The sequence below is a fragment of the Lissotriton vulgaris genome, chromosome 3_1, assembly GCF_964263255.1.
Source record: "Lissotriton vulgaris chromosome 3_1, aLisVul1.2, whole genome shotgun sequence".
Lineage (NCBI taxonomy): Eukaryota > Metazoa > Chordata > Amphibia > Caudata > Salamandridae > Lissotriton > Lissotriton vulgaris.
In genome coordinates this window covers 44,900,737-45,189,094 of record NC_141689.1, presented here as the reverse complement: position 1 = coordinate 45,189,094, position 288,358 = coordinate 44,900,737, and the positions used below count along the sequence as shown (strand labels likewise).

Sequence of the window (288,358 nt, the reverse complement as noted above, 5' to 3'; positions counted from 1 at the left end):
TGTCAACGGCTTTTGCAAGGTCTATCAACACCAGTGCAAGCTCCTCATCCCTAGGTATCACCGTGCATTATATCAGTTAACCGTCGTAGATGCATGCCAGTATGATGACCCGGTATGAAGCCACACTGGTCCTCATGTATCAATGGTGCCTGTGGAGGGCTAAACGGATTTCCAATAGTTTGCATAATATTTTAGCATCTCTGTTGATCATGGTGAGTGAGCGTTAAGGAGCCAGGTCCAAGCTAAGATCATACAGATCTCTCCCTCTCTCATGCAAAAATGGTACGTATCGGTTCTCCTGGATAGCCGGGTCTGCTGCATAGGCTTTCTGCAGGTGTTGTTGGAACACCTCCAGGATTGCAGGATCGATATGTGCAAGGCAGCGGTCGGGGTGGGAGGCTGTCCTTTCCAGAGAATCCAGGCCAACAGGCATCCGGACCTGCTCCCCTCTCTGTGCAGTCTCTGCCGATACTAATGGAGTGTATATTTGTCTAGTCTATCCCATATGTCACTAATGTGTGTACGTACGGTCCACTCCAGATCAGTAGCTGCCCGGTTACTCTGATCTGCTGCCTGGACCTCCGCTAATGCAGTCTCATCCACCCTGGGGTCTCGCAGCTGTCTGCAAACCCTTAATGCCAGTCGCATGAAGGCCCCCCCATACCTCCGCTTTCAATGCCTCCCATTCCGTTGTCCTACTGGTAGTTGCTCCCTCCCAGTTGATTGTCATGTAGTCAGTCAAAGCATGAGATAAGGTCTCCTTCCCAACCGGGCCTTCTAGAATGTCTGTTCGCCACGTTGCTGAGCAGGTGTACACCAGCCGGCCATGCAACTAAACTGCCATGATCAGACAGGAATCGAGCCAGAGGCATCACTTCCACATCTTGTAAGGCATCCATCCCAGACACCAGCACTCTATCCAGTCTGCTGAGTGTATTATGTGTAGGTGAGTAACAGGTGTATAATTTCTGCGTTGTGTGCTATCTCTCCAGATGTCCCTTATTCCCAGGTACCGCTTTACCTACTGAAGCCTCTTGATTATCGGTGGCTTAGTGCCAAGTTGGGATCTAACAAAAATTTAAAACCCCACCCACAGCCAGGGCCAGTAAGTCCTGTATGGACTGATAAAAAACCTGGGTCATCGATGTTCGGGGCATATACATTAAACATAGTAATATCCGGTCCATCGAGAGTCGCCCTGAGTATCACATAGAAACCGTTCACATTTGTTTTTACATACTTCAAGGCAAACCGCGTGCCAGGATCCACCCATATCAGCACACCCCCGCGTAAGCAGAGTAGGATGAATGAAATATCTGGCCCCTCCACTTTATTTGCTAATCTTTTGGCTCCTCTAGGTGAGTTTCTTGCAAGCAGGCCATGGAAATAGGGTGTCGCTTAAGAAAAGAGAGTACTCTGTAGCATTTTGTGTATGTATCCAGTCCCCTTACATTCCAATGAAGGAACTTAACCTCCATTGCCAAAGTAATGTCTTGCTTGGTGTCGTCCTCGCTCCCATCTGTGCACTCTACCTATAATGAACAGATGCTGCCTGTAAAAACAACTAACAAATAAAGAAAACTGTAACCTGCACCCTCCTCCCCCACCCACGGACAAGTAATGTGCAACAGCGATATCGTCAATGCCTTTCCATGCTTGCGCCAAGACGTGCACAGCTTCCTTTGCAACCCAACAGGGGCAACTAAATTTCCAAAACCAACCAGCCTCCTGGCCATCGCCACAACCACAAAGTGCCCTTCAAGGGACATGTAAGCCAGTGGGTGTTCCCCATAGGGTTGTGGCAGCTCAATTTTAAACTCTGGTAGTCACTTCACCATGGCACCTCAGCATTCTCAGGCAGCGCGCACTCATTCAGCCTCTGCCCCTACGGCCACTATGTTAAATTTGTGGTCCCAATACACTTCACTCTTTGCTTGAACGTTATCTATTAAAGGAAACAATGTATTGCAGATTAAAGACAACCTTTGGTAAATTCCCAGAGAAAGAACAGGGAGATATGAAGAACAATATACCAAGTGTTGTCAAATTCATTGTGCAGAGACAAGACCAATAAAGAAATATTTAGCAGCTATCCATGGCCAACAGTGACAAATATCACACCTCCTACAAATGAACAATCACATGCTAATTTCACAGTTTAACACTTTAGTCGTTACACCTTAATGAAACTGAATTTCTTTGTTTATCTTGCTTGTTTCTTTTTGATGCCTTATCTACCAAGAGCTTTAATGTATTTTGTTAAGAACTACTGTGTACAATAACAATTAGGGCTTAATTCTGTGTGGACGCATGTGTTTTCTCTTTTGACAAACTATACTAAAAATCCCTGCAAGAGGGCGACCGCTGTGTGATTGCATACTCACACATTGCAGCCACCTTGGAATTATTCTAAGATGTCCACCTCAGCATCTGCACGTATACTTCTGGACGACCATCTTGGAATGGTTTTGGACATGCAGTATGCTGAAGCAAACACTGGCAAAGCCAATATGCCTGCACCTGCATATTAAGGTGATACTGGCTTGCCACAGCTCTCATTTAGGGTGACCACCTGCAGTCCTGAACCTTTCACCTACAAATCTTCGATTTGAGTGGCTTTCTCCTAATTAGTTAAATGGAAGATACACATGGTTACAACAATCAGATGCATTAAATTATCACACTAAAGTAAAGGACTAGTAACAGTGCCTGTAACAGCCTGGAGGCGGGGAGTCATACTGTTATACAGCTATACCAACTAAGCATACAGTAAACACAAACTACAAACACACTTGTTAAAAATCAAGTTTAATAATAAAGAATCATGACATTCAAAAACGCTCAAGGCAAAAATTGTATTAGTGAATGTTTTTGGCAGTGAAATTAGGAGAGTAACATCATTTAAAACGTCCATCAATTGAGCTACAAATGTCAAGTAAAACAAATTACCTTGTTATCTCAAAAACCGAGTATTTCATAATACACGAATACATGTGCTCTTACACTTCTATTAATGTGCTTATTGCTTTTTGTTAGTTTAGGTTATTGCCTTTAGGCTATATTTGTATCAAAAACTATTTGTATCAAAAACAATTAGGCAGATTATTACAAAAAATATAAATCTCTCAATCAAGTCTTATTAGACAGTACCACGATCGCGAGCGATCGCAGAAAATAATAACAAGGGTATAAGACAGTGAACCACAAGGGCTGATGACAGTAAGAAACTACCTTAGATATGCCACCTCCAAAGTGCCTAGAAAAGAAAATGAGCTATTTACGTAAATGCCTGTAAACATTTGCACATCTGAACTGACAAAACACGTGCTTATTTTAAAAAAAATGTGCAATCACATTTGTAATATACATGGCTGGTATGTTCTATACAGTGCAAAGCTCTGCCACTACCGACCACCGACAGTGCGCAACAAAGCATTATTCCAAACAGATCCAGGAGAATATGCAGAAAATTAGAAAATATATTAACATAAACTATAGAAAATCTCTCTCACATTCCAACAGGTAATTTTATGTTTATTATTGGATACTGATGAGATGAAGATATCGCTCGGGAAGGACTCTGATGCAAGACTGATGAGAACCAATGGGGACAAAAATAATGCACAGCCTCATACTGTGAAAGGAGAATACCCAAGACTGTGCAGATGGGGAACAAATCAGATAAGAACCAACCACAGAAGAGAGTAAACTCACTCAAACATTACAGGGTGGATGCATAAAGTCTTGGTGAAAATATGGGAAGCCTCTCCCTGTCGGATTGTTCCCACATTTGAGACTATATTTTCAACATTTTGAGAATTTGCAAAGAATTTCAGGAAAACTGAACTTTACAGCAGTCATATATTTACAGTAGTTCTTCTGGGAATAATTTACTCTCACTGATCTTCTCTTGGTGGACTTCATATAAAATTAATTTGCATAAGTAATTCCAGAAACTCTACCAAGGCATAAGAAGCATTTATACACTTGAGATTAAAAAAATTGTGGCATAATTGGCAGATTTTGACACTTACTGCACAAACATTCCAGTGACCCGGTATTTCACAGATATTTTTACCTGCTGCACTTCATCAGATTTGAACTATTCAAATTTATCAAATGAAAAATCCTACGGTCTGATTTTACTAACAAGCTTACAATTTTGACACCCGTGCAAAGGGTGGGTTACCCGGGTGACAGAATTTTACAAAGGACTTGTATTCGAGTCTGGGCACTTTAGGGAATTTAAAAAGTAAGCAGTTTCTTTAAAAACAAATCTTATGTATATAAATAATACGTATAGCTTTCTTTTTTGTTCATTGCCACTTATGTAGCTCACACAAGCTATAAAGAGGATAAACAGGAAGTTGCAGAAAACTCTCCCAGCATTGGGCGGTAGGATCGTAAACAATGGGAAGAGTCCTGCAGGGAGAACATGCTGGAACGGCTAAAAATTTACCCGCCAGTCTCAGTTCAGGCAGGAACTGCAAGGTGTCATACATACAGTCCACTGTATTGTTTGATTACAAGTTACAAGAAATCGCAAGGAAATAAACTTTAAAAAACAATTTTGTGTAGAAACAACTTTCATAAAACGGTTCATTGACAACTGCAGGCCAAAGTGAAGGGGTCTGCAGGGAGTTTAAAAAACAGGAATGGGCAAAAAAGGTAACCCACAAACAAAACACAGATTGGCAAACAAAGTCAGTCAATATTTGCTCAAGCCCTGAAGTCTGAGCAAAGTTTGCTTGGACAGTAAACAGATCAGAGGTAGACAAACTTGGGTTGTGATTGAACGGCAATGCTCAGTAGAAGAGTTACCCACTGTAAATTAATGTGATACATTGCATTGTGCAGATGTGCAAAAGAGCACGTGTTCTAGATTTGTGGGTATGTTCTTGCCCAGTATGGTTGAAATGTCAGGCACCCTAAAAGAGCTAAAAGGACTGAACATTTAGAAAATGAAAAACCTGTTTCAATGCTTTCTCTCAGGCAGAAACCAACTTTTCACTTTTAGAAAATCAAAACTCTTTGTTCATCGAAAGGATGTAGTATTAGTGGTCTGATTTACAAAAGGAATCAGTAGTTTCAAATTAACATCACTGTTGAAAAATTAAAACTCATTTCACCAAAAGCATGTAGTGTTAGCGGTATGAAGACTGTCAAACACATCCGATAAGCCGCCACCCTTTGAAATCCAGGGTACTCAGAAGAAAGTTGTGCAGCCAGGTCTTCTCTCCAGATGAGGCCTGTTGGGTACCTTCTTGTACAGTGGATGTGAGGAGCTAAAGATTGAGCCCAATAGTATCAATGTGACTACCCTTTCAGAGGCATGAGATTTTGCTTTTGGGCAACTGCTTTTAGTCGTCTATCAGCCACGACTGAAAACAAGTGGTTGAATTATCTTTGATTTACTAGTATTAGGAATTAGTCGATACTTCTGTAAGAAATTTTCTGAACAAGAAGTTACATGTAGCCAATGCAGTAAGGAAAAGGTAGCACTGTACAACATTACACTTCCCAATACGGTACTGGTTCTAAAAAGCACGAAATTCATCAGTGTAACATATCTAGCCAGTCGTATGGTGCTCAGGTCTCTCCAGTAGAACCTAGCTCATCACATGATGTTACTGCCACTTGCAGAGTCATCTGTAGTGGCTGGCATTAATCGCAGGTAGGAAAGGCCGCGTGCGGGGGTGGGGTTAATACATTTTTAAAAACCTACATTTAGCTGGGTCCCGCATTTTCCTGCTCCCCTGCCTCCGTCTGGAACAGGAAGCAGGCAGCCTCCTTCCCCTAAGCCAATCACAATGCTGCAATGGCAGTGTTGTGATTGGTCAGGACGCCGACCAGCCAGGTGCCTTTGGGGAGGCCATTTTCTCCATGTAGGCTGCATGCAGCCCACATGGAGAAAAGACAGAGTGCGCATGACTGGTTTGGTCAGCCCAAGAGGGTCGACCAAACAGTCAGCGCCCTCAGCAGTGGGCAAGCCACTCCTCCCCTGCCCTAGAGCAGACCAGCACACCCCTAACCAAACCTTTCTGCTTTCTCGCAGTGCGAGAAGCAGAAACATAAAATGGTAGTTTTACCATTTTATGTTTTTGCTTCTTGCACTGCGAGAAAGCAGTGGGGAGATGCTCCTCCGCCCTAATGGAGGCATGCATGATCGTTAAACCTTTTTAACTGCCTTTTAATGTTGGTGACAAAGATTCACCCCGCCTGCCAGCGGGGTATAAATGTACCTGGGGAGGAGGTCCCTGGAGATTGTCCAACTCAGCAGTACAAAACCCTCTCTTCAAAACATAACAGAACTGAAGTTACACCTATCAAGTGTATAGATCAAACCTGAAAGACGCTCAGTCCCCGTCGCGGAGCCTAAACCTCACTCCATGCTTAACTCACTTATCCTCAGACTTTTTGCTTTAAAAGTTTTTTTTCCAAACTATTGTTTTTTTTCTAGTGGTTTAATACAATCTTTTACACTGAGACAGATTAGTTTTGAAGCACACCAGCATGTGTTTTATATTTAGTACCTTGATTAAGCTCTTAGCAGACCTGTTTTTGTGCTATAAGATATCTGTGCTGCAGGCCTTTTGTAGAGTTTCTGCTAATGTTGGGCCAAGAGAGGGGAACATTCGAGACATCTTTCTTCTCCTGCCGGAAATGAGGTGCTCAGGTCCAGTCTGGGCATTACAGCTGGTGCACTGAAACAGATGTGAAGAGGAGGCAACTGCTAAACAAACCCCACCAGCTTAATTTAAACAACAGAATATTCAATGATAAGCAAACACATGGGTTTTCAAGCATCACCAGCGGTGGGGTGGGGGAGGGAGTCGCAAACCTACTTTGGAGTTTGCTCGTCTCAGGAATCTAATAGGTCGAAAGGACCTTGGGGGTGTACTGTGTCTTCTGGCCACAGGCCAGTGCAATGAAACAGCAAGTTTTGTGTTTCCCACAAAGGCTCGTGTAATAAAACAGCACGTTTTGTGTTTACCACACAGGATAGTGTGATAGAACAGCAAGTTATGAATGTACAGTTGACATCTGTAACAACTGGTGCAAATCCCAGCACGGCTGCCTACCCTTCTGGGGTCGATAAACTGAGTACCAATGAGTAGGGAAACACTACATTGTAAAATACGTAAAATTTAAGAAATAAAGCAGTTTTTTGTGAAGGAAATCAAAAAATGAGTACAGACAATTAAATTGGGCCCTAATATAGGGTATGAATTGAAGAACACAATGATCAAAAAGGTTGTAAAGGATCATTGGAGAAAACAAAAGAAGCAGAAGGGAACTCGAAGAGCAACTGCATATGGCTTTGAATAAGATAAAACCAGGGAAACTGGAATTATGCAGCAGTAGAGGTCCGAAATATGTGGCAGAGTTGACTGAATTATGTGGCAAGAAATAGCACAGTATGATGCATAATGTGGCACATTTTGTGAAAGTATTACTTCATTCTTTTGTCATTTTTTCACCTGGTAACAGTGTATGAGAAAACAGTTCACCTTAATGAGTACCAATTTAACAACCAAACACAGTAATAAGAAACTGAAAGATGGCCAGACAACCTTTGAAAAAAGCCTTCTGGTGCACAGGGACCCAAGCAGCCATATGTTTGTAGCTTGTGGTCCATTTGAGCTAGAAACGAAATGTTGTTTTTGCTAAAAATCTGCAGATTTAGCAATATGTGGTAAATGCGGCAAATCCATAACTATGCGAAAATTGCTGAGGCCTCAGCATCACATAATTCTAGTGGCCCTGGATAAAACCATGCATGTCAGGTGGAGAGGAGGACACGGAGAGCTTTAATCTAGATATATTATATATATATTATATATAGATTATATATATTATATAATCCTGTGCGCTCATAGAGGTTCACTGGTTTTGTGGTCGGTGGGTGCTTTCCTGCAGGTTGCCTGGATATCACTAAAGAACCTATACACTGGATACATTTTTAATTTTCACAAAACAATAATTTCCCCAGCAGGACAACCTCTACTTCACATATCCATCAAACCCTAAATATTTCGGAGAGCCTACTGCAGCTTCTGAACAAGACGCACACGCCCAGAAGTCCAGGCAGTTTTAAAAGTGCACTGAAATGTTTGTGAGGACTGAAAGGTTACTATACATGTGGACTAAATCTCCATACCATCCCTTGGCTGCAGCTGGTCATTATTTTATACCCATATGTTGATCACTATTTCACACCCAATGTATGTTTGTGCCTTGCATGTATTATGCACAGATTCACATGCAGACTGTACCTCTCTGTTTAAGCTGCTGCACTCGGGCAGCAAACAATGTGATCATTTCAGCAAAAGTGGTTTTTCACCAATAGCAGTCACCACAAAATGATAAATTGCTTCTGGTTTCCAAAACCCCAGCAAAAATGTGTGAATACTTTGTAGAAGTCCATTAGACTGGAGGACTGTAGTGCAAAAACAAAGTGTGCATTATCCTTACATTAGACGGACTCATACTGCTGCACGTGCAGCACATGGCCGCTTGAACCAACATGGAAAATACAAAAAATACTGCATTAAAAATTTCAGTACCAGATGGTTACTTGTAAACGATACAAAACGGTAGCCGGTCTCAGAAGGTCACCTGCTGGTGTGTGGTGTTCAGTATTTGTGCATTGGCATAGCTCACTGATACAGCACAAACAAATAAAGCACATCACACAAGGAATATGCCCTCCTCAGGTGACACTAAGGAGGGCAGAAATACTACTGCTGGTATAGGACACCTCTCTACATCAGGAAGGGGCCCCTGTTTTTAAAGTCCCTGAAAGCAGAGAGGACAATGTGTGTGCGCAAGGGTCTGAAGCTTCGGAGGAGATACTCCGAACATGCACATAACTTGTAGCCTGACACGGATGTCAGATCACAAGGTCCCCAGCCCGACTCTCCAATGCACTACGGTGCATGCTTTGAAAGATCTGATGTAAATCCCAAGGGGGACAGTAGAACACACAAAAGTCAGGAGGTTTGGCAATAGTTTGTGGATTCTCGCAAGTGAAAATCATGCAAGACTGGAGAAGGATCATGGAGCCAAGAGCCCAGCTCCCCGGTGTACAGAAGTTGAGCTCCACATTGTAGCAAGTGTCCAGTCAGTGACACCATCTGCAACCCCGGCAACACACGTGTCCATCTTTGCATAGCACTGAAGATAAAGTCTGGCATTATTCAGTTGAATTATATTCAACATTGGACCACAGAGAACCCTCTATTCACAGATCAGAACCGTGTATGCCTACAGTTCATGCCCCTAAAATGTGCAGTCCTGCATTACATTCCCAGTCATGTTGTTTGGGAAAATGAGGTCACTTCCACCGGAGGATCTTGGTACTGTTTCGGCAGGCGGTTCGGGCCTTCAGCATGTTACCCATAGCCAATTCCTGCTCTTCGGGGCTCACGTGGTGGATCACCATCAGATAGCGGTAGTTGCACACTCTCCAGTTCACGTTGTGTTTCGCGAACCGCGCACTGGACTTCACCTGGATCCCCGCCATCTTGGCCAAGACTCCTATGTAGACATCCTCCACTGGGATTGGGCGGACATACTCTGCCGATCGCAGGATGAGGTCTGCTGCATCCAAGGACAGGATGTAGCCAATGCCACTGACGTAAGGTGGGAAGATGTCAGACTCGTAGTCCCTTTGAGAAACATACCACTTACTGGAAGGCTCCCTGATCACCATCCGCTTGTCTCTAGGAAACAAAGATCCAACATACAGTCCTGTCTTTACGATGTTGTGCTCCGCCAACAAAGCCGGCAAGCCATCAGTATTAACAAAGCAGTCGTCATCCGTTTTCAATACATACTCTGGTTGGCACCGATCTCTCGCCCATTTGAGCCCATGCATGACCTTTCTCGTTAAGTTACGGTAGGTGTCCATGTAATTTCCAATGAGAATGTCCCCAAACTTCTGCTGCTCGTTACTAATCATCTTGGTCATCTCACGATCATAAGATTGGCCGATTAAAAACACAGCTTGCCAGGGGTAGGAAACTTGGTCATGGGCAGCCCATGTTTTTCTGATCATCTGCCTGGCTTCTGAGTGCCATGGGGCAGATGTTATAAGAATTAAAAGAACCTGCCGAAGATTACAGGGGGGCTCTGGGTAGGAGGAAGTAAACAAAGATTTAAAGTCAATGCCAGTGATATCAGGAGCTGCTGCTGAGGAGTCCCGGATTTTTGATAATTGCAAATTATTGTCCTCATCACCTGCTCTGCTTGCAGGTAAACCAAACCAAAAGAGGACCACCGAGAGAAGGACGCTGACACAAATCAGCACTTTTACGCTCCGCTGCTGTCTGACGGCCATGAACAAAGACAAGAGAGACCATGGCCCAGGCAAAGTCGAGTGGATGGCAAGCCAAAGAATGGAAGGAGAAAAGACAATAGGGAAAGATCACTGATTACACTTTATGTTGGTTGCCAACTTATGCATGATGTTGACACTGCAAAATGAACATCAATCTCGGTGCTGCACTATTGAGAAAGGGTCATGTGAAGATTCTCTGATGATGGCTCATAAGTGGCCTGGCACTTTGTAAGGCAATGTATCCGTGGAGGCTGATCATGGAGTACCGTAGAGAGGCTGACAATCATGAAGGGACTTCATTCTCTTTAGCATCACAGTTCTTCTCGTCCCCAGCAGTCGGATGTTGTTCACCAGCGCAGTGCCGAAAGAGGAATGCTATTGTCTGTTCAGTTTTCTTGGTCCTCTTCAGAAGTACAGGTGGACTCTTGTGTTATTCCAATACTTCTGCAAAGGTGGCTATACTAGAAAGAAAGAACAAAAATGACATCAGTAAGGAAACAGGACAGCAGCTTCTTCTTCACCTCCAGCATACAAAGTGTGAATTAGGGACCATTGCGGCTCTTGTTCTCCTAGTCCTACAGCCCTGTAACCTCCAGTGTAAGGGCGCTCTCTCTCAGTATAGCAGGAAGCGGAACACATCACAACATAAAGTGCACTTACCGCTCACACACCAGCTTTATCTTCTAGATTCAGTTGTTCAAGGAAGAAGGAGGTTGTAGAGCCCGGACTACACAAGTCACTAAAGGGATTAACTTGCACTCACACCCCTATTCACTCCACCCTTGAACGACATTATTTCAACATGCACTGGCGATACCATTGTGACTTGCCTTGGGAAACTGGAGGTTTTTTACATTTTGTTATTTGTAATTGGAAATATATGCCACAAATATAAACAGAAAACATGTGCCACTTAAATATGGTGGTCATTTTCTTGCAATAAAAATGAATTAAATAAAATAAACTTACATTTTAAATTGTAATAGAACAGGACATGAGCCATCTATCAGGCAGGTGTAGAGATGCTATTCCTTTTGAATGCACATCACAGGAATACGTCATTCTTGTTGGTGCAAAGAATAGGTACTAATGGCTTTAAACTACTGTAACCTAAAGACATAGTTTGAACAAATAAGGATGGTTTTAAAATAAAAAGAAGCTAAAGAATGGAAAGACAAAAAAATTGGGAAAGAAAAATATTAGCTCACCAGCCCTGGCCTTGAAGTGCACTTCTTTCATGAAGATGTGCACATCTGATAAGGACACATGATGTCTTTCACAAGGCAAGAGAAACATTGACTGCCACGTGTTGAATGTTTGGGGGGGGGGGAGAAGCAAAATATGAATGACAGCTGAACAGACCAATGGATGATGAGGGCTGCCATAAAGCTTCCCTCAAAGTATGTATATAAGTATGTTTTTTTCATTTGTGGTGTTCTGGGTCCTTGAGATGTCTCTAGGTCAGACCTAAAAAGTGTCAAGCATTCTAATTAAACCCAAAAAATCTTAGAGTGCTGAGGGTGGCGCTATTACAGATGTACAACAAACAGTTGAGCTACGTTTCTAGGCAAAGCTAGACCAAGCCGTAAATCTGCTCTGAACTACCACACAATGCCAAAAGTTTGTAAAAGGTATGTGATTATGCATTGGTGGTGTAGTATTTGTGAGTTAGCAATGACGGAACCATTTTGGCTCCTGATGGGACTCAGTAGAACTGTGATGTCAGTGTTAGAGCGTAATCAAGTGAATGAAGGGTTAGAATGTGGAGATCAAGGCAACGCGCATACGAATACAGACGTGTAATACCAAGCTCTGTATGTGGCTTAGTCATTGGTTTGTGCACAGACTGGGGAGGACGCTCCAGGTGGTTGCTTTACATCTTATGTGCTACTAAAAAGGAGCTCTCGCTGCATTGGCACTGTCTGTATTGACATGAATACCCTCTAGAGAACTAGGGGAGCCAGGGAGAGGAATCCCTGGTTAGACTAAAAATCTAAAATACAATTCCTCTATCCACTCCCCAGCCTAGAGATGGGCTCTTTAGTGCTGTGCAAGCCGGGGTTAGGGCCTGTTTAAAAAACTGATATACTCCCTCCATCCGAGGTACAACCGGACCGCCATCTAGTCAAAGTGAGCTTATGACATTCAAAAGACGGATTTCGAAATAATCCCAATCCAGATGAAGCTCTGGTAGGACTTGTGACCAAAAAGAAGTATCTGTTCACCTTTTCCCGCCACAAAACGTACGTAGGGTATGTCAGAAGAAACAGCTTACTCTTATTTTTCATACTAATGTAATCGCAGTGAGGACCACTGGCTTCATGCCAAGAGCTCGGAAGACAGGCGCTAAAGCAGATAAAACAATATTTAAATTCCAGCACGATGGTGCTTCTGAAATGAAGGGCACAAACTAAGGTGTGCTAAAGAATGAGTTTCTTCTGCAATAAATGCAGTGTCAGAATGTATTTGAGTGTGGATCAGCTCCGGATAATATTGATGAAGCTCTGGACTGGCCCAGTTCACCCAATTTGAAAAGGAAAATCAGAACACAGCCCCAAGTGGAAACAACCTAGAATCCAGAGGCAGAAAATCAGCAATGTGGACCAAGATGGCATCTGGTGGACTGGTCCCTAGATGACTGTTAACTACACCTTACTTCTCACATCAATGTCGCTTTACCTGGCTGTACTTTTTTATATAACTGGCTTGTACCACTTTGCCTATCGAATTGCTTATAATGTGTGAGCTATAAAGTACACTTTTTATTTTGGAAAATGCAGATTTATTTTATGGTTTCATAAAATAAGAAATAAAGTAAGTAGTAGAGGTGATAATTGTGAGTGGTAACATTAATGTAGCATCGATAAAAGTCCAAGACAATCTTTGGAAGCACTAGGAATCCACTCTGAAGTAGAACAATTTCAGAAGCCAGCCAGGTTTCAATGAGATAAGAGCGGAAGAGGCTCACTGTGACAGGGCAGAGTGCCGCAGAGAGGTTGTGGAGGTACAAAGGGCAACAGTAAGAGGACTCCACACTCCAGGGGGTGCAGGGTAGATTGGTAAGGTGCTCCTTTGTGGAGGAGTGTATAGTGGATCTGGGGGGTTAAGGTATGAAGGGTAGGCTGTAGAATAAGTATTACTAATAATAAAGACATTTATAGAGCGCGCAGCTACCTCGGCTGAGGTGTTCCCACGCTAGAGGTACACCCCTGCTTCAGATGTACAATGGACTAATAGAGAGGCTCATCTGTACTAAATGACAAAGAGCAATGGCTGGCATGATTCCCTGGAGGTTAGAGGGGGTCTGGTAACAGAAGACCACAGTGTATTGCATAAAGGGGTTATTGGCTGCAGGAGCTGCAGGAGTATAGAATGGTGGCATTTAAGACCCTAAAGAAAGATTTTAAGACTAGAAAAAGACAAAAAACTACGAAAATATGAGTCAGACAAACAAACATCCCCAAGTTACACAGTGTTTATATTGCAGAGAACAGATTTGGCAGATATCCAAGTTATTTCTCCTGACGCTCCCCCAACCCACATTTGGGATTCTACAATCCTATTTACCGTTCGGCCATTCCCTTTTCGGTTGGTAATTGCAATATTCAAACACGCGCACTAGAAATGGAAATATAAAAGTGCAAGTACTCAGCCCCACAGAGTATCTGTTTAGTAAGACGTTCTAAAGGTACTCCCCTCATTAGAAATACTGAAACCCTACTGAGAAATGCAGCTATTTCCCTTTGAAACTGAAGAGCAGGTACTCGGTACCTGACGGTATCTCTGCATTTAAAGCACTGGGAACAACTAAACATGGCTTAATAGTACTTGGACTTTTACAAAAAAAACATCTTTCAAAATATTATGCGTCACGTTTTATAACTTCAAATTATGGAGGAAATCTCAGACCTAAAATAAAGTGGAGGGAAGTTTCATAGAAAACAGAAGGCTGTTGCAAAGGTACCTATCAGTGCACTAGCATTGTGTAGGGCTCTTAGGCCAGAGAGAAAATGTTTGCATAGACTTTGAAAAGGACTTTAAGGGGCGTCACGCACTGCTTGAAGGACAGCAACACCTAGGGTAGAGGGGATAAAGTGCTGGGACTACTGGATAGACACATTCATGGAAATAGTTCAAGTACTTTTAAGGGTCACTGTGTACATTTTGAAAGACAAGTCTAAATTGGAATGTTTGCGCTGCTTGGAATGAATATTGAGGATATAACATAATTAAATACCAAAAAGTAGGAGCAGTCCCCTAAAATGTAGGATAATCGGTAAAAACTCAATACCACCAGTTGCTAAAGCTTTCAACTGGATCAAGTGGCAGGAGGGAGTTTAGGCAACAATTAAATTCTATAGGAAAATTCCAGTTGAATTGTGAAAAAAGAGGTTGGAGTCTGGCACTTCCAGTTGGTGTTCTTTTTAACAGCGGACTGCCCCAAAATGTTCTTCCATGACATTGAAAGTCTAAAAACATGTACGATGAAATGTGAACCAATGGAAAGGATTCAAGATGGCGAACTTGGAACTCCTAAGGCATAAGTGGGGACCCAAAGGGAGCTCGCAGTACTGGAGGGGTGCAACCACACAGCAGGTGAGGGGGTAAGGTGCACAAGCTCACGCTGCAGGCCGGAGAGCGACTGTAGCCACAGGACACTGTGACCAGCACAGAGGTGGGCAAGCCACTGAGAGGACAAGTTACTTGCCTGGCTCGGGCTCAGCTCAACACTCGGCCCAAAACGAGCTGAGCTTTTATACTGCTACTCAAACTGTACCCTCATATACCAATATTTATCCCTAAATGTCAAACATCTAGTGGCAGAATTGCACAATGTGTAACCAGAAAAACTGGATCAAAATGTGTTATTTCACTGCGCCTCCTTTTTCTGCATTATTGGCTATTTTGGTTATAACAGCACCTTGAAATATGTGTGCACTGTACAGAACTCTCTCTCTGGTTAGAGTTACCAAACTATAACATTGCACCAGGTATAATAAACATCTACCTAACTTAAATAACACACAACGGCTCGCCTCGCAGCGCTTTTACTAAATGTTTCTTAATTCAGTGAGGTTATCTGATTTGCTAATATGCAAAGCTTCAAACGTTTAACAAAATTAGTTTTTTTGAATATTGAAGAAGTGTTTTTATTTTTCATGATGCTCTTTGCACACTTGGATTGCTAAACATTTCCCTGGCTCGGGTCGTGCAGCGGCTCTTAGAGCCAAGCCACTGGCTCGAACCCCCTGCAGAACGGCAGGGATGTCAAGTGCAGGGGTGACCGGGACCCTTGTGCAGAAGAATGGTGCGTGCGTGAGTCACGTCAGTGCGTGCATGTCAGGGCTGGGGCACGCGCACTCACCTTGCCCTCTCCGCTCCACCTGCAGCTGCGCCCCTTATCCAGCACGAGATCAGCAGCTCCGAGCCATACTAGTTGTTTGTGTCAGATGGGGCGAGTCTACACGGAGATAAACCAATCAGAGAGGGAGCTGTGGAGGGGTGCGTGCTGTGAAGTGTCAGTCACCAGCGGCATAGCCACTGAAGTAGGACCAAGGGCTGTAGATGCGCGGGCCTTGGCGTCTGCCTTGAGAACTCGGCAGCCATTGTGGGAAGTGTGAGAACAAGTAACCGTATCAATTTTTTTAGGCTATGAAGCAACAAAGAAACTTTTGAAGCAATTATGTTAGAATTTCAACAGCACCGAAAATGTTCTAGGACGAGATGGTACAGACATATTTGACTACAGACATATTTATTTTTATAGTTCCTCGTTTTGCGGAACTGTAATATGCTTTACAAATAGTTCTAAATATTGATTACAATATTGTGAGAAGATTCAGACAAGTCCCTTCTTTGAACTGTGCCTCTCACCTTTCGCTGGTAGATATACTACAAAGACAGGAACTTCTCCGCTGCTTTCCGGTGAGCGTTATGTTGGCGGCCATCTTGGATGGGGAGGTGCTCTCCCACGGACTAGTCTTGACCTGTAGTCTATACCCACGTGCTGGCTGGCTCAGAGCCCGACCCTTGCAAAACACGAGTTAATAAATACACAGTAATCTAGTGCACGCGCCGAACAGCCCCTGCCGCCCCCCCCCCCCTCCCGCGCATCTCTATGGGGCTGAATACCCCGTCCTGCAGGCTTGACACGGGGCTGCAGGGCTTGAGCTCGCGGGCGTGGGCGTGGCTGTCATTACAACCCACGGCTCGCAAAAGATGCCGATGCCTTTTGCACCGCACGCATGCAAATCATTCAGGGGCGTTGTCCGATATCTGTGAGCCGTTGGGTCTGTGCGAGATTTCGAAGCTTTATCAATAAATAAAGGCCCATTGTTTGTACTAATAAATCACCCTTGACACTGATGTAAAAGCAAAGCTGCAGAGTTTTCAGATCGCTTATGCGTGACATTTAGCATTGCAGAGCGCTTATGCGTGACATTCATAGCTGCCAAGGTTCCAGATTGGCATGTGTGACATTTTCATAATTTCAGTGTAATTATGAGTGACATTTCAATGACTATGAGTGACACCTATTCACGAGCAAAATCAAGCATTGAAGAGCATAGCTGCCAAGGTTTCAGATTGCTATGTGTGACATTTTTATAATTTCATTGTAATTATGAGTGACATTTTAACGACTATGAGTGACACTTTATCGCGAGAAAAAATCAAGCAATGAAACATATAGAGAAACATAAAATATCAGAATTTACACCCATTTGAGCAACAAGAAAATTGAAGTAATTGAAATAAAGTGCGCTAACAGGGGCCTGACTGAAGAGCGCCAGCTAACTGCTCTGCCAATCAATGCAAACAAAAGCAAATGCTCACGGTAAGTGTAGAGATAAGATCCAGAGTGGAACCCAGCATATTCACACCATGGTCCTATGTTGGCAGCTTAGCCCCCGATTATACCTTCCCTAACACAAACAAAGTTATCCTCCACGGAAACTGATAGCAAACTCGTCATAAACAATACAGGTGGAAACAATCCTTTAAAACACGCGGCAGTTAATTTACAACCACATGTCAAAAAGTATAAGAAATACGTGACCCTCTATAGTGAATCATACTGTGGCTACTCACCATGCCTACTATGTGAAAATGATACCAATCTCTAGACCCCTCAGTCAATGCACATGAATAGTGATAATCACAATTGTAAAAGCACAAATGTAGTGATTGCTGCCTAGATTAATAAAATAGTAACTATGTCATTAAACCCGATGATACAGTTCACACACAAAAGTTTAACATCCACCCTGTCATTGAAAACAAAACGAATAAAGAAAAATTAATCAGTGCCCCATGAACAATTATTCGCCATTTGCTGTTGTATAAAGATGAGCAACAGTCACTGCCTGTAGCACTAATGTCCTCTTACTGAAAAATGCACCACATTCCTGTTACATGATCACTTACATATTCGTCTCTTCTTCAAAACCCCAGCGCAACTCCTGGAAGCCCGCCTTTCTTCTGAGGCAGCGTGACTCTCCCTCAGTGACGACCGTCCCTCTCACAGATGTTGCATAATCATGCAGCACTCTCCCTCAGAGGCCTAAAGTCGGCTGGCCTGACGAAATTCGCTGGGGGGCGGCGTGGACAATAAATCACCTCCTGGGCCTGTCCTGCTCCAGCGTGAGCAGCCCTGCAGGGCAGAGGACAGGGTCTGAGGTGCGAAGAGCAAAGTGGTGTGAACCAGCGGCCGAGCACCATGATTTCCGTGCCCCTGGCCAGGTCCGCAAACCAGTGAGACCGAGGAAGCAGGCAAGCCTCTCCGCCCCTGTCTTTACAAAATGTATTACTCCTGGCGCCCTCTGGTAGCAGGACGTCATGTCACATGCTCCTACGTCGCTACGGCAAGTCTAAGACTTGTGTCCCTCAGCGCCGAGGAAATAAAAAAAGATACATGGTAGCAGGACTGCTGGCTCCGGCTGCCGCTGTGAGGCTGAGCCTGCTCGGCTGCTGGGAGCACACAAAGCCTGTGGGAGAAGTCAGTGCAGGCACTCGATCGGGCTGCCAGCTGCCACATAAGATTGTTTTCAGGACGCTTTTTGTGACAGCAGAAACCATTGCATTATGCGTGACAATGCATTTCAGTGCGGTGATGCGGATCACCACACTGAAATGCGTTAGCGTCACGTCTGATGCGTGATGCTTGACAGGACTGGAAGAGATGGGAAACATCTCATATATACTATAGCACATTGGTAAGAGCAGTCTGCCAGAAAGTCATTCACAGAGAGAGAATCAAAGTGAGCAGCATTTGAGAGACAGTGAGTTTAGGTACCTGCTGGTCTGTGGACTGATGCTGGGTGACAAAATATAATGGGCACTGTTTTAACACCATCAATGCTCATGGTATTCTCCTCCTGTGCTGGAACTTGAGATTCCCCATTGTTCATGGCGAGCTCAGCTCGTCATGAGTGTATGGAGGTGTACATCATGACGAGCTGAGCTCGTCATGAGCGTCCAAGGAGTTAAATAGCTTCTTGTGCATGTATTTAGCAAGAATTACTTTTCAAATGATATTGCTAAATGACTCTAATACAGGTTACGATTTTCAGTGCTACCGTGCTTCAGGATTGTGAACGTAACACAGATCTTGCATTAAACGAATTTCAGAAACAGTCACTGTACTTGGGACCTCTATTCAGGAAAAACATCAACCTTTCCGTCGCAAAGCTGAAGGTTAGCACATCTCACTATCCTCGTCAAAATCTCAAGAAAGTGATCTTACCATCATCCTGGTAATGCCTGTCAAATGCCTGCTCGAGAGACCCCTGGACACCTTTAGATGCAGCAGATTGGTTCCGGGCTCCTATAACTTCTTTACTTAATGCAGGCCCCGCGCGCTCAATTGCAGGTAGACTCTGGCCTACAGCTGGCTGAAGGCAGGCTGTAGCCACCGCGGTACGTGGCAATTCCAGTCGGCCCCTGGGCCTGCCTCCAGTAAAAGCCGGGTGACAGGTCCTGACTCGATCCTATGAGTCCCGGGCGGGGCCATCCAGTCTTCAGCCCCCGTAAAATATTGAATTCAGGAGTGTGTGGGGGGGGTGGGTGATAAAATAGTGCAGCACACAGCAGCCCAGTCCTGTGCGAGCTAATGCAGGAAGCGCCACTAGCGTCACGGCCGGGTTCCATGAATATATCTAGAGCTCCGGCCGTGATTATTTGTAGCGCTCAGGCCACAGTTGCCATGAATATCTGTGGAGCTCCGGCTGTGATTATTTGTAGCGCTCAGGCCACAGTTATATGTGGCTCTCTGGTCACGGTATTATCCTGTGCTCAGTCCCTCCATCCATGATTATAGGCAGCCCTCCCTCCGGCCATGATAAACTAGCGAGCCGCCTGCGCTCCAGTAGTAGGAAGCGACGTGACGTTCACCGCGATGACGTTCTGCTGACAGTGAGAGCGTGCCATGGGATTAGAAACACTATGATACACTGTAACAGTTCAGTGAGGCTGCCCTTAGCTCAGCTGAGAGCCTCAAGCCTTTTGGAGCAGCACGCCGAAGTCACGGGCAAGCCACAGACTCGAAGTTTTATTAAGTGCTTTCTGGGACAACCACCACACAGCATATGCGTGACAATGCATTTCAGTGCGGTAATGCGGAGTACCACACTGAAATGCGTTAGTGTCACATCAGTTGCGTGATCCTTGGCAGGACTGGACATTCAGCTGCCAAATGTGTGACACGTGGAGTGAGTTAATCAGAGCAACTAACTGCACACAGAAAGAGACGAATATTAGAAATGACATCCTTTTCAGCATTGAGAAGCTCTAAAAATACCTCAAAACTGCTACAAGACCACTGGAATAGAAGGTTAACACTAGCTTTACAATGCACAGTAAATCCCTTTCCTACTGATACCATGTGCAATGCATTTATAAACCAATGTGCATATTCATAGTGCTTTCAATCGCAGGCTGCAGCCTCAGTGCTATAATCGAGAGATCGCCGTTCCCCACTGCGCCAACCAGTGTTCCTGGGTGTAGGCCATTCTTCAGGTGAATTAGAGACTGGCGCTCTGTTCCAGTGAGCGCAGTCTTATTATTTTAAACTAAAACCCAGGTATTTTGGCTTTGAAAATATGTCTGGTGCAGTGACAACAACCACCGTGAAGAGAGCCAAGAAAGCGATTGCCATGAAAATGAAAGCGGCATGCCCCAGCAATGATTTCAATAGTCACACGCCGCTTAGCCCTGAAGAGTAAACACTTAGCTAGGAGGGAGAAAGCTCTGCAGCAGCCAGGTGTGTCCAAATTCTTGTCTACGTGCTGACTGCTTACTGTGAAGAAATCATTTGTCCATACAATCATGAAATTATTCCAAGAGTAGAGCTTGAATGAAATAGGACTTTGTTTGTAGATTGCAGCATAAGCACTGGAGCCCGTCTGAGCGATATGAAGTCCAACTGCTGAATGCCCAATTCAGCAGTTGGCATAACAAAAGAAGCGAGCACCACGAGCGATGCATCTTTGAAGGAAAACATTCCTTCAAAGATGCGCGCCATGGAATGCCATTAGCACACAAGTAACAAACAGAATAAATACAATAGCAGTAACTTTACATGTACTTCACATCATCTCCCTTTTTTACAAAACAAAAGAAAGGAAGAAAATTATTAAAACAGAACAAATTAAGATAAATAGTAGTCCTTAAATCGTGAAGGAAAAGAAAAATTTCAACATTATGATCAGCACAAGAGGAATGTAAATCATTTTCAGTATGTTAAACCTGTGGCACAGGTAGGGAAATATCAGAGGAGGATCCCAAAGGAAAGTAAGAACAGGAAGAAACATCATCAACATGCTTAGCTTTAAGCACCTTGATGGCCTGTTCAGGAGTAAGCTTAACAATTACACATTTGTTCCACCACCCCTTTTTATTAAGAAAAAGAGACTCCTTTGAAACTTTAAGTACCTGTGTGGGAAGAGAAAACTTAGGCATGCCTTTTTTAATCCTGCCATGAGTTTTAAGCATGACCCAATCACCAACTTTAAATGGTTGTAAGAGGGGAATGACTTTCGAATCAAAATTCCGTTTTTGAACTTCATGTTGACTTGACACATTTTCCTTAACTATAACTTCATCATGACAAGCTAGACATGACTTACTATTGGAAGGTAAATCTTTAATCCAAGACGGGCAAATGTTCCCATTAGGATTCCTCTTTTTCAACAATCTAAAGGGAGGGACACCCGTAGTGGAGTGAGGAGGAACTAAATACGACCATACCATTTTCCTAGGAAAATGTTCAACATCCTCATTACAAGAAACAGCAGATTGTACACCCTCCTTGAGAAACCTATTCATCCTTTCAATTAGACCATTAGATGAAGGTGAATAAAGTGCACCCTGAGATGTTTGACATCAAGCAGTTTCAAAAACTCTTCTACCACTGAAGAGCAGAAATAAGATCCATTGTAACTAACAATCTCCTTAGGGGGACCCTCTGAAAGAAAAACTCCTTCTAGAAAACAAACGACTGCAGAAGAATTGGGATTTACACAAAACTCAAACTCAACCCACTTTGAGTGATAATCAATGAGTGATCCAATATAGCGCTTATCATGAGGTAAAATTTCAAACGGCCCTGCAAAGTCAATGGCCTGTTTGTCCCAAGCCTCTCCCGGGAAAAGGAACACAGTGTAAATTGGTTTGATCCACCAGTTTTGGTACGCCGGTCATTACAACTATGAAAGGACTGACCTCTGGTGGGAGATTAACAGAAAATCTTCCATCAGGGGGTCCTCTGTCCCACCCTCGGTTCGGTTGTGTAGCTGGTGTTTTTGGGCCCATGTTATTGGATTCCGGATTAGTGTTAGTGATGGTGTTCGGGGTGTTACTTACAGGATTTTCTGTTATCTTATTTTTGGTCACTGTGGGTTGAGCTGGTTTGGCTACTGGGGGGATAGGTTGTTTATTTTGGACAGTGGAAGTAGAGGAAGGCTGCTTGGTTCCCCCAGTCTTTTGTATCCCCTGGTTTGGCTTAGCTTTAACAGAGGTTGTCAGTTGGGTATTAGAATTGGGATTATCATCTACCTCCTTCCCTAATGGGAGATCGGTTACGATTTCCACAGTGATGGGGGCCGGGGTGTCATGTGGTGTTTAGTGAACAATCACCTTGTGAGCTTCCTGGTCTCCTCTCGATGGGTACGGGATCGGGGCTCTCCTGTCTTGTTAGGAGCCTTATTTGATTTTTTTTTATTTTTGGTTGTTTGGGGCTGTAGGTTTTTTTTTCCTTATTGCTCCCTCTCTCCTCCCTCTTGACTGTCTTATTTCTTCTGGAGTAGTTTGGATCACTAGATCAGGGGTCTTTTCTAAGTCCAAAGTTAGTTGTGATTCGGAAAGCTGTGAGACCGATAGATCGACCGTGGTTGGTAGGCTGTGTCTTTGGCCACAGGCTTCACTCGGTCCAAGGTCCCTAGGTTGATCTGGTGTTCTTGCATCCGCCAGATGTCCCATAGAGGACCTTTTTGCGTTAGCTAGATCTTGGGACACTCTACGTTCTATGAGGGAGATACTCTGATCTATGAACGAATTGGCCCTAGTGATAAAGTTATCAATGGGACCTATAATTTGCCCATCCTTGGCGGCCGTTTTGCTTCTACTTCCTCGTGTAGACATGATAGACATTGAGGTAGTGCCTCAGTTGGAAAGAAGGCAGTGCACGTCTAAATGTACAAATATTGCTCCCTGATCCCAGCTCCTGCTGACGATTTGGCCGAGACTACAGAGCTGTAACTGCATTAATTTAATTAATTCCGCCTTGCATTGTGCTTATTTATTTTCACTCCGCCTCGCGCTGCATTTATTTCATTAATTCCGCATTGTGTCTGTTTGTTTTCATTCCGCCTCGCGCTGCATTGATTTCATTAATTCCGCCTCGCATTGTGTCTGTTTATTTTTCACTCCGCCTCGCGCTGCCTTTAATTCATTAATTCCGCCTCGCATTGTGTTTGTTTGTTGATTTCAGCCTCGCGCTGTGTTGGTTTATTAAGTTTATCCTTTAGCCCCCGGTGCCCTGTGACCCTCCATCTTGTTGTGTGTCCCCTGGCCCGCCCCTCCTCCCTGCTACCGCCTCCCAGCTGCTGCCCCTCCCACGCTCCGCCCCCTCCACCATCCATTTATGGCCAATGTCCCCACGTGCAGCGTCCACGCGCTACGGACACGCCGAAGGTGCGCCAAAGGTGCGCCAAAGGTGCGCCAAAGGTGCGCCAAAGGTGCGCCCGTCTACGCCCGTCCGCGCCTGGCCCGCGCCCAGCGCCAGACCCCCTGCCCCTCGCGCTCCCCAGCCCTCCCGCGTTACCTACGATGCCGCCACCCTCCTAGCCCTTAACCCTGGTCGCGCCCCCAACTGCGTCCATGCCGCTCCTGGACGCACCCATGGACCGTTCTCCTGCCTCTCCTGCAAATTTAGCGGCACCGACAACATCCCCGCTACGACCACACCACAGATTCCAGACCCCAACCACCTACAATGCATCCTTCTCAACACCCGTTCGGTCCACAGGCACGCCATTGACCTCTGGAACCTCCTAGACACCATCTCTCCTGACGTCGCCTTCCTAACGGAAACATGGATGAACGCTTCCTCCGCCCCCGACATCGCCATCGCTATCCCTGATGACTATAAGATCACACGCAAGGACCGCACCGACCATACAGGAGGAGGAATCGCTATCATCCATAAGAAATCTATCCGCATCTCTACCAGCTCTGACACCAACCTCGCCAACTCCGAACACCTTCACTTCCAGATCCACATCGACCCCAAGACCACACTCAGAGGCACCCTCCTCTACAGACCACCAGGACCCCGCGCAAAATTCAGTGAAGACATCACGGACTTCATCACCCCACACGCTCTCCCCTCCAAAGACTACATCCTTCTGGGAGACCTCAACTTCCACCTTGAAAAGATCAACGACCGCAACACCGCCACCCTCTTGGACAACCTCGCCAACCTCGGACTTAAACAACTGGTCACCTCCCCCACCCACATCGCAGGTCACACACTCGACCCCATCTTCACCTCCAGCAACCATGTCTCCTTCAGCCACACTACGAATCTCATCTGGACCGACCACAGCTGCGTTCACTTCACCTACAACAAGCCGAAACCCATCATCCACCTCCAACCAACTCTACAAAGAAACTGGAACAAAATCTCCACGGATCAGATCTCCACATCGCTCCTTCGAACCTCCCCAGCCCTCTCTTCCAACGCCAACGAAGCCGCCTCCAACCTCACCCTTTGGTTATCCAACACCGCCGACACCTTAGCACCACTGAAAAAACGTCAACACAAACTTGGCAACAAGAAGGCCTCATGGTTCAACGATGATCTCAAGAAGTCCAAGAAACTGTGCCGCTCCCTTGAAAAGGCCTGGAAAAAAGACCCATCCACCAGCACCAAGGACGCCTTCAAAAGCGCCACCCGCACCCACCACCAACTGATCCGAAAAGCCAAGAAAACAGCATTCAAGGATCGACTTGACAACAACGCCCACAACAGCAAGGAACTATTCAACATCGTCAAGGAATTTTCCAACCCCGCGGCCAACTCCAACGACATCACCCCATCTCAAACCCTCTGCGACTCCCTAGCCTCTTTTTTCCACAACAAGATTGCTGACATCCACAACAGCTTTGACAACCAACCCGGAAGCCAACCCACCCTACCATCAGCTGACCATCTTCCCCCCGTTAACACCCTTAACGCCTGGAACCCAATCTCCACTGAGGACACCATCCGCCTGATGAATTCCATCCACTCCGGATCCCCCACAGACCCATGCCCTCACCACATCTTCAACAAAGCAGACTCCGTCATAGCCCTGCACCTCCGAGACGTCATCAACTGCTCCTTCAACTCCGCTACCTTCCCAGAAGACTGGAAACACGCTGAACTCACCGCCCTTCTGAAAAAACCAACAGCAGACCCCACCGAACTCAAAAACTACCGCCCCATCTCGCTTCTTCCATTCCCGGCCAAAGTCATCGAGAAAGCTGTCAACAACCAACTCGCCGCCTTCCTCGAAGCCAACAAATCACTCGACCCCTCACAATCTGGCTTCCGAGCCAAACACAGCACTGAGACCGCCCTCATCGCAGCAACAGACGACATTCGAACTCTACTGGACAATGGAGACACAGTCGCCCTCATCCTCCTCGACCTCTCTGCAGCCTTCGACACTGTCTGCCACAGCACCCTTTTACAACGCCTCAGAAACATCGGTATCCAAGGAAAAGCACTGGAATGGATCACCTCGTTCCTCACCGGAAGAACCCAGAGAGTCCGCCTCCCACCATTCAAGTCCGAGGCCTCTGAAATCATTTGTGGCGTACCTCAAGGATCCTCACTCAGTCCCACCCTCTTCAACGTATACATGAGCCCCCTAGCGACCATCGCCCGCCAACACAACCTGAACATCATCTCCTACGCGGACGACACTCAACTGATCCTCTCTCTCACCAAGGACCCCAGCACCGCCAAAACTAACCTACACGAAGGAATGAAAGAAGTCGCCGAATGGATGAAACAAAGCCGTCTGAAACTGAATTCAGACAAAACAGAAGTCCTCATCTTAGGTACATCCCCCTCTGCATGGGACGACTCCTGGTGGCCGGAAGCCCTCGGAAAAGCACCCATCCCGACAGACCACGCACGGAACCTTGGCGTCATCCTGGACTCCTCACTCTCCATGAACAGACAAGTCAACGCCGTATCCTCTTCCTGCTTTAACATTCTTCGCATGCTCAGAAAAACATTTCGCTGGATCCCCTCTGAAACAAGAAAAACAGTCACCCACGCTCTAGTCACGAGCCGACTGGACTACGGAAACACCCTATACGCAGGCACCACCGCTAAACTCCAGAAGAAACTACAACGAATCCAAAACGCCTCAGCCAGGCTCATACTAGACATCCCACGCAACGAACACATTTCTGGTCACCTTAAAGACCTCCACTGGCTACCCGTCAATAAGAGGATCACTTTCCGACTGCTTACCCACGCACACAAATCACTCTACGACATCGGACCAGATTGCCTCAACTCGCGACTGTCATTCTACACCCCCTCCCGCCAACTTCGCTCCTCCAGTCAAGCCTTCGCCACTGTACCTCGCATCAACAAGACCACCATGGGAGGCAGATCCTTTTCATACCTGGCTGCCAAAACATGGAACTCACTCCCCGCTTACCTTCGCCTCACCCAGAATCACCTAGCGTTCAGAAAGCAGCTTAAAACGTGGATATTTGACAAATAATCCCCCTCCCCTTCCTAAGCGCCTTGAAACCCTCTGGGTATGTAGTGCGCTATACAAATTTTATGACTTGACTTGACTTGGTGCTTTTTAAGGGGGGCCCAGCCCGGTCTATAACAGTCTCTAACGGGCACAAACGGTGCTCCCTTGGCCCGGGCTTCGTCCGGCGCCGCCCGCGCGTCCGCGTGAAGGCCTTATTTTAAATAGTCAATGGGCAGGCTCGGGAAGAGGCCCCAGCTGCGGCCGATGATGTTGTTGCAAGGCCCGCTGACCTCGCAGTCCCTAGTCCCTGGTCTCCTCCTCCTAGGGTAGCAACGCACTCCGGTGCAGGGACAAAATCTTCAACGGCAGTCTCAGCCTACGAGCGGCTCCCGCGAAGCGGGGGCCGCAAGGCGCGATGAAGGGTCAGCGGGTGGGCTCGGGAAGAGGCCCCAGCTGCGGCCGATGATGTTGTTGCAAAGCCCGCTGGACCTCGCAGTCCCGAGTCCCTGGTCTCCTCCTCCTAGGGTAGCAACGCACTCCGGTGCTGGGACAAAATCTACAACTGCAGTCTCACACTACGAGCAGACCCCGCGAAGCGGGGGCTGCGAGGCGTGATGAAGGGTCAGTGGGCGGGCTCGGGAAGAGGCCCCAGCTGCGGCCGATGATGTTGTTGCAAGGCCCGCTGGACCTCGCAGTCCCGAGTCCCTGGTCTCCTCCTCCTAGGGTAGCAACGCACTCCGGTGCAGGGACAAAATCTCCAACGGCAGTCTCAGCCTACGAGCGGCTCCCGCGAAAGGGGGGCCCGCGAGGCGTGATGAAGGGTCAGTGGGCGGGCTCGGGAAGAGGCCCCAGCTGCGGCCGATGATGTTGTTACAAGGCCCGCTGGACCTCGCAGTCCTGAGTCCCTGGTCTCCTCCTCATAGGGTAGCAACGCACTCCGGTGCAGGGACAAAATCTCCAAAGGCAGTCTCAGCCTACGAGCGGCTCCCGCGAAGCAGGGGCCGCGAGGCGTGATGAAGGGTCAGTGGGCGGGCTCGGGAAGAGGCGCCAGCTGCGGCCGATGATGTTGTTGCAAGGCCCACTGGACCTTGCAGTCCCGAGTCCCTGGTCTCCTCCTCCTAGGGTAGCAACGCACTCCAGTGCAGGGACAAAATCTCCAACGGCAGTCTCAGCCTACGAGCGGCTCCCACGAAGCGGGGGGCGCGAGGCGTGATGAAGGGTCAGTGGGCGGGCTCGGAAAGAGGCCCCAGCTGCGGCCGATGATGTTGTTGCAAGGCCCGCTGGACCTCGCAGTCCCGAGTCCCTGGTCTCCTCCTCCTAGGGTAGCAACGCACTCCGGTGCAGGGACAGAATCTCCAACGGCAGTCTCAGCCAACGAGCGGCTCCCGCTAAGCGGGGGCCGCGAGGCGTGATGAAGGGTCAGTGGGCGGGCTCGGGAAGAGGCCCCAGCTGCGGCCGATGATGTTGTTGCAAGGCCCGCTGGACCTCGCAGTCCCGAGTCCCTGGTCTCCTCCTCCTAGGGTAGCAACGCACTCCGGTGCAGGGACAAAATCTGCAACAACAGTCTCAGCCTACAAACGGCTCCCGCGAAGCGGGGGCCGCGAGGCTTGATGAGGGGACAGTGGGCGGGCTCGGGAAGAGGCCCCAGCTGCGGCCGATGATGTTGTTGCAAGGCCCGCTGGACCTCACAGTCCCGAGTCCCTGGTCTCCTCCTCCTAGGGTAGCAACGCACTCCGGTGCAGGGACAAAATCTCCAGCCTACGATTTTTTTTCATCTGTATTTAGAAATAGAAACGGAAAACTGCCAATAAACCTTTGCTGCTGTGTGCCAGGAAAGGAGGCGAGCCTGTCACAGTGCAGGACGGGGAGAGGGCTTATCAAATTTCAATAACAATGATGGACATTAAGGGCCATCAGTCCCCCTTTTGTTTAAGTATCCTGGCTGGAAACTGTTGGGTGTGGGGGCCGGTGAGGAGGAAGACGCAGCCCTAGAAGCAATTGAGGGAAAACAAATGCGCACAGCTTGTCACGTCACAGGCACTAAGAGAGGTCTGCATTTGACTTAGTTCAGTCACTGGAGCAAAGAGATATAAACGTACTGTAGGAATGTTAGAAGTGTTTGTTTATCCCAGTATTTAAACAAATAACAATTTAAATTCTGCTCTTTGATTTATTTCTTTTACAGCGCTATAGCCCTACTCATCATAATGCAAGGTCTCAGACCGCTTGACAATTATTCATATGTGTGTAAATAAAATGTATATGATGTGTTGCATAAGAGACAGTAAGGGTTACATTAGGAGGACTGCAATTTACTAACTGCAAGTAACAAAAGGATATTTGTTAAAAGCAGTAATCCATTTACCATCTACATAAATCTATCTAAACCTCTAACAATCAAGAGCACATTGCCTAGTAAAATAAATGTGAAAAAATACTAGCTGCAGCTTTTGTTTTTGCTTGCAGCAAAATAAAATGTGGATAAATACAGAAAAAATTATCATAAAAGAAACATGGATAAATACAGACGGAAATGTTAAAAAAATAAATACCATAAAACAGGGAGCCCTAATCATAAAGGAGAAACAACCGTTACACCGCATGTGTTACAACATATGCTTTTACCCCGCATGCCATTACAACGAAAATGGCTTGCTGAAGGGGGTATAAGGTGTTGGATTTAACTCCAACACCTTTCCTACTGTCGCACAGACTGAGTTGGTATAGTAAATCATACTATTCCAACATCCAGAGGTTGCTGTCGGGGTAAAACATTGGGTTGTAACAGCATGTGGAGTAAAAGCATGCGTTGTTACATCATATAACCATTGTAGAGTGATGGACAAAATAACAGATCACAAAATCACACAGGACTGTTGAGAGACATATACAATAATAAACAAGGACAGAAAACGTGTGTGAGAAGCTGGGTTCCTGTTGCAGTAACCCCCCCCCCCACCACTTTTTGCCAGGCTACTGATGAACTTTGACTTGATGTGGCCTGGGTCTCTGACAATCAGGTTCCCAGGGCCTGAGTTCTTTCCCAAAACTGTACCTTGTACACCCAATTGGCACTCTCTGGCCACAGGACAGCCTGTGGTAACTGGTACCACAGGTACCCAGGGCATTGTGACCAGGGAAGCCTCTAAGCACTACAGCACTTATTGTGCCACCCTTAGAGGCCCTTTACCTTTAGTCTCACACACTGCCTTTGCAGGCTGCATGTTTTGGTGCAGAACAAAGTTAAGAGGCGACATGACACACATCCCTGTGTGCCATGCCTACAACCCACTTCCCTGGCATGGATCAGTCACCCCTCTAGCTGGGTGCACTATACCTGTGGTGAGGGTACAGGTGCATGAGCCCTGTACCAATAGAGTGTCTAAGTCAATTCTTAGGCATTGTAAGTACAGTGCTGCAATTAAGAGTATATGGCGCAGTGAGTTTGTCATTACGAACTCAACAGAACCATAATGGCTGCACTTAAAACTGAAAGGTTTGGTATCAAACTTCTCAGCATATTAAACCCACACTGATGCCAGTGTGGAATTTAATGAAAAATGCACACAGAGGGCATCTTACAGACACCTTCTGAAAAACCAGCCGCCTCTGGTGGGTTCACTGACTGGTAAACACTAGCCTGCCACCACAAAACATGTTTCTGGACCCCTGGGGTGGGAGCCTTCGCTCCCGAGTCCAAAAGCAAACCCTTTCCTGGGAGGAGGTGGTCACAACTCCCCGAGGCCAGAAAGAGCCATCTGTGGCATGGAAGCTTCAAAGGCCTTGCAGCATTTGTAATGCGACCCCCAGCCTTTCCTGCTATCAGGAGCAGCCCCCCTTCCTGTCTTCCCCTCCTTTTTGGCAGGAAGACAGGAGGGAAAAATTATCCAGCCCAGAAGGTGTTCCCACCTCTGCCAACTCCACCCCTCAGGTGGGAGAGGCGCGGTGAAGCCCACTCTTCAGTGCCCGCCATCATGCAAATGTCAGACACTCTCCAATCAGGATTAGGGTGTGTGCTCACTCCCACGTGGGGTGAGCACACCAAGGGTGTAGTCATGCTAAGGTCAGTAGCATATTGGCTACTGACCTGAGACCCCTATAACTCCCCCTAAATACAATATTTAGGGGCAGCCCTGAACCAAGAAGACAGACAAGAAACCAGAAGAAGAAAAGAAGTAGTACTGAACAGCTGTGACGAAGCTAACAAGAGGAGGACACCATTTGACTTGGCCCCAGCCCTACCAGCCTGTCCCCATCTCGAACCTGGTTCAGCGAAATCCCGGTGTGTCCTGCAGCCAGCAATCTTGAGAAACCCGCAGTACCTGCCTGCCTTTAATCCCAAAGACTTTGTCTCCTGTGAACACCGGATTTGTTCAAACAACAGACTTCAGCTCTGCAAAGATCCGCAAGTTTGCACCACTCTGCACCTGACGCCCACAGCCTGAGTTCGAGTGGCCCAACACCAAGAGGAGGTCTCCTTGGCGATCCGGCAACCCCTGACCTGCCTCAAGCCTCCAGCCGACGCCTGCGGCCTCAAACCAGAAGGTCCCCCCAACAGTGACCAGGATCTGATAAGAAGATCGGACCCTAAAAGACTCCCCTGCACCCGATGACCCACGGCCTTGGGTGGCCCAACTGACAGTGACTAACCAACCCCAAACATCCTAACTTACCTGTCCAAGTGGTGGTCACACCTAGAAGAACTTCGCCCCCGGGCCCGCAGTGCTTTTGCAAACCGGAGACTCCCCATTGAAAGCTCCCGGGCACCCAATGCCAAAACAGCACTCTGCACCCGGCCGCCCCAGTGCCGCTGAGGGTGCACCTTGTGTGCTACTTATTTCCCTATTTGCCCCGAGCTTAAGTCCAGGAGCTTTACTCCTACAACCCTGTGGCCTGCTCGCCAGCAGCCACCAACCAAAGGCCCCCAACCCCTTTGGATAACATTGGGCCTCAACACTCTGCACCCGGCCGCCCTAGTGCGGCTGAGGGTGCAACAACAGTGCATCACTGACCATTGGGAACCCCAGAATACCAACTCCAACAACGAAGTGCTTACCTTTGAAACAATAACACTATTTTCCTCCATAGGATAACATTGACTGTTTTTCTATGAAAAGATTCTAAGTGTGGAGTTGGAAAATCTAAGGAATCCTAGGAATCCTTTAAAACTGTAATAAAATAACCAAAATGCTTTTACTTACCTATTTACAGGAAGTGTCCCAGTGCAGCATCCAGGTATACTGCACCGTGTAAGAAAAGTAATCTGAAAAGTAACTTACATGATATTCTACTAAAAATCCTTTACAAAGTATATGTAATGTATTCTAAAATGCATTGCATTATCAGCAACACATCTTCAATCAAATCAAAGTACATTTACAATTGCAATTCAAACTGTTTGCAAACTGCATTACTACTGTAAAGTGTTTATTGTTTACCTGTGCCAGGCTTGCTTGGTTCTAGAAAATAAAATAACTAAAAGAATATTTGTATACAAACACAATTGGTCTGTAGTTCAGTTGTTGAGCGTGTGAATTCATTTGCTGACTGAGTGTGTACAACAAATGCTTAACACGGTCCTCTGATACTGCCTTTCTCCTCAGCCACACTACCACAAATAGAGAGTGAGGTGCTATCTGCTTTACCTCTGCCTACCTTTTGGGTTCCACTGGACTCTGTGCACACTATACCTCACTTTTTTATTGTATATACTAAGCCAGCTTCCAAAAAAAATACAAAAGCAGGAGTACATAAAAACTGTAGACTTAAACACAGTTGACATATACATAAATAGAATGGTTACATAAACAATTCTTTTTTTAGGGTGTCCCAAAGAAACAGATACCTGTCCAAGCAGATGTTCTTTTCACATAAGAAGTAGCTTGGAAGATGTTATTTTGTCCATCACTTTGCGATATATGATTGATAATATACCGTATTTTCAAACTCTTTTGTTTTGGTGTCCTATAATATGTGGTCCGTACCAAGGCGCGATTGATTTGCCAGGTGAAAAAGAGTACTTGTGAATAATTAATGCTCTTGTTAAAGAAATATTATCTCCCCACAGAACCAACTGTTGCTGCATACTACCAGATTTTCCAGGTTCTGAGGGATACTGGGCCACCCCATTACTGTTAATGGTCAGTTGACTGAGAGGCAGGCCAATCTCTGACCTTTTTACTTGTGAGTGCAACCTCTGATGATCGGGCAGCAGCAAGGGAATACAGAACTGCTGCCCTTTGTGTGCTCTGGTGGACCTTGGGGCCAATCAGGTTCTGTAATCACAGTGGGGCAGGCCTCTTGCCCTAAAATAACATCAGGCAAGGTGCCACCGACGGATTACGTCCATGACCACGAGCTGTGATGAAAGAAGGGGACCATGTGGTCCACTCACTCTGAGCAAGACAGGGCAGCTCAGCTTCATTGAACTGCCAGGTGGTCATGTCCCTCTCTGCGTAGGTGCGCGGCACCTCACAGAGGCCCACATGCATCATTCATTTTTGGAGTCGCAAACGGTGCGATTCCTTAAAATCGGCCGTTTGCGATTCCAAAAATGCTTTTTGGAATGCATGAAGCATTTTTTGAAATCGCAACATTTTTGCGATTTCCAAAAATGCGATTGCTTTTAGGAAATCGCAAATTTGCGATTTCCTAAAAGCAATGCATGATTAATTTTGAAATTGCGAATTCGCAATTAGAGGGACAAATTTACCGAGTAGTTGAACTACTCGGTAAATTTGCAAAAAGTGTAATTAACACTTTTAACGCATTTTAAAAGCATTCATGTTACGGACACACATGTCCTTAGGACATGTGTGTGTGCAACATGATGCGAAAAATACATTTCAGGGGTGCAGGGGGGGGGGGTCCTTTGGACCCCCCCCTGCACCCATGAAATTTTCTAAGTGCCACTCGCAATTTGCATTGACTCCTATGGGCCTTTTGGCCCATAGGAATCAATGGGAATTGCGAAAATTAACTTAAGAATTCGGTATTTCTTTGGGATTCGGTAAAAATTGCGATTTTTACCGAATCACAAGGAAATACCGAAAAAAATGATGCATAGCATTTTGCACTTCTTAATTTGCGATTCCTTATTTTTCGCAAATTAGGAAGTGCAAAATGTCACAATGATGCATGTGGGCCAGAGTGTTGTTGACTAGCTAGTGATTAATTAAACAAGGGATCAGCATTAAGTTTAGGGAGAACAAAGTGCCCAACTCTCCAGAGACAAGCACAGCTTGTGTGCTGGTTAAATTGGAGAGTGCTTGTTGTAAATAAACTTGTTCCTTTCAAGCCTCAACCTGCTTCAAACCTTGTTTGTGAGTTACCACAGTGCTCCCCGAGGTGGTCCTTGGGGCACCGTTATGCCTGACTAACACATTTTAGTGCGGTGATGCGAACACCAGCACTAAAATGTGTTAATCTAACCCTGATGTGTGGTACTTTAAAACATTACTGGCCTCAATTGACTATCACCATCTCCACAAGCACAAATTGTTCCCTGGACTTTTGGCCCACATTGAGAAAATATGAGTTTTGATCCTGTGGAGAGACCTTCATTTCAGGCGTCTGCCTCCATCATTTCAGAAGCAAATTATTGCTGGGCTCCCCATTTATCAGTTTGTGATCGAAGACATAAAACAAGACTCGAAAGATCCAGAATGAATTGTCCTGCCAAGATTCATGTCCAAGCTTGTTTTCTTTTGGCTTCATGAACTCCATGTTACCAGATAACATTCATATTGATTCAGTTCAGTTCAATAAGTAAAATAAATAAATAATATATAATACAAATAATTACAATCAAATACAAATTCCTTACAGATATAAAAAGATTGAAAGCATGAAATAAAAAATAGGTGTAAGGAGAAAGCTTTAAGACTATTCTAAGTCTTAAGTATACATATTAAGATGGACAGAATAAAGCTATTTTACAATAAAAACAGATAGGCTACTTATTAAACTATAAACCCAAGGGTAAACATACAAGGGTTAGTAAATGTATAAAACACTCAGCACCATTATCCCAATGAGCTGAAAGAAATTTCCTCCTAGTAAACCCAACTTCAAAGTACCTTGAAACTGCAAAAGCAATTGTTTGACTAGTATCTGATTGCAACATTTTACACACCAAAGTATGCTGGGTGAAAACAAGGGGCCATATTATCAAGAAAGGGCGATACATTATCGCCGCTTTTATCAGCAGGAAACTGCTGCTAAAGCAGCGATAATAGGCTTGATAATATGTCCTTGTGAATTCCCATAGCAGCCCAGGTTCTGGTGTTAAACTGGGCTGCTATGGGAATTCACAAGGGCATATTATCAAGCCCATTATCGCTGCTTTAGCTGCAGTTTCCTGCTGATAAAAGCGGCGATAATGTATCGCCCTTTCTTGATAATATGGACCAAGGTTCTTGCAGATAGGGATCATCCACTTAGCCCTGACCCTACTATACACTGTGCAGAAAAAAAACCATATAGGCCACAGTTTCCTCGTAATAACCACAAGAAGGACCACCAACTCTTCCAAACCAGCGGAATCCACCCTATTCGACGTAAATGAAGTTCCAAGCCTGAATTGTACATACAAGGTTTATTACCAATTTTGGGCAAGTCAAGATCCCTTTTTAAGAAAAAAGCCTCCAGCTCATTTGCATAGATTAAAAACAGGAACGGGGCTAAAATAATACTTTGGCAGACCCTCTCAGTGGAGATGATTGGTTGGTTCTTTAAGTCGAGCCTAAAGGAGCACGCATGATGCGCTGCAATAGGAAAACGACCTCTTGGAGCTCACCAGTACTTCACGCACAAGAGAGCAAGCTTGTTCTCGAAGTCCTGACATTCCACGGGCCTTTGCGTGCGTGTTCCTTAGTGGGTAAAGGCGGGTGCATGTCCCACTTTACCCAGCCAATGTAACCGACCACGACCTAAGGCTTGCGGTTACGCGCAGAGCGGCATCTGTTTACAATTATCGGGCGCATCTCGCGGTCGTGTTAATTGGAAGCAGATGGGCAAACGCCTTGCTTTCACTTCCGCCTCGGCGGGCACAAGTGCGCTCACATGCGCACCATTTCCGGGCTTATTTTTTCAGATTTCGCCCGCACAATTCCCCAGCATTGCTCCTTGCCCAATTCCTCTCCCAGTGTCGCCGCTAGCAGTGAGCGAGGAACCCAAGAAGCGGAATTTCTTTCAGTAAATATGTGCCCGCTCACTCTTCCCGCTCTCGGGCCTTCTCTTTTTACTGCTTCTCGCCCCTCCTTGCTTCCTGGCCGTGTATGTTCTTTCAGGTATTGTTGCAGCGCTAGCCGTGAGCGAGGAACTCAATAAGCGGCATTTCTGTCAGTAAAGATGTGTAAAGTATCACATCTTCAGCACAGAAACAGACTGCTTAGCTCACAGAAATTGGCTACAAGGCGGTGCACACTCCAGCTCTCTGTGTTCAGGAACAAGACATTAACCAGAGCAGCGTATGTTTCCTGTGGCTCAGCTAGTGAGGACCCTTCCAAACCCCTAATTTGAAACTGCGACAACACCTTACAACTCTAAAGCTAGAGAGGACGGGGGCTCAAAGAGGCCTCCTTGTCTGTGAGTCTGGCCGCTCATTGGTTTATTGTTTCTCATGTTCCTTCAGACTGCATGTTGCTGTGTTTGCTAGACAGTCTCATCACAGGTTTGGGTTGGCTGTGTTTTCAGGCGAATCTCTGTCCCAGATCACACAGTTTTTCTGTGCATGAGAGTTTTCTTTGACACCTGTCTTTGTTTCAAGGGAGCGTACTTGTTCCTGCCTTGAGTGCATCTGCAATATAATCTGAAAGGCATCTCCCCCCCTCTAATTAGCTTGTTCGCTGCGTTCACTCACCCCACTCAAATAATGCTGTGACACACACAGCAGGGGCCACTGGCCACATTGGTTTTTATTCAAATAAATGGAAGACACTACAGTTCCCAGAATGCATTTCTTTTTTAACAAATGACAGCAGGAGACTGGCTTTAGCATGCTAGCAGGGGAAAGGCGGGGGAGGTTCAGAAGTACACGATGTACAGTGATATTTCCACGACCATCTCTCTGCAGTAAATTGCAGCCCAAAGATCACGTGCCAGTTCTCAGGGCGCTCAAATCCCAGCTCAAACATATTCAAAGTGCAGTTCCGTCCCCTCCCCCCACACACTTACTCCCTCTCCCCATAGCTATCTTTTATGGGACAATAAGAGCGCAGCCCCCGCCAGACAGAGGGGCCCTTGGGCAATATTAACGCCATACAATGCGCAGCGTGCACCTGATAAAAAAGTTTAGAGTTACAAATTAGTTAATAAAATCGTTTAGCCCCTCCCCCACAGCAAATTGTGATAAATGCTCTCCATATGTTCTCAATAAAAAAAGCCAAATGCCTTGTGCATTTCCTCTGCCGGACAAAGCGAAACCAAAGGGGATGATGGACGGAGCGCTTGACCAAATCAAACACTCACCCCCAGTCAACTGAGCTGGGTTTAATCCATCACCATTCTTTAGCTCACTCCACCACCCCAGTTCAGACATGGCCATAGGCAAATCAGTCTGACCCTGTGCCTCATGGGAACAGTCCAGCCCGAACTGCCAAGCCATGTCTTCCCTGGACCGAAAACAAGCATCCTGGGACCTGTTTCGGATTCCTAATTCTCATTAGCCAGGCTATCTAGAATCCAGTGGTAGAGTGAGCAAGGGACCCACATTTGGGCATACCCTACCAACTTAGGGCAAACAAAGCGATACCAAAGGGGATGATGGACGGAGCGCTTGATCAAATCAAACACTCACCCCCAGTCAACTGATCTTGGTTTAATCCATCACTATTCTTTAGCTCACTCCACCACCCCAGTTCAGACATGGCCATATGCAAATCAGTCTGACCCTGTTCCTCATGGGAACAGTCCAGCCCGAACTGTCAAGCCATGTCTTCCCTGGACCAGAAACAAGTAGCCTGAGACCGGTTTCGGAGTCATAATCCTCATCAGCCAGGCTATCTTGAATCCAGTGGTAGAGTGAGCAAAGGACCCACATGTGGGCATACCCTGCCAACTTAGGGCGAACAAAGCGATACCAAAGGGGATGATGGATGGAGCGCTTGAGCAAATCAAACACTCACCCCCAGTCAACTGATCTGGGTTCAATCCATCACCATTCTTTAGCTCACTCCACCACCCCAGTTCAGCCATGGCCATATGCAAATCAGTCTGACCCTGTGCCTCATGGGAACAGTCGAGCCTGATCTACCAAGCTATGTCTTCCCTGGACCGGAAACAAGCATCCTTGGACTGGTTTCGGATTCATAATCCTCATCAGCCAGGCTATCTTGAATCCAGTGGTAGAGTGAGCAAGGGACCCACGTCTGGGCATACCCTGCTAACTTAGGGCGAACAAAGCAATACCAAAGGGGTTGTTTTTGCATTTGTCACCCCGAGTGGGACGGTATGCTCAGACATGAGTCCCGTGCTCTCCACGCCACTGGAGTCAAGCTATCCTGGCTGAAGACGGCTGATAGCCAGAAACGATCCTAGGATGCTTGATTCCGGTCCAGGGAAGACATAGCTTGGCAGACCGGGCTGGACTGTTCCAATGAGGCACAGGGTCAAGGCTGATTTGCATATGGCCATGTCTGAACTGGGGTGGTGTAGTGAGCAAAAAAACGATGGATTTAGGCCCAGATCTCTGTACTGGGGTGAATGTATAACATTCTTCTGCATTCTGTCCATCAACTGTTGTTTTCACATTTGTCACCCCGAGTGGGACGGGTATGCTCAGACGTGAGTCCCGTGCTCTCCACGCCACTGAAGTCAAGCTAACCTGGCTGAAGACGGCTGATAGCCAGAAACCAGTCCTGGGATGCTTGATTCCGGTCCAGGGAATACATGGCTTGGCAGTTCGGGCTGGACTGTTCCCATGAGGCACAGGGTCAAGGCTGATTTGCCTATGGCCATGTCTGAACTGGGGTGGTGTAGTGAGCAAAAAAACGATGGATTTAGGCCCAGATCTCTGTACTGGGTTGAATGTATGACATTGTTCTGCATTCTGTCAATCAACTGTTGTTTTTGCAGTTGTCACCCCCGAGTGGGACGGGTATGCTCAGACGGGATTCCTGTGCTCTCCATGTCACTGGAGTCAAGCTATCCTGGCTGAAGATGGCTGATAGCCATATACCGGTCCTAGGATGCTTGATTCGGGTCCAGGGAAGTCATGGCTTGGCAGATCGGGCTGGACTGTTCCCATGAGGCACAGGGTCAAGGCTGATTTGCCCATGGCCATGTTTGAACTGGGGTGGTGTGGTAGGCAAAATAACGATGGATTTAGGCCCAGATCACTGTACTGGGGTGAATGTATGACATTGTTTAGCATTCTGTCCATCAACTGTTGTTTTTGCATTTGTCACCCCGAGTGTGACGGGTATGCTCAGACGTGACTCCTGTGCTCTCCACGCCACTGGAGTCAAGCTATCCTGGTTGAAGACGGCTGATAGCCAGAAACCGGTCCTAGCATGCTTGATTCCGGTGCAGGGAATACATGGCTTGGCAGTTCGGGCTGGACTGTTTCCATGAGGCACAGGGTCAAGGCTGATTTGCATATGGCCTTGTCTGAACTGGGGTGCTGTGGTGGGCAAAAAAGCGATGGATTTAGGCCCAGATCTCTGTACTGGGCTGAATGTATGACATTGTTCTGCATTCTGTCCATCCATCAACTGTTGTTTTTGCATTTGTCACCCCGAGTGGGACGGGTATGCTCAGACATGAGTCCCGTGCTTTCCACGCTACTGGAGTCAAGCTATCCAGGCTGAAGATGGTTGATAGCCAGAAACCGTCCAGGATGTTTGATTCCAGTCCAGGGAAGACATGGCTTGGCAGATCGGGCTGGACTGTTCCCATGAGGCACTGGGTCAAGGTTGTATTGCATATGGCCATGTCTGAACTGGAGTCGTGTGGTGAGCAATAAAACAATGGATTTAGGCCCGGATCTCTGGACTGGGGTGAAAGTATGACATTGTTCTGTATTCTGTCCATCAACTGTTGTTTTTGCATTTGTCACCTCGAGTGGGATAGGTATGCTCAGACGTGAGTCCGTGCTCTCCCTGCCACTGGAGTCAAGCTATCCTGGCTGAAGACGGCTGATAGCCCGAAACCGGTCCTAGGATGCTTGATTCCGGTCCAGGGAAGACATTTATTTTTATTTATTTATTTATTTAAACTTATATTGCGCACAGCTACCCTCAATGGGTTTACCGGCGCCAGGGATAGATATAAGAAAGAAAAACAAGCAAAAGGCCCAAAACAGAACAAACAGTCAGGAGTGATTAATTGAATAGAAGGGTCTTCAATTTTTTACGAAAAGGGAGGAGATCAGTCTCGGCTTTCAAGGCCGGCGGAAGAGCATTCCACATCTTTGGGCCAAGATAAGAAAACGAGCGGCCACCCATTTTGGCCAGTTTAATTCTGGGAACAGAAAAATCGCCACTAGTGGAAGATCTTAAAGTGCGACCAGGCTTATAGACTTGAACCAGGTTCTGTAGGTATTTAGGGGCAGAACCCTGCCTGATTTTAAAGAGAAGGCATAAGGTTTTAAATTTTACACGATTCGGGACCTTAAGCCAATGAAGGTCACGCAGAGCCTGAGCTGCGGAAGATCTCCGGGGTACATTACATAATAAACGAGCTGATGAGTTTTGCAACACCTGAAGCTTATTTATAGTGGCCTTGTCAACCCCGAGATAAAGCACATTCCTATAGTCGATGCGGGAGATCACAAGAGCCTGGACGACAGTTCTCTGAGTAGAGCGAGGCAGCATCCATAGGATCTTCTGCAACCATCTTAAGGTGGAAAAACAGATTGCAGCGACCCTTGTTACCTGCTGTCTCAAGGCTTGGCAGTTCAGGCTGGACTGTTCCCATGAGGCACAGGGTCAAGGCTGATTTGCATATGGCTATGTCTGAACTGGGGTGGTGTGGTGAGCAGGAAAACGATGGATTTAGGCCCAGATCTCTGTACTGGGGTGAATGTTTAACTTTGTTCTGCATTCTGTCCATCAACTGTTGTTTTTGCATTTGTCACCCTGAGTGTGACGGGTATGCTCAGACGTGACTCCTGTGCTCTCCACGCCACTGGAGTCAAGCTATCCTGACTGAAGATGGCTGATAGCCAGAAACCGGTCCTAGGATGCTTGATTCTGGTCCAGGGAATACATGGCTTTACAGTTCGGGCTGGACTGTTCCCATGAGGCACAGTGTCAAGGTTGATTTGCATATGGCCATGTCTGAACTGGGGTGCTGTGGTAGGCAAAAAAACGATGGATTTAGGCCCAGATCTCTGTACTGGGTTGAATGTATGACATTGTTCTGCATTCTGTCCATCAACTGTTGTTTTTTCATTTGTCACCCCGAGTGGGACGAGTATGCTCAGACGTGATTCTCGTGCTCTCCATGCCACTGGAGTCAAGCTATCCTGGCTGAAGACGGCTGATAGCCAGAAACCGGTCCTAGGATGCTTGATTCTGGTCCAGGGAAGACATGGCTTCGCAGTTTGGGCTGGACTGTTCCCATGAGGCACAGGGTCAATGCTGATTTGCATATGGCCATGTCTGAACTGGAGTGGTGTGGTAGGCAAAATAACAATGGATTTAGGCCCAGATCAATGTACTGGGGTGAATGTATGACATTGTTCAGCATTCTGTCCATCAACTGTTGTTTATGTCTCAACCTCTGCCAATGCGCTTGCGCATTGCAGATGTTGAGACTATAGAGTTGGATCCAGGAAAGCTAAAACAGGCCGATTGCGCCGAGGGCATTTGCCCGTGCACGCGCTTGCCATTTGCTTCCCGAGCCGCCTGCCTCGCATCATTGCATCAGACCAGCCACAGCAATGCCGAGAGCTTCACTTCAAAGGGATCCGCTCCCCTGCCCCCTGCTTCACACTTCAAAGGAATCCGCCCCCGCAATGCCGAGAGCAGTTCCCGGCCGCTTTTAATTTCATTTCGCTTTTAATTTCATTTTCTCATTTTGCTCATTACAATGCATTTTCTGGCTGCAGCTCTTTCAGTACTGCCTTCTAGCCGCGTATCTCTCTGGATCCCAGCTGTCTCACAGTGCGCAGAGACTGTCCCTCCCCCTCACCCATTCATGATGTTGATTACCCAGCCAGACCTCCCTTCCCTATCTGTTTGTTTTTTTTCTTCTTTTTTGCCCCCCTCCTGCCCCTGCCCCTGCCATTGCACAAGCTGGTTAACCCTGAATGAAGTCTTTCTTAGAAGAGTCCAGGAGGGGGGTTTCTTTTGCAGCTCAAGACTTGCTTGCTATTTACATTTGCATTGTCATTTTTTAATCCTCATATAAGCCTAAACGTGGTACGAATGCCCCTTAGTGGGTTAAATGGTATACTTGTTACTTTGACTCCAGAATAAAAAAACTACCAGGAAACAAAAGTAAGCTAAATTCGCACGGAATAAAAATGCCCTTCGTAATAGCACCATGTTTCACATGTGGAAAACTGCCTGTTTTGAGCTAATACACACTAACTTGTTTCTTCTGAAATTACGATTTAGTCTTCACATGGTATTACATACAACATCGTGATTTCATCCTTTTATCAGACATCTGTCCACAGCATCATTCAGCACCACCACAGCATCTCTCAGCACCACCCCAGCATCACTCAGCACCACCACAGCACCACTCAGCACCACCACATTATCACTCAGCACCACCACAGCATCACTCAGCACCACTACAGCACCACTCAGCACCACCACAGCACCACTAAGCACTACCACAGTATCACTCCGCACCACCACATTATCACTCAGCACCACCACAGAACCACTCAGCAGCACCACAGCATCACTCAGCACTACCACAGCACCACTCAGCACCACCACATTATCAGTCAGCACCACAACAGCTTCACTCAGCACCACTACAGCACCACTCAGCACCACCACAGCACCACTAAGCACCACCACATTATCATTCTGCACCACCACATTATTACTCAGCACCACCACAGCACCACTCAGCACCACCACAGCATCACTCAGCACTACCACAGCACCACTCAGCACCACCACAACATCACTCAGCACCACCACAACACCACTCAGCACCACCACATTATCACTCAGCACCACCACAGCACCACTCAGCACCACCACAGCATCACTCAGCACCACCACAGCACCACTCAGCACCACAACAGCATCACTCAGCACCACCACAGCACCACTCAGCTCCACCACAGCATCACTCATCACCACCACAGCATCACTCAGCACCACTACAGCCCCACTCAGCACCACCACAGCATCACTCAGCGCCACCCTAGCATCACTCAGCGCCACCACAGCATCACTGAGCACCACCACAGCATCACTCAGCACCACCACATTATCACTCAGCAGCACCACAGCACCACTCAGCACCACCACAGCATCACTCAGCACCACCACAGCATCACTCAGCACCACCACAGCATCACTCATTGCCAACCCAGCATCACTCAGCGCCACCCCAGCATCACTCAGCACCACCACAGCACCACTCAGCACCACCACAGCATCACTCAGTGCCCCCCCAGCATCACTCAGCACCACCACAACACCACTCATCATCACCACATCATCACTCAGCGCTACCCCAGCATCACTCAGCACCACCACATTATCACTCAGCACCAACACATTATCACTCAGCACCACCACAGCACCACTCAGCACCACCACAGCAACACTCAGCACAACCACAGCACCACCACAGCACCACTCAGCACCACCACAGCACCACTCAACACCACCACATTATCACTCAGCACCACCACAGCATCACTCAGCACCATCACAGTGCCACTGAGCACCGCTACAGCATCACTCAGCACCACCACAGCACCACTCAGCACCACCAAAGCACCACTCAGCACCACCACAGCATCACTCAGCACCACCGCAGCACCACTCAGGACCACCACAGCATCACTCAGCACCACCACAGCACCACTCAGCACCACCACAGCATCACTCAGCATCACCACAGCACCACTCAGCACCACCGCATTATCACTCAGCACCACCACATTATCACTCAGCACCACCACAGCACCACTCAGCACCACCACAGCATCACTCAGCACCACCACAGCACCACTCAGCACCACCACAGCATCACTCAGCACCACCACAGCGCCACTCAGCTCCACCACAGCATCACTCAGCACCACCACAGCACCACTCAGCAGCACCACAGCATCATTCAGCACCACCACAGCACCACTCAGCACCACCACAGCATCACTCAGCGCCACCCCAGCATCACTCAGCACCACCACAGCATCAATCAGCACCACCACAGCATCACTCAGCACCACCAAATTATCACTCAGCACCACCACAGCACCACTCGGCACCACCACAGCATCACTCAGCACCACCACAGCATCACTCAGCACCACCACAGCACCACTCAGCACCACCTCAGCATCACTCAGCACCACTCTAGCATCACTCAGCGCCACCCCAGCATCACTCAGCACCACCACAGCACCACTCAGTACCACCACAACATCACGCAGCATCATCACATCATAACTCAGCGCTACCCCAGCATGACTAAGCACCACTACATTATCACTCAGCACCACCACATTATCACTCAGCACCACAACAGCACCACTCAGCACCACCACAGCACCACTCACCACCAACCACAGCACAACTCAGCACCACCACATTATCACTCAACACCACCAAATTTCCGCTCAGCACCACCACAGCACCACTCAGCACCACCACAGCATCACTCAGCACCACCACAGCACCACTCAGCACCAGCACAGCATCACTCAGCACCGCCACATTATCACTCAGCACCACCCCAGCCCCACTCAGCGCCTGCACAGCAGCACTCAGCACCACAACAGCATCACTCAGCACCACCACAGCACCACTCAGCACTACCACAGCATCACTCAGCGCCACCCTAGCATCACTCAGCGCCACCCCAGCATCACTCAGCACCACCACAGCACCACTCAGCACCACCACAGCATCACTCAGTGCCACCCCAGCATCCCTCAGTACCACCACAGCACCACTTAGCATCATCACATCATCACTCAGTGATACCCCAGCATCACTCAGCACCACCACTTTATCACTCAGTTGGAAAAATGTGCTTTTCAGGCTTCAGCTGCAATGTTGCTTTCTATACACTTGCATGCCCCACCCCACCCATCAGTGCAGAACACAACCAACTCAGATGCATACTACTGAAAACCTGCTCCGTCCACAAGAATGCAGTCGCACTCTGGGACCTACTCGACTCAGCCTCCCGGACGTCGCCTTCCTAACAGAGACCTGGATGAAACCCTCCTTGGCACTGGTATTTGCCACAGCCATCCCAGATGGATACAAGTTCACCAGAAGGGACCACACCAAAAAACCAGGAGGAGGAATCACCATCGTCTACAGAAGAACCCTCAGAGTTTCGACCTGCACGACAGACACCTCCAGCACCAACGAACACCTGCACTTCTAGAGCCACACCGACCCCAACACCACTCTTAGAGGAACACTCGTCTACAGATCCCCAGCCGCCGGTCAGAGTTCATCGACGCCTTCTCCGACATCATCAGCATGCACGCTCTTGCGTCCGCAGACTACATCCTCCTCGAAGACCTGAATTTCCACCTCGAGAACGGCAACGATATCAACTCCGCTGCTCTGCTTGATAACCTCGCCAACCTTGCTCGTCGTAACCCCTACCACACCACTGGTCACACGCTCAACCCCATCCTCTCAGCCAGCAACCACGTCACCTTCAGCCACACCACCGAACTCCACTGGACCGACCACAGCTGCGTCCACTTCACCTTCAAGACACCCACCGCGCACAACTACCAGCTAAGGATCCCCTACTGCAGCTGGAACGAGTTCACAGAAGACCAGCTCATCACCTCCCTCGCTCGAGACACACCAACAAACACCACCGACACGGATACATCCACCAGCATCCTCAGGTAATAGATCGACGACTGCGTAAACACTCTCCCTCCGGTCAAAAAACCCTCAAATAGACACACCGACAGAAAGGCCAGCTGGTTCACCACCGACCTCCAGGAAACCAAGCGAACCTGCCGAAGACTCGAGAAAAGGTGGCGCCACGAAAAGACACCGGAAAACCCACAGCCCTAAAGAACGCCATCCGCAAGCACCACCAACTCATCAGAGCCACTAAAAGGACCGCCTTCAAGGAACGCATCAACAACAACGCACACAACAGCAAAGAGCTCTTCAACATCGTGAAGGAGCTCTCCAACCCCAGCTCCAACTCCAATGACATCCCGCTGTCGCAAGACCTCTGCGACTCCCTAGCCACCTTCTTTCACTGCAAGATCGCAGACATCCACAACAGCTTCAACACCCAGACCCTCCCTACAGCTGCCAACTCTGCAGAACCACCGCTCCCCAGCCTCACCAACCACCTGCCCTCCTGGACCCACATCAACAACGACGATACCATAAAGACCATGAGCACCATCCACTCCGGCTCACCAACCGACCCCTGCCCTCACCACATCTCCAACAAAGCAAACCGCATCATCACGCCCCAACTTCTGAAGATCATCAACAGCTCCTTCAAAACCGCCACCTTCCCGGAAAGCTGGAAGCACGCCGAGATCAACGCCTTACTCAAGAAAACCACTGCTGACCCAAAAGAGCTCAAGAACATCCGGCCCCTCCCGTCTTCCGTTCCCGGTGAAAGTCATCAAAAAGATCGTCAACAAGCAACTGACCCACTTCCGCGAGTAGAACAACATCCTGGCCCAGTCCCAATTCGGTTTCCGCAGCAACCACAGCACCGAAAACCGCCCTCATAGCTGCCACAGATGACATCATGACTCTACTGGACATTGGCGAAACCGCAGCCCTCAGCCTCCTGGACCTCTCGGCCGCCTTTGACACCATCTGACACCACACTCTACGCACACGCCTACACAATGCAGGATTATGCGACAAAACCCTAGACTGGATCACCTCTTTCCTCACCGACAGAACCCAGAGGGTCCCCCTCCCGCCCTTCCGTTCTGAAGCCACCAAGGATCATCCCTCAGCCCTACCATCTTCAATGTCTACATGGCACCACTCGCCAACATCGTCCTCTCGTACAACCTCAACATCGTCTCCTACGCCGATGACACTCAACTGAACCTTCCACTCACCAAAAACCCTGCCACGGCCAAAAACAACCTTAATGAAGGAATGAAGGCAGTCGCCAGCCTGATGCAGACGAACCGCCTGAAACTTAACTCGGACAAGACAGAAGTCCTCATCCTCGGATCCACCCCCTCAGCGTGGGACGACTCTTGGCGGCCAGCTGCCCTGGGAGCCACACCCGCACTCACCGACCATGCACGCAACCAGGGGGTCATCCTGGATTCATCGCTCTCAATGACCCAGCAAGTCAACGCTGTCTCCTCCTCCTGCTTCAACACCCTGCGCATGCTCCGCAATATCTACAGATGGATCCTCACCGAAACCAAAATGACGGTCACACAGGCCCTCATCAGCAGCAGGCTGGACTATGGCAACACCCTTTATGCAGGAACCCTGGCCAAACTCCAGAATAGACTCCAACACATACAGAACGCCTCTGCACGCCTCATCCTCGACATACCCCGCCACACCCACATCACTGCCCACCTGAAGGACCTGCACCTGGCTCCAGATCAAGAAGAGGATCACCTTTAAGCTCCTCACCCACACCTACAAAGCACTACACAACACCGGACCAGCATACCTCAGCAAGTGTCTCATGTTCTACACCCCAAATCGCCAGCTGCGCTCTGCCGAACTCGCAGCCGTGCCACGCATTCCCCGGACCTCCACCAGAGGCAGATCCTTCTCCTACCTCGCGGTCAAGATGTGGAACACCCTCCCCACACAGCTGCAACAGACCCAGGGCCTGCTGATCTTCAGGCAACTTCTCAAGACCTGGGTAATCGAGCAGTAGCTGCAGCCTCACCCCCGCCCAGCGCCTTGAGACCCTCACGGGTGATTAGTGCACTCTACAAATAACTGATTGATTGATTGATAGTAACTCTCCCCTCCTTGTCCCCAATAGCTACTATATTCTGAATGCTGCTTTGATCATTTTCCCTAGTAGCAGCAAGGAGTTTATCCCTCCTCTCTTGGTCCCATTCCACTTTGGCTTTACTCACATGCAACTTGTGATGCTTGGATCTCACATCTATCCTGTGCCTTGATTGCATTGATCAAAGCGAGTTTAGCAGTTCTACAGTGATTGTTAAACCACGAGTGCAGGCTCCTCCTCTTTCCCAGGTGTCTGGATTCTGTAGAAAAGTGCTCTTTAAGTTTCTCAAATAGATTGTGTGGCAAGACATGGAGGCTAAAATTATGCATATCTCCTTCACTACCTGCACACAGCAGAAACAATTGAAGAATATAGAACTTCAAGAACATTAAAGCAAGGTATAATGTCCCCCCATGCTCAGTCTTCTTCCTTCTTCCAGTGCTGTGAGCAAGACAACTCCAAAGAACTTAAACTTCAGTAGAAAGAACTTCACCAGCGTAAATCCCAAACAGAAGTAACTTCTTACTCTGAAAGAAAACCAGACAATTTCAGATATTAAAGTTTAACTCCACTAGGGAGGATATCAATGTGGAGGGATAATCTTAGCCTCTCTGTCTTTAATAAAATCCAGATTTATGCCCACTAGGCTGTGAAAAATCTAAATTATTATCCACGTTCCCAACCTTCACAAGGGTGGTGTCCATGCCCATATGAAGTTCTATGTTGCCAAGGGACCCAAGACCTATGTCCACTAAGGTGTAACTGGACTTCACCCAATCCTGGGAGTGAGCCATTTCACACCAATGTATCCTACACCCATTAGGAGCTAGTTGGTTCCTACCATCCAGGGGTGACACATGAACCAAAGATGCCTAATACGCGGAAGGGCCAGAACAAGCTCTAATGTGTTATGGTCGCTGTCATTCCTGGTTATGACTGTCAGATCGATCACATACCGCCAGAGTCTAAGGTCAACTAAAATATAATCCATTAGACTAGCACTGGGCAATCTATTAAAGGTGTGTATTTCCTGCCTATCAAAAGGAGTTCTCCAAATACCTGCACAGATACTTTGGTTCACTGTTGAGGCATTACTTTGGTGAGCCAAAGCAGATAATTTCTTAATAGGACAAGTAGTTATGGTGGGGCTAGACCATACTCTCTCCTCCTCCATCACAAACTAACAGCAGGAGATATCCAGGGGCTCAGACTGACAGTTCAAATCACTACCCACAATCTTCATAGGGCCCACTGTCAGTCCTGCCTTATGGGTAGCTTGCACACTTACTGTCGGGAGACTCCTGCCTATTGGCCGTAGGTCAAGAGTATATTGTATATACATACTCTAGGACCAGTATGAAACAAAATAGCAATGCACAGGATATTTCCTGATAAAACCTCTTGGGTGATGACTGCACACCCATGTCATCAACCCACCAGGGGGTCTTCCTCTACCACAAGAAACTGCTTCAGTGCTAAAGAAAGCAAACCCTGCTCTCTGAACTTTATATGTTAACCAAGTTTCCTGGAAAAAATGCACATTGTATAGGTCGATAAACATTCCCCAGTCAGTATTATCTACCTTAGAACCTATACCTGCAATGTTCCATGATAAAATCTTCAATAAAATCTTTTACTCTGGTGGATCTGCTACCCCGATTACACCCTCTGTACTCTGGGACGGCCTAGAATTGCCATTAGTTGAAATAGGACTAATGAAAGCACCATGAGAATCCATGCATCTACGTAAAGGACTAGCAGTGGGGCTACCTCTAACAGACTGTGGAGATGGAGAGCCCTCCCCGATGGTCACTCTACTATCCACAAAGATCGGGTCATGATGGTCTGAATACATCCGAAAATCTGGTGGACAGTCTATCGGGCCACTGCTGGGAAACCTACCAAGGATTTGCCATTGGTGGCATTAATGCTATATTAAAAGACTGATTGGGAAAAGAAAGATAAGTATCATTAACCCCACCAGTGGAGATCCATTCTTATGACGGCTGTCGGTAGTCCTGCTTAAATTACAAAGATACGAAGGGCTGTTCTCATTGGTTAGTCAGTCTACTGAGTCCAGGATCCTAAACCTATTAGATGCTGACATATAAGAACCATCCAAACTGGATAACCCCTTGTAGGGAGCAGAGAGGCAGGTGCAGTGAAGTGCCAGGGATGTATGGGGTCCTGACCCACACCTGGTGGGGATTTATAAAGTAACCTAATGGCAATAAAACAATGCTCTATTCCACCATTCTAGGATAAGCATCAACAAAAAGTAGTTTATGAACTACTTCAGGATTCCTACAGTTGGTCTTGTTGTCCCTTCCCAATTCACCTCACCCTGCGTGTGAAACAAATACTGTCTATCACTTACGCCGCAAAGTTCTTGTGTTTCCCCAGCAAATATAAGCACTTGTTGCCCAGTTCAACATGGGTTTCATTCTGCCCTTTGAGCATCTCTGGCACTCCGGTCAGCACAGTCACAAAAGAGCAGGTCTCAGGCCTCAGAGTGATAACGGGTAAATTGTTTGTGCCCTCTAGAAGGGCTCCAGTTCCAGCCCTATAATACCCAGGGCTGCCCCTGGTAGTGAGATTGTCTAAGTTCAGGATCCGTTGTCCGTGTGGCTGCTTGGGACCGTGCACAGTCATCATTACTAGTTGTTCAAGTAGTAATGGAAACCTTGGCAGTCCTACTTCCCACCGCATCTGGCCTAGGGAATGAACCAGAGATGGCGGGCTCTTGATCTCCTCTTTCTGAGGGCAGTAGATGAGGTACCACCGATGTGGTAGCAGCTCTAAACAACAGCTCAATCACTTAATCACTCAATCACTGGCAAAAACAAGGGAAAGTTCTATCTTTATAAACCCTTATACCCTGTCAGTAAGCTCCTCCATTAAATCATCCCCCCAGCTTGGTTTGGCAATACAAATGGCCCCTGGGTTATTGGTGGCAGCACTGGAACACATAGGCGGAGGAGAACAATGGGCAGAAGGGTGACCATCACTGGGTTGTTTGCCTCTTCTTGGCCTCTTAACTCTTTTTGCAACTGGTTGCAGTTCGTCTAGGTATTCTCACCATTGACCACATTTGTGGAGTACTAGGCTTGTGAACAGTGTCCACTTTCTGCAAATTTGAGCAAGTCCAGGGTAAGGGCGTAGTAGTTATCATGGCTGACCCAGGCAGAGAATGCACACACTTTCCCACTCGCAGGGAGCGCCTTCTCTCAGTTAACTCATTCTCTGTAGCAACAACTCAGATTGATCTTGAAGCATCAGGCCAATCAAGGTAGCTTTGGTTGGGGGTGGAGGGACCACAGCCCCCTGCACACTTATGCATCCCCTTCAAACTGAGTTAGGTGTTGAACATCCACCCCAAGGATGCAGTCAGATACATTTTAACCAAGGAGGCACATGATTATGGGTTCACTCACCTAGGCAGTTCAGAGTAATCCAGCACAAATGTTAGAGATGTGGCCCAGCCTCATGTGGCTGCCTCTGGTGAATTTAAAGCACTCTGATGCCCGGATGCAACGTTCTGGGCCCCCTCTGGGCTGGGAAGGTTGGGAGGTGTAGTCTCCCTCCCCAACGCGAGTCGCCAAGATCTTAAGCAGCAATACGGCAGGACAATCGATCAATCAATCAGTCCATGTGCATGCTACTCATCCATGAGGGTCTCAACGCGCTGGGGGGGGGGGGGGGGGGGGGAAGGTGCCGCCACTGCTCAAAGAGCCAGGTTTTGAGGTGTTTCCTGAATGTGAGGTGGTCCTGGGTCAGATGTAGGTGGGCGGGGAGGGAGTTCCACATCTTGGCCGCCAGGTAGGAGAATGATCTTTCTCCGGCGGTGGTTCTGTGGACTCGTGGGAAAGTGGCGAGGGCGAGCCTGGCGGAGCGGAGTTTGCAAGTTGGAGTGTAGAACGTGAGGCGGATGTTAAGGTATTCGGGGCCTATGTCATGGAGCGCTTTGTGTGCCTGGGTGAGGAGCCTGAACGTTATCCATTTGCTGACGGGGAGCCAGTGCAAAGTCTCTCAGGTGGGCTGATATGTGACTGTGGTGGGGGATGTTGAGGATGAATCGTGCGAATGCGTTCTGTATGCGTTGGAGTCTTTTCTGGAGTTTTATTGTGGTTCCTGCACATAGGGCATTCCGGTAGTCAAGTCAGGGTCAGGGTCGAGGGCCTGGGTGACCATCTTTCTAGTTTTCGTAGGGATCCACCGGAAGATCTTACGGAGTATGCGCAGGGTGTTGAAGCACGAAGATGAGATGGCGTTGACTTGCTTGGTCATCGTGAGAGAGGAGTCCAGGATGAATCCCAGGTTGCGTGCGTGGTCAGTGGGTGTCGTTGCAGTGCCTAGTTATGAAGGCCACCAGGAATCGTCCCAGGTGGATGGGGATGGTCCAAGGATGAGGACCTCCGTCTTGTCTGAGTTCAGTTTCAGCCAGCTGAGTTTTATCCATTCCGCGACGTTTTTCATTTCTTCCTGGAGGTTGAGTTTGGCGGTGGCTGGGTCTTTGGTGAGGGAGAGGATCAGCTGGATGTCGTCGGCGTATGAGATGATGTTGAGGTTGTGTTTGCTTGCGATGGTGGCGAGGGGGCTCATGTATATATTGAAGAGGGTTGGGCTGAGCGATGAGCCTTGGGGTAAGCCTCAGATGATCTTGGTGGCCGCGGAGCGAAAGGGAGGGAGGCGGACTCGCTGGGTTATGTCAGAGAGAAAAGGGGTGATCCAGTCCAGGGCTCTGCTTTGGATCCCGGCATTGTGGAGGCGGGTTATTAGGGTGCGATGGCAGACTGTATCAAAGGCAGCTGAAAGGTCTAGGAGAATGAGGGCAGAGGTTTCTCCGTTGTCGAGTTGGGCCCTGATGTTGTCGAAGGCTGCGATGAGGGCGGTTTCTATGCTGTGGTTGGCTCGAAATCCGGACTGGGATGGGTCGAGGGACCCATTGGCTTTGAGGAATGCGGTCAGCTGTTTGTTGACGATCTTCTCAATCACTTTCGCCGGGAAGGGAAGAAGAGAGAAGGGGCTGAAGTTATTGAGGTCTTTGGGGTCCGCTGTGGGTTTTTTCAGTAGGGTGTTGATCTCTGCGTGCTTCCAGCTCTCCGGGAAGGTGGTGGACGTGAGGGAGTTGTTTATGATGTTCCGTAGGTGGGGAGCGATGATGGTGTCGGCTTTGTTGAAGATGTGGTGAGGGCATGGGTCTGAAGGAGAGCCGGAGTGGATGGTGTTCATAGCGTGGGCGGTGTCTTCGGCGCTGATGGGAGTCCAAGCGCTGGGGGTGGTTGTAGGGGGCGTTGGTTCGGTGGCTGGGGGCAGAGTCTGGGCGTCAAAGCTGTTGTGGATGTCGGCGATCTTGCGGTGAAAGAACGTGGCGAGGGAGTTGCAGAGGTCTTGTGACGGTATGATGTCGTTGCTGTTGGCGTTGGGATTGGAGAGCTCTTTTACGATGCTGAAGAGTTCCTTGCTGTTGTGTGTGTTGTTGTCCAGCCGTTCTTTGAAAGATGTCTTTTTGGTGGTGTGGATCAACTGGTGGTGTTTGCGGGTGGCGTTCTTGAGGGCTGTCATGTTTTCTGTTGTCTATTCGCAGCGCCAGGTTTTCTCGAGGGATCTGCAGGATTTCTTTGATTCTTTGAAGTCGTCTGTGAACCATGTTGTTTTCATATTGCCGGGCTTGCCTGGAGGTTTCTTCAGTCATCCAAGGGCGTTGGCGCAGTTGACTATCCACAGTGTGAGGTTTCGGGCTGCGTCGTCGGTGTCAGTGGTGGTGATTGGTGGGTTCTGGCTCAGTGATGTGGTTAGCTGGCGGTGGTGGGATGTGGTCTTCTTGAAGGTGAAGTGCATGCAGCTGTGGTCGGTCCAGTGTAGTCCGGTGGAGTGGCTGAAGGCAACGTGGCTGCTGGCAGAAAAGACGGGGTCGAGCGTGTGGCCGGCGTAGTGGGTGGAGGTGTTCACCAATTGCTTGAGTCCGAGGTTGGCGAGGTTGTCGAGCAGGGTGCACATGCACTGTAATGAGGGTCCAGTATTAGCTAAGTAGGTGGGCTGATCATTAATGGCAGCCGAAAATATTTTGATGGATCCCACTTGTAAATGTTGAGAACGTTTTTGATAGATCGCATGTGGCCACAAGAGATGGTGGTTATTATTATTTATTATTATCATTTGTACCATGCAACAAATTATCCCCACAGGGATCTCTCTGCATTTATGGAGCCTACACAGCCCAGTCTTTAATCTTAGAATTCAAGTTTTCGTTTAATGAGTTTCAGGAGGGCACTGAAGTCTCTGAGTTATAGGTAATGGATCTCCAAGTGGAGTTGCTCCTGAAGGAGCTGGGATCCACGTACTAGATTTACTCTTTTACTCTGCATGAAAGTGTGAAGGGGAGGGAAAGCATTAACAAATCAATTTTCATGTTTCAATGAACTATGACTCTGTAGAATCAAACTCCTGATTCAGTTTAGTTATTTTATTACAAAGCCAAAAACAGTTGGACATACAAGCACCTCAAGATGAGGGTGTTGAAATACATTGGAACTAATAGAAAGCCAAACCTATGAGGAAAGTTTAGGTGGTGCAAAATGCATAGATAACTGGATCCAGAATCAGGATACAGAAAAAGATGCCTCCCACATCCAACTTCCCCTTCATTGGTAAAAGTATTAGTCTGTCCCTACTCTACCGCTAGTATGACATCTCTAGTTAACATCTCCCAAAGACAAGTTCTGCAAAGGTATCTGAACGTGACGACTCCTTAAGAAGGCCATTCACATCGAATGAGTCAAGTAGCATGGAGCTACAGAGCTCATTCTAAGATGCTCTCTTTCTCAAGGCAAGGCAGAAGTCCTCTCAGGCACTGTCCCAACAACACCACATGAACCCGCAGGTTGCATCCCAGGGAGCAATGAGGCATCACACCATACACTCAAGCCACCTCATCATAGGTATCTTTTCACGCTGCAGCAGTGCTCCCAGGCCTTGGACAGATGACCTTGCGTCCCAGGCTCTCTCCGATGAGAAAGTACAGCGGTTCTCTTATTATCAGCATCGCCATTCAATATATCCTCTCTTCCCCGGGCCTAACTCCTTAAACAAAGACATTATTCTAACTAAAAAGGATGACTTTCTCCACCTGCAACAAAAACGTGAGAAAGAACAAATTCAACATGCACACGCAATTCACTAGCAAATCTAATGTGAGAGCTTCCAGAGTGGAGAAATACAATTCAGACCGACAGAATTCGGGCAACATAATAAATGGCATACACTCCATGAAAGAGCATGTATAAAATAAACATTAGTACTAAGCTTTCCCAAATTAACACCTCACATAAGCACAGCAATCATATAAATGCTTGTTAGCTACATGTATGAACTTCACACGTTAATGTTTCATCTAATTATATGCAATACAACATTACTTTCTTCAGGTTTATATTGACATATCCCTAACACGTCAGTTTGCACGTTATTACAATACACGTTCTAATAACCCAATGTTAACACAACAAAAGATTATATGCGGGAGTGAACTAACCATGAGTATAATCTAAATCCACCCCTACAAATAGCAGAGCAATCTGCACTCTATCACTCTCAGATATATCTTTTGATCTCGTAAGAACTATGGGGCAGATTTATGAGGCCCTTGCGCCACGTTTACGCCGCTGTTGCGTCACGCAAGGCGGCGTAAACGTGGCGCATCCCTACGAATGATTTACAACGTGACGCATCTAGGCAGATGCGTCACGTTGTAAAGCCCTGCGCCGCTTGTGGGCGTTCCGGGGCAGGGTGGGCGTTCCGGGGCAGGTGCGCCTCGCAAAAGTGGCTGAGTGAAATCTATGAGATTTCACTCAGTCACTTTTAAGCCAATGCTGCGTCAAAAGCCTGCGCCTGCTTGAAGCAGGCGTAGGTCTTGACGCAGCATTGTTAAAATGGGGCACCCCCGAGCCTTGCTGGAGCTGCGTCGCGCTTGCGACGCAACTCCAGCAATGCGACACATTTCCGGCACAGATGCGTGACGCATCTGTGCCGTTTTTGCACCATGGTGCGCCGCATTATAAATGCGGCGCACCATGGCTGGCGGAGCTGTGGCGCACTGTGGCGCATGGTAACTGGCGCATCCCTGGGGATGCGCCAGTTAACATAAATCTGCCCCTACGGCTTTTTCAAGTGATGCGTCTGTGGCTGGTCTGTATTTGAAGGTTTGGAACGCAGATGCAGCCAAAAGAGCAACAGCTCTTATGATGCTCTTTGATGGAAAAGATTGTTTACCACAGATTTGGAAGATAAGTTCCATTGTATTAGGAGCATAAGCACTTCTTTTTTCTTTCAGGAAGGAATCTTCGAAATCTTCAAGATCTTCTAGATGGAAATCTTCTAGGCAGCCTTCAAGAACACATAGATATGATCATTCTACAAAGACGCAAGACACATCGTCTTCCTTTCCTAAAAGCACAAGCAGAAAATAGGTTCCTTGAGTCAGCAATCCTGACAATGCCCAAGCTTGGAAGAGTTAGACACCAACCAAAGGCTGAAGGTCAAAGAAGAACATTTTTCTATACCTGGAGTCAGATAACAAAGGACAGATGGGTTCTCAACATTGTGAAAAAGGATTATCAGATCAGGTTCCAATCTTTCCCAGACCCCTCAGAGAACATTCCTATGCCTGTGTCCAAGAATACCCTCGAAAGAGAGACTCTTCTCAAAGGAATATCAACCTTGGTTAAGAAGGGTGCAATTGGTTTAGGAAAGAAGTCAGGGCAATTAAGCATCTTTCTGGTAGAGAAAGTTTCATGTGGATATATATAGTCAACTGGTGAGCGACTTAAATAGACAGAATTTCCATCTTTAATACACCAAATTCTAAATGGAAACTTTACAAAGGACATTTCCATTAGTCCCATCCAATTATGTCAGGATTACTCTAGACCTGATGACTATATTGCTAGCATCCTGTATTGTTTGGTTCATCTTTGTTTTATTCAAGGGGCCAATATGTAAATCATGATGAAGTTGCTGCGGTGTGGTGTTTATTTGAATGCCATGTGATTATTTGAAAGTAGCATATCAGACAGATGTGTTAATATCTTGGTAAGAAATTACTAACATGACCCTATAGTAGTAACCACAGAAAGGTTTAGAGTGCTGCAAAAACATGTTTAGGTTCATAGTGTAAATAGTGGGTTTGAATATTTGCCCTGGAGCACACGTGATTAAATATATTCTATGTATCTTCTATGCTGTTTGAATGCTGCAGTTCCTTTAAAAATTTCCCAAGGAGGCCCGGTCATTGTGTACCGAAACATGTCAACAGGCTATCGAATAAAAGTCCCATTCAGTAACTCAATGAATTAGAAGAATCAGATACACAAAAACAAAAGACCATAAACAAACAGAGGTCTTGTGATTACACTGATTGTAATACTCTTTGGTTGTACCATACCCATTGTTTAAATTTTAACACACTCCACTGAAATATGATTGTTAATTTAAAGGCATTGGAATTTTGTCAATAAATTGGTTCAATGAGCAATTTTTGGTATTCTTCATGGTACCTGTTTTTTTACAAGAATCTAAAGGCAATATATGCAAATGTACATATTAGGTATTCAAAAGCCATGAAATGATCTGCCATAGTGACTGATTCCACAATTTCTTGATATTTAAATATAGAGTGGATCCATCCCCATAAGGAACCCAATCTTATATTCAGTTCCTATACCCAGGTTCCATAGGGTTATTCGGGTACTGTCATTAAAACTTCCCTGTGCGGTGCACATGGCTCATGCTGATATGACCTGACGGATGCGGTACCGGAGACACAGCATTGTATTGGCTGCTGATGTTGGGACCAAAGACACATCATGGAACTGACCTGCATACAGTGATGCCTGGGATACGTAATGCCATTGACTGGCCGATTGGGGACTTGGGTCACATTACATCATTAACTGGTTTATGGGGGTGTATGGGTGCACAGTTACATTGACTATGATACATGGGATACCTCAGCACGATTGGAATAACTGGGAAATGAGGGGGAGGCCTGAAAGCATGAGATTTACAGAAATTGTTTTCTTAAAAATGAGGGGATGGTATTTGCAGGAAAAATGAGTACAATTAGGGAAAATGGCAAACTTATATATGGGCACAACATCAGTTAACTGCCAGATGTTCAGTGTTTTTTTGGAGCATTTGAGTCTGTTTGTTAAATATGAACCAGTGGTATTTGGAGACAAATAACGCGGAAGAAAAATACATATATGTAAATAAATAAAGATATTGTGTTCAACACTAACTGTGCGGTGGAATAGTGCCATACTTCATGAATGACAGACCACCATTCGTGGGGCCCCAGGCAGGATATATTTTGGGGGCCCCTGTTTGAAGTAACTACATTTACTATCCCTCTTCAGCTCAAGCAAGTCCTTGTGATGTCAAAAACTATTGAATTATATGTTAAACCTTCATATTCATGTGTGGGTGGCGGGGTAAAACAGTAACTCAGCCTGCCTGCTGCACCCCAGCCACAAAGTACCATAAGGACAAGCATTTATAAAGCAGGTATTCTTTTAGTTTGGATCTAGATTTTTTAATTTGTAATAACATAATATGTGGAAGTCAGTGGGTAACCAGCGTGGAGCCAATATAGGAAAAACATGCTGTGGGTGACTTGTTAGAACAGTGTCTCGACCAGCTATCGCATAAATTTTGCAAGATATTTAGTGGGGCTTCTGAAAGTGCTCCCAAAGTCCACAGGCGGAACGGGTACAGTGCATGTGTGCCTGGTAGGGCGCACCATTTGTCAGCCTGCGTGATCAATTTCGCGGCCGCTTTGATGTTTGATGTGAGCCGCGCGGCCACTGAGAACATCAAAGCGGCCGCAAAAGTGATCACGCAAAAGTGATCACAAAAAATACCCCATCGAAGTTGCTTTTTTTCGAATGCTTTGGCGCTACCTCTTTTTATTTACCAACATGAATTGCTAAATAAATGGACAAAATCCTGCACATATTTTTAGACGAATGTATGTCTGATACACACGTCTACAGAATAACACACTCACTGCAGCTGCAATACAACCAGTTTTCTTTTGTTTTCTCTTTGGTCACGCAGCAAAGTATCCCTAAAACAAATGTCAAAGCCAATAGTTCCCAAAGGCAAGGCAGATTTGATTTGCAAATGCTGGTTTTAAATACTATTGCTAAAAATCATTGGCTTTCACATAGGGTTTTGCAGGCAAACTTGTGAAAAATTCCAATATTTTACTATCTGAGAAGTGTGTGCAAGAATTGTGTAAGTGCACTTTAGAAAATGTGTGATGCTTCTACGGGGATTCTATGAGGATTGGGAGGACCAATGATCGACCCCAGAGATAACTGTAGACAACTAACCATACACACACACACCACAGACACCACACACACACACACATGCACGCACACACACACACATGTACGCAAACACACACACCACACGTGCAGGCACACACACATGCAGGCACACACACACATACACAACACACACCACACACACAAACACACACACATCCAAAACACAACACATGCACACAGCACACACACCTGCCTCCCCAAGCTGTGCAAGCTATGGGCAGCAGACCCTAAAATAAGTACACTTTTGATGTTTCAAGTTATTTTAAACCATAACAATTTAGCACAGACATTTACAGTGATCAAAACAAAGCAGAGTCAATGACGTCACAGCTGATCAATCCATGCATACCTTGAAGAGTTGGAATGTACTGGTGGGACACTGTAGGACACCCTGTAAACTCTACGACTTTCAGTAATCCTACCAGGAGGCACAAAGACTGACAGATTGTTGACAAACAGCATACAAAAATCCTACAAAGAAAAAACACCTATATTATGTGGCAGAAGCTGACACCTGTAACATACAATTTACACCTTAGCCGCATGCCACCGCAATAAGTTTAAACAAGCATTGGCATATCCAATAGGTCTCGCTTTTGGGACCTTATAAGTATTTACTTATGCAGCACAATATCCTTGGTGCAACAACATCAACTGTTGCAGGGGTAAACACTTATAAGGTCCCAAAAGTGAGACCTATTGGCTATGCCAATGCTTGTTCTTTTTTTAACTTCTTAGTCTGAAGGCTCATGGCGCCCTGGCTGCAAGTGTGCTGATTACCACCACAGTTAGTGAACTCGACTGCAAGACAACAGGGGGTGCTGGTCCTCATAGCTTTTTAAATGATTCAGCCAGTTCTGAAGATGATGCCGGCCGGGCATCGGAGCCAACGGGGTGATCATATTTCTTCAAGCCCTTGATGATCCGTGCTTTTGCGTGTAGGATGCCTTTAAGGGGTGCTAGCATGAAGTCTGAGAGGCCATCGAGCAGCACGTTACCACCGGCCATATACAAGAATACGAGAGTGAACAGCAGTTCTGTAGTCCCTTTCTGCAAGAAATGGTTTAACTTTCTTTAGGAAAGGCAACTCCTAACTGCTCGGTCACCTTTGTTTTTTTTGCAGCATGTGAGGTTGGTGTGCAGGGTGAATCCAGATGACTTGGCATTGGGTGAAAGTGGAAATTGTAGTTGAAATTGTACTTTTTGTGGCAAAAAAGTTTTAATCTCAAATAGAACATTGAAATGTGGAGCACTCCCTTGAATACAATAGAGTGCTCTGAGCTTCTACAGGCTGGTAAAGGCCCACAAAGCAACATTCTAATGTTGTTTTCACAAAGGCCTCTTGGAGCCTGAAGGGATTTGAATCCCACCAGGCTCCGAGAGGCCTTTGTTTTATTTATTAGACCATTCTGCCCTCTAGTGGCAGAATGTTCTAATAGCCTTATAGCCCTTCGTAGCTGGGCTATACCAGCTATTAAAGCCCCGCTCCCTTGTTAACACTAGAGCAGGCCTTTAATAGCCGGTATAGCCTGCTACGGCGGGCTGTAAGGCTATAGTATAGCCTCCTTTATTACTGCCATTCTTGCTGCATAAATGAAAATCAACGCCTGCTCTGCAGAGGTTAGCAACTGGTATAGTTAAAAAAAAGTGTTTTGATTATTGCAGAATTTAGTGGTTTGGCGTTTGATGACGCCACTTATCAAAGTATACTAGATAACACTCCTAGTATACTCTACAATTTTATCAGTCCATCAGCGCCTGTGACTGATGATTGGGATTCAGTTACTACACTCAAAAAATCTCATTCACGCACCTTTATACACCGTGCAATTGTGACAGAATATCTGCGCGGCAACTGCGCACCTCCAGGATTGATTATGACCAATGCCCCCAGGCTATACTTACAGGACAAAACATTCCGTAAGGATTGGTCCCTAATAGCCTGGTGGTGAACTAGAGATTGGTTACTTCTAATCATATGTACTGCCAAAAGGATAGCCGATGCCATCCTTGTGGAAATACATATAATGGAAGCCCAGATTAAGACCACAGTCACAAGCATTATTTTTAAGAAGAATCAAGAAGAATCAAATAAAGCAAATAAAGATCTAAAAGACTCTATTCTTCTATCCAAAATTGAAAAATTCAAAAAGGACTTGGCAAAATTCAAACATGAGGTGGTGTATCCTTACACAAGTGATGAATATGTAGCACCCGCTTTTAACAGCAAGGGTAAACGCTTGCGTTCTACATATTCAGACAGCAGTTCAGAGGGGAACTCAAGCGACTCAGACCTGACGGATACCAACAGACAACAACACAGGGGTAAAGGCAGGAGATCATTCAGGAGAGGATACAATGGACAATCTTTCCAGAAATGGTGGCCACCCACACCATGGGGTTTTCCTCCTTCTCATTTCCAACCACCAGGCCCATGGCAATCATATCAACCGGATTATCCAAACCAGTCTTTTTTAGGGGCAGGCCAAGGCAGATCTCGAGGACGATGTCGGAACCAACAGAATTACCAAGCACAAGTGCATTGGAATCAGCCTCCAGAAACACCCAATCAGATCGGTACTCGCTCCAAAACCAAACAGGGTCAGAATCAGGAGCAGAGGGGTGTACAATGAAACAAGATTTGATAATCAACATGAGTTACAAGGTACTGACAGAAGATGATACCGCAGTCCTGAATAGGGGCCTTGGTTTTGTGACGACAAACAGTGGAGATGACTTCACAGTTCATTGCGAACTGGCACAGTTTTTCCGGAAGGTGCGATTGCATCACTTTTTTAAGGACAAAGAATAGCCAGGCAGCCAACAAGATCCTACTAACACAGGGCTGAAAAATCATTCTACATTTAACCCTCCATTGCATAGTGTGCCCCAGCAGGTACTAGCATTCGAAAGGGTGGTACAAGAAGAAGTTAAGACCCTTTGTGCCAACAATAAAAAGAACATATGCAGTAACATCCCCTCCAAAGAGCTGAAAGTCTTGACTGCATTGACTAAATATCAGTCCATTACAATAAAGCCCGCAGACAAGGGCGGTGCCACGGTGATTATGGATACTGTGATGTACCGTGCGGAATGTGTACGCCAATTGAGCGATAGAAGGTGCTATCGCCCTTTGAAAGAAGATCCTATCCCCAAACTTAGCAGGATCATTACAGAATCTGTGGACGAAGCCCTGAATGAAGGATGGATTACCCGTCAAGAGTCGACTTATCTGCAGACTAGTCATCCAGTGATGCCCTATTTTTATATCCTTCCAAAGGAGCATAAAGCACAAAGGCCCCCACCGGGGAGACCCATTATATCGGGCATTGGTTCTTGTTTGGAACCATTATCTACTTTTGTAGATTTTTTCTTAAGACCCATAGTATGAAATATGCCTACCTACTTACAAGAACTAAGGATGTGTTGAAACTTTTACCAACTGTGGATTTCGACCCTGAATGTGACCTGTTGGTGTCATTCGACGTTGAATCCCTTTATACTTCAATACCCCAATATGAAACCCTGGAAACAATTTCAGATATTATGAATAAAACTGAGCTGAATTCCATCATCATGACCTTAGCATACCTGGCCATGAAAGAGAATTTCTTTCAGTTTGAGGAAACATACTATCTTCAGGTGTCCTGCACCAGTATGGGCAGTGTATATGCGCCAAGCTTGGCAAATCTGTACGTACAGAACTTCGATCAGAACTATGTACTGACCAAAACCAACCCCTTCCATAAGTCAATTAGACTATGGAGGCGTTATATTGATGATATCCTGGTGGTATGGCGAGGCGATGTAGAGTCCGTGAAACTCTTTCACGCTTGGCTGAACACACAGAATGACTACCTTAGATTCACTCTTGAAATGGACAAGTCTAGGATTTCTTTTTTGGATCTATCTATCTATGTAACCCCCACTGGTCTGGCAAGCGAACTATTTCGAAAACCTATGGCATGCAACTCGTTACTACATTATGACAGCCAACATCCCAAGTCTCTAAGGGACAATTTACCGTTTGGTCAATTTCTGCGTCTGAGGCATAACTGTTCCACCATGGACAGTTACAAACATCATGCCAACAATCTATCGAAACAAGCGGGCCTCGAACAATCATAGGGAGGCTCTTCTCGAACCCAAAGTGGAGAAATCTCCATTGGGGCGGATGACTTTTGTGAATACCTTCAGTACCCTGAGCAATGGGATACAGAAATGCATCCGTAGAAACTGGCATTTTCCGAACACTAGGACAGAAAAGATTCCTATGCCTCTTTTTGCTTCTAAACGCGGGCGTAATCTGCGTGATGCTCTTGTACATACACGACCGAGGACGAATACACAGACCGATCCCAATACTTTGTGGAATCTGCCCCCTGTGCATGGACATTTTCCATGTGGGAATCGCTCTGTGTGTCCACAGACCAGACAATCAAAAACAATAGATATCGGGACACCAAGACCATGGATACACTAGAACTTCTCATATTGCAATAGCGACAATTTGGTGTACATGGTAGAGTGTCCTTGTGGTGACGGATATGGTGGGATGACCACCAGGAAAGTGCGCTAGTGCTTGTTGGAGCACAAGAGTACTTTCCGGTGTAGAAAGACCAACACTAAACTTACAAGACACTAGACAGAAACCAACCACAAGCCAGATGATTTCTTTTGGACTTTGTTAGAGAAACCATTAATACCACCTCATGTTAAAGAAAGAACTACATTTCTTTTTCAAAGAGAACAAAGGTGGGTGTTTAGGCTACATAGCGACATCCTAGGACTTAATGATGCGATTCCTTGGACTCTACTATGATGGCCATCTACCTCTCTTGACATATTCCCTTAATAAATCATTAGTATGGATGCTGAGACAGTAGCAAGAAGCATTCATCCTGTTGCTGTAATGCCCCTACATATACTATTCTTGATGATGAAACCAATTGTGTGACACAATTGATATCTATATCTATATTTTTCTCAATTCTTCTTGATTGTTTTGATTCTGAATCATAATGAGCATTATGCACATTCCCTTTGGCCAACAGGTACTAGGAGATCGCTTTTGTATAGTAATCGAACTACAAATGGGTATGAACTGACGTCATTGTGTAGTTCCCTATGTTTCGAAGCATTGGTTATTCAGTGGGGAGAATAGTAAGATACGATAATAGTACTACCTATTTTTCGATACAACACACAATAAATTGTTTGAACCCCCGTTCTGCCTATGAGGGGATCGGTATGATTAGAACGTGAACTACAGATGGCGATGAAATTTCGCCTATATGTAGTTTTCAGACCCTTTGTAGCATTGTTGATTCCAAACAGAGAATGAAGGCCAGAATCCGTATCCTGGTACCAGAGTGACAACATTGCCACACAGCTAGGGGAGTGTGTTAGTATCGGGTTTCCAATAAGGGCCAATGCAAACAAGAGAAACACAGAAGTAAACATGAAAGACTACTCTTTGAAGCAGGCTGACGTCATTTTGTAGTTCGGCGTTTTTTGACATACGTACGGTGCTGCATGCATGTGATGGTCGCACGAATGGCGGTGAGGTTATGTGACTGTATTTTCTCGTAACACCGATAATTCTAAATTAGTGAATGAACGCCACAAAATGTATCCAAGTACATGGCTACAAAACTAGGGAAATGTACTAATCCCGTTTTTTTTAGGTGGGCTAATCCAAACAAGGGTAATGGTAAAAAAACTACTCTTTCAAGCATGCTGACATCATTGTGTAGTTCTGGGTCTTTGACACACACGATGCAGCGAGCATCACTGTCACGTGACCCGGAACTGTAATACAGCAATGGCTGCCACGCGGTGCTCGATACCTCCCCCAGGCTCGGAAGGAGGACCGAGGCACCGACGGAGAGGTAAGCTGCAGCGGGCTATACACGTTATAGCTCGGATGGCAGGAGCTTTCTTTGTAACACGATGTGATGTTGAACAGTCTAGTAGTTGGCATGGGAGGAGTTACGGGGTTGGAGGAAGAGGAGGAGCCGACACAGGAAAGGGTTAGTTAGGGTAGGGACAGGGACACAGCAAGAGGCAAAGAATAAAGCTCCTTGTTACACATGAGTAGTATTTGTTGTTATTGCTCCCAAGACACGACAACTGGCGACGAGGGTGGGATGGTGCAGTCAGCCACCCACAGAACCCCAAGGAAAAGCGTCTCTGTCCCCGGCAGCGTGAAGGAAGAAAAAACGCTGTTAAGCAACGTGTGGCTGAAGTAAGTCCGCCGCCCAGAACAAGAGGCTAGCGGTAGTTGCCCCTGCTCCGCGATCTGTCAATCGCGTAGAGCCCCGAGGGAGAAAACGCCATCGAGCGCTGAAGTGTTTAAAGCGGTGCGCTGGTTCGCGCCAAAACCGCGGCTCACCCCTGATGCGTGCGAATCGGCACGCGCTTTGTGAGGAGAAGTCGGGTGCCCACCCCGACTCTGCCTGCCGCTCCGGTGATCAAGGAGCGTCTGAGGTGCTGCCCGAGGTTCGTGGAAGTGTCCCGTCGACGAACGCCAGGACACTCGAAAGGAGACGGCTCACCCCCGATGCGTGAGGAATGGCCTGACCCTAACGAACTGCCGCTAAGAGTTTCGCTGATCGTACCTGGAGGTCTTGAAGGTCCATGATCGTAGGGACACTGAGGAAGCGATGCAGCGTGCAGAAATCGGCTGCCGGTGAGTCCTGGAGAGTGAGCATGCACTGAATGAAAGCAAGTCTCGTGTGGACCGAGATCTCATGAACGGCGGCCATCTTAGGATCAGGCAACCTTCAGGACAACCTCTATGTGGGAATCACGAGTGGCCATTTTGAAGTCAGGCAGCACAAGGCCGAAGCAAAACAAGCATTGATAATTGCAAAACAAGCATTGATAACTGCAAAACAAGCATTGATAACTGCAAAACAAGCATTGATAATCGCAAAACAAGCATTGATAACTGCAAAACAAGCACCGGTCAGTGCCAGAACAAGCCTGTGGAAAGTGCAGAACAAGCATTGGTCACTGCATCAGCAAGCGCTAGCAAGTGTATAAACGTGACAATAATACATCAGCCCAGGAATGTCGTACTCACCGAACCGGAATGGTGGCGGTGCAGCGGTGGCAGCCCCTGTCACGCCTGTAGTCTCACATCTGCACCCTCCAGAAGCACTGACCCTAGTGGCTGGCGGAAGCATGGGCCCTAGATGGCAGGAGTGGTTGGAGGACTTCGAAGATTATCTTGAAGGATCAAAAGTCACGGGAGACAGAGACAAGCTAATCGCACTCCGCAATTTGGTTGGCAAAGAGGTGGGCAAAGTGATCAAAGAGTTGCCGACGGATGATAAAGGAACTTATGACAAGGTGCGAGATGCATTAAACAGAAAGTTTGTGCACAAAAGATTACGAGAGATATGTATTCCATCAGGCCCGTCAAGACAAGGAAGAAATGATGAGCACATTCATATCCAGACTACGCCAACTGGCTCAATATTGCAATTTTGACGCGTTCTCGACGGAGGATGCCATCCGACTAAGAGTCATCGAGGGCTGTCACTCAGAGACACTCCGAAGGCGGCTACTAAGGAAAAGTCATAATCTCGATGAAATAGAGGAAATGACTAGGGTGTATGATCAAGCGGAAGAGCATGCCAAGAACATGGAGACAGGGCGGAGTGGCAGAACGAAACAAGTATATTGGGCACACAACAGCAACACTCAAAGAAGATCAAACGAGAGACAGAGGAGGTCTCGTCCAGCGTCCCGTCGCCAACACAGAGGTCGTCGGCGCTATGAATCTAGAAGGAGAGACAAGAAATCAAACTATGCCAAGAAGCCAGAGCGCTCGCAGAAATGCTATCGATGTGGATATGACTTCCCGCATACAGATGTATGTCCCGAAATGGGTCACAGTGTCGGAAATGTGGATGGAAGAACCACTTTGAAGTGATGTGCGGAGTGTATAGCAAGGAGAGAAGGAGTGAGACAACGAAGTCATTTCGCCCAGATGATAAGCGACACCATGCAAAAGCTGTACAAGAGAGAGCGATATCATCCTCTGGTTCGTCACATTCCAGCAGGGAATCCCGCAGATCCCAATGGACAAGGAGGTTGCCAAGAAGGTCACCGTTGAGGGAATCGAGGTTGACATCCCGGGAGACAGTGTACACATACGAATATATCTGCATGGTGGCCGACCCGGATCAGCTAAAGAAGTATCCTCCACTAGACATCAAAGTGGGGACACATGCGACCAAATTTGTTTTAGACAGTGGGGCGTCATTAAACTACATGCCCGTGATCGAATATAACAAAATGAAACCACCACCCGTTCTAAGTCCAGCACATGTCAGGGTATTCACCTGGATGGTGAAAAAAACACTTCCATGCCTGGGCACATTTGCAACGACACTCAAGCATGAATCTACATCAGTGTCGGCGTACATTCACGTCATAGAGGGTCCGGAGGCTGATTGCCTCCTCAGTCTGCCTACAGCGGAGGACCTCCGACTGGTTGAGATCTTGTACCGAGTCAGTGACAATCGGGACATTGCCCGTAAGTTCCCCAAGTTATTCACGGGGCTCGGAAAAATGAACAAGTGTCTGATTCGCCTGCACATCAATGACCAAGTGCGCACTGTTGCTCAGCACCCAAGGCGAGTACCTTTTCATCTTCAGCAGGCCGTAGAAGACGAAATCCATGAACTGTTACAGGCTGATATTATTGTGAAAACGGATGGTCCCACGCCGTGGGTGTCACCAGTGGTCATAGTTCCGAAGAAGGGCACCCCCGAAAAGGTACGATTGTGTGTGAACATGAGGCTTCCCAATACAGCCATAGAGAGGGAGCGTCACCCAGGGCCTCACCTGAGTGATATCATATCAGCATTAAATGGAGCCAGGGTATTTTCCAAACTTGATCTAAATAAGGGATATCATCAGCTGGAATTACACGAAAAATCAAGATACATTACGACATTTGCCACCCATCTGGGTTTGTTTCGCTATAAGAGGCTGAGTTTCGGTATTTCCTCTGCAGCGGAAATATTCCAAGAGGTCATCAGTCAAACCATCAGACACATACCTAATTCACTGAACTATAGTGATGATATCCTGGTATATGGGTCGAACACACAGGAACATGACAAAGCTTTGGATCGAGTATGCCATGCTCTCCTAGAAGCTAATCTAACTCTCAACAAGGACAAATGTGAATTCCATCAGTCCACTCTTAAGTTTTTCGGACATGTGTTTTCGGGGGCTGGGATGAAGCCCGCCCCTGAGAAAGTAACAGCGCTCAATACCACCAAGATCCCTCAAGAGGTGAGCGACATTAGATCGTTTCTGGGCATGGCGAGTTATTGCTCAAGATATATAAAGGACTATGCCACAATCAGTCACCCACTTCGTGCCCTCACCAAGCAAGGACAACCTTGAAATGCCCTCAGTGCGAGCGGGCATTTCAAGAGATCAAACAGGCGGTGGAATCGGCGGATAATCTAGCCTACTTTAACCCCAAAAGGAAGACAGAGATCACTGTGGATGCCAGTCCCGTGGGGTTGGGTGCAATCCTGGCTCAGTACGACAGTGACACTGATCGACGACACATTGTGGCGTACGCCAGTCGCAGCCTATCCGACACCGAGAAGGCTCATTTTCAGCCCAAGAAAAAGAGCCTAGCGGTCGTCTGGGCTTGCGAACATTTCCATGTGTTTATCTATGGCAAACATTTCACCATGTTTACGGACCACCAGGCACTTGTCACCATCTTCGGTAATCCCAAGGCCAAGATGCCACCACACATTGAAAGGTGGGGTTTACGCCTACAGGAATACACCTATACAATCATTCATAAACCAGGAAAGGCAGAGAATCCTGTGGACTACATGTCCAGACACCCTCAAGCATCTCAGGTCTCACGCCCGTCGATAGCTGAAGAATACATACATTTCATGGTAGGTGTAGCCCGACCACCGGCAGTCCCCTTGGAAGCAATACAGGACGCTACTGCGCAAGACAACGTTCTTCAGAAGATAGTGCGCCGACTGCGCACACATCATTGGAGACACAACAGCGAGGAAGAAAAAAATGATCCACAGCTCCGTCAAGAAATGCAGGCCTTCCGACATGTCAGTGAAGAGTTGTCTGCTATGTCAGAGGGGCTCCTGCTGAGAGACCACCGGATTGTCATCCCGAGGCAGTTGCGGCAAGGCGTGTTCAACCTCACTCATGAAGGTCATCGGGGAGTTGTTGCAACAAAGAGCTCTCCGGGAGCGAGTATGGTTCCCACAACTTGACCAAATGGTAGAGCTCACCCTAAAGGACTGCCCCCAGTGTCAACTAGTAAAGCCTGGAGATCCCCCAGCTCCTCTTCAAATGACTAAAGTACCCAGTGGGGTATGGCAGGAGCTTGCCATGGACTTTTATGGACCCCTCCAGTCAGGCAGGAACGTATTGGCTTTCATGGATGAATACTCAAGATTCCCGATAGCCCAGTTTGTGTCATCTACCAAGGCCTCCAGCAAAATCGCTATACTAGACGAAGTATTTGCCGCATGGGGTGTTCCCAAGGAACTCAAGACAGACAATGGTCCCCCCTTTAACGGCCATGAGTTTAGTGAATTCGCAAAACATCTCAACTTTCGACATCGTAAGGTCATGCCTCTGTGGCCACAAGCCAATGGCATGAGAAAAACAAGGACCCCCTGGGTAGTGATTATAGAAACTCCTAGGGCAGGGTAAATGAAATGTATGTAAAAAATTCCTAGGTAGTCTCAAAAGTAGACAACAAATTGTATGGACCCAGTGGTAATAGGAACAGGCAGCACAATTTAAAAATAAACAAAGAATCATTAATTAAAAATAAACATGTTTTTAATATAATTGATAAAAATCATATAAAGAACAAGAAAATTGAATTTATATGACAGTACAATAAAATTATGTGCAGTTAATACATACACTAACACACTATGCAATCTTTATATATAAATAGGACACCATCTAAAGTTCAGTGGTAACCACAACCAGAGTGAAGAAACAGTACTCGACGCGCGTTTCGGCGGAAAACGCCTTCTTCAGGAGCCACAAAGTTAAAATCTGTAATTACCTATAACAAAGGTTATAAAAACACAATACTAGAGTGGCTTATATTATCAAGTCAAATACTTTATAAATGTAATTCATACAGAACAGTGAAATCTTAAAACATATAAGGTTACATCACACAATGCCTATAACCTAAAACAAAAAGGTCCCACATTCATGTTTTGTGTCTAACAAGTTGAGAGATAACATATTTCACAGCGACAGATTGCATCGTACTCAGAAATACAATTGATGTTTAAGGACATGTCTCTATATATACAGATACTTTTTCAACAACTATATTTGGTCAAATGTCTAACATACGATATTTTTATGAAAGAAAATTGATGTCAACTTACTACTAGCCACAGGATATAGCAACACTGAGATCTTCTAGAGGGTAATAAGAACACAGTGTACCTAGAGAACAAATAATCTCTATGTCAGGAGTGCCTACAAATGAATGTCACGCATCATTTGAATACACAAAGTTATGTGCATATCAGAGTTGTTAACATAATGAGCAGAGTTATGATAACACAAAAGCTGCCGCACTGACACAGAGACATGTGGAGTGCTGTCATCTAGTCTCAGATGAAAACGACATATTCTATATAAGAGGATAACTAGACCAATGTGTTGTAGTTATATTCTGAAAGGTCTAAATACATTAGTGTAGAAACAGGACTGGATATGCTCTGTTACGGAAATACCTGTTAGGGAAGATGCACAGTATTCTTGGTTGAAGTAGTACGAAATAGTAACAAAATTGTTCCAGGTTCCTTAATTGTGATATGATAGTCACCTGAAAAATATATAATTATGTATAAGGTCAATAAGTGTGACCAAATCGGATTTAATGGCAGAAACAGGCTTATTTATGATCCAAAGGCAGCTAATAGTGGACTATTTACCTTATATAATATCTCACGGGATTTAATTCTTGATGTAGGTACCGTGTGTTCCACTAGTGAGCGCCAAGATATAGTGCTGTACAGAACCTGAGAAATAGAAAAGAGTAATAACCAGATGTCAATATCTGCACTCACTGCTAAAGGTGATCGATATTGTTAATGGGTATAAACGTGAACAAATACCTGAGGTCAATGTACGTGGTTGATGTATGTCGGAGACCAAGCGTTAAAATGATAAAAACAACAAGGTATCTGTGATTAGCAGGATAGTAGCTAAAAAATGAAGAGGAAAAACACGCCATTTAAAAATAAACGAGCGCTCAAATTCAACGTATGCAGCGATTACTGAAAAATATAAATGATAATAGTAGGTGTTAGTGACATAATTATTGACATAATTATTGCCACGAGAGCTTATATCATACTTAATTGAATTAGGCGGCGCTTGTAGATAAAGGGGCGCTCGAAATTGAGAATAGTACTTGGTGGTAGTGGTTACTCATAAATGATAGTAACTACAACACATTGGTCTAGCTATCCTCTTATATAGAATATGTCGTTTTCATCTGAGACTAGATGACAGCACTCCACATGTCTCTGTGTCGGTGCGGCAGCTTTTGTGTTCATGTGACTTATCATAACTCTGCTCATTATGTTAACAACTCTGTTATGTACATAACTTTGTGTATTCAAATGATGCGTCACATTAATTTGTAGGCACTCCTGACATAGAGATTATTTGTTCTCTAGGTACACTGTGTTCTTATTACCCTCTAGAAGATCTCAGTGTTGCTATATCCTGTGGCTAGTAGTAAGTTGACATCAATTTTCTTTCATAAAAATATTGTATGTTAGACATTTGACTAAATATAGTTGTTGAAAAAGTATCTGTATATATAGAGACATGTCCTTAAACATCAATTGTATTTCTGAGTACGATGCAATCTGTCGCTGTGAAATATGTTATCTCTCAACTTGTTAGACACAAAACATGAATGTTGGACCTTTTTGTTTTAGGTTATAGGCATTGTGTGATGTAACCTTATATGTTTTAGGATTTCACTGTTCTGTATAAATTGCATTTATAAAGTATTTGACTTGATAATATAAGCCACTCCAGTATTGTGTTTTTATAACCTTTGTTATATGTAATTACAGATTTTAACTTTGTGGCTCCTGAAGAAGGCGTTTTCCGCCGAAACGCGCGTCGAGTACTGTTTCTTCACTCTGGTTGTGGGCACCACTGAACTTTAGATGGTCTCCTATTTATATATAAAGATTGCATATTGTGTTAGTGTATGTATTAACTGCACATAATTTTATTGTACTGTCATATAAATTCAATTTTCTTGTTCTTTATATGATTTTTATCAATTATATTAAAAACATGTTTTTTTTAAATTAATGATTCTTTGTTTATTTTTAAATTGTGTTGCCTGTTCCTATTACCACTGGGTCCATACAATTTGTTGTCTACTATTGAGACTACCTAGGAATTTTTTACATACACAAGCCAATGGCACCATTGAACGATTTATGGCCACTTTGAAAAAGACTTTTCAACAAGCCACCTTGGAGAAAAAGGACTTACAAGTGGCTCTCAATGAGGTGTTAAGAGCCTATCGAACTACACCACATGCTACCACCGTAAAGTGTCCTGCCACTCTCATGTTGGGGCGACCCATCCGAACAAGAATCCCGACATGGGAAGGAGCTCTGAGACCGGTGTCTCCGACCCGTGTTCATCGAGAAATATCGGTGGCGGATCAAGCTGGCAAGAGCAAGATGAAAGCACATGCAGACACTAGAGGAAGAGCCAAGTCTCCATCTCTTCATATAGAAGATTGTGTGGTGGTCAAACAAGAGCAGTCCAAGAAAATGGATTGTAGATTCAAAGAGGAACCATTGACTGTTACGCAGAAAAAGGGTACCATGATCACTGCAGAATCTGAGAACAGACGGGTCACCCAAAATGTGTCCCATTTTCAGAAATGTACCCCGGCCATGAAAGAGACACTTGACAGAGATCCAATCCAATGAGATGCCGAAGAACTTAGTCAACTGGGTCCAACCCAGAGACCTGATCCACAAATAGAAGGTGCGTCTGCAGTGATTGGAATGATTCTCCGACCTTGAAGAGACATACACAAGCCCAAGAGACTGATTGAAGAACTATAATCAAGTCAGTTTTGTTTCTTTTGTTAACAAAGGGGAGATGTGATGTTGAACAGTCTAGTAGTTGGGATGGGAGGAGTTACGGGGTTGGAGGAAGAGGAGGAGCCGACACAGGAAAGGGTTAGTTAGGGTAGGGACAGGGACATAGCAAGAGGCAAAGAATAAAGCTCCTTGTTACACATGAGTAGTGTTTGTCGTTATTGCGCCCAAGACACGACACACACTGAGTGTGGGGCTTTTTTCAGAGATGATTTTGCAATACTCACGGGGTATGATTGCTTGAAGTTCGGTCTGTGTTGATGGGACTATACATTCTGGCCATTCACACTTGCTGTTTAGTCTCACACACAGTTTGTACAGCGAAGGTGGGCCGGGAACATAGAGAATATGGATTCTAGATCTTCTAGTTCTGGCACACAAGATAATGTATTCTATATATCGAGATCTGCTTATTTCGAGACATCTATGGAATGATAATCAACTATGCTCTAGTTTTAAAAAAAACACTTTGATACACCATTAGAAAGGTTGGTAATTAATCATGATGGAGTTATAGACAGGATTGAGACCATGGAGCAGTAGTTTTTACTCATAGTCTCTCTATAATTTTTACATAGTTTACATGTTAAATTCATTTGAGTAAGAGTGTCAAAATTGCTTCTTTCATAGGGTGGGGCATCCTACATACCTGAGTCTGTACCAGGTGAGGTGAGGCTAATACCTAACACGGGATAGGTGAGTGCAACTATTCCTGTGATTTACAGAATAAGATAGATTGTTGGTTTGTACTGTGTAAGTTCATGGGCATAACTTTGGCTTTTTTTTCTCTCCAGGTGTGGAATTCACCCCTCCCGTGTAGAGGTATTTTGTAGGTTCACAAGTGTGCACACTGTGACTGTGTTTTATCATAATTTTGTTTTTTATTTTCACTTATTGCAGTAGCTATAATATGAGAAGGTCCTGAAGAAAGCCAGGGCAAGTTGCCCAAATTGGCTGAAACTAGTTGACCAAAAATCTGCGGCACATTTGTTGGAAGTCGTACCTGCATTCTTTTTAATAGGTGTGGAAGCAAACGTTAATAAAATTTTTTGGTTTTCCGTCATTTCCTTTTTAAATCCCTCACTAGTTTTGCACTGCATTGTATTTGGCCTGTGTATATCTGACTATAGGTGGTTAGTCATTTAACATTGGTTTTTATTGAGTTCTGGCTATCTGGTTTACACTCCTAGATCACAGTGTCACCTCCTGAGTGTATGGGGTGCTGTGAAAGGGAAGCTGGAATTCCAAATGATGACACTGGCCACGAAGGGCAGTTGATGGAAATCCAACTAACATCTTCCCCCTGTAGGGATAGTCCAGTCTCTCAGGTTGTTTAATTTTGGATGTAACACGTCTGATAGGAATCACAGCTACACATTCTTTCTCTATCTTAGTTTTAGTTCCTGGGACCATCAGATTTTATTGTTATTGTTATGTATAGTTAAAATCCAACAGCTTTGCCCTAGTTTAACTTCCCCTGCCTTGTCCCTCTGCTTTTTCTATATGTTCATGTCTTGGCTTGAACATTACTTGTGGCCCTCGTGAGTAAAGAAGTGGGTTGTAGCAGGATACAGGAGATGGACAAAGACATAAAGTATAGCCAGACACCTGAAATAGAGGGATGAATATAAACAGCAGAGAAGACAAAGAGAAATGTCAAGTAGGGAGAGAAGTAAAGTAAAAAGAGAAAGGTGAGGTAGCCAGAAGGAAAGATAAGGAGAGATAGGAAGAGGAAGATGTAGGTGGAGAAAAGGAGGCAGATAAATATATATGGTTTTAGCATGCAATAGAGAGAGATATACAAAAGGAAAAGAAGATGTAGAGCGAGGCAGAGGAGTGCAGTAGGAGGATGATGCATAGCTAGGGGTACTCCATAAAAAGATATGAATTTAAGAGAATGCAAGGCAGAGAGACTTAGCGGGTACTTGATGAAAAATAAAGAGGAGTAAATTAGAAGGAGCATACAATTAGAAGAGGTTTAGAAAAACAGGTCAGGTAAAGTGAGTAGTGTAGAAGAGAGAAAGGTAGAGAGGTTCAAGGCTATCAGGAGAAATGTGGTGTAGAGCACAGAGAGGAAGCTGAGAGGCACATACGAAATAGACATACAGAGGTATATAGTTGTGAGATAGAAAAAGAGTAAGAGATGGTCTCAAGAGATGGTGAGGTACAGAGATCTATAAAGAAAGATCCTGAGAGAGATACTTGGGATGGAGGAGGTGAGTTGAAATGGGGAAGAAGGTCCAGAGAGAGATTTGTGTTTGTGTGTAAGAGAAAGAAACAGAGAGAGAGAGAGAGAGAGAGAGAGAGAAACAGAAGCGTTGATGATGGGAAAAAACAAATAGAGGTAGAGAAACAGAGGTAGCCAAAAAGGAGTAAGATATTTAGACAGGTGATGGAAATGGAACAGAGGTAGAATGAGAAAAAGGGGAGGTGGAGAGACGATGTAGGGAAATAATGGTGAGGTAAACTGAGAGGTTAAGGAGTGAGAGGGAGAGTGGTGTGGCGTGGTGTAGAGAAGTGAGGTAGTGAGAGAGATGGGAGCTAGAGAATTAAGAAAGAGACACGAGTGGGAGTGGTGAGGTAGTGACAGGACTAAGAGAGAGGAAAAGTAGTAGAGGCATGGAATGACAGAAAGGTGAGGTATCCTTCCTTGATGCCTCTGGGCCGACTTAGCGCCAAAAAACAGCACAAAAAAAACAACATTTCTCCATGTTATTGTCTGCTTCATTGCCTCCTTGGTGCAAAAGCAGCACAAAGTGACATAAAGTGGTATTTGTGCTCAGAGAAGGGCACCTTTCATTTGCAAAGTACCTCTTCCACTAAAAATTGAATCCCCTTGCAAGAGTTTGCACTGTTTTGCGTCACTTTACCTCAGTGCAAACGCTTAATAAATGTAGCCCTAACTTTCTGTTGAGGATGCTTCAATCAATCAATCAATCAATCAATCAATCAATCAATCATATCATTTGTAAAGCGCACTACTTACCCATGAGGGCCTCAAGGCGCTGGGGTGGGGAATGCTGCTACTGCTTGAAAAGCTAGGTCTTGAGTAGTTTTCTGAAGGTCAGCAGGTCTTGGGTCTGATGTAGGTGGATGGGGAGGGTGTTCCAGGTCTTGGCAGCGAGGTGGGAGAACGATCTGCCACCAGAGGTCTCTCTTCGGAAGCGGGGGACTGTGGCGAGGGCGAGGTCAGCGGAGTGGAGCTGGTGGGTGGGGGTGTAGAAGCTGAGTCGTCTGTTGAGGTTTGCTGGTCCGGTGTCGTGGAGTGTCTTGTGTGCATGGGTGAGGAGCTTGAAGGTTATCTTCTTGTTGACCAGGAGCCAGTGCAGGTCTCTCAGGTGGGGTGTGATGTGGCTGCAGTGAGGGATGTCGAGGATCAGGCGTGCAGAGGTGTTCTGAATGCGTTAGAGCTGTCTCAGGAGTTTGGCCGAGGCTCCTGGGTAGAGGGTGTTTCCGTAGTCCAACCTGCTGCTGACGAGGGCCTGGGTGGCCGTTCTTCTCGTTTCATTGGGGATCCACTTTTAGATCCTGCGGAGCAAGCAGAGGGTGTTGAAGCAGGAGGAGGAGACAGCGTTGACCTGTTTAGTCAAGGAAAGGGTGGAGTCGAGGATGACCCCTAGGTTGCGTGCGTGGTTGGTGGGTGTTGGGGCGGTTCCCAATGCGGTTGCCCACCAGGAGTCGTCCCAGGCCAAAGGGGTGGATCCGAGGATGAGGACCTCCGTCTTGTCCGAGTTCAGCTTCAGTCGGCTGTTCCTCATCCATTCGGCGATGGCCTTCATTCCTTCATGGAGGTTGGTTTTGGAGGTGTGGGGGTCCTTGGTCAGGGAGAGGATCAGCTGGGTGTCATCGGCATAGGAGATGATGTTGAGGTCGTGCCGACGGGCGACGTGGGAGAGTGGTGCCATGTAGATTGAATGTCAAATGAGAAAAATATATACTTTTTTGAGCAGCATTTTTTGCCACCATTATTGTCCCACTCACTTTACCAGGGGGACCCTTGGAAGGTGGGTGCCTAGAGTAATTACCTACAATGGCTATGCCTCAAAAGAGCGGTTTTTATCCAGTGGCACGGGGCTCCTTGGGGGTCCCAAAGTCTCCCGTGAAGATCTGCAACTGCGTTAAAAACGCAGGAATATATCAATAAAGTACCATAATGTAAAATTGAAATTTTTAAATGTTTTGTAAATGTGAACGAATTTGAAATTGGAGTTAATAATTATGGTTGTATTCTTAGGTTGATTCATAGGAGCAGTACCAGGGCATCAAACAGATTATAGTTGAGACAGTAAATGGTCTTCATTGAATTTAGATACACACCAACCTTCCCATTTAAATTATAATTCAGTTATTTGATATGTGTACGTAAAGCCAATGAAATATGTAATCATTTGTGCGTATGTTTTATGAATGCTTATTTCAGTATTTCATGCGTATTGTTTTGTAGTTCCTATCATCTTAAATGCGTAGGCGGGCGCTTAGCTTCCAGTAATGACTCAGTAGGGATCCTCGCATTTCCATGCTGATTCAGTGTGTGTGGGGAGGGGGAGCTGGGTTCCAGTAATAATTTGGGAAGGTTAAAAGCCGCTTGCCTTAAAACGTGTCTGGATACCTGAAGCGAAAGTTAGCACAGATGTGTTTTCTGCTATGCCTCCACCAGATGGCGACCTCTCATTAAAAACTGCTCTCGGCTCATACTGGTAGCTACAGTGTAGGACAAGCTTCATAGTAAAAAAAAATATTCAATGATAAACACTGGTATATAACCAGGGAAGAGACAATTCTCCAAAGATAGTTTCACAAATAAGCTACAACTTAACATGAGTTAAAAAAAAAGCTTTGTGAAAATGAGGAGTTTGAGTTTGAGTTTAAAAGCACTTTTAAAGCGCACGTATACCGGCGGTTTCTTGGCGCTGTAGCTAGTGGGGGCTGAGGTTTAAGAGCAAGGAGAGAGGAAGGTGCATTTATTCAAAGGATTTTGTGAATAAGTAGGTTTTAAGACTTTTGCGGAATTGGGGATAGAGGGTGATAGCACGAAGATGAAGGGGAAGGGAATTCCAGAGGGTAGGTGCCAGAATAGCAAATTTGGAGCCGCCCCACTTCTTTCTCCGGAAGCGAGGGATGGTGAGGAGGGACTGGGAAGACGAACGTAGGTCCCTGGAGGGGACATAAGGAACAATCTCAGAGGAGATGAAGGCGGGTGCCAGATCCAGCCGGGCCAGGAAAGTGATGGATGCGAGCTTAAATTGAATTCTAGCCCGCACGGGGAGCCAGTGAAGAGATTTCAGAAGTGGGGTAGAGTGGTGGAATTTGGGGAGGTTGAAAGCCAGGTGGGCCACCTGGTTTTGGATCTGTTGTAGGCGACGCAAACTGTATGCAGGAATACCGGTGTGAGAAGTTGGCCCGATATGCAACGTTCGCTATTCTAGCGACCGCTATGTATCGTTCCAACGACCCTTATGGTGTTTGGTTGTAAGTCAACCTATAGACCAGCTATCCTAGTAGCGTGGATACGAGCAGTCTAAGGCTAAAGACTCGAGAGGGCGCGTTAAGCCAGCTGTTTACCACACATGTACCCCTTGAACACCCAGTGAAAGGACACCACACAAGTGTTATGAAAATAAACAGGATATTTATTAAGATTCACAACAGCCCTGGACTCTTTATGAGGACAGGGTACTAAGCACAAACCAAATCTCTTAGGAAAATACTTCAAGTGCACAATTAAAACAAGTGTCCGAGGACACGGAAAGTTTACGGTCTCGGGCGGACCCGATAAGGCAAGTCGGAAGCGAGGGACTCGGGACCCTAGAGTAAAGAGGCTATGCAGGCACCGAAATGCCGAGTTACCTAGCCACGAGGGCTGCGGCTGCACAAGTCTTACAGGCGTCGGGGTCTTCGCTGACGAGCCAGGAGCCGGAAGAAAAGGAGTTGCTGGCCGGCGACCAGTGATGAATAGTTCGTAGAGATCCAAGCCTGGATCAGAGATTGTTGATACCTGAAAGCAGAGGGGACCAAGTTCGTACTACTAGCCAGTAGTCAGAGGGTACCAGGATGGCACCGGTTGGCCGTCACCTCGACCAGGTGAGTGGGCGACGCTAGGCTCTGCAGTCTCACGGACCAGGAGGCGTTGTCGGCGACCACGGCGGAGGTGCGAGCTGTCCCACGAAGGATGATGCTGTCGGTGTCGCTGGGCCCAGGATGGGGCAACAAGCCTTGGCAGATCTCAGGGCCACGTGGTGGGCCTAAGATGGCGTCTTGAGTGGACCAGGAGGGGCCGGGGTGCTTCTCGCAAAGATGGAAGCAAGGGCCAGTCTGGAGCAACCAGACCAGCAGTGTTGATTGTCGGGTGTCGTCACAGAAGGGCACAAGCCAGCGGCTAGTGACCAGACAACGTGCTGAGCAGCGAGCAGAAGGGCCCCACGCAGATCGTGGAGATGCTGGGAGACTGCACTTCGGTGCTGGAGCGGCTCAGGGTCGGGGCTTCTCGGACCCCAGAGCACTCACCAGGGAATCGCTTTGGTGGTCGTGCTGGTTTAAGAGCGTGCAGGTTCTGATGATGGCCGGTCCCTCGAGGTCTCGTCGCACCCTCAGATCACAGCTGAGCTGATGACGTGGGTAGAGGTCAGAGGTGCCAGGAAAGCCGGTTCTCTTCGAGCTGGGCCGTCGGATCCTTGAGGAAGGACTTGCAGCAAACCGCAGAGTTCTTAGATGGTGCCCGCTGATGCAGGGTGACTACTCCTTAGTCACAAGGGAGAAATCTTGAGAAGAGTCTTGAAGTCCTTTCGTAGAAAGTATTCTTGATTCAAAGATGATCTAATTTGGAAGGGTCCCCGCTCCGGCCTTTATTCTAAAGAAAGGGGTGGGTACATGACTAGGTCCTGCCCTAAGGGTGGGACCAGGAAGGGAGGCAGTTACACCCCTCTCCCCTGCCGGACTTTCCCCAGGCCAGGGCTGGCGCCCCTGGAACTGGTTCCGACCGGCAGATGCGTAGTGAGCACCGGGGTGCCACTCCGCAGTCACCTTCTCGCAAAAGCCCTACCTACCCAGAATACACAAACCCTGTCTGGGACGGTGCGAACACCGCCCTTGACAGGAAACCCTTTGTCCAAGCTCTCCCCGCTGGAAGGACTCCCAGCAGCAGGAGGTCAGACTCGTGTCTGTGGTGGCAGCATCCATTTTGTGGAGCTGAGGCTTTAGTTAACTTGAACCGGGGTTCACAGTTACGTACATGTCGTGTCCCTCTAGAAGGGCGGAATGCTAACCTCGTCGCCAGAGTTGGTGAGGGGGCAGCATCCCGATTCGTATGACACCTTACTCGACATGTCTTGATAACGCGACACCGAAGTTACCGATGTGGTACGCGTTATCATGGAACAGCCATTGGGTCTTGATTCCGCAAGCTGCAACCGGGCTCGGCTCGGGCCAGAACCTAGTTCACTCGAGCCCATGCACTCTGCCTTCAGGATTGTCAAGGCCTGCCATAGGAGTGACTGATAGGAACTCGGGTGTCCATTGTATGGTTAGATATAGAGCTACTATACCTAAAGCAAAGGGTGATTACACGACTTTGCCCCAGCTGTCATGCAGCCAGTTGTGTCAAATTTAGGAGGCCAGCCAGGGGTGGCATAATACATGCTGCAGCCCCTGGCGGCCCTGGGTACACCTATGCCCTGCGTTACGGGGTCTGATAAGGTGGCCCAGCACCAATTGGAAATGTACCTAGGGTACATGGAATCCATTTTAAAGAGAGAGCAGTAGGCCTGGGGTCCTGATTGGCAGGGTCCCAGGTCGACTATGTCCAAAACCAGCTAAAACACAGGGCAAAAAGTTGGGGGCAACCATAGTCAGGATGTACCTTCCTACAACCGGCATACAGAGCGTCCCATAGTCCAGGCGGGACACCACCATGGCCAGAATGATGAGTTTGAGAGCAGAAAAAGTGAAGAAACGGGACACCTTGCGTATAGTACTCAGTGAGAGGAAAGAAGAAGATACCACAGAGCTGACCTGGGAGTGGAGGGTGAGTTGGGAGTTAAGTTTAATGCCTAGTGTTTTGACTGAGGAGGAGGGAACAGGAGGAGAGCCAAGAGAGGGGGGCCAGAAGAGGGGAGACCAGGGGCTGGATGAACCACCCGTCAATACCAACTCCGTTTTGTCCGGGTTGAGTTTGAGGTGATTGTGGCTCATCCAGTCCCTGATGTGAAACATGACGGTTTGAAAGTTAAGGACAGCAGAAGGAGAGGAAAGATCAAAGACCAGCTGGAGGTCATCCGCATAGTTAAATACGGCGACCTCCATCTGTTGGAGAGAAAAAATAAGGGGGGCGATATATAGATTGAACAAAAGGGGGGAAAGAGATGAGCCTTGAGGAACCCCGCACTGAACTTTCCGGAAGTCCGCCGTGAAGTCACCCAGGCGGACAGCCTGGGTGCGGTCGCTCAGGAAGGAGGACAACCAGACCAGGGCAGTCCCCTCGATCCCCGCCGCCCTGATACGGGAAAGTAAGATGTTGTGGTCCACCGTATCAAAGGCGGCTGAGAGGTCGAGGAGCACAAGGGCCTGATGCTGATTGGTGTCCATACCCTCCCTGAGGGTGTCAAGGACCGACATGACAACAGACTCCGTAGAGTGTGCGGGGCGGAAACCGGCTTGGCGGGAGGCAAGGGCTCCATATTTCTCCACAAAGGAGCTCAGGGCGCAGGTGACGTGGTGCACGAGCACCTTGGCTAGGAATGGCAGGAGGGAGATGGGACGGAAATTGGCAGGGACAGAGGGATCTGCCCCAGGTTTTTTCAGGATGGGCACAATTACCGCAGGCTTCAAGGAGCTGGGGACTATGCCTTGCGTAAGGGAGCTGTTAAGGAGGTGAAGGGGGGGATCTGGACAAGAGACAAAGATGTGACGGAGGATGTGGGCAGGACAAGGGTCAAGAGGGGAGCCAGATTTGATCAAAGGCACCAGTGAAGCCAGGTTTTCCCGAGTGATAGGGGGAAAGGTGGTCAGTTTGCTTTTGGGAGGGGGACATTGGGGATCCACAAAAGATGGGGGAGGTGGGGGGATATTGGCCTTAATGGTGACAATTTTGTAGATGAAATAATCATTAAGAGAAAGATAGAGGTCTTTGGACGGGGCTGGTTTTAGCGTAGTTCTGTCCGAGAACGCCAGGTTGTGAACGATGGAGAATATCTCCTTAGACTGGTTCTCCGCTGCTAAGATTTTGGAGGAGAAATAAGCTGTTTTGGCCTCCAGGATGCTTTTTTTTATACTGGTTGAGGATGTTGATATATTCCAGGTTCAAAGTGGGGCAGTAGTTTCTCCTCCAAGCCCGCTCTGCGCGGCGAACTGTTAGTTTGGTGGCTTTAAGCTCTTGATTAAACCACCGGTTGGCGTCTTTGTCGCGTTTAGAAGTAATGCGCTTGAGCGGGGCAACGGAGTCGCAGCTGCGGGAGAGCCACTGATCTATGGCGTCAACCTGGGAAACGGTAGTAAGGCCCTGAAGAGGCGGGAGAGAACTAGTAAGGAGAGAGGAGAGATGTTCAAGGTTGACACGGCCCCATGATCGGACCCAGATGTTTTTGGGCCGGGAGGGCTTAGCTGGGGGGAGAATAGGAAGGAGAAATGAAATCAGGTGGTGGTCGGACCAGGTGCAAGGGGAGATAGATAGGGATTCCACAGGGCAGTTTAGAGACCAGATCTGGTCGAGCAGGTGACCCTTGATGTGGGTGGGGGATTGAATATGAGGTATGAAGTTAAGAGAGTGGAGGGTTTCGGAAAAGTCCTTAGATGATGGACATTCGGCAGGATCGGAAGGCCAAAAATTAAAGTCGCCGAGGAGCAGGATGGAGGAATTGTTGATAGTAATGGTAGCCAAGACCTCCAAAAAATCAGGAAGAAACTGTAGGGGGGACTGAGGAGGACGATAAGTGAGGAAACAGGTTAGAGGGGGGGAGGTGGATACTGTGCGAATCACCAAGAATTCGGTGGTAGCGATGTTCGGTAGGGAAAGAATTTGGAAAGAGAGATCGGTACGTGCGATGACTGCCATGCCGCCCCCGGCTCTGCCCGAAGGGCGGTCGGCCCTGAGGGCGTAGTAGGAGGCTGGAAGGGTGGATAGGAGAGCAGGGAGGGAGTCATCGCAGAACCAAGTCTCCGTTAAGAAGAGGAGATCTGGAGCCTGTAAATCCAACAAGACCGAAAGTTCGTGCGCGTGGGCAACGGCAGAACGGGTGTTGAGGTAGAGAGCTGTGATGTTTTTAGGGTTTGGCGGGGGAGAAGACCTGCAGGTCGTGGGCGGGGTATCCAGGGCAGGAGGAGGGTGAGGGAGGGGAGGGAGGGAGGCTATGCCGAGAGCAGAGATGCGAGAGGTGATACTGGCCGTGATGGGCCAGGGGCCCTGGTAGCTGCGGAGTAGGTCCGGGCTATAGGTGATAAGTGGGGCAGAGTGAAAAGCCCCTAGTCCCGGCCGGTCGCGGACGGGCGCAGACGGGCTTGCCTTAGGCGCGCCTTTGGCGCGCAATCGTCGCGCCCGCTGCGCTCGTCCGCTGCGCTTTCTACCAAGACAGATAATTTATGGCCGAGAGGCGAGGTGTTGAAAGGGACGTGGCCAACAGAGTGGGCGTGTCTGTGGCGCGCCTCGCGCTCGAGAATGGCGGCTGGAGGAGAGGGGTCGTTGCAGCGTGGAGCGTTGTTTAGGAAGAAGCCAAGAAGTGCAGGTAGGATGGGGAAGTGATAGGAACACGTTATCACAAGTAAAAATTTTCAAAAACACAGAGTTATGCTTTCTCCCGGCTTTCCGCCTCAGGAGTCCAATAGCTAGTGAAGCGCCTGGCTTCAGCGCGCACTATATATACAAACAGTCGAGGGGGCGTGGTCAACAGAGTGGGCGTGTCTGTGGCGCGCCTCGCGCTCGAGAATGGCGGCTGGAGGAGAGGGGTCGTTGCAGCGTGGAGCGCTGTTTAGGAAGAAGCCAAGAAGTGCAGGTAGGATGGGGAAGTGATAGGAACACGTTATCACAAGTAAAATTTTTAAAAAACACAGTTATGCTTTCTCCCGGCTTTCCGCCTCAGGAGTCCAATAGCTAGTGAAGCGCCTGGCTTCAGCGCGCACTATATATACAAACAGTCGAGGGGGCGTGGAGGAGGAAGTATGCATATACTCCAATTACAATAGAACAAATTCGAATTTGTACCAGTTGTCTGCACTCATCATCCAGTCGCAGAGGAAGAGCCCTGCGCAGCCCTGAAAGGGACCAATCAAAAACATGGATTTGGAAAATACAACTTCAATCATGCAGAGTCTTCGCTGCCGTTTTATCTAGCGCAAATTTTGCCCGTTCCTGGAGCACTGTGAGTACGAGATAGATTACACACATTATTATTATTATTTTTTTTTAATTTCCGTAATTTTTTATTGAAAAAAAGATATATTTACATGGAGCATAACATATACATGGGAGGAAGAGGAGAAAAAGAAGGGGAAAGAAAGGAGAAAAAGAAACGCCCGGGGGGGGGGGACGGGGGTGGATCTGCTTCACTTTCAGCTTTTCAGCCTTATTGGCGTTAGTCCGACCGCCAGTCGTTCGAGGAGTTCGAGGAGTTCGACCTTGTCGTTTGGGTCCTCCGTCCCCTTGTCTTGCATCGATTGTCACTCTTGATCCCTCGCCCCAACCGTGGATAGGAAAGAGAGAGAGAGAAGGAGCAGCGCAGGCTTTTTGGAGTTTGCACAATCAAGTGGGCTGTTGGCACCTGTCGGGTTGAATACCTGGCTGTGTTGCCTCCGGGGGTTTGTGCGAGGATAGGTAATTCTCTAGGGACTCCCACATGTTTGACTGTCCATGTGTCTTTGGTGAGTGTTTTGCTGTTATGGTGTCCGCCCCTCTCAGGAATGTGACCCAGTTGAGCCATGTTCTAGACGTGGCTTTCCCTGTGTCCTTCCAGTTGTTCAATACTGTTTTGACTGCTACTGTCAGCAGCAGGTCGATGAGGTCTCTGACTTCTTTGGTTGTGATTGAAGGAGACGTGAACCCCAATGCTAGGCTGTAAAATCTAGTTGTATGGCGGCCCCTGTGATGTCGTTTATCAGTTTCTCGATTATGTTCCAGAACTTCCTAACCTTGGTGCAGTGAAAGAGCAGGTGTACGAGATCCCCCCTTTGTTTGTTGCAATTCCAGCAGGAATCGCTGTAGCGGATTCCCACGGAGGCTAGGCGGGCGGGGGTCCAGTATGCCTTGTGTATCAGCCAGAACTTGGTCTGGTTTAAAGTCGCCGTGACCTTTTTCCTTGATGTGGATCTCCATAGATCAGCCTTCTCTTCCTCGCTTAGCACCCTTCCCCCTAGTGTTCCCCAAAAGGTTATCACTTTATTGTTGAGTTTGGTGGATTTGGGGCACAGGGCTTTGTAGAGGTGCGCCACTTGGTGCCCTAGTTTATTAAGGTTAGTGGCGTATTGCAGGATTGATGGTGTTAATCCGTTCAGGTCAGCTTTCCTTATTGCTACCTTAATCTTCAGGAAGTTGTACAATTCTATGCTGTCTAGATTGTGTTCTTCTTTGAGTGTGTCGAAAGTAACGTGTGCGCTCTGCTTTTGTAGATGGCTTGCTGTGGAAATGCCTTGCTTGTACCACGAGTGCATGTCCAATGTCTTGTCTCTGTATTTGATTCTGGGGTTGTGCCATATGGACTCAAACTGTGTTTTCTTTATGCTAGTCCCAAGTAGCTTATCTACACTTAAGAGTGCTGTCTTGGTGTTCCTTAGGATGGGGTTGTGTTTGATTGCTGGGTGTCGGGTGGCACTAAGCAGAGCTATGGGTTCCATCCCTCTCAGTAGTCCTTTTTCTAGTGTGAGCCAGGCCGGGGTATAGTCTTGTTTAGGTGTGAGCCAATACAGTCCCTGTCTTGCTATGCATGCTTTTTGAAATGTTTTGAAGTTTGTTATGTTTAGGCCTCCTAGGTCTTTCGTCAGTCTAAGTTTCTGTAGGCTGATTCTAGGCTTCTTCCCTCTCCACAGAGAGGTGTTGAGCATTTTTTCCAATTTTTTGTGGAACTCCTCTGTGTTTACCAGTGGCAGCATATTAAGCATGTAATTCACCATTGGTGTGAGCATAATTTTGATCGCCTCCACTCTTCCCCACCACGTGGTGAATTTGGGAGACCATCCCTCTACTCTTTCCTTTATTTTGCGTAGTATGGCTTGTTCGTTCTGTTCTAGTGTGGATCTAAGGTCCCTCTCAAAAAGGAGGCCCAGGTACCTGATTGGTTTCTTTTGCCATGTCAGGCCGGATGCGCCTAGTACTGTCTTTGTGGTGTGGACGTTTAAGGGTTTGCACTCTGGATTTTTCCCTGTGTAATTTGTATCCCGAGACTTGGACGTATTGTTCTATCGTTTCCATCAGGGCCTTCATTGATTTCTCTGGAGTTTCGGTGATTATTAAGACGTCGTCCGCATAGGCCACTAGTTTGAAGGTTTCCCCCTCCACTGGTATCCCCGCTATGTCTGTGTTGGTTCTAATCATGTTTAGTAGAGGTTCTATCGCTAGGAGGAACAGGGCTGGGGAGAGCGGGCACCCTTGCCGGGTCCCACTCTCAAGGTGGAGTATGTCTGATGTCCCCCCATTGACTACCACTCGTGCTTTGGGATCGTTGTAAAGGGCTAAAACCATCTTCCTGTAGTTGGGACCGAGACCGAATTTCTGCATGCACTGGTCTAGGAATGGCCAGGACACTCTGTCGAAAGCCTTCTCAACATCTAAGGCTATCATTACAGCTGCATTGCTGCTCTTGGAGGAGTGGTTTATTATGTGGCAGAGCAGCCTTGTGTTGTCGTGGGACATGCGGTTTTTAAGCTAGCCTACTTGCGAGCAATGTATGAGCTTGGGTAAATGTGCGTTGAGCCAGGATGCGAGGACTTTGGCGTAGATTTCACAATCTACGTTTATAAGTGAGATTGGTCTGTAGTTTTTTGCCTGCTGTGTGTCCTTGCGCTCTTTTGGGATTACTATTATGTTGGCCTCCGCCATTGACGGTGTCATCCGTCCATTCTGGACGCAGTTTGTGAAGACTTCCGTCATTGTGGGCTTGAGTATGTGGAGGTACTGTTTGTAGAACCCGACCGTGAAACCATCTGGCCCCGGTGCTTTGTTATCTTTGAGACTGGCTGTGGCTCTTCCTATCTCGTCCTCTGTGATTTTTATGTCAAGCATGTCCCGCTCTTTGTCTGTTAGTGTTGGTGTGGATATGCTTTTTAGGAGTTCCTTGCCTCCGTCATCTCGTAAGGTGGCGTCCCTCGTATAGAGTTGTTCGTAGAAATCCTTGAAGACCTCAAGTATCTCTTTGTTTGCAGTCTGGGATTTGTTATTTCTGTCTTTGATGGCCTCTATCGAGTGTTGTTTCTGTTTTCCCTTAAGGTAAGATGCCAGATTTTCCCTGCTTTGTTTGCCGTACACAGGTTGATGGCTTTGTACTTGTTTATCCAAGTTCCCGCCCTTTCACTCAGGATTTTGTTCAGTTCATATTTTCGTTTAGTTAGGGTAGTGAGGGTGTTCCTATCTTCTAAGGTTGCTATGTGTCCTGTCTCTAAGTTTTTGATTTCTTTTTCTAGTTCTGCAATATTTTTGTTTCTTTCTTTATTCAGCCTTCCCTTGATGGCCACTACTGTCCCTCTGATAGTGGCTTTTAGGGCGTCCCAGAGCGAGTTCCTGTCTGTCTCGGGGGTGTCATTAATTGCCAGGTATTCTCTTATTGCTGTCTTAATCTCTGCCTTCGCTGTCGTGTTGGTAAGCAGGTTATCGTCTACTAGTTGGCTTCTCATTGTGTTTCCCTGATAGGACTAGGCTGATGTGTGAGTGGTCTGAAATGCTATGTGGGCCAATCTCAGTGTGGTCTATGAGGTGGGTGTGTGTGTCTGATATGAGGATGTGGTCTATTCTGCTGTAGGAGTTGTGTGGGTTTGAGTAAAATGTGTATTCTCTGGCGTCCGGGTTTTGGAGTCGCCACAGATCTTTAAGATTTAGTTTGAAGCACAGGTTCTTCAGGATATTGCCCTTGTGATGTTTGGCTAGGTCTGTGCGGGTGTCTATCAATGGCTGGGTCCAGGACCTGGTTCATGTCGCCTGCAACTACTAGAAGCTCGGCTAGTGGTAGTGTGTGTAGTTGTGCTCCTACCTTGTCCCAGAAAGACCTGTCGTCAGTGTTAGGGCCGTAGATGTTGGCCACATGTATTGCTTCTTCACCTCTCTTTAGGCCGGTCACTAGAATTCTACCCTCGGTGTCCGCCTGCATGTTCCCCAGTGTTAGCTTTGATTTCTTGCTAGTTAGTGTTACCACCCGTTCTTTTTGTTCTGTGCTGGTGATCCCATTACCTCGCCTATCCAGCTAGCCTTGAGACGCCCTATGTCTTCAGCTTCTAGCCTCGTTTCTTGTAGTACATAAATGTCGCTTTTGAGCTTCCTCAGGTATTCTAGGACTTTCCTTCTCTTCACCGGGCTATTGAGACCTTTAACGTTCAGGGATTCTATCTTGATATCAGTAGCGAGGTTGGTTTGGTTGTTGTGTGTCATTTGCTGTGTTGTGCATCTGGCGGTCTATCTGGCCTCATTCTCTGTGCCTCACTGTGCTGGCCTCCCCCATATTCTTCGCTTACATGTGAGTGGCTGTACTTATTCCTGCGCTGACAGCTCCTAGGAAAAGGTGTGGAAGAGTGATAGATAGAGAGATAAAAGAAAAGAAATAAAGGTACCCCATGTATGTGCTCCCCGCGCCCCCTACTCTCCCCCGCGCTCCACTCCCCTCCCTCCCCCCTCCCCCACTTACTTGCTGAGTGGGTGTGCGACGACAAAGTTCCTTTGCTCCGCATAGTCCCTGAGGTAGTGTTCATGGGTTGAGTCAAACAACCTGGTTATCACGTTTTCTGTCTCTTTTCCTTTCGTTGTCCTGGTCGACAGAGAGGTAGGGTGTATCATGTCTGTCTGGTTTGTCTAGCGGCCGAGATCTCTCTTTCGTCCAAGATTTGTGGTGTTTCAGCGGTCCCTGAGTGAGATTTCCGGGTGCTTGGATGAGGTATATTTTTCTTGAGGTAGTGTCTTTTTTTTTTCCTATGACTGTGCTTGTGCTCTCATTCAGATGTTTCAGCATTGTCCGGTGATGCACGCCGCAGCGGGGGGCGCCGCTGGCGCGCCTTAGGAGCCAGGAACTCTGCTCCGCTGTTACTCCACAGGTTGGTCTATTCGCATGAGGCCATGTTTGCTTTACACTATCAAGCTCCTTGTGGGAACCATAACTGGTCCCCTGCTGCTTGTTGCTCTTATTATAATCAGTGTAACTTTAAAGTTAGCCCTCGCTTGTGCTCTGTAGCTCCCACCCCAATGTGAATGTATATAAAATGTATAGCCTAAACTGCCACTCTCTGGTCAAGCACAATGCAGAGGTGTCTGACCTCCTACTTGAAGGTTTCCCCTGATATTTTATTCCTTACGGAGACGTGGCTCTCCGAGGATTCCGTTGCTATACCGGCCCTGGCCCTTCCCGCTGGCGATGCTATGAACAACTTGAACAGAGCGGCCGGGGGAGGACGGGCACTGCAATCATATACAAGGCTACCTACACCTGTAGGCTCATCCCGGAAGGTATTCTCGACAGATGGTACTGATGGACAATTTCACATTTTCAGGGCTACTTATTTACCACCGGCCAGGCCTGTCGAAAGTCTTCAGAGAAGCCCCAGCCAATGCTGTCACTACACTGGTACTTTAGACAACCAATTTTTAACATTTAAGACAACCTGAACCTGCATTTGGAGTCACAAGATGCCCCTGATATCACTAACGTCCTTGCTTATATGGCAGCTTGTCAATTGTTGCAACTGGTCCCGGGGCAGACACACCTAGCTGGTCATCTTCTCGACCCTGGATTTTCCAGCTGTTTTTAGACGTTTGAATACAAATATACAAATAAAAAGAAAATCACATGCAAAAAGTCTTCGGTTTGATCATCTTGTCCCAAGAAGATTATTTTGACGTACTACGCATATATTATGACTGTATTGTTGAAAGAATTGTGTGACCAATAAGTCATCCCTAACATTGGTATCAGGATAGTGCTGAACTGACCTTTTTTGAATTTCTCTCTTGTCAGGTCATTTTGATTTGCTCTAGTCACCCTAGGTAGTGAGTGACGATGGTCTTCTCAGCACTCCGACTGTACTCACAGTAATTGGTATAATTGTATGCCCCAACTAACAGGTTTCTCAATACTTGTATATATTTGAATGTGTGGTTACTCCCTTTTAGGGAACACCAATAGCAATTGCTTCTGTCACCTACACTTTTTAATTTATATGTGGCTCCTTTGGCTGAAATTATAAGGGAATGTGGTTTCACTCCAGTGTCGTATGCCGACGACACCCAGATAGTGGTGTCCAATAGTAAGGAGGTGAACAAGACGGCAAAAAAATTCAAATACTGTATGTCACAGGTCAGTCAGTGGATGCAGGATAATTGCCTTAAGCTGAATGGGGATAAGAGCAAAGTGCTGCTGCTGGGAGGCAACTCTAACATCTGGTCCCCAGCCTGGTGGCCCAACAGTTTGGGCAGTTGTCCAGATCCAGCAGAAAAAGTGAAAAATTTGGGTATGATCCTTGATACCAAACTTTCATTTGACGCTCAAGCTAGCAAACTGGCATCCTCAGTCTGGTTTATTTTGAAGATGGTTAAAAAATTACTACCTTATATACCAGATGACACTCGAAAGACGGTAGTGACGGCATTAGCATTATCTAGATTAGATTATGGGAATTCTTTATATGCCGGGGCGAGAGTACAGACTTTATATAAGCTACAACGCCTACAAAATGCAGCTGCAAGGTTGGTACTTGGTATTCCCAAATATGAGCCAATTGCACATAAATTGGAAAGCTTACACTGGCTTCCAGTTGCAACAAGAGTGCGATTTAAATCACTATGTTTGGCATACAAGGCTGTTCAGGGATCAGGCTCAAAGTGCTTGAGAACTAATCTGAAATTGTATGAACCTTCCAGATTGCTCAGATCAAGCCAATTGAAATTAATTAGAGTCCCGAAAATCAGACGGGCCAATCGGGGTGGAAGGAGCTTTTTTGTACATACAGCACGGGCTTGGAACCTGCTGCCACTCAATATAAAAAATAGCCCATCTCTAGGCTCTTTTAGAAAAGCAGTGAAAACTTGGCTTTTTACTGCGGCCTGTTAGGTGCCCGTTTTCTCAGAGAGGACTGCTGTCTGTCATAAGCGCCAAGACGCCTTCGGGCATTCGCGTGCTATACAAGTTGATAAATCAAATCAAATCAAATCAAATCTCGGTGAGGGAAGCACGATCGCTACTGTGAAGAAGAGGGCCTACCCTTAATAGGGTCAACAGCGACCAAGGGCCCGGCAAGCGCCCAGCACCACAGCCGTTCCCAGGAGTCAGCCCCCTGCGGGCAGCAGGCGTGGGATCCCAAGGCGCTAAGTGGGCAGCGATCAGGAGACTCACCGGGGTCTTTGTTGTTGGTTCCCAGGGTCTTGGTTCCTTCGGACTCACCGGGGTCTAGGTTCCTGGTTCCCGTTCCCAGGTATCCAGTCTCCTAGCTCAGGTGGTCAGCCCCCTGCGGTGAGCAGGCACAGGGGCCCAAGGCAATGAGTTGGCAGCGACCGGACACCAATAGCCCAGGCCAGAGTCGATGCCAGGCGAACGGAGACCTCGGCATAAGGATCAGCAGTCAGTGGGGGGTCCTGGTAATCGTCCGTCAGTCAGCTGGGGCAAGGCACCCGATGGGCTCTTCAAGCGGACATCATATCCAATGGCAGACGGACTGAATGAAGGTAAGTGGGTCCGTGAATATAGTTGGCGGGTCCCAGTATGTTGGGTTTGAATGGAAATGGGCAGCAGGTCGATGGATGGCAGGGTTAGACAGGGATATCGACTGATTTGGTGATCCCCAACCCAGAGCTCACTGGAGGAGCTCCTGTCCAGCAGCCATCTTACTATCATGTTTATATGTGGCATAGATTCTTGTTATAGATAAAGCAACATTACAGTCAGTGCCACTGGAATTATGCAGCAGGAGAGGGTCAAATTATGCGGCAGGGTTGATTAAATTATGCATCAAGAAAGGAGAAATTATGTGGCATTCTGCAGCACATTTTGTGATAGTATTAGTTCATTATTTTGCCATTTTTAGTCCTGTCAACACTGTCTGGGCATTAGTTGTACCTCATCAGTACCAGTTTAACACCCACATATAGCAATTAGCTTCAGAAAAGTGACCAGTCAACCTTTGCAAAGGGCCTTACACTGCACGGCAACACGTGTTTGCTGCTTGTTTACAAACATTTGAACCGTTCTGTTAAAATCTGCAGATTATGCAGCAGATGATGTAGTATGCGGCAAATCTACAATTATGTGAAAATTGCTGCATCCGCACAATCGCATAATTCCAGTGGCCCTGATTATAGTCCACTAAATTCAACACAACAGTGAGATTTGCCCAGGGTCACAATTTTTTCAGGTTTGGCAGCCAAGATTGATCACGGGATTTCTGTTTTCACATTGTTCAATTCAGCATCTTGAATGGCATCACTTTATTTCTTCTGTTGTACATCAATTCTTAATGCTTTATCTTTAATACCTGGTGCATGTGTTTGGAGTGTGGGCGACAGGCAGAAGCCACATGCAAGTTAATTGTGAACCCTGTATATGGCCTAGATTCTTATTATACGTGAAAAAACATTATGGTCAATGAAATCTCCCGAAACAGTTATCTGCCTACCACTCATAGCTAAGCCCCAGTTCAATTTTCACTTATTTCTGTATGTTTGTGAAAGTGCACAGACCAATGTATGTAAGTTATACTTCTGAACTTGAACCAATTGTTTCAGGTTTGGCCAGTACCACAGATCGATGCGCACTTACTTGCCAAATTGTAGAAATCGTGTTCTTGTTTCTTCTGTCATCCAAACTGCAACTGTGGTTTTTCCCAGTAAAGATGGCCTGATTTTCATAATCCTGCTTGCTCATCCATTTCCCAAAATGTTCAGTGTTGTGCAGAAGTATCTAAATCTGTTACCAAAACGAAAAATGATTTCCAAACATTTGAACTTACGTGCTTTATTCACCATTTCCAATCACTAAATGTTGAATATCTATATTCTTTTTTTGTAGCTCTGGAAACAAGGAACAAGGATTGGCAAAGCCAATAGGTCTCGCCTTTGGGTTTTTGCAAGTGTTTAGCTAGAGCTATTGGTTTTGCCAATGAGGTATTGATGCGCTGGTGCTGTGATGGTCCTGCGCTGATGCTGTGTTGGTGCTGAGCTGGTGCTCTGCCAATGCTGAGGTGGTGTTTAGTGATGCTGAGGAGATGCCACTGGTGGTGAGGGTGCCGATTGATGCTGTACTGGCACTGAGTGATGCAGTGCTGGCATTTAATGATGCTGTGACGGTGCTTAGTTATGCAGAGATGGTGTTTTTGCGCAGGTTGTTAGGTGGTGCTGTGCTGATGTTGAGGTGGTGCTTAGTGATGTTGAGGTGGTGCTGTGCTGATGTTGAGGTGGTGCTTAGGGATGCAGAGGTAGTGCTGTGCTGATGTTGAGGGGGTGCTTAGTGATGCTGAGGTGGAGCTGAGTGATTTTGTGGTGGTGCTTAGTGATGCTGTGGTGGTGGTAAGGCATGGTGAGGTGGTGTTTAGGTGGTGCTGAGTTGGTAGTAAGATGGTGCTTAGTTCTGCTAGAGATAAAGAATGATAGCTTGATGCAAGATGTTGTTTGTATAAGGGTAAAAATAAATATGTAAACAGGATTTATATTTCTTTTTGTGCATGTTTTGTGCATCTTTGAGACCTAGTGGCTTTGCCAATCGTTGAAGCCGTGCTGCACAGCATTACCAATGCTGTCAGCATGGCTTGTAAAATAGAAGACAGATGGTATATTTTACTATACAGGAGCAGGCAGTAATATTATGGTTCTCAAAAGTGGTTCATATTACAGGCAATATTAAATAATGCACAGATCAGTTAACATATTCATGGGCAGGAGGATTGTAGGCATTAATGTACTGAAGGACGAGTGATAATCTGATCTCGTGGATAAAGGAGAGAGAATGTTTTGCTCAGTTTTATAGTGATTGTTTATAGAGCTGACATTATGAAATGAATTGTACATTGGCGCTTAACCCGTTTACCGCGGTGCGGGCATTCCACCTCGCTGCGGGCATTGTACTGAGTGTGCGGGACTGCGTCGGCCAACGGTCATTCGCAGCACCCGCGAGGTAGTGCTCGCGTCGGCCAACGGCTGACGCGAAGACGGAAGGGGTTAAAAGACGTGTTGTTATTAGCCAATGTCGCAGTATTTATTTTTATCTACTGTGATAAGATGAAAGGCTGAGTCAGCCCTGCTGTCAGTCGAGCCTTTAACATGCAGGTTAAATACAGATATCTTACCGCACATGGATCACTGTTTACCGTTGTCAGTTTTAGAAAGCAACTGAAGGAAATAAAGGGTTCAAGTCACTGTAGAGCATTTTGTTGACATTCTGTTTATAGAAATCAAGCAAATCATACTTACATATCACTGCAGTGATAACAATAACGGAACATCATAGCGTAGGGTGGAGAGTATACTAGAGGGGCATCATTCTACCCATCAAAGCAACCCCTTCCCATCAAACATGGTGAGTGAACATAGGGCATGATACAGAGTCTTCCTGGGGCACAAGCAACAAGGCCGAAGGGCCTGAGTCTGAGGGGGGCTCATGAGAGGGATCAGAATAAGGGTGCCCATATAGAGCCTGAACGTCCAGTAAAAAAGACGACACGCAACTTAACTGAGTATGCAATAAAGACTAGGGCCTAGATGTAGGTAATAGCAAATTACCGAATGGTGAATACCGAATTTTACCGATTCGGTATTTACTATTCGGTAATTGCTATGTAGGTAAAAAAATTCGGTAAAAATACAGAATCGGTAAGATTCGGTAATTACCGATTCGGTAATTACCGAATCGGTATCTGCCATTGATTCCTATGGGCCTTGAAGCCCATAGGATTCAATAGCAAATACCGATTCGGTAATTACCGAATCTGTAAAATTACAGATTTTCACTTTGACACCCTGTTGCACTTCTGGCTTGTGTGCCATGTGACACACAGACATGCCCTTAGGGCATGTCTGTGTCCACATGGCACAGGTGTACATGCACAGATGTGCATGTACACTGGAAATCGTTATTTACCATGTAATAGTATTACATGGTAAATAACGAATCGGTAATGGCCTGTGGCACTGTTTCCAGTGCCACCTACATCTGTATTTACCAATTCGGTAAATTTACCGATTCAGTATTTTACAGAATCGGTAAATTTACCGAATCGGTAAATATACCGATTCTGTAAATTAAATGCCACCTGCATGTCAATTCCCAAATACCTGTCAGTAACGGCCGAATTCGGCCGTTACCGACCGGTAATTGGCCACCTACATCGGGCCCTAGGTGACTAGAACTCTTATATCTTGGGCATGATCCCGACCCAAAGATTAGCTATAGCACATTGCAGCATTGAGAAACAATCTGTGCTTCATAAAAAAATAAACAAGAACAACCATCAGAATGAAGACAGAAAAAATAGGGGAAGAGGAAAGAAGAATAGAGATTAAAAAGAAAAAGGTCAACAGAGAGAAAGGGGTGCCCCCTTTCAAGGGGGGGAGGGATAAGAGGAGGGGGAGTCAATGCCAGGTGCGCCATGGGGATCCGGTGACTAGAGTCGGGGTTAGTGGGCTCAGGAGGGGGGGGAAGCCACCCGTGAGGTTTAAATAGGTCGGCTCAGAGATTCCGTCCCCCGACCCCGGGAAAAGGGTGCCAAGGAGTCCTCAAAAAGTTGCACGGCTCGTAACCTGGGGGCATCAGATGGGAATGCTCTGTAGAGCATTTTGAAAAGTGGGAAGTCTCAGCTGTGGAAACTGTCAGCATCACATAATAACATGAAACGTGGGGACAGAGAAAGACTCCACTGCTCTCTGAGGAGCCAGGTTCTGTGTTGCAACAGAAAGTCTAGTCTGGCTCAAATGCAGTTGCGGCTGGCATGACATGCGGGGGTGGGTGGGGGTTGTGCGGGGGAGAGTAATTAGAATAAAAATGTAACTCCGGCGGTCCTGTCCCGCATTGCGTCGTCCTCGCAGGAAGCAGCCACAGGCAGCCTCCCTCCCTCCTCTAAGCCAATCACACAGCTGCAATGACAGTGTTGTGATTGGCTGGGACGCCGACCTCACAGACATCTATGGGGAGGCTGTTGTCTCCATGCAGGTTGCACACAGCCTATATGGAGAAAAGGGAGAGTGTGCATGACTGGTTTGGTCAGCCCTGGGGCCGACCAAACAGTCAGTGCCCAAAATCAGTGGGCTAGCCAATCCTCGTCGACCCGCACACCCCCAACCAAACCCTTCTTCTGCTTTCTCGCAATACAAGAAGCAGAAACATAAAATGGTATTTATACCATATCTATGTTTCTGCTTCTTGCAGTGCGACAAAGAAGTGGGGTGAAGCTCCTCTGCCCACATGGAGGAGCCACCCCTGCTCCAATGGAGATAGCTCCATTACTGTGCGTCTTCCTGTATGCACAGAAAAGGGGGTGGTGATGGACAGAGTATCTGAATTAAACAGAACACTCGTAAAAAAACGGTGTTGGATCTAGCCCTGATCTCTTGACTGGGTGAGAGTATTCTGCTTCATTCAGAAACTCTGTCCATCACCACCCCTTGTTGTTAAATATTTTGTCCACCATAAGCGTGGAAGGGTATACTCAGATGTGAGTCCCTTGCTCATTGCACCATCAGGATTCAAGCAAGCCGGGCCGACGACGGCTGAAATGCCAGAAACCGGTCCCCGGAAGCTTGTTTCCTTCCCAGTGTAAGAATTGGCTTGGTAGTTTGGTTTGCCCTGTTCCCATCATGCACTGGGACAGGAACAGACTAATTTGCATATAGCTAGGTTCTGAGCTGGGATGGTGCAGTGAGCTAAAAAACGGTGTTGGATCTAGCCCTGATCTCTTGACTGGGTGAGAGTATTCTGCTTAATTCAGAAACTCTGTCCATCACCACCCCTTGTTGTTAAATATTCCTGTATGCACAGCACCAATGGCCAGATTCATCAATGGAAAATCGGCTCGCAAAGGGCCAGATTCTGAGAATCTGGCCCTTTGCGAGTGCAATTTTTGCATTTGGGATTCATCATCCCAAATGCAAAAATCGCTATTATAGAATGCGTAAATTTGCGAGGAATTGCATTTAAGGAATCTCTATTTGAGATTCCTTAAATGCAATTCATGAAACATTTAAAAATTGGGAATTTGCCATTTTGGGCCGCTATTTACCGCGAAGTCCAACCTCGTGGAAAATTGCGGAAACTTAGAAAAATGCACTTAAGTGCATTTTTCTAAATTGTATGTTACACACACACACATGTCCTTGGGACATGTGTGTGCGTAACACCAGCATCCAATTTCATTTCAAGGTTGCAACAGGGTGTCCTTTGGACACCTCTGCACCCTTGAAATCGCAAACTAAAAATGCGAATGGCTAATAGTGATTCGCACATTGATATGTCTTCCCATTCAATCCTATGGGCCTTTAGGCCCATAGGAATGAATGGGGAGTTATTCCTTATTTGCGATTAGCAATTAGCTAATCGCAAATAAGGAAGCTGTAGGAATCGCAATAAATATTGCGATTCCTACATGAATCCCGTTTTGCGAGTCTGTAATAGCGATTCCTTATTAATCGCTATTACAGACTCGCAAAACATGCTGATGATGAATCTAGGGGCAAGTACATTGACCAATTGCTGACATGCGTAACATACCAAACTGACAACTGCGTATTTTTTTTTAAAAAGGGTGTTATCTTTAGGCTGACTGTAACAGCTGTGTGGTGAAAATTAAAAGAACAGCAAAAGTTTGTTATAGATAAAGAAAAGATAACGACTCATTTAAACAGAGCGAGCAGGCGGGTTCAGTGGCAGGGTGGACAAGAGCTGGAGGAGCCAGAGATTTTAAGTGTACTTTGGTCACCGCTTCCTTGCGCAAAGAGTAGATCACAAGAAAAACGCATGTGTACAGCTTACACCGCATCTGGTCCTGTAGCACAAAAACAACGGCCGCGCAGCAGAGGCAGGAATAGCAACCCAGGTAACGCATCAAATAGTGCTACTGCCCGCCACCGTCATGGAAGACAGACCTGCACAAATGTGTTCAACCATATTCTCCTAAGCGCAACAATGAGCCCTGTAAAATGTCACTGTGGAGGGGTCACGCTCAGCTAAAAAATTGCAGGAATCTCAATATCTACTTTGGACGTTAGAGGTCCATTTTAACAACTCTGCACCCAAGAGAGATGAGATTTCTAATAAATGCATATTTGTTTACTTGAAGGTACTTTAGATTTGTTTAAAAGTTCTGTCAATTATTTGAAAATAGTAAGAAAAATGCCCTGAGGAGACTGTGACTTTACTAAGATGGATGCTTTTGTTACTAGACCTTAGACAAAGGACAAGCCATTGCAAGTCTGGCTCCTGTTCCTAAAACGGTGGCTGGTGGAATTGGGGAAGTGGTGTGTACTGACAACATGGCATACCGTTCCATACAGTTCCTCTGATGTGAAATGCGATGTTTTTACAGGTTTCCTTAGTGAACATACATTTTTTGCTGCAGCTGCATTTATTTTTAACACATCAGTGTGTATGGGATCTAATGAGCAACGTCTTCACAGCAGGACACGTTCCTGCAACCAATAGAAATTCAAGGTGGTTGTCACAGGCTAATGATAAGAGAGGCAACTGTCGCAGGTTAGAACGCTGAAGGTGTTTTTTGGTGGACAGACTCGAGAAAGCAGGTATTTATATTGTTTTGTATTGTAATTGCATTTATATAGCTGTTATATTCTGGTCTTCTCCTTCTCTGCTGCTCAGCCTGTGTGTGTGATGTCATTGGAATGTTCGTGTATGCATCGTTTGAATGTGTGGTCAGTTTGAGTGAGTGGGGCTGAGCAGCTGGATGCTGCTCCCGGTGGGGCCTTCCTTACTACCAACTATGTCTAATAAACCAACTTAAGAATACCTACTATTGTTGGATTTACTTATTTTACATGTACATTTAACATTGTAACAATGGCGACGAGGGAGAAAGAACTACGGGCCAGATGCATCAAGCATCCATTTTGCGATTCCTTATTAGCGAAAAATAAGGAATCGCTAATAAGGAATAGCAAAATGGAATGCATCAAGCAATCACTATAAAAATAGCGATTCCTTAGAATTCCTTAATTGCGACTCGCAAATTGTGAGTCGCAATTAATGAATACCTCCCCATTAATGCCTATGGGCCTAGAGGCCGATAGGAATGAATGGGAAGACAATCTCAATTTGCGAATCGCAATTAGCGATTCGCAAATTGAGATTGCGAGTTCAAGGGTGCAGGGGTGTCCAAAGGACACCCTGTTACACCCCTGAATGTGATCTGTACACATATGTTGCGCACACACATGCCCTTAGGGCATGTGTGTGCGCAACATGAAACTTTGAAAAATGCACAAAAGTGCATTTTTCAAAGTTTTTGCAAATTACCATGAAGTTGTACTTCGTGGTAATTTGCGTGCCCTATTAGCGAATTCGCTATTTTTGATACTTTCATGCATTGCATTTAAGGAATCTCAATTTGAGATTCCTTAAATGCAAACAATCGCAATTTAGCGAATTCTCTATTTGCGATTTTTGCATTTGGGATGATGCATCCCAAATGCAAAAATTGCACTCGCAAAGGGCCAGATTCTGAGAATCTGGCCCTTTTGCGAGCGCATTTCGCTTGATGCATCTGGCCCTTAGTGTGCAGGAACTACATTTGAAACTTGAAACATAGAACTACAAAAATGATTGCAAATTAACTGTGGAAAAAGTTTTAAGAAGACAAGCGAGGCTTTTGATGCCCCACCGGTGTCATATTACATCTGACAGCTGTGAGAAGTTGGCCCGATATGCAGCGTTCGCTATTCTAGCGACCACTATGTATCATTCCAAACGACCCTTATGGTGATTGGTTGTAAGTCAACCTTAGACCAGCTATCCTAGTAGCCTGGATACGAGCAGTCTTCGGGCTAAACTCTAGAGGGCGTGTTAAGCCAGCTGTAATACCATCACATACCCCTTGAACACCAATTGAAAGGACACCACACAAGTGTTATGAAAATAAACAGTATATTTATTAGAATCACAACAGCCCTGTACTCTTTATGAGGACAGGGTACTAAGCACAGAACCAAAGCTCTTAGAAAATACTTCAAGTGCACAATTAAAACAAGTGCCCGAGGGCACGGAAAGTTTAGTGGTCTCGGGCGGGCCCGATAAGGCAAGTCGGAAGCGAGGGACTCGGGACCCTAGAGTAAGGAGGCTATGCAGGCACCGAAATGCCGAAGTTACCTAGCCACGAGGGCTGCGGCTGCACAAGTCTTACAGGCGTCGGGGGTCTTCGCTGACGAGCCAGGAGCCGGAAGAAAAGGAGTTGCTGGCCGGCGACCAGTGATGAATAGTTCGTAGAGATCCAAGCCTGGATCAGAGATAGATGATACCTGAAAGCAGAGGGGACCAAGTTCGTACTACTAGCCAGTAGTCAGAGGGTACCAGAAAGGCACCGGATGGCCGTCACCTCGACTAGGTGAGTGGGCGACGCTAGGCTCTGCAGTCTCACGGACCAGGAGGCGTTGTCGGCAACCAGGATGGAGGTGCGAGCTGTCCCACGAAGGTTGATGCTGTCGGCGTCGCTGGGCCCAGGATTGGGGCAACAAGCCTTGGCAGATTTCAGGGCCACGTGGTGGGCCTAAAATGGCGTCTTGAGTGGACCAGGGGGGTCCGGCGTGCTCCTCTCGAAAAAGGGAGCAAGGACCGGTCTGGAGCAACCAGACCAGCAGGGTTTGGTTGTCGGATGTCGTCAAAGAAGGGCATAAGCCAGCGGCTAGTGACCAGACAACGTGCTGAGCAGCGAGCAGAAGGGCCCCACGCAGATCGTGGAGATGCTGGGAGACTGCACTTCGGTACTGGAGCTACTCAGGGTCGGGGCTTCTCGGACCCCAAAGCACTCACCAGAGAATTGCTTCGATGGTCGTGCTGGTTAAGGAAGCGTGCAGGTTTTGATGATGGCCGGTCCCTCGAGGTCTCGTCGCACCCACAGATCTCAGCTGAGCTGACGACGTTGGTAGAGGTCAGAGGTGCCAGGGAAGACGGTTCTCGTCGAGCTGGGCCGTCGGATCCTTGAGGAAGGACTTGCAGCAAACCGCAGAGTTCTTAGATGGTGCCTGCGGATGCAGGGTGACTACTCCTTAGTCACAAGGGAGAAATCTTGAGAAGAGTCTCGAATGTCCTTTCGTAGAAAGTAGTTCTTGATTCAAAGATGATCTAATTTGGAAGGGTCCCCGCTCCGGCCTTTATCCTAAAGAAAGGGGCGGGTACATGACTAGGTCCTGCCCTAAGGGTGGGACCAGGAAGGGGGGTAGTTACACCCCTCTCCCCCTGCTGGACTTTCCCCAGGTCAGGGGCTGCACGCCCCTGGAACTGGTTCTAGCCGGCAGATGCGTAGTGAGCACCGGGGTGCCACTCCGCAGTCACCTTCTTGCAAAGCCCTACCTACCCAGAATACACAAACCCTGTCTGGGACGGTGCGAACACCGCCCTTGACAGGAAACCCTTTGTCCAAGCTCTCCTCGCTGAAAGGACTCCCAGCAGCAGGAGGTCAGACTCGTGTCTGTGGTGGCAGCGTCCATTTTGTGGAGCTGAGGCTTCAGTTAACTTTAACTGGGGTTCACAGTTACGTACATGTCGTGTCCCTCTAGAAGAGCGGAATGCTAACCTCGTCGCCAGGAATGGTGAGAGGGCAGCACCCCGATTCGTATGACACCTTACTCGACATGTCTTGATAACGCGATACCGATATGAGACGCGTTATCATGGAACAGCCATTGGGTCTTGGTTCCGCAAGCTGCAACCGGGCTCGGCTCGTGCCAGAGCCCAATTCACACAGTTCCATGCACTCTGCCTTCAGGATTGTCAAGGCCTGCCATAGGAGTGACTGATAGGAACTTTGGTGTCCATTTTAAGGTTAGGCATAGGGATACTATACCTACAGCAATGGGCGAGTACGCCACGTTGCCCCAGCTGTCGTGCAGCCAGTTGTGTCAGATTTAGATGGCCATCCAGGGGTGGCGTAATACATGCTTCATCTCCTGGTAGGCCCTGGGTACACCGATGCCCTGAGTTACAGGGTCTGACAGGGTGGCCCAGTTCCAATTGGGTAATGCACCTAAGGCACACATAGCAATTTAGTGAGAGAACAGCTAGGCTGTGGGTCTGATTGGCAGGCCCACAGCCCGAGAAAGTCGTAAACCAGTGAAACAAAAGCAAAAAGTCCGGGTGATCATAGGATTGCAGACCCTACTCTCCTACATGCCATCCATAAAGACATCCATAAAGGTATGTTACAAGCGTTGGACTTTATATGGGTTTTAAAATATTAGATTTAATTTTCTGGACCGTCGGACTTTGACATAAAAAAGGAGGAGTTTCAGCGTGAAGCTGTATTTCAAATTGTGGGGCTGGTATGCCTGGAAATCCATTGCCATTTGTAACGTACTGTACTTTGCCTACCGTCATTTCCAACTGTCTTTTTCTTCAGCTGAAGATCTGTTTCTTGGCCGGCTGAATGCTGAATGATGACGCAACAGAATACTGCCACAGTATTGGTGATTCTGTGGAACACGTCATCTATGGACGCGCATCAGCGTCATGAAGGGTCAAGTTCACGCAGTGTTTATCCGCACGTACGTGCATCATTGGCAACAACTGTCATGGCAGGGTCAAAGAGCGTAGAGGTTACGGATGACTGACTGCCTAAGTTCTTTCATTGTGCTCCTGTCTCCTCAGTAACATCGAGCGGATTTTCAAAGTGTTCTTCATGAGAAAGGTACTGTGTTAATAGGCATTTTGACTGAGATTGATTTTGAAACTGCCACAGATTGCTCACCGGAGCTGTTTTATTCGGAAACTTCCAACATTACGTACTGCATACATTAATTCTGTTCCATCTGCGCCATCTAGTGTCTATTTTTCATTATGGCACGACTACAGGACAATATTATCCATTCAAGTTTATTATGATATCGGAACTCTTACGAGATCCACATAAAAGACATAAAATACATACAATAAAATCTTTAAAATAAAATATCGACCGGTACATAGAATAGGAATACACAACAATTAGGACCTTTGAATTACCAAATTAATACAAATCCAGGAAACATTTAAAAAATGTGTACAGTTTGAAACAAAACATTTCATTAGGGGGATTAATCATAGCTGCACTAAAAGAAGGAGCAGACAAAATGTTCAATTGAAGGCAGATGGGTCTTAGCCATCTTCGCCTATAAGACATCAGGGCTGGACAAACAAAAATGACATGAGACAAATCTTGATCATACATATGACAAAAATCTCAGACCGCTGAAGAGCCTTGCCATCTGGATAAGAGCGATTTCAAAGGAAGTAAATCCTGTCTTACTAAAAACAGTAGGCGTCTAACGCCATGAGGAATGTTCCATTGAACGTATGGTTGAGCTTTCCTCAACAGACAGGAATCAATAACTGGGGTAATGCCCTTTTTCAAAATCCGAAGATCTCTATCCAGTCTAAACCCTAGTTCCCACGAGGAGGACTTCAAAAGGGTTTTTAACTGATAAGATGACAAAGAGAATAACACATCTTTATCCAGTTGTAATTGACCCACATCATATCTAAAAATGTTTACGATTAATGAATAGTCATTAAAATTTCCCAACAACTCATTTTTTGTAAGATGTCTTAAGGTACTAGGTTCGCTCCTTGCGAGGCTGACAACCCAGCGCACGATTCCTGCTAGACCTTGGACCCAGCTACTACGTAAGCCGAATTCCTGTCTAAAGACAGCAGTAGAACTAGCTGTATTGACAGATACTAGGCTACGTAAAATTTTTCCTTCCGAGGAATTTAAGAAGCTTCAATTTTTTGTATCAATTAACTCTATTCCATAGAGTGGGGAGGCAGGATCCTTTGCTCGAAATACATAAATATAAATATTAATACATCTAATAATATCGAAACATGCCTTCTACCTGTCGCCTTATACAAGGATACCAAACTCTTTCCCTGAACAATAGCTTTCCGGGAATTGTTGGCTATATGAGCTTTTTCACTTAGATTACTCATAACAATTTTACCAAGGAAGGAGTAAGATTTCACTGTTTCCAATTTTTGGCCCCCTACTACCCAGGGAAAGTTCGGATATTTAGGTTTCTTCCTACCTGACATGCACATCACTTTGCTTTTTGCAATATTTATCATCAAAAAATGGTTTCCAGCGTATTCATATAAAGCTTGCAGGTGATTATTCAGACCCTTAGGAGTTAGGTCAAGAATCAAAATGTCATCAGCATACATGAGGCATACAATTGGAGAGCCCCCCAAGATCGGGGCAATACCTGAACATGCTGAGCGAGCCAGAGGTAGATCAACTGTATAAAGAGAAAATAGTAGAGGGGCCAATAGGCAACCCTGTTTTAACCCGTTGGAAGTGGGAATTATTCTAGATAAACCTCTTTCACCACCTAGCAGCACTCTGCACCATGTGTCCGAATATAGGGCACAAACTAATTTGATAAGAAAGGGAGGCATCCCTAAATCGAATAACTTTCTCCACAGCAATGTTCTGTCCACTTTATCGAAAGCTGTGGAGAAATCGATGAACGCGCCATAAACATGCCCTCCACGGACTTTCACATATTTTTCCGTTATAACCTGAAGTGCAGTCAAGTTATCTAACGTTCCGTGCTTTTGCCTAAAACCGAATGTCTGACATAATATCGACAGACATAATATCTACATACAAAAATATCGGCACAAAAATATCGAAATCAAAAATATCGGAGTCATATCTTCATAAAGGTAAGTACAAAAATATTGAAAAATTAATATCGTAGTACAAAAATATCGAAATAAAAAATATCGTTTTTTTAAATGTATTAATATTAATGTAAAAATAATTTTAAAATACATATAATTTTACAAATATTAAATAAAAATATTAAAACATAATAAAAAAATTAAAACTAATACATATACATTAAAAATAAATTAAACACTTAATAATTTAATGTAATTTTATTTTTTTTAATTTCATTTAATTGATTTAATTTAAATTTATTTTATTTTTACCCTGTACGCCTGTACCCCAAAAACCCAAAACTGACCCTGAACCCTAAAAATATCCCTGTACCCCAAAAACCCAAAACTGACCCTGAACCCTCAAAATACCCCTTTACCCAAAAACTGAAAACTGACCCTGAACCCAAAAAATACCCCTTTACCCTAGAACTGAAAACTGACCCTGAACCCAAAAAATAACCCTTTACCCAAGAACTGAAAACTGACCCTGAACCCTAAAAATACCCCTTTACCCAAAAACTGAAAACTGACCCTGAACCCTAAAAATACCCCTTTACCCAAAAACCCAAAACTGACCCTGAACCCTAAAAATACCCCTTTACTCAAAAACCCAAAACTGACCCTGAACCCTAAAAATACTCCTTTACCCAAAATTAATTAATATTATTTAATTACCAATTAATTATTAATTAACAATAACAATAAAGTAAATATATTAGCACATTAGCTGTAATTAATTTAATGTAATAATTAATATTATTTTTTCCCAATTAATTATTTAAGAATAACAAAAAATTATATATAAAAAAATATTACTCTAATTAATGTAATTAACTAATTAATAATAATTAATTACCAACTAATTAATAATTAAAAATATGTACAAAATTATATTAATTAATTAACTAATTGATATTAATTAATTACCAATTAATTATTAATTAAAAATATTTACAAAAATATATTAATTAATTAATTATTACTAAATTACTTCCCACCCTATTCCCCTATAAACCCATAACCCGCTACAGAACATATTTATCAATTAATCAATTAATTAAAATTAATTAAAAATTAATTCTCAATTAATTAATTAATAATTCCTACTAATTAATAATTAGTTTAACATAATTAAATTACTTCCCACCCTATTCCCCTATAAACCCACAACCCGCTACAGTACTAAAAGACAATATTTAATTAAATTACATTAAAAATAAATAATAAAACATAATAAATACAATATAATATACACAATTTATTTAAAAATTGATATTAGTAACATCGAAATTATTTATTTCGATATTATTGACATCGATATTTAAAACTTCGATATTACTAATATCATACTAATATCGATATTAAAACTGTCGATATTACTTACCTTCTATATTATGTCCCATCGATATTTAAACTTCGATATAATTGTCTATCGAAATTTAAAACTCGATATTTTGTCTGTGTACCCCTAAAACCAGTTTGTTCAAAAGGCAAAATTTTGACCTTAGTTACCCAATCGTTGATTAAGATGAGAACAAATTTTGCAAAGACCTTGCCAATGGCATCAAGCAAAGCTATTTGACGGTAATTTTGTGGTAGGTCTCTTGCCCCTTTTTTATATAAAGGGACAAGAATACTCCCTTTCCAGGATGGGGGGACAATTCCGCTAGCAAAGCAGGATTTAAACACAGGTAAAGAATTTTGCTCCATAATTCGCTCTGTTGTTTTAGTACAGAGATGGGAACCTCGTCAGGACCCATCGCACCGGAAGAGCGCATGCTCTTAATGGCTAATTCGATTTCCTTTTCGGTCGGGTAATCATACATGCAAGAGTCATCATAAGTTACATCATTTTTCCCTTCCAGATTATTATTACTGTACAGATTCTCAATATAATGAACCCAGATCTGCTCCTCAATGGCAATTGGCGTAGGACTAACTCTAGTGCTGCAACCTTTGCCTATTAATGACCAGAATGTCTTAGCTTGGCCCTTATATGAGGCATCCCGGAGTTGGATCCAAACGGAATCCTCCTTATCTCTTTTTAAACTGGCCTTCAGCCTTGCTCTCCTTCTTTTTAATAATGCTAATTTCTGATGGGCTTCCTGACTAAATGATAAGTATTGACCCCTTATCACTTTATTTATTTCAATATTTAGTAGCCGAAGCGATTAGGGGAATACTGGAGATTTTTTAGAGGAGGGGCCCTTCTTAGCTATTGAGGTCACTAATTGTAAAAACTCAGCAAATCCTGACAGTTCCCTCCCATCCCACCGAAACAAATTCTCCACAGTAGAAATAAAAGAGACAGCAAACAGACAAAAGAACGGTGATTCCAAAAACATTTCCCCGAACTGGCGCCAAAATTCACCACATCTGTGTCGATGTGCCAGGAATCCGCCAGAGGAGGGCTGAGAGAAACTGTAAGCATCAGCACATTATGGTCACTAAGTTTAGTATCTACAACCAGAAGATCTTTCATATGGGAAAAGAAAGAACAATCTGCGATTACATAATCAATAATAGAGTCTCAGTTTTTTGAATTATGTGTGAAAGCTGCCGGGATATCAGACGGGAATCTCCCATTTATTATTAAACAATCCACCTTAGAAAGACCTTCCAAAATTAATTTACCTCTTTTATTAGATTTAATATTCGCTGGAAACAAGGCCTGAGGTATATCCATTCGATTTGGACACTGTGGATTGAATTCTGTGAATGTCATTTACCTGCCTTGCTGGAGAAGTGGAGCTGTTTAACGTGACAACGGTGACTACTTTTATGGTTTTAGTTTCTTGTTTTGAATTATTTGCTAATCACATGTGTACTTGTGATGATATGTTTACGCTTGTTTACATGTTATGTTCAGAGAGTCTGATTTGATTTACTGTTACTACATGAACTGTTTATGTGCTGAGATCTTTGTTAATGTGCTCCTTTACTGTCATTTTGATAGATTAAATTACGTTTACTGAATTGAGCTACTTATGTACTGGAACTTTTTTTCTGGTGCTCATTTGTTTTCTTTAAGTGATGATTTTTAGTGGTCATGTTTTACTATGCAAAGTCGTGGAAGTGCTAGATTTTTATTTTATGGTAATGAACCACATTTGTGCTCATTTTATTTGATAAGTTCATTCTTTGTAGTATTGGCTTTAATTGGTTGAGCCATAGGAGTGCGCTATTTGAGTTGGGATGATCAATTTAATTTATTTCCAGTGATTAGTAGGAGCGTGTGATTCTGCTATATGTTTTGGAACTACTGTTGGTAGGTGTTGAGATTTATTTTGCTCTATGTTTTTGATGAACCACTTTTCTTAGTGCTCTATTCTAATAGAGGAGTTCACATTTTTACTGTGAGGAGTTGTGCAGGGGCTACATTTTTCTTCTATTGCATTGAACCACTTTTAGTGCTCAAAATGTTTTGAGGTGTTCAATCCTAGTGTGAATTTTCTGAAGATTAGTTTTTCAAGTTTGGATTTTTAGTGTGTATCTTTTGCGGAGCCACATAGGTGCTCATTGTTTGAGGTGCTCCATCTGTTTCAGGTTAAATTATATGGGGCTGCAGAGTCCTCAGTTCTGTTCATTCATGGTTTATATTGTTGAACCACGCAAGAGCTCTATTCAGTTAGAGGTGTTCAGTTATACAGAGAGCCGCTGGGGAGTCATGTACCTCGTGCGGAATGTTGTAATTTGAGTAAATTAACTTGGGGTGTCATGTACCCCATGCACTAGGAGTTATGCGCCTTGTGCTGTGTGTTTTATTTTAAGTGTGTTTCGGGTAGCGTGTGGGGACTTCTGCGTCCTATTTTTGTTATTCTATTGGGACACCATTTTATCTAGTTTGGTTCCCTGTCTATTGCGTTTTGTGACAGTCTGGCCAACTGGCATGATTTGTGATATTTAGGGTTTTGGTTTGTGATGGGGGATGGTGGTTATGTGAGGTCTATTTTGTCAGATTGTTTTGTTATGTGATGTCTTTGGCATTTGTTTTATGCGAGGTGATTTTATGCCTCTTTTCATGTTTTGTGCAAGAATTCCTATATTATGCTTTATTGCTATTTCAGAATTTATATTTGTAGTCTTTCATTTATTTGTGTTGACTGCTTATTTGATATCCTGACCTTGTCATCGTCAGGGCATACTGTATTTTTTTCCTCTTGCTTTCTTTTCTTTTCTTTGTTTTAAAAGAGGGAGATGTGGTATATTCTGGTCTTCTCCTTCTCTGCTGCTCAGCCTGTGTGTGTGATGTCATTGGAATGTTCGTGTATGCATGGTTTGAATGTGTGGTCAGTTTGAGTGAGTGGGGCTGAGCAGCTGGATGCTGCTCCCGGTGGGGCCTTCCTTACTACCAACTATGTCTAATAAACCAACTTAAGAATACCTACTATTATTGGATTTACTTATTTTACAATGTACATTTAACATTGTAACAATAGCGCTTACTACACCTGACAAGGCGTTGAAGGACTTTTTCGGCAAGTACCATGCCACTCTAGAACCCATGAAGGATTAGTGTTGAATTAGAATAGTGAAATATGAAAGTAATTTGAGTGGTGGATAGGTTAGTCAGTTTTTCGAATTCAGAAGGATAGCGGAGAGATAGAAGAGGGAAAAAGTTTTGCATTAATATATCACTTGTTACCCCTATTGGTTTGTTGAAGCGCTTTTTTCGGCGAGTAGCACGCTACTCCAGAACCCATAAGGATTAGTAGTGAATTAGTATAGTGAAATATGAAATTAATTTGAGTGGTCGATATTTATCAGTTATTTGGATTGAGAAGGATAGCGAAGATATAGACGAGGGAAAAAGGTTTGCATGTATATAGCGCTTGTTACCTCTAATGGGGTGTTAAAGTACTTTCTTGGCGAGTAGCACACTACTCCTGAACCCATAAGGATTAGTAGTGAATTAGTATAGTGAAATATGAAAGTAATTTGAGTGATGGATATTAGTCAGTTTTTTGGATTGAGAAGGATAGCTAAGGCCTAGAAGAGTGAAAAAGGTTCGCATTTATATAGTGCTTGCTACCCCTAATGAGGTGTTGAAGCGCTTTTTTCGGTGAGTAGCACACTACTCTGGAACTCATAAAGGATTAGTGGTGAATTAGTATAGTGTAATATGACATTTTAGAAGTGGACATGTTAGTTTGTTATTTTGATTGAAAAGGATAGTGGAGGGATAGAAGAGTGAAGGATTAAGACATTTTTTTGGGGAGGTCATAGCAGTAGTAGGAGGCATGGGGTGAGTAAAAAAGATGCGGAGGGGAAGAGTCAGAGGGAAGGGTTTAGAAAGGCTTATTTTGGGGGACTAGTATAGTAAAGAGGTGTCAGATGGTGCCAGGAGGGGTAGAGTAGAGGAGAGTCTAGAAAGGGCTATTTTGGGGATCATAGTAGTGGTATGGAGTTTGAAATGAATGAGAGAGTGGATGTAGATGATATATTGATAGAGGTATAGGGTGAGATATAGGCTAGTGCATTGGAAAGAGAGTAGAAAGAGGTTTGAGGTGAGTCTGAGTTTAGGTAGAACATATATTGAGAGAGGTATAGGGTGAGAAATAGGGTAGGGCATTGGATATGCTGAATTAGAAGAAAGTAATAAATATATCGATCCATAAGTATATGGAAAGTTTATAGATACATAAAGGAAGTAGGTATATGTAGATTAAATATATTGATAGAGGTTTAGGGTGAGAAATAGGTTAGTTCATTGAATATGCTAATATGCTTTAAAAAAAGTATTATTTTTTGGGGGAAGGAAAGTGATAAATATATAGATCCAAGTACATTGAGGTATATAGATGCATAAATGAAGTAAGTATAAGTAGATTAAAGATGCATTCGATAAACTCTGGTTTTCAAGTGTTGTACTTAAAAATGTTTTTTCTTCTTTTTTAAACATAATTATTCGACATGTTTATAAAAAGCAATAAACATGTATATGTACATATCTATAGTACAAATAAATGCTTATATACAGAGGGATATGCTGTATATTTCTGTTTGCGTATGGTGCATATGTGGGAAAGAGGCAATTCATGAGTAGTCGTCTGAAGATAAAGTGGTTATCTGTAGATCTTATGTTGGGGGGTGAAGAGTTCCATAGTTTGGCTGCTTGAACAGAGAAGGATGTGTCACCCATGTTTTTTTCTTGTATTTTGGGATTTTGGGATTTTGGGGCGAGGTGCCATTCTACAGCGTAGGTTCCATTGTTGAATGTGTTTGGTGATGTTATTCCTGATGAAGAGTGGACCCGTTCCATGTATTGCTTTGGGGGTGATACAAAGCAGTTTGAACGTGAATCTTGTGGAGAAGTGTGGCTCAATGGTTAGAGCGGCAGACCCTGATGCAGAGGTCTAGCCCGGGACCAGGGTCCAAATCCCGCCTCGGCGGGTCTTGGGCTCAATTTCCGCGGACCTGATAATTCTCCCCTCAGTGCATATTCTAATCATGGGTCCCACTCTGAAACTCCGGGCAATAGCTTGCTTAATCTCCACAACGGCCCCCACAATGCTAAGATGCCTGGCTTCACCTTGGGGGCACCCAGGAGAGGACACTTCACAGGGAAAAGCCAGGAAGGGTTCCTCAGCGGTATGCGTACAAGCGCCTGAGATACCCCTTCGGGGGTCGATTCGGGCGCTATACAAATACTACTACATTTACATTTACTACATTCTGGCAACCGGTAACCAATGCAGGGATTTCAAGGCAGGAGAGATGTGGTCTCATGGTTTGATATGCAAGAGTAGTCTGGCAGCCGAGTTCTGAATCCGTTGTAGTCTTTTCATGGTGATTAAAGGTGATCCGTGGTAGTGGCAATTAGCGTAATCGAGTTTGGACAGAACAAGGGAGAAGTTAGCTTGGACCTTGTGTGGGAATCCCAAATGGGGGAAGATTAGTTGCAGAGTTTTTAAAGTAACAAAGCTTGATCTTGCTAGTTTTTCCACTTAGGCATTCATCGATAGCTTGGAGTTCATGGTCATTCTGAGGTTTTTTACTTCCTTTGATACTGTAGGCGGTGATCCCACTTCATCAGGCCAGGCGGCAAGCGGGTCATAATGTTTCCAATCAAAACACATGAGGATTTCCCTTTTGGAAGCATTCAATTTGAGAATTCTCCAAGTCATCCATTGATATACGGCTATAAGACAACTGAAAATTGCAGTTTCTAGTGTCCTTGGGGCATTCTAGTTAAAGGAGTATTTGCGTGTCATCTGCATAGTTATACCACGTAAGGAGAAATTGATTGATCAGTACCAGTAATGATTTCATGTAGATGTTGAAAAGCATGAGCAAAATGATAGAGCCTTGAGGGACCCAAGCTTTGGTGGAGTATGGTTTGGACGAGAAAGGTTGGGTATGGATGACATTAGTTCCATTTCAAAGGTAGGATGCATTCCAGTCTAAAGTAGTCCCTCCTATGCCGGCTTCATAGAGTCTTTGTATCGGAGTGTCGTGGTCAACCATGTCAAAGGCAGCGGAGAAGTCCAAGAGGAGTAGGGTAGCAACCCTGTTGCGGTCAACTGTGTTCTTCAGGTTATCCCAGATGGCAAGGAGGGCAGATTCTGTGCCTCTTCCCGGACGGAATCCTGCTTGGAAGTCTGAAAGTATATGGCATTGCCTTGACATCTGGGCGAATGCTGCTCTTTCAATCAGATTGCCCAGGAAAAGTCCATTTGTTACAGGTCTGTAGTTGTCAGGGTTCAGTGGGTCCAAGTTTCTTTTCTTCAGTAAAGGGTGTATGTATGACTTTTTTAGTTCTTCTGGTAATATTCTGGTAGTTAAGGAATCGTTGATGATTCTTCTTACTGTAGTGGCAGCAGAGGTTGTTACAATAATTGTCTTGAAAGTTTGTGGTGGACGCGGGTCAGAAGGGCTGCCAGCAGGCCTGCTTGCTTTCAACAGGTCCATAAATTAATTGTGTGAAATGTGTTGGAAGGAACGGAGAGCCTGAGTTAGAGTATTCTTGGATTGTTGTTTTGTAAAAGGGTTAGTGCTGGTGCTTTGTCTCTGTTTTAAGCACGAGTCCAAGGGGTCTGCTTTGTCCGTGAACCATTTACCAAGCACTGCTTAGGAAAGATAACCATGTTATCCCTTTTAATTCCCCCCATTTTAGCAATAAGATCACACTGTATGCAGATGACTTGATAATCTATACATCGGATCCCGCACAAACCATACCTAGGGTGGGGAGGTTGATAGTGGAGTTTGCTGCTTTTTCTGGGTACATGGCCAACAACTCGAAGACTGAGGTAATGTGCAGGAATCTGGATGGTTGGAGGGGGAAATTATCTGCAGACTTAAAATATCTTGGTAAAGTTATTGTTAACCCAGTGGAGAAAATATAAGCTTAAATTTTGAATAAGGTGGCTAAGGAGGTAGATATCATGTTGTCCAGATGGAACAACATGCCACTGACAATCTATTGTTAAGTGAACCTTATTAAGATTTCGATCCTCCCCAAATGTACATATCTCTTTAACTGTATTCCCCTTGCTTTTCCGAGATCCATTATCGATAACCTTCAGGGGAAAATATCCAGCATTATATGGGCTTCCCGTGGGGCAAGACTGGCTTGGAAGAAGTTGAGGCGCAGGCTCCAGAAGGGAGGTTTATCCACACCCAATTTAAATTTATGCTGCATAGCATTTCAGTTTAAAATCCTCTGGGTGCTTCTTGGAAAACCAGACAGCTCAACATGGGGAAGGTTTTTATGGGAAATGATAAGGGAGGTTGGATAGTGCGTTTTTTGTATAAGTCTGGAGCTCAAAGATTTTTAAAGACGGTACGCCTAAAGATTTTAAAGACGGCATTAAACCTTTGGTGTAAGTAAGGAAGACACAAAATACTCCGATTTGAGAGTCTCCCGGCACCCCAGAATGCTTGTAGGATGGGCAGAGTCTCCCATTAGGGCAATCAGGAATGGCAATATGGGGGGACTTGATGACAGTGCAGGGATTTTTAACATGGGACGCCCCGAAAGACAATTTTAACATGGGACGCCCCGAAAGCCAATTTTAACATGGGACGCCCGAAAGCCGATTTTAACATGGGACGCCCCGAAAGCCAAAACTCAGGATAACCTTTTTAGGTTCAAATATGTGCATTTGTCATCTTGGCTAGCAAACTCAACCTCAGAGATAGGGGAAGGAACTGGAAATTTGAGTCCTCTCTCCAGGATGGGAGACCTAAAAGGAAGGAAGTAGCCATTTGGTAATGGAAGCTCTGGGGGGCTGAAGATAAGAAAGGCACCATATAGGATGTGGGAGGATACTATTCAACCAGTATGGAATAGCTCCTAGAAACTGTTATATGTGATTGTCAAGCTTGCAAATCTAAAGAGAAATCATTTTTTCACTATCGACAGACTCTATTGGACACCCAAAAAATAGCCATCTTTGTAACACAACCTACTCTTGTTAACCTGTCCTGGGATTATGTAAATGTAAATGTATTGGCATTTATATAGCGCACTACTTACCCGTAGGGTCCCAAGGCGCTTCGACCGCTGCGAAACCCTTCCTGGCTTCCCTGAGAGATGGTCCCTTAATGGGTATCTCCAGGGTGAGACCAGGCATCCCCGGCGGCGATTAAGATATTCTGGGCAAATATTGAGTCCATCTTAAAAAATATTCTGTGAGTTACCATTGCATTAAATTCCGTATCTGTTTTAATGGGGGTTGATAATACCACACATTGAGCAGGGATCACACCGGTCTTATCTTTTATCTGATAATGCTAGCCAGGAGGGAGATTTGTAAACATTGGATTGACCCATTGTAGAAAATAGAAAACCTTCTCAGGGGTCCCACTGATACTTGGTCTTTTTAAATCAACAAAGAAGAAATTGGTACAGAAGCTAAAAATATAAAAGTAACATCTTTATTAACCTCAAATGAGGCAGACTACGTCACACAGAAGCCTTAGCAACTGAATGAGGCAGTCTAAGGAGTACAGAAAACAGGGCCCTTATATATGCTTAGGGTTACATAAGTCAGCATAAGACCAATGGGCAGTCCTGGCTCAGTTAAGCATGCAAAATGACTAATATGGACATGCAAGTTCTGCTTGCTCAACAAAGTGGGAGGAGCTAACAGTTGCTAATTCTGGTGAACACATCCTGATATTTACAGACTAGGAACAGTTGCAAGGACAGCTACAAGCTCAACTGAGCATGTGCAAAGGTGGAAGATGCTGAATATAGTTTGTTTCTAGGCAGATTACAAGAGAAGTCAACACTGAGGGAGGACAGAGCAATTGGCGAGTACGTGGCAGCACATGGCTAAACAAAATGGTTGCCAGAAATACAAAATGGCTTTCAGCTCATGCTAACAAATCCGTCCAATATTTAACACCATTACCTCTGTGTGTAATAAACTGGATTAATGCTGCTAAATGAATCTGCAGTCTGCATATGGAAGGCATTCCAGGAAGGATGTCTGCGGTGTAGGATGAGTTTATTAGATGAACTGGCCTGGAGGGAAAAGCAGCAGATAGAACATAAGAACAAATGATTACACCAATGGGACCGCACTGCTTAAGATTATAGCCCGGCAGCCTGGATCAGTGCTGTGGAAACAACGTGAATGCAATAGACCGAGTGGCGGTCAGAATGGGTTTGACAGCCTAAGTATTGCAAACACTGTGGTGATACAAAGATGAAAAAGAAACAACCGCAGGCTCTGCAGTGCCCGGCCGGAGTCATGTTTAAAGGGCTATTTCAGTAGGTGGCACGATCTGTGCTGCAGGCCCACTAGTAGCATTTGATTTGCAGGCCTTGGGCACATGTAGGGCACTTTACTAGGAGCTTAAAATTAAATCAAGTATTGCAATTTTGGATAAACCAATGTTACCTTTTTAATTAGCTCCTTTTCCGCTAGGCCTTCCCCCCCGTGCTAACTTTTTGGGGGGAGATTGGAGATAGTTCGAGCTTAGGCCACTGTAACTTTCCGTCCACATAAGGCATCCACGCCAAATTTGCGTTCCCTTTTTCCAACATCCTGAGGACTCCAAATGCACCCAAGGCCTGTGGACTCCCCTGGAGGGAACCCAAAAAACAGCCAAAATACAGGAACATTATTTTGGGGAAAAATGGAGAAAAAGTGCTGCAGAAGAAAGTGTCTGTCTTTTCCCCTGCAAATGGCATCAACAAAGGGTTTGCAGTGCCGAAATCACCATCTAAATAGAAAAGATATCCTGAAAGATGGCAAGCATTTTCTACTGAAATCTTACCTGCCTTTCATTTTTAGACAGAGCGCGGCGTCCATGAAGTTTACACAAGCCTCTAAGCTGTCTCATTGGCAAGGACAGGTAGAGTGTGAGGTTGAGTTCCTCCACCCGTACCTGGTCTTATAGAATACTGTTTTTAGTACTCATTATTTTTACTAAGTTGGGAACCTTTTTGGAAGGAAAAAACAGTACTGGCTTCCTAACAGTAAGATTTGGTTTTTAAAACAGTTGTACTAAAGGGACTTAACCAGGGTCCTAAATAATATTTAACATTTTTTTAAAATAGTCACATTTAAAAATGCAATTTAACTAAAGGTAAATATGACTTTAATTGTGTGGTCACTTTATTATCAGAGTGGTTCAGCAAAGGTAAAGTCATAGACCCCACCGCTGATCCACCAATGTAGGAAACCCACCTCTCTATATAAAGCACCACAATGGGGTACACTGTGCAGAGAGGTCGAGGAGACCCTTATTAATTTATAGAGGCAAAAGTAGATAATACTAACGCTCTATTTTTGTGGTAGTGTGGGCAAGCAGTTAGGATTATCAGAGGGTTGTGCTGAGCATTTGTTGTACTTACATAGGCAATAAATGAGACACACACTGAATGAATTGAGTCCAGACCGAATTAGAAACATAGTACTTCTTTTTATTCAAATATTTAGACCAAGAACTTCGGTACAAGGTAAATACTTTTCGCAATATGATATATTGCAGTAAAATGCAATCATCACAGTTGTGCACAGTGACACACAATACATTTCCTATGGAAGGAAAAAGGCAAGTGGAAAAAGCAACGCAGTGCAGTTGTTGTGTGGTTGCCCTTCTGGAAATTGGAAGGTTCGAGGCCAAAGTCCGAAAGTGCCAAGGCCAAATACTCAGGAGCTTCCCGGGTTTCTTGGAAAATAAGGAAAAGGGAGACTTTGTCGCTGTTGAGCTACGAAGCCAGGGGGCCATCTGTAAAAGCAAAGCAAAGGGGGACTTGCAGGCAAGTCTGAGGGCTCTCAAGGGAGAGTAGAGGTCGCAGGGGCTCTGGGGCCTCGGGAGCATAGCTGGTTTGAAGATACTCCAGCAGGGTGGGCTGGGTGCAGAGAAGATGGGCAGCTTGGCACAGGCGCGCAAAGTTGAAGCTCGCGGTTAGGGGCTGGCACCTAGGAGAGACGATTCTGGAGCTGCTGGACCACTTCTGAGGTGGGTCCCTGAAGCCCTGAGGTCGCTGGTTGGGTGCTGCTCGCTATCAAGTTGGAGTCCGCCTGGACTCAGTTATGTAGGTTTTTGCTGCAGGGGGTTTGGTGACCCTGGTATTGGTGCCTTGAAGCTCCTGTGGCCTCAAGACTTGGTGCAGAAGCTGAGCTGACCATCCAGAGCAGGTGTTTGTGGAGGCCACCTTGCTCTACTCCCCCCCCTCCATTTTGTCCCTGTTGTTGTTGTGCCTCCGTGTGCGCTGACCTGAGCCCGCCCCGCCTCCCAGCTGAGACGCCCTCCCACTGATTAGGTACAGCGCTCCCAATCCCAGAAACGCTGTGATCTCTCTTCGCTCCTGCCCTGAGTGGTCGCTCCCTTGTCTCCCCACCGAGACTCGGTATTGTAGCACTGCGCTGCCTGCATTTGACTGTGCCTATATTCTCTATCGGATCATAATTGTTTTAACTTTGTAGTGCTTGCGTAATTGTTTTAACTTTGTAGTGCTTGCGTGATTGCTTTTACCTTTGTAGTGCTTGCACCATTTCTGTTCAGATTTTGTATTACTAGCGCGATATCCCTCGGCGCCTTGCTCTACTCCCCCCCCCTCCATTTTGTCCCTGTTGTTGTTGTGCCTCCGTGTGCGCTGACCTGAGCCCGCCCCACCTCCCAGCTGAGACGCCCTCGCCCCTCCCCCTTCCCACCATCCATATATGACAGCAGCCCAAGCGCGCAGCGTTCACGCGCAGCGACCGCGCCCAACCCGCGCCGAAGGTGCGCCAAAGGTAAGCCCGTCTACGCCCGTCCGCGCCTGGACCGCGCCCAGCGCCAGACCCCCTGGCCCCCGTCCCTCCCAGCCCTCCTGCATTACCTACGATGCCGCAACCCTCCTAGCCCTTAACTCCGGTCGCTCCCCAAACTGCGTCCAAGCAGCTCCTGGACACACCCATGGACCTTTCTCCTGCTACTCCTGCAAATTCAGCGGCACCGACAACTACTCCGCTACGACCACCCCACAGACTCTCGACCCCAACCACCTACAATGCATCCTTCTCAACACCCGCTCGGTCCACAGACACGCCATTGACCTATGGAATCTACTAGACACCATCTCTCCAGACGTCGCCTTCCTAACAGAAACATGGATGAACGCTTCCTCCGCCCCAGACATCACCATTGCCATCCCTGAAGACTATAAGATCACACGCAAGGACCGCTTCGGCCACACAGGAGGAGGAATCGCTATCGTCCATAAGAAATCAATCCGCATCTCTACCAGCTCCGACGCCAACCTCGCCAACTCCGAACACCTTCACTTCCAAATCCACATCGACCCCAAGACCACACTCAGAGGCACCCTCCTCTACAGACCACCAGGTAGCCGCGCAAAATTCTGTGAAGACATCACGGACTTCATCACTCCACACGCGCTCCCCTCTAAAGATTACATCCTTCTGGGAGACCTCAACTTTCACCTTGAAAAGAACAACGACCGCAACACCACCACCCTCTTGGACAACCTCGCCAACCTCGGACTTAAACAACTGGTCACCTCCCCCACCCACATCGCAGGTCACACACTCGACCCCATCTTCACCTCCAGCAATCATATCTCCTTCAGCCACACTACGGATCTCCTCTGGACTGACCACAGCTGCGTTCACTTCACCTACAACAAGCCAAAACCTACCAACCACCTCCAACAAACTCTGCAAAGAAACTGGAACAAAATCACCACCGACCAGATCTCCGCATCGCTCCTCCTCAACACCCCAGCCCAGTCTTCTAACCCAAACCAAGCCGCCACCAACCTCACCCCATGGTTATCCAACACCGCCGACATCTTAGCACCACTGAAAAAACGTTAAAGCAAACCTGGCAACAAGAAGGCCTCATGGTTCAACGATGATCTTAAGAAGTCCAAGAAACTCTGCCGCTCCCTTGAAAAGGCCTGGAAAAAAGACCCAACCACTAGCACCAAGGACGCCTTCAAAAACGCCACCCGCACTCACCACCAACTAATCCGAAAGGCCAAGAAAGCAGCATTCAAGGATCGACTTGACAACAACGCCCACAACAGCAAGGAACTTTTCAACATCGTCAAGGAATTTTCCAATCCCTCGGCCAACTCCAACGACATCACCCCCTCTCAAGCCCTCTGCGACTCCCTAGCCTCATTCTTCCACAACAAGATTGCAGACATCCACAACAGCTTCGACGACCAACCCGGAGACCAACCCACCCAACCATTTGCTGAACATTCTCCCCCCGTGAACACCCTCAACGACTGGAACCTAATCTCCACTGAGGACACAATCCGCCTGATGAATTCCATCCACTCAGGATCCCCCACAGACCCATGTCCTCACCACATCTTCAACAAAGCAGACTCCGTCATAGCACCGCACCTCCGAGACGTCATCAACTGCTCCTTCAACTCCGCCACCTTCCCGGATGACTGGAAACACGCCGAACTCACCGCCCTTCTGAAAAAACCCACAGCGGACCCCACCGAACTCAAAAATTACCGCCCCATTTCGCTCCTTCCATTCCCGGCCAAAGTCATCGAGAAAGCTGTCAACAACCAACTCGCCGCTTTCCTCGAAGCCAACAAATCCCTTGACTCCTCACAATCTGGCTTCCGAGCAAAACACAGCACTGAGACCGCCCTCATCGCAGCAACAGACGACATTCGAACTCTACTAGACAAAGGAGACACAGTCGCCCTCATCCTCCTCGACCTCTCTGCAGCATTCGACACAGTCTGCCACAGCACCCTTTTACAACGCCTCAATAACATCGGAATACAAGGAAAAGCACTTGAATGGATCACCTCGTTCCTCACCGGAAGAACCCAGAGAGTCCGCCTTCCACCATTCAAGTCCGAGGCCACTGAAGTCATCTGTGGAGTACCACAAGGATCCTCACTCAGCCCCACACTCTTCAACGTATACATGAGCCCCCTCGCAGCCATCGCCCGCCAACACAACCTCAACATCATCTCTTACGCGGATGACACTCAACTAATCCTTTCTCTCACCAATGACCCCAGCACCGCCAAAACTAACCTACACGAAGGAATGAAAGAAGTTGCCGAATGGATGAAACAAAGCCGTCAGAAACTGAACTCAGACAAAACAGAAGTCCTCATCTTAGGTACATCCCCCTCTGCATGGGACGACTCTTGGTGGCCGGAAGCCCTTGGAAAAGCACCCATCCCGACAGACCACGCACGGAACCTAGGCGTCATCCTGGATTCTTCACTCTCAATGAACAGACAAGTCAGCGCCGTCTCCTCATCCTGCTTCAACGTTCTTCGCATGCTCAAAAAAACATTTCGCTGGATCCCCACCGAAACCAGAAAAACAGTCACCCACGCTCTGGTCACGAGCCGACTGGACTACGGAAACACCCTCTACGCAGGTACTACCGCTAAACTCCAGAAGAAACTCCAACGAATCCAAAACGCCTCAGCCAGGATCATATTAGACATCCCGCGCAACGAACATATCTCTGGCCACCTGAAAGACCTCCACTGGCTACCCGTCAATAAGAGAATCACTTTCCGACTGCTAACCCACGCACACAAATCACTCTACGACATCGGACCAGAATGCCTCAACTCACGACTGTCCTTCTACCCCCCCCCCGCCAACTACGCTCTTCCAACCAAGCCCTCGCCACTGTACCTCGCATCAATAAGACCACCATGGGAGGCAGATCCTTCTCATACCTGGCTGCCAAAACGTGGAACTCACTCCCCGCTGACCTTCGCCTTACTCAGAACCACCTAGCATTCAGAAAGCAACTTAAAACGTGGATATTCGACAAATAATCCCCCTCCCCTTCCTAAGCGCCTTGAGACCCTCTGGGTATGTAGTGCGCTATATAAATTATCTGACTTGACTTGACTTGACTTGACGATTTTATGGGTGTTTAAAGGGAATGGCAGGTAGTGGCCAAAGGGCCCCTTACCTGGGATGTCTACACCCTCTATTATACCCACCTCCTGTGGGAGGGGGCACATAGTTCTAGCCCCTCCATCTTCAAGATGATGGGCACTGAAAAATGTGTTTCACCTTGCCTCCAGCACCCGAGAGATGGAATTGGCAGAGGGGGCACACCTACTACTCTAATTTGAATTTCCCACCTTTCTTGCTGCCAAATGGGGGTAGGGCAAGAGGGGGCCTGCTCCTTCTAGCAGGAGAGGCTGTGGTCATGTTTCATAGGTGGCAAGGCCTTTGAAGCTTCCCGCCATGGATGGCTCTTCCTGACCGGGGAGAGGTGAGTACACCTTTGCCCATGACAGTCTTTGTTCTCTACCTCTGAATGTGCTGGCTTTCATCCCAGGAGGTCAGAACTCTGTCTGGTGGTGCCAGGCTGTCTAAAACCAGTCGGTGACCACACTAAGGATTGTTAGGTTTTAGAGGACCTCCGTGTGCAATTTTTAATATATATGACACTGGAATCTGTGCAGGTTTCTTAAAACGAGATGTTTGGTAGGAAACGTCCCCTAATACGGTGAAGCCATCTTGAGCTGGGGTACTGGTAATGGCAAGTGCCCAGCTCATGTACTCCTAATGGCTTCCCTGTTCACTTACACTATCCAAGAATCAACATGGATCTTGTAGGAGCATATGTGCTCAACACCTGTAGTAATAACCACAGATAGTGCAGGTAAGCTATGCCAAAGGTGGTTAGAACACTCTAGTCTTTCAGCTGTTTAAAGAACACTTTTCCACAATTAGCGAGAACATTTATTTTTCTACATTTCTTCTGGGACCGTATCCTAAAAGAAACAAAAGATTCCTTCCCACAGGAACGTGCAATTTGCAGTGAATTAAACAATATTCAGAGAAAGAAGCTGCAAAAAGAATTTACACACTTTCTAAAAGAATGTACTTGTTATTTTTTTTTTATTATTATTTTTTTTTTAAAAACCTTTATTTGTAAAATGCACAATACACAGCGTCTGCCTACAACCCCTCGGGGCCGGCCGCTATGACATATAGGAAAAGGATAAAAAAGAACCAATAGGACAGAACGCCGTTAAAGCAGTCTCTGAGCGAAGAGTATCGTGTGGAACATAGAACCATAGCATGAGGATAGAAAAAGGTTTAATTTTATGATTTTGTCGAATACAATTTATAAAACTACGAAGAGAGTCGAAGCTAATCACTGACCAGGATAGCTATCATCATTCAAGGGGCACCTGGAAGGAGGCGTGATAGAGGAAGGCATTTGTCAGAAAGCAATTGACCACAATCAAAGAACTAGAACCAACCGCTATGTCACATAACGATACGATATAATAAACTCCCTAAGAACACTGAATCCCGACCCCAAAAGAAGCAAAGAGGAATAGAAGAGAGAGAAACAGAAGAAGAGAAGAAAAAGAAAGAGGGCCATAGAAACAAAGAGAAAACATAAAACACATCCCATCCCCCCACCCTGCATACCAGCGGAAGGCCACGCCCCCCCCCCCCCCCCCCCAATAGGCATGCCTGTCGCCCCAAGAGAACCCCCAAGTGGGAAAGAGAATATAGAGAGTGAGAAAAGACCATTCCAATCTCCAATTCTCAATCAAGACGGGAGGAGGAAAGTTCAACATACTCCCGGTCACCACCGGCCCCGTAAGCATCCCCCACCCCAATTACCATCAGCACGACAGAAGTAGTAAGCAATACTGTAGGTGGGGAAAGTCATTTCCAAGCGTGCGAAGAAATCAGACAAAAAGCAGTCCCATCCTAGTCCCCGCCCGTCAATGCGTCCATCACACTAAAGAAATCGCCTAGCCCTGGCCCGATCTTGGGTGACCCCATGTATCCACCCCCTGTGAGAAGCCACAACCGTCGGAGAAAAGGAGAAAGCCCGCCTCAGTGAGAACAAAGAGGCAAAATGGCCGCACTCGATGATGAAGAAATGTCCAGGGACAAAATGGACGTCGCCAGTCCCAACCAGAGCCGACACATAGAAGGAGCTGCATTTTCAATATAATAACTCTTTGCATTGCAGAAGATGTCAATGTCTCCATTGAATAGGCACAGTATAAAAGGATAGTCGGATGTTGTAGCAGCAGCCCCCGGACTCCGTGAGCGAGGTTGAGTGTCGCACCGGGGAGAGAGACACTGTAGCAGCGCCAGGGCAGTTAGATCGCAGCTCACACTCTGTATCCTCGCGAAGTTGCTGTTTAGTCACACACTCCCGCTGCAACAATGTATCACTGGCAGGGATCAGCGGAGGCTGGTAGACATAGCGAGGAGAGAAAACAGGCAAAGTATAGCACGATCCAGTCACAAACCCATCCAGTTTCACCCTCAACAGTCTCAAGTTTGCATGCCACTCGTCCCGCAGTCGAGTAAGAGCACGAAGCACAGATGCGCGGGTAAATGTCTGTTGATCATTCATTACTCCCGCGGTACGAGGTGCAGTAGACATGTCCGCTTCCCAAGCGGGTACGAGCTGGGTACACCGGGCAGGAGCCGAGGCGCCGTCCGACATAGTTGTTAGGGGAGCCAGCCGTCTTGATCCTGCCTCCAGGGACAACAAAGGATTACCGGCGAGATCAGCGCTATGGTGCGGCAATCAATCCCTGCGGAACAGGACAAGTCCGCAATGGTGGACAGCTCATATCGGGGCGTCTCTCTCCGCTCGGCACTGGCAGAGGCGAGGCAAGGAAGGAGCCCCGGTGGCCGGGGGCACCTCCGACACTGGAGAGAGCAAAGCGCGGCTCACCTTCAGAGTCCCACAGATGAGGCGGTAAAATAGACTCCCAGCTGGCCAGCAGAGCCCCCAACACAAGCGCCCGGAGGAAACGACCACAGAGTCATCCGACCAACACAGGATGTCAGCGCCGTTTCAGATCGATAAGCCCCCGCAGCTGCAGCAGAGACAGGCGGTGCGCTGTATCTCGGGTCCCGGGTCCAGGGCTAGGAGAGGAGTCGGCGTGTATCTCGACGAAACCTCAGGTTAGCAAACAGGTAGGGACATCGGAGGAACACCAGTTGAGTCAGGAAACGTTTCCAAACATCCCGCTGGTACGTAGTAGCAGGATAGTGGACAGGATGGCTGTGCGGGAGACAAAGGCTCCGGGAGCCGGGAGACTACACGTCCGTCTCCGCGGCCATCTTGGCTCCTCCCCAAGAGAATGTACTTATTAAATCACAATTTGTCCTCAGCCTTAGACCTCCTGGAAGGAGACCTGAATTTATTACAACACAGATAAGCTCACTTAGGGGCAATGATACAACTATCTGGGCATTACAGACACTTAGCTCGGGTTTTGTCCCTTAACAACTTCTCAATGAGACAGCCATGACACTTGCACAAAGAACATTGTCTTCAAAAGAATCCATATACACTCTATTAAGTATAGAACAAGTGGAAGACTCACCATTTATAGTCCGTGACAATCCACGTATTTCCTGGCTAATACACTGTATTGTTTTGCCCATTACAATGTTTCATTTTGACGGCTGTCAAAAATATAAATCCATTTGCTGGTATGAAATTATGCACACGTCACAATTATTCCAGTCATGGAAATATCCTTTCCCCCACATCTGTTTGAATGAAAATGAAGACGACCCTTTGTATATCAGGACAGCGAATTGCAGAAACCCTCTTGAACACTCCCTTCTGTGTGACACCAAATCATTGCATCGAATGCTTAGCGTTTTGAAGCCAGTGTTAAGTTGTGTTTTATCAGTTTCCCCCATTGCATCCATTCCAACACATCGTGAACTTCCGATTAAAGGTTCTCATTTATTTAAAAAAAATGTATTGCTGTGGTTTGAGGCCCGGCCAGCCATACCTGATAACAGTTTCAGAAACAATGCAGTGCTGTGGAAGGGCCTTGTATCCTCTGCCTCAATATATCTTCTATCCATTGGCCTAGTACATGCATGAAATCTGTGTGTTTTATTTAAACAAGCTACTGGATGTTATGCTGCAAAAAGAATTTCCTTTGACTTCAGTGATTGAGGTTTATAATCTGCAAACATCCAGAATTTCTTAGGAAATTCAGAGTCTGTTACATACACAATACCCAACGCATTTTGCAGATATCATTCAAGCAATATTTAATTTGAATGTGACAACGGGTGTTGTTCATCTTTTTAAGAACATTGGGTCTGGTGACTGGATTGAAAGCAGTATTATGTTTGATTCCGTCATTTTTTCATTCTCTCTTTTGCAGCGTTTACGGAGGATTTGCAATCATCATAATGCTAATCGGTGTGGCATCATAACCTTACTCTTGTCCCGACAAGGAAATCAACAACGTGGAGTAACATATCCAGCTGAACGATACTGCGGAGAGAGACTAGCAGGATACATGGGACATGCTTGGCTATCTGAACTCAGCGAGCACTGGATGCTCACATTTCATAAAATGGATGATAGACACATAAAACCTGTGCTCTGGTGCAGAAACTGTACAACTGAAGTCATCTTGGACGTACATCTGGAACAGCCCCGGTGCCTTATCTAGATAAGGGAATAGTTATTCAACCTCTTCATGAGCACCAGAAACAATGCAGAGCATTGCATCTGTCCTTCTACAGGATACTTTCTATGGAACAGCAATATCACCAGTTGCTGATCAGGGAGTCCACTCCTTATCCTTTACGACAGGCAATGTCTTTTTGTTGTGAAGCTTTGTCAGTGTTGCAGTTGAGGTCCTTTTAGTAAAGTAGAATCTACCTCTATGGTAACCCCCACTTACTGCCTGGTGCTAAGCTGTATTTTGACTAGTCTGGCTGGGATCCTGCTAATCAGGACCCCAGTATCTCTGCTTTCTCCCTAAATTGTTGTGTTGAGTACTTAGGTGCATCCCATATTGGATACTGGGGTACCCTTATCAGCCCCTAGTATATACTACCAAGGTACCCAGGGCATAGGTACCCCAGAGGTTTCCCATGGGGTGAAACATGTATGATGCCACCCATGGGGACCATGCAAAATGGAACTACAGGCCTGCCATTGCAGCGTGTGTAAGTTGGTGCATGCACCATTTAATGAAGATATAGGTTTACTATATCTAAGGGTCACTGCACTTAAAACCTATAAGTGACCCCTATAGCAGGCCTTTGCAATCCTGAAGGCAGGGTGCTTGGTTCTAAGTGAGAGGGTGCCCCTGCATGAGCAGGACACCTCTGCAGCCTACGAAGTCCATTCTCCGGAGTTGTCAGTGAAGCAGCCATATACTATATAGAGTGGCACCGCGTAATTACATGATTACCATCTCGAAAACGGCGGCAACGAATCCTATCATGTTTGGTATCAAACATGTTGGAATCATACCCCCACACCTTGATGGAGGTATGATTTCAGGTACTGTAAAAGGCCTCCGTCAGGCTCTCAGTGTTCTCGGTACCAGTCTTCTTGACCCAGACAGCACAAAATGGTAGTTGCCTACCAGAGACACATTTCTGCCCTCCTGCTGCAGGGCCAAGCTCAAACAGAGGAAGGTGGATCAATAGGCATCCTGTGACAGGGAGGTGGACCTCCTACCCGACAGGATTTAGTACATCGGGACCGGGTGGGTGCGCTTGCCAGTGGCAGAAAGTCTGCATGAGGGACACACTTGGTGTCCCTGTACATAGTGCAGTTCAAAAAAGTTCTGGGAGCCGTTGGCTTCCGGTCTGGTGTGAAACTGGACAAAGGACATGGGAGTAACCTCCCCCCTGTCGAGACCCCCCCTGGGAGGGTTCCCTGATTCTTCCCAAACCTTTCCCTAGGGTACTTAAGGGCTTACCTGGGTGTAGGTCCCTAGATTTGTCGTGGGATAATATTTAGATCAGACACCACTGCACTTCTACGGTCTGGGCATGCTAGACTTCTTTTGGGCCTGAATTGGTCTCCCTTCCAGTCTGCTGCATTGTCTGTGCATCAAACAGGAACTTTCCAAGTCCTGTGAAGCATCAAAAACACCTGAAGTAATCTCCCTCGGAGTGAAGGAGTCACTCCCCTGCATTTGCAGGCACTGCAACTAAGTCGACCGGTCTGCTGATCCTGAGCTCCTCCGGACTCCGTGGGCTCTGCAACACAAGTGGTCATTTTCCAAAGCTCCAAACGCCTGCCCTGCCCTCTCACCTAGTTTGAGACCCGTATCCCTTGTGGAGGTTTCAATAACTGAACTCCATGTGCACTGCATCTAACTTGCAGTTGCAAAGGCTTGTTGGATTTTTTGCAAGAAGATCTTCGGGATCCAAGGAGACCTAACCTCGAGCACCTCCAGTGACAAGAATCTTCAGCCACAACGAACCATGTGCATCGTGCCTGCATCTTTTAGTGAGCTGCTTTAGGTCCTCTTGTGACTCCAGTGCCTCCAGCCTGTGGGTCTGCTTGAGGTTCACACTTGTTTCTTTTGGGCTCCGCTGATTACTTAGGGTCTGCCCTGGCTCCCCTGCCTTTGGTGAGTCCCCTGGACCTTGCTGGTCCTAACGTAGCTCCTTCTTTGATTCCGGGTGGTTTGCCTTTGCCAAGGCTTGTTAGTGCTCCCGCCGGACAACGACCCCCTCAGCACTCCATATCCTTCGTGGGGTAGCTAATTTATGGCTGCTGGTCCTCCTCAGCATTGCCTGGTCCTCACATCTGCAGAGTCAAGGTCATCGTCATCCAACCTGCAACACCCGACATCGGAGGTCATTTGTCCTCCAAGTCTCCTGGTCACCCCTGAGTAACATATCTCCTCCCCTCTGCTTGCAGGTACCTCTCATCAAGAATTCCTCCTTGGATTCCACCAGACACTTTCTCCTTCTTCACCATCGGCACTTTCTTGAAGTCCTCCATTGGGTTTAACGGCGGTTTCCAACACCGCTTCACAGTAATGCACCAGGCTTGCCTGGTATAGGTAACATGGGAACTAGGGTATCTACAGGTGGGGTGGCTCTCCAAACTTCTGTCCTCCACAGGGTTTCTTCAGTGTCCACTGGGAAGGGTCCTTAATCTTTAAAAATCCCACCACGACTTGCACATAGAGTTGTACGGCGCACGCAGTGGTGTTTCCACACTGCACACGCACTCCGTAGGGTCCCTGTTTACTCAGCTTGGGTGGGTCATTGGGGTACCAGCACTTCTACATCCTCTCAACATTGTCTTGACTTGAGGTGTGGTCCTTATACCACTTTCTTAGTATATGGTTTGGTCCCCCCTGGGGCCACTGTGTATTCTGTGCTATTTACTGTGTTTATTTGCTAAAGTAGTTGTGTGCATTGTGGTTTTCTCCATGTTGGAGATATTGGAACGTACTAGAGAGTATTATATAATAAATACATATTTTTTATAAATACTTGGTGCGGTTCTTTTTCACTTAATCCATACTACAAGATTGAATTCTGGTATAACAAGCTGTTTTACTGTCCTTCTGGACTAAGTCTGAAGGCTGCTCTATACAGCTACAACTTAAAGAGCTTTCTAAGGTTGTCTAAGACCTCTTAAATCACAAGAAGGGTTGTCTGGACTGGTGCAAGGTGCCCACAGTCCTAACTAATGCAGTCCTCCCTTCTGTAGTCCAGAGGTCCAGCAGGCCAGTCCTCCTTCTCCAGATGTTCCTTTTAGGTCTTTCAGGGTCCACAACACCAATCCAAGGTTCCAGAATATCTGAGTTGCTCATTTGGAAGTTGGGATTACAAGACCCACAATGTACCTGGCCAAATCCTTAAAAGTCTACTGAACACTGTCCAGCTGGGTTCTTCTTGGTGGATATGATGCAGGTGGAGCTCTTTGACCTGCTGCTTTCAGGGAGTCCTCTCCTAAAACTTTAAGAGTCAGGCAAAATCCTGAAGCCCAAAGTGTGCAGCAGGCACAGTCCTTCATAGTGCAATCTTCCAGGTACAGTCCAGGGGTCCAGCAGGGCTATCCTTCTTCTTGTTTCTTTCAAACAGGGATCTAAGTTGCTGGGCAGCTCTCCCATATTTATCCAAGCTTCTGCGCTGGAAAATGTTGGGGCACCCCTGACCAATGGGATGCAAGGTGGCTCTCTCACGATTTCCACTTCCCCTGAAGTTTGGCAGAATCTTGGCCCAGAAAGCACTGTTCTTTAAAAACCAAAATAAAGAAAATCTCTCCTGGAGCGTAAGGTCTGGCTAACCCAACCTACAAAACTGTCTACTTTTCCTTACACTACCCCCTTCCAGCCGCTCTGCTAATTTAAAAACCGGGGCTCCCATCTGACTTTGGGTGCAGGAAGTGGGGGCGGACCTGGGTCCTGTCTTAGATGTCATTCTCTCTTTGAAGACCACTTTGGCTACCCAGGCCCCTTTCCGTCCTGTGCTTGGCAGCTGCAGATCTCCTCCAACCGGATGTCTCCTTTGTCTAACTTAAGGCCACTTCACACCTCATCAGAGTAGTTTGGCGCATCCTGTCATAGGCCGGACAATCAGGAGAGGCAGCTCCAGGGCCAATCAGGCGAGGCAGCTCCAGGGCCAATCAGGCGAGGCAGCTCCAGGGCCAATCAGGAGTGGCCGCTCCAGGGCGGGATTTTGGCTCACCAAAAAGCAAGGTCTATAACCTTTTTTCTGTCGTAGTTATAATAAATGTAACCATTGGCAAGTTATTTGATTTATTCTAATATTTTGACATATTGAAATATCATTTTAGCTCCATCCTGTCAGTAGTTTTTATTGAAGTTAAATAAAATCCTCCCATGTTAACCTATGGAGTTAATGTGCAACAATGGGGGAAACGAAATTGGCCGTTTGCCCCTCACCAGGGCATATAAAACATCTTTTATACAGTGGCGACCGGCATGGCTCGCGGAAGGTGGGTGCGAGGAGGGGGCTGCGTGGGTCACAATAAAAAAAATGTTAAACACCTTCCCGCCAGGTCCTGAGTCTGTGCTCCTGCTCTTGTCTTCCAGGAACGAGAAGCACCAGGGTTCCCACACTCTCCGCAACCAATCACAACTCTGCAATGCAGCATTGTGATTGACCTGAGCGCAGTGATACGGCGTGTGATTGGTCTGAGCTCAGAGAGGGGCTAGAGGAGTGGGCATGTTCTCCATGCAGTCTATAATGCAGCCTGCGCAGAGAACAGGAAAAATGTGCATGACTGTTTAGTGTGGCCTGGGAGGGTTGGCCAAACAGTCATTGCGCACTTAGGAGGGTTGTACCCTCCTCCCCTGCTCTTCAGCCCCGCCCCGTCGCCTCACGCCAGTCATTGCGCACTTAGGAGGGTTGTACCCTCCTCCCCTGCTCTTCAGCCCCACCCCGTCGCCTCACGCCAGTCATTGCGCACTTAGGAGGGTTGTACCTTCCTCCCCTGCTCTTCAGCCCCGCCCCGTCGCCTCACGCCAGTCATTGCGCACTTAGGAGGGTTGTACCCACCTCCCCTGCTCTTCAGCCCCGCCCCGTCGCCTCACGCCAGTCATTGCGCACTTAGGAGGGTTGTACCCTCCTCCCCTGCTCTTCAGCCCCGCCCCGTCGCCTCACGCCAGTTATTGCGCACTTAGGAGGGTTGTACCCTCCTCCCCTGCTCTTCAGCCCCGCCCCGTCGCCTCACGCCAGTCATTGCGCACTTAGGAGGGTTGTACCCTCCTCCCCTGCTCTTCAGCCCCGCCCCGTCGCCTCACGCCAGTCATTGCGCACTTAGGAGGGTTGTACCCTCCTCCCCTGCTCTTCAGCCCCGCCCCGTCGCCTCACGCCAGTCATTGCGCACTTAGGAGGGTTGTACCCTCCTCCCCTGCTCTTCAGCCCCGCCCCGTCGCCTCACGCCAGTCATTGCGCACTTAGGAGGGTTGTACCTTCCTCCCCTGCTCTTCAGCCCCGCCCCGTCGCCTCACGCCAGTCATTGCGCACTTAGGAGGGTTGTACCCTCCTCCCCTGCTCTTCAGCCCCACCCCGTCGCCTCACGCCAGTCATTGCGCACTTAGGAGGGTTGTACCCTCCTCCCCTGCTCTTCAGCCCCGCCCCGTCGCCTCACGCCAGTCATTGCGCACTTAGGAGGGTTGTACCCTCCTCCCCTGCTCTTCAGCCCCGCTCCGTCGCCTCACGCCAGTCATTGCGCACTTAGGAGGGTTGTACCCTCCTCCCCTGCTCTTCAGCCCCGCCCCGTCGCCTCACGCCAGTCATTGCGCACTTAGGAGGGTTGTACCCTCCTCCCCTGCTCTTCAGCCCCGCCCCGTCGCCTCACGCCAGTCATTGCGCACTCAGGAGGGTTGTACCCTCCTCCTCTGCTCTTCAGCCCCGCCCCGTCGCCTCACGCCAGTCATTGCGCACTCACGAGGGTTGTACCCTCCTCCTCTGCTCTTCAGCCCCGCCCCGTCGCCTCATGCCGGCTGCTGCAGCAGAAGGACAAAATAAAATGACGTTATTATCATTTTATTTTTTCCTTTCTTTTCCTGCTTGAAGGCAGTGGGGCGACGCTCATCCATGCTTAATATTCGAATACACCCTCCCCCTGGGGTACCTAGGGGAGACCTTAGCGGTGGTTTATAGGTAAGAATAAGGCACATTTGGACAAAAACCTATGTTTGACCCAAAAATAAAGTATATAGGTCTCATGGTTGCTGAAATAATAAATCATCACTGCAACGCATCCAGCATTTTCAAAAATGTTGTCTGGAAAAATTCGGCCCTGGACTGCAATGTCCACCCAAACTAAATTACTTCTCTAATGAGACAAAAACAAAAATGAATTTCTATGCACAACAATTTTTCTACGGAGGTATATCAGGGAGCTGGGATTATAACGTGTCTGTTTGCTTTTTTCATAATATGCTTTATAATTGTTTTAGTCATGCTAAGAAACAAATTATCCCTGTAGTAATAAAAACTTTTACTTAAAGGTGTGCAATCCTCTGGGTAAAGTGTGTGTGATACTGTGAATAATAAATGTAGGTTTGTTATTGCTACCGCATTGCCCCATATCCCTTCATGGGATCAGGGGATTGTTAGTAACCCAAGTTCACATGTGGCATCCGTGGGTGGGGAAGCATGCAGTGGTAGCTGGTGCATAGAGGCGAAAGTAGCGTTGCCTCACTAGACTCGGGACGAGTATCGGGGAATGTTGTGTTTAGATTTAGATTCCGTATGTATTTCCTGATTCATACCCTTATATAGGTAGAATTCACATTGCCCTTATATAGGCATAGAAATTCAGTCCTTATTTAGGCATAGCCCATGCTTCCCAAATACAGGCATGGCTACTTACATCTGTTCATCTACTTCACAATGAGTTCTGGGAAAACCAGACTCTTAAGCCGCTGGGACTTTCTCCTTGCTTGAATATTGATTTCTTCAAGAACTCATTTATTATGCATGAACATCTTCATTCATGATGTTCATATGCCCGACTTTTACATCAATACTGGCATTCCTAAACACCTTCAAGGTATAAATATACCTTCACTTCTAATGGCAAGGCACAGTGCGATTCGACTACCTACTTGCATGTGGCTCGCCACAGCAAGTCCCGAAGGAAGTCATCTCCCCAACTGACGCACTGACCAGATGCTGTCATCCTCCTCGCCGAGAGAATAGCTCCAGTGTGTCTGACTCCCCTTGCAGGGTGTTCGAGAATCGAGTCCTGGGAAAGAGATACCAACCTCTCTCATTCCAAGGTATAGAGCTGGTTAGAACCTAGAGAAACTTTTGGCAACTCCTTGCGAAACTAAACCAAACTAAACTATAGCTGAAACAGCAGCTACTTCTTCCCTTGTACTAGACTTAGGTTAGGTACACTGGGGTAGGATTATGTAGAAGCACCAGTTGAGTATTTTAGCCTGTGTGATTTCTGTATGTATTTTAACAAATATATGCCATAGCTACACAACATGCTATTACAGTATTATTTTATCTTACTGCCAACGCTGTACATTTTATACTTCGCATTCTGTCTTACAATTGTAGCAGATCATATCCCTTGATTGATAAATAAGACTGTTCAATTAACCCCTTTTATTGAAACGCCCATCTGTGCACCTCTGTAGAAACGAAGCATGCACGATTGACTGAAATGGTTATCCATTGTGTCCATGACTCAGAAGACATTGTTCCGACTCTATGGGAAACTAGGGATTAGTCTCTGCGGTTGTCAGAGACTAATCCCTTCTTGTTCATTCAAGAAAGTTTCTAGTGACCTCTGAGTTAGCTGGCAATGTCCCATGACTGTAGCAGCGCCAACACAATATTCTGTACATTATTTCACTTTATCACAATAAATGGTTTTGATGTAAAAACCAAACAAACCAGCCGAACATTTGATTTCAGGTGAAAACAATGTGGGGTGAAGTGATAGTGTAGCGTGGAGTGAAATAGTATACATCAAAACCATTTATTGTGATAAAGTGAAATAATGTACGGAATATTGTGTTGGCGCTGCTACAGTCATGAAATAATGTAAGGTAGATTGGAAGTGCGCTGGTGCAAGACTGTATTGTGCATACCATAGCAGAGAACAGAATATTGTGTTGGCGCTGCTACAGTCATGGGTGAATTCTTCTAGTAAAGGCGTGAACACAAACTTAGAATAATATAATGTTGATTATATGCGTTGTTGTTACAGGCTGCACTCACATATATATATATATATTAAATCATTGCAGAACCCAAGCATCATTTATTTACGGACAAAAAAGACATTGGGATTTCACCCACAAGGGCGGCAAACAAAGTGGACTTCAACTCCCAAGATGCTTGTAGTAACTCCCATTGGGGCGGGAGTAAATCAATTGAATAAATGAAGCACGCTTGAGAATGGTTTCCCCATGCCTCCGAAAAGCCACTGAAGAAAGGACTTTTCGTCCTGAAACGCGTCTGGTACGATTTGGAAGATGTTTAGCAATACTCCAGAGGAATGTATTTTGCTGGCAAGATGCTATTAAAGAATAAGAGAGCCGAATTTCAGTGTTCGTGAGGTTCCTTCCGAAAAGTTGGGTTTTGCAATGATTATATATATATATATATATATATATATATATATATATATATATACACACTCTTTTTTTCAAAGTTTCCCGGGGGGAAACCCCCCCCCACGTACCCTCCTTGTTACAGTTGGCCTCACTCGCTCGCCACAGTGCACTCATCCCAAACTTCTACGCACACCACTTTCAAATGTCACCAGCCGCCACTGGAAGCACACCTTGTAGGGTTACGCCAAAGTCCTCACTTACGCAACATAACATTTCTATATGTCGCTATCTTTTTTCTTTATTTTCTATTTTTTTTCTTTATCCTTCTCTTCACTCTGGTCATGTTTTGTACGTAAATGTCAGGAAAGGGAAGACATAATGTTCATGGCTCTTTAATTAGAACCATGATGATGATGACAGATTCTGAAAGGACATAGTTTGCAATGTGTTGGTTCAGTAGTCAAGGCAGCTATGGTTATGGTCAGAGCAGGTAAGCTGTGCTATCGTCATCCCCTCAACAGATGTTATGCATCTGCAGTTACCGCTCTTGTGGTTTCTCCTTGACACCAGGCAACAATGCTAGATCGCTGGAGACTCGAGGTGGCCTGTTTGATCCCGGGATCAGACATGGGCTGTGCTCTGAGTGCCCTGCAGCTGGAAAGAGTGCACGCAGGTGACCGACAGAGGGCAGTGCATTGATCTACATGAGATAGACTAAGCAGTTGAACTATAGGTTTCTGAAAGTTCTCAGGAGAATAGGAAGGACCTCTTTAATCACAATGGTAATAAAAAAGCAGACAGAGGTCACTTTGTCAACATAGGTGGTGAAAGATAGCTGTGCCCCCAAGATGGCGCCAATGGAACAGGAGTGCAGGTACCGAGATCTCCGTGCCACTGAGGGGTGGGTCAGATTGTTGAATTTCCACGGTCGAGTGGTGTCAGCCTCGTAAGTAGAGGGGCAGAGTGAACTCAAGTGTCTGTCCACCGTGGCCGGATTGGGCAGCCGGGCACGCGGGCAATCCCCAGAGGCAGGCGCCGCAGGAGGCCGGGTTAGACCCTTGAAGGCCGGCTTGGGCCTCCAGCAGTGGGGTGCATCTGAAGCGATCCTGGCGGCAGCTTGGAAGAGTTGCTCCGGTTCTAGCGCGCATTTGCCAATCCTCACCTGGGGGCTGAATGCATCATTTTTTCCGGGGCGGTTTTTAGTTCCCAGGTGGGCCCTGCTCCTCACCGTGCCGCAGCACCCGAGCTGGCCCGGGCCTTGGACTGAGGGAGGTTTGGTCTCCAGCAGTCAGAGAGGCATGGACGCGCAGAGTGGAAGAACAGAGACTGGAAGCTGGGGAACAGAAATTAAAGAGAGTGAGGCTGGAGGCCGAGCCCTCCGAGCCCACAGGGACCTCTGGGAAAGAAGAGCAGTGGTGAGCCAAAGTAGAGGCTGGGAAGCTGCGGAAGGAACATTTCATTGGAATGTCTTTCATTCTGTTTGTTACAGTGTTTATAGCAGAAACTCGAGCCCGGGCGTTGGATCTTTACACGAGCACCAGTCACATCCCACTAGGAGACGCTCATTCCTGCCAGGCACGGGGAGATTACGAGATTTGCTCAGGATCACAGGATGTTGAGCGACGCCAAGACTTGAACCCGCTCCCCCACACCAAGGGCAGCAGCTCTGGCCCTTACGCCAATGTTTCCCCCGGGTGGAGGCAGGACGGTGAGAGGGGTAGAGAGGGCTCAAGACCCGAGCACCATGACAGCCCGGATGGATGGGGGCTGGTGCTTCGGAGTGAGAACAGGTGCCGCCCCTCGCCTGTCACGCGCCCTGCGGTGGGGGGCAGTGACCTCGGGTGTGGTTCATCCCGGTGTCTTCAGGTGGGGGCGGTGACTCGTCAGACCGCAAAGACCGGAGGACCGGGCCAATGGGGGGGGGGGGGGGGCACTCCTGGCTGTGTCACGCACGGGTCTGTGTGCACGCGGGAAGCGTGACTCCAGTGGATTGCCTCGCGGGGGGCGTGGTTTCAGGTGACTGCAGTCTCGAGGGGCGTGGCCCCAGGACATTTAGGGCGTGGCATGAGGGCCTTACTTCGCGAGGGGGCCTTGTTCCAGGTGAGTTCTGCCTCGGTGGGCGTGGTCGCTCAGGTCAGCGCTCTCACTGGTCGCCCTGGAGCGGACTCCTCCCTCCCTGTGGGGGCGCGCGGCCGCGTTGCCCTGGTGACGGCTTGTGGGCGGGGCCGCCGTGGGCGCTGGCGGAAGGTGCCGGGAGGTACGGGGAGCGAAGGGTGACAGCGGGAGCCGAGCCCGGGCTCAGCCTCAGCTCAGCCCCGGCATGGAGGCCGAGCGGCCTGGCGTGCGCTACCAGAGGCTGCGGGACAGCGAGGAGCCGCGCGTGACGGTGCACCTGTACAGGTGAGGGGGGCTGAGGGTGACGGTGCACCTGTACAGGTGAGGGGGGGTTGAGGGTGACGGTGCACCTGTACAGGTGAGGGGGGGCTGAGGGTGACGGTGCACCTGTACAGGTGAGAGGGGGCGGGGCGTGAGGGTACACCTGTACATGTGAGGAGCTGGGTGTGATGGTACAGGTGAGGGTACACCTGTTCAGGTGAGAGGGGACAGGTGAGGGTGCACCTGTACAGGTGAGGGGGGCCACAGGTGAGGGGGGCTGAGGGTGACGGTGCACCTGAAAAGGTGAGGGGGGCCCACAGGTGAGGGGGGACAGGTGAGGGGGGCTGAGGGTGACGGTGCACCTGTAAAGCACCTGTAAAGGTGAGGGGTCCACAGGTGACTGTGCACCTGTACAGGTGAGGGGGGGCTGAGGGTGATGGTGCACCTGTACAGGTGAGGGGGGGCTGAGGGTGACGGTGCACCTGTACAGGTGAGGGGGGGCTGAGGGTGACGGTGCACCTGTACAGGTGAGGGGGGCCCACAGGTGAGGGGGGGGGACAGGTGAGGGGGGCTGAGGGTGGCGGTACACCTGTACAGGTGAGGGGACCCACAGGTGAGGGGGGGACAGGTGAGGGGGGCTGAGGGTGACGGTGCACCTGTAAAGGTGAGGGGGGCCACAGGTGACTGTGCACCTTTACAGGTGAGGGGGGCCACAGGTGACCGTGCACCTGTACAGGTGAGGGGAAGCTGAGAGTGACGGTGCACACCTGTACAGGTGAGGGGGAGCTGAGGGTGACGGTGCACCTGTACAGGTGAGAGGGGGAGCCGCATGTGATGGTGCACCTGTACAGGTGAGCGGTGGGAGCCACAGGTGAGGGGGGAGCTGAGGGTGACGGTGCACCTGTACAGGTGAGGGGGGCCCACAGGTGAGGGGGGACAGGTGAGCGGGGCTGAGGGTGACGGTGCACCTGTAAAGGTGAGGGGGGCCACAGGTGACTGTGCACCTGTACAGGTGAGGGGGTGCCACAGGTGACCGTGCACCTGTACAGGTGAGGGGGAGCTGAGAGTGATGGTGCACCTGTTCAGGTGAGAGGGGGAGCCGCAGCTGATGGTGCACCTGTACAGGTGAGGGGGCACCTGTACAGGAGAGGGGGGTACAGGTGAGGGGGGAGGTACAGGTGAGGGTGCACCTGTACAGGTGAGAGGGGAAAGGTGAGGGTGCACCTGTACAGATTCGGATAAGGAGCTGGCTGTGACAGTCTACCTGTATAGATTAGGAGCTGGCTGTGACAGTCTACCTATACAAGTGAGGAGCTGGCTGTGACAGTCTACCTGTATAAGTGAGGAGCTGGGTGTGACAGTCTACCTGTATAGATTAGGAGCTGGCTGTGACAGTCTACCTATACAAGTGAGGAGCTGGCTGTGACAGTCTACCTGTACAAGTGAGGAGCTGGCTGTGACAGTCTACCTGTACAAGTGAGGAGCTGGCTGTGACAGTCTACCTGTACAAGTGAGGAGCTGGGTATGACGGGGTACAGGTGACCGTGCACCTGTACAAGTGAGTAGCTGTATTTGACGTTGCACAAAGACAGGTGAGAGGACTACAGGTGAATATGAACAGGTACAGGTGACGAGGGAGGGCATACCCATAATGGTGCACCTGGACAGGCGAGGAGCTTACTGTGACAGTACAGCTGAGGTGGGAGGGTATACAGGTGATGGTGCACTTGTTCAGGTTGGGAGCTGGTCAGTGGCGGCTGGTGACCTTTGAAAGTGGTGTGGCGTAAAATTGTCATACTGCGAGCTCGAACAACCTAAGGGGGGGTTCGGAGGCTTTCCCCCGAGAAAATTTTGAAAAAAGAGTGGACAAATGGTGCATTTTCCAGCAAATTTGAGAAAGAAAGAAGGTAATATAGCAATTATGAAAGTGCAGTTATTACATTAAGAGATGTCAAATAACATAGATAGCTTCTTATTCTGTATAACCAAAGAGCTTCATAACAGAGTTCGAGATGCAATGCATTGCTGAGTAATATCAAAGGGAGCATTTATTTATAAGCCACAGTGCTGTACCACGACTCCAAGAGGCAATATGGAAACGTGAAAAACATGAAAAAGGAATAAGGTGCTGAAAAATAGCCTTGAACATAAGGTTCCCAGCCCAGGACATGAGCTCAGCAGCACCCACATGTATAACGGGCAAACCTGCCTCGCCCAGGGAACTGGAAACCAACCACAGGGGAGTATTACATGTTTAACATGCCAGAAACCAGCTCCAAACCTTCAGTCGTTATGCGGAACAAATCAAACATTCACCCCCATTCACAGATCTTGGTTAAATCCATTTTTTTGCATGCCACGCCATGCAAAAAGTCCTAGAGTGACATAGTGTGATGGAACAGATTCCTTCCAGCAACAACTAATAATGTATTCCAGTCAGCATATCGCGTCAATAAATCGGCACAACAACACTATTACCTGCTCAGATAACTACAAGCAAAAATCCTTGAAAAGACGTTTTCCCCAATGCTGGAAGTCAACTAAAAACCTTAAAGCACCAGACTTAAAATCAAATGAATTATGTATGTATATATTAAATAGATTTATCTGGCCCTTCACTGATGGGCATCAAGTCCTAAAATATATATATATTGTTTTGAGCAGTTACATTATTGAATTTCAGCTAAGTTGTAAAGTCATACAGAAGCGCCATTTACAGCTTCAAGCATCAGACTGGCCGGTTTCGATCTCACCCTGCATTTGCTCAAATGATGGTCTTTTAGATTCAATGCTCAGACTATTCTTGTTTATGCCCCAATTACGAGTTGCACTTTGCAGGGGTGCTGCAATTTCTGGGTCTGGGATCGCCGAATCCTGCCAGTAAATGCAACTCCATACAGTCCAGTTACAAGTTATTCTGCCTGGAATGGCTAATAGCACGCAGACCTGCTGACCTGCTTTACTAGGTCAAAAGCAGCATGGGGATCCCCATTCCAGGCTGAATAACAGACCATTTCTGCTCCCTGCTACCTCCATTCAGCAGGTGGTAAATGGAAGTGGGGGATTGCTGCCGGCCAGGGACATGGGCGAGGAGGGTATCTGGGGTTTGGAGGGGGTGTTGTTAAACGGCATGCAGAGCGTTCCATGCTCTCCCTGTGCTGTAGGAGGGGTGAGGTGGGGGCTAGGCAGCCCGTGTGCCGGTGCCCACAACCTCAACTCAAAATGCACTCAATTTTACTAGGTACATTATCCCCTAGTAATATTGTGCTCACAGTTCCCGCACCCAGTATTCCCAATACCACACCACATGACTTGTTATGTCATTAAGTTTTCCAGATTTTGAATTTCATATGGGACCCCCGTTTTAATTCACTGAGCAAGAAAGCATTGTTCAAAAAATACATGTGTGATTCCAGGCAAACTAAACCAATAAAATAGAATTTAGCCTTTTAAATACCTTTCCCTGTTTCAAATTGCGATCGTGATTGTACCCGGATTTCTCTCAATGAATATTGCAGTGGAACACATAATTAAAAATCAAACATGCTTTCTAACATTTGTGCATGTGTAAAATATTCCGCCCTTACTAATTGTGCTAGCAGGAGGTACTGAACGGTACAAAAGCAATGCCTTACTGTTCATGATCAGAAACAGCTTGTAGACAAGGGGGAACAAATGAAAATATTTTCTGCGTATTTGAAAAAGAAAGAATGGCACATATGGACAAAAATACACTGCTACACTACAGTCCATCTACAAATAAATCCGACATGGAAGGTGTAATTGGTTAATCAAGGCTTTATGCGAGCCTAAAGTACTATGAACGAATCCAACCCTTCGTCATAAGCAAGTGTGAATCAGGCCCTTCACAACAGGCCTTCAGGACAATTAAACAAGTGTGCCTTAAGAGCACTTAATTAAAATGTAACAAGTCCATCGAGCACTTCATCTGCATATAACAGGTCTGTTTCATGCTTTTATTTGCCAACAAACGCGTGTATAATGCACTTCTTCACGTGTGTACATAAGAGATTTCTTCACGAATAAATATGAGTGTGCGTGTGCATAGCAGGCACCTCATCATAAAAACAAGTGTAGATGGCATTCATCATCCTTGGCATGTGATATGTGTACCATGCAGGCAGGCACTTAGGGCCCGATGTAGGTAAATCCCATTTACCGATTTAGAAATACCGAATCTTACCGATTCGGTATTTCAAAATCGGTAAATGGGATGTAGGTCCCAACATCTGGATTCGTTACCGAATCCTTAACAATTCTTTAATTACCGATTCGGTAAATACTGAATCGGTAATGCCCATTCATTCCTATGGGCTTTGAAGCCCATAGGAATGATTAGGCATTACCGATTCGGTATTTACCGAATCGGTAATTAAAGAATTCACAAGGGTGCAGGGGGTGTCACTTTGACACCCTCTAGCACCCCCAAAACAGGCACAGGTGCCATGTGGCAGGCATACCTGCCCTAAGGGCAGGTCTGCCTGTCACATGACATAGGTGTGCATGCACACATGTGCATGCACACCGGAATCGGTATTTTACCATGGATTTGTATTCCATGGTAAAATACCGATTCTGTAAGCCATGTGCAGAAGGTACATTGCCTACCTACATTGCATTTTCGGTAATTTTAACGAATCGGTAAATATTACCGAATCGGTAATTATTTTACCGATTCGGTACATATTACCGAATCGGTAAATATACCGATTCGGTAATGATACCGATTCGGTAAAATTACCGAAAATGTGCCCCTACATCCCGGTAGCCCTTTACCGATCGGAAACGGCCGAAAATCGGTATTTTGGGCTACCTACATCGGGCCCAAAATCTCTGTGTGTCGGAAATTTTATCACACTGCCCCAGTAACAAGGACGTGACCTGTGCCCGGGCTCAGGGAGGGTGCCATGGAAGTTGTGGCTGGCAAAACGGGCGGGTGCTTTCGCACAGGGGGAAGGAGTGGAGAGAAGTGGAAAATAAATCTATCTATATAAAATAAAAAAACTTCACTTACCTTCCTCCACGACCGCGCCGCCGCCTCATCTCCTGCTGCTCCTGGCTGGGTCCTGGCATGTAGGCAGCGTCCCGCCTCCAAATTACAGATTCAATGGTGGGTTTTATTTCTTTACGTTGTGACCTTTCTGTTACACGTAGTAACTTCTAGAAGGGTCCATCCAGCTGAAGTCCGCAGTAACTTACTCAGCCAATCCTGGCGCAGCATTAACAGTGCCACTGCGCCAGGATTGGCAAAGAGCAGGGCTAAAACTGCCCATATTGAGACCCGGGGGACCCGGGTCCCTGTCTGTCTCAGTGCTAGGGGGGGAGGAGGAGGGAAGGGGCTACTGCGTGTGTGCGCATGCGTGGGCAAGTCAAAAAAATGACTTGTCCAAAATGCGCACACACTGCTGCTGCCCTGCCTGCTGCGCTATTTCTTCTGCTGTGTCACTCAGTCACTGTCACTCATTATTGCAGGCCCACCCCCGCACCCTTCCGCGATGACGTCCGATGATTCTGTCGGGCTTGTCTCAACAATACAGCTTTCTCTGAGAGCTACTGCAGTACAGACTTTTTGTGTGAGTGCGCTCAATAATGTATTTTATTTTTGAATTGTGTTAATCACACGGTCGACGTGACGGTCGTCCATGGCTAGTGGGGCAACGCCCCCAATGGACGCACCGCCACTGGAGCTGGTTGTGACTGTGCATCTGGACAGGTGAGGAGGGGACTACAGGTAACCCTGTTCAGGTGAAGGGCAGGGATACTTGAGAATAAGAACCTGTATAGGTGAAGTAGAAGGGCATACCCACGACGGAGTACCTGCATAAGCAAGTCGCTGCAGGTGACTGTGCACCTGTACAGGTGAGTAGGATGGGGTTACACTGGTGATGGTGCACCTGGACAGGTGAGGGGGGAGGGAATAGAGGAGAGAATGCATCTGTACAGGTGAAGAGGGAGAGAGGGGCTAAAGGTGAATGTGTACAGGTCACCGATGCAACTGACCGGGTGAGGCGCTCAGGTGTCCGATGCAACTGACCGGGTAAGGCGCTCAGGTGACTGATGCAACTGACCTGGTGAGGAGCTCAGGTGACCGATGCTACTGACCAGGTGAGGCGCACAGGTGACTGATGCAACTGCCTGGGCGAGGAGCTCGGGTGACCGATGCAAGTGACCTGGTGAGGAGCTCAGGTGACTGATGTAACTGACCGGGTGAGGCGCTCAGGTGTCCGATGCAACTGACCGGGTGAGGCGCTCAGGTGACCGATGCAACTGACCGGGTGAGGCGCTCAGGTGGAGATGGAAGTGCAGTGCACCTGTACCAGTGAGAGGCGGAGGGCATCGCCGGAGGGAGTTGCATGTGACGAGTCTCTTGCATAGGTGAGGAATTAATGTTAGGTGAGAAGATGCAGGTAGTGGTACCTCCAACACCGATCATGTGGAGCAGAGGCGCCACAGACCTTGTGGCACTGTGGATCTGGCCAGTTAGCAAGGAAAATTGTCTCAGATTTAGTGCTGATAAGTGGCTTTTTGGCCATTGGAAATCTCCTGGCCGCTTGAAGCATGGAAAGGTGGCAGGCAGGTGCTAGTGAAATTACTAGCTTAACGTCTTATATAGAATCAAATGAATGTCCTCGGGGTTGGATTGGGAGCAGCAAAAGGCCTGGGCACTCTAAAACAAAATAAAGTGGCCCATATTTGAGGGGTGCACCTTTTTCACAAAACATTGCTTCAGTGTTTTAAGTATTATGAATATTATGAAAAGAAGGGGTAGGGTTATCTAAAAGAGGAGTGTTTTTGTTACTTCACTGCAAATGCTGCCAGGACTCCTTGTGCGTGGATTAGTTGAGGTGGTGAACCACACCTGAATATAAGTGAGGCCACTTCTGCTCAGGCCCCCACATACATTAATGGGCTGGCGAGCAAGAGACTGGGAATGACACCTCTGCCCCCTTGGCTAAAGGGAGGTAACAGAGGCCCTTCTGCCTCCAGAATGTCCGTTCAAGACCCCACTGTGCCGCTTGGTGGCATTCAGGCCACCACTGTGCCGCTGGTGGCATTCAGGCCACCACTGTGCCACTGGTGGCATTCGGGCCCCCACTTTGACGCTCATGGGGTTCAGGCCCCCACTGTGCCGCTGATGGGGTTTAGGACCCCCACTGTGCCGCTGGTGGAGTTCAGGCCCCCACTGTGCCACTGGTGGCATTCGGGGCCCCACTGTGCCGCTTGTGGCATTTGGGCCCCAACTGTGCCGCTGGTGGCATTCGGGCCACCCCTGTGCCGCTGGTGGCATTCAGGCCCCCACTGTGCCGCTGGTGAGGTTCAGGCCCCCACTGTGCCCCTGGTGGAGTTCAGGCCCCCCTGTGCCGCTGGTGGCATTCGGGCCCCCACTGTGCCGCTGGTGGCATCTGAACAGCACAGGCACAGCCCAGATCAGCCACCACGCTGGCCAAAAAAGCGTGCCACAGCTGCAACCCCAACACTGGCCCATTGCCCAAGTGCCCGCCTTACCCTGAATGTCCTGCACCCTGTTCGCTGTACTGCGCTTCAACACCTTGTCAGGGGTTATTAAGCACTATATAAATGCAGTTACAATACTTGGATTACTGTGGCTATGCCAAGTTTCCAGAACAGTGTGCACTGCACAGCCAGGTCCAGCTAGAGGAAAGGGGTGTGGGGGAGGGGTGGGTTCGTCTATGTATTACGTGTGTGTGTGTTTGTGAAGGTAGAACTGAAGTATAGAGGGATTCGCTTTACCCATACTTCCTTAAAACATCTGGTATATGGTATAGCTATAATCTTGTGGTTTAAACCTCCCAGGGCTCAGGTGTGTGTACGCGATGGGATCCGACTGTGCATCAAATTAAGGGATATTGGATCTACGGATATGCGTGTTCAATGAGTAGTGAGAGAGTGATCATGCGCTAGCAGAGGTCCCGGATGTGTGGTGCCTTCACGCACTCGGACTACCATGTATCGGTGGGCCTTGGCCATCCCTAACAGCATGGGCCAAGCTGCCACCCATCTGAGGTGGGTGGGTAATGATGTATGTACATTCAAATGACATGTATAGATGTTTTTATTATTATTATTTTTTTTTAATTTGTTAAGCGCACGGCTACCCCCAACGGGGGTGTGCCGCCGCTGTAGACAGCCGAACAGCAGAGACTACAGGTGGGCTAGTGACTGGAAAACAGCAATGTCTTCAAGCTACACCTGAACAGCGATTCCGATTCGATAATCCGGAGACTTAGTGGTAGACTCTTCTAGAGCTTGGCCATGACCACCGCAAAACCTCTAACCCCTTTTCATGAGCGTTGGAAACGGGGGTGAGCAGAAGGCGGAGGTGGTTGGATCTGAGTGCTCGAGATGAGTGCACCAGCTTCAGATCCGTCTAAGGTCCCCTGGTCCCCTACCATTCAGAGCCCTGAAGGGCAAGACCAGGGCTTTAAACTGGATGCGAGAGGAAACCGGAAGCCAGTGAAGCTTCCTCAGATGCGGGGTTCGTTCTTGAGTGGCTGTAGGGGATATTACATATCAGCCTAGCACGGCGTTCTGACAATCTGCAACCGAAAGGTAAAATAAGCTGGAGGGATTGCAGGCAGGGTGTAGACGTGCCCCACCCCTGTCAGCACGCCCCCTCCACCGCTCTTTTCTGCCTCTCCCGCAGTTCACCTCCACCCTCCATGTTTCTTCTGTGAGTGACCCCCTCCCTCCGCCTGGTGGTGGGTGGTTTTATGCTGCCCTCGCCCTCCCTTCAGGAAGAACCATCCTTCCGCCTCGAGGCCTCTTCCTGACAGGTGTTATCTCGGTGACCTTTGCCCCCGGACGCACCTACACTGGCGCCTGTTCCCCTCCTGGGACGGGTCTCCTCTCCTGAGGTATTTACCTGCCACATTCATATCTGCCTCTGTGGAATGTTTTACTTTCTTCTCCCAAAGTCTTACGACTTTACTTCTACCCCTGCTGCCTTTACACCTGCCTTCAGTGTCCAGCCGTACCCTGACTTGCCTCTGTCCCTCGTCCCTTTGGAGATGTGTCCTTCAGAGGAGGGCTCACTGCTCCAGGAGAGGGTTAAGCTGGTAACATACTCTCACTGCTTACCACTGCAGCCACGCTTCCGACAGCACGGCTGCTCCGGCGCTCCCGTAATGAACTGAATCCCACGTGATACTGAGTGAGCAGGCGCGGCAGGCAAGACCAGCAGTGCAGCATTTGCGGTATCTTTTTGGTTTTCTTTCTGCCTCTTATCTTCTTCCTTCTTTCTTGATTTCCTTCTTTCTTTCCATTCTTTGCTGTACTGTTTGTATCCATTTATGCTTCCATTCTTCGTTCGTTTTTTTACGTCCATCCTTTTTATCAGTCCCTTTTTTTCTCAATGCTTGTAGACTCCTTAATCCACCCCTCCTTTATTTTGAGCATCCATACATCCTTCTGCCAGCTATCCACACATCCACCCTACGTGCATCATCTTTCATTCCTTCCATCATACTTTTATTTATCGATCCATCCACTCTGCATGCAACCATCCATCCATCCATCCTTCTCTGCCCCCTCCTTTCATCCATCCTTCCCTGAACTCCTCTTTCCATCCATCCTTCCCTGCCCCTCCCTCCTTTCATCCATCCTTCCCTGCATTCCTCCTTTCCATCCATCCTTCTCCGCCCCCTCCTTTCATCCATCCTTCCCTGCACTCCTCTTTCCATCCATCCTTCTCCGCCCCCTCCTTTCATCCATCCTTCCCTGCACTCCTCCTTTCCATCCATCCTTCTCTGCCCCCTCCTTTCATCCATCCTTCCCTGCCCGCTCCTTTCATCCATCCTTCCCTGCACTCCTCCTTTCCATCCATCCTTCCCTGCCCCTCCCTCCTTTCATTCATCCTTCCCTGCACTCCTCTTTCCATCCATCCTTCTCTGCCCCCTCCTTTCATCCATCCTTTCCTGCATTCCTCCTTTCCATCCATCCTTCTCCGCCCCCTCCTTTCATCCATACTTCCCTGCACTCCTCTTTCCATCCATCCTTCTCTGCCCCCTCCTTTCATCCATCCTTCCCTGCATTCCTCCTTTCCATCCATCCTTCTCCGCCCCCTCCTTTCATCCATCCTTCCCTGCACTCCTCTTTCCATCCATCCTTCTCGCCCCCTCCTTTCATCCATCCTTCCCTGCACTCCTCTTTCCATCCATCCTTCTCCGCCCCCTCCTTTCATCCATCCTTCCCTGCACTCCTCCTTTCCATCCTTCTCTGCCCCCTCCTTTCATCCATCCTTCCCTGCACTCCTCCTTTCCATCCATCCTTCTCTGCCCCTCCCTCCTTTCATCCATCCTTCCCTGCACTCCTCCTTTCCATCCATCCTTCTCTGCCCCTCCCTCCTTTCATCCATCGTTCCCTGCACTCCTCTTTCCATCCATCCTTCTCTGCCCCCTCCTTTCATCCATCCTTCCCTGCACTCCTCTTTCCATCCATCCTTCCCTGCCCCTCCCTCCTTTCATCCATCCTTCCCTGCATTCCTCCTTTCCATCCATCCTTCTCCGCCCCCTCCTTTCATCCATCCTTCCCTGCACTCCTCTTTCCATCCATCCTTCTCCGCCCCCTCCTTTCAATCATCCTTCCCTGCACTCCTCCTTTCCATCCATCCTTCTCTGCCCCCTCCTTTCATCCATCCTTCCCTGCCCGCTCCTTTCATCCATCCTTCCCTGCACTCCTCCTTTCCATCCATCCTTCCCTGCCCCTCCCTCCTTTCATTCATCCTTCCCTGCACTCCTCTTTCCATCCATCCTTCTCTGCCCCCTCCTTTCATCCATCCTTCCCTGCATTCCTCCTTTCCATCCATCCTTCTCCGCCCCCTCCTTTCATCCATACTTCCCTGCACTCCTCTTTCCATCCATCCTTCTCTGCCCCCTCCTTTCATCCATCCTTCCCTGCATTCCTCCTTTCCATCCATCCTTCTCCGCCCCCTCCTTTCATCCATCCTTCCCTGCACTCCTCTTTCCATCCATCCTTCTCCGCCCCCTCCTTTCATCCATCCTTCCCTGCACTCCTCCTTTCCATCCTTCTCTGCCCCCTCCTTTCATCCATCCTTCCCTGCACTCCTCCTTTCCATCCATCCTTCTCTGCCCCTCCCTCCTTTCATCCATCCTTCCCTGCACTCCTCTTTCCATCCATCCTTCTCTGCCCCTCCCTCCTTTCATCCATCCTTCCCTGCACTCCTCTTTCCATCCATCCTTCTCTGCCCCCTCCTTTCAACCATCCTTCCCTGCATTCCTCCTTTCCATCCATCCTTCTCTGCCCCCTCCTTTCATCCATCCTTCCCTGCACTCCTCTTTCCATCCATCCTTCCCTGCCCCTCCCTCCTTTCATCCATCCTTCCCTGCACTCCTCCTTTCCATCCATCCTTCTCTGCCCCTCCCTCCTTTCATCCATCGTTCCCTGCACTCCTCTTTCCATCCATCCTTCTCTGCCCCCTCATTTCATCCATCCTTCCCTGCACTCCTCTTTCCATCCATCCTTCTCTGCCCCTCCCTCCTTTCATCCATCCTTCCCTGCACTCCTCTTTCCATCCATCCTTCTCTGCCCCTCCCTCCTTTCATCCATCGTTCCCTGCACTCCTCTTTCCATCCATCCTTCTCTGCCCCTCCCTCCTTTCATCCATCCTTCCTTGCACTCCTCTTTCCATCCATCCTTCTCTGCCCCCTCATTTCATCCATCCTTCCCTGCACTCCTCTTTCCATCCATCCTTCTCTGCCCCTCCCTCCTTTCATCCATCCTTCCCTGCACTCCTCTTTCCATCCATCCTTCTCTGCCCCTCCCTCCTTTCATCCATCCTTCCCTGCACTCCTCCTTTCCATCCATCCTTCTCTGCCCCTCCCTCCTTTCATCCATCGTCCCTGCACTCCTCTTTCCATCCATCCTTCTCTGCCCCCTCCTTTCATCCATCCTTCCCTGCACTCCTCTTTCCATCCATCCTTCCCTGCCCCTCCCTCCTTTCATCCATCCTTCCCTGCACTCCTCCTTTCCATCCTTCTCTGCCCCTCCCTCCTTTCATCCATCCTTCCCTGCACTCCTCTTTCCATCCATCCTTCTCTGCCCCCTCATTTCATCCATCCTTCCCTGCACTCCTCTTTCCATCCATCCTTCTCTGCCCCCCTCCTTTCATCCATCCTTCCCTGCACTCCTCTTTCCATCCATCCTTCTCTGCCCCTCCCTCCTTTCATCCATCCTTCCCTGCACTCCTCTTTCCATCCATCCTTCTCTGCCCCCTCATTTCATCCATCCTTCCCTGCACTCCTCTTTCCATCCATCCTTCTCTGCCCCTCCCTCCTTTCATCCATCCTTCCCTGCACTCCTCTTTCCATCCATCCTTCTCTGCCCCTCCCTCCTTTCATCCATCCTTCCCTGCACTCCTCCTTTCCATCCATCCTTCTCTGCCCCTCCCTCCTTTCATCCATCGTCCCTGCACTCCTCTTTCCATCCATCCTTCTCTGCCCCCTCCTTTCATCCATCCTTCCCTGCACTCCTCTTTCCATCCATCCTTCCCTGCCCCTCCCTCCTTTCATTCATCCTTCCCTGCACTCCTCTTTCCATCCATCCTTCTCTGCCCCTCCCTCCTTTCATCCATCGTTCCCTGCACTCCTCTTTCCATCCATCCTTCTCTGCCCCTCCCTCCTTTCATCCATCCTTCCCTGCACTCCTCTTTCCATCCATCCTTCTCTGCCCCCTCATTTCATCCATCCTTCCCTGCACTCCTCTTTCCATCCATCCTTCTCTGCCCCTCCCTCCTTTCATCCATCCTTCCCTGCACTCCTCTTTCCATCCATCCTTCTCTGCCCCTCCCTCCTTTCATCCATCCTTCCCTGCACTCCTCCTTTCCATCCATCCTTCTCTGCCCCTCCCTCCTTTCATCCATCGTCCCTGCACTCCTCTTTCAATCCATCCTTCTCTGCCCCCTCCTTTCATCCATCCTTCCCTGCACTCCTCTTTCCATCCATCCTTCCCTGCCCCTCCCTCCTTTCATTCATCCTTCCCTGCACTCCTCCTTTCCATCCATCCTTCTCTGCCCCTCCCTCCTTTCATCCATCGTCCCTGCACTCCTCTTTCCATCCATCCTTCTCTGCCCCTCCCTCCTTTCATCCATCGTCCCTGCACTCCTCTTTCCATCCATCCTTCTCTGCCCCCTCCTTTCATCCATCCTTCCCTGCACTCCTCTTTCCATCCATCCTTCTCTGCCCCCTCCTTTCATTCATCCTTCCCTGCACTCCTCCTTTCCATCCATCCTTCTCTGCCCCTCCCTCCTTTCATCCATCGTCCCTGCACTCCTCTTTCAATCCATCCTTCTCTGCCCCCTCCTTTCATCCATCCTTCCCTGCACTCCTCTTTCCATCCATCCTTCCCTGCCCCTCCCTCCTTTCATTCATCCTTCCCTGCACTCCTCCTTTCCATCCATCCTTCTCTGCCCCTCCCTCCTTTCATCCATCGTCCCTGCACTCCTCTTTCCATCCATCCTTCTCCGCCCCCTCCTTTCATCCATCCTTCCCTGCACTCCTCCTTTCCATCCTTCTCTGCCCCCTCCTTTCATCCATCCTTCCCTGCACTCCTCCTTTCCATCCATCCTTCTCTGCCCCTCCCTCCTTTCATCCATCCTTCCCTGCACTCCTCTTTCCATCCATCCTTCTCTGCCCCTCCCTCCTTTCATCCATCCTTCCCTGCACTCCTCTTTCCATCCATCCTTCCCTGCCCCTCCCTCCTTTCATTCATCCTTCCCTGCACTCCTCCTTTCCATCCATCCTTCTCTGCCCCTCCCTCCTTTCATCCATCGTCCCTGCACTCCTCTTTCCATCCATCCTTCTCTGCCCCCTCCTTTCATCCATCCTTCCCTGCACTCCTCTTTCCATCCATCCTTCTCTGCCCCCTCCTTTCATTCATCCTTCCCTGCACTCCTCCTTTCCATCCATCCTTCTCTGCCCCTCCCTCCTTTCATCCATCGTCCCTGCACTCCTCTTTCAATCCATCCTTCTCTGCCCCCTCCTTTCATCCATCCTTCCCTGCACTCCTCTTTCCATCCATCCTTCCCTGCCCCTCCCTCCTTTCATTCATCCTTCCCTGCACTCCTCCTTTCCATCCATCCTTCTCTGCCCCTCCCTCCTTTCATCCATCGTCCCTGCACTCCTCTTTCCATCCATCCTTCTCCGCCCCCTCCTTTCATCCATCCTTCCCTGCACTCCTCCTTTCCATCCTTCTCTGCCCCCTCCTTTCATCCATCCTTCCCTGCACTCCTCCTTTCCATCCATCCTTCTCTGCCCCTCCCTCCTTTCATCCATCCTTCCCTGCACTCCTCTTTCCATCCATCCTTCTCTGCCCCTCCCTCCTTTCATCCATCCTTCCCTGCACTCCTCTTTCCATCCATCCTTCCCTGCCCCTCCCTCCTTTCATTCATCCTTCCCTGCACTCCTCCTTTCCATCCATCCTTCTCTGCCCCTCCCTCCTTTCATCCATCGTCCCTGCACTCCTCTTTCCATCCATCCTTCTCCGCCCCCTCCTTTCATCCATCCTTCCCTGCACTCCTCCTTTCCATCCTTCTCTGCCCCCTCCTTTCATCCATCCTTCCCTGCACTCCTCCTTTCCATCCATCCTTCTCTGCCCCTCCCTCCTTTCATCCATCCTTCCCTGCACTCCTCTTTCCATCCATCCTTCTCTGCCCCTCCCTCCTTTCATCCATCCTTCCCTGCACTCCTCTTTCCATCCATCCTTCCCTGCCCCTCCCTCCTTTCATTCATCCTTCCCTGCACTCCTCCTTTCCATCCATCCTTCTCTGCCCCTCCCTCCTTTCATCCATCGTCCCTGCACTCCTCTTTCCATCCATCCTTCTCTGCCCCCTCCTTTCATCCATCCTTCCCTGCACTCCTCTTTCCATCCATCCTTCCCTGCTCCTCCCTCCTTTCATCCATCCTTCCCTGCACTCCTCTTTCCATCCTTCCTTCTCTGCCTCTCCCTCCTTTCATCCATCCTTCCCTGCACTCCTCTTTCCATCCATCCTTCTCTGCCACCTCCTCTCCATACATCCTTCTCGACACCCCTCCTCTTCATCCATCTTCTCTGCTCCCCTCCTTTCCATCCACCCTTTTCTGCACCCCTCCCTTTCATCCATCCTTCCCTGCACTCCTCCTTTTTGCCCCTCCTCCCCTCCATCCACCCCTGCCTGCGCTTCTGAAGCTGGGACTGAAGGGTTTCGGACCACGGTCTAAGGAGCCCCAAACCTCGTTTCACCCCTCGCCCCCCCCCCCACGCCCCCCCCTGAAGCTGCCAAAGCGAGGGCCTGGACGCCCCCCCCCCCCCCCCCATGCATGTATTCAGATGTGTATATACACAGCAGGCATAACTGCTTAACCCATTGGGACGTTGACGGGGTCGCCTCGGTGAGGGGGTGCAGTGGGACTCAGGTAGGCAGCCCCGGACAGGGCGAGCGGCCTTCGCTCCAGCCGAGCCGGTCTTCCTAGTTTCGAGTGAGAACCGACGGTATCGGAAACGCTGCTCCACCCGCAGCAGGGTCGCCACACCCTTTGAATAACAAAGGGAGCGCCAACCTGCTGCCCGGCACGCTGTGTGCAGCATATGGGCCTCACACAGGCCTGGGAATGCGACACACCCGGAGTGAAGGGGGCCATCACACAGGGGCAGAAACGGCTGACATCACACACACACTCCCTCCCTCCATCACAAGCAAGAGGAAATACATGTCACACAAACACACCGCACACTTTCTCACACTCACACCGCACACTGTCTCACACCGCACACTGTCTCTCAGTCACACCGCACATTGTGTCACACACATCGCACGCTGTGTCACATACACCGCACGCTGTCACACACACCACACACTGTCACACACACCACACACTTGCATGCACAAAGTACGAGTTACACCCACACCGCACACTGTGTTACTCACACACCACTCAATGTGTCACACACACAAGGCACACTGTCTCACTCACACCGCACACCCTGTCACTCAACACCACACACTCGCATGCACAAAGTACGAGTTACGCACACACCGCACACTGTGTCACACACACCGCACACTGTCACACACACCGCACAGTGTTACACACACCACACACTCGCTCACACACACCGCACACTGCCTCTCTCGCACACACCCACACCGTACACTGTCACACAGACCACACCCTCGCATGCACAAAGTACGAGTTGCGCACACACACACTCTCACTCACTCATAATCTCAGTTTCTCTCTTACACACACGCACACTCTCCACCCGACATGCACCAAGTACATGTTGCACACACGCTCATTTAATGCAAGCGCCCCCCCCCCCCTCAACCCCCAACTAAGCACAATAAAATAGAAGGCCTCCACCGCACGCACCCGCTGTACAAGCCGCCCGGCCCCGGGGCTGTCCGCAGGGGCAGGTTACACATCTTTCCGGTTTCACGGGGGCCTGTCCTTCTCATCCAGTGCAGACTTGACAGGGGGGGGGGGGGGGGGGACACGTCCTGCACATGGAATCAGACCAGGGCACAAGTCCTTTAAAAAGAAGTGGGGGGACTGACAATATGCAAATGACCCCATGTGCTCAAGGTGTCCTGGTGTCTGAAAATGACACCGGGACACGTTCAGCTAATTTCCGTGGAGCCCAGCTTATTGGCACGAGGTACCGAGGGAAGAGACATTGAGCGTCATGGCGCCTCCCTGCCCGACTCACCACCTCTGGCTCTCATATCAGCGCATAGATACCCTCGCGGGGAACTAGCTGCGCTGTATAAATCCGGGTTGATTGATTGTCAGTTATGAAGCCGGGCCCTTCCACTAGGGCCCTCTCTCAGCCTGTTAAACCACAGAAAACTACCTGTTCTCACCTCCGCTCTTTAACTGCAAGTAAGTTTGGCTGATGAAATGCTTGTGCCCAGGAGCGCCTCCAGGAATGCAGGGGAGAGTAGTCCCGCATTGCCAGCGGCGCTTGTGTATGTAAGCAAGGGCGCTGCCAACCGGCATGTCAATACCGCATCACTGACGCCTCTGTGCCAGGGGGTGAACTTAAGAATACATTGTCCCATGGCATGAACTAAAACAGCCCTAACTAGGGTCACAGGCAACTTGAAAATCACACAAAAATGCTCCTAGTGCATACAATATCCTCAATACACTAAAAGCAAATCTATTTTGTCAATCCAATCTTTCACAAATCTATTTTTATTGTATTCATATATGTACAATTTCTTAAAAAAAGAGAAGTGCACACAATTTAAAAAGTTCAAGTTCAGGAATTTGTATAGCGCACTTCTCACCCAGAGGGTCTCAAGGCGCTTGAGGGAGGGAGTGTGCATTACTTATCGAATAGCCAGGTTTTTAGCTGTTTTCTGAAGGTGAGGTCGTTCTGTGTAAGGCAGAGGTGAGTGGGGAGGGAATTCCAGGTTTTGGCCGCTAAGTAAGAGAAGGATCTTTCTCCCATGGTGGATCTGTGGATGCGTGGAATTGCGGTGAGGGCTTGATTGGATGATCGTAGTGGGTGTGTAGAAGGACAGTCGCGTGTTGAGGCATTCGGGTCCCAGGTCGTAGAGGGCCTTGTGTGCATGGGAAAGGAGACGGAACGTTATTCTCTTGTTGACGGGGAGCCAGTGGAGGTCTTTCAGGTGACCGGAAATGTGAGCTTGACGGGGGATGTCCAATATGAGTCTGGCTGAGGCGTTTTGGATGCGTTGGAGTTTTTTCTGTAGTTTGGCTGTGGTTCCGGCGTAAAGGGTATTTCCATAATCCAGTCGGCTGGTGACCAGAGCGTGGGTGACTGTCTTTCTTGTTTCGGTGGGGATCCAACTGAAGATTTTTTTGAGCATGCGAAGGATGTTGAAGCATGAAGATGAGACGGCGTTGACTTGTCTGGTCATCGAGAGGGAGGAGGCTAGGATGAAGCTCAGGTTACGTGCATGATCTGTAGGTATGGGGCCGGTGGCCACCATGAGTCGTCCCAGGCAGAGGGGGATGATCCTAAGATGAGGACTTCCGTTTTGTCCGAGTTTAGTTTTAGACGGCTGTTCTTCTTCCATTCCGCTACTTCTTTCATTCCTTCGTGTAGATTGGTTTTGGCGGTGTTTGGGTCTTTGGTGAGGGAGAGGATCAGCTGGGTGTCGTCTGCATAGGAGATGATGTTGTGTTGTCGCGCGATAGATGCGAGGGGACTCATGTAAACGTTAAAGAGGGTGGGACTGAGTGATGATCCTTGTGGTACGCCGCAGATGACTTCGGTGGCCTCTGATTTGAATGGGGGGCGGCGGACTCTCTGGGTTCTTCCTGCGAGGAACAAGATGATCCAGTCCAGATCTTTTCCTTGTATTCCGACGTTGTTGAGGCGTTGAATGAGGGTGCTATGACAGACTGTGTCGAAGGCGGCCGAGAGGTCAAGTAGGATGAGGGCAACTGATTCTCCGTTGTCCAGTAGCATTCGGATGTCGTCTGTAGCAGCGATGAGGGCGGTTTCGGTGCTGTGTTTGGCTCGGAAGCCGGACTGTGAGGGGTCGAGGGAATTGTTGGCTTCGAGGAAGGCGGCGAGCTGGCTATTGACGGTTTTCTCAATGACTTTGGCAGGGAATGGGAGGAGTGAGATGGGGCGGTAGTTCTTGAGTTCAGAGGGGTCTGCTGTGGGTTTCTTCAGAAGGGCGCTGAGTTCGGCATGTTTCCAGCTTTCTGGGAAGGTGGCGGAGTTGAAGGAGCAGTTGATGACATCGCGGAGATGGGGTGCGATGATGGAGTCTGCTTTGTTGAAAATGTGGTGGGGGCATGGGTCGGTTGGCGATCCTGAGTGAATGGAGTTCATCAGGCGGATGGTGTCTTCCGTAGTGATTGGGTTCCAGGTGCAAAGGTTGTGAGGGTGCTGTTTTGGTTCGAAGGTGGGTGGAGTGGACTGTTCTTCGGGCTGGTTTTCAAAGCTGTTATGTATGTCGGCGATTTTGTTGTGGAAGAAGGAGGATAGAGAGTCGCAGAGGTCTTGTGAGGGAGTGATGTCGTTGTTGCCGGCGGTGGGGTTGGTAAATTCCTTGACGATGTTGAATAGTTCCTTGCTGTTGTGGGCGTTGTTGTCGAGTTGATCCTTGAATGCTGATTTCTTGGTGGATCGGATCAATTGGTGGTGTTTGCGGGTGGCGTCCTTGAAGGTGGTCAGGTTGTCAGTGGTAGGGCTTGGAGAGCTGTGGTGGGATTAAAGGAGATGTGTTTGCTGGAGGTGAAGATAGGGTTGAGCGTATGTCCGGCAAGGTGGGTGGGGGTGTCAACAAGTTGTTTCAGTCCGAGATTGTTCAGGTTGTCTAGGAGTGTGGTGGTGTTTTTGTCGTTTTTCTTTTCCAGGTGGAAGTTGAGGTCTCCCAGTAGAATGTAGTCCTTGGAGGGGAGGGCGTGTGGGCTGATGAAGTCAGTGATGTCTTCGGTGAATTGTGTGCGGATTCCTGGTGGTCTGTAGATGAGGGTGCCTCTAAGTGTGGTCCTGGGGTCGGTGTGGATCTGGAAGTGAAGGTGTTCGGCGGTAACGAGGTTATCGTCGGCGCTGGTCGCGATGCGGATGGTATTCTTATGGACGATGGCGATGCCTCCTCCTGTTTGGTTGGAGCGATCTTTTCGGATGATCTTGTAGGCGTCCGGGATGGCTATGGCGATGTCGGGTGCTGATGAGGCGTTCATCCAGGTTTCTGTGAGGAAGGCGACGTCCGGCGATGCAGTGTCGAGTAGGTCCCAGAGTTCAGTGGCGTGTCTGTGGACCGATCGGGTGTTCAGCAGGATGCACTTCAGGTGGTTAGAGTCGGAGCCGTGTTTTGAGTTAGTGGGTTTGGTGAGGGTCTTGTTACAGGCAAACTTGCAGGAGTGGCAGGTGAAGGGTCCATGGGTGTGTCCGGGGTTAAGGGTAAAGAGGGTAGCGGTGTCATATGTTATGCGGGTGACCTAGTTCTAGGACACCCCCGCGCCGCACGGCCACCAGCTGCTGCGTGTGCCTCCCCGCCTTCTGCCTCGCTGCCCCGGCTCCGCCGCGTGACCACGCCCCCTGCCTTCGAGCGGCGTGGTCCGTGGCCGCCTGACCCGCCCCTGTTATCTTTGCTGCATTTGAAGTGTGTTTAGTTTAGTCCTCTGTATTGGCTTGTTTCCTGTATTTGTTTTTCTTTCTGTTGTAGTGTAGTTCCTAGTTTCCCACTAGGCCCTGCGCATTGGAATAACATAAACAGTAGTATCGACGTGGAACTGCGGATATTCCAGGCCTCCACTGACTATGCTAAACTTAATTGGGTGTGTTACCAACTAGCTCAGAGGTCACTGGAAACTTTCTTCTCTGCATGGGAAGTGATCAGCTTCCCTGGCACAGACAAGAAGGGATTCAGTTTTCCAACAACCGTGCAACATGACAACTTTGCTCCTCAGATCAAGAGTCAATCTCTAGGGTCGTGTGAAACAATAGACAGGTATTTCACTCAGTCAGTCTAGTGCAGTTTACTTTCACGAGATGTAGAGAATAGAGAGACGGGCGTTTGTCAATAAAGGGTTAACATTTATTGAACAGTCTTTCTTCTCGTACAAGAGAAAGGTATTGCCACAATTGCAAGACTTGTTATGATAAAAAGTACGTACAGTAAGATAAGTATTGCGAAATAGAACTGTAAAAGCATTGATATGGTTTCTTAGCCATACAATGGTTTAAAAGTAATAAAACATATATACAGTCATATATACATTAGGCTAACTTACTCAACTGGTGCTTCTAACTACGCCTACCCCAGTGTGCCTGACCTAAGCCTAACACGTGGAAGGGGAGTAAGTAAGTAGCTTTAAGTTAAGTTGGTTTTCCCAAGGTTTGTTTCAAGAATTCTCATCTAAGGGTTTAGTCAACACCATACCTCTGAATAGAATGATGGAGGATTGGTATCTCCTTCAGGGGAAGCTCGATATCCCTGTCACCCGCGAGGGTAGACCGGAAACGCCGGAGCTGGATTTCTCTGCACGAGAAAGGCAGCGGCTCTTCTTCAGCGCGTCGAGTGGAGGAGGCGGGGGACAGCGTCCGCGGGCAGCTGGAATCTGCTGGGCTCTTCTGAGAGGGACGGCTGTTCAGCTCCTAAGCGTACTGCACCATCGTTCGCGCTTTGGCAGCGATAATGGTATCAGTAGCTTCACCACCACAGGGACAGCAGGCTGCAGCGACAGAGTGCTACAGTGCTCAACAGCAATGGGATGCACAACAGCTCACAACCACACTTGCTTAAGGCAACGTTGGTAGTATTTATACCTGACAGGTGCCGGGTTTGACGCAAGTTTGCTGGACATAGGACGTCAATTAAAGATGTCACTAGGAAGTGATAGCTATCAGTTGCTCATTAGAGTTCTATTACTAATCAAAACACAGCAAGCGGGGATTTCCAGGTTTGCTGAGTTTTTATCTTGTTGAAGAACTCGGAGTGTTAATCTAGGAATATCAGATAGTGACTTCTGCTCTGTCATTGCACTAATTGGTTGCAAAGGAAGTGGCAGAGAGAGATATCCTTGAACGTGGCTCTGTTCGTGTGAGGTCAGAGATGACTTTTCTGAATATCGCACTTGAACGGTTATGCCAATATAGGGAATAAATGGATTTATATCCGAATAGGGGCATAAGGTCACAGTATCGATCAGGAACCTAGATAAACACGCAACACTGTATTGCCTGTTTCTGTTAGCCCCTGTCGTCCTCCCTCCCCGCTTCCCGCCACCGCCGCTAACCCCGCCCCTTTTTTCCTTCTGTACCCTCCCCGCTCCCGCCTCCCAGCTGCTCCGCCCCCCGCGCACTTGGCCATATATGGCGAACGTGCGACGCAGGTGAGTGTGACTAGTTCTAGGACCCCCCCGCGCTGCACGGCCACCAGCTGCTGCGTGTGCCTCCCCGTCTTCTGCCTCTCTGCCCCGGCTCCGCCGCGTGACCACGCCCCCTGCCTTCGAGCGGCGTGGTCCGTGGCCGCCTGACCTGCCCCTGTTATCTTTGCTGCATTTGAAGTGTGTTTAGTTTAGTCCTCTGTATTGGCTTGTTTCCTGTATTTGTTTTTCTTTCTGTATTGCCTGTTTCTGTTAGCCCCCGTCGTCCTCCCTCCCCGCTTCCCGCCACCGTCGCTAACCCCGCCCCTTTTTTCCTTCTGTACCCTCCCCGCTCCCGCCTCCCAGCTGCTCCGCCCCCCCGCGCACTTCGCCATATATGGCGACCGTGCGAACGCGCAGCGGTCACGCGCAGCGGGCGCGCCGATTGTGCGCCGATTGTGCGCCGAAGGCGCGCCAAAGGTAAGCCCGTCTACGCCCGTCCGCGCCTGGACCGCGCCCAGTGCCATGACCCCTGGCCCACGAGGACCCCGGCCGACCCGCCTGACGTACACCGCCGCCAGCCTCATCGCACTCAACACCGGCCGAATCCCAGGATGCTACCGAGCCACCTCACAACGCTCCCACAGACCCTTCAGCTGCCACGCCTGCAAGTTCACCTGCATCCGGACCTGCCCGGCACCAGCACCTGCCAAGCCGAACACCAGCAGCAACCACCTCAAGTCCATCCTGCTCAACACCCGCTCCGTCCACAGACACGCCATCGAACTCTGGAACCTCCTAGACACCACAGCCCCTGACGTTGCCTTCCTCACGGAGACCTGGATGAACTCCTCTTCAGCGCCCGACATCGCCATCGCCATCCCAGAGGGCTACAAGATCACCCGGAGGGACCGCACCGCCAACCAGATGGGAGGAGGCATCGCCATCATCCACAGGAACACCATCCGTATCACGACTAGCACCGACAACACCCTAACCACCGCCGAACACCTGCATTTCCAGATCCACACCGACCCGAAGACCACCCTCAGAGGCACCCTGATCTACCGACCCCCGGGACCACGCACTCAGTTCAGCGAGGACATCGCCGACTTCGTCAGCCCGCATGCCCTCCCCTCCGCTGACTACATCCTCCTGGGGGACCTCAACTTCCACCTGGAGAACAACGACTGCAACACCAGCACCCTGCTCGACAACCTCGCCAACCTTGGACTCAAGCAACTGGTGAGCACCCCCACCCACCTCGCCGGACACACACTCGACGCCGTCTTCTCATCCAGCAAAGACATCGCCTTCAGCCACGCCACAGAACTCCACTGGACGGACCACAGCTGTGTCCACTTCACCTTCGAAAGAACGACGATCCACCACCACCAGCAACAGGTTGCCCGTAGAAGCTGGAACAAGATCACAGCCGACCAGCTCGCCGCCTCCCTGAGCCAGCACCCTCCTACCAGCTCAGCGAACCCCAGCCAGGCCGCCGACAACCTCACAAAGTGGATCAGCAACTGCGCGGACGAACTCGCCCCTCTGAGGACCCCGCCCAGCAGACCCGGCAGCAAGAAAGCCCCATGGTTCACCGACGAACTCAAGAGCTCCAAGAAGAACTGCTGAGCCCTCGAGAAAGTCTGGAGAAAGGAACCTACACCGGACAACATGACCACCCTCAAGCTCGCCACCCGGAAGCACCACCAACTGATCCGCGCCGCCAAGAAAACTGCATTCAAGGACCGGCTGGACAACAACGCACACAACTGCAAGGAACTCTTCAACATCGTGAAAGAGCTCTCCAACCCCAACGCCGGAAACAACAACATCACCCCTTCGCAAGACCTCTGCAACTCCCTCGCCTCCTACTTCCACAACAAGATCGCGGACATGCACAACAGCTTCAGCACTCAACCGACGCACACCACGACCACAGCAACGCCACCCACCACCACCCTCCGAGTCTGGACTCCAATCAGCACCGAAGACACCGTCCGCATGATGAACTCCGTCCACTCCGGATCTCCGACCGACCCCTGCCCTCACCACGTCTTCAACAAGGCCGACGCTGTCATCGCACCCCACCTGCGGGACATTATCAACACCTCCTTCGACACCGCCACCTTCCCTGAGAGCTGGAAGCACGCCGAACTCAGCGCTCTACTCAAGAAACCTACAGCAGACCCCACCGAACTCAAGAATTACCGCCGCATCTCGTTACTCCCATTTCCAGCCAAAGTCCTCGAGAAGACCGTCAACAAACAGCTGGCCGCCTTCCTCGAGACGAACGGATCCCTCGACCCCTCACAGTCCGGCTTCCGAGCCAACCACAGCACCGAGACCGCCCTCATCGCCGCCACCGATGACATCCGAGCCCTGATGGACAACGGAGAAACAGCGGCCCTCATCCTCCTAGACCTCTCCGCGGCCTTCGACACTGTCTGCCACCGCACCCTAGTGCAGCGCCTCAGCAACGTCGGAATCCAGGAGAAGGCACTGGAATGGATCGTCTCCTTCCTCGACGGAAGAACACAGAGAGTCCGCCTACCACCGTACAAGTCAGAGGCCACCGAAGTCATCTGCGGCGTCCCTCAAGGATCCTCGCTGAGCCCTACCCTCTTCAACGTCTACATGAGCCCCCTCGCGGCCATCGCACACCAACACAACCTCAACATAATCTCCTACGCCGACGACACCCAGCTGATCCTCTCCCTGACCAACGACCCCGCCGCCGCCAGAGCCAACCTGCACGAAGGGATGAAAGATGTAGCCGAGTGGATGACGACCAGCCGCCTGAAACTGAACTCAGACAAGACGGAGGTCCTCATCCTGGGCTCCTCGCCCTCCGCCTGGGACGACTCCTGGTGGCCCCCCGCCCTGGGCACCGCACCCAAACCGACGAACCACGCACGCAACCTGGGCTTCATCCTGGACTCCTCCCTCTCCATGACCAGACAAGTCAACGCCGTCTCCTCGTCGTGCTTCAACATCCTGCGCATGCTACGGGAGATCTTCTGGTGGATCCCCACGGAGACCAGGAAGACCGTCACCCAGGCCCTCGTCACCAGCCGACTGGACTAACGCAACGCCCTTTACGCCGGAACCACCGCCAAGCTCCAGAAGAGACTCCAGCGGATCCAGAACACCTCAGCCAGACTCATCCTCGACATCCCACGAAACAGCCACATCTCCGGACACCTGAGACACCTGCATTGGCTCCCCGTCAACAAAAGAATCACCTTCCGTCTCCTCACCCACGCACACAAAGCCCTACACGATCAAGGCCCGAGCTACCTCAACAACCGAATCAACTTCTACGCTCCCAAACGCCACCTCCGATCAGCCAGCCACGCCCTCGCCGCCGTCCCACGCATCCGTAGAGCGACAACAGGAGGAAGGTCCTTCTCCTACCTGGCCGCCAAGACCTGGAACTCCCTCCCGGCCGACCTGCGCCTGACCCAAGACCACCTCTCCTTCAGGAAGAAGCTCAAGACCTGGCTGTTCGAGCAGTAACGGCACCCCCCCCCCCCCCCCAAGCGCCTTGAGACCCTACGGGTAAGTAGTGCGCTCTATAAATGTCTTTGATTGATTGATTGATTGATTGGAGTGGGTGGTGCGGGGACCAGGGGGTCTGGCGCTGGGCGCGGTCCAGGCGCGGACGGGCGTAGACGGGCTTACCTTTGGTGCACCTTCGGCGCGCATGGGGCGCGATCGCTGCGCGTGAACGCTGCGCGCAGAAGCATCTGTCATATGTGGATAGTGGGGGGGGAGGGGCGAGGGAGGATCAGCTGGGAGGAGGGAGCGGGGCGGAGAGGACGGGCTCCGAGGCACAATAACAACAAAAATGGCAGCAAAGTGAAACCGGGAACAGGATGGGGCACACAGAGTAATTGAAGATCTGTAAACAATCTCAGAAGTAAGCGCTACAAATATAAATGCACAAAAACGAGCAATGCTAATTAGGGTCAAAGCTACACAGCGAGCGTTACAACTGGGCCTGGGCATATGAATCAAAACAATGCTTAAGTATGGAAATCGCTATAATTAATTGGAAACACTCGATTATGCTTCTACCAGTATAGCGCTATGGCAAGCAGCAGCTAGTGGACACAATTGCACAGAGCAAAGCAATGAGTGCAGCCAACGATACCACTGAGGAGCAGGGAGCGTGGGGGAGCGACCGCTTCTGGAAGCGCCAGGACGGTCACAAAAGTTCATGTGACACACGGAACATTATTTCATTTAAAATACCACAAAACATATAAAATACAATCAATGCAAAAACACAATACAAAATGTATACAAAAAGAGAGAAAGAATATCCTCGACATTACACCCTGCCATTCGTGGAGCATATCCTGTGAGACAATTAGAGAACTAGGCCTGGATACATTACACCCTGTAGTATCTACAGTACCAAGCTTTCCCTGGATTATGCCAAAACAGGCGGATGAATGCGCGCATGGCACAGCGGCCTAGGTGAACCTGCCTGTGACCTTTCACCTCTATAATGCCATCTGCAGGGTGTCTCACGTGGCAGTAATGCGCACAGTGCGCCGCTGCGCCCGGCGAGGCCCTCCCAGTGAAGTGCGCTGAGTGGGTGCGTGAAGTCACGGCCACCACGGGGGGTGGGAGGGGGCATCGGCCGCTGGGTGAAGGCGGCCATGGAGGTGTAGACAGCTGGCAGGGGGCGAAGGCATTGTTTAAGAAATCCCGGCCCGGGGACTGTCCTTGGCCGAGAGTCTGTGACCTGCAGGGCTGGTGTGGACAGATATTCTTTGAAGGTAGGCATGACAATTTAAAATTTCCTATGCTTAAATCTGAAAATTCAGTGTTTCACAGTGTTTGCTGCTCACTTTTTCAGGGGGATGAGCGCTTTCCTGCCTATCTTTCTCATAAGCCTGTGAAAGGACTTCTGATTATTGTTGTAAACCCTCTTTTAGGTTTTGCTGAACTACTTTTTAAAAAATTTTTTTTTAGAGTTTTTCATTGCTAGAAAGTTGGTGCAGAGCCGATTGGCCGTTAGATCAAAGGTGGGCAGGCCAGAGTAGGTATTTGTAGTTTATCGATATTGCATGGCTGTGAGTGAGGCCTGGACCTATGGAAGTGTCCCCTGCTTATCCATGGAAATCCCCCTATTTTACCAATGCAAATTGCCTCTATTACCATTGAAAAGCACCCCAGTTACCCATGGAAACTCCCCCTGATTGGTGGTAAATGTCCCCCTCAGTGTAGAAAGAATCGCTGCCTTTGTTAGATTTCCACAGTGCACTGCTGGGTCATTTGACATTTCCGCCTCCGTCAGTTTCCCTTCCGTCCTCGGGGGGGTGGGCCTTCGGCCATGCTTGTGTCGAGGGCCCCTATTGAGACATCCTAGCCCCCGGCCCTAAAAAGAAGCGATAACGTTTGGATGGAGGTTTGGAGGTGGACCCTAGCCATGAGACAGGTGGTCACTGTGATGAGACCTATAGTGCAGAGAGATCAGAGTGGGAGAAGAGAGAATGGACAGATGGATGGATGGATGGATGGACAGAAGGACGGACGGATGGACGGGAAGAGAGAGGTGGGGTTAGGAAAGGAGGACAGCTGGGCTGCTTTGGGCATCCGTGCCAGGGCTGCTTTGGGCATCCTTGGCAGGGCAGTTTTAAGCATCCTCGGCAGGGCCGCTTTGGGCATCCTTGCCAGGGCTGCTTTGGGCATCCTTGCCAGGGCCGCTTTGGGCATCCTTGCCAGGGCTGCTTTGGCTATGCTTGCCAGGGCTGCTTTGGCTATGCTTGCCAGGGCTGCTTTGGGCATCCTTGGCAGGGCTGCTTTGGGCATCCTTGCCAGGGCTGCTTTGGGCATCCTTGGCAGGGCAGTTTTGGGCATCCTTGGCAGGGCAGTTTTGGGCATCCTTGGCAGGGCAGTTTTGGGCATCCTTGGCAGGGCCGCTTTGGGCATCCTTGGCAGGGCCGCTTTGGGCATCCTTGCCAGGGCCGCTTTGGGCATCCTTGGCAGGGCCGCTTTGGGCATCCTTGGCAGGGCCGCTTTGGGCATCCTTGCCAGGGCCGCTTTGGGTATCCTTGCCAGGGCCGCTTTGGGTATCCTTGCCAGGGTCGCCTTGGGTATCCTTGCCAGGGCCGCTTTGGGTATCCATGCCAGGGCTGCTTTGGGCATCCTTGGCAGGGCCGCTTTGGGCATCCTTGGCAGGGCCGCTTTGGGCATCCTTGGCAGGGCTGCTTTGGGTATCCTTGGCAGGGCTGCTTTGGGCATCCTTGCCAGGGCTGCTTTGGGCATCCTTGGCAGGGCTGCTTTGGGCATCCTTGGCAGGGTTAGTTTGGGCATCCTTCCCAGGGCTGCTTTGGGCATCCTTGGCAGGGCTGCTTTGGGCATCCTTGCCAGGGTTAGTTTGCGAAAAACACAGTTGATGGACGGAATGCAGAACAATGTCATTCACCCCAGTACAAAGATCTGGGCCTAAATCCATCGTTTTTTTGCACTCCACACCACCCTGGGTTAGACACTGGCTATATGCAAATCAGCCTTGACCTTGTGCCTCATGGGAACAGTTCAGCCTGAACTACCAAGCCATGTCTTCCCTAGACCGGAATCCAGCATCCTAGGACTGGTTTCTGGCTATCAGCCTTCATCAGCCTGGATAGCTTGACTCCAGTGGTGTGGAGAGCCTGGGACTCACGTCTGAGCATTTGGGTATCCTTGCCAGGGTTAGTTTGGGCATCCTTGCCAGGGCTGCTTTGGGCATCCTTGCCAGGGCTGCTTTGGGCATCCTTGCCAGGGTTAGTTTGGGCATCCTTGCCAGGGCTGTTTTGGATGCCCAGTCCGGCCCTGTCCATCCAGCGCACCTCTCGGTATCTGGTGTCAGTGCTGAGAGCCAGAGTTGCTTCCCTGTGGCACCACGGTGAGAGGCGTCAGCAGTAGTATGAACCTCTGCTCATGTTTTTGGGTGTTATCCTAGAGGCAGATACACACTGCTAAGGGTCAGCAGTTTTTGGGGTGGCTGTTCTGGGCCCTTCGGAAACTCCTCTTCAGAGGGGGTGGGATCCAGTTGCGGCCAGCATGACTCGTTTGTGAGGGGGCAGCGGGGTTGCGCAGGGGGGTGGTTTCATTTTAACTATAAAAAAAATAACTTACCTTAGCTGGCCTGATCCAGTCCCGACTCATCTCTGCTCCTCACAGGAAATAGACAGCCTCCCTCCCCTTCCGTAAGCCAATCACAATGTTGCAATGGCAGCATTGTGATCGGTCGGTACGGCGCCCAGCCAGGCGCCATTGAGAGGCCATTTTCTCCATGTTGGCTCAATGCAGCCTATATGGAGAAAATGGCAGAGTGCGCATGACTGGTTTGGGTGGCCCTAGAGGGCTGACCAAACAGTCAGGGCCCGCAACGTTGGGCGAGCCACTCCTCCCCTGCCTCGTTTAAGGTCCGCCCGCCCGCCCCTAACCAAACCCTTCTGCTTTCTCGCACTGCAAGAAAGCAGTGGGGCGAGGCTCATCCGCCCACATGGAGGAGCCACCTCTGGTGGGATCACATCCCAAGCTTCATCAGGGTCGAAGTTCAACATGGCTTTGGTAACCATCAAATCCGGCTCCAGGCCCGGCTGCGGCAAGCCTCCCTCGTCCCCTTCTGAAACTAACGCAAATAGCGTAAAATGAATGGATGGAGCAATTTAGAATTGTTATGTTATGTTATGTTATATTAATTTATTATGCGCACAGATACTCCAGCCATGGAGCGTCCCGGCGCAGAGACAAGGTAGAACATAACACAACAGAAAAAATGGAAAAACATAAAAGCAGCTAAAACAGGAATGTTTTTATAGCCCTCCGGAAAGTCAAGAGGTCCTCCAGCAGGCGAATATCAACAGGAAGGGAGTTCCATGCTGACGCAGCTTTTACACTAAACGAGCGGCCTCCCATGCGACTGAGCCTGAATCTGGGGACTACAGCAAGGGCCAAGCCCTGGGAACGGAGGGTACGGGTGGGAACGTAAAATGAGAGACAGCTAGATAAGATTTCCGGGCCTATACCTCTCAGAATCTTAAAGGCAAGGCACAGAACCTTAAAGAGGATGCGCTTCCTTACAGGGAGCCAGTGTAGGGAACGAAGGACATTTGCCACCGCGCTGAATCTGGGCAAGCCAACAATCGCCCTAGCCGCAGCATTCTGAACCCGCTGCAAACGGGTTAACTCGGCCTGGTTGGCCCCAGCCAGAAGAGAGCTAGCATAATCCAGGCGAGAGATGATAGTTGCCTGGATCACTAGCTGCCTGGTCGGGGCGTCAAAGAACTTGAGAACAGGTCTCAAGCCCCTTAGCAGTCCAAAACAACAGGCCGCAGTTTTTTTAGTGTGCCCTACAAAGGAAAGGCCCGCATCCAGCCAGACCCCCAGGTTTTTCACCTCCGGTACCGGGGTCGGAGTGGGTCCCAGCTCTGAAGGCCACCATTGGTCACCCCACATCTCCACTCCCTTACCGACAACCATCACCTCCGTTTTTGTGGCATTTAGCTGGAGACAGTTGCCTGTCAACCAGCTGGCCACCGCCTTCAGTCCAGACTGAAACCTAGGGGCCTCAATCTCCGCGTCCCCGCTGAGAGTAACCGCCAGCTGTGTGTCGTCGGCATATGAGACCAAAGTTAGGCCCCACTGCCTAGCGACATCAGCCAGCGGTCTCACGTAAAGATTGAACAACGTGGGACTCAGTGAGGACCCTTGCGGAACCCCCATGGCCAGCGGTTGGAAATTGGACTTGAAGGGAGGGATGGCAACACAGAAGGAGCGGTCATCTAGAAAGGAGCGGAACCATTGCAACGCCTGACCGCCAATGCAAGTCTCCTCAAGCCGATGCAGGAGGATGCTGTGGTCTACCGTGTCAAAGGCGGCGCTAAGGTCTAACAATATAAGCGCCGCCGTTTGACCAGCATCCAACCTTGCACGGAGATGTTCCACCATCACAAGTAACGCGGTCTCCGTGCTGTGACCAGCACGGAAGCCGTTTTGTGTGGGGTCGAGGGCATTGGTCCGTACAAGATGTTCAGACAGGGCCAGATTGACATGGGCCTCTGTGATCTTAGCTGGCCAGGGTAGCAACGAAATGGGGCGATAACTTTCAGGCTTGGACGGGTCCAGGGAGGGCTTTTTGATAATTGGGGACACCACTGATGCTTCCACTTACTTTTACTTTTTAAACAAACTGAGGGTAAGTTCTCAATTTTTAGGACGTTTGTTGCCTGTTACGTAGTTTGCCTGCAGTGCAGACCACCCGTGGGCCTTTTTGTAGGGAGTAGGTTCATGCACGGGTCCTTCACTGTGTTTCTTCTTTGGACTCTGTCATTAGTTTTCGTTCTAGGTACTTTTGGCGGGAAAATGGTTTATTCGCAGTGGTCCTTAGGCAGTATGTTTGACCTCCAAGGAGCTTTCATTCCAGAATATGGAAGCAAGTCTATATGTGTTATAAAGACAATTGACTAGCAGTTTATTTGAATGGGAGTATTATGTTATGTTCAAGGCGTCCTTTAACATAGTAGGCGGGCCTTCATAGTTGAAATAGTTGCTCTTAAAGTGATCGCTCTTCAAGTGTGGCTTGCTATTCTCTTGCTCTTCTGAATTGTTAGCTGAAAAACCTGATTTAATCTCACTAAATTTCTCTTTGATCGGATGATGGATCCCGGGTCCATTTTCCGCCACCATCTTGGCGTGTTTTGGGCTCCCTGTGATGGAGGGCTAACCAGCTGCTCCCTGCTCCTAATCCCAAGGCTCGCGTCCAGCTCATGAGTCCAGAGTCTCTTCATGCAATCGCTTCTTAGTTGTCTGCAAGGGTCTTGAGAGAAAACAAAATCACTAAATAATACATAATACATTCATAACTATATATGAATACATATCCATATACATGCATAGAAGGCCTTTGGGTCGGCTCTGGTCTGTCAGAGCGTCATTTACACGCCCTTGCATCCATGACGCAAGCTGCCGGGGTAATGGTTCAGTCTGCATTCATTGGCTCTTTTGCCCTGTGAATGATTCATTTTCTGATCTCGTGTGTACATCCAGCTGGAAATGAGTGCACTTCTCTATCTGGCTGATTGGCCAGTCCTTTGTTTTTTCATTTTTTCTTTTTATGTTTTCCCTTTTTGTTTCTTTGCTTCTCCTCTTTTCATGTTCATGTTTCTTAGGAGGATCCACCAGCTCCCCAAGCCAAGCAGTGCTAACAGGTGGATTACTTGCAGCTCATTTCATCTGCAGCGCACCGCATCCCATGCGGCCACTTCCTCTAAACCTGGAGAGTGCTGTTGTCCATTGTGTATCATTGTTTTACCATTCCAAGATGGCCGACACGTTGGTTCTAACATTGATGGTCGCTTTTGAAGTTTCAAAGATGGGCGTTGAATTTCCAGCCCTCCAATACCACTTCTTTGCAGTCCACCTCTTTTTGATGTGCTGCCACAGACACAGCAAGCCATCTCAAAACCTAAGCGGGTATCACGCCTAGAGGCGGGAGGTCACACATGCTGACATGCTTGAAACTACCAAGAGCTCAGATGTTTGCCTTTGAACTCTGGCAGTTTGAACAATGTCCCTTGGTGCAAGGTGTTCACATCTTGTTAGGCAGGCAGACGCTGCATCTTGGCAATGCCGGCTTGCTGCTGCAGTTGCCAAGGTGTTCCCATCTAGTGAAGCAGGCAGACGGTGCACCTTGCAAGGCCGGTCTGTTGGTGGGGGTGCCGTGTTCACGCCTTGTTAAGCAGGCAGACAGTGCACCTTGGCAAGGCTGCGTACGCATAGAGTGCCTTCCCCTGCTGATGCCTGCTGCGGGTGCCACGCTGTTCCTCCACCGGTCCGTCCTGTTTCTGCTGTTTATTCAAACCCCTCTGGCAGGAGGAGGCTTGTGTGCTCTGAGGCGCCTCCACGCCGTGGGCGCTCTGTGTGTAGACACAGGGTGTGTGTTCACTGTGGTAGAACCTTCTTAAGGTGCCCCAAACACTTCTCATCTCGGTAACTTGTTATATCTTGTTGTGCTGGGGTGGTTGAAGGAAAGCGTCAGTTGGCTGCTGTTCCTGGTAAAGCAAAACACGGCAGACATCACAGCAATGCACTACAATTAGCCGGTCCACTAAATCCTTGAAATATTATCTGGTACAAGGCGGTTTCCCACTGCAAATATGCCTCTTTATTACGCTTGCCGTCACCCCGCATGTTGTTACAACGCAGTTGTTACAACAACCGCATTGTTACAACGCATACCATTACCCCACTGCAAGTCGTAACAATGACTTGCTGAGGGAGGCGTTGGTTGTTGAAAAAGTATAACTGACTATTCCAACTCCAGTCTGTGCGGACAGTAGGGAAGGTGTTTGATTTTAAATCCAACACCTTCTCCCCCCTCCGCAAGTCGTTGTTGCTCCTTACGGGGTAATGGTATGCGTTATTAGAACACAGTCATTGACAGTAGTGGCCGGTGGTTGGAGTGCTGCCAGCGGTGACGTGGGGTGGGGGAGGGGCAGGAAGGGGGGTAGTGAACTACGGAATACGGCCAAATACGGATAAGTAAACATCAATAAATAAATAAAATGAATTTCGTTGCACGCACTGCTTCCTGAGTACAATAAATCAAAAGACAACCCCGTCCTCACGGCCAAGCCCGCCCCCTGTTGATGTGTCGTTCATGGACTTCGATGATGTATTTGAGTCCCTTCCACCCTTCACAAAACACGTCTTTCTAGGTAATTTAATCTTAATCCTACCATTAAACGCACAATCCTGTTCACTCAATTTCTTTCTGACACCTCCCACAAACACCCACTGCTCCCCTTACACGCTACAGTTGCAAGGCACTCTACCCGAGTCTACACTCAGTCACTCCTGACCCTCTCACCACACCCCTCTAACCCTGCAAACACACACATGGCTTCCACCCTCCCCCTTCCCTCCTCCACCCTCAATAGCAAACATTGTCCAAACACCCTGCCTCCATCACTAAACTCACTTCCCATGATCCTTTGCCCACATTGAACCCCACCTCATTAAAGCAAGTTGAAAAGCCAGGCTTAACACGTGGTACTCGCAGTTCGAGAGAGGAGTGAGTATGTTTGACTGGGGAGTGAATAACCTTTCTGCTGTTCTTTTTCTTTCTAAGATTCTCTATTCTCATTCTATGTCTTTTGATCTTTTCTGTGATTGGCTGGAGAGCTCAGTCTACCAATAAAGGTTTGAATGATTTATAGTTTTTGATCTTTACCTCACAATTTTTAACACCAATAAAAACTCAGTTTAACCTTAAGAAGTGAAGCAAGAGCGGCCTGGCTGTGAGAAATCTTTTTAAAAATTAAATGTTTGGGTGGCTTGTCCTAGGGCTCTTCCGAATATAAATTGGTCAGTAATTTACAGACCATTTTCGTGGGGGCCACAAGGAAGAGAGGGGGTGCTAGCCCACAACTGGGGTGGTTGAGGTTGTTTGTCTGGGGGGAGAGAGAAGGGGAGAGAGACAGAGAGCGAGGGAGAGAAAGAGAGGTAGGGAGGGAGAGAGAGTGAGAGTAAGACAGGGAAAGGTAGGGGGCGACAAAGAGAGATAGAGAGAGAGGAAAAGAAAGAGAGAGAGAGGGAAAGAGAGAGGAGGGAGAGAAAGAGACAGAGAGAAAGAGAAAGAGGGAGAAAAAGAGAGAGACTAGGATAGAGGGAGAGAAAGAGAGCGAGAGAGAGAGAGAGACAAGGAGAGAAAGAGCGAGAGAGACAGGGAGAGAAAGAGAGAGATAGCGGGAGAAAAAGAGAGGTAGAGAGAGGGAGAGAAAGGAAGAGAGGGACCGAGAGAGGGAGAGGGAAAGGAAGAGAGAGAGACAGGGAGAGAAAGAGGGAGAGAGAGGGAGACAAAGAGAAGGAGAGAGAGGGAGAGTAAGACCGAGAAAGGAAGGTGGAGACAACGAGAGATAGAGAGAGAGGGAAAGAGAGGGAGAGACAAAGAGAGAGAGAGAGTGAGGGGGCGAGAGAGAAGGAAAGAGAGAGCTAAGGAAAGAGAGGGAGAGAGAAAGAGACAGAGAGAGGGAGAAAAAGAGAGAAAGACCAGGCTAGAGGGAGAGAAAGCGAGAGAGAGACCAGGAGAGAAAGAGAGAGAGAGAGAGAGAGACAGGGAGAGAGAGAGAGAGCGGGAGAGAAAGGGAGAGAGAGGGAGAAAGAGCGGGAGAGTCTGAGAGGGAAAGAGGGGGAGAGGGGGAAAGAGAGAGAGGGTGTAGAGAGAGGGAGAGGGAGGGAGAGAGAGAGAGATAGAGAGAGAGAGAGAGAGAGAGAGAGAGAGAGAGAGAGAGAGAAAAGAAAGAAAATGAGAATGAATATATAAGAACGAATAGGCTCGGGTGCTATCACTGGCTCTGGAGTTGGTCGGACCAGTCTTTCATTTCTGTCCGACTGACGATCTTCCTGGTCTTGCTGGATGGTCGCCTTCAGTAGAAAACGTGATGTGGTCGCCGATAAGAAACTTATAGGGAGATTAGGAACCCCTTCCACTCGCAGGCCGCTCCTCTCTTTGATCCCTGGTGCTCTCCTGTTCTATTTCTATTTCTATTTAGGGGGTTTTGTAAAGCGCTTGGTGACGCACAACGGCGTGTCCCCGCGCTGAGGAGCAACTCTTACTGGAACCTATAGAAGCGGCATACCTTACTGAACGAATAGTGCAGTTTTAAGTTTGGCTCTAAAAATTGATTCTGATGGCTCTAATCTCAATGCCATGGGTAGTTTGTTCCATCTTGAGGCTGCAAGGTACCTGAAAGATCTTCCGCCCATTCGAGCTCTAGACACCTTGGGAACGACCAGGAGTCCAGAGCCAGAGTAAGTAAGTAGTCAGAAGTCCCTGCAGAGGAAGAGGAGATCTCCCATTGATGATCCGATGGCACGTACATAGGGCTTTAAATTCTACCCTGCTTCTGACCGGGAGCCAATGCAGAGATCGGAGGGCCGCAGCAGATGCGGCTCTTCTGGGTAGTTAAAGCACTAAGCGGGCAGCGGCATTCTGTAGGACCTGTAGGCGGTTGAGGTTCTTCTCCAAGGTCCCTAAATAGAGAAGATTGCCATAGTCCATCTTTGATGTAACTAGTGCATGCACCAAGGTTTGTCGGGCTCTCACAGGTAAAAACTTCAAAGTCTTCCTGAGACTTTTAAGGGTCCCAAAACATGATCCGACCACCTGATTGATCTGGGGGCCGAAGGTGAGGTCAGTGTCAAACCAGATGCCCAGATTCTTTGCTTTCTGGCACGGAGAGGGTGTTGGACCTAGGCAGGATGGCCACCATGCTGACGTCCACGCTGATTGGCAGCCCCCCACGACCAGCACCTCAGTCTTGCCTCCGTTGAGCTTGAGGCAATTGGCGGACATCCAGGCAGCTAGATCTTGCATGCAAGCTCTGAAGATGTCCGCCGAGAGACTGGGTGCACGCGACAGGGAGATCACCAACTGCGTGTCGTCGGCATAAGACACCAAACGGAGGCCGTGACTCTCTACTAAGGTGGCAATAGGAGCGACATAAAGGTTGAAAAGTGTTGGACTCAGGGACGAGCCCTGCGGCACCCCCTGGTCCAAAGAAATTCGCTCAGAGTAGTGGTCACCCTGCCTCACTTGGAAGCCTCGGCCAGTAAGAAATGAATAAATCCATTTCAGCGCTGCCCCTCTCACCCCACCTTTGTTCAGACACTGTAGCAAGATGGAATGTGCTACAGTGTTGAATGCAGCGCTGAGATCTAATAGGATTAGAGCCATGGTTTGTCCCTCGTCTGCACCCTGTCTGAGGGATTCGGTGGCCCTAAGAAGGGCAGATTCCGTAGAATGACGGGGCCGAAACCCAAATTGGGTAGGGTGAAGAATGTTGCCTTCCTCCACATACTTCATAAGCTGTTTATTTACCACCTTCTCCGCTACCTTAGAAAAATAAGGCAGCAGAGAGATGGGGCGTAGGTTATCCAACTTCTCAAAGCTAATGTTGGGCTTCTTGCGGAGGGGAAGCACCACAGCCTGTTTCCAGTCCTCAGGTATAGAGCTGGATCGGAAGGAGACATCCAGCACATGCCTGATATAGGGTTCAAGGGTCTCCAGACTGTCACTCAACCTTTTTGGGGATGCAGGGTCTCGGGGGGAGCCAGATTTAACAGATCTGCAGATTTTGACTAGCTCTACCGGTGAGGGGATGGTAAAGTTGAGAAGCAGATTTTGATCATCTTCCATCACTGCTAGGTCTGCAGGCTCTTCCGCTGCAGGAGGGATTTCGGGAAAAGCAGAATAAATTTTGGACACTTTATCTCCAAAGGAGACAGCGACGCTGGGACTCTCTTCCTGGACAGTCTCTCCTCCTGCAAGGGCAGGCACACTTCTACTCTTTCTCAGTGGAGAGGCACGTTTCTAGCTCTACGCAGACCCTCGGCTCCTCAGCAGAAAGTGCAGACTTCAGGTGATGTCCTCTCTCCTGGGGGGGGGGGGGGGGGGTGGGGGGGGGGGGTTGCTGGCCGTCACGCAGGCACCAGCCCCGGTCACGCGCCATTCCTATGTCATGGAGAGCTTGGAACGGGATCAAAGGGAGAGGGTTCCGTCCCACTCTTATTATACTCCTCTTCCTGACCTGGGAGGTGGATCCATTGTCCAAGGCTTCAGACCATGTTTGAGCTGGCTCTCTTGCATCTGCAATGTCCAGATGTCCAGGCCGCTCTCCAGGCAGCCTGTGTGCAAAGTGACGGCTCTAGCGGCAACAATGGGGCTGGCCCAAGTAGGAGTATCACGACATGGGTACCAGAAGTGAGATATCTGCACATGACTGCCATCAATCAATCAATATAAACTTTATTCGTTTATTTTTTTAAACCATCAAATTATACAAAATAAATCCATAAATCTCGATCTTAAAACTGTTACAAAGGAGTGAAATTCATGAGTTTGCCAACATAAATAAACAAAACATGAAGTCATAAAAACAATAAAACAGTCAAACTTCAATAGTACAATCCAATATACAGTACACAATTCATCCATTTCTATGACCATAGCTTCCATAATCGCAGTTGGTTTCATTGGTTCCATAATCCAGTGCAGCCTAAATTACAAACTTCTGGCGCCTAATCGAAAAAAAGAATAAAAACAGCTGCGGGATCAGATGTGTCTGTCTTCAAGATTCTCTAAGCAACCCTAAATTGTCTGACTCCAAGGTTGAAACAGATTGGCCGTATCCACCTCCTGCGGATCTGTTGATATTGGCTGCAAGAGACCAAGATGCGTTCCTCAGATTCTTGTACTCTACCACATGTGGGCATAATTCCAACAGCCTGTTTATTAGCAATATTTAAAAGTAAACTACCCAGCCGAAACCTAACATATCAGCTTTTTGAAAGAGGAGGAGAAATCCGATCCAAGTAGGGTTCGAGCCTGGGGCGGGGCTTGACACTTAAAAACGGTGTTGTTAAATGGCCATTGGTCGTTCCCAGTACGTAGCGATCTGTCACAAACCACCAATATTTAGCTTTTTCTCTGGGTACGTCCTCTTTACTTGCCTCCGCTGGGTGGCCCCACAGATTCAGTATTCCCAGTTATCTACACCAGTTTACGTTGTGTTCGAACCACATTCGTTTTTTGGCGCCACTAATATTAAAGATCTCTCGTATTGAGTTACAATAATCAGTTAGCTGGGGCGTTGTCCACACATGCAGCCTATACATTAAAGGTTTAAGCAAAGCAATATCCCAATTCTTTTCATTCCTAGATCCAAACATAATAGAGTCAATTGGGCGGTAACAGGTACTGAAACAAGTGATCTGACAAAAATGTGTTCGCCTATCGTCAATTTATGGGTATTGATATGACCCCATTTCTCATAACCTAACATAATAGGTGTATTTGTAAAGCGCACGATTACCCGTAGGTGTCTTGGCGCTGAATAACAGATGTTTATTGTTACCCAACTCAATGGTACCTATTTTATCGACCTCAGAATGATGAAAGGCAATGGACACCTTAGTCCACTGAGCCATCATATCTCGGCTCCATACAAAGCACCGCTTTGGGCTTTTGCTCAGTAAACCTCTAGGGTTGGGGTCAGCGAGTGAGTTCATGACTGCCTTTAGAACCTTAATATCGACTTTGACCCGTGACACGGGAAAGGTAACTTTTGTCTCATTGATGCTCCCAGCCAAGTGAATCATTTAGTCTTATTCCCAAATAGTCAAAAATTTTCACCATCTCGAGTGGTACGGAAGCAATCCTAACCGCTCGTGTTTTTCCCTTTGTCTTCCCAAAAACCATGAATTTTGATTTGGCAACATTAAGTTCCAGACCACTATCCCTGTAGAATTTCAGGAACTGATCTGCTAGATTTTGTATGCCCGTTGGAGTTGTAGAGGTAAGTAGTGAGTCCTCTGCAAAGAGCTGTATCAGGTTCTTCTTGGCATTCATAGTGGGAGAATCATTCCTGCAGCCCAAGAGCCTGGCAGCCACTTCATTTATGAACAGGGAAAATAAGGTGGGGCAGGTACGCAGCCCTGGCGCACCCCACACTGTATTCATATCCTGTCTGTTAGTTCGTCGTTTTTCCCCCATTGAACTTGAGCATAATTATCTTTGTGCAATCTTGCTATCCGGTTTACCAAATTAGCTGAGGAACCTTGATCTGGAAAAATTCTCCATAACCATTCACGGGGTACAAGATCAAACGCGGCCCTCAGGTCGACAAATGCTACATATAGTTTTTGCTTCTTTAACTACACGTATTTCCACGTGAGTAAAGTAAATCTGAAGGCCTGGTCACATGTACTTCTCTTGGATCGAAAGCCGGCTTGGTAGGGAGACAGGATCGCATTGTCTTCTATCCAGGTTTAGAAGTTTGTCTAGGACTTGCCACGCAAAGGTCTTTTGCAGACGATCGATCAGGCTGATCGGTTTACAGTTGGAAGGGATAGAAGCATCTCCCTGTTTATATATTGTGTTGATCTTAGCTCCCTTCCAAGTAGATGCACATACACAATTTGACAAAAGATTTAAGTACGTAGCCCATATCATGGGTTCAGATTTGTAGAAACCACCTGGTATTCGTTCGGGCTCAGGGGCTTTACCTGCTTTAAGTCTATCAATTGCCGATACAGTATCATCCAGACTAAAGACCAGCTAATCATATTCGCAGGGGTGGGTGTGTCGGGGACTTTAATGTAAGGACTTGTGGTCCCTGCGCAGCTAATATCCTCGTCCTTGGTATATAGCGTAGAGAAGTGACCAACCCATAGCTCAAACTGAATAAGATAACTAAGGGTCGTAGCACTTTCCAAACTTCCGTGTGCGATGATATGCCAAAATACACGATTAGTATAGCATCTAGCTGCTAGTAGGAAATCTTGCCACTTTTAATCAATAAAATCACGCTTAGCATTGGTAAGGGCAGCCCTATATCTACAACGTACCCCAGGTCGACTGCACTTGATAACTGCTAACCTTAAGGCCCCCTTTGCTAATTTACACTCAGAGTTGAACCCTTTGTTATTCACTCTACCAGTTGACTGGCAGAGCTAGCAGGGGTCAGGTAACTCTTGTGAATATCACCCTAGCGTTGTATAAATAAACATCTAGCAATTAAGTCACCCGATATATTAGGGATCCATCTCACCTTTCCCACGGGTTGAATTTGACTGTGTTTAATGTTTATGCCAGGCCAGAATCCCATTGCAATGAGTCTCTGCTTCTATCCTTGCCAGATGACTTAGTTGGAGTATACCAAAGTAACTCTAAAGTTTTAGTAGCTGGGGATCTTAACGCTTACGTAGCACCCTCCCTCCTATTAAATACTCTACTAGATGAAGAGGATGAGGCTTGGGGTATCCCAGATTTGGCATTGATTACTAGTAACCACCGTTCAACAGCTGTATCCCTACAGATTGCATCACTGGTTACAGGAAGGAGCCTGAGGGATTGCAATGGGAGGACCGCATCTGACCCACATTGGCAACCCACCTTTAAATGTGGCACCAGCCCTAGTGTCATCGATTACATCTTCGTAGATGTCAGTATTTGGTCACTAGTTAAGGACATGATGATCATCCAGAGATTTGATAGTGATCATAATCCCTTGCTCTTAACAATGAAGGTTGCTGCTCTGGATAGGAGATCACCTAGCCGTACCTCAACCGTACGAGAGCCTCTTGTAGCTAATAATCGCAGAGGAGTCACCTGGCCCACATTTGTTGCTAATGGGGACCTGTACACTAGAATCTATGAGCAATTTGTGCATTTTTGGTCTGGTCTGGATAGGGTTCACCGCCCGGGGCAGCGTTATTATTATTTTTTGAGGCCTTGCAAGTGGTCTTCTCTAAACATGCGACTAGCTAGAAGTCTACTGATAGAGCGAATAACAAATGGCTGCCATCACCTTTCCGGACCATTGATTGGAGATGGACAAACGGCCAGGCCCTTCCTAGAAACGACCACATTTTGAACAGCGGAAACTGTAGTGCCACCCCTCGTCAGCTCGCCCCTTGTTCCAAATAGCAGTGCTCAGGAAGGACTAATCCACAGCCCTCTGCTAAGAGTGACCTCATGGAGTTTCAAAAGTAGGCTCTGCCATCATCCTCCTCTCTTCTGTGCCCGGGTATCCAATGCTGGAATACACTTCCACTCTCCCGAGAAGCTCTCCTTATCTTCGGTCTTCTGCCATGCTAAACCAGGGTCATCCAACACGGATCCCTATAGCGCCAGTACCTAGACTCTCACAGAACACAGGGTCTTACCACCATGCACTGCCACACTCCTACTGCACACACACATATACCAGCTACACACACATAATGTCAACACAAGGCCCTGAGTTTATCAAGATATTGGAACTTTACATGCGAGGGGTCAGTAGGCCGCACTCTCACAGACAGAGGGAAAGAGTCTGGTCATACTATAGATTCATAGAATGAGATGCGATGGCACCAAGAGGACTCTCTTGTTGTACGTTCTGGATCGGGACGGGTCCTGGACCTCACATTGTGAAGGACAGGCCTAGGCTTTTGCCCCAAGGCTACATTACCCAGATGCCAGAGCCACAATAAAACTCACAATACCAGTTGTGCACTCAGGGCAGGGAGATATGCCTGTTCGCCATACAGGAGTCATCTCCATCCTAAGAGTGAATCTTCTTGAGACAGAGCCTTAGAGAGTACCGATAATGGTTGCCTTGCGCATTGCCCTGCAAAGTCACATCCACCAGTACAGCACACCAAACTCTGAAGGACATGCGCATTAATCTATAGCCATCCAGGGGAGTATTCCCAAAATAAGCTAATTATTATGGTGCCACTCCAAATAGAGCATGCAAAGGTGGGTTTAAGTGTGTCTTGAGAGAGACAGCTGCAATGAAACTATGCATAGTGCCATTTACACCCACACGTGTGTGTGTGTGTGTGTGTGTGTGTGTGTGGTGTGTGTGTGTACATATACATGACTTTCCTGTACTTTGACTTGAGCGCCTCAAAATTAGTCTCATGATTCCACTTTCATGAGGATCTCATGTTGACGTCCTTCTCTTTTCAGTCAATCGGCGCGATGGGTGATCCGAGAGAAGCAGCGGGAGACCTGCGTGCGCATCTTCGCTGCAATCCTACTTCTCGCTGTTGCACTTTCATTGGCATATTACCAGCTGACACATGGAGAAGAGAAGCAGCCAGATTCCCAAGAATCCAAGTGGGCATTTGTAGACAAGCCTTACTGGAACCACGTGTGGGACAATGATCTTGAGAGTCAACAGAATGGAACAGAGGGGCAGACAGGTGGCCTTGACGACAAAGAGAACGCTGAGAATCGCCTCGGTGTGGAAGAAGAGGCAGGCCATCACCATGGTGACAAAGAAGAGGCAGATCACCACCACGGAGATGATGAAGAAGAGAATGGTCACCACCATGATGATGAGGATCAGGCTGATGAGCCTTCTAGAGGCCACACACATGAGCATGGAGTTTACCATCATGCCACAGTCCTCACCGCCTCAGGTTAGTGATGATATTTGAAGGTTGTTGCCATGGTCTCTTGTGTCTATCTTTGGAAGGTTGATTCTTCTTGTGGGTCAGGATTGGGACCTCAGTTATGGCTCAGATGAGGATTGATCATGTGTCTCTCTGGTTTCATATTTTGTTCCCTTCCATTGACCAAAGCTTTCTTTTACATTGTGTGGGACAAACTCATGGAAGCTTTCAGTGTAGACCATGTGGATTTGCATTTAGGAAGCTTGGAAGCAGCGCAGAGTCAAAAATCTGGACAATAAGAGTTATTTTGAGATCCCCCGTGAATTGTTGGATTTATTAACTAAAGCTGCAGTGCTAATTTGGGAAATTCTACTGTTTGAAGCAGATGCCTACCCCAGTGGTGGGTTTTTCTTTCTTTCTTCAGTTTATCTTTAGTGAACAGGGATTATGTTTTGCTGCAAGTTTGACTGACTTAAGTTTTGTAACTTCTCATCCAAGCTTCTCTTCAAGAGATTGTCTTGATTCTCTTTGGCCTGTGGCTGGCGTGCTGTCGGCTAGTTCTGTGGTGATGTTGAAGACCGGTATTGGATCGGCCAGAGTTTATCTTCAGTGCTTGTCAGAAGTGGCTCACAGTTGTGTGTTGTGATGCATAGACTGTAAATGTAAGTGCTGTGCTGTGCCTCTTGAGCGTGAACGCATCCAGCTATTGCCCTCTGTGATACCCATTTTTGTGTCATCGGTATATGTGCGGAAACAGACCCATCTACCAACCAATCAATTGTGGCCAGAGGAACCTAAGAGGATTGGTGAAAGGAGTGAACCTCGTTGAACCATGAAGCTAAAGATATAGTGCCAGGGAATAGCTCGTCCATAAACTATGATGTTTCGTTATGTTATGTTAATAAGCTTTTAAATCGCACTCCTACCCAAAGGTGATCTATTCGGAAAACAGCCAAGTTTAGAGCCCCCTCCTAAAGGAGAGGAGCTCAGTATCATCCCTAAGATGTAATAGTAGGTTGTTCCAAAATTTAGCAGCACAGGCGATGAAACTTCTGCCACCCCAGTTGGCTTTTTTAACTCGGCGGACGGCAACTTGCTTTGCCTCCGTGGATCGCAATGTTCTCCCGGAGACATACCATTGAAGTCGTTTCCTCAGATATGCAGGGCCCCTACCTGTCAGAGACTTAAAATCGTGCATAGTACTTTGAATTGTGCACGCTGTTTCACTGGGAGCCAGTGCAGATGCAGAAGTTCCTTTCTAACAGAGACAAACCTAGGTGTGCCAGTTAGTAACCTGGCTGCCGCATTTTGCACCAGCTGGAGTCTGTTTAGATGTTTCTTGTGAATATTCAAATGCAGACTATTGCAATAGTCCAGCCGAGACAAAATGAGCACTGTGACTGCCTGTCCCAAAACTATCTTCAGGTAGAAATAATTTTATTATACTCAAAACTCTGAGGAAATAAAAGCTTGTTGAAACAACTTCGCTAACCTGTTCCCCAAAAGTTAGTTTATTATCCATAACCACCCCTAAGTTATTGGCTTTCCTAGTAGGGGCCAGGGGCGTTCCCATTTCTTCAGGCCACCAATCAGGGGTCCAGATGTTAGGGTTGATGACTGAGTATTGAGAAAGAAAAGCAGAGCCCTACCTCCCACTCCTAAATTTTCATTTTGCAAAAGAAGTCTGGATTTACTGCTCACAGTATGAGTCACCATGCGTATCTCTCTAGCTGCTGCCTTGCGCACTATAACCTGGCTTATCAAAGCCACTTAAAAATGTTTTTTTATTCAACAAGCCGTAGGAGAAAGAAAAATACATTGGTACATTAAATTCTTCATAATTAGACATAATTAGAAAATATTTTACAATATGCATGAGACAACCCTAGACAAAGTACCACAGCGAAAATACAAAAACTGCAATAGCGTACGACTGACCATATCGGTATAAAAATGCTAATAGAGAAGAAACAACTGATATTATACTTCGAAATTTTAAACCTACCGATATAATACAATATGAATATACAAAAATATTATTGCCGTTCTTAAAATATTAGTACAAAAAGCGGACTAAATTGGCCAATATATAAACGACTGATAATAAGCAGCATCAAGATTATTATATGGTTCATAAAGTGCTAATGCAATAAAGTGGGAGAACCGACGATTTAAAACAGCAAAAATATTAATGTGATTTTAAAAAGTGCTAGTGTGGTTGCGTGCAAAATTGGCTTATATAAAGTGACTAATGCAATAAAGTGCTAAACCCGCCGATGTATAGCAGCACAAATATTAATACATTTCTTAAAGTGCAAATGCAATATCGTGCAAAATTTGGCTAATATATATGATAAAGTGCACAAACGGTTGATATAACACAGCAAATGGATACTTGTAGTTCTTAAAATGCAAATGCAATACCATCTTAAAATTAACAAAAATATAACAATCACCTTCCTTTTATCAATTCAAGCTTCTCAAAATTTTTCCAATTCCTTTCAAATCTTGCAATCGCACCCACTCTACCTGCATAGGCTCTCTCAAAATGATATGTTCTTCTCATTTTATTAACCCATTTAACTTAAAAATGTGATCTCATCTCCCATTGGTTGAATGATAAGCAGCCAGGGTCCGATCTCCCTGCACTATCTGCGAGGCAGGGCTCCACCAAACGTTTCGCTACATTTCAGAGAAAGTAATCAAATCTGTATTGCGACTGCAAGGAGCCAATCAGTGGCAAGCCCTATTATAAAATAGTGATGGGAAGGGAAACCACAGACATGCCTTCTCAATGTGCTCCCCGGGCTATTGAACAGCCTGTAGCAGCACCTCTTGCTTCTGGTCACACCCACACCTGCGAAGGGAACTAAAGACTTTCTTATCTCAAGGTCATTGTTGGACATGGCCCTTCTCAGGGATTGACGTAAAACGTTTTGCTTTTTTACTCCTGGTTTTTGTTGTTTCTCTTTTTGTAGCCTTAGCACAAACAGTGCACTCTGGGCACTTTCGTACTGTAATGCAGTGTTAAAGTGCACACGCCCTTCCTACACATGCTAGGAAGTGGTGCTTTTTGATTGGTTTAGGTGTGGTACCTTGAGTGCCCTGTAAAAAGGTACACCACACACCCAGAGCAGTGCACTGACTACTTGTAGGCCACAGCACTGAACGTGCCACCCACCGGAATCACCTTTAAACATTTATCAGGCCTGCCATTGCAAGCCTGTTTTGGCACAATTGCACTTATGCTCAAGTTGGCATTTCTAAACCATTTGCCAATGCTGAGTGAGCCATTCATTACCATTAGGACCCCCGATGGTAAGCCCTGAGGGTTGGGGCAAGTGATAGGGGAAAGGAAGGGCAGGTACACATGTGTGTTACATGCCCAGGTAGTGAAAAATCCCCATGTGGTTTTTCTCTACCTAGGAGGTCTACTTTTCCCATGTATCAACGTGGGGGAATTGCTGAATGACTTCCAATGCTACAGTTTTAGCCTACAGCAGGTAGTAGCCTCATGGTGGTTTTGGCTGATTTCTGTTCGTGGCTTTAGGGCTCAGGTGCACTTTCCAACTGTAATGCAGTGTGAAAGCATGCACGCCCTTCCTACCCATACTAGGAAGTGGTGCTTACCTGATTGCCTTAGGTGATGTACCCGAGAGTACCCTGTAAAGAGGTATACCAGACACCCAGCGCACCTACTGCACTGGCTACTAGTGGGCCACAGCCCTGATTGTGCCACCCATAAGAATAGCCTTTCATACGTGTCAAGACTGCCATTGCAGGCCTGTGTGTGCGTAATTGCACTTATGTTCAGGTAGGCATTTCTAAACCATTGGCTAATGCTTAAAGTGCCTTTCAATAATACTAGAGCACCCCTGGAGTGAGCCCTGAGAGGTGGAGAAAGGGATAGGTTAAAGGCAGGGCAGGTACACATGTGTTCCCTGCCCAGGCAGTGGAGAACCCCCATGTGTGTTTTCACTTCCTATGAGGTTTGCTCTCCCCATAGGTTAACATGGTGGAATGGCTCAGATTACTTTAAGCGGCAGTGGTGGCTTTCATGTTTACTCTCATGGGACTGACATTGACAAACCCTCACTTGTGGTAATGGTGGATTTGTCATTAATAGCTTAGAAGTGCCACTTCTAGAAGACCTTATCTCACCTCTTGCGGGCTGAAGCCGTCGCCGGCATGTCAGCATTCTCCCGAATCCTACTTCTGTCTGACAAGTGGACATCCGTGTGCGTTGGTGCACGGCTATGTGTTTGTGGAGAGGACAGAATGATTCATACTGCGTAAGTGGGGCTGGATCCCTTGTGCTTTCAATGACCCATTGCCCCTACAAGGGGAACCGGAAGAGATGATATCATCAGGCCAGCTTGCCTGAATACCTGGGGGTGGGGATATAGGAGTCCCGCAGGGCTGTCTATCACCCCTGCAGCTATGTGGGGTGTGACACCACAAGTGAGAAGGTTCTGCCAACATTGGGATCCCAGATCTCCTGCCCACTGTCCTCCTGCAGGTCTGTATTCCTACAACAGGTCTTGGTGTGACCCAAGTTTGCCTCCGCTCTGATCAGGTGATCCTCAGTGCAGCCTTTCGCCGATTCTTAAAGGGAAGCTGAGTGCTATGTTTGAAAAAACTAAATTTAAATTAAAAATCAGCCCCTAGGCTTCAACTTGCGCAGTGTGGATGGGTTTCTGCATCTCAGTGAAGAGGAGATGGTGTTAATATACTGGGGTCGGCCCACATCCTCATAGTCCAGTCGCATCCAGGGAATGTTTTGAAGAGTTTCATTTTAATGCACCTATTGTGGATTATTTCATAGTATGAGTTTTCCCTCAGGTTAAAGGTCAGCACGCCTCCTCCTATAACTCACTCATGCTCCTTGGAGGATCAGAGCACACCTGGGTTAATGTTTTATGTCCTGGGCTCTGAAGAAAAGATACAGCTAATTGTTGTGAGATACCAAAACAAATAGTTCTTTTCACCCTCAGTATTGGGAACTGCAAATACGTTTCCAGATCTCCCAGACCGGTCTGAGGTTTGTAAGGCCTGGGGAAAGTATTTGGTGATGTCCAAATATCATATTTTGTGCAGGAAGTAATACAGTTAAAAAAAACATAATTGTTTGCAATAATTGATTCATTGTTCTTCTCTTTCCTTCCATGGCCATCCCCCTCAAGTATGGTCTGGGATGGCTTCTTTCCCTTCTTCCCATCACAGGCATCTCTGCCCAGCACCTTTGTTTCTTCCTGCATGTCTTACATCAAGTACTTTACTAACTCTCAATTCCACCACTCTTTCTCTTTCCTTTACCTCTACTCCTGTCCAGTATCTGTGCGCTTCCATCTTTACCTCTGAGCGCTCTACTCATGGATGGCCTGACCCTCTCCCATGGACCTGTCCTGCAACACATTTGTCTGCTGCCCTTTCTTGAGCAAAAAGGCCATTTGTCACAATCAGGTGACCTCTAGTTGCCATGCGTGGTGGTACCATAAGGCAGTCGCTTGTAATGGCCTTGATGCAGCATAGCTCCTGGCCCGTCTGTCCCTTTGACATATAGCTGATCGGTGAGAATAAGTAAGGCATTGAGCCCAAGAGTATCTGTACTGACGCAGTTAATTTCTCACCTGTATCACTGCTGACTGTTATGTGTTTGTACTTTTATTTAAACAAACAAAAAGCAGCAAATCTTGACCTGGAGTAGTCCAGTTAAATGTTTACTCGTGCGCACATGCACTCCGTACTGCCCCCTCTCCCATCCTGATTTGCGTCAGTCACTGTTAGTCCAATATTATAGGTGCCCCCTTGTGGTGATGGCAGATCCCTCATTTTCGGTGCCTCCTTTCTGCCCCTTGTCTGATGCCTTGGGTACTCGTTTCCACTGAGCTCTGTCACCTACTCTACGAGAACTGAAGAATGTATGTGCTGGTATAGAGAGAGGGTGCCTTCTAGGAGCCTACATTAATTTAACATATGCCTGACCTACACTTCAGAACGGGTGAACTCCCTTTCACTTCAGTGTGTGAAGGGCAGTGGCTGCACCAGTCTCACACTCACAACCCTGCAGTCTCACACTCACAACCCTGCATTCTCACACTCACAACCCTGCAGTCTCACGCTCGCACCCCGTAGTCTCACACTCGCAACCCTGCAGTCTCACACTCACAACCCTGCAGTCTCATACTCACAACCCTGCAGTCTCACACTCACAACTCCGCAGTCTCACACTCACAACTCCGCAGTCTCACACTCACAACCCTGTGGTCTCACACTCGCACCCCATAGTCTCACACTCACACCCACGTAGTCTCACACTCACACCCACGTAGTCTCACACTCACACCCACGTAGTCTCACACTCACACCCCTGTAGTCTCATGTGCTGCTGCGCCAGTTTTAGCTCTGTTTACACAGGCTCAATCAATCAATCAATCAAGAAATTTATATAGCGCGCTACTCACCCGGAGGGTCTCAAGGCGCTTGGGGGAGGGGGGGTCTACTACTGCTCGAACAGCCAGGTCTTGAGTTGCTTCCTGAAGGAGAGGTGGTCTTGGGTCTGACGGAGGTGGATGGGGAGGGAGTTCCATGTCTTGGCTGCCAGATAGGAGAAGGATCTTCCTCCCATGGTGGCTCTTCGGATGCGTGGAACGGCGGCGAGGGCGTGGCTGGTCGAACGTAGCTGGTGGGTGGGAGTGTAGAAGGTCAGGCGGTTGTTGAGGTACCTGGGGCCCAGGTCGTGGAGGGCCTTGTGTGCGTGGGTGAGGAGTCGGAACGTGATTCTCTTGTTGACGGGGAGCCAGTGCAGGTCTCTCAGGTGTCCGGAGATGTGGCTGTGACGGGGGATGTCCAGGATGAGTCGTGCGGAGGCGTTCTGGATGCGTTGGAGTCTCTTCTGAAGTTTGGCTGTGGTTCCTGTGTAGAGGGTGTTTCCGTAGTCCAGTCGGCTGATGACGAGTGCCTGTGTGACCGTCTTCCTGGTTTCGGTGGGGATCCATCGGAAGATCTTCCAGAGCATGCGTAGTATGTTGAAGCACGAGGACGAGACGGCGTTGACTTGTCTGGTCATCGAGTGGGAGGAGTCCAGGATGAAGCGCAGGTTGCGTGCGTGGTCCGTTGGTTTGGGTGCGCTGGCCAGGGCAGGGGGCCACCAGGAGTCGTCCCAGGCGGAGGAAGATGGTCCCAGGATGAGGACTTTCGTCTTGTCTGAGTTGAGTTTCAAACGGCTGTTCTTCATCCACTCGGCTACTTCTTTCATCCCTCCGTGTAGGTTGGTTCTGGTGGTGGCTGGGTCGTTGGTGAGGGAGAGGATCAGCTGAGTGTCGTCAGCGTAGGAGATGATGTTGAGGTTGTATTGGCATGCGATGGCCCGAGGGGGCTCATGTAGATGTTGAAGAGGGTGGGGCTGAGTGATGATCCATGTGGTGCGCTGCAGATGACTTCGGTGGCCTCGGATCTGAACGGGGGCAGGCGGACTCTCTGGGTTCTTCCGGCGAGGAACGAGATGATCCACTCCAGAGCCTTCTCTTGGATTCCGATGCTGCTGAGGCGTTGTACTAGGGTGCAGTGGCAGACAGTGTTGAACGCTGCGGAGAGGTCCAGGAGGATGAGGGCCGCTGTTTCCCCGTTGTCGAGCAGGGCTCGGATGTCGTCAGTGGCTGCGATGAGGGCGGTCTCGGTGCTGTGGTTGGCTCGGAAGCCGGACTGCGAGGGGTCGAGGGATCCGTTCGTCTCGAGGAAGGCGGCAAGCTGTCGGTTGACGGTCTTCTCGATGACTTTAGCAGGAAACGGGAGGAGCGAGATGGCGCGGTAGTTCTTTAAGTCGGTGGGGTCTGCTGATGGTTTCTTCAGGAGGGCGCTGTTGTGTGCGTTGTTGTCTAGTCGTTCCTTGAATGCTGTCTTCTTGGTGGCGTGGATCAGCTGGTGGTGTTTGCGGGTGGCGTGCTTGAGGGCAGTCATGTTGTCTGTAGTCGGGTCTTTGCGCCAGGCTTTCTCGAGGGTGTCACTTTAGTGGTGTCAGAGCCTCTTAGGGGTCACCAGAGGTTGGCTTTTGAGTCCATAAATATAATTTAATCTTTTTAATGCTAGAAACTAACAAGTATCTGTACCCAAACTCTTGAACAGCTGGAGGACCCTATGAAAATGGCCCTCGTGGCCCACTCTGCAGGCCCCTGGACAAAGTTTACCCTGATGTGAATGACTCTTCTCCAGCCCTGCAGGCCCGCCCTGTGTCCCTCTCCATGTCGCCCTTGCACTTTTTACTGTCTGGTATCACTATGACTTGCCTATCCTGTTTTAGGTTTAAACCTATAATAACTGATAAAACCCCAATGAAAAGGAAATAGCCCTCATCAGTATAAACATATAAAGACTGAAAAAACACCAGCACAACCACAAACGAAATGCCATTCAAACAAAGGAAAGAAGAGAGAAAGAACCATTTTATTTCTTTCTGAACTGGCCAATACTATGTAACTTTGTTATAAAAGGTAGCAGAAAGAAAGACTGGGCTCACGTTATTCTGCTTGAGTTTTGTTGTTTAGGGATGTCACTAAAATATTGTTTATTCTTCCTTTTGCATTTTCAGTTTTGTGGTCTTTGGTTTAAAGATGCAGGGTTTAGAAGCATGATTTAGGTCTTGTTTAATTATTGTATAAACTGTAGAGAATCAGGAAATATCAAAATCATGTTTGATATTTTGGCTACATTTGATTATTTTACTGATAGGTAAAATGGCTGGTTTCATAAGAATCTTTACCAATATGTATCATCACATTTACCCTCAGAGAATGGGTAAAACCCATTGATACATCCACCCCCTTTTCTAGTGAGTCAGTATTGATAGTAGGTGAATTGCCAAACACCCCAGGATTTAAACATTCAATGCAAGAAGTGACAGGAATATGTGAAAAGAGCGCTGCCACCAAGCATCTGGCATAATGGTGAGAACACGATCACAGACTTTTGGAAAACATGGAACGCAGTTTCACTTGGAATGCTGTTGCAAAAAGTTCTTACCTAGTTCATCAATGATTGGAGTGATATTGTTTGTATTTGCAGTGATTCAGTTATGTATATGAAAAAGTTGTGTATTAACCTGGCAAAAACCGATACCTGAGCTGAAGTGCTACACTGTGAGAGATCATTGCCACTTCCTAGATGGTATTCTGAAAGCATCTTTTCAATCTTCAGAGTTAATGAAGAATGCTATTGACTTTATAGTCCATTCTGGTGCACTGTTTTGTTATGCGCGGGAACTAAAACACAAATATTTCTTCATTTGCGCTTTGTGTGACATCATAAAAAGAGTCATCCCAACTGTGTCATTTAGCCGGTGGTTCTCCGTGTTAGAGGCTGTGAATGCTATATTATCCAGGTGGCAACTGTTTCCAGAATTGTTGCTGAGTGATGATGTCAAAGAAAAGAAATGTGAGGATCTTAGATCTCATATTGATAGTGATGTGAAAAAAGTAAACTCTACTGCATTCTTAGAATTTTACAGAAAAACATGACTACTGTAGTGGACATAATAAAAAAACACCCTTGTCTACCAAGTGTTCGGCATAATTGGTGTAGATGTGAACCCTCTCCTTGAGAATAGGCTGGGTGTAAATTTTAAGTACTTTGGCACTGCAATATGTTCCATATTCGAGTGTTTGCCACTTGGTAAGCAAAGCAATGTTGGAGAGCAATTCAGAAAATGTATGACAAATGGCTTACAGTGATGCATAGAAATGTCCTTTCACCAACCATGGCATTTGAAGTCAATGCAACTTCACTCTGGTACTCTTCACAAGTTCTAGATCCCTTCCATAAAGGGGGAATTTTCTCTGGACTTTCAAAAGTGCTGCTTCGTTTTTGTCTGCTTCAGTAACTCTGCGGGCATATGCGCCCAGTTCAACCCATATGTTGCAGAACCTGTCCCAGAGAATCGCAATCTTCAGGTGCACCAGTATTGGAATGGAAAGCAATGTCAGTGGCCAGAGTTAGCAAATTGTATGTTGGCTGTTTTGGTGTTGCCCGGCTCAAGTGCCAATGTTGAGTGGACCTTTTCACAGATAAAGTGTACATGGGAAGGAGAGAGCGAGCGCACATGACCACATACTCACTAAAGAAGTATTGTTCAGTGTACTACAATAAGTTTATTTGTAAAAATGTATTTGGCTCTCGTATACACTGTAAGTACACTATCTATATAGAATATACTATCAGTACAGTAAGCAAGCAATAATAAAAGCAAACCGTTCTATAAACACCGGAAAAACACTGTTTCTGTTGTTTTTAATGGCGCGAAAATGTGTAACCACTGATAACTACAGTATTTTAAGGTATTGAAATCACTGGAAAAAAGCCCACCAGAATTTACTAAAAATAGAAACTGAAAACAGGAAAGTCGTTGGCACTAGGCCCACATATTTGCAGATGAATCACATGGAAACAGTAGTAGGGGACTGTTTCTGGCCCCAGGGACGTGCACCCAGCCCCATTTATTTGGAGGGTCACCTGACTGGTGACGCCTGTGATGGGAGGGTGTGTAGTGTGGGTGCAACACGGTGGAACACTAGAACGTATCCAGCATGACACTACACCAGAGACGGGGATTACTGTGACATGTGAGTGATTCTTCCCAGCCCTCCTGTCCCACCTCCTACGCCCCCTGCACGTCGGTAGCCTTTACTCTCTACTCTTATTAGACACAGAAGCACGCTTCTTGAATGATTCTCTTCCATCCTAACTGAATCATGTTCAAAGGGGGACAGGAGGAGGCTGGACGAGGCTGACCATGACTTGTGAGTGACTCTGCCCCAGCCCTCCTGTCCCACCCTCTGGGACCCCTGCGTGTAGCCTTACTCTGTCTGATCTCGCTACTAGTTTTGGTCGTGGCTGTCAGGAGGAGGAAGAAAATCGTTATGTATCTAGTCCGCGCCCTAAAAAGTGTCAACATGTTTAAAATGAAATGGCTAGATTCATGAACTAAAGTCTTCCATGAGAGTCAAAACAGCAGGATTAAGACCAAAACTAAACAAAGGTGATGACAATGAAAGGAAATACAACAAAAACACACAACCACAGAGACAGATTGTGCATTTCAGCAAGAGCACAAAGAGAAGTTTTGAAATTAATGAGGTGATTTTTGAATCCACCTCCAGCGACCCATAGACTTGGCACTCTTAGTGCCATGGAACATGTGCATGTTGCGTGTTTTCCTGTGATGGAATGTTAACCTGGTAGCTTCTGAGTTCAGCTCATAGAATTCTGGCCCATCTGCATCTGTTTCATGTCATGGAATGTTGGCCTGGTTTTTAATCTGTGTGTTCATGTCAGGTTGGCCTGTTTTTCCTGTAGTTCATATCCCAGAACGTTTGTTTTGATGTTTCTGTGTTATATGTCATGGAATGTCGGTCTGTATTTTTTTGCATTTCATGTAATGAAATGTTGGCCTGTTTTTTTCTTTTCTGTGTTTCATATCTCTGAATGTTAGTCTGTGTGTTTTTTTCCCTATGTTTTATCTCAAATCATGGAATGTTGGCCTTGTTGTTTCTGTGTTTCATGCAATGGAACGTTGAACAGTTTTTTCCCCCTGTGTTTTATGTAGCGGTATGTTGGCCTTTTTCTTTGGACCATGACATTGAATGTTTAACTGTTTTTGTTTCTGTGGGTCATGCCATCGAATGTTGGCTTAGTTTTTTTTACTTTTTGTGTTTCATGTCATGGAAATTTGGCCTGGATTTTTTCTCTTGTTTCATGTCATGGAACGTTGGCCTCCTTGCTTCTTTATTCTGGTGATGAAATCTTGACCTGTTTTTTTCTCTGTTTCGTGTCACGGAATGTTGACCTGGTTGCTTCTTTGTTCTGATGGTAGAATGTTTGCCTGGTTGCTGTTCTTGGGAAAGGACAGATGGAGTGAGAGTGTTGTACATTTTCTGTGTTACTCATACCCTGTTTCTCTCTTTCATAGATGTCTGTTCCAAGGCTGGGAAGGACATCCTCACCGCAGGTGGAAATATCGTGGATGCGGGGGTTGCGGCCGTGCTCTGCCTGTGTGTTGTCCATCCACATGCGGCAGGGATAGGTGAGCGTTGGAATCATGGTCTTCTTATCTCTATAATGCTTCAGTGATGTGTTGCCTTGCTCATTGTCATTATATGCGGCATTAGTGTCTACAAGGTTCTTGTCTTCATAGTCATAATTGGCTGACTCTCCCAATGTCCCACCCACTGTTTGTTGACTCATTTTGATTGACAGTATGGACCTGATTTAGATCTCAGCAGACGGGTAACTCCGTCACGACTGTGAGGAATAACCCGTCCCCCAAAATATGAACCCTATAGGACATATTGGAATTTATATTTCAACAGACTGGATATCGGTCACCGTTGTGACGGAGTAACCCTTCCCCTGAGATTTAAATCAGGACCTACATCTGTAGAGGACTGTCTATCTGTCCCTGCGCTCCGTGACACTCCCCGGAGCCCTACATTTTTCATCTTTGCCTCAACAGAAAACTCCTGGATTGAGGGGAAAGTGAAGTGAAGTGAAAGTAATTTATATAGCGCAATCTCTTGCCCGAGGGCGTCTTGACACTACAGAGATGGATATAGCTGCAGAACTGATAGTTCCTGCAGATCCTCTGATATCTCCGAGTCCCGAGAGAAGATCCAGGTTTTCAAGGCCTTCCTAAAGGCAGTAGTGAAGGAGCAGCTTTTAGTTCCAATGGTGGGCTATTCCAAAGCACAGCTGTGCTTCTGAAGAAGCTCTTCCCACCCTAGGTTGTCCTCTTAACACCTTGCCTGCGGCCGGAATTTCAGCGCTGTGCTGAACATTCCAATCGCGGGTGTGGTCGTGACGGAACCATTCCATCATCAGCACTGCTCAACCGTGACTGATGACAGAATGATTCCGTCACCCGCATCGAAGGGGTTTAAAAAAGGGGAACTACAAGGGTCATAGCTGAACCAGAGCGCAGCGTCCTCCCTGGGGTGTACCATTTGAGCCTCTCCTTGAACTGGGCTGGCCGCGGTCCCTGCAGCGATTTGTCGGCGAGGCAAAGAGCCCTGAACCTAACACGCACGCTGTCTGACTGCGAGCCAGTGGAGATTCCTGATGGCTCCTCTAGCGGATTCATATTTAGGGATTTTAAAGAGAAATCGTGCAGCTGAAAACTGCAGAACCTGAAGTTTATTCGAAGAGCCTGAGGCAAGATTAAGATATAAGCTATTATAGTAATCGAGAGTAGCAGTGCAATGATTACGATCTTCTAAAGCTCTGGTGGCAAAAAATGTTCAATCTTTTCTACAAGTCTCAAGAACAAAAAGAGGCAGAGGTGATGTTATTCACTTGATGCTTCAGCTCTCTATCTAGCAGGAAACCCAGGTTTTTAACTTTATTTGCTGGTTCAGGTAGGAGGTCTAACTCAGGAGGCCACCATTACGGCGTCCAGAATGAGGGGTTATTGCCACAGATGTTGACCTCAGTTTTAGCAGCGTTCAGTTTAAGACAAATGTCCATCCAATTACTTGCATTGCTCATGTAAGTTCTAAATGCAAAGCCTGAGTTGTTCTCATGTATTTATTTATTTTATTTATTTAAAAGATGTATCTAGCGCACAGCTACCCAACAGGGTTTCCTGGTGCTAAACAGGGCAAGTGAGATTGAAGATCTCTGAAACAGAGGGATTATACCTGGTTATAAAGAAAGGTTTTTCGCTTTTTACGTAAAGCCAAAAGAAGCTGACCAAAGGAAGGGAATTCCACAGTTTAGGTCTAAGGTAGGAGAATGAATGGCCTCTCATACGGGTCTGCCGCACTGTGGGAACCGAGAAAAGAAAGAGGCTGGCCGACCTCAACTGACGGGTAGGTAGGTAAGATTTGACCAGGCTTTGTATGTACGAGGGAGCCAAGCCATGCTTAGCTCGAAACATATAACATAGAGCCTTGAAATTGATGCGTTTGTTTACATTAAGCCAATGAAGTTGATGGAGCAAAGGAGAGATAGAGGCTTGTCGAGGTAACCGAAAAAGGAGGCGAGCAGCCATGTTTTGAATGAGCTGTAAATGGCAAACAGCGACCTTATCTGCGCCCAAGTACAGTACATTGCCATAGTCAAGCCTGGAGATCACCATTGCCTGCATTACGGTTCTTTGGGCTGTGAGTGGAATTAACCAAAGGATTTTTTTTAGCCACTTGAGAAGTGCAAAGCATGTTGCAGTGACTCCAGACACTTGAGATCTAAGAGAGATATTATTAGCAATGATAAAACCCAAGTTCTTAGGCTTCGGAACCAGAGCGGTCGAGGCCCAGAGAGTCAGGCCAATGGTTAGCTCCCCAGAGTTCAGGATTGTTCCCCAGAATAAGGTCCTCGGTTTTTGAGCCGTTCAGCTTTATAGCATTGCTGGACATCCAGAGAGAGAGATTACGCAGTCCAAGCTGGAGCAAGGAAGAGTCCTGATGCTGAGCAGATGAAAGAGAGAAAATGATCCGAGTATCATCTGCGTAAGAGAAAATAGTTAATCCAGACTTTTCTGCAATGTCCCCCAAAGGGGAAGTAAAGATTAAAAAGCAGAGGTCTCAAAATTGAGCTGTGCGGTACTCCTGATCTTAGAGCTACGGAATTAGATTGAGTGGTATGTGAGAAGACTTGAAATGGGCGATCCTTTAAAAACAAGATCAGCCACTGCAAGGCCACTCCTACAATATCTGAGACTTCAAGACGATCCATCAAGATGGAGTGTGAGACCATGTCAAAGGCCCCGCTCAAGTCCGTAAGATGAGCACTGCGATACCACCGCAGTCAAGCTGCTGCCTGAGGTAGAACAGCTGGCTAGACCTGATGCCACACTCCTGGATTGCCCCTCCGGCTGTGAGGCAGTCCTGCCTGTGGCAAATTTGTTAAAGATGTTGGCTACTTTTTCTTGAAAGAAATCGGCCAGACTATCACAACATTTATGATCAATTGCTGCCGGATGGCTCCTGCAAGGGAGGGGTTGAATCTGAAGCTATAGCCCTGAGCTGGGTAGCTGACTGAGAGCTTGACCTTGTCTAAAGACTTTCTCAAACTTCATCACAAACACAAGTTACTATTGCGAGGAGTTACCACCTGAAGTTGTGTGTGATATTCATGTGAATCATGACAACCAAACCTGCTTCCAAACCCTGCATCTGTAGCAGAGTTTGGTTCATACACGTCATGCAAAGAGTGCTTGGCATCCCTTGAGCAGAGATATCTTTAGGATTTCAGGCCCCGTGCTCTCCAAGGAAGGCTTGGGTGGATGCCACGGGTGTGGCGTGTACCAGGATGTACCACCTGAGAGTCAAGCACCCTCTTCAATGGGGCTACAACCTCCTACACTTGGAGTGAGGCTGCTTTGGTGACACTCTCTTTATATATCAAGTCATAATGCTAATACTAGGAGTTTGGTTAGTTAGAAAGAGGTTCGAGGGCTGAGGCTCAGATTGGCTAATCAGTTAATATATTTCTAATGGGGGTTTGCTCCCACAGATTCCTTCTATGCCCCTTATCTCTAGGCACCAGGCTGCATAATGAACCAGATTTCTTTCAGATTTATTTTCTTTCAGCAAATGACTTTGGCACCACCAGGAGGCGCTCGTATCCGGTATCTCATCAGAAAGACAGGAAGTAATGTAGGGGGTTCCTTATAATGAGAAACCGATTTTGCAGTTTCGTCTCTGTGGTCATCTTCATGGCTCTAAAAGTAGGATTGTGGCGGCCCTATAGACCCAGAGGTATGTAACTGTTACCACGCAACTTTTAGCACGAAATACCTTTACAACGAAACCATTACCACGCAGGATCCTTCACCACGAATACCTTTACAACGCAGTACACTACAACGCAGATACTATTACAACGCATACCGTTACAACGTAAGTATAGGTAAGTTTATCTTTTTTTAAAACATTTATTAGGGGTATTGGGTTTGGGTTTTGGGGTACAGGGGTATTTTTAGGTTTCAGGGTTGGGTTTGGGTTTTGGGGTACAGGGGTATTTTAAGGTTTCGGGGCTGGGTTTGGGTTTTGGGGTACAGGGGTATTTTTAGGTTTCAGGGCTGGGTTTAGGTTTTGGGGTACAGGGGTATTTTTAGGTTTCAGGGCTAAGTTTGGGTTTTGGGGTACAGGGGTATTTTTAGGTTTCAGGGCGGGGTTTGGGTTTTGGGGTACAGGGGTATTTTTAGGTTTCAGGGTTGGGTTTGGGTTTTGGGGTACAGGGGTATTTTAAGGTTTCAGGGCTGGGTTTGGGTTTTGGGGTACAGGGGTATTTTTAGGTTTCAGGGCTGGGTTTGGGTTTTGGGGTACAGGGGTATTTTTAGGTTTCAGGGCTGGGTTTGGGTTTTGGGGTACAGGGATATTTTTAGGTTTCAGGGCTGGGTTTGGGTTTTGGGGTACAGGGGTATTTTTAGGTTTCAGGGTTGGGTTTGGGTTTTGGGGTACAGGGGTACTATTAGGTTTCAGGGTTTGGGTTTTGGGGTACAGGGGTATTTTTAGGTTTCAGGGTTGGGTTTGGGTTTTGGAGTATAGGGGTATTTTTAACATATATATTTACAAATTAATAAATAAAAATTAATATAATTAATTAAAATATTTAATAATTATTAATTATTAAAAAATCTAATTATTATTAATTACATTATTTTATAATATTATATACTTACCTATACTTACGTTGTAATGGTATGCGTTGTAATAGTATCTGCGTTGTAGTGTATTGCGGTGTAAAGGTATTCGTTGTAAAAGGTCCTGCGTTGTAAAAAATATGTGGTAGTGGTATGCGTGCTAAAAGTATGCGTGGTATCAACATATATCCGACCCAGAGCTCTGTCCTGTAATTGTTACCCCGTGAATCCCCTCACGCCACAGGATGTGTAAACCCTGCTCCTCAGGATCTTTCACGCAGAAATGCCGGAGGTCCAAGCAGCCATGGAGTCTCCAGTACTGGTCTCCGTGCTGGAACCCGTTGTTTTGGTAGGAGCCCCTGAGGCATCCCAGCAGCAGACGGGGGGCTTCCAGAAAGGAGTGATGGTCTTCATCCCACCGAACCCCTCTGGCACTCCTCTGTCCACCATGAGTCCTGCTGATGCACTTGCCCTGTTATGGACAATGGCTTCGCTCATTGGAGCGATTAAATGTTTTTTTAAAGCGGAGCCAGCTGTTAGCTCCCCAAAAACTTCATCAGCCGCTGTGAAAAGGTTTGGTGGTTTAGCCTCAGACCCAAAGTTCTTGCGGGCAGCCTCAGACAATCAAGAGGTGTGGTGCAGCGGCCAGGGCAGCTGACTTCGGAGCACAGGGTTCACGGTTCGATCCCCGGCTCTGGCGGCAGCTCAGCTCAGCACCATGTGACTCTGGGCAGTAGCTCACTTAATTTCCACAGTGGCCCCTAGCACCTTGAGACCCATCGGGGTGAGTAGTTTGCGCTTTACAAATACGGATTCATAATTAATCAGGATTTATAGAGCGTAGCAAATCGCCCTTGAGGGTCTCAAGGCGCTCAGTGTCTCACCAATAAAGGTTATTTTGGCTGTTTAAAAGTAGAGGCCAAGACTGCCAAAGGTGAAGGCAGTCCTCCTCATCTTCCTCAACCCTCAAAAGCCACTCTGAAACCTTTACTTTCCATTCTTCAGTCATCAGGTTGGGAGAGCTTGGTAGTTCTTTTCTTCGTCGGTGGGAAAAGAGACTATAGGACCAGTAAGTACTTCGCATCACAAGGGCGGATCATCTTCTTCCCTTCCTTCCCTATAAACGCCCTCTCTAAGACGTAATCCTCTTGATGAAGGAGGTTGGCTCCTTATTGGTGAAGGTTATTATTCATTAGGTTTCTCAGCATCAGAAAGGCTAATGCTCCCATGATGCTTGTTTCAGTCCAGGGAGGACCTGGCCTGGCGATTCGGACTGGACTGTTTGGATGCAGAAGAGGGTCAGGACTGATTTGCATATGGCTGGGTCCAAAAATGGAATGGCATGGTGAGCAAAAAAACAATGGATTTAGGCCCAGATCTCTGTACTGGGGTGACTGCATGACATTGTTCAGCATGCTGCCCATCAAGTGTTCTATTTGCAGTGTTAATCGAATGCCTCGAAGGGTCTCACCTGTAGGTTTCCGTAGCTCAGTCTATAAGACAGTAAAGTACCACCCCCACGCTTTTGCCAGCTGTTTTTCACAGATGAGGACAGAGCACAACCCTGATTTGAAAGGGCAGTGTGTCAATCTTTGTTTTATTTGTGTGGTATTATCATCCCCTATGCTTCTAGGGTGGCTATAGAAGTGGATCATAAAAGAAATATCACTAATTACCTGCTGGACGGATTCTGTCTTTAAATGACTTTATCACCCTCTCCTCCACTTTCGAGTTTAGTGCTATATTATGTTTTAGGTCCCACCCACAGACCGCTGAAAGCTTACAGTGGGCTAATAGCCAGTCCTTTGTTAGTTCTCGCCTATGCAGCGCACATGCGCTCCATAGCGAAAAAGACCTTTTGCAATCGGTTCTGTTTTTCAGTCAAAAACGTGCAAGCATTGCATTGCTTTGAATGCAACGCATGCATGTTTGGCGATTCCCTTGCGGGAGCGAGCTTTAACATATGGTTCCTGCTCACTCCCGCAAGGGAAGCAGCTGCAGACCTCCTCCTCTCTCCCTGCTGCCAGCGCGAGGTGAGCGCTGGTTCTTTTTTTAAACCATTTCAAAGGGAAGCAACTAAATGAAAGAAGGAAAGAGAGGTTGTGAACCGTTTCTTCAAGTCACGGTTTTCAGTAAGTGAGGAGCGAGGGGCACGCTGTTTTTTTTATAGATTTGGGGATTGTGTAGCAGAGTTTGCAAGCTAGTGCAGATTTATGATGGGGTGTTGGGGGATTACAGTTCAGAAATAGGCTTAATAGTCCCTCTTTAGTACTGTCTTGTCTCTTCTTGTAACCTCCCATGAGGGAAAAATTAAAACGAAACAGGCGGTTTTAGAGGTTTTTTCATTCTGTATGTGGAGAGTGATTCCTATCAAAATAATGTCTGATATCTTCTAAACTGCTGAAGAAGAATACTATAGCCTCATTATGGCGCTTCCCGTTTTGTGCAAAAATAACTGTTGGGCAGTCAGTCGACAAGCCTGAGTACCAAAACAAAACGTTGACTGCAATTTACATGAACCAAGAGGATGCTGTTAATGTGCCCTGAAGCCTCACTACCTGTTCCCTCAAAAGTGCTAAGCTTGATGTGGTGCCCACCATAGAGAGGTCGCGTAATGTAGGAGCCTTCTTCAATTCTGACCTCTGTCTGGCTCTTTGGTTGATTCATTTGTATGCCTTATTTTACCCCGAAACCGCTGCTGTTCTTAAAGCTAATGAGAAACATTTTGTTTTGGAATGCCCTGCGGCTGTTCTTGCCCACTCTTGCATATTAAAATCGATTACACATGTATTAAATTATTTATGGCATGTAGTTTATGAATCCTGACAAGATGCCACTATGAGCAAATACTTTCCACCAATATCCCAGCAGGGACCATCCCACAGGGAAAGCCAGGACGGGTTCCCAGCGTTATACAGCGCCAGGAAACCTACGGGTAACAGTGCGCTTTACAAGCTCAAACATTAATTTAATTAATTAATTAATATCTGTAGCTTTCTGAAATTCACAGGTTTGAACATCAGAAATGGTCATCCATTCGACCTAAGTAGCAAGAAACTTTGTAATCGTGGCACATGCATTTGACAGTGATTAGAGACTACAGAAGGGCATTATATGAAGCGAGGTATTATTTTTTATTAATAATATTCAATAAAATTAACATCAAAGTTGTAGCGCTTTTAACCTCTCGCTATATAATTTAGAGCAAGTACATGTTGGGACCAGTGATGAGGTATTGCTATATTCATGTTTTAAAGTAGGTGTACATGCAATCTGTATAATTTGATGCTGGGCAGAGGAGATAATTGACCATACATCTCGAATACAAAGTACCTTTTTTTCAAAGCTTTCAGATTGCATGGTCTGAGAATTCAGCAGGTATAGAACTAAGTAGTCTAAATGCAAGCCCAAGACGATTTGTCCACTCACATTTAGGTCTTAGGAAGCACTACATAACTTAGAATGTGGCAATGTACGACAAAAACTTTAAATGCAGCACTCGGAGCAATACAAAATATTTTGTTTGATGCTAGATTCTTCCTTGAGGAATTGGTCACACCTTTGGTTTGGGCTATAAAATGCAGACCCATCTCCTACTTAAAGCTAGATTATTCAGACTCTTACTGCAGTAGGTAGTTCAGGCAACATATACGTTTTGTAACTGTCAGGAAGGTGCACGTCAGGCTCACTTGGATTGGCATCTCGTACGCTGGCTTGGAGAGTTGTAGATTTAAAGCTTATTTAAAAAGGTAGACTTCAAGATTTTGAAAAATACAGGCTGATAGATGTTTTGCTTAGCTGGCCTTAGCCTTCGAGTTCCACGGGTAAGGATAGTCACTGTAAAGACTCCGCTGTCCCCACTCATTGCTTTACAGACACCTAGAATAGCATAACGTGCTGTATAAAGGACGAGCATAACATCACTTGAAAACGATCCCTTGGGCTCAGGGATTGCTGTAGCCATGGTTATGCTTTTCCTTAAGGATCCATTTTTGCAGGGAGGAGTCAACTTGTTGGTTGCACAAGCAGTTTGTTTTATGAGCAGTGTGCAGATATTTGCATTCAATTGACTATTTAGGGGACAGGACAGTTGATGTAGGAGAAATGCGCTCCCAGGATCTTATATGGGGAATGTTTTTTGCCTTGGAGCTCCCTACTAGGTGGAGAGCTTGGAATCCACCCTACAACGATGTCCATACTCTTAAGGTGAGTTGCAGTAGTCAAGACCTGAGTCTCCATAGGCGTGTGTGTCTTCCACATTGCCTTGGCATTTTATTAACAAGCATTGGCATAGTTATGCAGCATAATATCCTTAGTGCAACAACATAAACTGTTGCATGGCTAAACACTTATAAGTTCCCAAAAGCGGGATCTATTGGCTATGCCAATGCTTGTTTTTCATTAGCTGCCTCTCTTGTCACTCTCGCCTAGTTGCTCCTGATTTAACGGCTGTCCTTGCTTTTCTTTTTCTCCCTCCCCTGGTCAACCTTTTGATTGGATGGCTTGTATCCGTCCACTGCTCACATTCAGAAAACTACTTTTTATGTGTCCATTCCTCCCCCAGCTCATCCATTGCATCCCCACCCTGCCTTTTGACTTGTTTAATTTCTTTTTTAAATGTACATAACTCCCACTCACCTCAAGCTTCTCTGTTGCTGCTCCATGTTGCCTTGTTCTCCACCCACTTCAACACTGCACCCCAATCGGTCTTGTTGCGATCCTGTGTCTTAGAAAACAAGCATTGGCATAGCCAATAGATTTCGCCCATGAGCGAGTTTTAACTTTGGCAATCGGGTAGGAGTGGTGAACGGGAAGGAAGAAACACACAGGGAGAATGAACAATGATGAGGGGAGAGGAAACTGGGACGAGAGGGTGGCTGGAGGAGAAAAAGGGACGAGAGAGGGTGGAAGTGAAATGGAACAAGTTTGAGCTATTGGCAATATAAATGACAAAGCATTTTAGTTATGTTTTGGTTTTTAAAACATAAATAAAAGGCATTGTCATTTACAGTGCCAATAGAGTAAACTTGTGTAAACGAGAGACCTATTGCATTGCAGATGCTTGTTGTAAGTAGGAGCGGTAATAGTAACCAAAAAACCTTTCTATAGTCCTGTCCGTTTTATATCGTTTCACCCTTTATCTTATTACAAATAATATAATCGTAAGCATTAATATCGAAGCACCGTGCTTCACCCGCTATTTGTTGCATTCGCAATGTATACATTAAACCAGGATCTAATGAACGTCAAAGAAATCTGAAGCCAAGGCAGCCACCCAATGTTGAAAGACATCTATCGGCGCACCTCACTGAAGCAACTCAGGGGACCCTATGGCACACACGGGCGGTGCAATCCTCGCGGAAGCAGCTCAGGGGGACCCCGTGGCACCCACGGCGGGGCACTCGAGCGTGCAGACAGCGCTAAAACAACCAAGAAGCGTACATGACATCTAAAAAGTGCGCAAAACAAACTGGCCATATTCGAAGTACCTCATTGAAACAACAATGAGCACATTATACTGTAATAATACCAGTGCCGACACTAATAACAGTACAATTATAAATACTACATGGGATTCTACAAATGCGTGCAGCTCTCCAGCTCAGACAGGAGAGAGAGTGAGTGAAGGGACGATGGTGAGATAATGTGATGAGTGAAGGAAGAAAAGGGGTAAGGGGGCCAGAAAGAAATATAATTAAAGTAAGTAAGAAGCAATAGAAAAGGAAGTGTACTATAGAGAGAGTGGTGGCTTTGTTAAACAAGTCAAAACAAGCGCGATATAAAAAAAAAACGTGAGTGGTGACGTGAGTGGTGTGCAAGCGCCTCACCGCAAGTGCTACTTTGCTGGCGATCAGCTTGCTATAACGCGCACGCGCGCTCTTGTGCGCATTCTAGCAAGCTGATCGCTGGCAAAGTAGCATTTCTGAGAGCTAGTAAATGTCTTGGCCGAGGACAGCGCATGCGCTGGATCAGGCAGAGACCTAAAAAAGTTTCTGGGAGGGTCTAAAAACTGCAATTTGTTGCTGGGTAGTTCTGTTTTGAAAACGAACTTTTGTAGATGTGTACGATTTTATTTTTGAATTTATATTTCTAGGTGGTGTCTGACATCTTATAACGCTAACTAAATTAAGAAAATGGTGGCCAAGTGTTGACGAAAGCATGTACATACTTCAGCGTGTTGAGAAATGCACACATGCAGACTCATCAAAGTTCCGTTTTGCGAGTCAGTAATAGCGATTATTAAGGAATCGCTATTACAGACGCGCAAAACGGGATTCATGTACAAATCGCAATTTATTTTGCGATTCCTACAGCTTCCTTATTTGCGATTAGCTAATTGCTAATCGCAAAGAAGGAATAACTCCCCATTCATTCCTATGGGGCTAAAGGCCCATAGGAATGAATGGGAAGACATATCAATGTGCGAATCGCTATTAGCGATTCGCATTTTGAAATTGAGATTTCAATGGTGCAGGGGTGTCCAAAGGACACCCTGTTGCACCCCTGAAATGACATTGGACGCTGGTGTTACGCACAAACATGTCCCAAGACGTGTGTGTGTGTAACATACAACTTAGAAAAATGCACTTAAGTACATTTTTCTAAGTTTCCGCTATTTACCACGAGGTTTGACTTCGCGGTAAATAGCGGCCCAAAATTGCGAATTCGCATTTTTTAAATGTATCATGAATTGCATTTAAGGAATCTCAAATAGAGATTCCTTAAATGCAATAGCTCGCAAATTTGCGATTTCTATAATAGCGATTTTTGCATTTGGGATGATGAATCCCAAATGCAAAAATTGCTCTCGCAAACGGCCAGATTCTCAGAATCTTGCCCTTTGCGAGCCGATTTTCGTTTCCTGAATCTGGCCGATAGTATCGACCGAAAAAGCATTTGCAATGGCAATAGGGCTAAAAGGCGTGACCGATTTGCTTTGCCCATGCTTGCTCCATCTTTGGCTCTGCCCTGTCTCTGTGAACTTGGGCAGGAGGTGACGTCACTCTGTAGGGTGGCATATATGACTGCAGTCCGCCCTGCTGCATAGAGTCCATGCAGCCGCTCGAGGTGGAGAGGCATGGATGGCTGTGTTCAGAGCCCAGTCTGGCGCCTGGAGATAGGTCTCATGTCTGCGGGGCTGTCACCATCAGAAATAAAGAGCGCTCCAAAGATAACCGGCTTATTAATTCAGGAATGACCCATGATAGTCCATTGAGCATGACCTGTCCATCAAACTAGACCTTGAAATAATGTCACACGCCTCCGACACAGTCTACGCAGTACATCCGGGACTGCACGCTGCCTGAGAGCCCAGACTGCCAGCAGAGGTCTCCTAGCGCTGCTGCTTAGTGTGCGCTATTAGGAGGGCATAGCACAGCAGATGATTTTGGCGTGAATCTGCAGAGAGCTCTTGCTGTTTCTCAGGGTCACACTGGCAGCTTGTGGCGGTAGGTGGTATTGCACTCTCCTGATGCTGTCTACAGGCGCACATCACAGCTAGTATTTGTTAAGCCTTGGGATTTTTTTTATTTTTTTTTATTTTATTTAGTGCATTTTATAAAGCGCCGACATTACCCGAAGGTGTCAGAGCGCTGTACAATAGAGCTAGTTACGTTACAAGAGAAAAGTAGTACAAAATAGAACATTACAAAGAAAAACAGAAGACTAAAAATGAAGGGTACACAAACACAAAATCCAACACAGCAGGCAGGAGTGAAGAATGCACAGGAAAAAATACAAATTTACAATGAAGAGCGAACTTCCAAGAGGGGCCTGAGCACAAGAGCTCCTCCCTGCTCGCGAGGCAGCCACAGGAGGCGGAGCAGCCGCAGTATTCATGGCTCTGGACAGGGCCTGCTTGATAAGTGCCAGTCTTCTATGTATTTAAGAGTTTGATCTGTGTCTCCTGGGAGTCATTGCTGCATGTGGGATTCTAATGGGTGGACGCCCTGCTGTGCAATTACCAGATAACTCCATGTAATCAAGGAGGCAATGCTCGAGACTTGGGTATTTATCTAAAAACGTAAAGCATTCTGGGAGTTGTGGTCCTGGATATCAGTTGATCCTTTCAACAAATACACAAAGGTTTTTTGAGGCTCTGGCCCAGGGCCTCCACCATTCTTGGGGCCCCATCATTAAGCTTCCTGGACTGACCCAGACAGTGGCATAAGGGAAACGTGATGGGGCCCCTGTATAGTATGAAAAGGGTTTCCCAGGTCTCCAGTATCTCATAAATATTTAAAGGCTTTGCACTGAATCGGAGCCCACTGATGGATTGGGGTCCCCTTAAAGGTTTTGGAGTCAACAAAGAGGCTTGTCAATAGCCAGTCCATTGTCCACATTGGCGTGCTTGAGCTGAAAATGAATAATGCGTTCAGAGAGAGGAGAGGATGTGGCCTAACAGCTAGAGCCGTCAATCTCAAATCTGGGGAACTGGGTTCGAGCCTCTGCAATGGCAATCAACATCCTGTGATTCTGGGCAAATCACTGAATCTCGCCGTGCCTAACAAAAAGTGAATGTGTCCTCCGATGCCCCAACTGGTGCTCATGTAAAGCGCTCCGATACCTTCGGGTCCAGTTTGCGATATATAAAACTCTGAGAGGAGTTGTTCCAAGCAGGGGCTCCCAAACTATGTTTGGCCAAGGGCCCCAAGAATCCTTAAGATGTCCCTGCAAATACACACCAAAACACTCTGTAAAAGAAAAGCCCGGCACGTGGGCATTGCATCCTTGGTGAGGTGGAGTCACGTGGTACTCTTACATGTTAAGCATGTGAACACATGCTGGTCCAGCATAACTTCTGGCTAAGATGTCTTACAGGCTGCTGCCCCTTGGTCAGTGTGAGTAGTCCATTTCAAACCAGTAGATCTAGGACTTGACCCAAGCCGTCCAGCTTCACAGCTTCATGCGTGAATGGCTCGGCCAGTCCAGGCGGTTTGTGTGTCCTGTTTCTTTCAGTATGAAATCAATACCACAAGTCTCAGAATGTAAAAGAAATTGTGATGGTGTGAGCTGAGGACACATGGCCCTTGGAAAGGTTAGAGTTCGTTGCACCCTCTTTGCGGCATCTCTGGCTTGGTTGTATGACGTTACAATGCATGCCATTACAACACATGCTGTTCCAACGTCAAACTTTACATCGACTTTCAGTCGGGGGAGCGCTGGAAGTTGGAATAGATTAATTTTCTATTCCAAATCCAGTGTGTGCAACAGAAGCGAAGGTGTTGGAGTTAAATCCAAACCTTTCTACCCACTGCTGCACACCCCTTTCATTGCAACGCCATGCGATGTAATGGCATGCGTTGTAAGGGTTGTGTAGTATAGGCTGTTTCCCCTCTGGCTAAGGTCGCTGCACCACCCCATGTCGCTCGGCTATCATGTTTCCAGGCTTAGCCTCTCTTCTCATGAATCCATGTGTTTCAGTTGTGTTTTAGCCCCATAAGCGCTATTCAAAACATCAGCCCCCAGAATGCCCTTGTTTGTTACTCGAAAGCCCAGGGCTGGAGCAAAGGTGATTTGTCAACTCTGTCTAAGGCATTGGTATGTTAGTGATGGTGACACAGTCAGTGCTTAACTTGAGCTGGTGGTTTCTGGTGCTTGGCATCGGTACTTAACTATCAACACCGGCGCTTATGACAGTCTGCCGCAAGGTAGCACTGTCTGACTAATTTAGAGTGGACCACAACAACGGTTAGTCATTTCTAATGTATATTGAATACATTTTTATTTGCCACACAAGCCATCCTTCCACCATCGAGGGCCTGAAATAGTCTGAATTGTCACACTTGTAGGAGTGTGAGGGTTGGTAGTTGTGTTGTTACTATCATTTGCAGTGCTGGCACGGCAATGTGTGGTGGAAGCTGCCGTGGCCTCCTGTCGAGAGCCCTAACACTTCTTATTTTACTAAGTAAGCACTGTAGGCCTCTGTTGTCATAAGGTTTGCATCTCTTTGAGTCCCTTGTTTACCTTGTATATCATTCAGTTATGTACAAACAGTTGCCTGGCAACCTATGACAGAGTAGAGCTGGAATAACCAACCGGAACTGGAGCGAAGCAGGGAAGGCGGGCTTTCCCTAGGGTGGTTAAGCTGACGTGGTCTTCGTCTTCCATCAACAAATCTTCGAGAAAATTGGCTAACTTGTGCATTTTACAGTACAGCTTTCTTACATTTAGGCTAAAGACCCACGTGTTTCACATCCAGTTACAAGGAAAACTCGTGAAATATTCCAGTAGTTTCGTGGTGGGGGAACTAGCTCTGCTCACAGCTGCGGTCAGAGTATCCCCTGTGGAACAAAATACAGTGCCGAGAATGAATCACCATTGTATTAGAATGTACTTTTATAAAACTCGACACAGAACACTTTAAATAGTACATTCTTCAAGCAAATATTACGAATACTGGTACTAGTGTAAATGCCGAGCCCCGGGGGAAGCACAGTCGCAGACTAGTCTACCCCCGGGGTCATTCGCGCAGGATAGGGCAGGCAGGGGAACGGGAGGAGTTAGGGGGTGGGTATAAGGTGCAGGGGAGGAAGGGAACTTCCTCTTCCTGTGCCTAGCACCATCGGGAGGGTTAGCGAAAGGCCACCCACCCGCCCTGCAGTTTGGGGTGTGGTTTGGGTTGGCTTATGGCGTGCCAGTTTAGGCCAGAGCTGCGCTAGGCTGTACTTTGAAGGGAGAGGGGTCAAGAGCGGGCACACCCATCCCTTGGGGGGGGAGTTCGAATGGCGGCTAGAGGCATGACTGGAAGGACACAAGGATCGGGCAGGATGACAGCTGATTGGTGGATATGAATGAGGTACGGTATGGGGCATGTAGTGGTTTGTGATGAGGTGGAACGGGTGAAGCATATGAGAAGTGAAGTGTGAGTTGGGGGTTTGATGTTATTTATCTGTTGATGTTTATTGTTATGTAAAATTACCCAGCCTGATCTAATAAAATGGCCTTTTACGCTTACACACTGCGTGGTCTGTTTATTGCGCGATTGACACTCACCCAGGTGGTCTCAGAATGATGAAGGGCTGAATTCTCCATTCAAGAGTTTGATCTGCCGACCTTCACTCTCGTCACAATGAGCCCTCAATGCTTCACTTCATGACTTTCACCCAGTGCTTTAAATGGGCCGGTACTGAGTACTGGCACTTCTCAGATTCATCACTCTGAGTACCGGCACTTCTCTTCTGCCGAGGAGAGTACCGGAAGTCATGAAAAGTAATGCTCATTGCCTGAGCTGTTGAGCCGGAGTGGAAGGTGACCGTGTCTCTGGCAGCTAAGGCGCCGCTTCTGCAGCCCCCGATCTGAGCCCCAGCTGCACTACTCAGCAGGGCTCCTTTGAATAATGTCTGGATGCTCACCATCACGCTGTGCTTGACAGAGCAGGGTCCGTTCAGGCCCTGTGCTGTCAATCAAAGTCACACTAGCCTGTGCGTTTGTGCAAACAAGTGTCAGATGGCAGAGGTTTCCGAGCCAGTAGTAAAAAAGAGAATGATACAACGAGTCACAATTTTCATGGAGAACCCAATGAGGCAATAAAAGTTGTATCGATAGTGTAAATGTGAAACAAGAGCCAGAGGTGCTGCACCCTAATTTAATAGAGAAACGGTTCTTATGCAGAACAATTTTGATTGCATTAAATATTGAGACAACGATTCCTGAACGTTTGCGAAGATTCTAAATATGACAGACATTCGTGTGAGCTGCAAAAAGGGCTTTACACGCTCATAGAAATAATGCGACATTAGCGCTATGTTATGAATTACTCATAAGTGAAAGTCACCGATCAATGCACAGGTTATGTAGCTGAAAGGTTTTCAATTCTTACGCCTTCACTTCTGCATCAAGCACTTTTGAAAACTCCCAAGAATGGCAGACAGCAGAACGGAAATGAAATATTAAAAAAATACAACAGGCTTGGTATTTTTTACTCTGAGTGGAGAAGCTGTGCCTGTAGAAGCCAGTTGACTGCACTCCTGTGCAGTGTCACTTGCAAGCATTGGAAGGGGCTGTGATCTGGAGGCCCTGGATGAGGTTCAAACACAGAGTTAGCATTGACAGATCCCACTTCCCCTGTCACTCACAGGGATCCATCTCTTGCATGGTATGTTATGGTATGTGAGTGGGTTTTTGAATAGCTCGTGACTCACCAGGGGGCATCTCAGAGCTTAACCTAGGGATATCATAGGGCGGGTCAGGATAATGGTTACTCGAGCAAAAAGCCAAGTTAGAACAGGAAGGTTTTTAGTGGTTTCCTGAAGGTCAGGAGAGATGTTGAATTGTGCAGGGACTCTGCTAACGAGTTCCAGTACTTGGGAGCAGCTTATGAAAATGCTCTGCCACCTGTGCGGCTTAAGCAAATGCGTAGGACCTTCAGGAGGGCTAATGAGTTGGATCTTAAATTGCACTCGGACATCTGCTTGAACAGCTTGTTTTCCCTTTGAGGGCCTTAAAAGAGAGGCAGCAGATCTTAAAAAAGGATTTTTTTCACTGGGAGCAGTTCTCTAAGAAGGGGAAGAGATGGAGAACCTGGAGGTCGATTTAAAACCATCCTTGCAGCAGTATTTTGGATCACTTGAAGTTTGGTTAACGTTGTCTCCACCACTTCGGCCAGCAACGCGTTCCCATAGTCGAGCCGACTCATGACCATTGCCTGGACTACTGTTCTGCGGTGTTCTAGTGGTAGATAAGGGAGTATTTTGCGTAATAGGCGGAGACTATAGTAGCAAGACACTGAGATGTTCTTGATGTTATCTTTCATAGTAAGTTTGTGGTCCAGTTGGATTCCCAAACTTTATACTGAGGGGGAAGGGGTGGGGGCTTCACCCTACTCTGATGGCCACCAGTCGGCTGACCAGAAGTGGGCAGCTCTGCCTAGGAGCATAAGCTTAGTTTTCCCCGAGGCAACGCTCCCTCATCCACTCCGAGGTTTCTAACATTCCACCCGATAAACGTGATTTCTCGTCAGTGGAGTTGGTGCCGATCGGAAACAGCAGTTGTGTATCGTCGGCGTATGAGACTATCTCGAATCCGGATGGTTGCACAATTTTAGCTAGCGGAGCCATATATACATTAAAGAGCGTGGGGCTCAGACACAAGCCCTGAGGCACACCCTTGTCCAGCGGGAATTTTTGGGATGCAAAGTGACTGTCACGTTCTCCCATACCAATGAGACTCAGGAGTCGGAGCTGCTTGGTGCACGTCTGACTTTATTCCCTGCCAGCACCTTACTGGCTTACAGACTATATCTGGTTCCTGTTCCCGTTTCCGGTCCCACCCTTTCCTGGTCGCCTGTCCTGTCTCAATACAGGGTCAGGCGCAGCGACATGACATCTCCCCATTTTGTACAAAAGTCTCACCGTACCTCACATCTCTTCAACTAGTCGTCTGGGTTTTCTTATTTGGCGCCTCAGACGGCTCTCTCGTTCTGGTGTTTGGATGTGGTGATCTGCGTCACTGATGATTCTTAGGGGGCTGTGATGGTTTCGGTCATTGCTGTCGCTTTGGCTCGCTGAGTCACTTGAAGTTTGGCTCGAGGAAGCCCTATGGCGGTTGTGGGGATTGTACTTCTTGAAGTATGACACGTTCCTTGTTATCTGCTTGTGGTCAGCTTTCGCTGTGATCATGGTTCCTTTCCTTCTGCTGACTTGTAAAGGAACGTCAAGATATCGTCTGTCCGCCTTTGCTCGCCGGTCACTCCGGACTATCACCCAGTCTCCTTCCTGGATGTCGACGTCCTTGGCGTGTCTGCGCCGATCGGCGTATGTTTTCATTTTGAGTTTCTTCTTGTGGTCCATCTCGACCAGGGTGTTGTGGTCAACAGTGATGGTCCGTGGTTGGGAGGTAGTATTCATCATGGGTAGTCGAGTGCGGGGCGCCCTCCCTAGCATTAGGGTGGCCGGGCACTGGTTTGTAGTGTTGTGCGGTGTGGTCCGGTATGCCCTCAGAACCTCATTCAGAGTCTGCTGGATGTCTCGGTGCGTTAGCTCAGCTTGCTGAATTGCTTTTTTGAGGGTCCCCATGCCGTTGGCCTGGGGCCACAGGGGAGTGATTTTTTGATGTTTGAAGTTAAGGTGTGTCGCAAAGTCCGTAAACTCATGACCATTGAATGGGGGCCCGTTATCAGATTTGACTCGTAGAGGAATGCCCCATGCTGCGAAGATCTCATCCAATATTGGAATGACTGCCCTAGCTCTGGTGGATGATATCAGATGTGCAAATGGGAATCGTGAGTACTCATCCATGACAACTATGATGTATTGTCCTGACTGCAGTGGTCCGAAGAAGTCGACCGCGACTTGTTGCCATACCCCGTCTGGCAGCTCAGACATTTGGTGCGGGGCAGGTGGCTCCTCTCGACTGACAAGTTGACATGTCATGCAGTCTTTTAGAGTTGACTCTACCATTTGGTCCAGCATGGGGAACCAGACGCGCTCTCTCAAGGTCTTCTTTGTGGCATTTATGCCTCTATGGCCTTCATGGGCCAAGTTGATGACTCCTTGGCGTAGCTTGTGTGGAATAATAATTCTCCCCCCTCTCAGAAGAAGGCCATTGTCGCTGATGGAGAGTTCGTCGTGTACGCGTTGGAAGGCTGTCAGGTCGCGAAGGAGTTGTTCTGACTCTGGAGGCGTGTTTTTCACATGTCGCCAGGAGTTCGTGCGGATGCGGGTCATGACGGCTTGCACAAGCGGGTCATTTGCTGATGCCTCTTGAATGGCTTCCAGAGGAACTGTGGGTGGACAGGCTGCATCGACGACAAAGTGAATGTAGTCATCGGCCAGGGAGTGAGCAGGTTTTGCGTTGTCCAGAGGGTGTCGAGACATATAATCAGCTGGATTTTCGGCTTTTCCTGGCTTGTGGATGATGGTGTATATGTAGTCTTGGAGACGCAGTCCCCACCGTTCGATGCGCGGCGGCATCTTGGTGTTAGGGTTGCCGAAGATTGTGATGAGCGCCTGGTGGTCCGTGATGATTGTGAAATGTTTGCCATAGACAAATGGATGGAAATGTTCGCACGCCCACACCACAGCCAGGCTTTCCTTCTCCGGCTGGAAGCACGCTTCTTCAGTGTCTGTGATGCTGCGACTCGCATATGCGATGATGTGGCGCTGGTCTGAGTTTTCACGGTACTGGGCTAGGATAGCACCCAGGCCTACTGGGCTAGCGTCAACTGTGATTTCAGTCCTCTTGTTTGTGTCGAAGTAGGCGAGATTGATGGCTGAGCTGGCGGCTTGTTTAATGATAGTGAATGCCTGTTCGCATGCATCGGACCAGTCGAAAGGCTGACCCTGGCGTGTGAGTTCTCGTAAGGGGTAGCTGATTGTGGCGTAATCGCGGATGTAGCACACGCAGTAGCTCACCATTCCGAGAATTGAGCGAAGGTCGCTGACATCTCGGGGTGTCGGGGTGTCAGCAAGTGCGGCTACTTTTTCTGGGTCAGGCTTCATCCCTTCCCTGGAGAAAATGTGTCCATAGAACTTAAGGGTGTCTTTGTGGAATTCACACTTGGTGGCATTGAGCGTCAGGTTGGCATTCAACAAGGCGTGACATACCCTGTCCAGGGCCGTGTCGTGTTCAGTTTGATCTTTCCCGAAGACTAGCAAGTCGTCACTAAAGTTGAATGCGTTTGGAATGCCTTGTATGACTCGCCGGATAGCCTCCTGGAAAATCTCGGCGGCCGAAGAAATGCCAAAGCTCAGACGCTTGTAACGGAAGAGGCCCTGGTGCGTGGTAAATGTCGTGATATATCTTGATTTGTCATGAAGCTCCAACTGTTGATAACCTTTATTGAGGTCGAGTTTGGAAAATACAGTGGCGCCATTGAGTCTTGTGATCATGTCACTTATGTGGGGCCCAGGATGGCGCTCCCGCTCTATGGCGGTGTTGGGAGCGCGCATGTCTATACACAGTCTGACTTTGTTGTCTTGCCCCTTTTTGGGGACCACCACAACTGGGGACACCCATGGGGTGGGTCCCGACGTACGCTCGATGATGTCAGTTTGTAGAAGATCTTGGAGCTCATCGTCGACGGCTTGCTGTAGGTGGAAGGGCACCTTCCTGTGGTGTTGAGCAATGGGTGTCACGCGTTCATCTATGTGCAGCTTCACTTTGAAGTGATTCAACTTCCCAAGGCCCTTGAAGAGGTTCGGGAATTTTGCCACGATGTCGGGGGCATCTTCGGTCATATAGAGGAGCTCCACTAGTCTCAGTCTTTCTGCTGTCGGTAGGCTGAGTAAGCAGTCAGCCACATCCGGTCCTTCTACAACATGAATGTAAGCTTGGATTTTCCTGTCTTTGAATGCCCGAGTTGTGTGGAACCGACCCAGGCACGGAAGGGGTTTTCGTGACATCCATGTAAATATGCGAACCGCTGCTGGCTCCAATTTAGGTCGTTGCTTCATGTTGTAGTATTCTAGTGCACAGATGTAATTCAGTGATGCTCCTGAGTCCAGGACAAATTTCGCTGGATGTTCTCCTATCATGATGTCTAATTTGGGGTATCGTTTCAAGCGGTCTGGGTCTGATACCATGCAAATGTATTCGTCGCTGTCTTGTGACACAGGCGTGTGTGGCGAGGAGTCGCTGGACGTGGGCCTGCGTGACCGGTAAGAGTCCATGGTTTCGCGTTGGGAGCGGTAGGTGCTCGTGGACCGGCCTTGTGATTGATATGGGCTTGTTGATTGATGACTGGACCTTGAAGAGCTGGATGAGCATTCTTCTCTCCCTTTTATGGCACGCGCGTGGTGTCGTGTGCCGCGTCGTGGGGTTGATGACCTGCGTGTTGACTGTTTGGCCTGACACGCCACCCCAAAGTGATTGTCTCTCCCACAGCGGTGGCATCGCTGACCAATTGCCGGGCATTGCCCTGAGTGCGGGTAGTCCTGTCCACACCTATAGCATGCGGGTGCTGATTTGGCCGACTTGTCATGTCGCGAGTCTCATCGGGATGATGATTTCTGAGAGGAATATGTTGGCTTGTTAGATCTGTGTGAGCTGGTCGTGGATCTGGTAGTTTTGTGTGCTTGTACCCGAAGAGCGTGTTCTTTCCGGTCAGGCTTGTGGGTTTCCATTCGTTTAGCGTAGTTTTCTGCCTGGTCGTTGATTCTTGTCAGTTCCTCGATTTCTTCCAAGGTGTATTGTTTCTTTAGAAGTCTCCGACGCAGTGATTCAGATTGGCATCCATCAATAATGCGGAGTCGTAGGGCGTCCTCCGTCTTGAAGTTGTCGAACTCGCAATGACGTGCCATCCTTTTGATGCGCATGATGAAATCACTCATGCATTCGTCCTTTTCTTGGGTGGCTAGATTGAATTTGTATCGTTCATAGTCCACGTTGCGCTTGTGGAGAAATCGTCTGTCAAGGGCTCCTTTTACCTCCTCATATGTTGCGGTCGCCGCGTTTGGCAGTTCTTTGATGATTTGTGCTATTTCTTGGCCTATTATATTTTTTAAGGCTACGAGTTTTTGTTTGGGGTCTTGTACCAGAGACCCAACCATGTAATCTTCAAAGTCCTCGCTCCAATTCTTCCAGGCAGGCCCCATGCTGTTGCCTGGCGTCAATGCCAGCGGCTGTGGTTGTCGCATGAAGGGCGCCCCCATGGGCGCGTGAGGCAACATGACTGCAGTGGCCTGAGGCGCTGGGCCTGCTATAACGTTTCCCCCGGACGTGCTGTTGGGTTCAGTGTCAGACATTTGGAGCTGTGACTTGGTTTGACTGTATGTGAGGTTTCCCGCTCTTTAGTTGTTGCAGGGACCTAATTTTGGTGAGATGAGGGTCTTTCCGCCCTTTTCCTGTTACAGGAGATGTCGTTTTGGCTGAATGGGGGCTTTCCCGCCCTTTCTGAACAGTTTGTGATTTATTTTAGGAACTGCCTGACTTTAAGATGGTCGTCGTCTTTGCTTCGTGGGTTAACCAATGGCCAGCGCCTGACCTTAAAATGGCCGCCGTGTGGGACGCTGCATCTCGGGCCTTGGCTGCTCATTAACCACTCGCTTGCATTCTAGCTGGCTGCCACAGTCACTCTCTCTTCTTGTTGCGGCTGCGGCGGGACTCACCCCTGCTTTCCGCTGCGTTCTTCATGCCTCCTCGGTGGGCGGGTCTCTCGCGTCCACAGTGGCGCTGCTGCGTGTCGGGATTCCTCGCTGCCGTCTGCACGGCAAGGCATGCGCTTCTTGCTTGCGCTCCAGTATTTGATCAGGTGGCACAGGATTCTCTGGCAGGCTGGCTCCAGCAGTTCCTGCGCCGGTTTCTGTTTCGCGCTCTTCTTGCGCTACCGGGAGGATGACTGCGGACTCGCTGGATACATGCGGCTGGGCTGCGCGACTGTATTTATGGGAACACAATGATCCCACCCTTGTCGCCAGTGTCGCGTTCTCCCATACCAATGAGACTCAGGAGTCGGAGCTGCTTGGTGCACGTCTTACTTTATTCCCTGCCAGCACCTTACTGGCTTACAGATTATATCTGGTTCCTGTTCCCGTTTCCGGTCCCACCCTTTCCTGGTCGCCTGTCCTGTCTCGATACAGGGTCAGGCGCAGCGAGATGACAGTGACCAAGGATAGTGGTTTGGCATCTGTCAGTTAAAAAATTCCTCAACCACTGCATGGCCACACCCCCGATGCCGCACTCATGTAGTCTCTCCGCCAGCAGTTGGTGAGATATGGTGTCGAACGTTGCAGAGAGATCTAACCGGATCAATATCATGGATCCTCCAGCATCAAGGGTTAGTCTCAGTGTGTCAGTTACAGCCATAATGGCTGTTTCTGTGCTGAAGCCGGGGCGAAAGCCCGACTGTGAGGGGTCGAGAATGTTGTTATGTTCTAAATACTGGCTAAGTTGTTTATTTATTACTGATTCTAGCATTTTGCTCAACAAGGGCAACAAGGATATTGGTCTATAGTTACCCAGAGTCATGGTGGATCCTGGGTAGTCAGTGATCGCAACAGGGAAATTAGCATAAATCCGAGAATTCTTTTCATGAAACAATTTCGCTATAGAGTCAGATAATGGTTGAGATTCTGGAGGTGGCTGTTTGCATGCTGGGGGAGAGGAAAAATCCTTAACGATGTTAAATAATGCTTTAGCAGAATTTTTAGCTTGTTCAATTTGGTTGCGAAGATATGAGCATCTGGCCCCTGGAACACCCTCCCAACCAACGTACGACAGACCCAGGACCTACTGGCCTTCAGAAGACTCCTCAAGACCTGGCTCTCCGAGCAGTAGCGGCATCCCCCCCTTCCCACCCCCCTTTCCTAGAGCCTTGAGACCCTATCGGGTACGTAGTGCGCTTTAGAAATGTAATGATTGATTGATTGATTAGCCAATTTGATTAGTTGATGGTAATGGAATAAGGTTGTTTTATAAGCTAGTTTATCTGTGGCATTTTTTTAACTCCTCCAGCGTCTCTCTAACTTTTTGCTTTTCAAATCACCTGAATACAAGGGGAAGACAGCCGCCGGGTATCTGAATTGCTATTTTTCAACGGGATAACCGCATCAAACGTTTTTGCCATGGTAGAGTTAATACTGGCCAACATGGCCGAGGGGATGGATGGATGAGTGAAAGCATGGATTGCTGGGTGAAAGAGGGATGATTGGATAAAAGGGTGGATGATGAGTGGATAAGTGAAAGATTGGATGGATGAACGAAAGGGAGGGAGGGAGGATGAATGAAAGGGATGGAGGATTGTAGGAAGGGGGAGGCTCTAGTTGGCGCAGTGCAACACTAGCGACAAGCAGGGACTCTCTCTTCCTCGTCAGGGCTGAGGGTTACCTTCCAGACAACCTCTGCTTACCCTCTAGGTAGTGTGGCTTAAGCAGTCGTAGGCTAAGCATGGGCGAATTTTGCGGATCTCGCGTTCGCGAATTTGCGGATTTTTGAACTCGCAATCCGCAAAATCCGCGAATTCTTGCGAATTTGCGGATTTTTTTTTTTTTTTGTGTTCGCAAGGATTTCTGCCAGTTCGCGAGGGTTTCGTACCAGTTCGCAATTGCGAACTTACATTTCGTCGCGCAACGGTCGCGAATTATGTTGTTTCTACGTCTGGTTCATCATCACAGGTTCCCAGCACCCTCTGTTTCACCACTGCAACCCTCTGTTACATCAATGCCACCCTCTGGTTCATCATTACTGTAGATTATGGGGGGGAAAAGCAAGCACACCATCCCTGCTTCAACTCAGATGAATTAATTTGGGGTTAGTTTATTAATGTGTCACTGTTTTAAAATTCCAGTCTGGCACCTGCTTCCTTATCTGTAATTTTGCTTTCTGTTGCAGTGCATTTTTTTTCCCCAGGACCTTCTTTGTGGCCTACTTGTAGCTATTGTATGAGCCTGCTGTGAGGGTCAGAGCAGGGTCATACAATTGTTGCAACTAGCAACTGAATTCTGGAGGGGCCCCAGTCAGGAAGCACTACCGGGAATTGTTACTAATGATGAGTTTGAACTCTTGCCCCTGCCGAGTGCTTTCACTTTTGAAAAACTCGTTTTTCTGCAATTTCGCGGGGTTCGCGGGGTGCGAACACGCGCAAGATCGGATTCGGAAGCCGCAAATTCGTGCGAATATGCAATTTGTTTTTTTTGCGGCGTGTTAGTTGGCAAGGTTTTGTGCGTTTTTGCGAGCCGCTCGTAGCGCAAGACGCGAAGTTACCCTCGCGGTCGTTCAAGGGCGCAGCCATCTTGTTTGCCTGACGTATTTCCGTTTCCGGGCGCGAAGTGTAATCTCGCAAAGTCCGCGGTTTGCCAGTACAGTCTCGCGCGTGTTCGCAAGGAAAATCTCGCGCGAACTTACCCGCGCGGTCGTGAACGGGCGCGGCCATCTTGTTTCTCATTCATTGCTATGGTTCTGGGCATGGTCTTTGTATCCTCTGTCAATCTCTGCCATCCTTTGCTTGTTTGAAGTTTTTTTTTATCTATTTTACTTATTATCTATCCCTCTATTTTTCTAGCCCTATATTTTTGTGTTTACTGCTACTTTTGGTTAATTTTAAACTACTTTTGTAAACTCTTTTCTTTTCTTCTCTTCCCTATTCTATTTTCTTTATTCCTTTCCGCCCAGACCATGGTGAAGGGAGCCGGGAAGCATCCCGAGAAGGGGAAGGGTCCCGCACCCCGTGTCCGGCTCCCGTGCGGGCGTTTGAGGGGGGAGCTAGTGATGCCACGGGAGATCTTTACCCCGGAGGAGGTGGGCCAACTCATTTTTTATGTTCAGCGCCGCCTCCCCAGGACCATCATGGGAGGCGGCAAGATCAGTGCCGGGTACGGGGCCCGGGAGCGCCGGAAGCGGTGGGAGAAGGTGTGCCAGGCCATTTACCACCACTCTCGGGTCTGGCGCACCTACAACCAGGCCACCCACCGCTGGACGGATGTCCTGACCCGTGAGCGAGATCTGCTCGACCTCCTTGGCCTTGAGATCCCCGGGCTTGGTGAGTAGTAGTAGCTATGTCTTTACTACTATGTTTTCTCCTGCTGTGTTATTATATTGCAAATTTTTGTTTTTTTTACAAGAGCAATAATGCTGCTCATTACATTGTAGGTACATTTTATTTCAAAATCTTCTGTGCATTTCAGGTACACTGCTCTCCTTCTCAGTAGTGTTGCTACTATGCTTATTTGTTTTAGATTTTGTGTTCATTTCATTGGCCTGTGAAATTATGTATGAGTGTAGTTGAAAGAACTGCGCAATGCTACACACTAAGGTTCAGATTTTTAATTACCGGCGCATCCCTGCAAAGTTGCAGGGATGCGCCAGTAATTGTGCGTCACGCCACCATCACCCATGGTGCGCCGTATTACAATGCGGCGCGCCATGGGCCCAAAACGTCACCAAAGCGTTACGCATCTGTGCCGTAAAGGTGGCGCATTGCTGGAGTTGCGTCGCAACGATGGTGCAGCTCCATCAATTCTCTGGGGTGCCCTATCTCCCCAATGCTGCGTCAAGCCGTACGTCTGCTTCAAGCAGGCGCAGGGTTTGAGTCACGCATCATTGTCCTCAAAGTGACTGATTGAAATCTTGTAGATTTCCCTCAGCCACTTTTAGGATGCGTTCCTGCGCAGGAACGCCCTCCCTTGCGCCGGAACACCCCTATTGGCGCAGGGCTTTACAACGTGATGCATCTCCCAGATGCGTCACGTTGTTAATATACGCCGCACCATTGCGCCTCTTATGTGCTGTCGCTGCGTCACAAAAGTCACGCAACAATGGAGCAAAAGAGCCGCAAGGGCCTTATAAAGCAGCCCCTACAGACTCAAGTCCAGTCCTTCCTTTGTACACATGGCGATAAGAAGAAATAGTGGTGGTGGATTAATAGTTTGAGTATTTTAATGACTGGTGAATGTAGTAGGAAACTTTAGTGTTGTCGCTGATCTTCAATCATGATGGACTTTGGCTGTCACTTTGCGTGCTGCGGACTGCTGCCTGCCAATCCTAGGCAAACCTTTTTAGTACTTTGTTTAGTGAGTTACATAGGGTAGTTTCCAATTCGACGGTCCGCAAATCAAGCAATACTAAAGTAATGACGTAGTCGACCACATGAGATTGGTCAATAATATATCCCGTGGAGTCGTTCCCTATTTGCTATTTCGCAAAAATATTTTGTTACTTTGTTAGTTCTTTTTTAAATGTTTGATTTGGTTGAGAAATAAATATCATCCATGTTTTCTGTTTTTCTTTCTTTCATGTTGTACATCAGCTTCCCCCAGGGGCAAGAGGAGGACACAGGAGGAGGAGGAGGAGGGTGCTGTTGTCGATGCAGGCCAGGACCGGGCAGTCGAGGGCTCCTTTGCTGGCCCCAGTAAGTTTTAATTTTAATATAGAGTACTTATTTTTTCCTAGCGTTCCTCATTCGATTTTTTCTAAATCGTCTTTGATCTTCTTGTAGACAGGATCTAAATTCTTATCCCTATGACTCCGTGTGGTATTACTAGATTATTCTTATTAGTCTGTCTGTGTAGCTAACTAAGATTGCACATTTGGCATTTCCATTGGACTCCCATTCTAGTCAGCAATAGCTCTATGCACTGAGTGTAGTCCTCTGGGATTGTCCATATTGTCTTTTCAAGTATTCTAAATGTTTATGCTTTGACCATTGCCAACAATAAAAAGGTGAATGACCACCACCAAGAAATAATAAGATACTACTTTACTTTTGGTTTGGATAGGACAATTCATTCTACTACTGTTGCAGGGACAAATCTGCACAAACAGAACTATGGACACTAAATAATGCATCGCTTAGCTTATCAATTATAATAGGTGCTGTAACTGTTAGACTTTCCACATACCTCAGTGATAACAGACTTTGTAGTTGAACCCCGGCCCCAATCTCCTTACTGACTAGATAGTGTGGCAGAGTCATTTAGCTCCCAAAGTCACCGATGGCAGAGGCACGGACTCATGCTTGCAAAAATTCGAAAACCTTTAGCTCATCCACTCTAGTCTGGAGGACCAAAAACCACAGAGTCTATTTAAGTTTAAAAGCTTTATTAAAAGTAAACACATTTATTAAATTCAAGTTTGTCATAAAAGTGAACGTGTAACTGAAAATGGAAAAGTGCTTAGTGCTGACGATTAATTGGACACATTTCTTGTGGTCGAGCCGAGCTCTCACCTGGTTTGAACTTGATCCTGCTCGTGTTCTTAGAAGTCAAGGTTCTGTCTGTTAGGAGAAAAAGTGGTGCGTGTTAAAAAGTAAAAAGCAAACATTCATCAGTTGTGCCAAAAAGTGCAGCAAGACAACAGCCTTCCCTGGAAAAAGGGACATTTTTACTCTAGAGTACACAGTCAAAAATTATTAAATTGTACACTTTTTTTCACATTTCTTTCTTCCTCCTAGACCAAATATTATATAGTAGTGAGTGGTGTATTCTAACATTATTAAATGTACTTTGTAGGTGGAACATCTGGAGACGGGGCCAGCGCGGAGGTGGTGGCATTGGACGAGGAGGACAACTCTGGGGAGGAGGCGGTGCAAGTGCCGGAAAAGGACATGCCTGTGAGGGTTCACACGGTGGTGGCGGGCAGAGGTAAGCTATACATTCCTTAGTCATTGAGATTGAAGACTGCAGAGTGTGCTTTCTGCACGGGTGTATTATAAAAAAAGCAGGTAGTAGCCTCCTCTAAATGTACTTCGACTTAGCTGTGAAGTTTTTGGCGAGAAGAATCCCAATCAGATCTGAGGTGAACTTGATGGATGGGATGAACGAAAAGCGAAAGAAGGGTGTAAGTAAGTGTGGAAGCACGAGAAATGTAATGATGACTGGCAAAGAAGAATGATATGTGTTTGCTTGGTCCCCGAGGTGGCTGGGAAGGTAAGAAAATGGTATGGTGCATGGCTGGGTGAATGATGAAGCAAGGATGGGTGGAAGGAGAACAGCCTGGGTGGGTGAGACAGAAACTGTATGTGTGCAATATACTTTGAATGGATGGATGCCTGGATCATTCATGGTACTATCTGACTCTTAGATAGCATATGTGAATCTAGAGAGAGTAGACGGTCACTGGATGAACTAAGTGTTACTTTGAAGAGCATGTAACACCGCACCCGCACGTCCGTTCCAGTGTAGGAAAGGCAAGGAAAAGAAGTTGTAACGTTGTCCAAAGACTACCATGAATAGTAGCAGTAGTTTGTATTGCAACTGCAAGCACAGCATATATCCAGTTATTACGGTGGGCACTCCCTACCTCCCTTAATAACTTTAGTTTAGTAGTAGTACGTCATTCATGTGTGGGGGTATCACTGTTCACTCAATAATAAGCAAAGCACCTAAAGTCATCCCATATGTCATCAAATACATCCCATGTGAAGTGATAGATAATCAGATAATTTAGCTTCTTCATTTTCCTTTTCTAATACTCATTTGCACTGTAGGGTGAAAGCTAAATTAATTAAGCAGTAGCCCTTTTAACAGAGTATTCTCAGTGCCACCCGTAATAGAAAAGTAAGAGCTTCACCACCTGCATGTACTGGACCGGTACAGTAACGCAAGTCTGTCTCACTCACCATGGTGTGCGTCTGTTTTTCTCGGGTGCAAGTTCACTGCGCTGGCATTATGCCGGCTTGCATAAGATAACGTACCAATTTTCCTAAACAAGAGAGAAGAAGAAGAATAAGAGTGGTGTACTGTCATAGTCGACTGTAATAGAAGTCCATAGTGCTCGTAGAATTTGTTCCTTAAACTCCCACTAATGTTAGAGCAAGGATGAAGAAGTCGGAGGTTACATAGATACTGTCCTCAATAGTTATGCACTGTGCTTTCAATTTGCTACTTGTACTGTGACAACTTTCTGCTCAATCATTTTGTGTTAATCTTAAGGAGCATTGGTTACAGACTATGTCTTTCTTTTTTCATGTAGTTGCTCCTTCCAAATCCAAGACACCATCAAGGAGGAAGGAGCAGGCTCGAATGGCCCGGCAACGGAGGCTGGATGCCACTGTTGCTGAATATCGGCGGCTGGTGGCCCTGGAGGAGGAGGAGACGCAGTCTGGAACAACAACAACGTCCACTGGGACAGCTGCCTCCTCCTCCGTGCGGGCTGCCAGCCAGCGCAGTGCTCCAGCGGTACGGAGCCGGGCTACCAAAGCCAAACGCCACCGCCCAGCAGCAAAGAAAGCAGCTGCCCCTCACAGGATTTGCAAGGCACACCGGCGCCGCTTATCCCTCAGACTGTCCTACCTGGAGCAGGAGGTCCATAATTATAAGAACGTGGTGGAGGGCCTCCGCTTCGAACTTGCCACCCTCCGCAAGGAGCATGATGCCCTGGCTGCTAATTCCAACAGCACCCTGCCATAGTGTCCCTTGCCCCTTTTTTAGAGACTTTTGGGGGGTGGGAATTGGGAGTTGTGATTTTTGGGGACTTTTGAAGGACAATCGTTGGGGTTAGGGAGGGTCTTGCGGGAGATTCTTTTGTTAGGGCTATAAAAATATACTTTTTGAAACTTTATCTGACCATACCTGTTTTTTACTGCTTTTGAGTCTGGTGGGTGGGGGTTTAACATAACAGTAAGTTTGTTTTCCTGAATAGTCCTAGGACTTTAGTAGTACTACCGTCAATCAAATCTCTCGTCTCTCCTAATACTCCATTATACTACCTCCAACCAAACGCCTATCTTACCTGTAATTTCTGTTTGCAAGTAGGGCTAGGCCCAGGGCTGGCTCCACGGGAAACAGCAAATAAGGTTGGCAATCCTGGGCGGATAAAATTTCCTCATAGCGGTGGTACTACTGGTGTGACACAGTGGCAGTTGCTTGCCTATGAAAAAAAGAAAATGAAATCTGGTTTGTCCTCCTGAGCAATACAAAGGTACAATACAGAATATAGCAGGTGACAGAAGTACACTAGAACAGTGCCACGTTGTAGCCTAACAAATGTTAAAGTATAACTAATTCGGTTGAAGTTCTTTGACATTAGCCATGGGTCTTTGTCAAGCAGAGTAAGAATATATCCTCGGATTTCTTCACCAGCCTGTTGCTATCACCTTATCCTCCCCAGCAAGTGTGTGGATTTATTGCTGTAATTTAGTCACACATCAATCAAAACCACACAGCCCGGGGGAAGAGGGTTAGGGTTTGAAAAATGGATGGGTACGGGGGTTTTTGGGAAAGGTTTTGGGAGACAAGAAAAAGTAGCACAGCATGGACGAACAATTGTGAACATAAACAAATCTTTGGGTACAAACCTATCCCTCAATCTTTGAAAGTGCATACACTACTGTAACTGCATGCATGTCAGTTAAAAGTAATTAGTACTTTCGACAACTGTGGAAGAAAGAATGCGACAGTACAGGGCGTGGGTGGAAATATTGATAACTATATTCAACATAAGGTCTCTGTAGCCAGATACCTGAGAGCCTTGCTGGTCACTATAAATCCATTCACAACAACACTCAATGGGGTTGGTCTGGAAGGTGTCAGGTTTACTCCCCGTGATCCAGTCGATGCAAATATGGTTCCACCTCCAAATGTCACCAACACCCAGAAGTGTAAACACAGGGTGTTCGAGGCATTAGGCGGGGGAGAAAAATAACAAACTAAAATAAAAAATGTGGGATGGGTAAAGGTAGGGTCAGCAGGGAAAGGATACCTGTAACAGAAGACAAGACAGGCATCAGTGAAGTGCTGTCCTAACATACAAGGGTACTCTCATATAGTCTCACTAAATAGTCTGCAAGTCTCCCGCCTACTCATGGGAAATGTAGTTTCATAGTACGGTAGGCGCTTAGGGGCTGCGTAACCTGACAGAAGGTATAGTAGATAGAAAAGGAGAAATTGCTTTTTTTCTAGGTGTCCCCTCACTCACCAGGGTTGCCCCTTGGTGACATGCTTCATCATTGGGGCCATCCCAGTCCTCTACGGCCTGGGGCGTGCTGCGACTTGCGAATTACGTAGGAGCACTTACAAATGACTATGTGTGGTGCAGATGTGATAGTGGAGTGGACTAAGTGATGTGTTAAGGGATCAATGTAGAAGCAGAGAGAGAGCCAAGAAATGCAGTCACAGTCAGAGAAAAAGGCAAGGGATACTGTATCTATGTGGTTGTAGTGGTCCTGTTGGAAGTGGTAAGTAAGTTGCCCGCAGAAAAAAAATCCTCCTATTAGCGGCACTCCTCCATTGCAGCCGACGCTTCGTCCATCGATGTTGGTCACCAGAAGACACCCTGTCCACTGCCTGCCTGATGCTGAATTGTGGCTCGCTACTGTGAAGCCTGACTCCATCCTTTTTTCCCCATTGCAGAGACTGAAACCCGGCCTGTAATTATTCAACGAAAAACAGGAAGTGATATAATATTACAACACCACTGATAAATAAATATAAGGCATGTAGGCTGTGGAGTGCAAAAAGTCACAATTTGTTTTTCCTAGTAGACAGTACAATGTTTTTGAAAGTGCGTACTCTGAGTCACCTTTTGAAGGATGTATGGGCAAATTAATGTATCGGATCTTGCCCCTCAAGCTAGGTGTACTGTAAACTGTGTTTTAGAACAAAATTAGATCTTCCTAGCAGTGCTCCCACCCAGACCCTTACTAAAGCCAGTCGCAAAAATGTAGAAGACCCCCAATCAAATCTCAAAAAACGAGGCCTAGCAGAAAACTGGTGACAAAACTTACTTTGAAAGTAAAAGTAGGCCGAAGTACCCTAATTACCCATTACCCACCGTGGATTGCATTCAAACCACTTGCAAGCAACCAAGCAAAAGTAGCCATAGCCAGCATCGCTCCAAGACTCGAAATCCCCCCCACTCAAACACATGCAATAGAAATACTGCTAACCCTAACGAACCCTAAGTTAAGAATAGTGGCAAAGGCTTTCTTTAACTATGCCAAATCCCCCCTTTCCCACCATGGATTTTCTTCAAATGACTTGCAACCAAAATTACACATTCTCACGAGTGCTCTAAGACCCCAGAACTCAGTTTGAAAAATCTAGAACACCCCGAAACACATGCAATCCTGCTGCTAGGGCTAACCCTAACGAACCCTAAGTTACAAAAAGTGCCAAAACTAAAGGCTTTTCCGCGCGGATTTTGTCCCAACCACTTCTACCCGGTATTAGACCTTCCCAGGAATGCCCCAAGACCCGGCAACCCACCCGCCAAGAAGCGTAACACCCCCAAACAGGCCAAAAGCAAAATCTCATACTTGCAATATTTCTGGGCCTTCGGTCCAAACGCGCTGCGTAGCTAGGCCATAAGTCGGGGTTGGCACGACGGATTTCCTGAAAAGCAAATGCAATCAAGATTAGAGTGTCCCAGCAGTGCTCCCAGACCACGAAACTCACCCGCAAACAGACGGAACCCCCCCTAAGAGCACCTCAAAGGCAAGCAAGTCATCAAAAACACAAAAATAATTCCGCCTGGGATTTGGTCCAAAACACTTTTATCCGGTATTAGAGCTTCCCAGCAATGGCCCCAGAGCCGTCAACCCAGGAGAAAACGAGTAGAAGACCCCCAAACAGCCAAAGAGCAAAAGTACAAAAATGGGGACTTAGTCACTTTTTCACAAATTTCCCAAATCACTCCGCGCGCGCTCTGCAGCTAGGCCCTAAGTCCCCTCAGCCACCATGGATTTGCTTCAAACCTCTTGCAAAGTAAAGTATATATAGCCAGCAGTGCTCCCACACCACGAAACTCACCCGCAAACACCAGGAAGCCCCCCAAACAGGCCCCCGAAAACGCTACATAGAGCAAAATGTCAGAAATAGCCCAAAAAAAAATCGGCCTGGATTTTGTCCCAACCACTTCTACCCGGTATTAGACCTTCCCAGGAATGCCCCAAGACCCGGCAACCCACCCGCCAAGAAGCATAACACCCCCAAACAGGCCAAAAGCAAAATCTCATACTTGCAATATTTCTGGGCCTTCGGTCCAAACGCGCTGCGTAGCTAGGCCATAAGTCGGGGTTGGCACGACGGATTTCCTGAAAAGCAAATGCAATCAAGATTAGAGTGTCCCAGCAGTGCTCCCAGACCACGAAACTCACCCGCAAACACCAGGAAGCCCCCCAAACAGGCCCCCGAAAACGCTACATAGAGCAAAATGTCTGAAATAGCCCAAAAAAAATCGGCCTGGATTTTGTCCCAACCACTTCTACCCGGTATTAGACCTTCCCAGGAATGCCCCAAGACCCGGCAACCCACCCGCCAAGAAGCATAACACCCCCAAACAGGCCAAAAGCAAAATCTCATACTTGCAATATTTCTGGGCCTTCGGTCCAAACGCGCTGCGTAGCTAGGCCATAAGTCGGGGTTGGCACGACGGATTTCCTGAAAAGCAAATGCAATCAAGATTAGAGTGTCCCAGCAGTGCTCCCAGACCACGAAACTCACCCGCAAACACCAGGAAGCCCCCCAAACAGGCCCCCGAAAACGCTACATAGAGCAAAATGTCTGAAATAGCCCAAAAAAAATCGGCCTGGATTTTGTCCCAACCACTTCTACCCGGTATTAGACCTTCCCAGGAATGCCCCAAGACCCGGCAACCCACCCGCCAAGAAGCATAACACCCCCAAACAGGCCAAAAGCAAAATCTCATACTTGCAATATTTCTGGGCCTTCGGTCCAAACGCGCTGCGTAGCTAGGCCATAAGTCGGGGTTGGCACGACGGATTTCCTGAAAAGCAAATGCAATCAAGATTAGAGTGTCCCAGCAGTGCTCCCAGACCACGAAACTCACCCGCAAACACCAGGAAGCCCCCCAAACAGGCCCCCGAAAACGCTACATAGAGCAAAATGTCTGAAATAGCCCAAAAAAAATCGGCCTGGATTTTGTCCCAACCACTTCTACCCGGTATTAGACCTTCCCAGGAATGCCCCAAGACCCGGCAACCCACCCGCCAAGAAGCATAACACCCCCAAACAGGACAAAAGCAAAATCTCATACTTGCAATATTTCTGGGCCTTCGGTCCAAACGCGCTGCGTAGCTAGGCCATAAGTCGGGGTTGGCACGACGGATTTCCTGAAAAGCAAATGCAATCAAGATTAGAGTGTCCCAGCAGTGCTCCCAGACCACGAAACTCACCCACAAACACCAGGAAGCCCCCCAAACAGGCCCCCGAAAACGCTACATAGAGCAAAATGTCAGAAATAGCCCAAAAAAAAATCGGCCTGGATTTTGTCCCAACCACTTCTACCCGGTATTAGACCTTCCCAGGAATGCCCCAAGACCCGGCAACCCACCCGCCAAGAAGCATAACACCCCCAAACAGGACAAAAGCAAAATCTCATACTTGCAATATTTCTGGGCCTTCGGTCCAAACGCGCTGCGTAGCTAGGCCATAAGTCGGGGTTGGCACGACGGATTTCCTGAAAAGCAAATGCAATCAAGATTAGAGTGTCCCAGCAATGCTCTCAGACCACGAAACTCACCCACAAACAGACGGAACCCCCCCTAAGAGCACCTCAAAGGCAAGCAAGTCATCAAAAACACAAAAAAATTTCCGCCTCGGATTTGGCACAAACCACTTTTAGTGCTTCCCAGCAATGGCCCCAGACCCGTCAACTCACCTGCAAAGAGGTAGAACAACACCCCCACAAGTGCTGAGTCTTTCTTCATTGGGCGTAAACCAGCCCTCTGCTTTGATGGAAATAGGAGTCTGGAGGAGGAGGATAGAGGAGCATGTTCTTCTGAACTTGTGAACCTGAGGAATGCAGACTGCGGCACCTTCAAATAAATTAGCAAACAAGTGAAGACAGTTCTGCTGATGGGCTTGTCTTTGTGATTATCTGATTAAAGTTTGAATTATATTAACTGTGCACAACAAAGAAAGACAGACACACAGGAATAAAAGTGAATAAGGATGAAAAAGAAAGTTATTGATTCGTTGTCTCATTTTCAGGGCTCGAAGTCGGAATCACGGTCCAGGAATAAGAATAAGGCTTCGTCATCATACTCTGCGAATTCAGCCCGGGTGAGGTCAGTGCCACCTGACAGAGTAGAAATTCCCTCATCTATGGTGCTGGCCACCTCCTCTTCATCCGGCACGCTCTCTCGTACTCTTATATCTGGTGGTATGAGGTGCTGATTCATCTTGATCATTGTTAACCTCTCCACATTTTTGGGCGAGAGGCGGCTCCGTTTGGGAGTTACAATCCCACCAGCCGCACTGAAAACCCGTTCAGAAGACACACTTGCGAGTGGGCAAGACAAGTAGTTTAAAGCCAGGTTGGTGAGCTGTGGCCACAATTCTTTTTTCCCATGCCAATACGCCAATGGGTCAGAATTAACATAGACCTCTGTGGAGTCATTCAGATAGTCCTTCACCATCGACTCAAGGTCCTCCTCCAAGGTTCCTCCACTTTGCGTAGCTCTTGCTGTGCCTCTGACCTTTTGAGAACCAAACCCACGCAGAGCTAGCCAATCCTCTTCAGCCTCCAATGTTTCTGCTGTCTTTCGTGCAGATGATGCGGTTGCCGGTGTCTTTAACGGCTGAGAGGTCACTTGTGCCACAGCCACAGGTGCAGAAGTGGATTGTTTTGACTGGGGATGGCCTGCTGATGTACTGCCATTTCCTTCAATTTCCAGCCGTTCTGTTTCAAACTTCTTGGCTGACAAGGCTAGCCAACGTTTGTACTTTGTAACATCTTCATCAGCAAAAGGAAAGAATGCTCTGCCTGCCAGCGCCTTTTTGTAGCGTGGATCCAGAATAGTAGCACAAATGTAATGCTGTTCTGAGTGGATCTTTTGAAGACGTTCATCACCTTGTAGGAGCTCTAATAATTTCTCAGCCAGAAGCAAAGAGTCTTTCTTTTTGTCATCTTTTCGAAACACAGAACACACCTCCTTCAGTTGGTCCTCCAGCATGTACAACAATGGGATAGCTTTTCCCAAATTAGAGTCCTCCTTGCTGACTGCACGTGTGAAGACCTCAAAAGGACGAAGCATGCGTGTTAGGCTTTCAACTATGTTCCATTGCGGCCCACCCATCCTCAGCTCCTCTATACCCTCTTTCAAGAAATATTGATCGAGTTGCGTATACTGCTCATACAGACGCTCAAGCATGTAGAAGGTTGAGTTCCAACGTGTTACCACCTCCTGGATGAGTGCTTTCACTGGCATTTGACTTTGATATAGCATGCTCCTCAGCTGCTTGCGGGCCTTAAAAGAATGCCTGAAATGCTTGCAAATTTTTCGGCAGTTCTCCAATACACTGTACGCTGCACTGCGTTTATTACCCAAGAATTTTTGGACAACCAGGTTTATACAGTGCGCCAAACACGGCACTCTGAAATAGTAACCGTCCCTCATGGCCTTAACTATATTGGAGCCATTGTCTGTGGAAACATAACCAACCTTGCGTTTTAGTGGGGACAGACAGTTAAGGACCTTTGTGTTAAAGACATCCAAAATGTTTTCTGCTGTGTGACGTTTCTCCAAACCAAACATGGCTAGTGTTGCATGTTTCCGAGCACCTTTAAAAACAATGTTAGTGTCAACACCTGAGTTTAGCTTTGCTTTAGCCCCTGAAAAAGAGACCCAGTGTGCAGTGATGCACATGTAATCAGCGCCTGCGCCACTGGTCCACATGTCTGTTGTCAGATGTATAGTGTGAACAGCACTCTTCTGCAAAGCTGCCCCAATCACCTTCAGAACATCTTCATGTAGTGCTGGAACCGCAACTCGGGCAAAATAGAACCGGCTAGGAACCTTCCATTTAGGGCAGAGCGCTGTCACTAATTCTAGAAAACCAACCCCTTCTACAAAAGAAAAAGGGAGAAGGTCCAGAGCTAGCATTTTAGCCAACTTAGTGTTATACAGACGGGTCATTGGGTGGTTGCGTTCATATTGCGCTTCTGTAAACAACATCTTTTTAATGTTGCCCTGGACCAATGATTTACGGGATGATGATGATCTCTTCGACCCAGTTACGCTCGCTGATGAACTTTTCCGCATTGATGTCTCACTCTCTCCCACACTCTTAGTGTGACTCCCATGGGGTGTGCTGCTGACATGGGAACTGGGTGTAAGTGAAGTGTTTGAATCGTCTTCTACCTCGTCATCAGCAGATGACAAATCAACGTTTTCATTACGTGCAATTCCGGCTTTCTTGACCGCCTCTAGGTGCGGAAACCATTCGACAGGGTGCCTTCTCTCAAGATGACCTCTCTGGCCTCCGGTACCATAGTTAGAACCAAGCTTACCACGACTAAATCGAAGCTTACAAAGGCTACAAATGGCTACGTTTTCCTTTTTTGGGCAAACACTAAAGAAGTCCCAAACTGGAGACTTGAAATGTCTTCGGGGGCCGGAGGAGGCGGCGATACTGGTGGTGGTGGTCCTGCTGCTAATGACAGATGAAGTGGAGGATGTGGATTGCCGAACTTCAGTACGTTTTGCACTTTCACCACCACGAATTGAGGTCGAGGACGAGGTGGGTACCTTCTTGCGAAGAAATATGGAAGCGGTAGGTTTTGGTGTACTACTTAACTCCAAATCTAATGATTCCATTTCCATTGCCTCCTCGCCGACATCGTCATCACGCTCAGCAGCTTCTCGGGATAGGGTCAAAATGTCTCTTTGCTGCATGCCCGGTGGGGCTGCAGTGACCTTTGTGATGACTGGCTCGTCGTCATCGTGAGAGGCTTCATCACCAGCAGTATCTGTCACTTCTTGTTGAGCCTCATCACACTCCATAGGTTTGAGTTTTTGGACGACCTTCCTTTTACGCTTAGGTAACGGTGTCAGATCATGGTGTGCCTCTGCCTCACTGTCAGACCGCAGTTGTGGTTCCCAAGACAGATCACTTGCACCAGAACGAGGTGGGCTTGAAGAAGATGTAGACACCCCCCTTGATCTTTTCCTTGCTAGGGATGTGGAAGACAATGAATGATCATCAGGAGGAGTGGCTTCCAATGATACCTCAGCTTCATTGTCGATTTCCAAATGTGCCCCTACTTCGGGAGGAACAACTATTGTGGGCACTTGTGAACGTCCATGCACCTTTGCTTGCGCATCTCCTTTTGCTGCCTCTCCTTCCACATGTACTTGGGCGTGTACTTGCACATGGTGTTGTTGTTGCGGCTGTGGTTGTTCAACACTTGTCAGATGAGTTACAACAACCTGTGTTGATTCAGGGACATTGCTGCTACTTTCTTGCGATGAGCCAACATCACTGGTCGATGGTGATTGGAGAAGTACACTGACTGCCTCTGAAGCACTCAAGGGCTTTGACTTAAGTTGGCGTGGTGGTGGAGGCACTGAACCCAATGGAGCAGGGGTGCTGCTCTCAGGTTGGTCCCCAGCAGATCCTGCTGCTGCAGGCGTACTTTTTTTTTTGCTCCCAAAAAAAGTGGCGGGTGGCACACCAGCCTCCTTGGTAACTTGCTTCTTCTGCTCCTTACTAGCAACTTTCTTGCTAGAGGAGCTACGGAGAACTTTCTTTGGGGCCATCTTCTTCAGAGCAGGTCAGACAGCAGGCCGCAGTTGCACGAATTGTAGAGTTGTCTGAGGCCAGACGTGACGTCGCGTGACGTTATGCTGCACACACACACCGCTGCAGGACTTCTTCCTGGCACTGGTGGTTCTCTTGAGTCTTGTGCACCTAAAAAAAATGGAAGACAGAGGAACATCAGTTCAGTTATAGAGCACAAAAAAATCGAAAAACACTGCAAAATCAGCACAATCCCAATCCATCCATGCCCTCCATAATGTTTAAATTCAAGACAACCCACAGAAAGACTAGGCCCATGCAAGACTCACTACCCCTGGGCATAAATAAAGGTTGAAAAGTAGGCAAAATGGTTGGAGGCCTAACAACAAAGCCTGCATTCAAAATGGCCACTTGCCTGCCAGCACATGGCCAGTGCCTGTAGCTGCACTCAAAATGGCCACCAGCCACATGGCATGTCCCTCCCCATGAACACCCCCAAAAATCGAAAAACACTGCAAAATCAGCACAATCCCATTCCATCCATGGCCTCCATGATGTTTAAATTCAAGACAGCCCACAGAAAGACTAGGCCCATGCTAGACTCAAATACCCCTGGTGAAAAGGCCACAAGTACAGGCCCAAAAATCGAAAAACACTGCAAAATCAGCACAATCCTATTCCATCCATGGCCTCCATTATGTTTAAATTCAAGACAGCCCACAGAAAGACTAGGCCCATGCTAGACTGAAATACCCCTGGTGAAAAGGCCACAAGTACAGGCCCAAAAATCGAAAAACACTGCAAAATCAGCACAATCCCATTCAATCCATGGCCTCCATGATGTTTAAATTCAAGACAACCCACAGAAATACTAGGCCCATGCAAGACTCACTACCCCTGGGCATAAATAAAGGTTGAAAAGTAGGCAAAATGGTTGGAGGCCTAACAACAAAGCCTGCATTCAAAATGGCCACTTGCCTGCCAGCACATGGCCAGTGCCTGTAGCTGCACTCAAAATGGCCACCAGCCACATGGCATGTCCCTCCCCATGAACACCCCCAAAAATCGAAAAACACTGCAAAATCAGCACAATCCCATTCAATCCATGGCCTCCATGATGTTTAAATTCAAGACAACCCACAGAAAGACTAGGCCCATGCTAGACTCAAATACCCCTGGTGAAAAGGCCACAAGTACAGGCCCAAAAATCGAAAAACACTGCAAAATCAGCACAATCCTATTCCATCCATGGCCTCCATGATGTTTAAATTCAAGACAGCCCACAGAAAGACTAGGCCCATGCTAGACTCAAATACCCCTGGTGAAAAGGCCACAAGTACAGGCCCAAAAATCGAAAAACACTGCAAAATCAGCACAATCCTATTCCATCCATGGCCTCCATGATGTTTAAATTCAAGACAGCCCACAGAAAGACTAGGCCCATGCTAGACTGAAATACCCCTGGTGAAAAGGCCACAAGTACAGGCCCAAAAATCGAAAAACACTGCAAAATCAGCACAATCCCATTCAATCCATGGCCTCCATGATGTTTAAATTCAAGACAACCCACAGAAATACTAGGCCCATGCAAGACTCACTACCCCTGGGCATAAATAAAGGTAGAAAAGTAGGCAAAATGGTTGGAGGCCTAACAACAAAGCCTGCATTCAAAATGGCCACTTGCCTGCCAGCACATGGCCAGTGCCTGTAGCTGCACTCAAAATGGCCACCAGCCACATGGCATGTCCCTCCCCATGAACACCCCCAAAAATCGAAAAACACTGCAAAATCAGCACAATCCCATTCCATCCATGGCCTCCATGATGTTTAAATTCAAGACAGCCCACAGAAAGACTAGGCCCATGCTAGACTGAAATACCCCTGGTGAAAAGGCCACAAGTACAGGCCCAAAAATCGAAAAACACTGCAAAATCAGCACAATCCCATTCAATCCATGGCCTCCATGATGTTTACATTCAAGACAACCCACAGAAATACTAGGCCCATGCAAGACTCACTACCCCTGGGCATAAATAAAGGTTGAAAAGTAGGCAAAATGGTTGGAGGCCTAACAACAAAGCCTGCATTCAAAATGGCCACTTGCCTGCCAGCACATGGCCAGTGCCTGTAGCTGCACTCAAAATGGCCACCAGCCACATGGCATGTCCCTCCCCATGAACACCCCCAAAAATCGAAAAACACTGCAAAATCAGCACAATCCTATTCCATCCATGGCCTCCATGATGTTTAAATTCAAGACAGCCCACAGAAAGACTAGGCCCATGCTAGACTCAAATACCCCTGGTGAAAAGGCCACAAGTACAGGCCCAAAAATCGAAAAACACTGCAAAATCAGCACAATCCTATTCCATCCATGGCCTCCATGATGTTTAAATTCAAGACAGCCCACAGAAAGACTAGGCCCATGCTAGACTCAAATACCCCTGGTGAAAAGGCCACAAGTACAGGCCCAAAAATCGAAAAACACTGCAAAATCAGCACAATCCCATTCAATCCATGGCCTCCATGATGTTTAAATTCAAGACAACCCACAGAAATACTAGGCCCATGCAAGACTCACTACCCCTGGGCATAAATAAAGGTTGAAAAGTAGGCAAAATGGTTGGAGGCCTAACAACAAAGCCTGCATTCAAAATGGCCACTTGCCTGCCAGCACATGGCCAGTGCCTGTAGCTGCACTCAAAATGGCCACCAGCCACATGGCATGTCCCTCCCCATGAACACCCCCAAAAATCGAAAAACACTGCAAAATCAGCACAATCCCATTCCATCCATGGCCTCCATGATGTTTAAATTCAAGACAGCCCACAGAAAGACTAGGCCCATGCACCACTCACTACCCCTGGTCAAGGCCCCAACAACAGGTCAAAAATCGAAAAACACAAAATTTTACAAAAAAAAAAAATCGAAAAACACAGAAAAATCAGCACAATCCCAATTCATCTATGGCCTCCATGATGTTTAAGTTCAAGACAACCACAGTCCACCCACCACTGAGTACCCCTGGGGAAAAGGCCCCAAAACAGCCCAAAAATCGAAAATCCCAAAATTTTAGTTGCAGCAACTGTAATGCCCCAAACAAACTTACTTGTAAAATTTCTAATCCAACAGTGATCCAAAGAAAGTCAAAAAGGCCTCAAATCCAAAGATCCAGCAGCATCCACAAAAAGTAATCCTTCCAGGTCCACATCCGAATGAAAAGTGACCAGGAGATGGACAAAGCACTGGGAGGAGCCTGCTGAACAGGAACAGGAAGTTGAAGACTATGGGGCACTTCCTTCCTCCCACCCCCCTGCCCCCCTCCCCAAAATGGACTCCTCGCTAAAAAAGTGCAGGAAAATGTCAAACTAAGGAGTTATTCACATAAAAATCATCATTTCTAGAAGGTTTATGCTGCTTGCTGGTGGATTTCTTGTGCAGAATTGCAAATTTATATTTTCGCTCGCCGCATCTCAAATCTCGCAATTGCGAAGTACCGCGAGACGTGATCTCGCCGTACTCGCGTTGACAAACTATCGCTGGCAAGCCGCGATGACGTAATCGCGCTCGCCAATTCCCGCGGGATCACACAGCAAGATCCAAAATGGCGCAGCACTCGCAAACTATCGAAAAAAACAACTCGGCAAACGATGATAAACGCCGCGCGCCGCAAAAATTGTATCACCAACGCCGCGCGCCGCCAAAAAAATCCGCTGCGTGCGAATTTGCGGATTTTGCGGGAAATCCGCAAATCTCGCGGATTGCGGATTTCCCGAAAATCCGCAAAATCCGCGAGCGGAACGGATTTTCCGCCCACGCTTATCGTAGGCTAATCTTTGGGGCACATAGGGTTAAACACTTGCAATAGTACACCTTTACCACCAACCCACCACACAACGAGACCAGACTGTATTCTGTAAAAATATATATCTTTATATAGATTTTAAGCAGGCTTGTGAATACAATTTACAAAAAGGGGGGGGTGATGAACAGAGTGTCTGAGTTAAACAGACCACTCTTACCCAGTCCAAAGATCAGGGCTTGATCCATCACCGTTATTTATCTCACTGCCCCATCCCAGCTCAGAACCTGGCTATATGCAAATCAGTCTGTCCCTGGCCCAGTGCATCATGGGAACAGGGCAGACTAAACTACCAAGCCAATTCTTCACCAGAAAGGAGACAAGCTACCGGGGACCGGTTTCTGGCATTTCAGCCTTCTTCGGCCCGGCTTGCTTGAATCCTGATGGAGCAGTGAGAAAGGGACTCATGTCAGAGTATACCCTGCCACACCTATAGTGGCCAAAAACGATTTACAAAAAGGGGGGGGTGATGAACAGAGTGTCTGAGTTAAACAGACCACTCTTACCCAGTCCAAAGATCAGGGCTTGATCCATCACCGTTATTTATCTCACTGCCCCATCCCAGCTCAGAACCTGGCTATATGCAAATCAGTCTGTCCCTGGCCCAGTGCATCATGGGAACAGGGCAGACTAAACTACCAAGCCAATTCTTCACCAGAAAGGAGACAAGCTACCGGGGACCGGTTTCTGGCATTTCAGCCTTCTTCGGCCCGGCTTGCTTGAATCCTGATGGAGCAGTGAGAAAGGGACTCATGTCTGAGTATACCCTGCCACACCTATAGTGGCCAAAAACGATTTACAAAAAGGGGGGGGTGATGAACAGAGTGTCTGAGTTAAACAGACCACTCTTACCCAGTCCAAAGATCAGGGCTTGATCCATCACCGTTATTTATCTCACTGCCCCATCCCAGCTCAGAACCTGGCTATATGCAAATCAGTCTGTCCCTGGCCCAGTGCATCATGGGAACAGGGCAGACTAAACTACCAAGCCAATTCTTCACCAGAAAGGAGACAAGCTACCGGGGACCGGTTTCTGGCATTTCAGCCTTCTTCGGCCCGGCTTGCTTGAATCCTGATGGAGCAGTGAGAAAGGGACTCATGTCTGAGTATACCCTGCCACACCTATAGTGGCCAAAAACGATTTACAAAAAGGGGGGGGGTGATGAACAGAGTGTCTGAGTTAAACAGACCACTCTTACCCAGTCCAAAGATCAGGGCTTGATCCATCACCGTTATTTATCTCACTGCCCCATCTTTTTGTCCACCCTAAGCGTGGAAGGGTATTCTCAGATGTGAGACCCTTGCTCATTGCACCATCAGGATTCAAGCAAACCGGGCCGAAGACGGCTGTAATGCCAGAAACCGGTCCCCGGGAGCTTGTTTCCTTCCCAGTGTAAGAATTGGCTTCTGTAGTTTGGTTTGTCCTGTTCCCATCATGCACTGGGACAGGAACAGACTAATTTGCATACAGCCAGGTTCTGAAACTGGGATGGTGCAGTGAGCTAAAAAACGGTGTTGGATCTAGCCCTGATCTTTTGACTGGGTGAGAGCTTTCTGCTTAATTCAGAGACTCTGTCCCTCACCACCCCTTTTTGTAAATATTTATGGCTTGTGAATACAGTCAACGTACTTTATGATAACGGTTGCAAGGTTACTTAGTTCAGGTTACCACAGTTCTTATGCAGTTCTCTTGAGGCCCGTAGGCCGGTGTTAACCAAAGTTCTTGTGGAGCCGGCGGCTTCCAGGGGATCTGTCCCACGTCGCGTTGCCTTCCCGGGGTCGCTGATCGTTGCGGCTCTTCAGCCGAGCAGGTCACTGGTCATCCGGGGCAGCGGTGTTCTGTGGTGGCAGGGTCCTCTCCTCGTCGTCCGCTCCATCCCTGGAGGCGGCGGCTGTGCGGCGGTGGCAAGTGGCAGTACGGTCCCCAAGTGCAGGACGTACCCAGCCAAGTGCCGGTGCAGCTGTGGGCTCACAGCTGGGCTGTCGGGCAGGCTACCGACCTTGCGGATTCTCACAGGGCAACTGTCCGTCTTTGCAGGTGAGTGGCTGCTCGTTATGCAGTCACCTCGAGAGCTTGGACCGGACGGGTCCTCCTTTGCTTTGCTCCCGGGCTCCCGGTGCAGTTGCGGTCACGGTGTTCGGGCCAGCGGCGGCTGGTCCTTACTTTGCTCTCGCTGTTGCTTTGGGCCCCGGTCACGGTGGTCGGGAGGACGTTGACGCCCTAGAGGAGACTCCTCTGTCGATACTGCGGCGATGGTCAGCACCCGCAGTCGCTTTCTTCCAAGGGGGTTAGCGTCCACTGGTCCTGGGACGCTGGTCAGGGGGCAAGTTCAGTTGCAAGCCCTTGGAGATCTCTTCAGCAGAGTTTGGCACAAAGTAAAGCAAAAGTCTTCTCGTAGTCTTTTCTCCTGTCTCTCCTTCAGCAGCAAGGCACCAGACACCGGCAAGAGTCAGCACCCTTCCTTGTCTCTCACGGTCCTTCTCGTCGGGCAGAGTCCTTCTGTGGCCCAAACCGGATCTAATTCTCAAGGAGCCGGGCTCCTTCTTTTATAGGCCAATTCTTTTGTTCTCGCAGGCCAGGGGGGCCTTTGCATAGCCACTCTCAGTTCTGGAGTACCCCGGCGGGTGTACTCCGGCTTCTGCTTTCAGTGTGAGGGGCAGGCGCATCAGACGCCCCACAGGAGGTGGAGCCAGCATTGTCCGGACAGGGGTGGCCAGAGTACCTTGTTGATGGGGGCTTCGCCCTTCCTGGGCCAGGTGCCGGCAGAGTCATCCGCCGCTCCCCAGGAGGGTGGAGCCAGCATTGTGGTGGCCGAGCACAGTGACAGTTCGAGTCAAGAGGCACTCCTACCCCCCACTAAGGTGTAATCTGCGCATTCACCACCTGTCATCCCTCCAGCCCTGTCACTCACACATCCCAGACAGTCAGATACACATACCAGCAGAGGCGGGCTGAAATGGTTAAGCAAGCAAATGCTAACTTTTTAAAAGTAGCATTTGCAAACCCAGGATACTAAAATAAACTTGACTACAAGAAATATTTTATCATCCTGAGTTCAGGCATACTAAACATGACTCGCTACCATGCTCCTTGAGCCTGCGGGGATTATAGGGTGTAATAATCCTCGCAGCTCAGTCTGGCCTAATGGAGCAGGTAGCCTTCAATAGTGAAATACGGTCTTGGTTGTAAGTCACTATTAGGACAAGCGACGCATCTCAGGGCTTGTCCTACCTTGCACCTACAACGCACCCTGCCCGCAGGCCTACCATAGGGGTGACTAATATGTAGTCAAGGGAAGGGTCGGTGCTGGCAAGTGGGGACACTTGCCCAGCTAGCGTGACAGTACGAGACCGCACGCGGGTTCTGCGGTCGCAGTTCCCAGACACATCTTTACGGCTGCTTCGGTGGGTGGCGCAACCAGCGCTGCAGGCCCACCAGCAGTATTGGCATCTACAAGCCCCGGCACTCTCACGTGCCCTTTACTAGGGACTAACAGTAAATCCAAAGAACCAATCATGGATACCAATCGCATGTACACTTTTACAGTAGGGAGCACTTGCACTGCGGCACGGATCAGCCGTGGCGCAGTGCCCTGAGTATCGGAAAACCAGCAAACATCGGAGGCACATCAGCAAAAAGTGGAAGGGAGACTCACGCCAAGGTGCCAGGTCTAACATGTGTCCCCTCCAGCTGAAATGTGGGGGGAACTACCCTTCCCCAGGGAGTTCCACATCACTAAGGCGGAAAAATCTGGACAGACCGTCAGCGTTGGCGTGATCGGTGCCAGGGCGGTGTTCCACCGTAAAGTCCATACTCTGTAGAGAAATGGACCACCTCAACAGTTTCGGGTTCTCACCCCTCATTTGCATCAACCATCTGAGGGGCCTGTGGTCCGTCTGAACTCGGAAGTGAGACCCAAACAAGTAGGGTCTTAGCTTCTTCAGCGCCCAGACCACAGCAAATGCTTCACGCTCTATTGCACTCCACCTACTTTCCCGTGGAAGTAACCTCCGACTTATGAAGGCTACGGGTTGGTCAAAGCCCTCCTCAGTCATCTGTGAAAGAACAGCCCCTACACCATGCTCTGAAGCGTCTGTTTGCACAATGAACTCCTTGGAGAAATCAGGAGCCAGGAGCACGGGCGCCGTGCACATGGCAGTCTTCAGGGTGTCAAAAGCCTTCTGACAGGTGTCAGTCCAAATCACATTCCTGGGCTGCTTTTTCGAAGTCAGCTCTGTCAAGGGGGTCACGATCGTGCCATAGCCCTTGACAAACCTCCTGTAATACCCAGTGAGCCCCAGGAAGGCTCTCACTGCAGTCTGGGTCTTGGGGGGTTCCCAAGCCAGGATGGTTTCGATCTTGGGCTGCGAGGGGGCTACCTTGCCACTCCCAACTTGGTGTCCCAAGTACACCACGGAACCCTGCCCAATCTGGCACTTGCTTGCCTGATTGTGAGGCCTGCTCTGCGCAGGGCCATCAACACTTCCCAGAGGTGTCGCAGGTGTTCGGGCCAGGTACCGCTGAACACTGCGATGTCATCCAGGTAGGCGGCACTGAACTCGTCCAGTCCAGCCAACACCTGGTTGACCAATCTCTGAAAGGTGGCAGGGGCATTCTTCATCCCAAATGGCATAACCCGGAACTGGAAATGCCCATCTGGTGTTGAGAATGCCGACCTCTCCTTTGCCCCATCAGTCAAGGCGATCTGCCAGTACCCAGACGTCAAATCAAACGTGCTGAGAAACCGGGCAGCCCCTAGCCGATCAATGAGCTCGTCAGCTCTGGGGATGGGGTACGCGTCAGTCTTCGTGACTGAATTGAGTCCTCTGTAGTCCACACAGAACCGGAGTTCGGGTGTGGCTCCCGGCGCAGCAGCCTTCGGAACCAAGACCACGGGGCTGGACCAAGGACTGCTGGAAGACTCAACCACCCCGAGGGCAAGCATCTTGGAGACCTCCTCCTTGATGCAGGCCCGTACCCTGTCAGTTACCCTGTAAGCCTTATGCTTCACAGGTAAGCTGTCTCCAGTGTCCACATCATGGACGCACCAATCTGTGACACTCGGAACCAGGGAGAACAGGTCTGGAAACTGCCCCAGCAACTGGCGGCAGTCCTCCTGTTGTTCGCGGGTCAGGGAGGGTGAGAGGTTAACTCCATCCACTGACCCATCCTTCTCACAGGCCACCAAGAGGTCAGGAAGAGGCTCCGACTCCTCCTCCATTCCGTCATCGGTTGCCAACAACATGCCCACTTCGGACCTTCGCAAGTGGGGCTTGAGGCGGTTGACATGTAGGACCCGCAAAGGGTTCCTGGGCGTCTTCATGTCCACCAAGTATGTCACGGGGCTCTTGCGCTCCACAACCTCAAATGGTCCTGTCCACTTATCCTGAAGGGCACAGGGCTCCACTGGGGCCAAGACATACACCTCCTGTCCAGGCTGAAGCTCGACCAGAGTGGCATTCTGATCGTACCACCGCTTCATTTCCTCCTGGCTCGCTTCCAGATTTGCCTCGGCAAGTTGTCTGAAGCGTCTGGTTTGGTTTCTGAAGGCCAGCATGTAGCTATATACATTCTGGGGAGGTTTCCTGGGAGATTGCTCCCAGCCTTCCTTTACCAAACTCAGTGGTCCTCTCACGGGGTGGCCGTACAGCAGTTCAAAGGGGCTGAACCCTAGGGACTTCTGTGGTACCTCGCGATATGCAAAAAGCAGGCATGGCAAGAGGACGTCCCACTTACGCCTCATCGGACCTTCCAGGCCCATGATCATGCCTTTCAGGGTTCGGTTGAATCTCTCAACCAACCCGTTACCTTGGGGATGGTAAGGCGTGGTGAACTTATACGTTACGCCACACTCTTGCCAAAGGGACTTCATATACTTCGATATGAAATTGGTCCCCCTGTCGCTCACCACCTCTAGAGGGAATCCTACTCGTGAGAAAATTCCCATCAGTGCACGCCCCACCACGGGAGCCGTCACTGTCCTCAGAGGGATGGCTTCAGGGTACCGGGTGGCATGGTCCACCAAGACCAGGATGAACCTGTTGCCCATGGCTGTCTTGGGGTCCAGAGGCCCAACGATGTCAATACCCACTCGCTGGAATGGCGTACCGACCACAGGGAAGGGTTGGAGGGGAGCCTTGTTCTTCCCTCCCGTCTTCCCACTTGCCTGGCAAGTTGGACAGGTTCTGCAATAAGCATCTGAGCTCTTATGCATTTGGGGCCAGTAAAAGTGGGTGACAAGCCTGTCATAGGTCTTGTCCATCCCCAAATGTCCTGCTAAAGGCACATCATGAGCCAGACCCAGTAGGAAGGCTCTGAACTTCTGGGGTACCACCAGCACACGGGCTGACCCAGGTTCAGCAGCCTTAGGCTCCGAATACAGGAGGTCGTTCTCCCAGTACACGTAATGTGTTTTGGCCTGAACACCATTGGCCTGGTCTGCAGCCTGCTGCCGCATACCCACGAGAGAAGGGCATTCTTTCTGCTCCCTGCAGAATTCCTCCCTGGAGGGTCCTCCTTCTTGCTGCCAATGGGTCAGCTCAGGCAGGTCCCCCAGTTCGGCGATCTGTTCCCCTGTAGGCTCCAGGGCATCCCCCTCAAGGTCTGCCTCCTCCTGGACCGTAGGAACTTCAGGGGCCGGTTTCCCGCGCCCCCTGCGCCTCTTCCCTAAGGCCGGTTCCTGGGCCTCTCCTTCAGGCCCCAGGACCTCTCGATCACCCCTACTGGCTGCCATCGACCGGGTGGTCACGCACGCCCAGTCAGGCAGACCCACCATCCGCAGGTGAGTCGTCTTCTCCACCTTCTCCCAAGGGGAGTGCTCCAAGTCGTTCCCTAGCAAACAGTCAACAGGCATGGTTTTTCTCACACAGACCTGCAGAGTACCAGAGACCCCCCCCCACTCGAAGGGAACTTGAGCCATCGGACACTGACTCTCAGAATTATCAGCGTTGATAACCCTACAGTAGGCATGGGGTACAACCTGCTCCTGAGACACCAGGTGCTGCCTCACTGCAGTCACACTGGCTCCTGTATCTCTAAGAGCCTCGGCTTCCTTACCATTGATGATCACCACCTGCCCATATTTTTTAGTGTTAGAGGGCAGGTAGTTCGTAGGGATCATCTCGCTGTCTCCTAACGAGACCAGGGTCATGTGAACGGGATCTCCACCCCCCGGGACCATCATTTCTTCTCCCAGGTGAACGCTAGTCACTTGTCGGGGCGGAGCACCAGTGGGTGCGGGTTTTCCAAATAGGCGACACTTGGGGTCACTGGATATGTGCCCAGGCTCGCCACATTTGAAACAATTGAAGGGCCCCTTTGGAACAGGTTTACCTGTCGGGGCCCCATTCTGCTTCGGGGGTGGGGGAGGCTGAGAACCCTGCTGCGGATTCCCTTGGGAACTACTTTGGGGGCCTTTTTGGAACCCTTTCTGTTTTCTCCCCTTGTCCCCCCCACTCTTCTGCTGGGGACCCTGCCCACTCTTGGCGGAATCTCCCACGGGACCCTTGTGGACCCTGGTGCTGAGCCAGCGGTCCGCCTCCTCAGCAAGCTTCCTCGGGTTGGACAGCTTGCTATCGATCAGGTGTTGGCGTAACTCAGGAAAACAGTGATTAGACAAGTGCTCCCATGCAATTAAATCAAAGAGACCTTGAAAATCATTAACTTTGTTACCTTTCACCCAACCATCCAGCGCTCTGCAAAAGTAAGTCACATACTCCACATACGTATTCCCAGGCCGCTTAGTACATCCCCTAAACTTCTGACTATACATTTCAGGGGTAAGCCCGTACCTGTTCAATAAAGCTTCTTTCATGTGGGCATAGGATCTCTGATTCTCAACGGGCAAATCTAGCAAGGTATCTCTCCCTTCGCTAAGGAACCTTCCCCACAACCCCGCTCCCCAATCCTTGTCAGGGACCCGGTGGGAGGACATGGCTACCTCGTATGCCCTAAACCACTGTCCTATGTCATCCCCCTTAAAGAACTCCTTAACTACGTCCTTCGGGATGTGCACTCTTGACTCTACCTGCACTGGCGATGTGCTGCCACCAGAGGGAGGACGATCCAAGTCTCTCTCCTTGAGACTTATCTCCCTCATTTTCACTTCATAATCCATCTGGTGCTTTCGCTCTTCCAGCGCCATTCTTTTGGTTTCAAGCTCCAGCTGGATTTTCAATTCTGCCAACTTTCTTTCGTGATTCCGGGTTTCCTTCCTGTCCGCCAGCTCCTCTGGCGACAGGCCTTTACCAAAGCTGTGCTCGCTGTCTTGCCTCTCGAGATCGATCAGATCCCCAAGCGCATTCTGCTCCTCCGTCGCATTCTGCTCGGCGAGGACGTCTTGCTCTTCCAGGGTCTTTCTGGACTCCACCCAGGCTTTCAGGGCCTTGTAGAGCTCCGGCTTGTTTTTGCAGCCAGCGTGTGGAACCTTGAGTTTCCTACAGAAAAACTTCAGCTCCATCTTTGAGTATTTGTCCAGCTTTGCGGCGTCCCACTCCACCTCCAACACCTCAGAGGTCGTGGACTCCGCTCCATCCAGGCTCTTTGTTCCCGGCATGGTTTTCGCACTCGGAATCTTCTTTCGGCAAAATTCAAAAAGCAAAGTCTGTGGCTAAGTAACTGGACCGTAATCCTTGTGTAGTGGTCAGAAGCTCAGGTATAGATATCGCAAGTGTAAATTCGAAATCCTCACCGCTGCGTCCAATGTAGGAAGGGGGAGGCTCTAGTTGGCGCAGTGCAACACTAGCGACAAGCAGGGACTCTCTCTTCCTCGTCAGGGCTGAGGGTTACCTTCCAGACAACCTCTGCTTACCCTCTAGGTAGTGTGGCTTAAGCAGTCGTAGGCTAATCTTTGGGGCACATAGGGTTAAACACTTGCAATAGTACACCTTTACCACCAACCCACCACACAACGAGACCAGACTGTATTCTGTAAAAATATATATCTTTATATAGATTTTAAGCAGGCTTGTGAATACAGTCAACGTACTTTATGATAACGGTTGCAAGGTTACTTAGTTCAGGTTACCACAGTTCTTATGCAGTTCTCTTGAGGCCCGTAGGCCGGTGTTAACCAAAGTTCTTGTGGAGCCGGCGGCTTCCAGGGGATCTGTCCCACGTCGCGTTGCCTTCCCGGGGTCGCTGATCGTTGCGGCTCTTCAGCCGAGCAGGTCACTGGTCATCCGGGGCAGCGGTGTTCTGTGGTGGCAGGGTCCTCTCCTCGTCGTCCGCTCCGTCCCTGGAGGCGGCGGCTGTGCGGCGGTGGCAAGTGGCAGTACGGTCCCCAAGTGCAGGACGTACCCAGCCAAGTGCCGGTGCAGCTGTGGGCTCACAGCTGGGCTGTCGGGCAGGCTACCGACCTTGCGGATTCTCACAGGGCAACTGTCCGTCTTTGCGGTGAGTGGCTGCTCGTTATGCAGTCACCTCGAGAGCTTGGACCGGACGGGTCCTCCTTTGCTTTGCTCCCGGGCTCCCGGTGCAGTTGCGGTCACGGTGTTCGGGCCAGCGGCGGCTGGTCCTTACTTTGCTCTCGCTGTTGCTTTGGGCCCCGGTCACGGTGGTCGGGAGGACGTTGACGCCCTAGAGGAGACTCCTCTGTCGATACTGCGGCGATGGTCAGCACCCGCAGTCGCTTTCTTCCAAGGGGGTTAGCGTCCACTGGTCCTGGGACGCTGGTCAGGGGGCAAGTTCAGTTGCAAGCCCTTGGAGATCTCTTCAGCAGAGTTTGGCACAAAGTAAAGCAAAAGTCTTCTCGTAGTCTTTTCTCCTGTCTCTCCTTCAGCAGCAAGGCACCAGACACCGGCAAGAGTCAGCACCCTTCCTTGTCTCTCACAGTCCTTCTCGTCGGGCAGAGTCCTTCTGTGGCCCAAACCGGATCTAATTCTCAAGGAGCCGGGCTCCTTCTTTTATAGGCCAATTCTTTTGTTCTCGCAGGCCAGGGGGGCCTTTGCATAGCCACTCTCAGTTCTGGAGTACCCCGGCGGGTGTACTCCGGCTTCTGCTTTCAGTGTGAGGGGCAGGCGCATCAGACGCCCCACAGGAGGTGGAGCCAGCATTGTCCGGACAGGGGTGGCCAGAGTACCTTGTTGATGGGGGCTTCGCCCTTCCTGGGCCAGGTGCCGGCAGAGTCATCCGCCGCTCCCCAGGAGGGTGGAGCCAGCATTGTGGTGGCCGAGCACAGTGACAGTTCGAGTCAAGAGGCACTCCTACCCCCCACTAAGGTGTAATCTGCGCATTCACCACCTGTCATCCCTCCAGCCCTGTCACTCACACATCCCAGACAGTCAGATACACATACCAGCAGAGGCGGGCTGAAATGGTTAAGCAAGCAAATGCTAACTTTCTAAAAGTAGCATTTGCAAACCCAGGATACTAAAATAAACTTGACTACAAGAAATATTTTATCATCCTGAGTTCAGGCATACTAAACATGACTCGCTACCATGCTCCTTGAGCCTGCGGGGATTATAGGGTGTAATAATCCTCGCAGCTCAGTCTGGCCTAATGGAGCAGGTAGCCTTCAATAGTGAAATACGGTCTTGGTTGTAAGTCACTATTAGGACAGGCCACGCATCTCAGGGCTTGTCCTACCTTGCACCTACAACGCACCCTGCCCGCAGGCCTACCATAGGGGTGACTAATATGTAGTCAAGGGAAGGGTCGGTGCTGGCAAGTGGGGACACTTGCCCAGCTAGCGTGACAGTACGAGACCGCACGCGGGTTCTGCGGTCGCAGTTCCCAGACACATCTTTACGGCTGCTTCGGTGGGTGGCGCAACCAGCGCTGCAGGCCCACCAGCAGTATTGGCATCTACAAACCCCGGCACTCTCACGTGCCCTTTACTAGGGACTAACAGTAAATCCAAAGAACCAATCATGGATACCAATCGCATGTACACTTTTACAGTAGGGAGCACTTGCACTGCGGCACGGATCAGCCGTGGCGCAGTGCCCTGAGTATCGGAAAACCAGCAAACATCGGAGGCACATCAGCAAAAAGTGGAAGGGAGACTCACGCCAAGGTGCCAGGTCTAACAAGGATGGATGAGTGAAAGGAGGGATTGAGTGAAAGGGTGGATGGAATGAAAGGGCGGATGGAATAAAGGAGTGAAAGCGTTGATGGACAGATGAGCGAAAGGATTGATGAACGAGTGAAAGGATGAATGGATACGTTTTGAGTTGGATGGATAGGGTTGTATATGAAGGGTGGACAGACGGAATGGTGAAAAACTGAATGATGGATGAAAGACAGAATAGACGACAGAATGTATAGGTTAAATGGTGGACATCAGCGGTAAATGGTAGGATGGCAGGACGAATGGATAGATCGATGGCAGAGACAAGAGATCTTCTGGGGAGGGTCATGATGATTTGCTTCATTTGCTTGGTGCATAAGAGCTTTGGTGCGACGTGGGGGTATTTTCAGTTTCTTCCTACTCATGCGCTGAAAAACATATGGTTTTGTGCCAAACAGCAATTAACAGCATGGCATTAAGAAGGTGCATCTATTGCAAAAAAGGAAATATGAACCTATTATTGCATTTCTCTTTCATTTTGTGTAATGAGTTAACTTGCTTTGTTTATATTAACACATTTTTCATGTGTTTTGGTGTGTGCTGCAACTAATATAGAAGTCATGGAGTATCATCATGTCTTGCCTTTAGCCCCGCCCCTAGCCCCACCCCCTCACTACACCTCCTGCTCATTTTAATGAGTACCTGTACTTATTTTTTCCCATTTAAAGCACTGCTTTCACCACAATAAGGTTTGTGATGAGATTATTTATCATAGGGCACACACTAGAGCACAATGGTGAAACAACTGTATCACTTCTTCGTCACAACAGATTAAAATGTGAAGTGTAACCACGCTCACTTCTATTTTCCTTTACATTTGATGCCAAATAATTCTGCATTGACTTCTTCGTGTGTTGGGTTTCTTGCTCATGAACCTCCTCACATACGTCAGTACCTGGTCAGATTCATGATAATAGGCATGTGTGCAAGACTGCAAGCACATACCTAATGTTTCCTTTTGGTCCCAATGTGCCTTTTTCTGATGGGGCATGATTATGGAGAAGTGATGCTGGCTCCTCCCCACCTCCTCTGCCCTTCAGTCCCGATCACTATGCCCTCTGTTGGCAGGCCTAGCAAACTACACTGCATGCTACAATACACACAAACACGCTTCACCGAAACATACACACATACTCGGGCCCCATCACACATACACACACTCGGGCAGGCACCCATGCATGCTGCAGCACCCATTCACACACACACACACACACACACACACACACACACACACACACACACACACACACACACACACACACACACACACACATGCTCCACCTAATGCATGCATGCTCTACCGAAACATACAGAAAACACACACTCAAGCCCCCACACACATGGACACACTTAGACAGGCACACATGCACATGCAGAGCTATTCACAAAGGTATGTTACACTTGTGAGTAATTTACGTGTGTAACATTACTCCTACACTTTTCAGCAACTTTAATCCTTGAGCTTAATCAGAAAACCAGAGTGTGCAGTTACTCAAATGTGCAGACTTTTATTTCACCTCCTTCTGTGTGTGGGGCCAAATTTAAGAATGTGAGTTACTGCCACAAAAAAAAAGAAACTAAAAGTAAATCGGTCTCCACTTATGGCCAAGCACTTGTATTTCAACACCTTTCTGTACAAAAAATGGAAGCAGGGCTTACATCTAAGCCCTATAGGAAAAAATATATAAATGTAAATTACATTTCTTAACCCTTAAGCTGCTAGGCCTCCCCGATGCGAAGCCTTTTTTGGCTATTTGGGGTAGTTCGTGCTTAGGCCTCTGTAACTTGTTGTCCACATAAGGTATCCACGCCAAGGTTGCGTCCTCTTCTTCCAACATAATGGGGGATATAAAGGTACCCAGGGTTTATGGATTCCCCTGGAGGAGACCAAGAAATTAACCAAAATACAGCTAAATGTTTTTTTGAAAAATGGGGACAAAGTGCTACAGAAGAAAGTGTCTGTTTTTTCCCCTGCAAATGGTATCAACAAAGGTTTTATGGTGCTGAAATCACCATCTTCCCAGCTTTCAGGGACAGGCAGACTTTTGTCAGAAAACCAAAATGTTTTACACAATTTTGGCATTTTACTGGGACACAGCCTATGTTTACTACTTTTTGTACTTTCAACCTCCTTTCAGTTAGTGGTAGAAATGGGTGTGAAAGCAATAATGGATCCTGGAAAGGTATACATTCCTGGAGAGTAGACCTAATTCTTAATTCAGCAAGGGGTCATTTGTGTAGATCCTTCAAGATTTTGTTATAGAAACTAACAGTTGAAAATAAGAAATCTTGAAAATTAGTTTAAAAAAACAGCCATTTGTGCCAACGTTTTCACCTGTAACTTCTTCTAAGTATCACAGATTTTTTTTAAGCAATATACCGTTGCATCTGGTAGCCCCTGCTGGTTGTGGGGATAGATAGGACTTGTAGGTTCACAAAGAACCCAACGAACCCAGAGCCAATAACTGAGCTGCATTTTGCAATGGATTTTCATAGTGTACTGGGTATGTAGCAATTCATTTGGCAACATATAAAGAGTGAAAAATAGGTATCAAGAACACCTATGTATTTCTGAACTCTGAACAAAATGTAGAGTTTAGAAGCAGTAGTTCTTTCCACATCGCTGAAATTGTGAGTACCCATTCTAGCATGTGTATTATAGGACATTTTTCAAAGTCACATCTTTTTTACACATTGTCTTACATTTAGAAGGCATAAATGTAAAGAAAGTCAATAGGTAATAACAGTTGGTCTGTGATTCTGTGTTCCCCTAAATCTCCCAATAAAAATGGTACCTCACTTGGGTGGGTATAGGCCTAGCGCCTAACCACAAATGTCCTACCACCCAGTGAACCCTTTGGTCTCCCTAGTAAAATGATACCTCACTTGTGTGGCTGTCCAATGCAGAATCAGCTAAAAACATATTTTCAAAAAAATGTAGCGCTTAGAATTCGCACTGCTATACCCTTAATCCCTATGTTTTTGGTAGCTCCCAGTCACAGGCCCTTGGCCTACCCACGAAAGTGAGGTATCATTTTACTCAGGAGAACGATGGGAACGCTGGGTGGTAGGACATTTGTGCTGGCACGGTGACCCAACACAAAAATGTGTGCAAAAAGTGATTTTGTTAATATAAATTTTAAGTTTACAGGCAATTCTGGGTGGGAAAATGTTGGGGGATCCATGCAAGTCATACCTCGCTAGACTCCCCAGGGTGTCTAGTTTTCAGAAATGTGTGGGTTTGGTAGGTTTCTCCCTTCTGGACAATCTCGCCAACCTCGGACTCAAACAACTTGTTAATACCCCCACCCACATCGCAGGTCACACACTCGACCCTATCTTCACCTCCAGCAAACATGTCTCCTTCAGTCACACCACAACTCTACATTGGACGGACCACAGCTGCGTTCACTTTACCTACAATAAGACCACAACTCACAACCATCCTCAACCTACTCTACGAAGAAACTGGAACAAAATCACCATCGACCAGATCTCCTCATCGCTGCTTCAAAACTCCCTTGTCCACTCCTCAAACCCCGACCAAGCAGCCATTAACCTCACCCAATGGCTATCCAACAGCGCCGACATCCTAGCAACGTTGAAAAAACGTCAAACCAAACTAGGCAGCAAAAACGCCTCCTGGTTCAACGATGATCTTAAGAAATCGAAGAAACTCTGTCGCTCCCTCGAGAAGGCCTGGAAAAAAGACCCAAACACCAGCACCAAGGACGCCTTCAAAAACGCCACCCGCATACACCACCAACTGATCCGGACTGCAAAGAAATCCGCATTCAAAGACCGACTAGATAACAACGCCCACAACAGCAAGGAATTATTCAACATCGTCAAAGAGTTTACCAACCCCTCAGCCAACTCCAACGACATCACCCCCTCTCAAGCCCTCTGCAACTCCCTAGCTTCGTTCTTCCACAACAAAATCGCAGACATCCACAACAGCTTCGACAACCAATCCGGAGACCAACCCACCCAACCCTCTGCAGGACCTTCACCCCCCTTGAACACCCTTAATGACTGGAACCCAATCTCCACTGAAGACACCATCCGCCTGATGAACTCCATCCACTCAGGATCCCCCACAGACCCATGCCCTCACCACATCTTCAACAAAGCTGATTCCATCATAGCACCACACCTCCGAGACGTCATCAACTGCTCCCTCAACTCCGCCACCTTCCCAGAAAGCTGGAAACACGCCGAACTTAGCGCCCTTCTGAAAAAACCCACAGCTGACCCCACCAAACTCAAAAACTACCGCCCCATCTCGCTCCTTCCATTCCCAGCCAAAGTCATCGAGAAAGCTGTCAACAACCAGCTCGCCGCCTTCCTCGAAACCAACCAATCCCTCGACCCCTCACAGTCCGGCTTCCGAGCCAAACACAGCACGGAGACCGCCCTCATCGCAGCAACAGATGACATTCGAACTCTACAGGACAATGGAGACACAGTCGCCCTCATCCTCCTCGACCTCTCCGCAGCCTTCGACACAGTCTGCCATAGCACCCTTCTACAGCGCCTCAGAAACATCGGAATCCAAGGAAAAGCACTGGAATGGATCACCTTGTTCCTCACCGGAAGAACCCAGAGAGTCCGCCTCCCACCATTCAAGTCAGAGGCCACTGAAGTCATCTGCGGCGTACCACAAGGATCCTCACTCAGCCCCACCCTCTTCAACGTATACATGAGCCCCCTCGCAGCCATCGCACGCCAACACAACCTCAACATCATCTCCTACGCTGATGACACCCAACTGATCCTCTCACTCACCAAAGACCCTAACACCGCCAAAACCAACCTACATGAAGGAATGAAAGAAGTAGCCGAATGGATGAAGCATAGCCGTCTGAAACTTAACTCAGACAAAACAGAAGTCCTTATCTTAGGAACCTCCCCCCGCCTGGGATGACTCCTGGTGGCCAGAGGCCCTTGGAAAAGCACCCATCCCGACGGATCACACACGGAACCTGGGCGTCATCCTAGACTCCTCACTCTCGATGTCCAAACAGGTCAGCGCCGTCTCATCATCTTGCTTCAACATTCTTCGCATGCTCAAAAAAACATTTCGCTGGATCCCCACTGAAACCAGAAAAACGGTCACCCATGCACTGGTTACAAGCCGCCTGGACTACCGAAACACCCTATACGCCGGTACCACCGCAAAACTCCAGAAAAAACTCCAAAGCATCCAGATCGCATCAGCCAGACTCATACTAGACATCCCGCGTAAAGACCACATCTCCAGTCACCTGAAAAAACTCCACTGGCTCCCCGTCAATAAGAGGATTACTTTCCGCCTCCTAACCCACGCACACAAAGCACTTTACGAACTTGGACCCGATTGCCTCAACACACGACTTTCCTTCTACACCCCCCCCCCCGCCAGCTACGATCCTCCAACCAAGCCCTTGCTATCGTACCTCGCATCAATAAAACCACCATGGGAGGTAGATCCTTCTCCTACCTGGCAGCTAAAACCTGGAACTCACTCCCCACTCACCTTCGTCTCACTCAGAACCACCTAGCATTCAGAAAGCAACTTAAAACTTGGATATTTGACAAGTAATTCCCCACCCTTCCTCAAGCGCCTTGAGACCCTCTGGGTATGTAGCCCGCTATATAAATCTACTTGACTTGACTTGACTAGATGGCTGCTGAGCCTGGGGCCAAAAATCTAGTTTTCCCACCTCGCAAAACCAGGTCGTTTTGTGATAGGTAATTTTGATGTCTCCACAATACGTTTTGGGCCATTTACTGTTGCGGCAACTATGCCTACCCACACAAGTGAGGTACCATTTTTATTAGTAGACCGGCGGAAATGCCGGGTGGTAGGAAATTTGTGGCGGCCTGGTGATCCCCAAACTTCCCCACACTGAAAAGGGAGGAAAATGTGATTTTGTTTGAGCTAAATGTAAGGTTTGCAGGGGATTTTGGGTGAGAAAATGTTTGGGGATCCATGCAAGCCATACCTCCCTGGACTCCCCAAAGTGTCTAGTGTTAAAAAATGTGTGGGTTTGGTAGGTTTTCCTAGATGGCCGCCGAGCCCAGGGCCTAAAACTCAGGTGCTTCCCCTTGCATAACCAGGCTGTTTTGTGATAGATAATTTGGATGTCTACATAATACGGTTTGGGCCCTTGACTGTCGCGGGTACTTGGCCAACATGTGTGACTTAAAAAGCGGGAGCAACCCTTGCTTAAGGGGCTTCTTCCTGACATGCTCATTAAGATATCCCTGGTGCGTAGTGGGCTTTCTGCCCCCCTCCCTGCTGGAGGCAGATTAGGGGCTATTGCCCTAATTTGCCTGCTGGGGGGTAGGAAGCCTTCTTTTGCATTACCATCCTATGCAGCCCCCACCCCCACTTATAAAAAAAAAAAATACCTGGTGCATAGTTGGCTTTCTACCCCCAGGGGGCATATCAGGGACTAGCGCCCCCATCTGCCTTCTGGGGAGGCAGAAGTCTGTGGCAATTTTATTTTGGGGGCTGGGGGCATTTACATGCCCATTTTGGGTAGCACCCACCTCTACGAATAAAAAAAAAACAATCCCTTGTGCCTAGTGGGCTTTATGCCCCTCCGGGCGGCAGATCAGGGGCTATTGGCCCCATCTGTCTCCAGGGAGCAAGGGGGAGGTAGAAAGACTGTGGCATTTTTGGGGGGGGTGGGGGCATTGGCATGCCCATCTTGGGAAGACCCCACCCCTAAATCAAATAAAAACAAATCTCTAGCTTATAAGGACTTTCTGCCCCCCCAGGGGAAAGATTGGGGACTACTGCCCCCATTTGCCCCCCAGGGGTCAGAAAAACTGGAATTTTCCTTGCTTGCTGGTGGATGGGGGGTATTGGCATGCCCATCTTGGGCAGCCCCATAGCAAGAAATCCATGGCTTCTAGTGGGCTTTCTACCCCCCTGGGGGGCGGAAAGACTGCCATTTTGCTGGGGGGAGGGTTAGGGTTATGACATTTAAAATAATCCCTGGCTTCTAGTGGGCTCTATGCTCCCCAGGGTAGGGCGGGGGACCGAAATACTGTAATTTCGCTGCAGGGTTGGGGGCATGGTTGTATGCCCATCTTGTGCAGCCCCCACCCCTAAATCAAATTAAAAAGAAATCCCTGGTTTCTAGTGGGCTTTCTGTCCCCCAGGGGTGCAGAAAGACTGAATTATTTATCCAATTCATTTTGGGGGTGGAAAGGCCCTTGCCCAAGGGGCCACACTTCCCCCTCCCTGGTGTCTAGTCAGTGGATCTCTGCTTGGGCTTTGCCCTCCTGCGGCTATTATTAAGCAAGGATCCACTAGGGAGCAGTACCATTGGAAAGGGGAGCTGCTTTCCTTTCCAATGATACCCTCTCCTGTCTTTATATGTGCTCATGGGGCTGAGATAGCCCTCTGAGCATGTAGGAAGTGAAACTGAAATGAACCTACCGGCTAATTTCATTTTTGGTTTCTGTTCAATGATGTCAGCACGACGTGCGTGCTGATCGTCATTGCACAGAAGCCAAGGAGACCGTCTCGGGAGCTGGGGAAGCCCTACCTCAGCTCCTGAGGCTGTTGGGGTGGACCTAGAAGGTGACATCCTGCGCACCTATTTAACTGAATACCTACCGTACCTGGCCTAATCCAATTCACCTTGGAGTGCAGCGGTTCCTCTACTCTTTATGTATTTCCTCCTGGTCCAAACCGCTCGTGCACCCACTCACCATGTCTTATTCTGACATTGCTGGAATAACTACAAATAAAGCAGACACCTTTGAATTTAATACCGATGACACCGACCGCATATTCGCACTAATACAGGAGCCAGAATACATATCCTCCAGTACTGGATCTGTACAAACCAATATTCGACAACTCCTATACACTGCCAAAAGGGAAATCAACCAAAGACTGCACGCCTCAACCTTAATCCGATACCACCGGGTTCAACGCATTCCCCAGAGGCTTGCGAATTCCTTGAAAATCAACCTTGTGTAAAAACAATCCCCGATTTACAGAGAAGTGGTACGGGATCCTTAACAAATGCTCCTTAGACTTAATACTGCTCATAGTTGAAGAACTATCTAAACTATTGGAAGAACTTGACAACGTAGTAAAACAATTAAAACACGATTTGAGCACAAAACTCACCTCTGAAGAACTTGCCACAACTTTGGAAGACATTAATAATCAATTGGATAAATACATAAAAGAAATAAACGAGAGGAAAATAAGAAAGTTCAAACGAGATACAGTTGACTACAAACTGGGAGAAGTCTACAACTGGGCCGAAATCTACGCCTCTAGGCGACAAAACCGTGCGCAAACCAACAGATCAACTGACGGAGACACTTCATCATCCGACGATACTTCAAGAACAGGACCCACCAGAGGCCAACCAAGACCAAGGCCAAACGCACCTGACCGCCCAAGAACAGACCAACCGTCAACTTCAGGCACACCTAGTGACCCCAGGAATTCAACAGACTCAACACCTTCTTTTTTAGAAGCAGGCCGAGCGCCAACCGCAGACCCAGGAGGTCCCGCAGGACCCACCGACTTACCACCACCGGCGAAATCCACCAGGAGTCACAGAATGTATTAATAAATATCTCGCAAACTCCGTTAACTACCATTCAACAACAAGTACTTCAGAAAGGTATGAATTTCGTACCAACGTACCACACCAACGAACTTGAGACTACCATCTCCTTTTACAAGTTCATGAGAACTTTGCGTTTAAGACATTTTTTTTCCAACGTGTGTCCCCCACAAACTACTCAAGAATCAGGCACACTCATGGGACTAAGACCGAAGAGCTCTTTCATCCCGCCCACAAGTCACAAAGTTCTAGACACGTTTGAAATAGCAGTTCAACAAGACCTACATACCATTTTCAAAACCTTTCCAAAACATCGTTCAAATTTATCAACTAATGAATTCCATGCACTACGACAACTTTCTTCTAATTGCAACGTAAACATTTGCAAAGCAGACAAAGGAGGAGCACTAGTAGCCTTAGACACCTGCTACTACAACCAAAACCTAGACAAGCATTTGAACAATCCTGAATTGTACATGCCTTTGAACTCTGATCCTACTCACGAATTCAAACAGGTCCTGATTACTGTTGTCAATAAAGCTGTCTCATCTCGAACTATCACAGAAAAAGATAAAAGATTTCTGATCAAAGAACATCCCCAAATACCATACATCTACCTAGTACCCAAAATCCACAAGCACGCTACTAAGCCACCCTTCAGACCCATAGTGAGTACATGTGACTCCATCCACGAACCTACCGGCAAGTACATTGACAAACATCTGCAAAAATCTGTGACAAGCATGTCCACTTACATACAGGACACCACAGATTTCCTGATCAAGCTTCAAAATATCAACATTCCACCCAACCAATCTGTAATCTTATGTACCATCGATGTAAACTCTCTATATACATCTATACCTCACAATTTGGGACTGGAAGCACTAGAAACCGCCCTGGTACAAAGTCAAAAATCTACAGATCTACAAGTTTTCATCATGGAACTGATGCAATATACGTTACACCACAGCTACTTCAAAGCTTCTACCGGTCAATTCTACCAACAATTATCAGGAGTTGCCATGGGCAATTGTGCAGCTCCTGCATATGCAAATCTATTCATGCACTCATTCGAGATCCAACACATATTGAATCACCAGATGTGGCAACCGTACATACATGCATACTATCGTTACATCGATGACATTTTCCTAGTTTGGAAAGGAAATGAGAATCAACTCAAACAAGCTATCAGTGAACTGAATCATGTGGACGACCGCATCCAATTTACATACAGTTTTGATTCCAAATCCATATCTTTCCTTGATGTACAGATTCTACTATCCAACAACCAATTTGTCACTTCAATACACACTAAAACTACAGATCGGAACAACTACCTACATTACCGGAGTTTCCATCAACCAAGCTTGAAAAGACACTTGCCGTACTCGCAGCTTTTGCGGGCCAAAAGAATTGCATCCACACCAGAAAACTATGCTCAAAACAGTGCTACAATTATCACCAAATTCAAACAACGGGGTTACCCAGATGAACTTACCGAATCAGCTAAAAACAGAGTTTCGAGTAAACTCAGACAAGAACTACTGAAACCTAGAGAAAAGCCAACAGACTCAGATACCCGTGTTGTATTTGTCTCCAAATATTCGACACAATCAAGCAAAATCAAACAATCTATTCGCAAGCACTGGCAAATGCTACAACTTGAAACGGATTTCAATAAAATATTTGACAAACCACCCATTTTCGCACACCAACGTTCTAAAAACCTTGCGTCCATGCTGAAACAACCTTCTACCAAAGAACAAATTATCTACAAAGGCACCATACCATGCCACAACTGTGGCCATTGCAGCAGCATCATTCCAGGAAATTGTGTGTCACACCCCACTCAAGGGACGCCTATTGGCCTTAGAGTTAATGCTACCTGCGACTCAATGAACGTTATATACATGCTAAAATGCCCGTGTGGCCTCCCATATGTGGGCAAGACTGAACGCAAAATTAAGGTAAGACTGACGGAGCACCGCAGCAACATACGCACTAAAAACCTCAAGTCCTGCGTAGCAGCTCATTTCATTCAACATGGTCACAATCCCAGCCAAATTCGCTTCCTCATCCTGGAAGTAGTAGATAAACAACCACACATCGACAACAACAAAAACTTGTTGCGTCGTGAACTATACTGGATACACCGCCTTCTGGCCATGCACCCTAAGGGATTAAATGACAGACTGGAATACAGTTGTTACCTCTAGAATTCTTCCAGCACTATACCACGATTCTATTGTACCATGAACTGCTGATTTGATTGATCTCCCTTGACGCCCTCGTTCACTCATATTGGTTAATATATGTCTTTGATTTCATAATGTTAATATTGTTACTACATTTTACCTTGCTTGTATTTTTATTTTCTGAATTGCATTGTGGCTCAAAACCACATTCATCTACTCTTTGATTCTCTCTTTTTTTTCCCCATAGATTTTTACTCCTCTATGTGCGTTTTCACTTTCTTCTGTGTACTTCTACTTTCTTCTGCCACCTGACTTCTTCTATTTCTATTATAAATGACAGTTTTTTCATGTTTTACGTCTCTCACATCTAATTTTTATGTTCTTCCATGCACACTCTTTTTTTCCGGCGAACTCTCCCCAGATTATTCACCCTATTCCTGATCACATTTCGCTTCTGTAACACATCGTTACGTTTATTTCACTCTCGTATTCCACCTTCCTTGTAGTTTAGTCCTTTTTCACTCTCTATGTTTCTTGTGTACAAAGTGCACCCTTATGCGCATGCTCGCGTCTTCCGGGTTCACGGACATCTTTTCGGAGTTTCTTTTTGTTCACACCGGATAGAATGCATCTCAATTTCGGATAATCGGTAAGTTTGCACGTCTTTCCTTCACGCCCCCCTCGACCGTAGGCTATCTGCTATTCACTAAAGTACTGCCGTTTTGTTTAAACCATCACGTTTCACCTCGGGTTAGGATTCCGTGGTGTTCTCTATCTCTCTACCGCATATCCTTGACTTTTACAATCACCCCTCCACTTTTTAACCTCTATTATCGTCATTTACTTCACAGATAATTTGGGACACCTCACTGTTATATCGCGTTTTCACCCACCATTGGTTTATTTAATACCCTTTGCCTAACCTCACATGAGTATATGTTGTGTATTCAGGACTCCTGTGCTAGCCCCCTACAGATGTTTTCTTTTACTTTCTAGATTCCCCCTGAAGAAGTGCACCTTTGCACGAAATGCATCGGGATTATTTGACTGTACAGTTCTACATAAACTTTGATACTTAATACTATTAATCATATGACTGCAATATGATGATGGATATATTGAACTGTCAAAGCTAACTACCACTATGAAAAAGATTTGTTGAAATAAATCTCAAAATTTCATGCATATCATCAATTCAGAAACTTTATTGATCATTACTAGGCACTGTGGTGCCTATCAGAGTGCCCAGGATTAGTCCTTACCTCCTGTAAGGCTTGCATTGTTGAGCATGTAGGAAGTGAAACTGAAATGAACCTACCGGCTCATTTCATTTTTGGTTTCTGTTCAATGATGTCAGCACGACGTGCGTGCTGATCGTCATTGCACAGAAGCCAAGGAGACCGTCTCGGGAGCTGGGGAAGCCCTACCTCAGCTCTTGAGGCTGTTGGGGTGAAAAAGAAATCCCTCTGGTGCCCGCACCGGAGGGATTTCCTGTGCCATGTGTGTGGATGGCCAGGAGCCGTCTGTACATGAGCACTGGTGCGTCGGACAGCTCCTGGCTGGCCGGCACACTGAAGGGGTTAAAATAGTTAAAAAAAAATCAACAAATGTAATTTAAAGTTAAAAACAAAGAAAATAGTAAATATTTTTATTTAACTGTAAACTACTAAAATAATGTTTTTGCATTTAAAAATTAATGTAGCAATGTTGTTAAAATATAATAAAATTAGTTTTATTTTATTTTGTGCAGTTTTAGAATTATTCATGCATAGATTGGTTCTGCCAAGTAGTAAGGGGTTTAGCTGGAGGGTTAACTCAGGGAGGCAGGAGATGGTGGTGAGAAGGAGAGTTGGTAAAATGTCTCTCATTTCAGGGAAAATATCCCTCATTTCAGGGCAAATATCCCAACGACGAGTAGCCAAAGCTGCAAATTCACTTGTAACTAGTGTAGATTTCAGAAATGCAACTAGAGTATGAACTGACAGAGAGAGCAGAGCTGTTTCGTAAAGGTTCAGGTGCAACTTTACTTTATCAACAATAGGCCTTACGTCATCAGGCAGCGACGCACAACTGTCTTTGCGACCTGAAAATACTGTATGTCCTCACCTAGACGTTCAGAATGAAAGGACGGCTTAAAGGCGGTAGTAAAATATTTTACACACAGGTCATCGGTGTAGCATGGACAGAGCCTCTGAGAAGCTCAAACGCTTGCTAGTTCCTGGTGAGTTCGGTCAGAAGTGATCTCACGCGCGGTCGTTGTCGTGACAGGAGGTTCGGAGACCCCACGCGAGACGAAGCAGTGTAATATTCACTGGTAACCTTGGACACTCTCCAGTTACAAAACCTGCGAGCTCACAACAGCACTCACTGAGTGAACCGGTTCTGTTCCGGCGTCGACTCAGAACCCAAATTTTGTTACCCTTGATGGTAGTCTGAGGAATATTAAAAGGCGGGCCAGAGGAGGTTTAAAGACCAGCTGGAGTTGACTACCCGAATGTACTGGTGTGAACCGCAACAAAAATCTCCTGGGTCAACAAGAAAAAAGAAGTGATGCTCGAAAGGTGACCTAGCTGAGATGGAGCAAAGTTCACCCATCCCAGCATCACTGCTCTGTTCTTGTAGACCCAGGAGTTTTTGGTTGTGGTTCTCAGTCTGAGGGATATCCCTGTGAAGGAGGACCAGGACTGGTGGATGCGGTAGGCGGGATCTACTGAAGTTTAACTTGCATCTCCTTCTCTGCTTGTTCTGGTCCTTTGTTGTGGAAAGGCACTTATTAAATTTCAAACTTAATATCGGTGCAGTCTGTATATTGTTTGTGTCTGATTAGGTTTGTCGTGGGATTAACTTAGACATTGAAAAGAAAGTTAAATGCTCAAATCTGATCAGCCAAGAATGTGTTAGTAAAATAGTGGAGATGAGCAATGTCTACAGGAAACTACAGGACAGAAATGAAGTTCTGTAGTGTTAAGACTCGGGTGGCTGTCTGTCCGCTCGAGGCCAGATGTGCTAAAGTGTTTTGCAGGCGCAAATCCTCCAATTTGCAAAATGCATGTGTTAAAACCACAAACTCGCATTTTAGTATTTACTAGACCCCTGTAGGGATGTGGATCAGCCTTTCTGAATCCCAAAAAGGTTTTGCGACTCATTCCAATCTGCAATAAGGACAGGACCAGAAAAGGGCGACCCTTCCTATTGTGAGTTCCAGGGAGGTGTATCGGTGGCAAACACTGAAAAAGAACACTCCTCAAAGGAGGTGGGAACAGGACCACACACCGGAAACTGTCCCAGCTGTACGGCGTCTCCTCTGGAGGAGCAGGCTGTGCCCAGGAGACAACTGTCTGCTCTCCCGATATTTTCACATAGGCAAAACACTTTTTTTTGCAGCACCAGTTCGCTACGTTTGTCAGCCTACCTCCATAGTGCTGCAAACGTCTGTTGGCCGACACGGCCCGCCCACTCCGCTAAACCGCCGCACCGCGGTGTAATTGCTGCCGTGGTTAAGCTACCCAGGCTGCTTTTAAAATGTTTTCCATTTTGGAATGCAAACACAATGATGGTGGCCTGCTCTTCCTTGCAGGCCAGTATCCCTGTGTTTATGGCCAATTAGAAGAGATTGCAAATAGTGGCTCACTTAATTAATATTCATTAGGCAGGTCGTTCTACGACGCCTTGAGACTGGCGGTTTTGCGACGCAACCTATTAGTACATTGGTCACATCACAAAATGAGAAACTGGTGAGGAGTCTGCACACAATTTGACTGACAGATTAATCACTTCAGCAGGAACAATGCAGCAGCCCCTCTGCAATCTTCGAGCACTATAAGATAATCCATAATTAATAGTAAAATGGATTCATTGTTGATAGAGGAACACGGCTTGCCTGGAGGCAGCAAGACGTGTTTTTAATTCAGTGTAGTTTGCAAATGGCTGCTCAGAGCGCAAAGATGTATACTGATTTACAGCAGGAAGGGTCACAGGTATCCAGCGTGGACTTCTGGTCCGTAGGGCGACCACCCCCCTCTTAAAAACTGTGGAACTGACTCCTAGATAAACGAGGAAATGTTTACTTGGAAGACTTGTGCAACTCTTGTCGGCCAGGTATTTAGGAAGGGATAAGGTGCCCGAGGTGCTTGGACAGCAGCGGCTCCTCTGTGCTGAAAACTGTTCAGTACAAAAGGGATCAATCATTTGCTTAAAAGTAATTTATCTGGAACACGAGGTTGTTCTTCAGACAATGAAGTTTCAGACCATTGTGGCAAATATCTTAGTGCAAACCTTTCCACCTGGTGGGCATTGTGCATGTGTAAAATGTAAACATTTGAATACTCCTGTGAATCCCTGATTTTCAGGAATCTACCTATGATTCATTGTTAATCCTCGGAAAGCTGGAAATGTGATCCAAACACAGGAATAGTCCTCCTGGAGCAAATGTCCTACTTTCAGCAGTAACAAAACGTGGGTTGTGAGCAGGCGGATATCCCTTTGAACAGCTCTTTGATCATTGTTTTCTTCTTTGTTTGCAGGTGGAGTCCTTTCAGCCATTTACTACAACGCCACCTCTGGTCACGCGAGGGCGCTGAATGCCATGCCTACGGGGGCATCGTCCAGGCGCTTCGGAATCCCCATGGTGTTGCAGGGCCTGTGGATAATTCACCAGCAGTACGGTGTCCTGGAGTGGGCCAAGCTCCTCGACATGCCCATCCAGATGGCAGAAGAAGGCTTCCGGATCGATGGCGTCCTTGCAACAGCTCTAAGAGAGAATGAAGACCAGGTGAAGTCCTCCAGCCTCCGCGAGTGGTTCTGCTACACGAATGGCAGCTTGAAGGAAGAAGGCGCTGTTTCGGCTAACCCAAAGCTTGCTGAAATTCTAAAGTCATCAACAACCATGATAAAAGGAGGAGTGCTGCCTGAGGCTGTAGTGCAGCATCTGTCTGAAGACCTTTCCTCAACAGGCCTTTCTCCTTCTGAAAGATTGTTGTTCACAGACGCCATGAAGGCGTCCACCGTGGAGTTTGTAAATGCCTTGTCCTTAGAGTTGGATGGGTTTCACCTCTACTCAGCTCCACCCCCGGCATCTGGAAATATCATTGGTGATATTTTAAAGCAAGTGAACAGAAGGAAGCTCGCTGTGACGAGCGTTGATGGTGAGCAAAGCACAGTTGACACTTATCTGCACTTAGTAAACTCTTCAAAGTATGGTTATGCCCTTGGCCTTGGAGACATTCTGCGTGGTAGGACTTCCAACTCTTCAGGGCAGCCAGTAACCGCAAAGGACGTAGCGAGTTTGAGGTTTGCTGATGTAGGCGCCCATATCGCTACAGCGGATAGTCATGGCAACGTTCTTCTAATCTCCGTTTCACTCAACAGCTCCTTTGGTTCCAGGTTTATTTCTTCGTCGACTGGGATCCTGCTTAGTGACTTCCGCTCGATCTCGCACACCCTCTTCTGGGCGTGTCCGGTGGTGGTCAAACCTAATGACGAGGATGATGTCCTCGGAGTGGGAGCAACGGGAGGGAGCTCTGTCCCCATTGCTGTTGCTCAAAGTATCATAAAGCACATCTACTTTGAGAAACTCCTGGCAGAGGTGACAAGTGGACCTCTTCTGGACGTTGACATTGGGGTGGACAGGGTAGTCCATTCCTTCGTCTCCGGCTTCTCCAACTTGTCAGAGGTTTCCATGAGCCGGTTTGACAAGGTACCAGAGGTCACAGTGTTAAATAGGACAGATGTAACCACGCCCGTTCTGCTGGTCGAGTCCCATGCGGAGCACGTGCGTGCCTTCGGGTCCCCGACCGCTTGCTGCCACTTTGATGGGATCTAAAGAGCACGTAGGGCCCACACAGCACATCAAAGGGATTCTGAGCTCCTGAGCCAATGCATCCAAGTCCTGAAGCTGAACATCATATGTTCCAAGCAGAAGAAAATGTACAAATGTGGTCAACATACACAAGGAGTATGGCTTTTAAAAGGAGACGAGGGTTGGTGCTTCTTGATGCTGACTTGGAAGCCCAGCTCACAATCGATACAGTTTGTGGCTCCTCCGTCCAGTAAAAGGGTTAATGCCCTGAAAGGAAAGTTAATGCAGCTCCAGAACAGTTCAAAGCAACCATTGGACATATGGAATAACGTTTACTGTTCTCAAGATTACCTGTACTACAGTGTTGGGAAGTTTACTGTTGTGTCTTCTCTCTCTTCTCTCTTGCTCTCTCTCTACTCTCCCCCTCCCTCTATCTCTTTCTCCTCTCTCTCCAGCTCTTTCTCTCTCTTTCCTCTCTGTCTCTCTGTCCATCTTCTCTCTCTCTCTCTTCATCATCTCTCTCTCTCACTCCATCTTCTCTCCACAATCTGATTGGACGCTCTAAGAAAGGTGGATGTGCCACTCAGATCCTTCCCCAGTGAGCAGATCTTCCCCTCTGTCTGCCCTCCTGTGTGAGCCTTGGCAGCCCATGGACATGTGAGCAGGACATGGTTCACTTGAGCTGGACGTGTAGTAGGAGAACGCTGCCGCTTAGGCCGCCCTGCTGTTTGAAAAAGCGCTATCATTGTTTCTAAGCACTTTCTGTTGGTTAACAGTTGGAAAGGAGGAGGAGAAAAATGAATTTGGGGGGTCCTGAAATCAGAGCTTTTGCCCTGAGGGTCCAGATAAGAACAGGGGCCACTCGGATCCACCACCGGCCCATAGGACAATAACGACTCCCTGCATCACTGGTGGAGGCACAAGGACTTCCAATGAATTTGCTTGCCAGCAGCGGCTGCATAGGTATAGGGTACAGCACCGCTGTTTCAATAAAATGTGATCTGGAAAGGTGGACCCAATGGGAATTTATATCATTTTTTTTTTTTAGGTGTTTGGGAAGTACCAGAATATTTACAAGTAGCATTTTATTGCCACTGGAGCACTTCAACCACAGGGTGCGTAGCACAGATCAGGGCGATCCAGCAGAGACCAGTTTATAGAGCCGAGAATGTGATCGGAGCAGGGTTTTGTGATAGTATAATGGTGCACGTTAGCACTCTAGCAGTTGAGGGTGGAGACGTGGGAGGGACAGGAAAAGGAGGGGTCGTGAAAAGGATAGAGGCAGATTAGAGTAGGGGCCTTAGGGGAATGGACGCAGGAATAAACCACCTAAAAGAATATTCGAATCCGCGTCATTATTATTAGCTAGGACTTGACAACTGGCGACGAAGATGGGATGCATCGGGTTGCCTGAACGAGTTGCTCCCTGAGACCGGTGGATCTATTCCGGTGGCACCGTGTGTGTGTGTGGCGTCGCCGTCATTACGAACACGACCATCTGGGTGCCCGCCTCGGCAAAGCCTAAGCCGACGGCCTCTCCTGACCCTGTCCCGAGTTCCCCGGCCCGTAAGCTGTGAGGAGAAATAGTTACAAGTGTGGACGTGCGCTTTTGAGGTGGGTGTCCACCCCAGCCACGTGTGCTGCCCACGACGAACTGCTGACGCTGGGAACTCACCCCAGTAAGCCTGCTGCCTCGGAAGTCACTGCCCAATGCCGGGTGGCCACCCCTGTTTTCTGTGCTGTGCCCAATTCATTGCTGCAGTCATCTGCCCGGTGAGTGCCTGCCTGTATGTGCTGAGGCCCCGGGGTGAAGAGAAATTAGCCAAATCACGTGAGAAACAAGACTTCGACGGTGGCCATATTAAGGTCAGGCTTTTCTACCTATCCCCTGTCAGGATTGGTTGGCGGCCATTTTTTAGTCAGGCAGCAGAGATTTCTATCAACAAGCATGAGCAAATGCAAATAGGAAAATACTATTAAAGCGCCACAAACGTATGCTGAGACGGTTGGAAATTAACAGAAAAGGGAATAATAGGCGTTCAACGAGCATCCCGTCCCTACTAGTGGATACATGCAGTGAAAATTCTCACAAAGTCAGCAAAGTGACTGTAGGAAAAAGACAACTTTGCAACAAAACAAGTCTTGAAGATTTCTAGGTCACCATCACGGAGAGCCCAAGCACCAGTTGCCACCAGCAGACCAAGCATGATGGGTTTTTCTTTCCCACGCCCTCCTGAACCGCTCACACTTGTGGCTGGAGGAGGAATGGGCCTCCGATGGCAAGAATGGCTCGAAGACTTTGAAGACTTTATGCAAGGGTCACATGTAACAGAAGAGGATCAGAAATTAATCGCTTTGCGTAATCTCGTAGTAAAAGAGATTAGTCAACTCATAAAAGAACTGCCCGCTGGAGATGCCGGATCATACACTAAAGTGCGTGATGCACTGAACAGGAAGTTCCTACACAAAAAGAATGTCGACTACGAAAGGTACACTTTCAATCTAGCGTCACAGGAGAAGGAAGAATCAATGAGCACGTACATCACACAGCTTCGACGGCTGGCCAGATACTGTGAATTTGACGCATTCTCCACGGAAGATGCTCTCAGGTTACGCATCATAGAAGGCTGTCAATCAGAGTCCTTAAGACATAGACTGCTGAAGAAAAGCTATACCTTAGATGAGATTGAGGAGATGACTAGAGTCCATGACCAGGCGGAAGAACACGCCAAGAAGATGGAGGCGGGACGTACAGAGAAGCATGAACAAGCTTTCCGACTTCAATCACTCACCACCTGCAGGTCTTCTCGCGACAGACAAAGAACGTCGAGACCAAAACTCATCATAAACACATAGGTCGCCGACGTCATGACTCAAGTAGAAGGGACAAAAGACAGGAACGTCCACTCAAGTGTTACCGGTGCGGCTATGATTTTCCCCACACGGAGGACTGTCCCGCCCTTGGACAACAGTGCCGGAAATGCGGGAGAGACAATCATTTTGAAAATGTCTGCGGAGAATATCGAAGAGATAAACAGAAAGAACATAGCAGGCCTTCGCGTCAAACGACCACGCGCCATCACGCCAAAGCAGTCCGAGATCACCGAGGATCATCCACAGGATCCTCACAATCGAGTGGGACGTCACACAAATCATACTGGTCGAGAAGGTCGCCGTCGCGAGAATCAAGATCACCATCACCTGCGTCACAGGACAGTGATGAATACATCTGCATGGTGGCCGACCCTGATCAACTTAAGAAATACCTGCGACTTGATATCCGTGTAGGTGACCACGCTACTAAATTTGTGCTTGACAGTGGTGCATCCTTGAACTACATTCCAGTGACAGAATATCGGAGAATGAATCCAACTCCTCCACTAAGCCCCGGTCATGTGAGAGTGTACACGTGGATGTCAAAGAAACCACTCCCTTGTTTAGGAAAGTTCGCAACCACTCTCACCTGCAAGGATCACACGGTGCCTGCTCACATACATGTGATCGAGGGACCAGAAGCGGACAGCCTTTTCAGCCTCCCCACAGCTATACGATTCCGGCTGGTCGAGATCCTATATCGAGTCAGCGATGACCCAAACATCATCCACAAATTTCCCAAACTGTTCACTGGGCTCAGGAAAATGGCTCGCTGTCAAGTGCGCTTACACATCAATGAGCAGGTGACTCCGGTAGCTCAGCATCACAGAAGGGTCCCCTTTCACCTCTAAAGGGCCGTTGAAGTGGAACTACAAGAGCTCTTGCAAGCTGACATTATCGAGAGAACAGATGGACCCACTCCATGGGTTTCACCGGTAGTGATTGTGCCAAAAAAGGGTACCCCAGATAAAGTGCGCCTCTGTGTTGACATGAGGGTGCCATTGAGCGAGAATGACATCCTGGGCCGCATCTGAGTGATATGATCGCGTCCCTCAATGGAGCCCAAGTCTTCAAGTTGGACCTTAATAAAGGATACCATTAACTTGAGTTACATGAAAAATCACGGTATATCAACAAGTTTGCTACTCATCTTGGACTTTTCAGATCTAAGCGGCTCAGGTTTAGAGTCTTCTCTGCAGCGGAGATATTTCAAGAAGCCTTAAGAAAGACAATTCACCACATTCCCAATGCACTAAATTACAGTGACGATATCTTACTCTACGGTGCAACAGTGCAGGAGCACGACACTGCACTAGATAGAGTTTGTCATGCCCTTCTAGACGCGAACCTCACGTTGAACAAGGACAAATGTGAATTTCACAAGTCCACTTTGAAATTCTTTGGACATATATTCTCCGGAGCAGGGATGAAGGCAGACCCTGAGAAGATAACAGCGTTGAATGACACAAAGAGCCCTCAGGACATAGGGGATGTGAGATCCTTACTGGGAATGGTGAGTTATTGTGCTAGATATATAAGAGACTATGCCACCATCAGCTATCCATTGCGCAACCTCACCAAACAAGGGCAGCCGTTCAAATGGACACCACAATGCGAACAAGCCTTTCAGGAGATCAAAAAGGCAGTTGAATCTGAAAACAACATGGCATACTTTAACCCCAAGAGAAAAACTGAAATTACAGTTGATGCTAGCCCCATCGGCTTAGGAGCAATCTTACCCGAGTTCGATCATGACACTGAACAACGACACGTGGTTGCATATGCCAGCAGGAGTCTTACAGACACAGAAAGAGCTTATTCTCAGTCCGAGAAGTAGAGCCTGGCCGTCGTTTGGGCCTGCGAACACTTCCACATCTTTGTGTATGGCAAACATTTCACATTGGTCACGGACCACCAAGCCTTGGTCACCATCTTTGGCAATCCACGAGCAAAGATGCCTCCCAGGATAGAACGATGGGGCCTCCGTTTACAAGAATACACATACACCATCATACACAAACCCGGAAAGGCCGCCAATCCTGCTGACTACATGTCGAGCCATCCTAAAGTCACAAACACATCTGGGCCCTCCCTAGCTGAGGAATATATTCACTTCGTGGTTGACCAGGCTAGGCCACCCACTGTCCCACTGGAAGCTATCTGTGATGCCACTATTCAAGATGCTGTTCTGCAACAAGTGAAACATCGTCTCCGAACAAACACGTGGCGGCATTCAGACGAAGATGAATCAAGAGATCCGAGCGAGAGGCAAGAACTGAATGCGTTCAAACATGTAAGAGATGAACTATTGGTCGGGGCAGATGGACTTGTGCTCCGAGATCAGAGAATCGTCATCCCCATGCAACTTCGCCAAGGAGTGATCAATCTGGCCCATGGAGGTCATCGCGGAGTGGTGGCAACCAAAAGAGCTCTCAGAGAGAGAGTATGGTTCCCATTATTAGATCAGATGGTCGAACTAACTCTCAAGGACTGCCATCAATGTCAACTGGTGAGCCAGGGAGAACCTCCCGCTCCTCTTCAAATGTCCACACTACCCAATGGTGTCTGGCAAGATGTTGCCCTGGATTTCTTTGGTCCCTTCCAATCCGGGAAATACATCCTAGTTATCATGGACGAATACTCAAGGTTCCCCATTGCTCAGTACGTCTCGTCAACAAACGCTGCTATTACCATTGCTGTTCTCGATGAATTCTTTGCTGCTTGTAGCATACCAAAAACAATCAAAACAGACAACGACCGCCATTCAACGGTCAAGAGTTTGGGGAATTTGCCAAACACCTAAATTTCAAACATCGCAAGATCACCCCTCTTTGGCCACAGGCAAATGGGATGGTTGAACGATTTATGGCACTCTGAAAAAGACACTCCAACAAGCTACATGTGACAAGAAAGATCCCCAAGTTGCATTAAATGAAGTCTTGCGAGCATACCGAACAACTCCACATGCAACCACTGGCAAATGCCCTGCTACTTTAATGTTGGGGCGATCCGTAAGAACCAGAATACCCACTTTGGATGAGGCGCTACGGCCTGACACGCATGAACTTGAACATGACGAGATTGCCACCAGTGATCGCAAAAGTAAAGAGAAGATGAAATCATATGCAGATGCTCGGAGGAGAGCCAAAGCTTCGTCCATTCATGAAGGAGACTGGGTGCTAGTTAAACAAGAGCAACAGAGGAAAACGGACTGTCGCTATCGAGATGAGCCCTTAATGGTCACCCAGCAAAAAGGAACTATGATCACTGTGGAGTTTGACAACAAAAGGATCACTAGAAATGTGTCACACTTTCAAAGGTGCCCCTCTGCAATCAAGGATGCCCTTGCCAGTCCATCAAGAATCGTGGACAGTGAGCGTTCCACAGCCAGCAGTGTTTTGCCAAGGCCCGAGACTCACGTTGAGTCTGAAAGTGAGAACTCAGAGATCAATCTGAGACCGCGAAGAACCATCCGAAGACCTGCACGGCTGATTGAGGAACTGTAAACACGTTCACAGTGACATTGAGGTAACGAGCCATTGCCAACATGATTGACTTTGTTTTTTGTTCAAGAAGAGGGGAGATGTAATGGTGCACGTTAGCACTCTAGCAGTTGGGGGGTGGAGACGTGGGAGGGACAGGAAAAGGAGGGGTCGGGGAAAGGATAGAGGCAGATTAGAGTAGGGACCTCCGGGGAATGGACGCAGGAATAAACCACCTAAAAGAATATTCGAGTACGCGTCATTATCATTAGCTAGGACTTGACAGATAGGGACATCACACCGCACAGTTGTTTGATGCATATTTATATCACACCGCATCTGTCTGCAGCTTGAGTCACAGCAGACTCTGATTTGCCCAAACTCGCACCATTTTGACTCCAGCGTCCGCATTAGAACCCGTGCCCAGCTTCAGCAGCGGAGCCGATAAAGGCCGGCACCATAGACCGTCTGCACAGAGAAGCATCTGCCGTCCCGTGAGGCTCAGAGCCAGGCCTGAGTCACAGGAGGGCCACAGGCTCTGCAAATGAATACAGTTTACGTCCACTCTACATACATTACCTTAGACGGGGAACTTGTGCACCTTATCTGGCCTCAACCCTCGTGAGCCAACGTAGGGCACAGTGATGGGTCGAATCATAACACCAGGAGAGTTTGCCAGCGGTGGCCTCTTAATCCATGGCGTGTCTGATTCAAATACCTTCTAATCTCAGGTCAGCTCCTCTACTTGCAGAGGAAGTCAAAACTTTACAAAAGTGTCCCATGTACTACATAAAGTATAAGTGCACTTATCTGCGTAAAATAATGTTTTCTCTTTATTTTATTTCATTCTTTATTTTCGGCTTGCGCTCTCATCTGGGTCCTGGTGGACATGCATTTTAATTAAGTTATTTTTTAGAGCGCCGACTACTGAGAAATATTGTTTTGTTTACGATTTCTGTTCTCCCTGAAATCCCAAGGTCCAAAAACTACAGAGAGCTCATTGGTGCGAATACTTACTTTTTAGCAGTTTAAGTGGGAGGCAGTGGTTTTCGGTGGGATGGGGGTAATTGAATAAACAGCCCGTGCACACTCTTGCACACCGGTGTGGGTTAACAAAATCAGGTACATTCACTACAAGAAAAGCAATGATACCTGTTTTATCTGGTCAGCATTATATATTTTAATACATAAAAGACTTTTTTCCCAGTAGGCTTGCGATTATAGAAGTGTTATGTTAGACCATAGTTATGCAAACACCCAGAGTTAAGTGAGCACACTTGTCACACTTGTCACTCAGGGCAGCCACAGGGTTCCCCTGATTGTTCTAAACCCGCTTCAAGGCAGTCGGCAAGGGTTTGCTTTTTGTTGCTTGTAGTTTTGGCCAGCTATGAATGAATGAATGAATGAATGAAATAAGTGTCCGCACCGGGCGGGCTGTCTGAAACGTGTACTGTGCTCAGATGGCCATGCTCCGGGAGGTCCTGATATCAGCAGCACACAACAATCAGTGGGCACCTGGCTTGGCCAACCAGCAGCCATTGACCACAAAGTGGACAGTGGGGTCCCCTTTTTGCAGATTGGATTGTGTGCTGCTCATGTTTTGTCTCCTGTCACAACCTATTTTTTCTGCTGTTATTTATTGCTTCGAAAAAACAAGTGATGTTTTGTAAAATGTGCAAATATTGGTCCCTAGCTGTGGGGGATTTGAGTTCTACCCAAGTAATAAAGTCCCAAAATCCTGTCATGTCAACTTTCTGGCAGCTGTGGCACAGAGAAGCCAGGCTTGATTAAGGAAGATATGTAAATTATTTTGCAACACTAAAACAGTCAAAAGTTCAAAGCACAGCCAATTTAAAAAAAAAGAAGACACATTGACTAAGAAAAATGACATCAAACAATTGAAATCCACAGATATGAGTTTTGAAAGTTTTAAAGCAAAAAGTGGCCAAAAAAGAGAATCACCAGTTTGAAATTACTCTACATGGTTCAGCAGGAACTAGGAGCAGCAAATTCAGGCCAACCGGGATAGAGAGGGTGGTCCCAAACTCCGAGCAGGCCGAGACATTCAACATTTCTTACCTTCTTACCTGCTCTTTTTTAGGTCTCGCTCGAGACCTATTGTGATTAAATCGGCTCTCAAGGGACGTTGGCAGGGGCACGCGCGGCGATTTAACAGCGTGGACGCGCATGCCCCGCCCCTCCCCAGCCGTTCACATCTCCAGAAGCCGATTGCCAGGGTCAGCCATGCCTCTCCAGTCACACGCGCACACACACTGCATACACGCACGCGCACACACACACACTGCATACACGCACGCGCACACACACACACTGCATACACACACGCTGAAACACAGGTGCCAAGCCCCCCAAGCCCCACTTACCGCCTCAGCCGCCTCTCCTGACTTCTGCTGCCATCCACTTTGTGAGAGTGGGCGCGGGCTTCTCCAAAAGACGGAAGTCCCGCCCCACGACTGCCGTGAGCGTGCACATCCCGAGACCGGAAGTTCGGGAGAGTGCACGCTCACGGCTTGTTCTAGTTTTTGTTTCTTTTTTTTTTTTTACAATGAACAGTCCTCCCAGGCACACTTCATTCGACTCAGTTGTCTACAATCCACCATTTTTGTTTAACTGAATCTTTCCTATTTAATCTCGTTTCCAGGCTTACAGGGGTGTATGGAACTTCAGCGGCCTCACAGTGCTCGTGTGTAAGCTGTGCCCGTGAGCCGTGCAAGGTTCCTTCACTTGCGCATAAGAACACCCCCACTGTTTCCCTGCACCAGGAGCACAGCGAGACTCACCTCACGCCACTCCAAGCAAGACAAGGCTCTTACTCTCTCACACTGCTTCACTGCACCAGATCCTTGCAAAAGCACAGGTGATCAGAAGCTAGACAGAGATCTTACACCACAGCTCACTGCCTGACTGTACCGGTGCGCTGCTAAAGAGCTGTGTTTTGTAATCCTAACCCAGGCAGGGCTCTCACACCCCCGCACTGCTTCGCTGCACTAGGAGCGCTGCTAAAACTACCCCCAGGCATCCTTTAGTATGCAGAACTCAACTCACTCAGTGTCTCATTGATTAAGGGCGCAGAAGAACACTCCCACTGCTTCACTGCACCAGGAGCACTACTAAAACTGCACCCAGGTATCCCTCAGTAACAGAGAGCTCACACGTCCCCCCCACTGAGTCAGGGCGCAGAAGAACTCTCCCGCTGCTTCACCGCACCAGGGGCACTGCTAAAGCTCAGAACCATATAGCCTCGAGCCAGGCAGAGTTAACACCGCGTCGATGCCCTAACTTAAGATACTCGTAAAGCTCCGTACTCCGTCACCTCGAGTCAAGACAGTGCCAGACAGCCCCGGCCCGTACAGTGCCAGGCAGCCCCGGTCTGTACAGTGCCACGCAGCCCCGGTCCGTACATTGCCAGGCAGCCCGGCCCGTACAGTGGCAGGCAGCTGCGGTCCGTACAGTGGCAGTCACCCCCGGTCCGTACAGTGCCAGGCAGCCCCGGTCTGTACAGTGCCAGGCAGCCCCTGTCTGTGCAGTGCCAGAAAGTCCCTGTCTGTGCAGTGCCAGTCAGCCCCGGTCTGTACAGTGCCATGCAGCCCCTGTCTGTACAGTGCCAGGCAGCTGCGGTCCGTACAGTGCCAGGCAGCTTCGGTCCGTACAGTGCCAGGCAGCAGCCCTTGTCTGTGCAGTGCCAGGCAGCCCCGGTCTGTACAGTGCCAGGCAGCTGCGGTCCGTACACGTAGAGTGCCAGGCAGCTTCGGTCCGTACAGTGCCAGGCAGCCCTTGTCTGTGCAGTGCCAGGCAGCCCCGGTCTGTACAGTGCCAGGCAGCCCCTGTCTGTACAGTGCCAGGCAGCTGCGGTCCATACAGTGCCAGGAAGCCCCGGTCTGTACAATGCCAGGCAGCTGCTATCCGTACACGTAGAGTGCCAGGCAGCTTCGGTCCGTACAGTGCCAGGCAGCCCTTGTCTGTGCAGTGCCAGGCAGCCCCGGTCTGTACAGTGCCAGGCAGCCCCTGTCTGTACAGTGCCAGGCAGCTGCGGTCCATACAGTGCCAGGAAGCCCCGGTCTGTACAATGCCAGGCAGCTGCAGTCCGTACACGTACAGTGCCAGGCAGCTGCGGTCCGTACAGTGCCAGGCTGCCCCGGCCTGTACAGTGCCCTCTGTCGGTGCATTCACAAAGCTCAGCGGACAAACCACCTGGTGCCAGAAAAGCTCCCACAGACTCACTTCTCCAGCGCCACTGCGCGCTACACATAGACCAGGCACCGCTTTACAGCCCCCACTGCTTACACCCCGACCATGCAAGAAGCGTGAACCAGGAAAAGCCCCAGCGGCTTCACGCTGCTGCGCGCCCCGGGGGCACCGCTAAAGACTATTAATCAATACACACATTAAAGTTTTTACTCACCAGGAGGAGCCGAGAGGCAGAGGGTCTGCGCGGTGCCCCTGGGACCTCACTGCCGGTGCGTGCACCTCACGAGAGGGTCATTCAAAGAGGAGAGGAGAACCGCGTGTGTCAGCAGGGCGAAGGAAAGGAGGGGGCGGCCCGCCATTGACCGGGAGAGCGAGCGCAGTGAGAGGTGCATGGGAGAGCGGCTTGGAAGACGAGAGCTGCGCGGAGAGGCGAGAGGCAGAGGGAGGGAGGACAGCCTGTGCCGCGTGTGTGACAGGGATAGGGAGGGAAGGGAGGGAGAAGCGGAGACAAGAAATCAACAGAATGAAAGTGTGCGCGGGTAAGTGACCGAGGAGAGAGAGGGCTATCAGGGTGGCGGAAGCTGCGGAGGAAGCAAATATAGTAGATATAAGGTGAAATGGAGGTCTCTCAAAAGATATGTAGTACTTGGACTGCAGTTGAAGCCAGGTGCGCAACTACACCCGAACTTCGAGGCGGGGGGGGGGGAGGGGGGCTTTTGGGGTGCTACGGGCAGGACACGCTTTTCCAGAAATCGGCTCAGAGTTATCCTCATAGACAATATTAGAGAAAGAAGTGACAAACTGCAGTTTAAACATATAAGACAAACCTGATATAGCAAACATGTTTTGAAGATAAGACACTGTCCCCAGAGTGGCCTTTAAAAAGCATATTAACACCACCCCTTTTCCCAATTCACTGATTCATCTTGTGGCAGGGCTATCTGCTTGTGAAATATTTATCCTGTTAATTCCAGAAAATGCTCATGACCCATTGTTGACTGAAGTTACAATTTCAGTTTACGCAATGGGATGTTGCAAAATATTCATGGGTGTTTCTGCTCTTATATGCAGGTCTCAGAATATTAGGCTTTGTGGCAGTGCTTCATTTGAGTTGGTGGTTGTAAGTGGAACTCACTTGCATTCACTTTTGGTGTCCTTCTACTTATTTTTCATTTATTTCAGACCAAAAGCTTAAAAAACCCAAAAGGGGGAAGAGCAAGATGGAAAAACTGTGATAAAGGGGGAAAGCAAATACGGAAAAAACCCTGCAAGAGTGAGATAAAGAGCCTTAAGAAGCACACCTGAGAGAGTGGCTAGTCTCCTCCCACATACTGGTTACCTTGAATACAGTATCGAGAAATATTGCTTGCCATACTCCGGGGAGTTCAGTCATCTAAAAATACGTAACTATGTGTCACTTTGCCATGGGAGGGAATCGTCTGCGATGCTGTAATAGTATTCACTAATAATATTGCTGAAACATCAGGACGTGCTCACTGTGTGCATTAATTTCAGAGTCAACTATGGTTTTATCGATAGGCTAATCGAATTGGCGAACAGAGCTTCTCAGTAAGGATTTTCCCTTATTCAGCATGGCCATGGCATTCACCATAATGATGCAAAGGCTTCTGTGCATATTTGTTTCCTTCCCAATTTACATTTGTGCTGTGCAGAATAAGCAGTTTGTTCTGCCCCCCCCATCCCAGCGCACCAACGGACAGGCCCGTTGCTGGAGCTCCAACAGCCTCATGCCTATCCTTCCTCCCACACCAACCCACCCTCTCAGTTCGCTCTCCCCTACTGCAGCAACCCACACACCACCCGTTCCTTTCCGCCATAAGATCCAGATTCAGAGAGTAATTAGTATGGCCTTGACCACGTGGCATATTTTTTACTTTAAATCAGGAACAAATACAGATAGGAGAAGAGAGTGACAAGCTTAGCCACTTTGAAATGCAAGCAATGCTGTCCATTTTAACAATAGACAATGCTGTTACTTCTATGCTAAATCTCTGCTCCAGTCCTTTCTGCAGACACAGTGCACACTTTACTCTTACACTGTCCCCTCTGCAGACTGCCAATTCTGCTTATCAGTGGCAGCTAAAGATCTTTGGAAGAGGTTGGGTGTGATACTTTCCCTGAATTCCAGCGAGCAAAACTAGTAAACAGTCTTCTTGTAGGTGGTTTTGGGGAGAGTTGGCTCTTTCCCCGAGAATTTTTGTAAAAGGTTTGGGTCAAATTTGCTTTAACGCCATGGACCCTGAAAAGCCATTCATCAAATATGCCAGTACTTTCATGGTGTGCCAGGAACGCCTGGCCTTTCCTTGAAGTAGGTCCCATTTTTTTCAAATGTCATAAAACAAAAATTATTTCCACTATGCCAAAGACAGCATTTTTTCATGTGTGAGCTCCGTATGACAAGGATTACATACAATAAGCCAGCGCCCGAATTTTGTCATAGACACTACCCTTAGTCATGGGTTCTGCCAAACATTTCCTCTGGCAAACAAAGGTCAGCATTTTGCCATCAGCACCCTCTTTAAAAAGAGTAAGATCTCTTAGGACAAGAATGATCTCAAATTGTCAGTTTCAGCATTTTTTTTGATGCACCTGATATGCTAAGAATTACTTGCAGCGTGTCAGGGCCTGAAATTTTGCCACGAGTAACACCACCCATCCATATGATATTAGTGCTGTTGTCCATAAAGCAAGAATGAGCTCCAGTATGCCGTACTAGCATCCCTTTGCAAGCATAACACCCATGCACTCACACATAAAAACATACTGACACAGACTCTGTTTCTCCCAGACAGTTTTTAACTAAGCCTGGGCAGAGTTCGCGAAGCAGCGCTACGCAGAACTCCACAAAGTTACAAAAAACCTCTGCTGCGCTAGGCGGAGTTCTGCGAGTGGGCGGAGTTGCTTGTCCCACCCATTCGCGTGGTGTGTCTGCTGTACGCACATGGGCACAGCCATCTTATTTCTTACTCTGTTTATGGAGCTGGGGCCTCCTTTTCCATCCTTATTCAATCTTTGCAATCCTTGCTTTCTAAAACTTTTTTTCAATCTTTTTTATTTATTATCTTACCCTTGTCTTTCTAAGTGTGTATTTGTGTTTTTTTCTACTTTACTCTGTGTTTTTGGTGAGTTTTGTACTTTTTTATTTTTTAGCTTTCCTATTTCCTTATTACCTAGTCCTTTCTTCTTTTTACCTGTTTCTTTTTTCTCTCCCCCCCTGCCCCATGGCAGATAAGGGCGTACCAAGGAGCGGCCACCTCCCTTGCGAAAGGCGGCGCCAGGCAGCGGGGTGTAGCCCGTGCCCTGTGTTCTGAGGTAGAGGTGGCAGCGCTGTTTTTTTATATACAGCTCCACCTCCCCTCCACCCTGGCTGCAGGTGGCAGGCCTGGGTCCAGGTACGGGATGAGGGAGCGCCAACAGCACTGGGCGAGGGTGCGCCGGGCAGTTTACAGATGCTCTGGGGTCCGGCGTACCCATCAACAGTTGGCGCATCGCTGGTCCGACTTCCTGGACTGAGAGCAGGACCTGTTGGACTCGAAGGAGTTGAGATTCCGGGGCTAGGCGAATAATTATTAAAATTATTAATTTTTATTATTACTTGTGTGTTCTATTCTATAGCTAATAATTTCCCCCAAATAATAGCAGGCATGCTGCTCACATGCAGGGGAGTTATGTTTTCAAATGCTATGTAATTGTCTGTTATTCTAGACAGGTTCTTAGCTTATTTGGCGCCACCCACCTAACCTAGTTATCGAATCGTACATGTTGCCGCTCGCTTGGGCTGATGTGATTAGTGATGATTATGTAAGACCTTTTGTAATTAGTTATTTGTAATTTCGTAACAGCATGGTGCATGCCACACAGACGGTGCAGGGATGTTTGTGAACAACATTCATTTTTCAATGGAAGCTTGTGCTGTGGGCCTTTTTCACCTGCCACACAAGCTTCCATTGACAAATTGAGGTTTGCGACCGCCCTATGGCCTATAAGGGACCGCGGAGCAAACCTAAGGTCAGGCAGTTCCCGAACCGCAATGGCATCTGCCCGACATCATTGTAATCATTATAATAAGGCCCTTAGTGATTAGTGCATTGGTCCGTCAAAGGGGGTTGACTTGAGACTAAGAGATTTCAAGTAAGATTTGAGAAGAAGCAAACATCATTTGTTGCAATTTATTATTAGTAATTCCAAAATGCAGTTTATTAAATTTGGAATATGAGTGGACTAGGTAGGGTTTTTGGAAATTTTGAATAGGATAGGACAACATTGTATATACTACAACTATTTGATCTGATTTAGAAAAGTTAAATGTTATTGTGATTGCTTTTCCTATCAAAATATATTTTGGGGAGATTTTATTTATTACTGCTAATCTTTTTTAGGTCTCGCAGAAGACCTATTGAGATGAAACCAGAAAGCTAAACCAGGCGGATTTTGCCGAGTGCATGCGTGTCCGTGCACGCGCTTTCCATTTGCTTCCCGAGCCGCCTGCCTGCTTCACACTTCAAGGGAATGCGACCCCCGCCCACGCAATGCCGAGAGCCAGCGCTTCCCTCCCATTCACTCACTCCCCTTCTCCCCCGCCCCCACCCCATCCAACTTGTTCTTTCTTGTTGACCCTGCTCCCCTGCACTTTGCCATCTGTAAGTAAACCCCAGCCTTCTTAGTCAAAGTCCTACTTTTGTGTATCTAATGCGAGTGAGCTATGCTGAGCCTAAGGCAGCCTCGCCTCCCGTACTTAGTAGGGCGGTGACGTCATGCTACAACCAGCAGCTTTCTTCAGCCAGCTGCCGAGGATTGAAGGGGGCGCTGCTTTCAACACTTGCCCAGCCCCCTCCCAGCCCTGCCTTTCATCTGTTCAGCTTCAACCGGTGCCAGACATCGCACCCCTGCTGCCGCACGAGCGCTTGTTAGTGCACGTCCTGCCCACCTTGTCTAAAGTTGTGTTCTGACGATCCATTCTCTCCAGTGTGCCCATGCCCCTCCAAAGTGTCCGTATTTATATGCTTCCCGAATTCTCAAATATTCAAGTATATCAGGATTTGCTGCCATAACTTCAGTCCCCGAACATCGCGCTGTTTTGCGAACATCAGCTTGATACTTTCGACGAACAGAGATTGAGAAATCGACTTCAGAAAAAAAATGCTTTATTTTACGCATGCGTGAAAAACAGTCGCTGCACACTTGGATTCAATGGACTACGGAAAGCTTACAGACAGCGCATGAGGGGTCGCCGCCTCTACAGAGTCCCAAGCAGCTCATTGTGGGCTTTGCGTTTCTTTCACCGTTTACAGTCTCGCAGTTGCTGAATCAGTGCTCTGCTTTTCCTCTGTTGCATGGCGTCACATGCAGTGGTAACAATTAGTCTTCTTATAGTAAAACGTTGTGTGTGTGTCAACGATACACGCCACCCCTTTTGCTTTGCCAATGCTTTTTTTTATTCAATCACAAAGTCTGCAGGTAAAAATCAGCCCTCGAAATCCCTGAATCCACCTTCGTGCAACCCTGCTCTGTGCCTGCCAGACCCTGGTGCTTGGAAGCAGCCCTGTGCGTCGCTAGCCCTGTGTGCTGCCAGCCTGGCACTGGCAGTGTCTGCCACAGAAGAAGGCAGCTTCGTGTTCTTCTAGCCCTCCCTGTGTTAAGCCAGAAAAGCACAGCAGCAGTTCAGCGCGCATTCACCCTCGTGAGCTGCCTACCAGCCCTGCATGTTGGCTGCCAGCCCCGTGCAGCTACCAATGGGCTCTGCCACCCCTAAATGCAGTCTTGGCATTCGCCAGCCCTCATCACGGCTAACACTGCACAGTGTAAGCCATTCACTCTTGTCTGCCGGCCGGCGAAACACAATGTCATCACCGCACATTTGGTGCTGAAGGATGCTTTGCCCTCCTACAACGCTAACCGTAGCACTTACTGTCAGCCACGAAGATGCCTCTAATAACCTCCAAGGCTGCACCATGCACTAAGGCAGTCTTTCGATCAGCTGCCCATGCGCACCACCTCTGTTCCATCCATGAATGCAGCCATGTGCAATGCCTGCCCTGCAAGCCTTCATGTTCTGTATCAGCACCACACACCACCTGCTTGAAGGTAGGTCAATGCTGTGCCGAGTACACTATCTGCCAGCCCTGTGTACTAACAGTTCTGCTTGCAAATAAAGCAATCGCCTTTCAAGCCCTGCTAATGACCACACTGGTGTGATTTCTTTTAACCCTACAGTGTTTCAAACCCTTTCGTTAGCTTCATAAAGACGTAGAGAAGCTGTCACTGCTTGTTTGCTGCCCTCCCCTTGCTGAGTGTGTTGCTTTAATTATTTTCTTTTTACCTTCTCCCCCGCCCCCCACCCCATCCGACTTGTTTTTTCTTGTTGACCCTGCTCCCCTGCACTTTGCCATCTGTAAGTAAACCCCAGCCTTCTTAGTCGAAGTCCTACTTATGTGTATCTAATGCGAGTGAGTTATGCTGAGCCTCAGGCAGCCTCCCCTCCGGTACTTAGTAGGGCGGTGACGTCATGCTACAACCAGCAGCATCGCATGTGATATGTAATCCAGCAATACTTATATCTGTGCTTCCCCTGTGCTCACATGGGTAAGTGTAGTGGAGCCGCCTGCCTGCTTCACACTTCAAAGGAATGCGCCCCCGCCACTGCCCTCTCGCACACTTCCCCCTAATTCGGACGTGCGCGCCGCGCTCTCCTTCTGCTGCCACACGCATTCAGCTCACCAGGCTGGACAACCCCTCACCCCCCCATACGCTCGTTCGCCAAAGTCCCTCCCACCCTTCCTTAGATCTTCACTTTTGTTTGAACTTTCAGTATGAGTTTTCACAGGCCTGAAGGCACTGGAGTGATTTACATGAGCCGCAGTGGACATGTGCCTTAACAGGCGAGCCTCACTGATATACATTAGAGAGGGTTTCATAGTAAATTAACAAACTAGCTTGAAAAGTTTGCTTTGCACATTAGACAAGAACCTATTTGCATTGAGTTCAGAAAGTGGGCCTGGTCTGAACCAGAAGGTTGCGGCGGCAGAAATCAACAGATTGCGTCTGGCATCCATATACCAACAGAAACAAACGCACAGATGGTGGCCGAGTCTATCTGAATGCCCCGACACACAGTCAGTTTTGTCGGTCAGATTCCATGATATAGCGTATTGTTCACAAATGGTCTATTTATATCTATTTCCTTGGGGCTGGGGTCACGAATCATTCAGAAACCGTGAATTTAAATGTTTCTCCTTATTGATTACTGGCAATATTATGCTTGCATCTCTCCATCCCGCGCTAGAAAGCCAGGAAAGGTGCTAATGAAATGTTGAATATTCACAACGCGCATGCTACTAAGGAAACACTGCACTGTGTATTTATATGTGTAGGTATGTAGGAGTGCCTGTGTGTGTGTACGCTTGTATATGTGCATGCTTGTGTAAGCATATCTCCTCTTGGTAATGCTGTATATGTATGTGCATGCTTGCTTATGTGCATGTCTATGTGCGCGTGTGTGTCTGTGTTTGTAGGTGCTTGCATGCGTATGTATACGTGTGTGGTTGCATCTAACTGTGTATGCGGCTGCAGGTAGCTGTGTTTCCAAATGTGTGCATGTCCATGTGTGCATTTGTGTCTGTGTATGTATGTCCCCATGTATCTGTGCACACAGATGTGCTTTTAAATAAAGTTGGAGTAAGTGTCCTTCGGCTCCCCCATTCCTTTTATCCATCCATCCCCCCACTCCATCCATCCCCCCCACTCCATCTATCCATCCCCCCACTCCATCCATCCATCCCACTCCATCCATCCATCCATCCCACTCGTTCCATCCACCCATCCATCCCACTCGTTCCATCCATCCATCCATCCATCCATCCATCCCACTCCATCCATCCACCCCCCACTCCATCCATCCATCCATCCATCCCCCACTCCATCCCACTCCATCCATCCACCCATTCATCCATTCCACTCCATCCATCCATCCACCCCCACTCCATCCATCCATCCATTCCACTCCATCCATCCATCCAACTCCATCCATCCGCCCCACTCCATCCATCCATCCACCCCCAACTCCATCCATCCATCCACCCATCACCCCACTCCATCATCCCACTCCATCCATCCACCCCCCACTCCATCCATCCATCCCCCCACTCCATCCATCCATCCCCCACTCCATCCATCCATCCATCCATCCATCCCCCACTCCATCCATCCATCCCACTCCATCTATCCATCCCACTCCATCTATCCACCCCACTCCATCATCCATCCCACTCCATCCATCCATCCCACTCCATCCATCCATCCATCCCCCCACTCCATCCATCCCCCCACTCCATCCATCCCCCCACTCCATCCATCCATCCCACTCCATCCATCCATCCCACTCCATCCATCCATCCCACTCCATCCATCCATCCCACTCCATCCATCCATCCCACTCCATCCATCCATCCCCCACTCCATCCATCCCCCACTCCATCCATCCCCCACTCCATCCATCCCACTCCATCCATCCCACTCCATCCATCCCACTCCATCCATCCATCCATCCATCCATCCATCCATCCATCCATCCCACTCCATCCATCCATCCCACTCCATCCCACTCCATCCATCCATCCCCCCACTCCATCCATCCACCCACTCCATCCATCCATCCATCCCACTCCATCCATCCATCCCCCCACTCCATCCATTCATCCCTCCACTCATCCATCCATCACCCCACTCCATCCATCCATCCCCCCACTCCATCCATCCATCCATCCATCCCACTCCATCCATCCATCCATCCCACTCCATCCATCCATTCCCCCCACTCCATCCATCCATCCATCCCACTCCATCCATCCATTCCCCCCACTCCATCCATCCATCCCCGCACTCCATCCATCCATTCCCCCGACTCCATCCATCCCTTCCCGCACCACACTCCATCCCTCCCCCGCGAAAGTTTAAACTATTAACATTGTAAATGACAAATCTATTAATTTCGCTATTTTCAAAACCAACACATAAGTAAAAAAATGTTGTGCCTTTCTGCCCTCTGCATCACCACATCATCACTCAGCGCTACCCCAGCATCGCTCACCACATTATCACTCAGCACCACCACATTATCACTCAGCACCACCACAGCACCACCACAACATCACTCAGCAGCACCACCACATTATCACTCAGCACCACCACATTATCACTCAGCACCACCACATTATCACTCAGCACCACCACATTATCACTCAGCACACCACATTATCACTCAGCACCACCACAGCACCACTCTGCACCACCACAGCATCATTCAGCACCACCACAGCACCACTAGGCACCACCACATTATCCTTCAGCACCACCACAGCACCACTCAGCACCACCACAGCACCACTCAGCACCACTCGGCACCACCACAGCACCACTCAGCACCACAACAGCATCACTCAGCACCACCACAGCACCACTCAGCACCACCACAGCACAACTCAGCACAACCACAGCACCACTCAGCGCAACCACAGCACCACTCAGCGCAACCACAGCACCACTCAGCGCAACCACAGCACCACTCAGCGCAACCACAGCATCACTCAGCAGAACCACAGCATCCCTCAGCGCAACCACAGCATCACTCAGCGCAACCACAGCATCACTCAGCGCAACCACAGCATCACTCAGCACCACCATAGCATCACTGGTTCAAATATGTTCTCTCAATTTTTCAAGCTTTATTACAAATGTCACAAAAATATGTTAATATTTCACTTGTGTTCTTGGATTTTCGTAACAATAAAATACACTGAACATAATCTTCACAAAAGTTAATTACAAAAGTTTAAGCTATTGCCATTATAAATTACAATCACTTTTGTTTAAGTATTAATTATTTAAAAAAATTAAATGCCATTGTTATTTGTAATATCAATACATCTAAGTCACGTAAATACAAAACATGTTGCGTTACAAATGCTATAGGTGTCACATTTGCGAAAGTTATAACTATTGGCATTGTAAATGACAAAGCTATTAATTTAGCTATTTTCAAAAACAACACATAAATAAAAAAATTGTCATTTACAAGACCAATAGCTCAAACTTTCCTAATGCGAGACCTATTGCATTGCAAATGCTTGTTTTTTAATGAAGTCTAAATCCCCTAGAAGAGCAAAGCTGCTTGTATCCAGAGAAGTCCTCTCAAAGGCAGATTATGTGTGAAAGTGGCTCTATATGTAATGGACAATAATGAAGTACAGTGTGTATAGAGTCCACAAACCCCAGAGGTAAAACAGAGGTTAAAGTCAGAACTGACCTTACTCTCCAAAGTGGTAGCTTGGTCGAGCAGTAAGGCAGCACCAGAGGACAGTGTAAAGCATTTGTTGTACACACTCAGTCAGCAAAAGGTTTCACACACTCAAGAACTGAACTCCAGGCCAATTGTTATTAAATCCTTAGATATCGTTGTTTTATTTTTAGAACCAACAGTTATATAAATATACTTTTCGGGATACGAGTACTCTCATGTAAATACTTTGCATAGGAGCAATAAGTTTGTACACACAATAATCACAGGTTAGCTGATAAGCAATACAGTTCTGAAGCACACTCTAGCATTGAGCTCAATGGGTTTTTCATAGGAGAGTACAGTTGATTACTTTATGGATTACTTTGGTAGTTCCAGGACTAGGTCGTAGATTCAGTCCTGGGGTCTAAACTGAAACCAGATTAGCAAAAACGTTTTAGTTACTGTGTTGGATTTTTCTGAATATAAAGCTGTTTTAAAAGTTCACACTTAGAAACTTTTCAAGATGATTCTGACAATGTTATCCAATGGGAGGAAATTCAGGTTACAGATAAAGTACGATCGCGTTACTTTGGTAACCCAGCACTAGTCTCCTAGGGCCAGCACTGGGAGCTTAACTTAAAACAGGTAGGTAATTGCGTTTCAGTATTTGGTAAGATTTTTGAAGAATATTTGCAGTTTTCAAAAGTAGACAGAAGAAATTTCATAGAAAAGCAGACAATGGGTTCCTAAGGAGAAAAATACAGGTTACTAGTAAACACGCTAGGGATTACTTTGGCGGTTCAGTACTGGGCTGAAAGGTATACTACTGGCTTCTCTCCTGATCACAGGTGAGTATTTTCGAATTCGGACTTTGGCTGATTCTTTAGGAATATTTTCAGTTTTCAAAACTTCAAACTTATAACATTTTTGAGTCAAAATGGGCCAATGTTATCCAATGGCAGGTAAGTAAATTACCGGCCTCCAGGTGAGTACTTGGTTGGTGAAGGTAAGGTTCTGGTCACAGACTCAGGGGTCCCCCAGGATCAGGTAGGTACAGTTAGTACACCCTCAGCGGCACAGGGGCGGCCGGGTGCAGAGGTAGTTAGGCCCAATGTTAGTCAATGAGAGGCAGGGAGCCTTCGGTTGGTGGCGGCTGGCTAGCAGGCCACGCGGCTGTGGGAGCTGGGCTCCTGGTCACTTGCTCAGGGCAAGGGGGGAAGTAGATTAGGACAGAGAGGTCACAGCCAGCGGCACTCGGGTGGCTGGGTGCAGGGTGCTTTTGAGCCGTCGGGCGCTCAATGTTATCCAATGAGGATCTTGACAAAGGAACAAAGGCTGCAGGCTCGGGGACGGTGACTCTCCGGGGGCGACCAGCACTTTGAGAGGTAAGTTGGGATGTTGGAGCACAGGTAGGTACCCCAAAGGGAGGCACAGAGAGCTGCAGGGCACGGGTTGCAGGGGTGTCTTTGGGTGTCAGAAAAGCTTACCCTCGGCTGGTCGCGGTCGGGATGGCCCCTGGTTCTGAGTCTGCAGGCGTCAGCTAGTTCGTCGAGGAGGGTCTTTGGGCACTGGACTTCGGGTCCCAGTTGCCATGGGGACGTCCTCGTGGTCTTGGTTCGGGTTGGCCCGGCCCGGGCTCGGCTGGTGCCGAGTGGGCTGGTCCCGAGCTTCCTGGTGGGCACCAGATGGGTTGTTGCAGCAGACCCTCTGCTGATGGGAGTCCCAATCTTCGAGAGGGTCAAGGCAGGCAGGTCCTCTGGGAGTCCCCAGGTTGCTGTCCGCAGAGGTCGCCGGGATTAGGCAGGAGCAGGTTCCAAGATCAACAGGTCGGTAGGGCTGGGGCCAAGTCAATTGTTGTTGTCCTGTTGTTAGTAGCTGCGCGGTGGGTCTTCTTCTTCTTGATCTTCTTTCTTCTTGATCTTCTTTCTTCTTGTTGGTATCAGGATCTCAGGAAGGAAGGTTTAGGGAGCCCCTAAATACTGAATTCAGGGGCATTACAGGTAGGGCAAGGGCAGGGACCAATGGGTCCCGGTCCTGGGGTGAGTACACCCCCTAGCCTGCTCCTCTCCCGTGAGAGTGGGGCAGGAGCCTAGCTGGAATTGGGCAGGACTCCCCATCTACAAGATGTCCGGGGTCGTGCTTCACCTCTCCTCCTCCACCTGAGGGGTGGAGTTGGCACGCCCCCCTTCCTGACGTGGTTTTTCCCGCCAGTCTTCCCGCCAGGGTGGGGTTAGGCCTGGTGGGGGGCTGGTTGCTGGGTACAGCAAATGGTCTGGGGAAGCTCTCAGAGGCGGTATGCCTTAGAAGCTTCCCCCTGTCCATCCTGGGGGAGGAGACATAGCACCTTGCCCAGGATGTGCTTTGTTGCAGACCCAGGAGAGTGGGGGGCTCTCCACCTAGGGGTCCAGCAACATGTCTGCTGTGTGGCAGCCTCTGTAGCCACTCAGTCCAGACGTGGATTGTTGGTTCGGATTTCTGGAGGGCATCTCTAAGATGCCCTGTCGTGAATTTTACATTAAATCCCACACTGGCATCAGTGCGGGTTTAATGTGCTGGGAAGTTTGGTACTAAACTTGTCAGTCTTCAGTGAAGCCATTATGGTGCTGTGGAGTTCGTAAATGACAACCTCCCAGCACCATATAATCTTAAATGGCAACACTGCACTTATAGTGCCCAGGAATGGCCCTGGGTACTGTAGGGGCACAGGGTTCATGCACCTGGGCCCTCACCTCTGGCATAGGGCACCCAGCTAGAGGGGTGACTGAAGTATGCCAGGGCAGTGGGTTCCGTGGGCATGGCACACAGGGATGTGTGCCATGTCGACTCTTGCTTTAGTTCTGTGCTTAGGCACTCAGCCTGCAAAGGCAGTGTGTGGGTGCCAGGGTACAAGTCCCCTGAGGGTGGCACAATAAGTGCTGCAGCCCTCCGAGGTCTTCTCTGGTAACCATGCCCTGGGTACCTAGGGTACCATTTACTAGGGGCTGACAGGTGGCCAGAGATGCCAATTGGGTGTTTTGTTTCAGCATAGCTTTTCTTTGTAGGGAAGGAACACAGGCCCTGGGTACCTGGTTGACAGAGACCCAGGGCACACTCAGTCAAAGTACATCAACAGTTCAGAAAAAAGTGGGGGCATACCAAGGCAAGAAAGATTGCACTTTCTCATAGATTACCAATAGATGGGTCTTGCAAAAGCCGCTGCTTTTGGTGAGAAAATGCACATTTTCAGGCGGCTAATGTCTTCTTATCGGGCAGATACTTTTTGCACTTCTGTTATTGAAGATTTCTAACTTTTGACAGAGTCTGTTTTTTTTAAGCTGAAAATGTTACAGCATGGCAAGTCCCCGCCCCGTCTCACAGTATATAGACAGCAGGAGCAGGCCTCTTCTGCTTGAGGTCAAGAAAGGGATCGGAGGAGCTGTGTGTGAGGTGTCACATTTGTACAGCTCGCTAGCCAGTGAGTGGGGAAGACTCCAACTCTTGGACACTGCCTGAACAATGAGCAAAAAGTTCCCAGGGTCAAACCTCCCCACTGTAACAGCACATCCTGTTAGCCTCACTGCAAACTATCCCACAGCTTGAATTTTTAGTAAAATTCAACATTGCCGAAAGTTTATGACTCTGGAGGGAACTTGTGTCATGCCTAGCCATGCACTGTTCCATCACGCTAAACCACTCCAAACTGGTTCTAGGGCCAGCGCCCTCCCACACAGCCTAAAGTATATCCTGAGATCAAAAGACCTCTCTTCTTCAGGATTCCCTTTTAACTGACTAGAAGACTACAGGTCCCCCCATTGTCTCTTGCGAGGAAGTAAAGTTTGTGGACCCTCCTTAACTGCCCTTCTTGGGTTCTGCTGCATCACATCCATCACCCAAGACATTCTGCCGGCCCGAGCCACTGTCCCTCCTCTGAACCATATCTTACACCTCATCAAATGCAGCACTGAATGGCTACCTAAAGCAGACTAATGCCAAGTTGCCAGCTGCAGCAACAGGAAGGCAAAGTCTACCTTTTTAAAATTATTTTTCCTTTATTTTTAGCAAAGATCCAACTTCACCACTAAATTGGGTTTTTAATAAATATTTGAATCTGTGATTGAATAATTTCTAGAGCTGATCCGAAACGTACGTTTGCAAAAATGGTACACAGCACTTTAGCTTTCCTCCTAGGAAAAGCTACAGGCATATAGAGTGAAATAGTTTTTGAGCATTAGCCAATGTAGGAACATGCCAACATGAAATTCTTACATATTTTGCTTTTAAATACTAGCACCCTACATTGTAGGCTACAAATCCTAATTAGGGGTAACTTATTTAATAATTAAAAGTAGGGTATCTTCCTTTCAGAAGGGTTATTTTGATAGATTTGCATACAGGTTTAAATGCTGCAGCCGTCTGGCTACATACGTAGGCTTGAAGTCATGTTTTCCTTGTCAGCCTAGTGAAAGGGACAGTAGGTGCTGCAGTCCACAACTGACATCTAACTTTCCATGCCACTGGCGTATTTTCCTACATCATTTACTGTGGCCTTTCTGGAAAATTAATTATGCCAGTAGAGGGTTTGCTAACTTGAACATGTTTTAGGACAGAGCGCAAATACACCGGGCACTGGACAAGAGCACTCCAGAGCATAGAGTTAAAAAAAACAGCAGCATCCGGCCACATGGAGAGGACAACACATAAAAGGGTCCTTTTCTCACATAAAAGTGCAAGTAATACAGATTTATCTCAAGACACAATATAGAGTACAAAGT

At 47.8% G+C, this 288,358-nt stretch overlaps 2 protein-coding genes across 2 annotated transcripts; one reads left to right on the top strand and one right to left on the bottom strand.

Annotated features, from left to right (window-relative positions):
* Positions 1 to 2,787: 2,787 nt before the first annotated feature.
* On the bottom strand, positions 2,788 to 15,788 carry LOC147725905 (beta-1,3-galactosyltransferase 5-like). Its single transcript, XM_086960045.1, has 2 exons — positions 15,708 to 15,788; positions 2,788 to 10,803 (listed from the first exon to the last, which is right to left on the bottom strand). Exon 2 carries the CDS (start codon positions 10,340 to 10,342, stop codon positions 9,338 to 9,340), a length of 1,005 nt encoding a protein of 334 aa, XP_086816171.1. The 5' UTR covers positions 10,343 to 10,803; positions 15,708 to 15,788; the 3' UTR covers positions 2,788 to 9,337.
* Positions 15,789 to 136,802: 121,014 nt separating this feature from the next.
* GGT6 (gamma-glutamyltransferase 6) lies at positions 136,803 to 263,759 on the top strand. The gene is made up of 4 exons (XM_086960044.1): positions 136,803 to 136,981; positions 179,318 to 179,772; positions 191,705 to 191,818; positions 261,475 to 263,759. Exons 1-4 carry the CDS (start codon positions 136,902 to 136,904, stop codon positions 262,770 to 262,772), a joined length of 1,947 nt encoding a protein of 648 aa, XP_086816170.1. The 5' UTR covers positions 136,803 to 136,901; the 3' UTR covers positions 262,773 to 263,759.
* The last annotated feature ends 24,599 nt before the right edge of the window (positions 263,760 to 288,358 follow it).

Coding starts and splice junctions, on each gene's coding strand:
- LOC147725905 (XM_086960045.1), bottom strand. CDS start 10,342: ATGGCCGTCAGACAGCAGCGGAGCGTAAAAGTGCTGATTTGTGTCAGC.
- GGT6 (XM_086960044.1), top strand. CDS start 136,902: ATGGAGGCCGAGCGGCCTGGCGTGCGCTACCAGAGGCTGCGGGACAGC. Junction 136,982..179,317: donor GTGACGGTGCACCTGTACAG/GTGAGGGGGGCT, acceptor TTCTCTTTTCAG/TCAATCGGCGCGATGGGTGA. Junction 179,773..191,704: donor CACAGTCCTCACCGCCTCAG/GTTAGTGATGAT, acceptor TCTCTTTCATAG/ATGTCTGTTCCAAGGCTGGG.